This window comes from Triturus cristatus, chromosome 3_1 (genome assembly GCF_964204655.1).
Source record: "Triturus cristatus chromosome 3_1, aTriCri1.1, whole genome shotgun sequence".
NCBI lineage: Eukaryota > Metazoa > Chordata > Amphibia > Caudata > Salamandridae > Triturus > Triturus cristatus.
Window position 1 is genome coordinate 413,703,222 of NC_140583.1, and position 288,358 is coordinate 413,991,579.

Consider the following 288,358-nt stretch of genomic DNA (forward strand, 5'->3'; position numbering starts at 1 on the left):
TCGAAATCTATTAGCTAGGTCTTGAACTGACCGGAATCTGCTTCCGTTTTGACTAAGACGCCGAAGGAATGTATGCAGGGAGAGAGGAGATCGTTAATCAGCTGTTCAGGCAAGTTTCAGCTAAGCATTGTTTTTACACTAATACCGAAGCTTTTCTAAAAAAATTGCCCATTTCAACAATTGTCCACATGTTTAATCTCGTAGGAGCTGAGGAACATAAAGCACAGATATGTCCCGTCCCCTCCACTGCCAGGGATGGAAGTGCTGCAGTCGCCAGAGTGAGTCAGTTTCTTTTGGCTTTTCAGCGTGAATAAATGATGGAAAACCAAGCGGCGTTTTTGCAGCTGCACGTAAGTCTCAATGTATTGTTATTTTTCCACGTTTTAACGGGAAAAACCACATCGTGGTAATTGATTGAATCCTGCCTCATGCTTGAATTACGAACGACCCCGTATATTGTAGGAATTATGTCATCGTCTATTTGGCCCACTTTAAAAAGAACACAGACAAGTCCAAGCACCGTGTTAATTCAGCAACGCTTTTAGTGGAGTGGTGTATAAAACGTATGATTAAACCTTAACTGACACAAGTATTTTGTGGCAATGGTCATGGGGGTGCACCTTTAAAATATAGCTACTCTACTTTTTCCAGATAAACCTACTAATCATTGCGACACGACCCGATTTCAAATATCAAGCAGTTCTTGCACTTACCTCTTTTGCACGAAAGGTAAGAATAGATTTAACAGTGGTAACAGTAGAACCAATAGAGAGATAAGTCCTAATTCTATCCTATATCCTTGAAATATTTTATTATATTTGAGAGTCCGACCGAGTCCTGGTCCGGATGAGAACCCTCCAATGGTAATAGGGTTCGGAAACACGTCAACCAAACACAGCTAGCCGAAGCAATTACTATCCCACTGACCCACGCAGTGTGCAAACAAGGCAGTACGCCTGTTGCATTTCTACCATCCTCTAGCGGTTTGTAGCAGGTCACAGTAATGTAAATTATAAATATGTTTGCACCCCTACATTTTTTATTTTCAACTTGAGGACTGGTCATTTTTTGTTGTCCATGTTTATTGTCATGTGTTTGCCAAATGTTAACTTGTTTGTATATATTTCTTTTATGTATTGTTGAAAACTGATGTATGTCCTTTTCCTATGGCATTAATTTAATGTCTTTGTATGCTAAAAATTTAACTGTGAAAAAATAAGGTGAAATAAAAAATACCAAACCCTGTTTACTTGTGGAAAAGGGTTTTTCAAAAAAACGTAATTTAATAATACTTCCAATCCCTTTCTTGTTACTAGTTGTATTGGTGGCCTAGCTTGGACGTAAAAATATAGGCCCAACCCCCTACCTTAAAAAAAAAAAAATCCCTAGTCAGCAAGCTAGAGGAGGTGAGTTAGTTTAGCTTGAACCATTGGGTGTGACACAACAGGTACACCCGACCATTGCTGTGTCACAAAGGGTTACATTTTGTAGCTTGAACCGTTGGGTGTGATACAACAGGTACACCACTGACCCATGGTGTGTTATATAGTGTTACTTATTTATTTAGCTTGAACTGTTGGGCCTGACACAACCAGTACAAAGGGGCAAAACCTTTATCTTATTTTAGTTTTCTTAGGGACTGCAAGTTTCTTAAAACTGGGAGTATCTAAAGGAAGTGAGAGAGGGGATTTTTTTGCACTTGGACCGATGGGTGTCAGGCATTTGGAAAGCACTACCCCTGGGTGTTATATAGGGTGTAATTCTGGATGTTAGGGAAAATTCAGTCCTTGGTGAATAAGGTGTAGTTTGTCTCTGACAATGGAGGACTGATAATTGTCAGGTTATTTCTTTTCTTCCCACAAAACATTGCTATTTTTGTCTGTTGAGCAGTGAGTAACAGACTATCAGGCTCAATTAGCTCTGCATTTTTCAGGCTGCATCCCCTCTCTTTGGCTGTAGGCGCTAGGAGGGGGCTAAGTTTTTTTGTACATAGTAATCATTTTTTCTGTCAAACTTTTTCTCTTTTATTCTCTTTTAGATTTGTCCATTTTATGCATTTATTGATGTTGTGGTGCTGTTACATGCTGCATGTTTAAATGTTATGCCATGTTAGAAAATATATGCTTTATAGAATAATAACCATTTTTTCCCAAATTAAAATGTTATGATTGCTAGTTAACAGTTACAAATCAATTAGTACTGCTCTGAACTAACAATTGCATTTTGTTACAGGTTGTTATAATTTAATTAAATTTTTCTTTGTTTATTGGTTAATGTTCTTTTTTTCGATGTATCGATCTTTATTGAGCTTGTAACCAGTAGATTGATTTTGGTACCACACCGTGTACACTGTTACCCAAGAATTAGAGTACAATTTGAAAATTATTTAAAGAATCTCGAGACAATCAAAACTTGCAAACTCCTTAAAACAGATTCCCCAAACCATCATAGAAACCCCACTGAACCACATGCAAGCGAAGTTCCCCGCCCAGGCTAGGAAACTAGACGAACACTGCCATGAGTGGCATGCCATACCAAGGCCAATGCATTTCTCTGGCTTGAGGGGGGAATGTTTGATACAAATACCATAGAACATACAAAGACTCACACACAGACCAGGTATACAGGACATAAGAAGGCTAAGTAAGAGGCCCTACTAGAACTATGGGCCATCTTAGGGTTGGCCCCAGCCTACAAGACTATCCTTGAGTCCTTAGGTAAGACATCTACACCTCCCTTTCCCCATAAACCAGCAAGGATGTGCTCTCTCTGATGCTGGCCATCCTAGTCTCCCCTGCGCTGGGTTACACCAACCCAATGGTCAAGGAGGCTGCTGGCCCTCACCTGAGGCAGCAAGTCACCAGTTGGGGGGGAGACCACAGGTCTAACAAGCATGGACGCAGTTGGCCCTGGCTCAGTCCAGTGCCAAGCCCCCTCAGGGTTCAACCCCTTACCCATCAGTCACAGTCCATCAAGACTAAGCCGAAGGGCAAGCACATGCTCTTGAAAGCCATTCAGGGTGCCCTAAAATCAGAGGAAGCTTTGTGGCCCTCCTGGAAGTTGATTCAACTAGGGGATGAAAGGGGGGGTCAGTCCTGTATAATTCAACTCCGAAGGCGGTGCAGTGGGCTATACTCCACGAAGCCAGGCCTGTGGTACAGAGAAGGCATTAGGGACTGAGTTTGAGGCCAAGACATTGCATAGAAGTACAGCATGTAGCACTGAGAGAAGGAGGCAACCCAGGTGGGGGTTAGATGAAAGGCGAGAGTTAAGGATAGAAAGAGGGAAAGCTCTCTCCTGGGGAGACCAGCAAGGAGGAGAAACAACTTCCCCCTCCCCCAGAAGGAGCCGTTGCTAGGTCTTGGGCCCCACATAGCGATAAGCCTAGGGATAAGTCAGAAGAAAGACCCCTAACAGAAACACACAAACCACTTGGCCATCAGCGTAGGAGAGGGACTGACCAGGAAATAAGTATTCAAGAAAGCCTGACAGGGACACAATTGAGACACAGAAGAAGCAGCAAGGTACCTTCAAGTGTGCTCAAGGAGAGGGACAACAAGGATGTCTGCCGCTCCTCTGAATGCGCTGTTCATGCCGACCAACCCTTAGAAAGATAGTCTCCAGAGATGAGGGTGAGGCCTTTGCGCTGCCTTTTTGTCATGTATTGGCCTGCTGGATTAAAAATAAAGTCCACCAGTATGATCGCCCTGGCCAGAGGAGAAATCTTTCCAACTCGAGGACATGTCCATTACGGAGGAGTGCATTCAGCCTAAAGGGTGATCTAAAATGGAACTATCCCTACATGCAGGAATGCCTGAGACAATGGGAGTGCTACATCAGAGAGAAACCAGCAGAGCGGCCTGAGCCAGGCTTTGACAGCTACTGCAGAAAGTGCAGCAGGAACGATCTGCATGGCTTGGGCACAGATGTACACAGATGGGCTCAGGAATAAACTGCCCCATTGATGGACAGGGCAGAAAAAATGGATCTCATGCTTTGAAAAGAACCTGCGGGTATAAACTGAGCTATAGGTGACATCAAAAGTCTGCTCAGCAGCCTATTGAGGAGCAGACTGACACGGTGTTCTACCGAGCCCACAGTCATGCTTTTCCACACTGAGCATGATGGGTCTGCATTTGACTCATTCAGACATAAGATCTGGATGGTCCTTAGGGGGATATTCCCCTACCACCCAGATATAGGAGGACTGATCGCAGAGAGCATGAAGCATGGGGAGACCCTGACTTAATTCCTAGTCCGAATGAGAGAACGATGGAGGACGAAGACAGGACAGCCTTGGACCGACGCAGGTGCACTGGTTGCATTCTTCTACAACATTCTCAAGAGGGGACTACCCACTGGGTTCCAGACCGGATTAGGTATTGTAGTAGGGCTAGACACCAAACCTTGGTGGGAAATACAGGTCAACATACTGCACAGAAGAGACAGAAGGACAGGAAAAAGCAGGAGCAGGCTCAGAGAGACACCGCCGAACTGGTCCACAATAAGTTGAAAAAGATTGCTCTTGAGGAGAACATATTATGCAGAGGGAACCTGTCTCAAGGGGAGCTCCGCCTATGGACCCCAGAGGCTAATCGCCTAGTGGCTGAGGTTAGGGAGGTTGGGACCAAACTGGTCTCGTTGAGTGCCACTATTGTCACAGAATGGGCCACATGGCTAGCATGAGCCATCTAAAAATGTACCATGATCAGAATGGAATTGTACCCGGACAGACCCCACAGATTATCCACCCCAAAACCAAGCTCAGAACAATGCACATGCATCGCACAGTCAGCTTCAAGGAAATCAGGCTGCCGCCACCCCACCGCAATATGGGCAAACACACACAGTTCTAAAAAGTGATTATTAAAAGAAAAATTATACTAAATTGCCAAATTGGGTGGTGCATCGGCATTCTTCTTGGATTGTCCGTCAATCGTGTGTTCCTGCCTGGCTGAAGCGGTCGGTAAGGTAAGCATGAGTGTTATGGTACTTTTGTGCAGGAGAAGGCCTGTGGATTGTAAAACAAAAAGGACGTTGTAGAATCAAAGAGAAGGACAGAAGATAAGCTTCATGAGGAGTGTACCAAGAAGACTCAGAGGCAGAGCAAGAGCATAATCCTGTGCAATTATTCATTGTATGACTGATGTGCAAATAAGTGAGAGCAGTTACAACAAACAATAATCACAGACAAGTAGCTGCATGAATTGGGCTGATCAAACCCGCAACTGTCATGATCATCATCGTAACATTTAGCCTAGTGCTGCATAATGCGATGATGTGACATCATCATCACATGTCTATCTCCAGTTACCTATAATAACAGGCCCCCACCCAACCACATAGTTTTACATTTTATCCAGCCAACACACACATGCAGCTCCTTTGCATTTCCCAAATCAAGATAATCAACGTACCTCTCACCAGTAGGCCTCTTAGAGTCCTCACCATGTTGGTTTCCATGAAGTTGATAACTTCCTTTTCCTGGCAGTTGTTCAAATAGTCACTCCCGGAGCCCTTCCATGAAGCTCCTGACTCTGAATAATGAACATGTCCAACTCTGTACCGACTCCAGACCCGACCCAAATGAGAGAGATCAACCTGTAGTGCAGTGTTGTTGATAAACAAAAAGAGAAACACATATTTTGTATTTGTTAGCTAAATGGACTGCTTGGGTCTTTGAGGAGTCTGAACTCGAAAACAAAGCAGTGTGGACCTGGAAAACAAATCTTGCTAAGTGTCAAAGTGGAAGAAAAAATCATGTTCAGAAAACAAATGATCACCTGTTAGGACATCAACATTGTAAACATCACACACACAATCCCACTTGATAATTATTGTTAAACACCAACTTTCACTGTCTGCCATCACATGAAACATCTCACCACTCACAAAAAACAATCACTCATATATCATTCATTGGTGCATTGCTTACGTGTTTCAATTCAAGAATGGTGGTACATTGCATATCCCCTATGTTTCACGAAAGGCACATTGACCAGTCTTGTAAACCAAATATTCTGGGGTAGCCCTGCTAGGGGATTAAAGAAAGGATTGGCATGGGATGGAGACAGGCATTGGCTCGCCAATGTCCTTGAATGGAATAGGGGAAGGCATCTTCACTGCACACTGGTCCTACTCCAATCCTGCCATGCATGTGTTTAAATGGTGGGGCTGCATTAGTTAGTCACACACAAGCAAACTAACACAATAAAATAATTTTCCCATGGCTATATCCTTTTCTTTTTGGTCAAAGCAATTCTATGGTGGCCCAGGAATACTTAGAAGACAGGGAAGTAGAATTTGTCCTCAAACTCAGGTGGTTCATCCAGAAGTTGGTCAGCTAACTCACTAACATGACCTGAGTCTGACCAATCACCCTCATCCTCCTCTTGTTATACTGCAGGTCTGGTGTAATTTGGTGGTATAAAGTGCTGATTCATTTTGGTCATGGTTAATCTCTGCATGTTTAGGGGCAAAAGATGGGCTTTTTTACTGTGACAACTACACCAGCTGCACTGAACACATGCTTAGCAGACACACTGGCTACCGGGCAAGTCATACACTTTATTACCAGTGTTCTGAGCACTGGGAATTGGCGCCTCCTCCCATATCAATATACCAATGGGTTTTGATCCAGATAGACCTCTGTTGGGTTATCCAGATAGGTATGGTTATCCTCACAATAGTCATTGTTGCGCCACCTTGCCTGGCTTCTTTTGCCTTCACCTCCACACTGGACTTAAGCCCTGCCGTTAGAAACCATTCAGATGCAGATTTTGTGACCCTATTCCTGTTGTTGTTGCTTTAGTTCTTTTTGTTGGTTTTGGATATTGTGAGCCAACAGCACTACCTTTAGCCTCCATGGAAGTTGAAGACTGAACCCCAGAAATTCTGCCCAGGAGTTAGCCTCTATTCTCCAGACTTTCTTTTTCTAGGTCGCTGGCTTACTCAGCAGCACGTCTTGTAGTTTGAAACATCCCTGTCTAAAAAAAGAATGAAAGTGACCAGTGATTGTTTGTACCATGGATCAAGAATTGTGGCACATAAGTAATGTTTGGATGACACAATGTCTCTTTGCAGCCTTGAATAAACAGATAAGCAAAGGAATGATCTCTCTACTAACTCATGTGAATCTGTTTTTTCGTCCACACCTGCGGACATTTCAGACAGCTCCTTTAGCTGTTTCCGTAGCATATACAACAATGGGATAGCTTGGCCCATGGTTTTGTCCTTCTTGCTGACTTCCCATTTGAAATCCTCAAAAGAAAGCAAGCATCTCTGTCAAGAATTTGACTGGGCCACATAGACCCATTTCAATGAGATGCCTTTCACAGTTGCATCCCCTCTATGCATAACATATTCATTGATCGGTCTGTACTGCTCAAGCAGATGTTGCAACATGTAATAAGTCAAAATCCAACATGTTGCTGCCTTCTGTATGAGTGCTTTAACTTGCATTCTATTAGCGCGCTGAATGATCCTCAACTGCTTCCGGACTTTAAGAATGGCTGAAATGAATGCAGATTATTCTGCAGCTGGACAGCAAGTCTTCTTTTTGAGAAAGTCCTGAACAATGATGTTGACGCAGTGCATCAAACACAGGACCCTCAAATAGCCACCATCTGATATGGCAATAACTATATTACTGCCATTATCCATGGCAACTCATCCAGTGTTAAGCCCTCTGGGTCGCAGCCATTCAACTACCTATTTGTTAAAGTCATTCAAGATGTTTGTAGCTGTATGGGATTTCTCCATGGGAAACATTGCCACTGTGGCATGCTTCCGATCGCCATTAATAATATAGCAGCTTCAACACCTGCAGATATCATTTCTCTAACACCCACAAAAGAGATCTAATGTGCAGCAAACCACATGTAACCAGTAGCATGACAACTGGTCCACATGTCTGTTGTCAGGTAAATAGTGTGAATGGAACTCTGCTGCAAAGATTGTCCAATCAATTCCAGCACATCGTGATGTAGCATTAGAACAGCAACTCTGGCAAAATAAGTCCGGCTTGGAACCTTCCATTTCAGACAGAGGGCCATCACAAGTTCTAGAAAACCCACTCCTACCACAAAAGAAACAAGCATTTGCAATGCAATCTGTCTTGCCTTTGGGACCTTATATGTATTTAGCTATGCAACACATTAGCCTGGGTGCTGAAACATCTACTGTTCTTTAACATAGAGGGAAAGTAAGCACCTAACTACGTGACATGCCAGGTATGGGAACACATGGAGAGAAATATTGCCTTTCAGCGGGAAATGGTATAGTCCAAAGCTCTGTTTTTAATATAAAATCAGGGCCTTTGGTGGTCATATCACTGAAAATACAAGATTTGAAAAAATTAATATTGTCAACGGGTGCTCGTGGAAGACAATTTCTGTGGACTGGAATTTAGAGAATGCTAAAGTGATTCTGGTATTTTACTGACCTCTGCTTGTCGTTTTCTATCAAGAAGCCCCTATGAGAAGTAACTGTGAGGACACTTAGTAATCTCATTAAAACGGGTGCACCATGGGTCTGCGCACATCTGAACTCATGTCACCTTTCATTCCTTTCACAACAATGAAGGGTGGGGTGTGTTCCCGGTGTAATCGCAGGGTTTTGGCCCTCTATGAGAAGTAATTGTGAGGAGAGTTAGTAATCCCATGAACACGTGTCAGCTCACATCTCCTGTCAGTGGTGTGGGGTGTGAAGGTGTGCGTGCAGCAGAAGGAGGGGATCATCAGTGCAGCGCTGGCAACAGGGAAGGAAAAGCCTGACAAGGAGAGGGGAGGAAGAGGTAGCAGCAGCCATGCAGATTGGAAACCACTTTAGGTTTATCTACAGAAACAATGCATAAAATAAAGCACAGAAGCCTGGTGAACACACATAGGGACTAGAGAAACTACGCTGAGAAAATGTTCGTGGGGGTTAGATATACAAGCGTGAGCGCCACGGGTCATTGGTAGTTAACTTTTGAAGGTTACAGAGATCTCTGCAGCGAGTGTTCATCCTTTAAGCCATTTTGTGACCCACAAATATCAAGGTGCACAGGGCAAGTTCTGAGGAAATGAAAGGCGCACGGCCGCTATAGTTAAAGCATGCCGTGCTGCCACAGAAAAGAAAGGAAGGCTCGCGATGGCTATAGAAAATGCGTGCCACTCTGCCAAAGTTAAGAAGCTAAACAGCGGAGGCACGCCAGGCAGTATCCGGCAGAGAATAGATTGAAATCTGACTTACCAGTTGAAGATCGGGAGATTCCTCTACTTGCCAGAAATGGTGTGGTGTTTTGTCGCACATGCATACGATGTAAGGCATTGCGTGCATGCAAGACAAATAGTGTGAATGCACCCACGAATCAAATAGCAAACAAGCACTGAAAATGCACCAGGACGCGTATTTACACGAGTCCCATTGCATTTTTAACGGAAGTGCAGACGTAAAAGAAGGCATGAAAAGGAGGGTGTGGGAAGGTGTTGGTGGTCAAAGAAGTCACGGAGTAGGGAGGGAACAGGGAGAGGCAGGGGAGCAAAACTATTTATGAAGTAAAGGGGCCGATAGCCTCGGAAGGGTAAAAATGACGACATCCCCGTCAGGAGGCGGGATTACCTAGCCAACCACCAATTAGAATGCTGAAAATATGATGCAAGCCAATCAAAAATAATGCTGGAAAGTGGGCAGAGCTTCCCCCACTATACTGTATACACCATCTCTCGCCGAGACAGCACATGCGCTGCTAGCCGAGACCTAAAAAGGGGGAGGTAAAGCGCAAACATTTTAGCCAGCTTCCCATTGTACAAATATGCCATTGGGTGGTTGCATTCATATTGTCCTTTCTGCCTAAACATGTCAGGAATAATAGCCTGGATTTTTTTCTTTTCTGGTCCAAACTAATGCTGGTGACTTCTTGACAGCAGAAGGTGGTAGATTCAAAGTGCATCTCAGCGGGGACGTCACTGTTTGCTCTTGCCTTGGTGTCTCGAACTGACTCTGAGGATTGTACCATTGCGATGTTGCTGATACTAATGCACTGCTGGGGGGCTTCTTTGTGTAATTAAAATATCACTATCTTCTTTACATCCACCTCCCTTCATGATCAGATAAGATTCACTGCTCTCACCACCTTCACCAACACCACTTGCAGCTTTTGGCTACAGTGTGCCTCCCAGTGGATTGCATGGTGTTTTCGCAGATGGGTTGTTTGGCCTCCGGTGCCATTGTTTTTGCAAATGGGTTGTTTGGCCTCTGATACCATAGTTTATACAAAGCATCCTCCAATATGGCAATGTTTGGCTCTATATTGCTAACTGTAAAGACGTCCCAAACTGGAGAGTGCCACTGCCAATGTCAGAAGACTGGTGGTAGATGAATATTTTGATGTTTGCTTCTCAGCAGTGCCTACGTCTACTGAGGTGGTTGTGGATGTAGGTTGCATCCGGGGCCTTGTAAATGTGGAAGTTGGTGGAGGTGTTTGTGGTATCTGTATCTGTACCACATCCCTCAGAGCAGGTTGAGATGGGATAAAATGGTCTTCACTGGGGCTTGACTAGCATCCATGATGACTGTGTCATCCTCCTTTTCTTCATCCATAACGCTAAGGCTTTCAGAAGCCTTCTTTTTCACAAGCCTCTCCTTGCGTGTCTCAGGATACAAGTTGAGTCTTGATCATCAGAAAGGGGCTGGGAGAAGAGGATGGTGGAGTCTGGAAGACAATGGATCTTCTGAAAGAGGGGCTTCTTCTAGTTCCTCAGCTTGAAGCTCACTATCCTGATATACTCCTACTTCATGAGGAACTATGTTTGCTGTCTGTGGCTTCTGTTGTTCACTTAGCTAAGTTTCTGGTAACAATTGGGTCCTTCTTTGCGAAAAAGATAAGTCCAATTCAACATCACTGCTCATCGGGGTTACAGTGATTTGAGTGCCTACCTCTGTGCCAGACATGGGCTTGTGCCTAGGTTGGGGAGGAGCTGCTGATACGGGAGTGCTGCTCCCAGCTCGCTACCCAGAAGATGGTGCGGCAGGCACATGTTTTGACCCAAAAAAGTCTGGGGCAACTTACCAGTGGTGGTAAGCTCCTTCATATCAATGGCCATGTCCATTTGCTTTGTTTGCCCTAAGTTGGCAGGGTATACCCAAACGTGGGACCCTTGCTCACTTTCCCACTGGATTAAAGCTAGTCTTGCTGATGAGGTGTGTTACTCCAACACCAGTCCCAGATGTTAGTTTATGATCCAGGAAAGACCTGGCTTGACAGTCCAGGCTGGACTGTTCCCATGAGGCATAGGTCAAGAATGATTTGCATATAGCTGGGTATGATCTGGTGTGGCAATGTGATCTAAAGAACGATAATGGATTCAACCCAGATCTGCGACTGGGGGTGAGCGTCCGCTAAGTTTCAAAGCTTTGTCCATCATCTCCTTGAGTTTACATGGTCCAGCAGCAACAACCAGCAAGGAGGCGTTGCCACAACAAAGAACCCATTTTGGGCCTATGGCAAAAGCACACTTGCTACCTACACAAAACAGCCCTTAACAACATGGTCAAATAGCAATCAGGAGGCATTGCCATAACAAAGAACACATGCAGGCCTATGACAAAAGCACACTGGCTGCCTACATAAAATAGCCCCCAGCCACATGGTCAAACAGCAAGCAGTAGAGATGGAAAAAAAGAACACATACAGGTCTATGGACACTGCCTATACAAAATGGCCGTTGGCCACATAACATGGGGAACAAAGACAAATGGTTGCCCCTGGCAAACACACTCACACACTGGCCTGACAAAGGAGGCATAGTAACACAGGAGAAACAGCCTTAATTCAGCAATGACAAAAATGAAAATTAACTTCCTCCAAAGCCATCAAATACATTACCCCACCTATTCATTGTTTGAAGAAAACAAATGTGGATACACATTCTGCAATTTAATCTGATGCCATCCATGGCCTAAATGATGTTTCAATTCAACAGATACCAGAGAAACAGTTGTTTCATGTACCCATGACTAGTACTGGACCTGCTGGCTGGAAGGACCATTGGCAGAGTAGGCCATATAGTGAATTAAATGAATTCTACAAATGTATTTAAAATAATATTGAGAAAATGAACAGAATTGTGCAAACTGTTTTCTTTATAAAAGAAGAAAAATTACATGAAAAATAATGACTACGCCCTCACTGAACCTGTAGGTCATCCACCTCAATAATTTTTTTAAATTGAATAAAAGTACAAATGCATCCTGGTGCATGCCCTATATCAAGTAAACAACACCCTTATACAACAGATTTATAACTTACTTGTGATATCACATAAATAAAGTCCTCAAATGTAGCAGGCAAACAGGGTGATCCTTCCAGCTCCAAATCCAAATGAGAAGTGACCAGGAGGTGGACTAAGCACTGGGAGGAGCATGTTGGATAGGAACAGGACGTTTGAGTCTCTGGATCACTTCTTAAGCAGTCAGAACCAGCTCGTAATCCCAAAGGGCGGGCCTTCCAGCCTTTGGGATTATGATGCACGTTCCGATGCCGGTCTGTCTGCGTGTTTGGGGGCCCCCAGCAGTGCCCCCTTTGGGGCACGGCCTCCAGTGGGGGACTGAGTTGATCCCTGTACCCCATGGCAGGCCCCTTGAGATGCCTGCCACGGGATGCAGGGATGAACTGCACCTCCCATTTCCCTATGAGAGCATGTATTATGGCCGGTGGACGGCTGTAATGCATGCTCCCAGAGGGAAATGTAGGAATGCAACCTAACTGTGTTCGGTCGCATCCTAATTAGGTGGTCGGGACTGTCATCCAGAGGTCGGTCAGACCCAAGACCGAGACGGTGTCAGGCAGACTCAAATCCGCCTGTCATCGTAATTAGCCCCATTGTGTTTTTTCACATGGTTGATAGACAGCTGTCTGTTTTTCCTAGAAACAGACAAAGGAGGCAGAATGACAGTTGTTTTGCCTTTTGCCCCAAGGACTTTAACGGGTGGTCTGTAAGATGGTTCAAATGCTTACTTGTCGTGGGTCTTTAAATTAACTAGATACACCTCTTTTATGGTCCACCCATCAGCAATGGTTTCAACCTTCTCTTTGCTGTTGGAGGTTTCAGAAAGGGTCACTTTAGACAGGTTGTCTCTGACCTCTTGGATATTCTGTAAGACATTCAAGTGTTTTTGTGGGCTAAAATTGTATTCATCTGTCACCTTCCCCAGATTATCTAGGCCTGGCAAATACATAAGAAATCTGAAGAGCACCTTGTATGGAGTGTTTTCCTTCAAGACTCATCTAGGCAAGTTATTTCATGCTCTCTAAAATCCATAGAGATCATAGTACCAACGAAGACCTCAGCTTAGAACACTATCTGTTAAGGCATGTTTAATCTTGCTGTTAGCCTTCTCCTGACTGACTGATGAGGCACTGACATTTCTCTGTGGTCAACCCATAGGAATCGGAAACATTATTTAATGGCTACCAATATATATTTATATCGGTTTACATAATTTATCAGGCCGATGTGGTACAGATAAAGTACCCTGAATGAGTTGTTGGAGACTAATATGAGAGTTAGTAGAGGTATCTTAACAGTAGGTTGCTTAATCTGTTGACAAATATTACACTTACGGACACAGTTTTTAGTCTGTTTAAATAAGCAAGGTCACCAGTAGCATTGCTGTACCATTGCTACAGTTTTATTAACCCCAGCATGGTCGCATCCCTCATGAGCTTCCCTGCTTAAATCAAAACTGGCTACTTTGTTAGGTATTTTCCTGTCTCAAACTCCTGGTACAGTGACTACAGGTGTGTGGTCTGCATTGTGGATGTAGGAATATTTAAGAGGAAAGTCTGTGGGAGGCTTCCCCCTTGATTAGTAGTGAGTATGGCATTTAAAATATCTGTTTTGGTTTTCATTGGATAGCTGCTACTCTAAAAGTCAGAATTGCACCTTTGACAGCTAAGTCAGCTGCACAGTTCCCTCAGTTAACTTTAGCATGAAATCCGTCATGCTATTGGCCCAAAGTGTGCCTCACAATGCCAGTGGAAGCTTATTTTGTAAGACCGTTACCCTTCCCCAGAGTTATCTATTTTTAATCAATTTCCCCTTTGAATCCTTGAATCCATTCAGTCACCGATGTTGCAAATTTTATTTGTATCCTTGTACACAGAAGAATGAATCTGACACTGTGGGTATGAGAACTGATGGATTAACCTTTTCTAATGAGTACCATGGGCATTAAGTTCTGCCTGTTGTGCAATGCTGTAGACTAAAATCTTAGTGTAAGTGCACTGTGAATGGCATTCACCATCTTTCACTACATCTTGAACTGCAGTTCAGGCTGCGGTGTACCTGAATTTCATTCCTACCACTGTTTGACCTGAACCATCCACTTAGGATATGCTTTGAAACACACACTGGGCAAGGCTTTTGGAGTAGGAGGGATATGTTATTGATATTGGAGACAAGCTTGTGTGCTGCCTTCCTTCTGCTCTGATCTTGTCTGCTTCAAACGCTACTTAAAACCTGGCTCTTTTGACCATATTTCTTCTTTTTCTTTATTTTCTGCTTCAGCGCCGAGATACCCCTGGGGGAGTGATTTGCGGCAATAAATAAAGTTTTGATAAAATAACATACCAAAGATTGGGATCATACTGACACTTTGCATCTGATATACTTAAAGAAGATGCCCACTGCACCTGCCTCAGGTGTGGGGTGTGAGCATTAGGAATGCTTGCCTTAATGGGTGTCTCTAGTGCTGGTAGAGGAGAAACCACAATCATGATGTTTTTCCCCAAAGAATGCTTCTTCAAGATAGCCATTTCTACAGCTGCCAACACTTTTTCAATGGAAGCAAAGCGTGCTTCATCGGAAGAATACTAATGAGACTTGTATGCAATTGGAACAGACTGCCCCACATTGTTGATTAAATAGGTATAACCAGAGTGACTTGGTATGACTTGAAGAACTAAACTGGTCTTAATGTCCCTAATTTGTAAATATTTTGTATCAAGCATGTCTGTTTGCAAAGTATGTAAGATATCAGTGTGCCTGCTTGTTTGCTGTTTTACTAAAAACGTGTGCGAAATCAAGTCATACAAGGGCTTCACTCTTTCAGCGTAGTGGGGCACGTAACTTTGTCTTTCATTTAAGGAATCCCAGGAGGAATTGCAACTACTTCAGGGTGCTCAGAGGCTGCAGGGTAGCACACTTTTGATATAAATCAGAAGCAAGACACTTGCCTTCATTGGATAGCTCCTATTTAAGGAAGGTCAAAGTAAGGTAGGTGATCATTGTTTTTTAAAGTTATTTCTGTAACCTTGCAATATTAATAGTGTTACAACTTTGTCTACCCTAGTTAGGCGTATGTTCAACTCATCTATAAGATATATATTATCAATGTATGACAATACCTCGGGATCTGGTTGTAAGATCTCCATAATGCGTGCTGAGAATTTGGCCAGAACTGTTCCTATAGCCCATCGGCAAACGTTGAAATGAAAACATGCAGCCCTTTGGAACTAAAGGTGGTTAGATACTCACTTTTAGGCTCTATATTTTTGCTAAAAAACCTATTTGAGATGTCTAGGGTTGTTTTGTATTTTTTCTGTACCAGGTTTATCATTAAACCTGTGCTATTAGCATTTTGCACCGCATATGTTCTTGTATGTGCATTTAAATTCCTATAGTCTAAAACTATTCTATAGGATCTGTCATATTTGGAGAAGGGAAAACGGAGCATGTTCATTGTTGAAAGACAAAGCACTTTTGTGCCCTGAGATCGCAAATAAGTTAATATTACTTTAATACCATGCTTTGCTTCGGATTCAAAGGGTATTGAGCCTGCGCTTGAGGTTCACTACATAATAGGATGTCACGTGGAAAAAATTGTTTATCTCGCCCCTCTAGGTTTCTGTAAAGGGCCGGACTCTTCTTGTAGCCCATTCACTGGTGCAACTTTCCATGAATTCTTCAGGTACTATAGGGGAAAAAGATACTCTGATTGCTTACTTCTCCCCAGTATGCTTTCCTAATAAAAACTGGAGGTCAGTCTACCTCAGCTAGTATGATGTCATAATCATCAGATAAATGTGCCTAGAAAACAGCTATAATAGTGCAAGGTATGTCCCCTTCAATCTGTAATTCTAAATCATATACCTTATCCCCTTCAGTGCCCCGCCCTTTCCCCGCCCTGTGCCGGGCGTTGCATTAGCGGGCGGGGTTCATGACGAGACCATCTCGTCATGGGCACTGAAGGAGCTAGCGGAGGATTTAAATGTTTATCTGGAGTTTCAACCCATATGAACTTATCAGTAGGGCTCGCCACCAGAAACCTCTGAAGCATCTATTGTGACTTCTGCTGCATTGCCTGGGAGCACTCTTGCCCTATTTTTGTTTTACAAGAGAATCCGCAGCTGGATCAGCATTTTTGTTACCTGCTACTTTCTTCTTCTTATTGGAAATATTTGAATCCAATCCTTTTTCTTCCATCTTCACACTGACTTCAGCCTGTCATCATGTGTCACCTATTTTTCTATACCCCTCCTTTCTTCTATACTCTGATCGAACCACCCCCCCCCCCTATTTACTCTCAAGGTCCTCAAAAGAACGTGTAGATTGGATCTTAGAATACTGATACTGTTCAGTTTTGTAAATGTTCTTGCTGTCCCTTAAATTATAAACACCCCTCCCACATTCCAGAGATGAAGGTGATCCAGTCCATCTCTACTTTCTACTCCTCTGTTTTTTTCTGATTTCTATTGCATATTTCTCTTTATTGTCATTTTTAAATGTGGCTTAACAGCTCACAAACCTATGATAGAAAGTGCCAAGTTGTCAGGACGACAAACAGGCGAGTAGCCGGCTAAGAATAGCCATGGGGGCAATTTATTGCTCAGGGGGTCCAGGTGGGCATTCCTATGCATATTTGGTACCTGACCAGCAAACCAGTTTTGGTGTTCCTGGTAGGTCAATGGGATTTCCAAATCTTGATAAGCCCAAAATGTTGCTCAACACATCTAAAGTAACCACACAGAATACAATTAAAATTGTGCAAATGCATTTTACGAACAATGAGAATAAAATAAACATTTCTACCATGGTTAAAAATGTCATCTATAAACCTAACATCCTAATACCTTGAATTGAATGGGGTACTTATAAAGCGCAACTGTCGCTCCGGAAGGAGCCTCCTGGCACTGAATGGATAGAGGCAAGCCTAGACCCTGATCGTGAGGCCTAGGAACCATGGCAAAGTTCATCTGAGGCTCCAAAGATCCAGGTTTTTAGGGCCTTCCTAAACTGCAATTCTGTCTCTAGGAGTCTCAATTTGCTTGGCATGGGATTCCAAGCTCTTTCTCCTAACACTGCTGCAGATTTCCCTTCCCATGGTTTAAGTCGGAAACCAGGCAATTTGAGGAGGTTTGCCGATGAGGATCTAAGTGTCCTTGTTGTAGAATATGGTTTAAATCTTGCAGAAAGATATACTCAACCCAGTCGACGAGCTGCTCTGAAGGGGGTGACAAGAAGCTTAAATAAAATTCTCTTATGTAGTGGAAGCCAAAGAAGAGATTTCAAAGCAGCTGAGGTGGAGGCCCTACGAGGAAGTTTCAGTACCAGGCGGGCTGCTGCGTACTGGACTACCTGTAGCCTCTCCAGGGTAGATTTGTTAGTACCCGCCAGGAGGCTATTACAATAGTCCAGATGTGAGAGTATCAATGCCACCATGACTGTTTTCCTGGCCGAGAAGGAGATGAGATCGACTTTTATTTTTTTTATTTGAACTAAACCAAAGCAGGTTCCAGCCACTTTAAGTGCATGCGGCTTAAAAGAAAGGGAGGTATCCAATAACACTCCCAAATTTCTTGCCACTTCCATAGTGGAGGCGGGGGCTGCTGCCTCCTCTGGCCACCAGGCCTTTGGTTGAAAGGGATTATCTTTTCCTATCAGCAGGATCTCTGTCTTATCTGTGTTGCAACGTAGGTGGTTGCTTTTCATCCATAGGATGACCTCCTTAAGGCAGAGTTTGAAATTTTCTTCTGCACATGTGGAATTGTTATCCAGGGACAGGATCAACTGCGTGCCGTCTGCATAGGATGTAGTCTCAATCCCAAATGATGAAATGAGGGAAATGAGTGGGGACATATATATATTGAACAGGAGTGGGCTAAGTGAGGAGCCCTGTGGCACTCCTGCTGTGATGGAGCGTTTGGGGGATAGAAAGGGACCGAAGGAAACCGCTTGCCTCCGATTGGTCAGGAAAGACTTGAACCAGGCCAGGACAGTGTTGGAGATGCCGCAAGATATTAGTCTGGCCAAAAGTATGTCATGATAGATGGTATCAAAGGCGGCAGACAAACCAAGCAAAATCTGTACTGCCTTCCTGCCACTATCTGTAATACATTTTAGAGTGTTTGTTATCTCAAGGAGGGCGGATTCTGTGGTATGTTTGGGGCGGAAACCTGACTGTTGTGAGTGGAAGGTCTGAGAGTTTTCAAAAAAGTTTGAGAGCTCCTTATAGACCATTCTTTCAGTGATTTTGCCCAGAATTGGCAACAAGGATATCGGGCGGAGGTTAGAAAGGTTGGATGAATCCACATTTTGTTTTTTCCTAACTTACTGGTTTTACTATAGCGAGCTTTCATTCGTCAGGCACCTTACCGGAGTCTAGAGAGGAGTTCACAAGATGGGTAATTACTGGATTATGTAACAACAAGAGGAGGGACAATAGGGCTTTTTTGAGGTCCAGCATATGTGCCCAGGGCAATGTGTATAAAGATGGGTATGCAGTTCCTAAGGGTGAGGAGACATATAAGGTCAGCGAGTACTAGGTTCGATATGTAGGTTCAATAAGTGAATCTTATTATTCAAAGTGAGAGGGGGAGACCCCTTTTCGGAACTGGAGCCCTCACACACCCAGCAAGCTAGGTGTCATACTTCATCATCTGGGCTTGCTCCTTGTCGGGCCGGCGCTCCAATGCCTGACGGGCTCCCATAAATGGGGCTCTTTGTTGGAGATCTTTTGTCCCTGCCGTTTGGTGCAGTGGGGGTGAGGGGCCCAGTAGTGGAGATGTAGTGTAAGCGAGTTAAAACAGGTCAATTATTCCTTGAATTGTATTTATTCTGGTAGGTAAATTGCCTGATTAAAAGTCAATAGAGTGGCGTAAAGCTAGGGGTTAAGTGCCTAGATGCCTACGTCCTACTCTCATTCAGTCGACATGTTTCTTGCCTCTGTTGTCAGTAAGATCATGGGCAATTCATCAGGACCAGGGTATCAAGTGCTACCTACACAAAATGAGAGGGGAAAACCTACCTCCCACATCGTAATACAGTGGGCAATGTCCCACTGATGTCACGGAACCTAAGGGCATAAATAGTATGGCCTCATCAATTTCCGGCGGGATAAAAGGGACACCAACAGTTAGTGTCCGGAAATCCAGAGATTGTGTGCAGGCTCACCTACCCTCGCTGCCGGAATCGGGTGGGATTACTACTACGTACACTACATCTACACTACTGGGCCCCTCGCCCCCACTGCACCAAACGGCAGGGACAAAAGATCTACGACAAAGAGCCCCATTTATGGAAGCGCGTCAGGCTTTACAGGCTATGATTGCGGCTTATGTGGCAGAGAGTGCGACAGGTTGAAAGGTATGCAGGGAGGGCCTATTATATGTATGATCCACTTCCTGATCATTAACAGGATCTTGTGGAATAGGTGTTACAAAATCCTTTTGGATGTTCTTAAACTTGTCCTCAAAGAATATGGCTATATCATTGCAAAGTGTCTGGGAGGGGGGAATTTCAGAATGTAGCACTCTGGGGTCAATTAAGGATTTTACGATTGAGAATATCTCTTTTTGATGGTGCTTGGCAAGGGCTATTTTGGTATAAAAATAGTCTTTTTTTACCAATTTAATAGCGGTATATTCTTACCTTCTGCTTTGTGCTGCACCAGGAGAGCATCTGTTATATTTGTCATTCTTAGGGTGGTCTTCCCCAAAAATATTTTGACTGTTTATCTCCTCCTTTTGCTGAATCTTTTTGTTGGCCTTAGGACTCTGAGCACTTTACACCTGCTGACCAGAACCAAAGTGCATGTGCTTCTTCCCTATACATGGCAACATTTCCGAACACCCAATTGGCATATTTACTTTACTTGTAAGTCCCTTGTAAAGTGGTATACTAAATACCCATAACCGGTAAATTAAATGTTCCTAGTGGGTCTGAAGCACTAGTTGTGCAGCCCACACAAATAACCCTTCAAACATGTCCCAGGCCTGCCACTGCAGAGCCTGTGTGTGCAGTTTTACTGCCACTTAGACTTGGCATTTAAAACCCTTTGCGAAGCCCTAGACTCCCCTTTAATTACACACATAACCCGTTTGGTAGGCCCTAGGTAGCCCATAGGGCAGGGTGCTGTGTAAGTAAAAGGTAGGACATGTACTTTAAAATTGTGCATGTTCTGGTAGTGAAAAACACATAAATTCACATCTAGGGTGGATGACAACTTCACTTTGTGCATTGTCTTGAGACAGCCAAAAACACAGGAAGGTTAGATGTTTCTGAGGGCCCATCTGCATTCTGATGGGTCTTCCTCGACAGGAACAGTTGAAGGAACGGATACTTCTTAATGAACAGGCAGTGTCCTGCCCCTGAACAAATAGATTTTTACCCCCTACAGATAGTCTGGAGCCAGGGCAGCAAAGAAACAAATAATTCTGTGCACTTTAAAGACCCTGCTTTGAAGTCACCCCCACTTCAAAGGCACAACTGGGTAGAAGTACTGGGTCTTGGACAGGGTGCATACCTAGGGCAACCAGAAACGCAATTTCTAACAGCATGGTAAACAGAATTATTTGCAGCTGCATTTTCTTAGAGAGAATGAGCTCATTGCATTCCTTTCTTTTGGCAGAACACTATTATTATCAGGAGTCAGGGAGGCCATGTTCCCTGTGAAGGGCAAACACCCTTTCAGCATCGGCTGCAACTCCTTCTGGGCTCAGACTCTGTATCAGCTTTCAGAAGAAAGAGCAATGTGGCGGCATCATCTCTAGCAAGCAGGATTGTTTTCTGTTCGGACAGTGTTTTACTCGTGATAATCTGGGGTGAAGGATCTCCACTAGCAGGTGGTTAAACTGTATTCATTTTATACTGTATCTTATCTGAGATGGAATTGGCAATGCCAATGTAGGAATATTTGATTTAACCAGTAAACATCTAGATGACAATCTAAGATTCATTCTGTGGTGAAAAATGCAACTCCAGACACTTCTGCGAGGTAAGAAATACCAACTGTATTGGGAGCCAGCAGCTTAATGGACACTCCACAGCTGACCAGTTGAGCAACTCGCACAACCAGAATGTCCATGTAGGAACAACGCTAGAATCTACCTAAGTCATTCTAGGAGGGTAAGAGAACAGGGAAACAAAGGAAGGACTAAGGTATAGTATATGAGTAAAACAGTATAACTTATCTGTATAACACATTCCTTCAATTATACTGTTTAAAAGTACAGCAATTCAGACAACACTATTTTGACGATTATTCTTTATTTGACCTTGAAATTGAGATAAACATGCACTTATGACAGACTGATATGGCATCGGGTGTTTTGTAGATGTCTATATCTAAATGACTTGATAGTTTCACGGTTCTTGCAAAGATAAGGACAGATGACATCCGCGTCAAAGACAGAGATGTTGATCATTTGCAAAAACACAAAAAATAGAGTTACAGCCTTCTTAAAATGGAGTTGTCTTTGCGTAACTTCTTGTACCAAAACAATCCTTAGAGGCATTTTCCTCTTTGTATGTGTGCTGCAGAATGAAGCACACATGAAAAGAAGAATTGATGAGCAAAAATAAAGACATTTCTTCTTATTACACCTCACTTGGAAAGGCATAGCATTTTGATGCATTCCATGGTTTAGTATTCTTTGTAAATCTGCAAATGCGCCAAAATTCATAGGTGGATTCATGGGAATGCCTATGTTCTGCCCATCTGGAGCCTCCCAAGTTTAACTCTAACATAACGCAGCACAAGAAGCTGCCCCCCTTACACTTCTTTACAAAGCCAAGCAAAGCCATCTAAATCACTCCTTCCATGGCTTTGTAAATATTAATGAAGCCTTAGCGTTGTTCTTGCGTTACCTTGAATGATGCAAGGACAGCACAAAGGCTTCATCAATATGGACCAAACTGCATAATCATAATTAATGTACATTTCAATGCATCAGATAGCACACCCGGTCCCTACTGGCAGGGTTGATATTGTGATGTTAATAAATAAACATAAATATTGCCTGCATATAGTATACACACACTGGCTTGTGCATGAGATGTTGTGTTGAATTTGCAATGTGTTCCTTGCAGAACATGAAAGGGGTCTGTGACTTTAATACTAGATCTGCTGGGAAGTGCAGTCACAGTATGAAGGAAGCTGCAGCCATTATATTTGATTAGAGCTTGGATGCTGAGAGATGAGACTATAAATTATAGAACATCTGGGGCTTCTTCATATCAACTATGAATGATCTAGTGCTGATGAAGTAAAAAGAGTAAACAATATTTTTTCCTGGCATCTTTTTTTCCGATCAGAGACAACATCTTATGTTCGTTTCTGGTATGCATTTCACATTTACAGAGGGCAAGATAATCATATCTACACAACAAAATATTTTCCACTTTAGTTTACCGGTGTGTTATGGTAAAAAAAAAAAATACACCGTCTAACAATCTCCGTTTACAAAACAAAAGGTAATCATCGTAAAATGAAATAAAATATGGCTTCGAATAGTGAGCAACTTGTTTTGGAAAATATTGCTATATGACATTTCAAAATCACTAACAGTCTAGCACTAAATACAAGAATGGCAATTTGTTACTGGCTAATGAGACGCACATTCATTGTGATAAGACAGAAAAATGATTGTCAGCAACATACCTATCAAATCACTTATGCATTTGTTCGTTGCATCGTGTCATGTAAAAATCTACTGGTTCTATCCCTTTTGTTTATTTTCTCTGCCGCTGTAAAAAAAAGTATAATTTATGTCTATTTGGTGTTATTTATACCGATTGCCATGTATTTTAAAGGATTGCTCAAGTAACTTCTAGTGTGATGTATTTATTTCAGTTATTCACACTGTTCTTATTCATTTTCATAATCTTCATGAAACAGGGAGACCATTTTTGTTCATAATCTATTTGGGGAAAAGCATCCTGTTCATTTTATAATCATAGGGTGTTTTAAAAACGCCACATATAACATACATGTGCAGTATCACAAAAAACCTGCAGATTTTTACTTTTTAAGTAGGTACATTTTAATTTACTTCAGATGAAGTGGTGTTACATAAATCACTTAAATGGGAAAACCATGACAAGGAACAACAATTGGGGCCTAATAAAAATGGGATGGAGTACATAATGAGCTGCTCAGTAGCAAAAATACCAAGCAATACCAAAGCAAATACATCTACATTTGATGTGCTAATGCATGCAAACACATGCAAGCTGAAATCTGCACTACTTGTGCTGTGTCATTGCGTAACCTGTTGCATGGCACCCTAACACGGGGAGCAGAAGACAGGGACAGAGCAAAGTCACCGGAAGCACAGAAAGAGGCAGATCGCCCAGTCGAGACACAAGTATTGCATGCACGTTTGTGCGTGACTGTGTCTCCATACTGTAGCACATTAATCCAGACATATTGGCTTTGCAAAGGTTTGTTATTCTGAGTGACATGGTCCTTGGTAGTAAAGGTACACAAGGCCCAAGTACTCATTTTTCTGAGTGAGAAATCTTAATTATATTTGGTATACCCAGACATGGTTCCTGTGCTTGCTGTGACATAGGACACACGCTGAACATCAATGTTAAGGGCCAAGAGGCCAAACCTAAAACCAGTCTGGTGTTAATTGTTTTCTTGTCAGATGACAGCGCTTAGCAGTAAGGGCTGGATCGTTTCTGCTAGAGGAGAAACACATCAGGCCCGATTCACAGAACTAATTTAAGAAAAAATCCTAAACTTACAACCATTTTGGTATTCACAGAAGTCACTTACTCATTTTGGTATTCACAGAAGGCACTTACTCATTTCGGTATTCACAGAAGGCACTTACTCATTTTGGTATTCACAGAAGGCACTTACTCATTAATGAGTAAGTGCCTTCTGTGAAAACCAAAATGAGTAAGTGCCTTCTGTGAATACCAAAATGAGTAAATGGTAGAAGGTTAGGCTTTTGTCTTAAGTTATTTCTGAGAATCGCGCCCAACGCATTTTAAGATGTGATTGGACTAAATACCCTTTACGACCGCAAAAAACGGTCGTACATCTGGCCCTGAAACTTTTGATTAAAACAAATGTTAAACACACACTCCACACTCTAACTGTAAACTATGCACTATTATTTACATTATTACATGTTCCTGTGATATCTTGTATGTGGGCGAAACTACTCAAAAGAATAGACAGAGAATATCCAAGCAGAAGAGTTTGGGCGTGATTTAGAACGTGATGTAAAGCTTATTCCATCGCAATGTTGACAGAGTACCCTTTTCTCTCGACTGAAAGTTCGTCTGCATCCACAAGCATCGAGGAGGAATTTTAACTTGCCAACGGCAGAGATTTCTCTGTTTCTGGCTGGCAAATGGAGTATGGGGTATCAGTGGTTTTGCCATTTGTCTGCCCACACTATTTAGAGAACAAATGGCAATTTTCAATTCATTCACAAAGTAAAAGGGCAGGAATGCACCGTATTTATGCAATAATGTGCATTCCTGTCCTTTCCCCTGCAATGGTGCTTGTGCTGTCTGCAGGATTGGTTTTGTGCAGGGAGGGGCACCATCCTATACAGAGAGAATCCCAAGAGGCCTATTCTTCTTTTCAAAGTGCGCTGCACACATAGAAAGGAAAACATGAGAAATAAAGTTATTTTCCTTGATACGCCTCACCTCAGGAGGTGTGCGTTTTTGCACTTCTCCAGGTTGACATGCTCTCTTAAATCTGGGGAAGTGTCAAAACCCATGGGTTTTGCATAGGAAAGCACACCGCAACACCCATGGAACACCTCCCAAGCACAGAGTACGGCACTGCAGTGATTTGTGCTGCCGTGCCTTACTCCACATTTATGAAACCATTCACACCAGTGCATAGGTGCTTTGCGTGGCCTCATGGATATGATTTTGTGATTTGCACCACCTGATCATCACAAAAAACGTGAGGCTCTGGTGTCACAAGGGGCTAGTAAATATTCCTCTTAGTCTTTGCAAGAGTTGTCATTTTTTAAAACGTTGATGAGCTGTTGTCTGTTGTCTCTTTTAGCTCCAATCACTATGGGTGTATGTAGTATTAAATGCAAATCTAATGACAAGATACTGTAGTGTTATTTTTACCAACCCTTGCTCTACATATGCAGTATTGTTGTGTAAATGCACCACCTTTTGACTTACTCTATGAACTGTAGCAGTCTATTGTGTCACTGAAATGCATGTGTTTCTTTAATACATGTGCCGGAAACATGACAAAGAGCAATCATTGCCTAACTTGACGAATCCCTCCATTTGTATAGCATAAAAGGCGCACTTCCTATTCAGTTTTTGGTCGATAAATTAACTTGACCTCATGGGCTGTCCTATGTACTGTATTTTATTGCTAACTATCAAGATAGCAGAGTTTTTGAAAGCCTTGCTTAAACATTTTTCCTCACGATGACCTCACCCAACACCCGAAATATTAGGTAAAAATGTTCACTTCCATAAAAAACTGATCGGATTCTCTCACATCTGAAACCTCCTGACTGAAACAGGGTGTGATGGTTTGGATTTCGCCTTTACACCGATCTTTCAAGCAGGGGGCATGGATTCTTTATATAAAATCCAGGCAGTGGTTTGGGGTGGTTCCCTTTCAGAGGAGGTTTTTGGATTTCTAGGCACACATAGCTTTCCTGCAAAGTGATGGATCTCTTGACTGATGAGAATGATAATGGCTCTAACCAAGATATTCCAAATCATGGGCTCAATGACGTATGCGGTCGGACCCCCAGCCTCTATGGCGGCAGCCCGTAGACCCTTTCGACATGCATTCAGTGGTCCGACCGGCACATTTGGATGGCGCATTGCATGAGAATCGTGCAAAGGGAGGAGATAATCTCTGACCAGCAGAACGTCTTTCTTAACTATCATTCAGGGCTATGTCATGTGCATTTATATAGATCCCTTGTGCGTGGCCAGAGGGCAGTGCATAGACCTTTGGTGGGTTTTCATCAAGAAAGTACAATAGTTATTATAGCACACAAAAATATTAATATCTCAGGATAATTAAGTTGAGTAACCAATTCTTATGCATCGAGACCTCCCATGTGGAAGATGTTTCATATTTCCATAATAATGATTAGGGAAGGGGTTTGCCAGATAGCTTAGGGATTCCTTCGTGGAACATACATGGATGTAGGAGATTAGTGGACAAGATTTTTCTGAATAAAATGCTGCACGAAAATGTTCTAATTTGCCTACAGGAGACTTGACTATATGAGAACATACATTCATTCAATATTTTGTTGCAAAACAGTTAGGGGGCGCAATGTAAAGGTCCTGGGTATCCGCCTGGGGGCTTACCCACGTTAGTGTTCATGAAAATAAGAGTGAATTCGAAAGTGAGCAGTCGCTGAACACGATGATATACCTTTATTCCAATACTGTTACTTGTGAACTTATTTTGGTAGTCAGTGTATGTGTAGATTGAATGGATAAGCAATCAAGCAGGGAACCGGAAACATGGTTTCTGGAGGACATACGTATTTGTATGCCATTAGTAAACAAGGCGGGTTATGATTATGGGACACAGCAATATGTGTCGAAACCCATCTCAGACAGACCAACGATCAGTCAGATATGCTCGAGGCCTATACTATTGTTTAGCAGAATTAGGTTTTATTCGTTTACATTGTAGTTAAATGGTAGATATCTAACAGATAGTCTGGCTAGTCAAAGCTTTCTTATATGCTCTGGTGAGTTCCCATCAATTATGTTTGCGTTGCCAGAATTCACACTTTTTTTAAAACATATGTCGCCCCCAAGCCAGGCCCTAAGACGCCCATAGGGTAGGGTACTTTATATTTAAAAGGTTGGACATGTACTTTTAAGTTTTACATGTCCTAGTAGAAAAAACTCACATATGTGTTTTTCACAATTGAAAGTTCTACCTCTCCCATATGATAACATTGTGTTATATTTAATAAGTGCAAACGTTTGATTGGAAGCAAGTAGGAAACTTATGTTTGGGGAATTTTAATTTACAGCCCTCTTTAAAGGTAAAGTTAGATTTTAAGTCACAATTAGAGGTGTGCAGTAAACTCTTCGCTGCCAGCAGAGTTTGCAGAGTTTTTCAACTCTGTGCTCTGCTTTGAGTGGAGTTTGGAAAAAACTCTGTCAACCACCGCTGCATAGCGGAGTTCACCAGCACCCACCCATTATTTAAAAATAGTGCTGATATAGTGGTGCCTTATCTTAATATGGCTGTAGACAAGAAAATGCCCCTCATTGGTTGACTTGCGCAGATTGGGATAGGTTCTGCCAAACGTGTCCTTTCTCAGGTTCTCCTCCTTCTCTTGTTGCCCCTGCCGTCAGTGGGGAGGTATTACAACAAACAAATGATGGACGGAATGCTGACAATGCATACATTCTCCCCCAGTCAAGAGATCTGGGTTAAATCCATCGTTCTTTTGCCCACTATACCACCCCAGTTTAGACATGGCCATATGCAAATCAGTCTTGACCCTGTGCCTCATGGGCACAGTCCAGCCCGAACTGCCAAGCCATGTCTTCCCTGGACCGGAATCAAGCATCCTAGGACCGGTTTCTGGCTATCAGCCGTCATCAGCCAGGATAGCTTGACTCCAGTGGCGTAGTGAGCACGGGTCCCACGTCTGGGAATACCCATCCCACTTAGGGCGAAAAGCGTTACAACAAACAAATGATGGACGGAATGCTGACAATGCATACATTCTCCCCCAGTCAAGAGAACTGGGTTAAATCCATCGTTCTTTTGCCCACTACACCACCCCAGTTTTCCATGCCACTGGAATCAAGCTATCCTGGCTGAAGAGGGGTGAAACCCCGAAACCGGTCCTAGGATGCTTGTTTCCAGTCCAGGGAGGACCTGGCTTGGCAGTTCGGGGCTGGACTGTTCCCATGAGGCACAGGGTCAAGACTGATTTGCATATGGGTGGGTTCAAACTGGAATGGCATGGTGAGCAAAAAAACGATGGATATAGGCCCAGATCTCTGTACTGGGGTGAATGTATGACATTGTTCTGCATTCTGTCCATCAATTGTTGTTTTTGCATTTATCACCCCGAGTGGGACGGGTATGCTCAGACGTGAGTCCCGTGCTCTCCATACCACTGGAATCAAGCTATCCTGGCTGAAGAGGGGAGAAACCCCGAAACCGGTCCTAGGATGCTTGTTTCCAGTCCAGGGAGGACCTGGCTTGGCAGTTCGGGCTGGACTGTTCTAATGAGGCACAGGGTCAAGACTGATTTGCATATGGCTGGGTTCAAACTGGAATGGCATGGTGAGCAAAAAAACGATGGATTTAGGCCCAGATCTCTGTACTGGGGTGAATGTATGACATTGTTCTGCATTCTGTCCATCAATTGTTGTTTTTGCATTTATCACCCCGAGTGGGACGGGTATGCTCAGACGTGAGTCCCGTGCTCTCCATACCACTGGAATCAAGCTATCCTGGCTGAAGAGGGGTGAAACCCCGAAATCGGTCCTAGGATGCTTGTTTCCAATCCAGGGAGGACCTGGCTTGGCAGTTTGGGCTGGACTGTTCCCATGAGGCACAGGGTCAAGACTGATTTGCATATGGCTGGGTTCAAACTGGAATGGCATGGTGAGCAAAAAACGATGGATTTAGGCCCAGATCTCTGTACTGGGGTGAATGTATGACATTGTTCTGCATTCTGTCCATCAATTGTTGTTTTTGTCAGTGGGGAGGTGGCATCATCCGAAGAAGTTATTGCCATGCTCCACGCTCACCTGGCCAGTTTGCAACTTTGCTTCATCCGGTATATGCTCAAGCAACAAGTTATGAAACCTGACCCACATCATAACTTTGAGTTGTAAGTGCTGCACCTCGTGCTATTATTGTATAAAAGCATATAAATAAATAAATAAATACATTGTGAAGGGATGCAACCCCCTCCTAACTCCAGCACATATGTGCCCTTCGCTTCACTCCCCTTTTCATGAATGCATGATCATCTGCCCCAGTGCTAGTTAGATGTGACTGACTGCACAAGCCCTACCCTCCTTTCAAATTTACAAGCCTGGCAGGATTTCTCTCAATATTCCTGCAGGCCAGTCTCGTTTTGCCCCTAGCACTCCCACACCCCCACGCCTCCATGAGCAAGCTAATCAACCTGTTCTGAGGGAGGTTTAAATAAAAAGAGAAATGTAGCTCAGCCAAGCAGTTCTCAGGAAACTCCCTTATGCGATGCACGCACATGAAAAATAACTGTGCAGCCACCAACACGCTGCAGTTTAACCCACCTCCAAGGTGTGCAGAGATGGAGGTAGACTGGAAACAAGGAAATAGGCTCAGCCGCCCTCCCACAGTACTTGGTGTAGCTGAGGTCTTGGATGCCGCTGATTCATTGAAAGTCCTGGAGTTCCTTGAACAAACCTTCCAAACTCCCACAATGCACTGGTATCAATCATATACTTGTATTGGGAAGGACAAGGCTGCTGCTCTGTCATCAGATTTTTGGGAAAATAGGAGTTTAGCGGTTTGTTGATATTCACAGAAGATATATTGAACTGAGGTTGAGACTCAAACCTAATACTAAGCACTCTCACTGAACTGCGCGGAATCTCACAGAGATTTTCTGCAACTTAGTGGAATTCCGCCAAGTGAAACTCCGTGGCCTCCGCCCACCCCTACTCACAATTCTGAAAATGCTACTTTCAGAAAGTGGGCGTTTTCATGCTCTAAGCATTTGGTGTCTGCAGCCTGTTTCCTGGGCCACAAAACTAGGTGTAGTTGGCAGTTGCCCTTTGTGTATTCCTCCCAGAGAGTATCACAATGGAGGGTCTATGTGTTGGCAGGATGCGTCATCTCTAGCTTGACGGGGGGACAGAATTGGCACCTACCACACTTGCACTGCCTCTGCTCACACACAAAAGACTTGATGCTAGCCTTTTGTGAAAGCCAGACTGAAACCAGGGTACAGAGGCAGGACATTCTACACACCACTCCAGCAATGACCATTCATGATGGCCAACAGGATCTTTGTGCTACACCAACAACCATTATTGATGTCCGGTCGTCTGCTATTCGCACTCCAGAGTTGACCATCCGCAACCCTCTCCCTGCTAGCCTGGTCCTTGTATCCAGCCCGCGCTGCATTGTGGTCCAACTGCACTTGTGACTTTCGCAAGTGGCGCTTTGTAATTTTAGGTCCTATGCTTACCTTAAATCTTTGAAATTGCTAATTTTTAGTTCTACTGTTTGTATTTTTGCTGTTTTGGTGTCAAATAATTTATTAAACTTGACTTAATTGTTGTGGGATTTCCTTGTATTGTGTTTTCACTTCATTGCTGTTTATGTGCTGCATAAATAATTGCCTCTAACTTATGCCTTGTCAAGGTACCATAGCGTTAAACAAAGGTTAATTCAGATCTTGAGATTTGCTTGAGAAGGGTTCACAGCCCCTCAACCAACAAGCCAATTTCTCACATTCGTGCCCAAGTACTCATGTTTGTGCAGTGCCATACAGGGTTTTGTGTAATCCCATATAATTTTATACCAATTTCAACTTTCTTTTTGAAAATGTTCCTTGATTAGCTACGTTTGTTTTTTACAAACATGTACCCATTATACCTGGTTGTCTGTGCCTGTGACCCTTCTTGCAAGGATAGAATTTCAGTTCACCATCTAGACTGAGAAGATTCTGCAAGGACAAGGAGCTTCCAGGCAAAAAGGAGCACCAACAAGGAGGAGCTCCAGAAGGCTCTCAGGTCCTATGAGGAAGCTTAACATCTGCTGGGGACACTGGAGGATGAGGCGGAAGCTATGGAGGAGTAAGAGTAGGAATTGGGTACAGATCCTGAGCTGCAGCACTTGAAGAAGGAGGGCAACTCACTCCCAGGAAGGGAGCCCATTGTCAGGGCAGAGAGTGTCTTCTCCTGGTTTGTCCCCAGAGAACCTGAAGGATAGAACGGCTGAGAGGGAGCTCAAACTGAAGCCAGAACCAAATTAAAATTAGAGGCAGGGGAGAGAAAGGCAGAGGAGAGAAAGGCTGAGAGAGCTTTGGCTTAAAATAAACTATTACTGGTTCATGGGATGAGCATAAAGGAGCTGGAACTCAAATCCAGACAAGCAGAATTTAGCAGCAATGGTGGCAGCCTACCAACAGTACCCACTGGAGACAAAAGGTTCCACATTCCCAAGGATCTGGTGCCAGACTTTGTTGTGGATGATGACATTGTTAATTGGTTTGAAGTCTATGAGGTTGCCCTGGAGATGCACAGGGTCCCTGACGTGTATTGGGGCCTGGCTCTGTAGGTAAATACCCTGTAAGGGGATAGATGCCCTGCTGGCCCCAGGAATGGAGGACAGGGTGAGGTACACCCCCTGAAGTACACTCTGATCGGAAATATGGTCTTACCCCAGAGAGGTATAGGCAGATGTTTAGGGACAACCAGAGGCTGCCCCAGCCACCATAGGTAGATTTTGTGGATCACTTTTTCAAGGCACAGATTGGTTGGGTGAAGGGCAGTGATGTGAATGATTAAAATGGGCTGCACAATTTGTTTGCAAGAGAGCATATGTTCATCAATCGTTTTTCCAGAGCTGTGCAGGCACCCAGTGGATTGTAAACACACTGACCCCAGGGAACTTGTTATGGCTGCAGACCACTGGCTCAGCACCAGGGTCCACAAAACGTATCTGTGGGAGATCTTTCAGAAGAGAGGGGGGAAGAAAAACTTAAAAATAAGGAGCCCTGTAAATTTTCCCAAATTAGTTCCCAAGGGAATAGTAACCCGTCCCAACCTGATCAGAAGAATAAGGAGTTCTTTGACAAGCATACTGGAAGGTTTGTCCCCCTTTGTCCTGGGGATGAGTGTATGGCCACTCCAAGGGAGACACCAATGCCTTGTAAGGGCAGAGCCCCTCACTTATGAGCAGACACAGGGGTTGTCCAGTGTAGCACTTAGGAAGGAGGTGGCCACAATTAGCTTGGAGGAGATAGTGGAGGTTACATAAGTGTCCCTAATGGCAGTGATGTGAATGATTAAAATGGGCTGCACAATTTGTTTGCAAGAGAGCATATGTTCATCACTCATTTTTCCAGAGCTGTGCAGGCACCCAGTGGATTGTAAACTCACTGACCCCAGGGAACTTGTTATGGATGCAGACCACTGGCTCAGCACCAGGGTCCACAAAACATATCTGAGGGGATCTTTCAGAAGAGAGAGGGGGAAGAAAAACTTAAAAATACGGAGCTCTGTAAATTTTCCCAAATTAGTTCCCAAGGGAATAGTAACCCGTCCCAACCTGATGAGAAGAATAAGGAGTTCTTTGACAAGCATACTGGAAGGTTTGTCCCCCTTTGTCCTGGGGATGAGTGTATGGCCACTCCAAGGGAGACACCAATGCCTTGTAAGGGCAGAGCCCCTCACTTGTGAGCAGACACAGGGGTTGGCCAGTGTAGCACTTAGGAAGGAGGTGGTCACAATTAGCTTGGAGGAGATAGTAGAGGTTACATGAGTGTCCCTAATGGATAAAGAGATGAGCCCAAAACTCACATACCTTTAAATACTTCTAAGTACAGGCAGTGGGTCACAATCAATAGGCAGAGAGTAGAAGGCCTGAGGGACCCAGCAGCAAACATGTCTTCTTTACGGTATCATATATGTCTTCAGAATATGTGGTACCCAATACATTCCACCAGGTTACAGTCGCAGACAACTGTGAGAGTCACTACCCATTGGCTCTCATTCTATTTGAGTGGCGGGATCTCAAGTTTACTAAAAATAGCAATGAGCCCTGCCATGGCTGTAGACCATATGCGTCTGCAATGATCTAGTGCACGCTGTCTGGAAGGAAGTGAAGTTGAGAACACATCTGCAGATGTTAGTGCTGCTTGAGTGGGTTTGCTTGACCACACTACCAATGGCTGCCAATAAGGGAAGTCAATGAGGCTGCCACAATGGCCTAGGAAACTGCCAAGCCAGGTCTGTAGTTGAAGTTGAAATGTATTTGCATAAGTTAATTAAAACCATTGCATTACAATACAATAACAATTAAAAAGGAACCATTGTTTGTAAAAATTACAAGTTCAGATATGGTGAAATTATTTTGTGCTGTCATATGACTAGGGGCAGTTGTCGCTCTTGTTTCATTGCAACCGGTCCCATGGGAGAGTGTCACCCATCTGGCTCTTCGATTTCCCAGATCTTGTTTCCTTTCCGTTCTCCTCATGGGTACTATATCTCGAGTAAGGTGCTTGTGCTTTTTAGCTTTATGGGAAATTATAACAGATTTTTTGTAGTTTATGGTGCAAATGTTATATGCCGTCATATGACCCAGGGGCTCGTTCTCAAATTTGCTTTTGACTGTTGCTCTGCTTTCGGGCCCGGTGGAGGATAAGCCAGGTCCTCCATCAACCAGCACATAAACAACCTAGGACCAGTTTTTCCCTTGCTATTGGCTCATCAGCCAAATAAATCTTGGCTCCAGTTACACAGAGTGCCCTGGACCCATGTTTAGGAATATCCGTTTCATTTATGTAGACATACAAAAGTGTAGAAAAAATTATGAAATCCTTTAATTAATTTCAGCCACTGGTAATTATTTGAGGCTGCATCCCAGTCCATAGGTAATTTGCACACTATGCTACCTCAGTTTTGACCCAGATATAAAGTCTTGACCCTGCTACAATTGGAACAATATAGCCAAGACTGTCAAGCCATGTCCTTCCTGAACCAGCAGACGAGTAACCCAGGACTTATTTTGCCCTTGTTTCGGGCTCACCAGACAGGTATAGCTCGATTCCAGTGAGACAGTGTGCATGGAACTCTTGTCTGGGTATACTTGTCCTAATAAGGGCAACATACTAAAGCATACAAAAAGTGATGGAGGGAATTCTTGAATTAATCTCAGTCACTGGTATTTACGCAGGCCGCAACCCAGTCCATCTAAGTTTGGACCCAGCTATATGCAAACTGGTCTTGACCAGTAAGAACAGTCCAGCTCAAACTATCAAGCCAGGTCCTCTTTTAGCAGGCACACAAACAACTTAGGACCAGTTTTACCCTTGTTGATCTGGAGATTACCTTAACTGTTGGAAAATGTACCCATAGAAAGAAAGCCTAAGGCTCCTGCATCTGGGGCAACCTATGTGTTGGTGGTCTGCAGTGCTACATAGCCTTCATACAGGGTCTGGCTCATAATATACCTCTACTACAACATTTGGGGCAGGTCCAGGTCTGTGCAGACTTGTGACACACTTTTATTAGCCCCGGATGAAGACAGCCTTATATAAATTCTGCAATTCATGTCCTACCTGCAAGGCCAGTGGAAAAGCAGGGAAAAACCTAAAGGCTCCCATTGTTCCCTTTTCTGTCTTTGTCAGAAAGAGTGAGCATCTACATTGTTGGACCACCGGACCCCAAAACAGGTTTATCCTGGATTTGATCGACCATAAAATTAAATACCCAGAGGCCATTACTTTGAGGTCTGCTAGGGGATTTTACCCACGTGGGGTTTCCCAAAGTAGGGGTTTCTGACAGAGGTACCAACTTCATTTCAGCATACATGATGATCATGTGGGATGAGTGTGAGGGTAACCTAAAGTTTCTCGGCATCCTATCACCCACAAACAAATGGGCTTGTTGAGAATTTCAACAGGGCCCTTGAGGGTAATATTGTGGGCCTGCCTGAGCCCATGAGGTAGAAGTGGGAGGCCCTCTTACCATACCTGCTCTTTGCCTACAAGGGGTACCACAGAAGGAAGTTTAGGCCCTTTGAACTCCTCTATGGTCACCCTTAAATCTCCCACGAAGTCCCCCCCCCAGGATGTAGTGAGCTACATTTTGGCTCTCTGAAACTGCATGTAACACTTCTGAAAGAAGGCTAAAAAGAATCTTGAGTCCAGTCAAGAGGGTGTGAACCTTTGGCATGACCAGCAGCCCATTATGATTGAGTTTTAACCTGGCCATAGAGAGTGGGCTTTGGAGCCCATGGGACCTAGAGTCCTCCAAGGTTGCCGTTTTAAACCATACGAGGTGAAGGAGCAAATAGGGGAGGTCACCTACCTGGTGGACCTTAGGACCCCTTGGAATTGCATACTGGTACTCCAGGTCAAGTACCTTCAACACCAATATGGGAGGTATGAAATCCATGCTCCTGGTGACAGATAATGGGTGGTAGAGGAGAGTGAACCTTTCCCTGATCTCCTATTCTCCTAGGAGCAAGATGGGCTAGTAGAAGGTGTCATACTATCCCCTGCTATGACTCCAAAACAACAGAGATACTGTTGCCAGTTGTTGGGATAGTTTGCCTCTCTGTATTCCCTCACTGCTTGGCTTACACACCTTTGTACTAATGATATAGATATTGGAGACAGTATGCCTGTGAAAAACACAGTTTATAGGTTGTCAGACAAAGTTAGGGTTAGCATTAAGGAGGACGTCTCCAAAATGCTTGCACTAGGGGTGATTGAGCACACCAGTAGTCCCTGTGGTGTTGGTACCAAAAGCTGGCCCACTGGGTGCTACCGCAGAATTCAGGTTCTGCATGGACTAGAAGGGGCTCAATTTGTTACCAAAACTCACCCCATCCCCTGAGCTGATGAGCTCTTCAACAGGCTGGGAGTTACAGAGTTCTTGAGTACCTTAGACTTTACCTTAGAATACTGGTGGATTAAGAGGGCCAAAGAGAGGTTGGCATTTTCTACCCCAGAGGGCAACATCCAATTTCAGTTGATACATTTGGGATTGAAAGATGCCACTGTTACCTTTCAGAGGTTGATTAAGAGGGTCCTAGCTGGGGAGGAGGCATTCAGTTCTACCTACTTGGACGATACAGCTGTCTACAGCTCTAGCTGGGAGGATCACCTGCACTATCTCCAGGATGTCCTTTAGGCTTTGCAACAGGCAGGCCTGACTATCAAGGTCAGTAAGTGCTAGATAGAGATGGTGTATCAGGGAGACCTGCTGCATGGGGCCAAGGTGCAGCCCCTCCGAGCCAAGACCACCCTGTATTGGGAACCCTCTAAAACTCAGACTGAGGAGAGTCCTCATTGGTTACTACTAGAGGTTTGTTAAGGGCAATGGTATCATTGTTGCCCTCTTAACTGAGCTGAATACTAAGAAGCAGCCCAAGAAGTTGATCTGAATGGAGGACTGCCATAAAGCCTTTGAGACACTCAAGGAGGCCATCTGCACAGCACCAGTGCCCAAGGTCCTTAGCTTCTCCAAGGAATCCATTGTGAAATACTTCAAAGAATAGAAGCGGTGGTACTAGCACAGTTAAATGAGGAAGGGCTAAGCCAACCAGTAGCCCTTGTCAGCAGAATTCTATTTCCTACAGAAAAGAGGTGTCGTCCTATTAAAAGAGAAGTCTTTTTTGTGGTATGGGCACTGAAGAAACTGATACCATGCCTGTTTGTGAATCACTTCTGGGTTCAGGCAGACCACAGGCCCCTTAGATGGCTAATGCATATGAGGGGTGAGAATCGCAAATTGCTGAGGTGGTCCATATCCCTACAGGGAATGGACTTTGCGGTGGAACATTGCCCTGTTCAGACCACGCCACTGCTGATGATCTTTCCAGGTTATTTCACCTTAGTGTTGCAATTCCAAGGAATAGGGGTAGTTCTACCCACCTTCAGCAGTGGGGAAACATATGTTAGACCAGTCGGGTCTTCATGAAAAAATTTGCCTTAACTCTTCCTGTTTTGTTGGTATAAGGACTCTGTACAGTTTATCACTGCTAACAAGCACTAAAGTGCTTGTGCTCTCTACTTTAAACATGTTGAAATTAGCTAACACCCAATAGGTACATTTTAATTTACTTATAAGTCCCTAGTAAAGTGATAATACATGTACCCAGTGCCTATAAATTAACTGCTACTAGTGGGCTTGCAGCATCTATTGTGCCATCCACTTAAGAAGCTCTTTAAAAATGCCATTGTCCTGCCATTGCAGACTGTCTGCCGTTTTAAACTTCTTTTTTGGCCTGCAAAAAAACCTTTTTTTTAGACCTACACCTTCCTTTAATTCATATATGTCATCCCTAGGGCAGGCCATAAACAGCCCATAGGGAAGGGTGCATTGTATTTTGAGGTTTGGACATGTACTTTTCATTTTCATATGTTCTGGCAGTGAAAAACTCCTACATTAGTTTTAGATTTATTCAAGGCCTACCTGTCAGGAAAATACACCACACTGTTCCTGTATTGTGTCCTGTTTGCGTTCTATCACAAGGGAACGTTTTTAATCACGTAGAACCTTTTATGTGATTTCGGTCTAAACTAAAATGTAATGCTTATAGGACAGTCTGATGGCAATTCTGAACAATAATCAAGGTGTATATGAACATAAAAGAAAAAACCAAAGGAAATGATGGACGGAGTGTTGAACATTGCAAGCACTCGCCCCCAGTCAACTGATCTGGGTTTAATCCATCACCGTTCTTTAGCCCACTCTGCCACCCCAGTTCAGACATGGCCATATGCAAATCAGTCTGACCCTGTGCCTCATGGGAACAGTCCAGCCCGAACTGCCAAGCCATGTCTTCCCTGGACCGGAAACAAGCTTCCTAGGACCGGTTGCTGGCATTTCAGCCGTCTTCAGCGAGGCTTGCTTGAATCCAGTGGCAAAGTGAGCAAGGGACTCACGTCTGAGCATACCCTGCCAACTTATGGGGAACAAAGCAAAAACCAAAGGAAATGATGGACGGAGTGTTGAACATTGCAAGCACTCACCCCTAGTCAACTGATCTGGGTTTAATCCATCACCGTTTTTTAGCCCACTCTGCCACCCCAGTTCAGACATGGCCATATGCAAATCAGTCTGACCCTGTGCTTCATGGGAACAGTCCAGCCCGAACTGCCAAGCCATGTCTTCCCTGGACCGGAAACAAGCTTCCTAGGACCGGTTTCTGGCATTTCAGCCGTCTTCAGCCAGGCTTGCTTGAATCCAGTGGCAAAGTGAGCAAGGGACTCACGTCTGAGCATACCCTGCCAACTTATGGCGAACAAAGCAAAAACCAAAGGAAATGATGGACGGAGTGTTGAACATTGCAAGCACTCACCCCCAGTCAACTGATCTGGGTTTAATCCATCACCGTTCTTTAGCCCACTCTGCCACCCCAGTTCAGACATGGCCATATGCAAATCAGTCTGACCCTGTGCCTCATGGGAACAGTCCAGCCCGAACTGCCAAGCCATGTCTTCCCTGGACCGGAAACAAGCTTCCTAGGACGGGTCTCTGGTATTTCAGCCGTCTTCAGCCAGGCTTGCTTGAATCCAGTGGCAAAGTGAGCAAGGGACTCACGTCTGAGCATACCCTGCCAACTTATGGCGAACAAAGCAAAACCAAAGGAAATGATGGACGGAGTGTTGAACATTGCAAGCACTCACCCCCAGTCAACTGATCTGGGTTTAATCCATCACCGTTCTTTAGCTCACTCTGCCACCCCAGTTCAGACATGGCCATATGCAAATCAGTCTGACCCTGTGCCTCATGGGAACAATCCAGCCCGAACTGCCAAGCCATGTCTTCCCTGGACCGGAAACAAGCTTCCTAGGACCGGTTTCTGGCATTTCAGCCGTCTTCAGCCAGGCATGCTTGAATCCAGTGGCAAAGTGAGCAAGGGACTCACGTCTGAGCATACCCTGCCAACTTATGGCGAACAAAGCAAAAACCAAAGGAAATGATGGACGGAGTGTTGAACATTGCAAGCACTCACCCCCAGTCAACTGATCTGGGTTTAATCCATCACCGTTCTTTAGCCCACTCTGCCACCCTAGTTCAGACATGGCCATATGCAAATCAGTCTGACCCTGTGCCTCATGGGAACAGTCCAGCCCGAACTGCCAAGCCATGTCTTCCCTGGACCGGAAACAAGCTTCCTAGGACCGGTTTCTGGCATTTCAGCCGTCTTCAGCCAGGCTTGCTTGAATCCAGTGGCAAAGTGAGCAAGGGACTCACGTCTGAGCATACCCTGCCAACTTATGACGAACAAAGCAAAAACCAAAGGAAATGATGGACGGAGTGTTGAACATTGCAAGCACTCACCCCCAGTCAACTGATCTGGGTTTAATCCATCACCGTTCTTTAGCCCACTCTGCCACCCTAGTTCAGACATGGCCATATGCAAATCAGTCTGACCCTGTGCCTCATGGGAACAGTCCAGCCCGAACTGCCAAGCCATGTCTTCCCTGGACCGGAAACAAGCTTCCTAGGACCGGTTTCTGGCATTTCAGCCGTCTTCAGCCAGGCTTGCTTGAATCCAGTGGCAAAATGAGCAAGGGAATCACGTCTGAGCATACCCTGCCAACTTATGGCGAACAAAGCAAAAACCAAAGGAAATGATGGACGGAGTGTTGAACATTGCAAGCACTCACCCCCAGTCAACTGATCTGGGTTTAATCCATCCCCATTCTTTAGCCCACTCTGCCACCCTAGTTCAGACATGGCCATATGCAAATCAGTCGGACCCTGTGCCTCATGGGAACAGTCCAGCCCTAACTGCCAAGCCATGTCTTCCCTGGACCGGAAACAAGCTTCCTAGGACCGGTTTCTGGCATTTCAGCCGTCTTCAGCCAGGCTTGCTTGAATCCAGTGGCAAAGTGAGCAAGGGACTCACGTCTGAGCATACCCTGCCAACTTATGGCAAACAAAGCAAAACCAAAGGAAATGATGGACGGAGTGTTGAACATTGCAAGCACTCACCCCCAGTCAACTGATCTGGGTTTAATCCACCACCGTTCTGTAGCCCACTCTGCCACCCCAGTTCAGACATGGCCATATGCAAATCAGTCTGACCCTGTGCCTCATGGGAACAGTCCAGCCCGAACTGCCAAGCCATGTCTTCCCTGGACCGGAAACAAGTTTTCTAGGACCGGTTTCTGGCATTTCAGCCATCTTCAGCCAGGCTTGCTTGAATCCAGTGGCAAAGTGAGCAAGGGACTCACGTCTGAGCATACCCTGCCAACTTATGGCAAACAAAGCAAAACCAAAGGAAATGATGGACGGAGTGTTGAACATTGCAAGCACTCACCCCCAGTCAACTGATCTGGGTTTAATCCATCACCGTTCTTTAGCCCACTCTGCCACCCCAGTTCAGACACGGCCATATGCAAATCAGTCTGACCCTGTGCCTCATGGGAACAGTCCAGCCCGAACTGCCAAGCCATGTCTTCCCTGGACCGGAAACAAGCTTCCTAGGACCGGTTTCTGGCATTTCAGCAGTCTTCAGCCAGGCTTGCTTGAATCCAGTGGCAAAGTGAGCAAGGGACTCACGTCTGAGCATACCCTGCCAACTTATGGCGAACAAAGCAAAAACCAAAGGAAATGATGGACGGAGTGTTGAACATTGCAAGCACTCACCCCCAGTCAACTGATCTGGGTTTAATCCACCACCGTTCTTTAGCCCACTCTGCCACCCCAGTTCAGACATGGCCATATGCAAATCAGTCTGACTTTGTGCCGCAGGGTATGCTCAGACGTGAGTCCCTTGCTCACTTTGCCACTGGATTCAAGCAAGCCTGGCTGAAGACGGCTGAAATGCCAGAAACCGGTCCTAGGAAGCTGGTTTCCGGTCCAGGGAAGACATGGCTTGGCAGTTCGGGCTGGACTGTTCCCATGAGGCACAGGGTCAGACTGATTTGCATATGGCCATGTCTGAACCGGGGTGGCAGAGTGGGCTAAAGAACGGTGATGGGTTAAACCCAGATCAGTTGACTGGGGGTGAGTGCTTGCAATGTTCAACACTCCGTCCATCATTTCCTTTGGTTTTTGCTTTGTTCGCCATAAGTTGGCAGGGTATGCTCAGACGTGAGTCCCTTGCTCACTTTGCCACTGGATTCAAGCAAGCCTGGCTGAAGACGGCTGAAATGCCAGAAACCGGTCCTAGGAAGCTTGTTTCCGGTCCAGGGAAGACATGGCTTGGCAGTTCGGGCTGGACTGTTCCCATGAGGCACAGGGTCAGACTGATTTGCATATGGCCATGTCTGAACTGGGGTGGCAGAGTGGGCTAAAGAACGGTGATGGATTAAACCCAGATCAGTTGACTGGGGGTGAGTGCTTGCAATGTTCAACACTCCGTCCATCATTTCCTTTGGTTTTGCTATGAACATAAAAGAGACACGCATTTTTTTTCCCTTTTTGCACATTATTAGGAACCTCACGTTGTTGGCACAAGTTAGAAGCACGTTGTGTGCTGTTGGCACGAGTTAGGAGCATGTTGTGTATATGACACGTGCTTCCTTGCCATCACGTTGCCGAATCACCAAGGGAAGAAACGTGATTGGTAACGGCAAAATCCCAGCCTATAAATAGCGATGTTACCCAGGAGCACCCGCTCGACTTTCTTCTCGATATTGTACCGGGGTGAGCAACTTCGGTCTCTGGGACAACGCGCTGAAGCTGCGAAGGACGCAAGAGCGACGCGGTGTTTTTAGAAAGAAAGGAACGTTGGACTTTGGGAAAGAAAGCCGATCAAAGGAAAGAAACAGCGCTGGACGTCTGTTCCCAGCTCTCGATCCGGCGGAATTTCCTTTTCAGCTAAGTCCCAATACTTGGGAGCTTTTTATTTGTTTTTGCCTTAAGCTGACACTAGCTGTTTACTCTTGGGCGCTCAGTTCATTTTTGCGCAATAAAAAAGAAAAACTGAGCTACGGTCACAACTGTGGGAATGAAAAGTTCATCTGAAGGCCAAAAAGACAATAGAACCAGTTCTTTTCTTTGTGTTGGGACATTCGATCTTTTGGAGATTTACAGAAAGCATCACGATAAAGTATTATCCTATGTTATTTGTCCAGCTGGATTTCCCTTCGTTCCGTTCATGATTTGTATTGTATTTAGTGAGTGCATTATTGTCTAGGCCACGCTAAGGTTGTAATTATGTAGGTAAACCATTATATTTTACAGCGCTGCCCTTTCAAGTCAATCTTCTATGCTGACTAGAGAAAAGTGTAAGAATATACACAGAAGGAGACAAAGGTAACAAGTGTACCTAGAACATTAAAATATAGAGTCTAAAGGTCTATTGTATTTCACAGAAGGTCTATTGTATTTTACTAAAGAATTATTATTTTCTTTACAGAGTTTTTAAAATAACAACTTGAAAACGTGTTGATCACTGTATAAAGATCAGAAAGATATCGCTACTAAGGAAGAGTAACACATATCTATCAGGTGATTACATCACAGTGTTAAAGTTAAAGAAAAAGTTCCTCGATTGGTGTATGAGTATAAAGGTTACTATTTCTTTATTCTCTGCAGTACGACATGGACGATTCTGCGAGTGGCATCCTGGCTGGTACAGTTAGCAGATTTCGATCAAGTCTCTTCTTTTGTCTCTTTCTTGTCCCGATACCCCTTCCCTCCTTGTGTATTTGTCAGGCGCGCTGTAAGTAATCAGAGCCCTGAGAAGTATACAGAGAGAGTAGAGGTACAAGCATCGCTCCTGTTGACTTCCTGGTTGTTCAGGTGAGTGGTGAGACAAAACCAACAAAGTCAAGCCACAACAATTAGAGTCAACCTGGGCAATGGATGTTTCCACAGACCAAAATAGAGTAGTGCAAGAGGCCTTAAACATGCAGGACGTTTCTAGAGTACTCTTAGAGTTGCAACAAGAAGTGCCTTCCCTAAAAACTGAGAACGCACTCCTTAAAAATGATCTCTTATGATACAAACCTTGTGATAATCCATGGGAAGGAGCATCGGTTAGGCCCAAAGTTGTAGTACAACCCCCGCGGTTTACGTTCGGTTCAACACCCACTGAGCTCCCTGCTTCCCAACCAGTTAACGTATGTGTTACTACACCCACTCCAGTGCCTCTAGCCCCCTCAGAACGATTTTTTGGCAACAGCAGTAAATATGATCTATTTATGAATCAATTCCAACTGCATTTTCTATGTCGCCCTGCAGCTTTTTCCTCTGACGCTACTAAGGTGGCTTTCATTTTGTCCTATTTGGGTGGTGTAGCTGCTACCTGGTCTATTCCATTCGTCGATAGAGACGATCCGTTGTTACACAATTTCCCACAATTTAAAAATGAAATGCGAAAGCTTTTTGCTAAACATCATTTCATCCAATCTAGCGACAATGAATTACTCAATTTACATCAGGGAAATAAGGATTTGCTGTCTTATATTACATCTTTTAATCGCTTAATTGTTGAAACAGAATGGCCTAACGAAAAAAGAACGTCCTTGTTCTACAGGGGTTTGCGGGACGATTTAAAGGACGTTCTTGCTCAAATTGTAGATCTGCCAACCAATTGCTCCGAATTCATTGAGTTAGTGCTCCGCTTAGACAATCGTTTGGGTGAACGAAAAGGGGAAAAATCTCATGGCGAAACCACAAAACTATTGTTCCTAAAACAAGAAAAGAAGGAAGCAGTTCGCCCAAATTCTGATGTTTCCGAGCCTATGCAAATAGGCAGTCTTCGTGGACCATTAACTAAGGAAGAAAAGGACCGTAGACGGCGATTAAAACTTTGCTTATATTGCGGAAAAGCAGGTAATTTCGCTCGTGATTGTTCTTTAAGACCAAACATTCCACGAAAGGTAATTGGTAATATTGACACTATTAGCTCCCAAAATGATCAGTTGGAAAACTAGACAGCCCGATAAGGAAAGAGACCACCTTATCGAGCGCGGTTGATACCAGGGTCTCCCCTTACCATTTGGCTAACACAGTCTCATCCTCTCCTCGACAATTGACTCTTATAGTGACCATGATCCTAAAAGCCCAATCTAGAAAGGTAATTCCTATTCTTCTGGATTCTGGGGCTACAGGTAATTTTTTAGATATTGGACTAGCCAAAACCCTAGATATTCCTACCATTCTGAAGGAGACACCCGAACCAGTTTGAGCAGTTGATGGCTCTGAGTTGACCTCTGGTTTAATTCAATATCAAACATGTCCTTTAACCATGATTTGTGCCGATGGTCATTCAGAGCAAATCCAGTTTGATTTGATTGATACCCCAGTCTTCAGAGCAATTTTGGGAATACCCTGGTTGCAACTACACAACCCAAAAATTGACTGGATTAAGAGAACCGTCACCTTAGATTCAGCGCATTGCTCGCAGTGTTGTTATCAACAACTGCAGCTTCCAGTAACACCTTTATATTGTGCTTCTCTTCTTGAAGGTTCCGAAACTAGGATTCCTTCTTTGCCACAAGAGTATCAAGATTTTCATGATGTTTTTTTCTGAGTCACAGGCATCTCAGTTGCCTCCTCATCGATCCTATGACTGCCGGATAGATTTAGTTCCTGGGGCTATACTTCCTTATAGTCGGGTCTACGCATTATCAGAACCTGAGACCCATTATTTACGAGAGTATCTGGATGATTTGTTGCTCAAGGGGTTTATTCGCCATTCAACCTCTCCCGTCAGTTTTCCTCTTTTCTTCGTTCTAAAGAAAAACAAAGAACTGAGGACATGTATCGACTATAGAACCATAAATAAAGTCACGGTTAAGAACAGATACCCCCTACCACTCATACCCGTCCTTTTGGATCAGGTGCGCAACTCCACCATCTTCACCAAATTAGACCTGAGAGGTGCTTACCATCTTATAAGGATGAAGGACGGGGATGAGTGGAAAACTGCTTTCAGAACTAAGTTTGGGTTATTCGAGTACACTGTAATGCCTTTTGGGCTGTGCAATGCCCCAGCGGCGTTCCAGTTCTTCATAAATGAAGCCCTGCAGGATTTTTGGGAAATTTGAGTCATCTGCTATATTTATGATATTCTAATTTATTCTTCTTCCACTAATGATCATGTAGAACGTGTTAGAGATGTTTTACAACGCCTTCGAGAAAATCGCTTGTTTGTCAAATGAGACAAATGTATCTTCCATGCTACAACAGTAGACTTTTTAGGCTGTCATTTCTCCTCACGGAATAGCCATGGATCAATCCAAAGTTCAGGCTGTTCTTAGATGGGAAACACCAAAATCTGTTAAGGACATCCCAAAAATTTTGGGATTCGCCAATTTTTATCGGCGTTTTATCCCAAATTTCTCCGCCACTGTTTCTCCTATCACACAGTTGTTAAAAAAGGGGGTTTGTTTTGTTTGGTCAGAAAAAGCTGAAAACGCCTTTCAGCTCCTTAAAAAGGCTTTTACAGAGGCACCCATTTTGCACCACCCAGATCCAACACAACCCTTTTATGTTGAAGCTGACTCCTCCTTGATTGCTGTTGGAGCTATTTTGTCACAAAGAGATCTTAAAACTGGTGTGCTTCATCCTGTTGCTTATTTTTCTAAGAGTTTATTACCAACAGAACGAAACTACACGGTGGCGGAACGTGAATTGTTGGCTATCAAATTAGCCTTCCAAGAGTGGCGGCATCATTTATTGGGAGCCCGCCACACGGTAATGATTTATTCCGATCACCGCAATTTACAGTTCTACCAAAGTGTAAAGGCCTTAACTCCACGGCAGTTACGCTGGCTCCTCTTTTTTAACGAATTTGATTTTATCATCACATACAGACCTAGGAAGGAACAACAAAAAGCCGACACTCTTTCTCCTTTAAGCTATCATGATGATGAGTTACCTAATGAAAAGATCCAATCTGTTATTCCTGACAGCAAGTTAATTGGAATCTGTATCCCTCAAGAATTTCTCCCTCAAATACAAGAAAAACATGATTCTCCCGTTTTACCTGATTTGATTAAAAAGGGAGATTTATTGTTCCATAATAATGACCAGTTATATGACTCAGGAACTGCAACACACTGTTTTATCTTGGACCCATGATCCGACTTTCGCTGGTCATCCTGGTGTTAAAAAGAATATTGAACTATGTCAAAGATTTTTCTGGGGGCCTACGCTTATTGATGATGTAAAAAATTACGTTCAAAAGTGTTCTGTCTGTGCTCAATCAAAAACTCCTCATCAAGCCCCCACTGTTCTTTTACAACTTATGCCTATACCATCATCCCCGTGGCAAATACTCAGTATGGATTTTGTCACTGACCTCCCTTTTTTTGTAATGGGTATACCGTTATTTGGGTAGTCATCGATTATCTGACCAAAATGGCCCATTTCGTCCCTTTAAAGAAAACACCTTCTGCTAAAGAGATGGCTACCCTATTTGTACAGCACATAGTCAGGTTACATGGCCTCCCCATGGCCATAGTTTCTGACAGGGGCCCTCAATTTGTGTCTCGCTTTTGGCATAATTTTTGTGCATCAATGAACATAGATGTTCGTCTGTCCTCAGCTTACCATCCGAGGACTGATGGACAGACTGAACGCTTGAACCATCTATGGAACAACTTTTACGTTATTTTCTTCTACCATGACCACAGAATGGGATAAAAACCTTCCACTAGTAGAATTTGTGTATAATAACTCCATTCATTCAGCAACTGGTGTATCCCCTTTTTATTGATTGTTAGGATATCATCCAAGGATCTTACCAATTTCTTCAGTTGTTAACAATAATCCTGTCCCAGCTGTCTCATGCTTGTCTTCATTCAATACAAGAACAAGCTCGTGCACATCTAGTCACTTACCAACAACAAGTTAAAAACAGGCTGATTAACATAGAAGAAACTCTCCTACTTATGTAAAAGGAGATAAGGTCTGGTTATCATCTAGGAATTTACACATGGAAGGCTCCCGTAAGTTACAGCCCCGTTTTTTGGGACCCTTTTCCATAAAGAAGGTCATCAACCCGGTGACAGTAGAGCTTAGTTTACCATCCGACTATCAAGTCCACCCAGTCTTTCATGTTTCGCTCCTGCAACCTTATGTTACAAATAATACTCGACCTGGTCCTCCTCCCCCTCCACTAAAGGTTAAAGGTCATTGGGAATATGAGGTAGCTAAGATTCTGGATTCTAAGAGAGAAAATGGACTTTTGTATTATCTGTTAAAATGGAAAGGGTATGGTGATGATGATAATTACTGGGAACCAGCAGCTTCTGTTCATGCCCCTCGATTGATTAGGTTATTTCATCAACAACATCCCACTAAGCCACGCCCTGTATCAGGGGTCTTGCGGGGGAGGACTGTCAGGAAAATACATCACACTGTTCCTGTATTGTGTTCTGTTTGCCTTCTATCACAAGGGAACGTTTTTAATCACGTAGAACCTTTTATGTGATTTCGGTGTAAACCAAAATGTAATGCTTATAGGACAGTCTGATGGCAATTCTGAACAATAATCAAGGTGTATATGAACATAAAAGACACGCATTTCTTTTCCCTTTTTGCACATTATTAGGAACCTCACGTTGTTGGCACAAGTTAGAAGCACGTTGTGTGTTGTTGGCACGAGTTAGGAGCATGTTGTGTATATGACACGTGCTTCCTTGCCATCACGTTGCCGTATCACCAAGGGAAGAAACGTGATCGATAACGGCAAAATCCCATCCTATAAATAGCGATGTTACCCAGGAGCCCCCGCTTGACTTTCTTCTCGATATTGTACCGGGGGTGAGCAACTATGGTCTCTGGGACAACGCGCTGAAGCTGCGAAGGACGCAAGAGCGACGCGGTGTTTTTAGAAAGAAAGCAACGTTGGACTTTGGGAAAGAAAGCCGATCGAAGGAAAGAAACAGCGCTGGACGTCTGTTCCCAGCTCTCGATCCGGTGGAATTTCCTTTTCAGCTAAGTCCCAATACTTGGGAGCTTTTTATTTGTTTTTGCCTTAAGCTGACACTAGCTGTTTACTCTTGGGCGCTTCAGTTCATTTTTGCGCAATAAAAAAGAAAAACTGAGCTACGGTAACAACTGTGGGAATGAAAAGTTCATCTGAAGGCCAAAAAGACAATAGAACCAGTTCTTTTCTTTGTGTTGGGACATTCGATATTTTGGAGATTTACAGAAAGCAACACGATAAAGTATTATCTTATGTTATTTGTCCAGCTGGATTACCCTTCGTTCCGTTCATGATTTGTATTGTATTTAGTGAGTGCATTATTGTCTAGGCCACGCTAAGGTTGTAATTATGTAGATAAACCATTATATTTTACAGCGCTGCCCTTTCAAGTCAATCTTCTATGCTGACTAGAGAAAAGTGTAAGAATATACTCAGAAGGACACTAAGGTAACAAGTGTACCTAGAACATTAAAATATAGAGTCTAAAGGTCTATTGTATTTCACTAAAGAATTAATATTTTCTTTACAGAGTTTTTAAAATAACAACTTGAAAACGTGTTGATCACTGTATAAAGATCAAAAAGATATCACTACTAAGGAAGAGTAACATATCTATCAGGTGATTTCATCACATTCTCAAAGTTAAAGAAAAAGTTCCTCGATTGGTGTATGAGTATAAACGTTACTATTTCTTATTCTCTGCAGTACGACATGGACGATTCTGCGAGTGGCATCCTGGCTGGTTCAGTTAGCAGAATCTGATCAAGTCTCTTGTTTTGTCTCTTTCTCGTCCCAATACCCCTTCCCTCCTTGTGTATTTGTCAGGCGCACTGTAAGTAACCAGAGCCCTGAGAAGTATACAGAGAGAGTAGAGGTACAAGCATCGCTCCTGTTGACTTCCTGGTTGTTCAGGTGAGTGGTGAGACAAAACCAACACTACCTCTCCAATATGATAACATTGGATTACATTATTACATATAATAAGTAATACAGTTTGATTGGGAGAAAGTAGAAAAGTCATGTTTGGTGAATTTAAAACCCTATTTCATTGTAAAGTCAGATTTTAAGTTATAATTCTGAAAAGGCTACTTCTAGAAAGTTGTCATTTTCTTGCCTCAACAATATGGTGCCTGCAGCCTGTTTCCTGGGGCACATGACTAGGTGTAGTTAGCAATTGGTCTTTGTGCATTCCTCCCAGACAATTTTACAATAGAGGGTATGGATGCTGGTAGGATGGGTCATCTCTAGCTTGATAGGGAGAGGTACCAGCTGTCACCTACAATACTTACTTTTTAAAGGCACTGGCTTAATTCATACCAAAGGACTTCACACTAGCCTATTGTGCCCCAGACAGCCCAGGACCAGACTGAGAGGTAAGACATTCAGAAGGAATACTCCAGAAACCTCTCTCGCTTCAAAGTGGACAACAGAAATGAAAAGAGTAGCATTTGTATCACTGTTGCTGTGAAATGAAGTGAGCATTGACGAAAAGAGAGAGCTTTTCTTCTCAGGGAGTCACATTCTTTCCATGACTATTTAAGATATAGGATTAATGCTTAGAGTGTTGTTTAAACTGGGTTACAGACATGGATTAAGCAAGTTTGTAGATGATCATGTATTTTATTTAATTATGCAAACACCTTTGCCTTATGATGCATGACAGCTCACTCTATGGATACACATTGGGCCACATGAGAGGTGGGAGGAACTCCGTGGAACCTTACAGAATTTTCATGTAAAGCACCAGAATTCCATAGAGTAAAACTCAGCAAGTTTCATTCCTCCCCCCCCCCCAACACACACACTCTAAATGCTGTCCTGGCTCCTCTGTCTCGCATTTCCTCTGAAGGGAAGACTTCCATGAAGCAGAACTGGTCCTGTTACTGGGCTCGTTTAGAGCCCTATCCTCTGTAAGGTGCTGAGAGGTAAGGAAGCCAGTCAGCCCTCTATCCTTCTATGGGGCCCAAAGAAAAGACTCTTGTACCTGATCTATTGAGCTAAAGATTGAGAAACGTTTCCCTAGTACTTTAATGACAGATCATCAAACAGACAACCTTGTGCTAAGGGCCCCACAACCAAAGAGGTAAGGACCGCTACATTTGGGCCTTCTCTGAAAAGCCGTGATATGCTCCAATGAGTAGAAATGACACACCTATTGTTTCCAAGGAAAATCACTGTTTTCTGACCCAATTTGGACAGAATGTAAGAGGATAAGCAAGATATAAGGGATCACAATTTTCCCCTCCTCTGCCATGTCTAATATTTCAGTGCAGGGCACAGCCACAACTAGGAGCTTGTCTTGGCATGTGCGCTCAATTCCCTATATTGGGTCCCTAATGTACTTATACAAAATGTTGGCTATTTTCTCAGCAATATCTGGGGTTAGGGCTTTGTTCTCTTCTAGTGTGAGATAAGGTCCCTATGGCTTGAGGAGGCTATGGTCCTCCTTGGTTAGTAACTTCCTTCGGCAGCCTACTATACTAATTGACTTCCTTTCCCCTCGGCACCTATTCAGAGGAGCAGGGGTGGAGAATATCATTGAGATAAAACATATCAGGAGGAATGTTTGTCTCCCCTCCTTGCTTGTCAGCTTCACAAATGGTAGCAGAAGGTTATGCTGACATCTGCAAGGGTCGGTTTCGCTTTTGACCCCACCTCAGAGTCCACATGAGAGTCATCCGCATTAAAGGGTTGCAGGGTTCGGCATTGTTCGGGGGACCTACAGTGGCCTGTATGTCAGTCCTAGGCCACATAGGGCTTTTTTCTTTTGAGGTTTCCACACTGCATTCAGCAAAACAAAAATGTCCCTGTTAGGAAAGGCCTACGGGATTATCCTTAAGTCAAGGGTCTGATATTTACAAATTCTGTTGGTTATCTCATAGACAAGATTTCAACATAGGGTCTACATACAGTAGCTTGTATATGCACTAAATAAAATCTAAAAATACTGATCGGTAAAATCAAAATTATTTATTATTAATAAACAACGAGATAAAAAATAGATCACATAAAAATATCTTTCCCTTCCAGAATGGGTTACAATCTTTTAATCAAATTCAATTGGTCACAATAAAAATTAATCTTTGTGAATACATATCATAAGAGTCATCATAAGAGTCGACGCAGCATTTCGGTGATTTCACCTTCTTCAGGACTAAAAACAGTTTGATCAAATCTAAAATAAATATTGACTAAACAGTGCAATATACAGTACTACATTTCATGGCTACAGTATGCATCTTAAGTTTTAAATGGCTAAATGCCTGCGTACAGTTACTACTGAGTAAAGGAAACACTTGACAGTATTGTAGTATTTCTAAAGACAAATATATTGTTCAAATTTATTTTGTTCTTGTTAACAGATAATGATCCGATAATGATTCTTTAAGCATTATATAAAAAATTATATAAAAGACCCCACACATACCCCAATTCTTTTGTAATAGAAGGGGTAGACGTTTTAATAGACTGTCCAAATGGAATAACCCTTCGGGATAGAAGTATGTATCTGGTGATGGTTAAGCCTATAATAGAAGTAGGTGTCATCACTTAACATATACTCTACTGTCATTGATGGTTCTTAGACATTACTTGGACTGCATTGGCATACCTTGTTTTCAGTTGAATTAAAATATTTTTGTCCGTAAGAGCCACCGTAGATATATTCGTTTTTTTCGAGAAAAGCCCACTTTAAAACTTTAGGGGATGGTTTCTCTAGGGCAAAAAATAAAAGGAAAAACTCATTTAATCACTGAGGTTTTTTCTTCTTTTTACTTCTTTTAGAAAACGCTCAATCTAATTCGTTTGTGACATTTAATCACTCTTGCTCACCATAAAATTCAAAGGCGTGTAAATCCTTTTCGTTTCTTCAATTCTTGTCATGTGATAAGGAAATTACATCTGACAGGTCTAAGAAAGTGGATTTTTTCAATTAATCACTTTCCTGTGTTCAATCCTATACATAAAGAGAACACAATACATTATCGCTTTATGTATTCCTGTATATTTACTTAGCGTAATTACAGTCGTATTGACGCCGTATTCTAGTGACGAATTTTAGTTCGATAGTGTTGTTCTTTTATTTTTTTATATATATTGGGATTAGTTACTAATCTATTCACGGAATATGTAGGCCCAGAGAGGGGGACAATAATACATTCTACCCTTCCAGTTTTTTCGTTAGTAGGTAATAATAATAATAATACATTTTTTCTTAGAGTCGTAAGAATTCAGTTACCTAATTATTTTGTATTGTAGGATTAACCAAATTAGCGACTGAAAGATCAATTATATAACATGATTGCAACAAATATCCAGAATACTGGTAGTTAAAATACTAAAGGTTAAAATACTAACATTCTTGCAGTAAGCCGTATTTGTATGAATGCTACATTTTCTTACAAAAATTACCGCTGGCGCTCAAGTCTTACATTAAAGAGTAACAGGAAAGCTCGGTCAATTAGAATGCTCAGTAGTGCCTACCTAGTCAAGACAAAACGGCCTCCCTGCTCTTACGGACTCCTCGATAGTGGCGTATCTAGGGTGTTTCATTTTCCTCTCTTATATATCCGGTTATGTCGGATATCCTCATTGCGTGCTTACGCGGTCGCGCCACTTCCTGTTTCATCTGGAAGGAGTACGTATTACGCGTTATGCAATGTAACACGGGCAGCCATCTTAAGATGGACCAATAAAATGTTATATTTGACCTACTTTTTCATACTCCTACTATTTGATTCCAAAATAAATCTATTTAAGCATTGTCATTTTTGTTATTTTAAGTTGTTCTTGTTGATAAACATATTCATATTAATTAAAACGTTCAAGTACTAGATTCATCATGTATATCTCACAATGACAGCCATATCGATGTTATACAATGAAAGATACGGACAAAAAACAACTTTCTTTACCAAAATGGCATTACATGAGAGACATAGAAAGAATTGGGGTTCCATATAGATCAATATGGTTTTCAACTCTACGAAACATCGAGTTTTCTTTCTAACATAAACTTTACAAACCTAATGGTTGCCATTAAGAATTGCACAATGCATCCAAAATAAACATCAAAGCATATGCATTGTAAGTATCTTCTCGTAGTGGAGAAATATTATGGACATGTCAATAAAATATCATTTAGGAGGAAGATTAAATATCATTTTGGAGGAACCTTAAGTAACATTCAAAAGAACGTGTGCAGGCTGGTACAGTCTTGTATTATTAAACAGATTTACTAAAGTAATTTCTCCCAGTCTTCTTTATTGTTAAATCCGTTTTTGTATGTATTAAATCGCGACATAAAAAATTGTTCGCGTTTTTTTTCTTTTGGTCGTAATATCGCCACCACGTGTGTTACATTGAATAATTTCTATACCGCGCCATCTCAGATCATCTACCGAATGATTCGCCTCTAACCAGTGATCTACTAATGGGGATGTTCTTTTCTTGGTTCTGATAGCGGATTTATGTTCTGTAATTCTCGTGCATATCTCACGTGAGGTCTCACCAATATATGCTTTATTACATGGGCACATTATCATGTAGATCCGATTACTTGACCTGCAATTTATCAGATTTCTGATGTAATGTTTACTGCCGTTGTGCATCACTGTGCTACCCTTGATGATGTTACTGCAGTTTTTACAGGAATTGCACGGATAAGTGCCAACAGGAAAAGGGGCATTATTGATGGTGTTTTGTTTAGGTATCTTCTCTTCTCTATAGGTATGTACTAATTTGTCACGGATCGTACTATTCCTCCTAAATGAAAACATCGGTTTAGGTGGTATGGTCTCATTCTTGTCTTTTAGTAATGACCAGTTTCTGTTCACAATGTTTTTAACCTTATTACTGATATTGCTAAAATTTGTTACAAAGATCAGTGGTAGGTCCTGTCTTTGTCCACCTTTATTTTTTTTCAATGAATTGTGAATCTCTGTCAAAATACTTAGCTCTTTTATAAGCCTTTCGAATGAGTTTTTTTGGGTATCCTCTGTCTGCTAGTTTTTGTGTTAGAACATCCGCATGTCTGTTGAAATCATTGATATCTGTACAATTGCGGCGTATTCTTAGATACTGCCCAAAAGGGATGTTATCCTTCTGGCATGCTGGATGATTGCTCGAATAATGTAACATTGTGTTACGGTCGGTGGGTTTCGTGAACAACTCTACCTTTAATTTGCCATCATCATGTTCTATTTTGATGTCTAAGAAATCACAATGTGTTTTATTGATATTTGACGTGAATTTCAAATTAATGTCTCCTAAATTTATCCAAATTAAGAAGTCATTAAGGGATTCAATGGTGCCACTCCAAATAAAGAAAACATCATCGATGTAGCGGGACCAACAAGAGGTGTTCTCATAAAATGGTGCCGCTGTATTAAAGATATGTTTCTCCTCAAAATCAGCTACTTACAAGCAGGCCAGACTGGGAGCACAGGTGGCTCCCATGCTGGTGCCTTTGACCTGCCTGTATAGATCCGTATCGAACAAAAAAAAAAATTATTTTTAAGAATTATGTCTACACATTCTACTATGAATACTGAGTGAGTGGATAAATCATCATGTTCATTCTTTAAGAGGCCCTTAAGCATTTCAATAGTATCATTTTGTGGTATATTTGTGTAAAGGGCCTCTATGTCGAGCCATTGACTTTCTATATGATAGGACAGACCTTCGATTTTTTTTGATCATCGAGGTGGTATCTTTTATATTAGCCTTCTGTTTAATCACAAGTGGTTGTAGAAATTTATCAACATATTTACTGAGGGGTTCAGTAAGGGAATCGATACTCAAAACTATCGGTCTCATTGGTGGATTTATAAGGTTTTTATGTACTTTAGGTAATCCATACAAAGCTGGTAATTTAGGATTAAGATTTCTAAGAAAGTTGTATTCATCTGGACATATGATGTCATCTTCCTTTGCATGATCTAAAAGTCTCCTAACTTTCTCAATTAGTGCTTTCCAAGCTTCTTTGTTCGATTTCTCATAGTGTAAAGGATTATTCAAAAGGTTAAGTATCCTATTGTTGTAATCTGCAGTGTCCATCACTACAATACTGCCACCTTTGTCTCCCGGTTTTATGGTTAAATCGTGACATTGTTCTAAATTTTTGAGGGCAGTTCGTTCAGTGACATTCAAATTATTCCGCCAACCAATGTTTTTGGAGAATAGATCATCAATATTGTTCTCTACTACTCTCTCAAATAAGTCAACATTTTTATTTACTAGGTTTAAAGAGGGAATCCACTGGGATTTTGGTTTCAAACCAGATTTATTTTGAACCGTGATTCGATTATCTTCTTTACTTTTGAACAATTCGTTTAATCTAATTTTCCTAAAGAAATTTTGTAAATCTCTTTCGAGATTGAATTTATCCACTGGTGTGCAAATTGCATAGCCTAAACCTTTCTCTGAAAGTGAAGTCTCGTGATTGTTAAGTGTTCTGATCGATAGATTTATAATAGGGGCTTTTCTATTGATATCTATTCCCACATGGCTTGACTCCTGGTTTTCATGTATGCATGCCTCTGTGGTTGGTTCTGGGGGTAAAAATGTCCCCGCCCCCGCCCTCTGCCCCGATCCACACTGCATGACAGAAATGTTCATCAAGGTCATTATCTTGTCTGTGTCTTCATTTTGCCTTTACATTGATTGGTGCTAAGGCAGACTGAAACCAAGTTTGCAGGGCCTGGGAGTGTTCTGCTGGTTCACCCCTTCACAGGAGGGCTTCAGGGCAACTGCGAGTCAGATGCAATAGTTTCCTCTCAAGAGGCAAAATAGCAGCTGTGACTGGCTTCTGAATTGTGCATCCACCTCCTCTGCAAACTCATCATCCCTTGGGATGAATTCCGTGGTTTCATCCTCTATGTATGAGGCTTTGTTGAGTTGCATGCTGCAAGGCATTATTTAAGTACTGGGCAATCAGTGAATTATGTTTGAAGGACTTTATCAAGTGGAGTCCCTGCTCCTAGGGCACCTAAACAATGCTGCCTTGGTCTGTGCCCCATTTAAATGTGTCTACTTTTACCCAAGTTCTCATTGGAGAGTTATTTTGTATAGTTTTGTGTTTGTTAAATCTGCCTGAAGAATAAAGTGAAGAAAATGATGCATAACCCTCGTCTCCGGGCCTGATATAGAATTATTTGAGAACATGGAAAATATTTGCTTCAATTAGGCCAGTTGTTTTGCTACAATGAATTCAGGATTCCTGAAGCAGTCGTCTATCTACCGTATCAAAAATCACGCTCAAATCCAGGAAAACCAAAAACTTCTCCTCTCTTGAAGTTGTTCTACTTCATTGTAAAAATCAATAGGGGCAGACTCTACTTGTGCTACTGATTCCCCTCCTAAATCCAGCCGACAGTTAGCTACTCTACCAGTATTACATGAACACCTTTGTTACTGATTAGCAAGACCTTGCGCAAAAACATTTATAGCCCATCCAACAATAAAATGGAGTTAAAATTATCGCCGGTTTAGCAGCAGAAATCTGCCGCTAAAGTGGCGATAATGGGCTTGATAATATGCCCTGGAGAATTCCCATAGAAGCCCATGTTCACACCAGAACATGGGCTTCTATGAGAATTCACCAGGGCATATCATCAAGCCAATTATCGCCGCTTTAGCAGCAGTTTTCGGCCGATAAACCGGCGATAATTTTTTACGCCTGCCTTGATAATATGCCCCATAATTGCCAGACATCCATTTTTAACACAGCTATCTGGCCCACCCATGAGAGCGAGCCTCCACAGGTAGAACTGTGTAGTTCTGTGTTACTATTTTATCCAGTGTGGATAAAACTCAAATCCCCAGGTATAGGATCCCTTGTTTTGTCCAGGTGGAGAGAAACATCGCTGACAGTTGAGTTTGCTCCTGCCAAGGGACATTCAGGGCAAGAGCCAGTGATTTACTGGGATTTGCCTTAAATCCCGAGGCCTTCCCAATCATTCAAATTCTTCCAGAAAGGGGAGTAGTGATTGGCGAGAGCTAATAGCAGCCTAAAGCACTTCATCTACAAAGAGGGCCACTTTCTGGGATTGCCCTACCATGTAGATTCTCTGAATATTTTCATGTCACTGCAGGCACTCCACCAGAGGCTTCATATAAATAGCGAAGAGAAGTGGCAACAAGGGGCAACCATATCATGATCTTCTAGAAATGGGGAAGGGGCAGGAGAGCACCCTATTAACCCTTACTGACACGATAGGTTCCGCATAGCTAGACCAGATCTAGCTATGAAATTGGGGTCCCAGACATACAGCCATCAACACAGATTTCAGAAAGGGCCAGTAAACCCAATCAAAAGCCTTTTCGTCATCGACTGAAATAAGTAGAGTAGGGTTCCCCAAGCGGTTACTTTTGTCAAGAAGGTGGAGTAGCCTCTTGTTGTTATCTCCACAGCCACGCCCCAGTATAAAATCTGCCTGGTTGGGATCTATTAATCTGGGCATGTACTGTCCCTAACGAGTCGCTAAGACACATGAGAAGATCTTCGCATCAGCTTTCAATAAAGAGATAGGCCGGTATGAGGCACAGAGGGCTGGGTCCTTACCCTGCTTATGAAGAGCAGGTATAGTAGCCAATTTCATGGTGTCAGTGATGGAGCCCTAAAAGGCAAAGGAGTTACACAGCCTAGTCAACACGGGTAATTTGGGAGGCAAATTGCTTATAGAAATCACAGTGGACCTGTCTTGACCGGGTGCTCGATCTGGCTTGAGTGCCCCTACGGGTCACGCAACTTCAAATATAGATGCCTCCCTCTCTGAGCCTGTGCTAGATATGAGTCGTTCTCATGGAAGTGAAGCGTTTCAGCAGAGCAAAAACAGCTGAATTCTTCAGCGATCTCTTCATCTCCTTTTGCTGCCTGACAAGAGGAGGTAGAGATTTCTGAGATCCACCGGCGATGGGCCTGCACGTGCAGTTGGTGAGCAAGAAGTCAGCCTGCCATATTTTACCCCTGCATAGTACTTTTGTCTCATGCAGAACAGTGAGTGTTCCGCTGCGTCCATATCTAACGCCCAGAGTTGCTTCCTCAGCTTTGTAAGATGCCTGTGTGTTTAATGGAACCTGTCCCTCTATGAGTCTTCTCAAGTGCTGTTACCTCAGATTCAAGTGCAGAATGCTTATGTTTAGGTTCCCTATTGAGTTATGCCACTATTGCTATGTATGCTCCACTGACGATCACTTTGAGTGCATCCCAAATTAGGCCCACGGGTGTCTGAGAGGTGTCATTAATATTGAGTTTGTTCTGAATTGCCCCAAAGTGTTTTCTTGTTCAGAATCTTGTCCACGTCAAATCTAGAGTCCTACAGCCAGGTAAACCCTTGTGTACCCACGGGAGAAGGTTGGACAGTTTCAGGGGACCCTCCCAGTTGAGGGTCAGGGCAGGGGGGAGGTTACTCCCATGTCCTTTGTCCAGTTTTGCACCAGAGCAGGAGCCAATGACTTCCAAGACTGGTTTGAACTGGACTATGCACAGGGACACCAAATGTGCCCCTCGTGGAGACTTTCAGGCACTTTGGAAGTGCACCCACCAGCTAAAATACACAAAATCCTGTCTGGGAGGTGGTCACACCTCCCTGTGACTGGATGCCTATTATGCTGCCTTCCTCTGCTCGAGCTTGGCTCAGCAGCAGAAGGGCAGAAAATGTGTCTCTGAACGGGCCGCTCAACAAGTTAGAACGGGCCGCTCAACAAGTTAGAACGGGCCGCTCAACAAGTTAGAACGGGCCGCTCAACAAGTTAGAACGGGCCGCTCAACAAGTTAGAACGGGCCGCTCAACAAGTTAGAACGGGCCGCTCAACAAGTTAGAACGGGCCGCTCAACAAGTAGAACAGGCCGCTCAACAAATAGAACGGGCCGCTCAACATCAGACCAATGCCTCAATTTATATAACCTGGTCGCAAAGTATACTGTGGCTGGTGAAGGCAGTTTTTTTAGCCTTCATGGACCTGACAGCAGCCTTCGACCGGGTTAACCGAGGAAAATTATGGGAGATCTTAGAGTTGCTAGGGGTAGACTTAAGCTTGATATTCATTTTAAAAACATTGCACATGAATACAACAGCCCAGGTTAGGTACAGCAACAAGGGGAATCTCATCGACCACTTTTCTTGCACAGGGGGTGTGAGACAAGGTTGCATCTTGGCGCCTTTTTTATTCACACTGTACATAAATGGTTTGGATAAAGTTCTAAGAAAATTGGGGGTTGATTGCCCGAGAGTGGCAAATAGAAGTATACCTGTCTTATTATATGCGGACGACGCAGTACTCCTCTCGCGCACAGGGAGGGGACTGCAGTCCCTTATCGATGGCTTTTGTGAGTTTATGGCAAATCTAGATTTGTCCCCTAACCTTACAAAATCTTACACCATGGAAGCAGGAAAAAGACCAACTAGGAATTTTAATTTTAAAATTGGGGGACACAAACTAGAGAAGGTCGAGGTTTTCAATTATTTAGGGATTATCTTCGAAAAACACCTCAATTTTAATACACTAATTGGAGAAAAATGCAAGCAGCATGTGAGCATAATGGGCTCAATCATGAACAGAGCCACGAGATTAGGTCGTTGGTCATTGATGGAAATATTGAACTTATATAATTCAATCTGTTGTTCCAAAATCATGTATGGGAGTGAGGTCTGGGGATTTAGAAGCATTTCCACTATACAATTGGAGGAAAATAAGTTTCTTAGGAGGATTTTGCAAGTTCCTCAAAGCACCCCGGCCCATATCATCCATGAGGAGCTAGGGCTCCCCTATATCTCCGACAGACTAAGCCTTAAGCCATTATTGTGTTGGATTAAAATCTGGACCAACCCTGAAGCTAGTCTAAGTAGAGAAATAATAATAGACTGTATCAACAGGGACAAAGGTCACAAGATACCATGGCTTAAATACGTAAAGGATAAGCTGGAGTGGCTGGGTTTTGCTAGATACTTCAAGGAACCGACGTCCCTAACGCCGCAGCTCAAAGCCACGATAAAAGCAGAATACATGAGGCGGTTAGCCTGCGCACGGGTAGATAGCGAAATACTGAAAGGGTCAGTGCGATCACATATATTAACAAAATCTGTTGTAGGTTTAGAACCCTACCTGGCACAGATCTATAACAAAAACAATAGATTTTTAATGACCAGATTTAGACTGGATCTCTTACATCACATTTTAGCTGTTCCTGCAGGGTTCACGAAAGATATTGGTTCAAAGGGTCCCTGTGGCTGCGATCTGGTATCTCCACAGGATACCCTCCACTTTGTATTCTTTTGTCCATTATATAAATACCCGCGGGCTCTTTTTTTAAAAACCATCCTAAGAGTGAATAAATTCACCCAAGTTAGAGTAGCACTCTTATACTTAAAACTCTCCGCGGAACCTTTTACTTAGTTCTGTACTGTACATTTTTTAAGATTAGCAGCTAAATTGAGGAAATCTAGAAGGGAGGTGTAAGTAACTCTGTTTGCCGGATACTGCAGACGAGGCTTCTGGATTAAAGCTCCTCCTCAAGATTGTTATACATTGTACTCAGAATAGGAGACAATACGTGGATTTTTTGCAATTGTCGTACTGCAACGTTTAGAGTATTCGGGATGTCACAAGAAGTTCCTTTTATATAGGCTACTGCTTATTTTAAAATTTGACTGTTTTTATGTAAACTACGATCATGCAGTTTAATTAATGTTAATGTGTTGGTATCCCACATTTTTTATAGTTGTTAGCACCCTGAACTTTATAAAATTATGAATTTGTAACCTAGTCTGAAGTTTAGGCCCAAATCTGCTATTGGGATCCTAGAAAAGGCCCATTAGATATGCTTTACCTTAATGTTTTTATGATGAATTGTTCATGTTATTGTACATGATATGTGTAAATATATTGTTCTTTTCTTGGATGTTTTAATATCCGAATAAAGATACTTTTGATGATGATGATGTGTCTCTGGTCAGAAGCAATAATTTTTTGGCTGTACAGGTCGAGAAGCCTGGTACCGGGAAGACCAGGGGCCCATGAAACTTGCTTCAGAAGAGTGGAATCATACCTCCCACACCGGTTACCAATGCGGAGGTATGATTCCAAAGTGTTGATGCCAAACACAACATGGTTTGTTGCAGCCGTTTTCAAGATAGCATTTAATGCACCTCTACCTATATGTCTGGCTGCATTACTGACAACCCGGGGAATGGTCTCCGAAGGCTGCAGGGGTGCTCTGATCATGCAGGGGCACCCTCTCACGTAAAACCCAGCACCCTGCCTTCAGGATTGGCAAGGCCTGCTATAGGGGTGACTTATAGGTTTTAACTGTAGTGACCTATAGATATAGTAAACCTATATCTAAAGTAAGTGGTGCATGTACCATCTTACACAGGATACAATGGCAGACATGTAGTTCCATTTTGCATGGCCTCTCATGAGTGGCATAATACATGCTTCAGCCCATGGGAGGCCTCTGGGGGTACATATGCCCTGGGTACATGTGTACCATATACTAGGGACTGACAAGGGTACCCCAGTATCCAATGTGTGGAGTGTACCTCAGTACATGACATAACATTTAAAGGAGAATGCAGATAGACTGGGGTCCTAATAAGCAGGATCCCAGTCAGACTAGTCAGAAACAGTGTAACATCAAGCAAATAGTGGGGGTAACTGTTAGAAATGGGGGTCTCTAGTTGGCAATGGCTGGCCACTGTCCAAGTAGGAACCCTTCTTCCTAAGTCAGAGTAAGCAGGCTACACCCTTTGATAACCCCTGCTCAACCCTGTGGTAACGTAGCACGAGCAGCTAGGCTTATCTCAGAGGCAGTGTGTGAAGCATTTATGACCATACACAGTAACACAGTGAGGAACACTACAAAGGGACACCACACAAGTAGTTATAAAAATAAGTATCTTTATATATAGTCTTAACACAAGACCAATAACAATAAAAATCCACAATACTAGAAAAATAGGGTTACTCTTGAAAGGCTGCAAAAATAGTTCAAAGTGTGCAAAGAGGAGTTCAGTTCAAAGCAGTGGTCTCTGCGACCCTTCCACTTACAAAGTACCTGGATTCTGTAGCAAAACAACCAAAATGTTGCTAAGGAGCTGTAGCGATGATTTACCTCACGCGAGACCAGCGATGTGTTGAATCCTTGCCGCAAGGGAGGATGATGTGCTGATCTGTGTGCAGGACAAAGCAACAAACTTCTCCACACTAAGCCGGTGATGCGTTTAAATCCTTGCCGCAAGGGAGGATGATGCGCCGAGCCTGATGCGTGTGCGACCCTGTTACGATGAGAAGAAATAGCGCTCCGCGAGGGAGCGACAATCCTGATGCGATGCGATGAAAATGGCGGACGCTCGGTGTCCGCGCTGCGATGTCGGGAAGCGATGAACTCGATGCGATAATCTTTGGTTAGCGAGCACTTGGAGGCCCGCAAACGTGCAATGCGATGATCTTTGGGTTAGCGAGCAGTTGGCAGCCCGCAACCGTGCGATGCAGTAATCTTGAGGTTAGCGAGCATTTGTCAGCCCGCAAACGTGTGAAGCGATGATCTTCGGTAGCGAGCACTAATTTTTCGTACGTGCTTCAGCTGCGGCGGCTTGCAAAGGGGTGTTAGGGACGATTTTCAGCACCCTCTTCTCTGTAGTAGAACTAGAGGCCCTGGAACTCACAGGAGCCTCACCTGCAGATAGAAATCCTCACTGGGAGGAAACAGGAGGCTAGTGTTGGAGTCTGATGTGCCTGAGAATCCAGCAGGAGGCTAGTTCTCTTCTAGCCCTTGGGTGATTAATTTAGCAAGTTAAAATAAAAGTTCTCTTCAAAGTCCTTTTCCTCTTCTTCCAAGTCCAGTAGTAAACACTGCAGGCCAATCCAAGAAACAGCAAACAAGCACAAGGACAGTCATCTCCTGCAGATTCCTTCAGTTACACGGACAGAGATTCCCCTTGTTGTCCTGGAGCAATACCAATTGTAGGGGTTTCAGCACAGATATTTATACCCCAAAAGTCTTTGTTCTAAAGAGTCACAAGTCACTGAACCCAGCCAGAACCAGTTCTGCTCAGTCCTGGAGCACTTTGTTTACCAGGCTGCTTCTTTCCTTTCAGAGTGCAGGGCAGAGACATCAGACACACCATAGGAGGTGGAGCCAGCATTGTGGAGGGAAGGCACAGCCCTATTCAGGTCCAGGTTGCAACTTCTCCCACCCATCTAGATGCAGATCTCTCTATTCACCAGTGGGACACCTCACCCTGTCTCCCGGAATTCCCCAGCCCTGTCACTCCAGAACCAGACAGCCAATACACATAACAGCAGAGCACACTGGAAGGCTTAGGCAAGAAAATACCTACTTTCTAAAAGTGGTATTTTCAAACATGGAATATAAAAATAAACTTCACTAAAAAATGTATTTTAATGTTTTGAGCTCAGGCATACTAAATTAGTTTTTCTACCATGTTCCTGGGGTCAGTTAGGACTATAGAGTGTAATAGACACAGACTCTGCAGTGGCAGGTCTGCGACACAATTTACAAGCTGCTTCTGTGGGTAGCGCAAACCAGCGCTGCAGGCCCACCAGCAGCATTTGGTCTACCAGCCCTGGGCACACACAGGCCACACTACTAGGGACTAACAGGTAAACCGAATAAGCCAATCAGGGATATACCAATTTACTGTCATATTTACCAAGGGAGAGCATATGCACTTTAGCACTGGTCAGCTGTGGTAAAGTGCCCAAAGTCATAAAACTAACAAGGACAAGTCAGCAAAAATACAGCTGGGAGGCAAAAAGTTTAGGGATGCAAAAAGGGCAATTTCCAACAGTAACCATAAGAAGCAGATCCTACTTCCCTACAGGTACACTGTGGAAACCATAATATTGAAGCAACATCAAACAACATAATCATTGTCACAACTGAAAATCATACTGTGGTGCATATCAAGGATACCCTTATACCAACATGCTGATGTAAGTTTCAGCACCATTCACACAGATCCACAAATTTTTGTGTCAACAGTAATAGGTTGGGGGCATGTCCAAGGAGGCACCCATGTAGGAGTGTTCCCACTGAGCTCTGTTGCAATCTCTGAGCTACGGGCAGAATGGGGAGCCTGCAGCACATGCAAGGCAAGGCACTGAGACAGCCCAGAAAGAAGAGTGCATTGGCTGACTTGGGCCCATCGAGCAAGAGGGCATGGTGGTATGCTGAGTCTGTGGCTTGCCTTTATCAATGGTGGCTTGATGTGACTGATCAGAGGGAGGTCCTGATCGGCATTACCATGCTTTTTGAGTCACAGCAGACTGCTGGAGTGCACCGAGAAAGGAAGGCGAGGATGCCCCGCTGACATTTGTGGGGCCGTGGGGATGGGCCCCGGCTGTGGTCATCAGAGTGGGTACAGCCTGCCTCAGAGTAATCCATTGCCCCAGTGGTGGGAAGTGGGCCGGAGAACCAGAGTTCTGATGTACCTGGTCTTGGCTGGGATCTGAAGGGATCTTTCCAGGTTTGGCATGGCTTGTGGCCCAGAGTGCTGCAGCTGGAAGCGCCGTTCAGTCACCACGGGGAACAGTAAGTGGAGTCCCCCTTGCTCTTTGGACCTGTCGGTCATGCTGCTCACACACTGAGGTGCCCGAAGATTGCATTGGCCTGGTGATACCCTAGGCTGAAAATCCAACCGATTGCATGCTGACCCTGTGGAGGCTGCCTGTTGACCATCACACTGGTCTGTGCATGGAGATTGCTTCCTGATCTCAGAAAGCTCTAGCTCCACCCTCAGAGAGCAAACAGTTCTGAAGGGTGGCAGACCAGAACAATAATAAGTGGACACTGGCCAGATAGAACTGCACGGCTTTTCCCCGAGTTACCTACATTTGGATGTGGATGTGGATTTGGTGTGCGAAATCTGCTGCGAGGTAATAGAAAGCTTGTTGGCAACGGGGCTCAACCCATTGAAGTCAGTAAATATCACATTTTTGGGACTGCACCCAAGAGGTGCCTTCCTCGCTTCAAGATATTCATACTTCCACAGCCATGACCGCCCTGCACAGCAAGAGAGACCCCTCCATTAGGGAACCACTCTCCAAAACTCCCGTCAAGAAAGTGAAACAGGACCCTCACGTTGGGAACGAGGCCAATTATTCAGACCCAATTTCTCTTAAAAAAGTGGAATCTGCAATTGAGGGACTGCCCCTAAATAAAGCACCAGGACTTGATAAGCTCCCGGGGGACCTTTTCTGTTCCCAACCTAAAATCTGGGCTCCATACCTGACCGTTCTGTTTAATGCGGTTCTGCAAGGTTCCGCGTTGCCGGACACATGGCTTGGTGCCGAGATTGTTCCAATTTTTAAGAAGGGTTGCCCATAAACCCCATCCAATTACAGACCCATCAGTTTACTGGATACCACTCAAAAACTGATGGGCCGAATCCTTCTGAACAGACTACTAGATTGGATGGAGGTGAACAAAATACTGACTCCCTTACAAGCCGGTTTCCGAACGGGTATTTCTACCCTGGACCAGATCTTCCGGCTCCAGGTCCTGTATTGGAAAACTGCAAGAGTGGAGGGTGGCAGCCTCTACCTTGTTTTTGTGGACCTGCGGGCCGCATTTGATCTGGTCCCCAGGGAAAAACTTTGGATGGTGCTGAAGGAACTTGGTCTCCCACCCTACCTACTTGATGTATTGGTTCGTTTCCATACAGGGAACTTTGCACAGGTGAGGTGTGGGAAGAATGGAGAGCTATCAGCTCGCTTTCCGGTAACCCGGGGGGTACGTCAGGGTTGTGTACTGGCCCCTACATTGTTCATCCTATTTGTAAATGGATTGATTAACGAACTAAATAGTCGCAGGGATAGCGACGCCCCGTTTTTGGCTTCTGGTCTGGTGCCCGCTCTGATGTTCGCGGATGACACATTGTTGCTGTCGCGGACATCATCGGGCATCCAGCGGGTTCTGGACGGGTTTATGACCTTTTGTGTCTCGAGGGGAATGGAGATCAATCTGGGGAAAACTAAGTTTATGATCTTCAATCCCCCAAGGCACACACGCCAGAACCCTGCACTAGGTGGTGTTCCCCTCGAAAGAGTTAAGACCTTCATATGTTTGGGAGTCACGTTGACTGAACACTTTGTGTGGGATGCTCAAGTAGCTAAATCCTCCCTGAGGCTATCCCAGATAACGGGAGGTATCTGAAGATTCCATAGACTCTCTATATTCAAACCTGTCACTCCTGTACTAGAGATCTATAAAACACAGGTGAGGTCAGCAGCCCTGTATGCTGCTGAACTGTGGAGCCACATAAATACATCCAATTTACGGAAGGTAGAACAAGCCTTTATGCGTGGTCTGGTTGGTCTTCCCCAGAGCACACCTCTTATACCACTGCGCCTGGACATGGACCTAGAATCCATCAGTGAATTGACGGCTGCACGACCATTACTTTATTGGAGAAGGCTTTGGTCTGTCCCTGAACTTGCAAATTTCAGAGCGGAATTTATTGCAATTTGGGGACAGTAAAACTATAAGAAAATACCATGGCTACTCCATATAAAGACTTCCCTCTATCAAGTTGGTTTGCCCCATCTTTGGGATACCCCGGGTACTAGTTGCATGAGGACTCAAAGGTCAGAGATATTGGCGGCTGTTAGATCTTATAATTCCAAAATGTTATGCTGCTCGACTACCTTGGGTAGGTTGACCTCTGAGTTCTTAATGGTGAAAACCGACTCTGGGCTGGAGGTATTCTTGGATTTAGTACAGCCTCCTCTAGCAAGAAAATTATATATTCAGATGAGACATGGTTCTCTCCCAATCGGGGCGCTAACATCTAGATGGGAAAAATTCATGGAGGGCACCTGCCCAGTTTGCAAAACTTGTAATGAAGACATTACCCATATTATGTTTTTCTGTCCAGCTTACAGCATGATTCGAAAATGTTGGCTTGTTCCCTTGTGTAAAAACTTGGGGCTCAGACAGTGTGCACAAGCTTGCAGAGTCTTGACGTATGACACCAATCCTCTCATTGTTTATGCAGTTTCCCGCTTTTTACATGGTATGTGGCGGAGAAGGATGAATTTTATTTAAAGAAATGCCTTCTCTTTAGCTTTTATCTTTTTTTTTAACTGCTAAATAACCATGATAACCCATTGTTTAATAATTTTTTTTAAACCTTTCTTGTATTTATGGTCTTACTCTTGTACCTGTATATATTTTATTGTACTTTTATGGTCTCATGACCGAAATAAAGTTATTCATGGCATGGAAACATGTAAAAGAATCCTGTCCACCTAACTGTCCCCCACAAATCCTCATGAGCAGCCAGTGCGGGAGACGAAGCACCACTAACTCGAGGCTTCATGGAATCCCTCTTACACACACTGAGAGGATATCACAAATTTGCGCCAAGAGGTGGACAATGAAATTTAAGAAATTTGCTAGGACGTGAATGACCTAGATCAGCTGGTGGATGCATTGGAGCAAGGGGCCGATGCCAGAGAGGAGGAGTTAGAAGCATGCTACAGCCAGATTCTGGCCACCCTTCTGGCCAACCTGGGTCCTCTAGACATTCTGATTTGTTTTACAGTTATCGACAAAAGGAACCGATAATGTTGACAGTGCGGGATCTAATCCATTTCACCTTTGAACATCAGGACCTCTCCTTTATTACATTTCACCAGTAGGCCTTACAGCCAGTACCATCTATCCTGCTCGAGTAACTGATCTGCTACAAATGGGGGCATCTAATAATTCACCTCACCTTTGCCTGGAGGGAGAAACCTATGGGGTCAACAAATTGGCGTAGGCGGTACAGGTCCTGGGACTGACCCTGAAGGAATCAGACTTACAATCACATCGGCTACATCCCCCACCTCCGCAGCGCACAGCGACTCGTAGATGCAGACCTCGGATCAGGAAGATGTGAGAGGACCACCTGCGTAAGAAAGTCTCTGAGAGAGGTCTGCCCTACTGACACAGCTTACAAACCGGGCAACATTGCAGGACTTGGCAGTGGTGTGAGGAGTTGGAGGGCCTCCTCTTCCCCACTGAAGAATAGAAATGCCTGGGTGCAGCTGGCCCTGCCATTTGCCTGACCTTCTGTGCCACATCATAATCGACTCTGGGGCGGGATGATGGTTAGCAGCCCCCCTTGGGACTTTAGAGGCACACCCCAGAGATGTCTGGAAATGATGCTTTTTTTCGACTGTGCAGCGGGGCTCCAGTGCATCTCCATTTTCCTGCTACTACGGAAGGATCACCAGTGATATAAAACTTCTACTTCAGGCTTGTTGTTCTGTCTCTGTTGATGCAGTTCAAATTTCTGTATTTCTTATTTATTTTGTTATGGATGCTTGCAGTATTCTTGTAACTGTAATCCTCTTGTTCTGCCATGCTCTTTCACAATGCACAAGGGAATTACGGGGTGGGTTAATCCTGGGGCGGATGGCTAGGCTCCCTCCATTTCTCACAGATATGGTTAAGGTTTTGAGTTTTAATGTTAGAGGCTTGAACACCCGGGCCAAGCAATTGGCCTTGATGTCTCAACTGAAATCCTCTAAGTGTGATATATGCCTATTTCAGGATACGCTTCTCCTCCTTAAAGACTGGGGCTGTTTGAGATCAAAGTGGTTCAACCACCAACACTTCTCCTCTGGTCCAGGTAAGAAGGCTGGGGTTGCGATTCTCCTTGCCACACACTTTCAGGGCAAAGTTATTTAGACACACTCAGAGCTTTTGGGTTGCCTGTTTTCTCTGCATATCCCCCTACACACACACAACTTCACAGTGGCATGCTCATTTGGACCTACGGATGACCAAGAATTCTTCATATGACAGACGCTTGGGGAGGACCTCACTTCCCCAGACGCTAATATCTTGATTTGTGGGGAATTTAATTTGGTACATGAGTCGCTCCTTGACCACGCCATATGAAGGATGGGACCTACTGGGACATACACCACATAGGTCCTTCAGTAGTTGAGGGATTGGGGCTTTGAAGATATGTGGAGATGGTGGAACCTTACAACTAGGACCTACTCCTTTTTTCAGATGGCACACCAGTCTTACGCTAGAATAGACTACTTCCTCATTATAGCATCCTTAATGCCTGCTGTGTCCCACACAGGTTTACGGGTGGCGGCTCTTTCAGATCATGCCCGATTAAGATCACCCTACGCTCACTTATCCATAATATATGATCACAATCATGGCGTCTTAACCCTAAACTCTTAATATATGAACCCACAGTCCATTAAATCAGAGGGGCAATTCATAACAAACTCAATATTAATGAGACATTTCAGACACCAGTGGCCCTAATTTGGGATGCACTCAAAGTGGTGGTCAGGGGCGCATACATAGCAATAGTGGCATAACTCAATAGGGAACCTAAACGTAAGCATTCTGCACTTGAATCTGAGGTAACAGCACCTGAGAAGGCTTATAGAGGGACAGGTTTCATTAAATGAACAGGTATCTTACAATGCTGAGGAAGCTACTCTGGGAATTAGATATGGACGCAGCGGAACACTCACTGTTCTGCACGAGACAAAAGTACTCGGCAGGGGAAAAATATGGCAGGCTGACTTCTTGCTCACCATCTGCACGTGCAGGCCCATCACCAGTGGATCTCAGACATCTCTACCTCCTCTTGTCAGGCAGAAAAAGGAGATGAAGAGATCGCTGAAGAATTCAGTTGTTTTTGCTCTGCCAAAACGCTCCACTCCCATGACAACGACTCATGTCTAGCACCAGCTCTCTTGACTAGTCTTCCAAAGAGGAAGGCATCTATATGTTGGAACGACTCATATCTAGCACAGGCTCAGAGAGGGAGGCATCTATACTTGAAGTTGTGTGAACCATAGGGGCACTCAAGCCAGATAGAGCACCCGGTCAAGACAGGTCCACTGTGATTTCTATGGGCAATTTGCCTCCCAAATTACACCAGTGTTGACTAGGCTGTGTAACTCTTATGCCTTTTAGGGCTCCATCACTGACACTATGAAATTGGCTACTATACCTGTCCTACATAAGCAGGGTAAAGACCCAGCCCTCTGTGCCTCATACCGGCCTATCTCTTCATTGAATGCTGATGCGAAGATCTTCAGATGTGTCTAAGCGGCTCGATTAAGACAGTACATGCCCAGATTATTAGATACCAACCAGGCAGGTTTTATACTGGGGCGTGGCTGTGAAGATAACACCAAGAGGCTACTCCACCTCCTTGACAAAAATAACCGCTTGGGGAACCCTACCCTACTTATTTCAGTCGATTTCTAAAATGCATTTGATTGGGTTTACTTGCCCTTTCTGCAATCTGTGTTGATGGCTGTAGGTCTGGGACCCCGATTTTATAGCTGGTCTAGCTACGCGGAGCCTATCGTGTCAGTAAGGGTAAATAGGGGGCTCTCCTGCCCCTTTCCCATTCTAGAAGAACGTGATATGGTTGCCCCTTGTCGCCACTTCTCTTCGCTATTTATATGGAGCCTCTGGTGGAGTGCTTGCGGTGACATGAAGATATTCAGAGAATCTACATGGGAGGGCAATCCTAGAAAGTGTCCGTCTTTGCAGATGAAGTGATTTAAGCTGTTATTAGCTCTCGCCAATCACTACCGCCGCTTCTGGAAGAATTTGAATGTTTGGGAAGGCCTCGGGTTTGAAGACAAATCCCGGTAAATCACTGGCTCTTGTGCTGAATGTCCCTTGGCAGGAGCAAACTCAACTGTCACCGATGTTTCTCTTCACCTGGACAAAACAAGGGCTCCTATACCTGGGTATTTAACTTTTATCTACACTGGATAAAATAGTAAAATAGAACTACACAGCTCTACCTGTGGAGGCTCACTCTCATGGGTTGGCCAGATAGCTGTGGTAAAAAAGTCCCTGCTCTCCAAGATCCTGTATCTTTTGCAGACACTACCACTTCTGCCCCATCCCATAGTCTGCAAAAATGACTGTGACTCCTAGAGACTAAAGCCTATGGATTTATCATTAAATAATTCCCTCGATTGGTTGTACAGACTGTTGTTCATCAACATAGAGAAATGAAAAGGAGCAATCATTTAATTCATATACAACAAAGTTCATTTGGGCTCCACAATAGTCAATACCCAAAATGTATGTGATCTAAAGGGTTTTATTGTCAATCCAATGAGGTTTATTCAGTAAATATTTGTAGGATAGTAGGATCTGCTTCACATGTTTACCCCCACTTTTTGCTGGTGTTTCACTGTATTTTTACTTTAGTCTGGCTGGGACCCTGCTATTCAGGGCCCCAGCCTAGCTGCTTCCTCTCTAAAATGATTCCATGTACTTTAGGTAATTTACAGCTTGTATCTGAGCTGCACTTGTAAGCCCCTAGTATATGGTACACTATGTACCCAGGGCATAGGTACCCCAGAGGCCTACCAGGGGCTGAAGCATGTATTATGACAACCCTGGAAAGCCACCCAAAATGACACTCAGGTCTGCTACTGCAGCCTGGGTAAGGTGGTACTTGCACCCCTTACTGTGATATAGGTTACCTATATCACTATATATATACACACATAAAAAACCTATAAGTCACTCATATGGCAGGCCTTACCAATACTGAAGGCAGAGTGCTTGGTTCTTATATGAGAGGGTACCCCTGCATGAGTAGAGCCCCTCTGTAGCGTTCGGAGACCCTTCTCTGATGCTGTTTGTAGTGCAGCCTGACCATATACTCTTAAGTGCATTGTAACCAAACGGTAAATGCTAACTTTGGACTGGCTGCACGGAAACATGTCATGTTTGGTGTCAAACACCATGTAATCATACCCCTCACCAGTAACTGGTGTGGGAGTATGATCCCACCCTTCTAGAGGGAGAGACATGACAGAACTGGTATACCGGTAGAAACTTAATAGAGCCCTGGCATCACAAAATGGATGCTGCAGCCACAGACACGGGTCTGGCCTCCTGCTGCTGACCGAAACTCCGGCAGTGGAGGCCTGGACAATAGGTTTCCTGTCACAGGAAGGTGTAACCACCTCCCAGACAGGCTTATGTGTATTGGGGCTGGGTGGGAGCATTCTGAGTGCTTTGAAGTCCTGCACTGGGGGCACATTTGGTGTCCCTGTGCATAGTCCAGCTCAAACTGGTTCACTGGCGTGAAACTGAACAAAGGAAATGGGTGTAACCACCTCACTTTCCAAACCCTCCCATAGGTGGGTCCCCAGAGTATGTCCAACCCCCTACCTTTGTATATGTATGGTACCCCTGTCCTTAGGACTTTAGATTACCCTGGACTAAACTCTGAAGCTGAATCCTGGACCTTCAACGCTCTGCTCAAGACCAGAGGACTGCAGACATCTCCCTTGGGGTCAATGAGTGACTCCCCTGCTTGGCAGGCACCAACGAAGCAATTTGCCGGTCTACATCATCGAACCTCCCGCCGGACTCCAAAGTAATTGCAGCCCAGGAAGATTGCCCGACATCTCAGTGGCCGACCCGAGTCCCCAGCAAAGCTGATACCCACAGCCCCCTTGAGTAGCGTGGAACCAGAACTCCTGGTCACCGTGCATTTCTGCAAGTGTATTGACTTCTCGACGTCTCTTGAAGTCATGCTTGGGCTGACTTGTAGCCCCTACCTTGAGCACTGAATCCACTGAAGATTGTTGGCCTGGTCATTCCGAGTGACCCGTGGGCTGCCATTTTGTGTTTTGTCTCGAGGTCCCTTCGCGATCATTGGTCCGTTGACTGGTGGGTCCCTGAGTGGGTAACTTTGTATTTCCTTGGGCTTTCCTGGTTGCTCCAGATGTGACCCGACTCCCTACCAAGTGGTGAGTCCCACAGACCATGCTGGTCTGCACCAAAGCATCTTTCTTGTTTCTGCATTGGTTGCAGTTGTCAAGGCTTGTTGTGTCCAATCCAGTCACCGACGCTGCTTCACTCAACATCTTTTGTGGGACAGCTCGAATCCAGCTCCTGGTCATCTTCAACACCTCCAGGTCCTCGTGGCTGTAGAGTCAAGCTTCACCTACTTCACCTGAAATCACCCGACATCGGTGGGCATCTACTCATCGCCTTCCGTGTCACTGGCAAGTGACACAGACTCTGTCCCCTCTGCTTTCAGGTTCTTCTCATCTTTGATCCAGGCTTGGATCTCTTCGGACACTTCGCATCTTCACGGCAGCAGCACTTCTTCGCCAGCTCCCATTGAAATCGACGACGCGACCCGACACCAAAAGACACCTGGGCAACCGGCTTCCCTGGGTGAGGTAACACGAGTACTCCGGTGCTCCTGTGGGTGCTAGCCCTAGAACTTCCTAAGCCCAAAAGGGTTTGGTCCTGACTCATTTCTAAGTGTCCCTAATCTTTAAAAATCTAACCGGGACTTTCCCCATAGAATCTAACGGGAGCTCGCGGCTGTGTTCACACACTGCACACTGCCCCCGTGGGTTCCCTGTGTCACTACCTTGGGTGGTTCCTTGAAGTCCCAGCGATTCTACAGGCTCTAGGCCTTGGGTCTAGTTAAGTCGTGGTTCTTATACCACTGATTTAGTATATGGTTCGGCTCGCCCCTAGGGCCTGACGTGTATTTGTGCTATTTTACTGTGATTATTGAAGTGTAACTTATGTGTTTTGACCTCTAGTCTCATAAAGAGAGTAGGAGGGTGTGTTTAGTAATAAATACATATATTTTATATATATACCTGGTGTGGATATCTTTCATTTAGTGACTCAAGAGATTATAGAGTGGTAAAAAAAGCTGCTTTACATTCCTTCAAGACTTAGCCTGAAGGCTAGCTACCGCTAGGATACCTTTCAATAAAGGTTGTCTGTAACCTATAACCAATAAGCGGTTGTTTGGACTGATACAGGGTGCCCACTATAACTAGTGAAAAGCATGTATCAGGCCAACGTCTCGCAATATTAATCTCTAAATCATCATTATTACAAATCTGAATAATCCATTAGTCGATATTTCAAAACAAGGTAAAATACAAAGCTGGTGAATATTACAAATAAAAATAGTAATAATACAGCACGCTTGTGCTATAAAATATATCCTTAACCTAAATTAAGCATTAGAGTGGCACTTTCTTAACTAAGCAAAGGATTAGGTGTCAGTTCAGAAACTGAATAACAAGTTCCACTGAAAGAACAAAATGCATAAGCAACAAGTCTTTTTACTTAAGTAATAAAGAATGTTCCAAGCTGTTAACTATTCTCAGCTATAAGTCAGCAGACATGTTAAGAAAAGAAAAAAGCTCAAAAGGGATCTCTACTTAACCTGTTCCATGCTTCAGACTTAGGGGAGCATTCTGGTGCGTGCACTATAGAGTTTCTTCTCAAACAGCCTCAGGAGCTGGGAAAGCTCCCATGGTTGTTCTGAGTTTTCAGTGAAATGACAATCAGCGCGCTGACCTAATTTCACAGAAAACGAAAGTGAAATGAGCCAACTGGCTCATTTCACTTCCACTGCCTATGTGCATGAGGTTCCATCTCAGACCCCATAGCACATAGGCAGATGGGAGAGGTATCATTGGAAAGGGGAGACTCTCCCCTTTCTAATGGCACCCCTGCCTAGTAGATCCCTTTTTGGGAATTGCTGTCCAAGGATGATCCCCAAGCACTGATCCACCACTAGACACCATGGAGGAGGGAGCTGCCCCTTGGGCAAGGGTGTTTGCTCCCTCCATATTTGTATAGGCATATTGAGTCTTTCTGCCCCCCCGGGGGTAGAGGGGGCAATAGACACCAGGGATTCTTTTTTTATAAAACATAGGAGTGGGGATGTCAAAATGGGAATGCCACTGCCCCCCCAAATACAAAACTGACTGTCTTTCTGCCCACTTGGGGGGGACATGGGGGTTATTACCTTCAATCTACCCCCCCCGCAGTCAGAAAGCCCTATACATAGGGGTGGGGCCAGCCCAAATGGGCATGCCAATGCCCCCACCCCCAAATACATATTTGACAGTATGTCTGCCCTCCTGTGGGGCAGATGGGGCAATATCTCACGATCTGCCCTCCCGAGGGCTGAAGCCAACTAGGTGCCAGGGATTATGAGGTTTTTTTTTTAAACATCTTTTTATTGTTTTATACAAAAGTAAACAAAAACAATCAGCAGTGGCACAGTCATATTGAGACAACACAATGGCGTAGCAGCAAAGAAAATTACATGGTTCAAATGGTGACAAATTATCTTTTGAGTTTGCTCAAGGGGATGGCAATTCCTCCTCAGAGGAATGCACAGGCGCTACACAGATCCCTCCCCTGTAGCCATTCCACCCAGCCCAGCCCGCAGACTCCTTTCTGGGGCATCCTCGTGCTACATATACAGTCTTTTCCCTCAGCATGCACCAATCGAGACTCTTCTCCCATGAGGCCAGAGTAGGTGGAGCAGCCGCTCCCCACTGCTGGGCTATATCTCGTTTGGCCACCATTGCCCCCAGTGTGGCCCAGAGCCTCTCCATACGCGTTAAGTCAGTGGGACCCCACATGTTAAGAAGACATCGTTTAGCCTCAGAACAAATGGTTTTATGTAGCACCTTCTCCATCACCTTATGTATTGCTCGCCAATACCTCTGTATCTGATCACATTCCCACATTATGTTGATGAAAGTACCCACTTGCCCACAACGGCATCGGCAGTCACCCTCTTCACTCCTCCCAATGTGGACTAGTTGTGGCCCTGTGATATATGTCCTGTGGAGTAGCTTTAGTTGAACCAATCGCAGACGTGCGAGATCGCCACCTCTCCAGGGGAGGCAACCGCTTCACGCCACTCCTCATAATCAAACTCTAAGCCATCTCTTGCCCAGCACTCACACAGGTGCCCCAGTGGGTCAGGGGCATGATTGATCAGTTTTTTATATGTAAAGGAGATCGCTTTTTGGGACAGGTAGCCGTCCAGCAAACCATCTTCTAATGGCAAAGATTCTGGGGGGGTTGTGCCTATTACCCATAAGGTGCGTCTCCTGAAGAACGACAACATCTGGAGAGTGGTGTTTAAGATATTGGAGGACTAAGGTGCGCTTAACCCTGTCACCAAGCCCGTTGACGTTTCAAGGTGAAACTCCTATCCCACTGTGTGTCCATAGGTAGTGTCAAGTGCAGACCTGCCTTTGAAGGCCATCACAACAAGTGCTGCCGAATGAACTAGAACGAACAAACGTCCCCATCCCTGCTCCCTACACCATGGGCCTAAAACTACCCATAAGATAACCTGCAGAGTGCCTGTCGCCCAACCCTAAAGAACTAAGTGTCTAAATGTGGGGAGAGAGGAAGACGCTTCACCCCCCGCCCAACCAACATTGTCAATGTCAAACAACATCAAACCCCGCATGGGACAGCCCCCGGTACACCCCTTATAGAAAAAAGTGGGCCAGCGAGATGTTAAAAACAGTCAATGTACCTTTTGTCCATAAGGGCCACCCCAGGGGGCTGGCCCAAATCCGCTCCAGATCCAGGACACAGCCCAGGAGTGAGATAACACGGGTAAGTCCGTATGTAGTCCCAACAGAGCAAGCTCAATGGGCATTGTGTTCAGTCGCGTCTCTCCAGCCTTCCAACCAGTCCGCCACATCTTCAGGACGCTCAAAGATCCAAAGTTTGCCATCTGCCTCTTCCCGCAACCTGGCCGGGAAGAGCATGGCGTATTTGAGGACCTTATCTCTAAGTTTCTTTTTAATGGCAATGAAGGATCTTCTTTGCTTCTGGGCGGCCTGGGTGAAATCCGGAAATAAGAAAATTACTGCATTGTTGTATTTAAGGGGGGGAGCTGCCCTGGTGTACTGAAGAATTATGTCCCGGTCGCGGAAGTTAAGCAGCCTAGCCAGGAGGAGACAGGGGGGTGCCCCAGGCTTCGGACATCCCCCGGGGACCCTGTGCACTCGCTCCATCACGAAGAACATGGACAGGCCCTTGGGGCAAAGATGCTTGAGTATCAGTTCCTCGATAAAGAGGTCAGGCGACTGCCCCTCTACCCTCTCCGGCACTCCGATAATGCATACATTGTTGTGCCGGGAGCACCCCTCGTAGTCGTCCAGCTTGTCCTCCGCGTGCTTACGTAAGGTTGCAGGTTGTGGAGTTCGATTTGGATCTGCAAGACGTCCTTGACCAGGCTGGATGTGGTCACTTGGAGCTCCGGAACCTTCTCCCTCATTTTTGCAAAGTCTGCCCTGATGAGGGTCATCTCCACTTGTATGCCATCCGTTCTCCGCTCCATCGAGGCGCGAACCCCAGCTATCGCCTCCATGACATCCTTCAGGGAGAGGACAGGAGGGCCATTTTCCACGTCTTCTGACTGCTTATCTCGGGAGGAGGCCGCAGGAACAGACGCTTTGGAGAAGGTGTATTTGTCAAGTCTGCTTTGCTGTGACTGCTTGGTGCCCTTTCCACTCATGTTTACTGTGTGTCCATTGTTCTGCACCTAATAGTCTGTTTGTAGGACACGCCGGTCACACCTCAAACCCGCAAATGTGACACTGTCCGCAGGTAGTAGAAATCTGTGGCAGCCCTGGCAGGGACTTCGCAAGTCCTCGGCCCCTTCCACCACACCCTGACCGGTGCGGCGACCTTCATGAGTGGATGTAAGAAGGGGGACCAACCAAATATGCGCTCACGGATACCAGTGTTATAGGGCCATGGACGGGGTCCAGCTCCAGGGCGCCGACCCGTATCCCCGCGATCTGTGCACTTGGGTCAAGTCGAAATCCGCTGGGTCCTGAGGTTGTGAGGCGCGAGGTGTGCACAGCTGTCCAGGTGCACAGCAACCAGGTCTTAGACTCCACCTCCTCCACAGTCCGAGCGTCCTGTTGCAAGTCCCTCAACGCAACGCACAGGGGCACCAGTTTGCTCACATCTCTACTCCCTGGACAACATCAGCCTCAAATGGAGCAGTCACGCTCCTCAACGTGGTGTAGCAGAGTTCAATCACACAGGCGCGGGCCTGTGGGAGGGGGGCGCTCGTTGATTCAGCCACCCAAGATTCACCCTCGAGACAGGCCACAGTCCCCAGCCTAACACTGCTGCAGGCACACCGGCACGACTGTCACAGCGGGCACCCGATTGGCGCTACTGGAGGCTCCTAAAGCACCAGGCTGCCCCACTCACCACAGAAGAGTGAGAGGGATGAATGTACAGTAAAAGATGGGGGCACCCGAGGACTCCGCCGCTCTCTGGATTGTTGAGGGAGAGGGCGCTGTCACCGCAACACCTCTGACGCCGCTTTCCCGAGATCACCGCCACCACAGGTCCAGGCTCAAGGCTGCGTGAAGGCAGCCGAGACAGCAACGCGTCTCACCCGTTCCGTAGATCAGGAGCGGCCACCGCGAACTGCCAGGCTGGGAACGGAGCACTTCTGAAGGCTGCCCCCACGATCGGGGTTAGGATAAATGGAACGGATGGTGTGGTTAAGGGTTTTCAGAGACGGAGCTGCCTTCTCACGCGGCCATCTTGCTTCAGCGCGAAGCCACGCCCCATACTCTATTTTTTTTAATGCGTGGGGTGGCAGCCCGTTGATCTCACAAACTTCACACACACAAAGCGTTATGTTTTTAGCCAAATTTTAGGTTTGCAGAGGATTTTGGGTATCAAAACTTTGGGTGATTCACTGATGTCTGGGTTTGGTAGGTTTCCGTAGATGGCCACGAGCCAAGGACCAAAAAGGCAAGCATATCCCCTGCAAAACCATTTAGTTTTGTGATCAATAATCTTAAAGTCTACACAGCACCTTTTGGCCCATTTCCTGTTGCGGGCACTAGGCCTACCCACACAAGAGAGGGACCATTTTTATCGGGAGACTTGTAGGAATGCTGGGTGGGTGGAAGTCTGTGGCTCCCTGCAGATTCAAGAACTTTCCATCACAGAAATGTAAGGAAAATGTGTTTTTTTTAAAAAGGTTTGAGGTCTGCAAGGGATTCTGGGTAACATCATCTGGTGAGAGCCACACAAGCCACCCCATCCTGGATTCCCCTGGATGTGTAGTATTAACAAATGTACAGGCTTGCTGGGTTTCCCCAGGTGCCAGCTAAGCTCGGGTCCAAAATTCACAGTTAGGCACACTGCAAAAAAGGGTCAGATGTAGTGAGGTTTCACTGCGTACATTGCTAAATTAGCATAAGTTAGGATAAGCTTGACTGCCATGTTGCCACTTTTTGCACACGTCTCTACATGAATTTGTTTTCACAAATCCTCTGCTTGTGCTCGTTCACATGAGAACCGTCTACCTTTCACTTTTTTTGCTGAACTCTGAGGCTCTGTCTGCACAGCGTGTTCAAGGTCGACAAACAATGTGCTCCGCTAATCTGCGTTGGTCAGTCCTACCCATGTTAAACATAATACTGCCATAGGTGCACTACTGAAAATCGGGTGCTTTTAATATTGCCTGTAGGCATATTAAGGCACTTGAGGAAAATCCTTCTGAAGAGGAGAGCTGTGTTTGTCCGGAGATGTAAACCCTTGCATCTAAACCTGGAGGTATGGGGTCCCCCTGACAAAGCCCAGAGGTCTTCTATATTAATAATAAACTAGTTTCTAGCAGGGGGAGGGTGGCAAGGCACATTAGGCCTTTTTTCCACTAGCTTTATAAAATGATATCCCCGTTCATATTTTAGGGAATTGTAACAATGCTCACTATATTGAGTTTATGTATTTTGCTGCAAGTATTGGCTCATGTACTGCATTATAGAGCACGTTAGTTAAAATAAACATTTTAAACTATACTGTGTCTCTGATTACTCACGTTGTGGAGAGTGTTCTTGCTCCCGCGATTACTGAGAGAGTCTGAGTTACATGTTCTAGGATGTTTAATCATTGGTAGCTTCACTGTAGAATGGAGAACAAATGAGACACTATAGTTAGTCGGATAGGGGATCTGGGCACTAAGGTGGGAGGTTGGTACACCACTGTACACCGAGGTCCTGGTCCTAGTTTCTTGCGCGTTGTTCTGTATATGTGCAGAAATCCCGCAACATGGCACCACCAAGGTTTGGTCTGGCTCTTATCTGCGAGACGCTTGAGTAGTACTTGTGCTTGTCCACAATCCCCTCGCTCCTGTTTCTGGAAACAGGTGTGACGGTGATACATACTATATTGATGTTTTTAGAGGTTTCTTCAAGCTTGATGTTATTAAAAGGTGTTTTCTTTTCATAGTTACCCACCATTGTGCTGCCGCGCATTAGGTTGCTAGACATTCTTTGTCTTCATGGCTGAAGTAGATATACCGGCACATAGTCGCACAGCACTCCGTCAGCATTTGATAGCATATGGGGTGCTGAACGTGGGTGTTGATCTTATCTTTGTGGTGGAAGCTGATCCGACAACACTTTGAAGTGTTTTATTCGTGGGTCACTTTTCCAGCAGAAGATGGGGACGATGATTTGTTCCATACTTACTCTGTCGGATCTTCCTTACAATTATCGCCCCTATGCAAATCTTGAAAATCCGCTCTCGGCATGGCAACACCATATTTGGTTTAATGGTGCCCTCACTCACCCAGTGACTCCAATCCATTTGGGCCCTTAATCTATCGATGGGGACACTTGGCCGGTTTTGGCTGGGTACACTCTACACCCACTTTATCTGACAGTTTGAGTGGATGAACTCCGTATGATGCACACCTCTTTGATACGGGTGCATAGAGCTGTTGTACAATATGTTGTGCGCAACCTCCAGGTGGGACAACCTGGGGTTGCTGCCCAACCAGCTGGATTATCAGTCCTGTTATGGTTATTTTGGTAAAGGGCAAGCGTCCTCAAAATAAGGATGATTTACCTTATTGGCTTGTTGAAAATTTGACCAGCTGGAGGCAGTATTTCCAAATACCTCTCCTGTGGAGAAACACAGGATTTTGACAATTAGTTTGCAGAAAGACTCAATACCCAAAGTAACCGATTATAACAATTGGGGAAAAGTGTTCGCAGCAGTGTATGCAAAATATTTCGGCACTCCACCAATGACTGTACTCCCCTCCGTGATTAAGTGTGTTCAGGATGAGCATGGCCCAGAGGCGGCTGTTGAATTGGGGATGAGATTGGTTGGGGTGTTCAACGTAGTTGCTGATCTAATCCTTGCTAATGTTAAGGCCGATGTGGTAAACTTTTAAGTGGCTAATCCTTTGGCTCTAGTCCCAGAGCCTGACAGGCCACGTGAATTGCCGAAGATTATTGTGCAGGCTTATAAGACCATTGGACGCAATAGTTTGGGTGTTAAGCCTTTTGCTGAGATATCAGCTCAACCGGAATCTCAGTCTGAGAAAGACGAGCGTTCATCTTTAATAGAAAAAGAATTGGAGGACTAAAAAACAGGGGTCGCGTGCCACGTCACTGACCACCTAGTCTTCTGAGCGCACTTCTGATTTGCACGGTCGTGCGATATTTAGATCTCCTGACCGGTTTCAGGTTCCTGATCAGCGTTCTCCTCGTTCTTTACAGGAAACATCAGGCTCACAAGCCGGTGTTGATGAATGCCAGGAGCGCGGTAGAGGTCGAAGGGCCCCTTTAAAGACGTGAGCAACAGCATCAGACTGATGGAAAAGGGAAACAGGACGATTTTCCCCGTCAGCGCCCATAGTTTCAAAAGAAGAAAGTTGCAGCTTTGACCGCTAGATATGCCACAGACGGTGAGAACACGACTCCATAATTTAACTTAGGCAGTAACACTGCTTGACAGCGGAAGTTACAAGAGTGCGGCAAGAACTGAGTCCGTTTCTGGGGGCGACAGCAACTGACACTTTCATTACAGTTGAAACCGCTGACACTCGAGTGGCTCCCCCTGATAGACTATATAATATAGTTCTTTTAATTGAAGGTGGCATTCAGCGAGTTATTAAAAGGATTTTTGGGGACAATCTGACCTCTTCTTATGACATTTTATTAGCAGAGACCGATTGGCCCCCACCTTTTGTTCTTGCAGCTCCAAAAGGTGAGGAGGTGATACTTCAGAGTTTTTCAAAAAACGTCTCCAAGAAGCATGCAGAGACTTTTGCAGAGGAGTGGGCTTTGGTGCTGGCACCAGCTGTGTCCCGTACTCATGTGGGTTGGGATAAGGATTCTCCACCCCATGAGATACCATTGCTGTCAATGCCACTGCCTCAACCCAAATATCTCCTCTGGCGGGAAGCAAAGGGTCCCATTCCTGAAATTCTAACATAGTTAGAGTATCTAGGAGTGATTGTGACGTGTGTCACCGATTAATAACCCTCTTTTTACCGTTACCAAACCCGATGGGTCGTACCGCATAGTTTTAGATTAGCGGCATTTGAACTCTCATTGTCACACTTTTTTGGTACAGAATACCCACAGTTCTGCTCTTGTAGACAGTCATAAGAAATCTAAAACTACACTTGATATTTCCAATGTTATTTCAGTCACAATCTGTCCCCGGCATGCAGTCAATGGACCGCATTTACCGCCGGAGGTAAACAAAAATAATTTAGGCGTTTAGCTATGGGCTATAAAAACAGCCCCGTTGTTTTCGTCGCCCTTGTTGTCTCTTTGATTGACAGCATAGACCCAGATGCGTACTCGAACGTTGATGATATTTATCTCACGGACGACGAATTATGGCTGAGTCGACTGCATCATTGTTTTATTTGCGAACTACGGTTACAAATTTAACTTTGCCAAATCACACATTGCAGAGTACACAGTGTTGTTTTTGGGCTATGAGCTCAATTATGAAGGTAGAGGCTTAGTGCCTCACTTCCTGGAGAAGTGCGCACATTTGCGGCCTCTAACAAGCCTGAAAAATCTTCAATCATTGCTTGGATTTTTGAACTTCAGATGTACTTACATTCCTGAATATGCCCAGCGTATCAAGCCTCTTTATGCCTTGATGCAACCAATGTTTTCAAAAGCCTGCTGGCTTCCAGAACATTCAGCAATCCTGCAATCTTTGCATTCTGATCTTCTTGAATATCAATACTTGTTAACACTTGATAACCACACAAACCTGGTGTTAAGAATAGTGCCAGGTGCAGTAGGTTTCACTTACTGGACGTTTAATGAAGGTGACACAGTACCTATTGCTTACAAATCACATTTATACACTTCGACCGAGATGAGGTTTTCCAGTGTTGAAAAAGTTGTGACGGCTGTGCAGATGGCGATCCTCAAGGAATGCGCGCTGGCACAGTGGAAACGTATTTTGGTGGTAAGACCTTATCCTGCACTTGAAGCAGTGACAAAGTCAAGTGTACCAAACTCAAAGGCCTTCCATCCTCATTGGATACAGTGGGCTACTTCTTTGACATCTCCAGATCACGTTTATCTTTGACTCCTCACTCCAGACACAGGAGTTCTTGCAGTTGGAATTTGTTCATCTTCCTCCTCCTCTGTCTATGCACCCACTTGAAGAGTACGATTGTATAATTTACACCGATGGTTCAGTCCAACAAGCCACAGGTTATAGGCATGCGTATTCGGCGGCCTATACAATTGTGGCAGGTACCATGGTGAACGGTGAGTTCAAGTCCAGTGTTGTGCATACACAGGCACTAGGTGACTGTACCGCCCAATTAGCCGAGCTGCGCGCTTTGGTGCTTACACTAGGGTTTACGGATCCTAATGTGAATACTCTAATTGTAAGTGAATCTTCTTACTGTGTTCAGTCTTTCAATGACAACTTATTCTTTTGGTCTCAGAATGACTATCGTGATTCCAAGGGCAGCACAATTAAGCATAAAATGCTTAAGTCGAGTGGCAGATCTTAAACAATGTCTGCCACTCACACATGTTAGGCATACTCTTGGCCACCAACGTGTGGGAACACATGCGGTCAGCAATAGTTTGGCTGATGAAGCAGCCAAATCAGCAGTAGCCACGTGTCTAGTTGCAGCCGTTACAAGATCCATGACTCAGATTGATAATTACATCTTGGCAACAATTGTTGATACTAAGAAGGGGGGTAATTATCCTCAAGGGTTCCCTACAAAGTACTCTTATCATTTTAGTCCTGACATGGTTCTGTATATAATAATTAATGACGTTGGTGACAGGTTAATTTCCAACGCTGACTGCAGACTTTCATTGATAACAGCCGCACACGAAGGCATGGCGTCGGCGCATGCTGGAGTGTCTGCGATGATTTCTATTTTGCAGCAACATTACTGGTGGAGTGGTTTATATAAACAGACCCGTAATTATGTGCTTTCTTGTGACATTTGTCAACAGATTAAACCCTCTACAGTCATACGTCCACCACTTACACAGCAGTCCATTTCTAATAAGTCTTTCGGCTGTGTACATCTTGATGATTGTGGTCCTTTTTCTTCAGATACTGCTTATAAATAAGTCTTAGTTGCAGTTGATTCATGCACACGTTTCGTGTGGGTTCGGCCACAATGCAACTCGAAATGTCATCAGGGATTTGCGTGTCTTTGTGGTAATTTTTGCATGTGGCACCTTCCATTCTGACCAGGGTCCAGCATTTGCCTCTAAGACATACAAGGATGCTATGAAGTCTTTGGGGGTGCAGGCAAAATTTTCATCTCCATACAGGCCTGAGGGCAATTCGGTTGTGGAGCGAATGAACCATGATTTAGAGCAATCCTTGACAGCTAGAGTATTTGGTACAGGCAGGAACTGTCTAGCTCACTTTTACAATGTGCAACGTGCACTTAATAATCTCTCTAGAAGATCTCTGGGTGGGCGGATCCCATACAAAATGCTCTTTGGCATGAACATTTTTGTTACAGACCTTGACGGTCTAGACAAGGCAGAGGCGGCAGCTGCACCCTTAGACATAAATAATCATTCTACTGTTACAGGACTTACAAGAAACCTGTGACAGTCATGCAAAAGACCATTTACCCTCTGCTGCTGATGCTGCACTATAGATTCCGGTTGTTGGCTGGCTACCCAAAGTTGGAGATCTGGTCTGAGAGAAGGTGGAGAACAAAAAAGAATTTGGCCCCACTTACCATGCACTGGTTCCAGTGCTTTGCATGAAGGGTACTCATACAGTCATTTTACCTCCACTTCCTTGTCTCAAAGACAACAGATACATCTCAGTGGACAATGTCAAGCTACAACAACTGCCTGATCCTGAATAGTATAACACCAGCTGCATCATGTCCAGCAATATCCAGGAATCCTGTGATTGGCGCATCTGACGTCACACAGCGTGACGCTGCCATTGAGATGAACTCTGTCACTAATCCCTTCCTGACCCCACCAACTTCCACCTGTGCTGAGGAAACTAAATATGCTTATCCCACAAGCGAGTCGTTACCTGGTTTACAACCAACCACCCTTGGTCTGTCACGTTTTTCTTTTGACTCGACTTCCAACTCACTATTTTACCCTACAAAATTCAGTATTTTTGTCTCCTGGTTTAAACAGACTTATTTGGTCCCTCCTTGGACATACATCTGGCTGGTGCTGATCCTAATTTTTCTGTTCATGTCCGTTGGCTTTGTGACAGTTTTTTTCCTACTCATCAATGGACATTACTTGCCAGAACGCTCTGCTGTTCAGTTGGTGACTGGAACTTTAGTACCTTACTCGTCTTCTCACATCATCTACCTTTCCAGTCGCTGAGAGCATTGTCTGGGATGCTGTGGATTACTAGATTCATGGTCCATCAGAGATTATTAAATGTTCCAAATATACTTCGTGTTTCCATGGGAGATGTGGTGAAACAGAATTTACGTTCAGATGATTGGGATGTGAAAGCAATACAATCTTTATATTCAGATTTGAAGTATTATCGTGCCTTTGATGCTGTGGATATGTATTTAGATACTGCTAATTATGCTGATTTATATTGTTATCAGCATTGTGGACACCATTACCTACATAAGACTAATACATTTAGAAATGTTTTTAATTACACACAATGGAAACATTGCCCAACTCCATTGGAAGGCAGCTCTAAAACCCTACTAAAGAAATTTACATATTTTATAGATTTTATTAGGTCCAACACAGAGTCCTTTTATTTTAAATTAAACATGTCATCTACGCCAAAAGTGATGTTAACTCACACAAAATTGTTGTATTCCAATTTGTTTATACATAGCTTATCACTGGCTGGCTATGAACGTTGGAAGGCCACCGTTGATTTAAAATCTGTCTGCGGTTCTAGATCATGGCAAGTTGGCGGCACTAATGCTTTGCATCGTGCGTGCCTCATCCCGACACAAATTCTATTTTTGAATGAAGCATAAATCAGCTTTATGAAGCATAAATCAGCTTTATGAAGCATAGATTCAGTCTGCTACCCTACATTCAGCATCTTCCACCCTGGCTAAAGGAGAAGGCGGACCCTAGGTGCCGCTTATGCGGTTCAGCACCGGAAGATCTGCTGCACCTACTATGCTCCTGCAAAGAACTTTCACAAGAACGGAAACAACTGCTGAAATTCAAATTCAACCAGTGAGGGGTTCGAACTAGGAGGTAGGCTGTCCTGGCATGTTTCGCACTGAGCGACCCTCAACTGAACTGTTCCTTGGTCAAATTCTTGAGGATATGCGAAAAGAAAATGTCGGAAACCGAGTTGTTGACAAATAACCAACCCAGTCACATGGAAAAAAGGCAGGAACAGGAGGAGCTCGATGTCTAGCACTAATGAACTCTATTACTGAGCTATAAACACCTCATTTTGTATGCAACAACTTTTAACACACAAAGGAATATACGGATTTAAATCGAATATCCTGGAGAATAAACAAGATGTGCACAGCCAGATATAATGTGCCTAAAAACTAGACACTAGATATGTAACATTTTGGACAATCATAGCACAGTCTTTTAAAAGAATTTTAATGTTTTTAGAAGTATGGAGTTTTATACGTTTTGCAATGGTTTTAACGAACTATGCAAATAAAATAAACTTGAAACTTGAATGATTTCATATATCAAACAACCTGTTTTGGCCTAGCAACTACAAAACAGATGAATGCCCCTACCATCCCTACTCTGGCTCAATATCATAACTGGGGCTTGCATACTCGATTGAGGAACTGCAGGCTTAATTCCAGAATATAACGTTTATTGTCTCAAGGCTAGACCAATTGGGATGGCTGGTTTAGCAGACGAGTACTAATACCTGCCAATTGCGTTTCCATAACTCGGTCACTGGTTACAAACAAGTTAGACCAGATCCACGTTTTTCAGATACACAGTCAGTTACTACGTATTCTGTAGGTAAATTGAGTCCTAACCTACTCTACGGACACACATTAACATAAACTTGCTAAAACGTATGAACAATTGATGCATTCCCTGTATTTGGCATCCAATCGTATTTCAGTATCCCCTGGGAGCAGGTAAGCTCCCAAGTTTCTCACGTCTTCACAATAGGCCATTGAAACAGGTCCTTGAAAAGATACTTTGTCCACATTTCATGGTCCAGAAAATTCATCTCATGAGTCTTACTTCCTGTCATGTCCTCTCCGTGATAATCTCACTATAAGTTAAGTTATGCTAATACATAGCAAATGGTTTTTCACTTACTAACAGGAGACTTCTTTAAAGTTACAGCATCTGCAGTGTAAGAGAACCACATCTTGTGCAAAACAGTTCAATGTGAAAAACAGCCCCTTTCAAGGGTAATGTATATGTCAATGTTAATATGGACTGCTTTTAAGTAGTCAATCTCCTATGGATTGGGTCAGGCACATCTTTGTGCATCAGCCTCAGTAAAGATATAACCACTAGGGAAAATTTGGGTACCCATTGTCTACAATAGCCCACCATTCCTAGAAACATTGTGACCTCTCTGTGCTTTGGGTGGATTCATTTTCAAAATCAGTGTAAATTTTTCTTGTAACACCATTCTTATTCCCTTTTCAATGAGGTGCCTTAAATATAGGACCTCCTTTTTGGCAGTATTATAACTTGCTTTGAGACACTTTATGTTCATTTTTAGTCAGATGATTCAGTAAGGCAATCATATCCTTTTTATAGGCTTCTTGTGTACTTGACGCCACTAGAATAGAAGGTCTTCAATTTATCAACCAAGAACTGAATTACAAGGCATTTGTAATGTCTCAAGGTTCTTTTTCAAGATCTGATGGAAGGGTTTTCTGTATATCTTTGTGGAACTCAGCACCATACCAAAATACTATCTTTGAGCATAAAAGTTGATAGAAATTAACTCTCCTCATATAATGGTATAGAGTAAAAGGCCTGGCAGTGAACCTTTCTACATCACAAAGAATTTAAAATAATATTGTATCTGGACTCGGTACCATGAGACAACATGGAAAGACTATGCTGTAAATTATTCTTAAATCTTGTACTAACATATACTTGTCATTAGGCTTCTGTAAGTCAATACTCGGACAATTGAGAGGGTTTCTTACAATTTCTTACAACGTTTCTTGGCTTAACATTAAATAAATCATCGGAGTGATTCCAGCTACTGTTTCATGCATAGGTTCTTATGGTGGCATTCTCAGAAACACTGCATTCAGTTTTATTGTTACTTGAATATGTTCTACACCTTTGATTAGTCCAAAACCTTTTTCTGAAGAATCCCATACTTCTGATTTTGCAGTATCTCATAAATCAGAAGGTAAATCTTCTACCTTCTTACAGGGTACAATCCAACAGCAGTTTCTTGCCTGGCCATTTTGAATTTAACGTCTTCATATTTTAAAAAAAATTTCAACATCATCTGGTGTACAATATATAGTGCAATTTAATTTGCACAAAAGATCCCTTACTAGCAGACTCACAGGATTTGAGTCAGACACAACAACTTGATGTTTTTCCTCAAACACACCTATTTTCACATGGACTTTCTTCGCAGGAAGTTTAGTTATTTCCCTATTTATAACTCCTACGACATGAATTTTCTTTCCCTAGTTAGTTAGTCTGGGACTTCTGCCTTTCTAACAGTGGAATGGGTAGTGCCTATGTCTATCGTGAATTACAACTGGTAGCTGTTTACCTCTCCTGCTACAAATGGTCCACTCTGGTCTAACTCTGTGACTGCTCCAAGAAAGCAATCTTCCTCCCCTTCAGGTTTCATCTTTGTGAATTTTCAGAGTCAAACCTCTTGTTTTTAAACATGGGAAACAGTTGGGGTGTGGCTTAGCTGAGCAGCAAGATGCCTGTTCACTTAGAGAGCTCTGCCACCTGAGATAAAATACTCCATTGATCTGCCTTAACCCGGTGGCAACCAGGTCACCAACATGATAGATCAGGTCATTTGAACCACTGGGCTGTGGATCTTGGGTGAGGTTTGAGTGCGGCATGGCTGTACGGGCCCTCGAGGTGACTGGGCCTGGAGAGCTGGGGCTGGACTCCCAAAATTGGCAGACTATTATACCATAGCTTACCATAGAGTACAGGCATCAACAAGGCTGTGATTGCTACTGTTACTTACACCTCGCACATGATGGGGAAAACCGATACCAAACATTCAAAACTCAGTTTTGACAACAAAATGCTAACCTGGCACACAGACACTGAGTTGGTGCATGACAATGATGCATTCTCCAGAGAAGACACAGTTCAAACAGACACAGAACTTCGCACTATTCTACTCGAGGTGCAGTTCAGTCTCAGAAACCATAGATGGGAAGCTGGATGCATTGACTGCCCGTATGGATCGGGTAAAATCAGAGTAGATGCCCACGAGACCAGACTAGATGTACTTGAAAATAGAGCATCAGATGCATATGAATACCAGGTGGACTCAACAGAACAAATGTTACAGTTGGAAAAGTAATATCAGTCATAAGGGCTAAGAATGAAGCTCTTGAAGCGTGCTCAAGACGAAACATTCTGTGTATCTATATCAAAAATGGAAGACTTTGTTGAATGCCTGCTACAAGACCTCTTTGGCACAAATCTATCTATTGTCTTTATAGTAGACAGCTCACCATTCCTTGTGCCCTAAACACCCAGTCGGAGCAACTCCTCGGCCCATTGTTGTGTGGTTTCTGAACTACAGGGATCGTGATGTCATTCTATAGTTGGCAGGAGAACACGGTACTGTAAAACACCAAGGTAACACTTTATCTTTCTACCCAGAATTCACCCCAATGGTGCAGGCCTCCCGCCGTGACTACCGGTGAAGCAGCTGCTCCAGAGCCTTTTATGCCCTCCTTTACCCAGTGAAACTACATGTCAATTATGAGGGGAAACCACATTACTTCAAGGACACTAAATCAGCGCTTAAATTTTCCAAGCACATAGGTGGTCCAAAACAATCCTCGTCAGCTGCCCCCTAATGCCAACATGAGTGACAATGACTGAACCATTAAAATGCAGATCTTCAATGTCAATGGTATTTTGAGAAAACTGCCAAATCTGTAAGTCACAAAATCATGGGGCTCAGTACCAATGCCGGTTGATGAATCCAATGTCATTTAGGTGGTGTTTTGTTCTCCTAACAATGTTAAGTATGCTGTTGTTACTTCAGGGTCTGAAGGACTGGGCTATTCTAAGGCCCAGCGGTGCCAGGGGACAACACCTGAAACCTTCGTGGGTTACCTGTTCCGGCGTACAAAACACAGAGACACGGGACACTTCCGGCGGCGTCAAAGATCAGCGTTTATTACTGCAGGGATACAGAAGTCGCAAGAAGTACACAACGTGTAGGTTCTGGGAGACTGCTTCAAATTGTACAAGTGGATCGCTCCTTTTATACACATTTTCGTCATTGCACAACATGACGAACAAAGGTTACAACTCAGTTCCCACAATAAACTTCAAGAGGGTCGCATTCATGTTTCAGAAGCCCGGAACATAATTACAGCAGCATTGCCGGTTCCCAACTGTAAAAGCACACTATCCCCACATTAAGCACATTCCATTCTGGCTGTAAACGAATTAGGAGAAAGGACAGGAACAGATGCAAAGGAAAAACAAGGATGCACACAAATGGGAAAAAGAGTGTAAAAAGTAATATCGGAAACTTGATTGCAGGATCAAAGGACTCGTGCCTAATGCATGCATGACTGAAACAATACACTGGCACGGCAAGATGACCCTCGAGCGGAGCCATCTGCCTTTGCCGTGTCATCCCCCTCATCGTAAAGACACCTTCAAAGGAACACGTGTCCTCCACGAAAGCTCGGGAATCCCAGGGTCACGAAGCGGACAAGGTCCGTTCGCTGGCTACTTGAGGGCAAGAAACAAAATGGATGCCGTATCTAAGATGGAACCCGAGGGTTCAGATGGACATACCCAGAAATGAGATGAACCGTGCATAGTAGCGTAGCGAAAACGCGTACACCCACTAAACTCGTCATTTGCGGTTCGTAGATACCAAACTCATCCATATTCGAACACACCCAAAAAGTGCCATTACGATTCTCACGGAACCTCAGACGCTCCTTTTGCCCTCATGTAGGCAAGCACTAGTCGAGATCAGAATCGATTTCAATGTTCATCAAATCGTTCAGTTGTTGCTGGAACATCATTCTATCCATCAATGTCTCCTTGGTAACAGATGGCCGTCTTATACACGTTGTGGCACAAAGACCACATAAGGCAGGACCACACTGTACACAAAGACAACACGTGAACAAAAACGTTACAACAACCCCTACGATCATCAGAATCTTCCAACCCCAAGTTGATATCGGGCCCCAAAACCATCCTAGAAGTGTCCAACCACCTTCGTCCACGTGTATGGACTCGGAGATCTTATGTAACTTCGAGATGGCTTGGTAAACAGTTGGAGCGTTGTCAGGGATGAAAATGCAACAACTCGAATGGATCACTTTGCACACACCACCTCTATCTGCTAGAACAACGTCTAGAACCATACGGTTCTGCAACGTCATAAGTCTATCCGCCTGAAGTTCTGCTGTTAGATTACCAAGAGCACTCGCAGTTATGTTAGCAGTCGACTCTACCACCCTGGTCAACTGTCTCAGGTTCCTACTATTAACCATAGGTCCCCAAAACGGCAAGAAACCCTTAAAGAAGTCTCCTGCTTCTTGACCGGCAGTGTCCTCTTTACTAATAACGCCTCTCACAACTCTAGTCTTGTGATAGTCTGAGGCAACTGTGAAAGTCGGTGGCAAAAGATTTGCAATATAACAGGTACCCGAGAAGTCACGGGGCAACCATGTATATGCACGCTCATAACATACGAAATAGGTACCCTTGGCAGTCAAGAAAACAGGGGAAGAGAGCGTTGGTAAAACATACGTATCAGTACAAGCACTCTCCCCAAGTTGTGCTCTTGGATTTCGACCAAGACCTTTCAAGCAGAAGTTACCGAGGTGGGGTACGATCCATATTGGAGACGAGCTCTTAAGCTGTCTATCACCCACTGACATACTATACTCAGCCTTACTCAGATCTTTATAGGCTTGCACCTCTTCCTCCGGAATAAGCGATGCATCAAAAATATCTCTATCTAATCAGCAATCGCTATCACCAAAGGCTTGTGGTACGTACCAGGACCAAAGTTTGCAGAACGTGGCTCTCGACTGGGGTAGGAATCTAGTGCACTACGGAACATAGTTTGGAATGCTCGAGCTGCCCCTTGGGAACTATAAGGGAGAACCAAGTACGGAATACCCCTATTCATAGTATGTGGCATTAACCCGCACACCCAACAATTGGTAGTGTTCACCACCAACTGATGCTGATGTAGGAGTTGAACAAAGGAATTATTCATGAATTCCGCACGCCTAACCTGTTCATGTTGGGGCAGAGGATTGAAGGAATGTGGAGAAACAGTGACAGCACTTAGTTTAGGAGAAAAAGTAGGTGAAATAGAAGGCATAACGATTGTATTCCAAAATACACTCCACCCACCAATAACATAGATACAGTCAGAAACAGCAGGAATACCTGAAACAAAAAACATTTTGTCCGTATGATCTTATGCAATTTTGATCTATGCGCCGACATCCTTTCTTCTTCCAACAGCTTAGAGAATGCCATCCTCTAAAAACCGTCCGTGACGTCCTTGACGCACTTCGTTCTGAGTAGCGATTATCAATTCCCAGGAGTTCCCAGGAGTCGACAAAAGTAACCAACCTAGTGTCAGGAACCTGCTAGACAGAAAGGAGAACCCGCACGGCCCTACGGTCAACCCGGATGATAGGTTTTCCTAAACAAAACACTCAACTTAATAAAAATCTCTCAGCTGTAAAGAGTACACATAAAAAGGAACTCAAAAATCAGAAAAGGATGTAATTGTTCATAATGTTCGTGGCAACAGTAAAGGAAAAGATGAGGAAAAATGTATTAGTCTTTGTTACGGGGGCGAAGAAAATATCGGTTTCTTCCAGGTCGAGTCTGCTCCTCAAATAAGTGTTCAACTGGTGTAACAGTGTTCAGTCGATCAGATGACAATGCAGACCTTGAGTTCTCCAAAACTGATGACTCAACAGATGCGTCTGGCTGCGATGAATTGTCTCTTACAGGTTGAGCATCACTGAACGGCACAAAGCATAGTGGGGTCTCAGTTTCCGTTGCCGCAATACCAGTTCTCACCCAACTGTCTGTTGGTACAGGGATCGGAACTTTCTTGGTATGGGCGGCGTGAACCCAGTTCTTTCTGCCTTCCAACCGAACTGCAGTCCTCGTAGCCAGCAGCACTTGGTAGGGTCCCACGAATCTCGGCTCCAGGTTACGTTTTCTGCCAAAATTACGGGTAACAACCCAGTCACCCGGTTGAAGCCGATGTCCAGGACCCTCTGTCTGTGCCGGTAAAGCTTCAAAGACCTGTTGATGAATTAACCTCAGTTTAGCAGTCAGATCATGAAGATAATCAATCAGCATTGGATACTCAAGACTGTCAATGGCCTTAGGCCTCGGAACTCCCCAAATGTTCGCAGGGCGGCCGAACACAATCTCATATGGGCTGAGCCCTACTCGAGAGTGTACAGTCGCTCTGGTCGATAAGAGAGCCAGAGGCAAGGCATCAGGCCATGACAAACCAGTCGTAGCTTGTATCTTCGCAAGTTTCAGCTTCAGAGTACCATTGTACCCCTCAACCAAACCCGCTGCCTGAGGATGATTGGCGCTATGGAATTTCTGTCGAATTCCAAGGCCCTTACACACACTCTGCATCACACTTCCCACAAACTCGCTTCCATTATCTGACCACACAATCCGTGGCATTCCATACCGAGGAAAGTATTCCTTCAGTAGGACTTTCGCTGTGGACAGGGCAGTATTATCCTTAAGAGGATAGGCCTCGATCCATCTGGAGAACGCACAAACCACAACCAAAACGTACTTCAGATTATTGCATCTCTCCATATGGATGAAGTCCAGTTGGATAACCTCAAAGGGACAGGCAGGAGGAGCAAAATGACCAGGTGGAGTGGGGGTGCCCTTGCCAGGATTATGCATCAAACACACCATACAACTCTTAACCACCCTCTCAGCACATTTAGCAATACCATCGTTCTTCCATACAGGGGACAATAACTTACATATACCTTTCACACTAATATGTGACAAACCATGAGCCATAGTCACAACAGCTAGCACATATGCATCCGGTAACATCCACCTCTGATATTCCGACAAGTCAACCCAACATCTATGCGTGTCTAACTTCCCCGTGCTCTCTTTCCACTTAATCTTTTCAGTTTCAGTGGCCTCATTCTGAATTGCTTTCACGCTCTCAACAGTGTCTTCACACATACCAGTCTCCGTCGGCCACCTCACTGAACTCGTAACATACATTCGGGTTGCAAGGTTCTTAGCCGTTTCTTTAGCAATCTCATCCGCAAATGCATTACCACGACCAACGTCATCCGTAACCTTTCGATGCGCACTACATTTAATGATCGCCACTTGTTTAGGCAATGTAAGTGCATCCAAAAGATCGTTCACAAGCTGTCCGTGTTGGATCTTTGCACCATGCGATGTCATAAATCCTCTTTCTCTCCACAATCGACCAAAACTATGTGCAACACCAAATGCATACTGACTGTCGGTAAACACATTCACTCGCTTTCCTTTAGATAAAACACACGCTCTTGTCAACGCAATCAATTCTGCCGCTTGTGCTGAATTCTGACTTAATCTCGCAGTTTCCACAACCGTACTCAACGTCACTACAGCATACGCAGTCGTCACATCACCATTCGGCAACTTAAAACATGAACCATCAACATACAAAGTGCCATCGGGATCCGTCAATGGAGTGTTTTTCAGGTCCACACGACCCTTCGTTTCTTCCTCAGTTCGTAAATAACAATCATGTGGTGGTACATCATCTGATTCCATATTAATCGGCAACAATGTCGCCAGATTCAGCACATTACAACGCTTGATCTGTATATGACTTGCCAAAAGTGTCAACTCATATCCGGACAACCTTGCACTCGTCAGATGTTGAGTCTTTGTCCGATTCAGAAGAGTGTCAACTGCATGCGGAACCATCACTATGAGCATATTATCCATGACCAGACCTGCGGATTGTCGAATAGACACCGCAGCTGCCGCTGTCGCTCTCAAGCAACTTGGCAACGCTCTAGCTACCGGGTCTAAGGTCGAGGAAAAATATGCACATGGGCGCTGCTTACCACCAAATTGTTGCGTCAAAACACTCAACGCACAACCTTCTCTCTCGTGAACGTATAGTGTAAATGGCTTACTGTAGTCAGGAGTACCTAACACAGGAGCCGAACACAGCGCATCACACAGTTCAGAAAAACTTTTCTGACATTCTTCCGTCCATGGCAAAGGAGTCGAAACGTCCTTGCACGTGAGAGCTATCAATGGCTTTGCTAACAGGGAAAAGTTCGGAATCCACTGCCTGCAGTATGACGTGATACCTAAAAAGGCACGCACATCTCTCTGAGTTGTTGGCACAGTCATTCGAGCAATTGCTGCGATTCTTTCAGGGGTCAACCGTCTTCCCGCCTTTGACAATAAGTGACCTAAAAAGGTTACTTCTTGACAACAATATTGCAGTTTAGAAGGTGACACCTTGTGATATAAGTCACATAGATGCTGTAACAATGATACTGTAGCAGTTTTGCAAATCTGTTCAGTGTCAGCAGCTACTAACAGATCATCAACATACTGAATCAAGGCCGCACCAGCCAGTAACACAAACGCATCAAGTTGACTCTTAAGAGCTTGGCTGTAGATTGATGGACTCTCACAGTAGCCCTGAGGTGCGCGTTTAAACCTGAAGCTGCGACCACCTAATGAGAAACCAAATAGATCTCTGCTCACTTCAGCAATTGGAATGCTAAAGAAAGCATTCTTCAGATCAATTACCGAGAACCATGATGCAGAAGCTGGAATCAGTCAGCAAAGCCGTAAGGTCAGGCACCACAGGAAACTGTGGAATAACAATTTTATTTACCTCCCGTAAATCGATAACAAAACGATACACAGGAGGCTTGGATGGATCAGTTTGTTTCAAAATAGGTAACACAGGACTATTACACACATTACCCCGAGTTTCTTCAATAACATCTTTATCGATCAAATCGTAAATGATCGCTAATAGTGCTCGTTCTCCATCAAGAGAGATACGATACTGGGGAATGCGTGGCAGTCGCACGTTGGTTTTTAATTGAACAACATAAGGTGGTATATCCAGCAGGCCCACATCATTGGGACCTGTTGCCCACAAAGACTCAGGAAGAGAACTCAATTCCGGTGGGAGCTTATCAGTCGACAAATACATAGGAGAGATCACTCTCTGACCCAACGTAAGCTCCACTCCCGCAGGAGAACAGTACAAAGTCGCATATAACCGCTTCAACAAATCCAGGCCCAAAAGATTCTCACCACACCCAGTAGTCAAAATCAAAGGAGCATCTAACTCACGAGACCCAATTGTAAGAGGCAAAAGGCTAGAAACTGGATTGCTAACGGGGGCGCCAGAGAATCCAACGGAAACATTCGTTAAGCCAGACAAAGGCGCGCCAGGGAGTTTCGAATGCATGATGGAACTTTTAGCTGCACCAGTGTCCAACAGAAAAGGCTCAACTACGCCCAATGTGGCAACTGCGACATAAGGCCCTCTCTGATCAACCGGAACTGATACTACTCCCCTTCTTTGTCTAAGGCTGTCCTAGTAATTACCGTCAGCATCAACATCATGCTCGACATAATAGTCGTCCACATGATACTGTGCAGATCTACCAGACGATGGATCGCGCCGATCAAAGCAATTTTGCGAGTCTGATGAAGTGGCAAAACGCTCAGTCTGACTCTGAGTAACACCACGACCTCTACCACGTGACGCCTGTTGAGGACCACTACGACCTCCTCGAGCCAAAACACCATTGTTTCGGTCACGCAAAACTGGACAATTAAACTTCAGATGGCCCTCACCCCTACAATAGGCGCATTGATTATACCCCAACGCAGAGCGAGGTGTAGAGGAGTCAGTACGCACCTGCGATCTAGAAAACTGCGATTGTAATCGATTTGGCTGTTGCGAGTCATTTTGATTCGAGCGCGGAGGATACGCTTGCTGCAACAAGACCTTAGTTTTAAGATCCTTCGTTTTCTTATCTGCGCGTTCGCTCTCTTCTTTCTCTCTATTTTCGTAAAACTGGGCCGTGGCTAATATCTGAGCAGTGGTAGAAACGGCCCACGAACTTTCAGAATTCTTCAACTTGTTGCTTAGGTCAGGCAACAAATTCGACACAAATTTATCAACGAACAATCGCTGACCTCCTTCAGAGCTCATATCCTGACCACTATGATCGATAAATGCCTCCTCAAATCTCGTAAAGAAATCGGAGACACTCTCGTCCTTCTTTTGTTTGCACGCAGACAATTTTTCCCAATTAACACGTATTGCTGGCATAAGTGTCTTCATAAGTGTAATTATCCTCTGGGGCAGATTCTCAATGATCTGTTCAGGTTTAGCCCCACCAATTTGCCGTCCGTCAGCCGCCGCAAGAGCAGCCCAATCACCGCCTAACTCAGCTGCGTGATTTTCTTGACGGATTTTCGCCCAAATCGGTTGAGGCACTACATTACCAAACAACATGTCAATATCGGCAAGGTTCATAATAGTAGCATCCACTAATTGGGACAACTCCTTGTAATAACCTGCAGGATTCTTGCGGGGGTCAGGCAAAGTTTGCTTTACCTGCAAAACTTCCGATCGCTTTCACGGAAGGTGTATCCAGACTCTCTGAAAGTGAGGTGGAACAATAGGATTAGCAGCAGGATCACCTGGCATCCATACTGGGGGAACTTCCCGCATAGGATACTGACCAGGTTGAGCCAACCGCTCCTCAGTGTCGTCCTTAAACAATGTGCGAGGTTGCACTGTAGATCGAAAAGATAGCAGACGCTCTAAAGCGCGTCGGACATTACCACCCACAATCATACCAGTCGAAAACTGATTCTGAAGCTCAGTCATCTCGGACGGTACATTGTCAACCTCCTCATTATCCCACTCTTCTCTCAAGAATTTACACATTTCCTCGAACACGAATCTTTGTGTGGGCTCATTGAACTGGGAAAATGTCTCAAAAACTATATGCGAGGTGTACTTCGCAGGATGCCTAATCCATTTACGCGCCAATTTCACTAACGACTCACGTTCCCTACCATCAGGAATTTGACTGCGCCTCTGAGCGACATCCGAAAGATCAGACCCGAGTATCGGTCCGAAAAGTGGAGAATAGAGATTAGCAACAGCATTAAATATACGACTACGAACAGAAGGAGAAGAAGAAGGAAGCACAGGAGCAACAACAGTAGGAGTAAACGTAGAAGCAGTAGCGGTAGTCGGGATAACGGGAGTAGTAGCAAGATGGGGCTGATGAGATACTGACAAAGGAGCAGTAGGAAAAAGAGCGGGCAAAGGAGGATGAACAATTTGTGGCACAAGAGGATTCGGAAGAACAGGAGGAGCGACGGGCTGACCAGCAGCCGCAAAAACAACAAGTTGAGGAACAGGAGGAATCACAGGACCCACAGTATCTGGTGCATAAGGAGGTGGTGATTTCAAGAGATAAGACAATATGGGATCTTCTATCGCTTCTTCTCCCGTCTTATCAGAACTAGACGGTAAAACCGGATAACATTTATCCACCGCCATATGATGCAGTCTAGCAGAAACTTCCTGCTCCTTCTCGTCTTTATCTTGCTGATACTGTTCTGCATTTTGCATCACCGTTATAACACCTTCTCTCTTATTTTTCTTAAGTTGTTTGATTTCTTTCTGCTTGGCCTCTTTACGCCATAACCGAAAGGAATCAAACATGGCCGGCCTAACCTTCTTTTTAAACAATTTAGCTTCAAGATTATCTAATATTGTAGTTTCGAAACTACCATGTAATGGCCAACTAAGAACACCATCATTTTTAGTATAACGAATCCAATAGTCATTGTATACAATAGGACCTACTCCATGGCGACTATAGAGCTCATAAATTGGAGTTCCAACTGGAGGTATCGGACATGAATCCTCCAATCGGGAATCCGTGCTGCAACATTTAAGGAAACCAAACAAAGTACTACAGCCAGGCATCGTGCACACTAACCGAGTTTACAAACTTCAAGGGCTATCGAAGTACGATGTCCTCGCAAAAAAATGCAAGACCCTCGGTTTTTGGCAATTGCAATCGTCAAATAAAACCCAACAACTAAGAACCGACAACTAAGAACCACAAATGCAATGGAACCATGCAAACAACCAGGTTTAACCAAGAACTCTGGGAGCGACCCACAAATACTTAACTGAAAGAGCAATGGCATCACCAGGAAGGCCCGTCTATCGTCTCGCCGTACAAAGGACTATGCCAGGCGCCAAACAGGTCGACAGTCAGGGCATCAGTCCGTCGCAGCCGCCAGGAGGCGGGAATCTTCGCGGGAAAAGTCTTCGGGCCACTTATTTCGACAACTGGATCGATGAAGCGGGGTGCACCTTCCCTCGGAGATTTCACACGAAGTTCCTCACGATCGTCGGGCTTTGGACCGGTACCAATGATGTCGCCCTACGTTGGGCGCCAACTAAAGGACTGGGCTATTTTAAGGCCCAGCGGTGCCAGGGGACAACACCTGAAACCTTCGTGGGTTACCTGTTCCGGCGTACAAAACACAGAGACACGGGACACTTCTGGCGGCGTCAAAGATCAGCGTTTATTACTGCAGGGATACAGAAGTCGCAAGAAGTACACAACGTGTAGGTTCTGGGAGACTGCTTCAAATTGTACAAGTGGATCGCTCCTTTTATACACATTTTCGTCATTGCACAACATGACGAACAAAGGTTACAACTCAGTTCCCACAATAAACTTCAAGAGGGTCGCATTCATGTTTCAGAAGCCCGGAACATAATTACAGCAGCATTGCCGGTTCCCAACTGTAAAAGCACACTATCCCCACATTAAGCACATTCCATTCTGGCTGTAAACGAATTAGGAGAAAGGACAGGAACAGATGCAAAGGAAAAACAAGGATGCACACAGATGGGAAAAAGAGTGTAAAAAGTAATATTGGAAACTTGATTGCAGGATCAAAGGACTCGTGCCTAATGCATGCATGACTGAAACAATACACTGGCACGGCAAGATGACCCTCGAGCGGAGCCATCTGCCTTTGCCGTGTCATCCCCCTCATCGTAAAGACACCTTCAAAGGAACACGTGTCCTCCACGAAAGCTCGGGAATCCCAGGGTCACGAAGCGGACAAGGTCCGTTCGCTGGCTACTTGAGGGCAAGAAACAAAATGGATGCCGTATCTAAGATGGAACCCGAGGGTTCAGATGGACATACCCAGAAATGAGATGAACCGTGCATAGTAGCGTAGCGAAAACGCGTACACCCACTAAACTCGTCATTTGCGGTTCGTAGATACCAAACTCGTCCATATTCGAACACACCCAAAAAGTGCCATTACGATTCTCACGGAACCTCAGGTCACTACTGGGTACTCACAACTCTCGGCTACCTCACTAAACAAGGTGGGGTTGTTTTCCAGTGACACCTAGTCCCCCCAGGGAAAACTCCCTTTTGAACATGAGTTTGTGTGTTGGTATGTTGTTTGGGTAAGGGGAGGGGAGCAGGGCACAACCTGATTGGGGGGTTGGTGTGAGAGGTTGGATGGAAGGGAAAGTTCTCAAAGAGTTTATGGGGTTAGAATGGGGACAAAGAAACTGTTGTTATACAAGGGAGACTGCGGGCCCGGACATGCTTTGCGTACATCCATGAAAATTGTTTATCAAAGTGTGGGTGCTATGGTCATACATAAACTATAGGTACATTGGCTTTGATCACATTATTGGTACTGGCAAGGTTGGCACACTCATCGGATACTTTAATATAACACCAATCATGTAGCTAGCTTGGAATATTCATGGTCTAAATGACCACAGAAAAGCATGCTTAGTACAGTCATATCTACTTAGACACAAAATAGAAGTCCGCTCCCTCAAGGAAACACACCTTACTGTCACTTCGTCATATAAAATAGAAGCCAGGCGATGGGCCCATATCTATGCAGCAACATACTCATACTACTCCAGAGGGGTGAAGGTGCTGATTCGCAAAGACCTGGGTTGGACCATTCTACACTCTCTGCTAGACCTAGAAGGTAGATGCATCATAGTGGGTGGTCACATTTGAGGGAGACGTATCACCCTGGCAGCCATATATGGCTCAAACATAGAGGACCCTGAGTTTTATTGTAAGGTCTGGTCAAAGGTCTCGCATATGGTTAGCGATACAGTGATTTGTGGTGGAGATTTCAACACAATCCTTGACGATACAATGGATAGACAAGAGGCTGTCCGATGTCTACATTCCAGGGCCATGGCTATGCTGCAGATGATTGTGAGAGAGCATTGTTTAGTAGACATATGGAGGCAAACTCATCCGGACACTCATGAAAGCACTTGTTTATCCACACATCATAGGGCATGGTCCAGATTGGATTATTAGCTAGTAACCAGGGATGTTAATTTCTGGACTACGGATATTAAACATTTTCCGCACACACTGTCAGATAATGCACCAGTCTTGCTTTGAATATTGTTACCCCAGACAATCCCTAGAGCCTTATTGTGGTAGTTGCCCCCGGAGGTGCTTTTAGATTCGGTCTTAGGGAAGAAATTTGCAGAGACCTCACTGACTACTTCATATTTAACGAAAACTCAGTGCAGCCCCATCAACTTTATGGGAGGCTTTCAAGGTGGTGACCAGAGGGGTGTGCATTGCCAAACAAGCTGGGATACAAAACATTGAGAAAGAAATATTTGACATGGAGACTGCATATTATGAGACTAATGACTCTTACCACCTCGCCACCCTCAGGGAAAAGATGACGGACTTCAAGCTATCCTGGCTCAGGAGGGGTAGAACCCCAAATTCGGTCTGAGGATGCTTGTTTTCCGGTCAAGGGAGAACCTGGCGTTAGAAGTTCAGGCTGGACTTTTTCCCATGGAAAATGGGTTCAAGACTGAGTTGCATATGGCTGGGTTTAAACTAGAATGGCATGGGGAGCAAAAAAAACTATGGATTAAAGCTCAGATCTCTGTACTGGAGTGAACGTTTGACATTGCTTAACATTCTGTCCATCAAATTTACGATGGCCCGCAGGTATGGTGAAGGAGACAGATCTGTTAAATCTCTAGCCACCATACTTAAACCCCTCAGACCCCAACATACATCACAGAGCTATTAGACACAGACTCTAACTCGATATGTGAACCGACTATGCTCCCTGACATTATCACTGATTTTTATATGAAATTATTTACTTCATGCTCCTCTTCTGAGGGTGACTACTGGGACACAATACAGATAGTCTGGTTAGACAGGGCACATAAACCCTTTGTTTTGTGTCAATTTAGATACCGTGTATTGGTTTCCCGATTTATGTCCTTATATAGGCACAATTCGCATTGCCCATATTTAGGCATAGAAATCCTACCCTTATTTAGGCATTATCCATGCTAACCAAATACAGGCATGGCCACCTACATCCGTTCATCTACATCACAATTAGTTCTTGGAAAACCAGACTCTTAAGCCTTTAGGACTTCCCCGTGCTTGGCTATTGATTTCTCCAAGAACTCATTTATTATGCATGAACATCTATTTCTTCGGGGTTCATTCATGACGTTCTTCTGCCCGACTTTTACATCAATACTGGCATCCCTAAACACCTCCAAGGTATAAATATACCTTCACTTACCATGGCAAACCACGGTTCGGCTGCCTAGTTGCACGACGCGGCTCGCCACGGCAAGTTCAGAAGGAAGTCAAGTCCCCGCCTGATGCACTGACGGACGCGGTCATCCTCCTCGCAGAGAATCCAGCTCCAGTGTTTCTGACTCCCCTTGCGGGGTGTTAGAGATCGAGACTCAGAAAGAAATTCCAACCTCACTCATTCTAAGGTATGGAGTGGACTACAAACTAGAGGGACTTTTGGCAAATCTTGGCAACTATAGCTAAACTAGACTATAGACAAACAGCACCTACTTCTTACCTCGTACTACACTTAGGTTAGGCACACTGGGGTAGAGCTAGCTAGAAGCATCAGATGAGTATTAACATTTTAGCCTGTGTTATTTATGTATGTATTTTTAGGAATATCTGTCATAGCTACAAACCATGCTATTGCAGTATTATTTTAACTTACTGCTAACGCGGTACATATTTTACTTCGCATTCTGTCTTACGATTGTAGCAGTTCATATCTCTTGCACGAGAAATAAGACTGTTCAATAAACCCTTTTTATTGAAACGCCTGTCTATCCATTTCTGTGCAACTCTGTAGAAACGAAGCATGCACGATTGACTGAGTGAAACTTATCTATTGTTTCCGCGATTCTGAGATTGTTCCGATTCTATGGGAAACAAAGCTGTCATGTTTATGCGGTTGTCAGAAACTAATCCCTTCTTGATCATTCAAGAAGTTTTCTAGTTACCTCTGAGTTAGCTGGCAGACACAAGTAATTAAGTTTAATGTACTCGATGGAGACATACTGACCTCAGTCCTATGTCTAAACTATAGTGTATATTATTCCAATGCGCAGAGCCTACCAGGGATATAGGAACTACACTACACCTTTACCACTGATGACATTATCCAAGCGACAAAGCCCCAGGGTTGGACAGCCTCACCACCTCATTTTATAAAATATACTCCCGTTACTGGCCCCTCACTTACTTAAAGTTTATCAGGAAGCTCTAGAGAAAGACACACTGCCCCTGACTGTGCAAGAGGCAATGATAATCACAGTCCTTAAGTCTGGCTGACCTGAAAATCAATGTGACTCATATTGCCCATTACACCTAATAAACATATACAATTACATATTCACAAAATTGCTGGCCTCTAGACAGCAGCCACTCCTATCCAGAATAGTTAGACCTGATTAATCCATTTTTATCCCTGGACGGTCCACTTCTCACAACCTATGTACAATATTCAGTGTGTTACATTGCCTGCATCACTAAGTATCGGCACTGGCGGCACTACTAGATTCCACCAAAGCTTTTGACACTCTGGAGTGGTCACATTTATTTGTATTGATGGCTCGTATGGGGTTCGGCTCACAGTTCATACAGCAAATACGTGTGCTATACACAGGCCCGATGGCACGGATTAGGTTTAACAAGCTCATATTTACATCATTTACAATCTCCTGGGGCTCACAACATGGGTGTTCACTGTCACCCCTATCGCTCGCTATAGCGATTGAACCCCTGGCTGCGAGAATCTGGCAGCACCATGCACACCGAGTCGTTGGTTTTGCGACTAGAGGATTGGTGGTATCCCAAATGAAGATGACATCACAGTATATGTTTCTGCCAAAAAGATAATCTAAGCCCCATGATCAAGAGAATTGGTGAGATTTGGTCAGTTTTCGGGAATACACATCAAGTGGTCTAAGTCTATATGCTCCTCCTCACTGACACAACGCAAGCATTTACCTTAGAATATTCACTATAGTGGGCCGATGACCTAGTCAAATATTTAGGAGTCTGGCTTAGCAGAGACACAAAGGAACTTTGGGAGACAAACTATGGGTGTATGATTACGTGGCTAGAGGAGAAAATTCCCATATGGACGAGAATGCCTATCTCATTGGTGGGTCGAATAACGATTGCAAAGATGATTGTTTTACCCAAACTATTGTATCTGTTTGTTAATCTACCCATACCATTGACTTTGACATTTTTTAAAGGACTTAGATCTAACATGATTACTGGGTGAGAAAGCAACCTAGAATAGCCTAGGAAATCCTGGCATTACCATTACGTCAAGGGGACTGGGAGCACCAGACTTGTACGCCTCATGTGTGTGAGCCCAATTTTTACATCACTGGCTTTATCCGACCCTATTCAAGTCCTGTGTTGCTAGAGAATTGTACAGGGCTGCCTCAATCTCCACTTTCCACTGCAATCTTCCAAGAATGCAGACACCCGGTAGGAAGGTAAACACAGAAGAGGCTTTTAGATGGGCGTGGAACAGGTTGAGAAAAAGAGCCAACTTTTCCCATTTGCACGCCCTATCTGTTCCACTTGCACATAATCCCCACTTTCCCATTCTACATCATAGTGGTGCAATCAGGCGGGCAATCTCCACATTACCAAATTAGCAGATCTTTATACTGATGATGAATTAATGCCCCCCTCAACCTGAAGAAGGCAAACCTCCCAATATATCTGATATTCTTCTATATCGTCAACTGCGTGCCACCTGCAGTGAACTGCACAACACATTCCCGGCTCCAACCCCCCACTCTAAGCACTCTGGAGCATATATTGTCAGTCATTGTTACTCAAATTAATCACAACTGTACACTACCATGCAACAAGCAAACCCGGTAATCCAGCCGCCCTAATTGCAGAACTGGAATTCTAGTCTAGAATCCTTGATTACTGCATCACAGTGGCTCTACTGCTGCAGCCAGCTGGAGCTGCTTTCCCTGAATTACAGATTATGCCTAATCCATTCCAATTTTCCACACCAAATGTACAGAACACCATTGCAGTTATTTGATATGGGTCTCAAGACAAACAGTAATTGTTGGAAAATGCAAAATGCCCTGTACCACATTCCTTCCCCTGGCATGGCACTACTCACCAATAGCAAGATACTGGGATAAGGTATTTAACACTATGTGAGATGTTACAGAGATGGATATTGGAAGCATACTCTTAGTGGGTCTACTGAGATATGTCAAGAAAATTCCCCTTGCAGATCACTGATGATTGCAATGCTGCCGTTGTTAGCAAAAAGAAGAGTGGCAATGCACTGGGAGAGAATCTCCGCTCCCTCCACTGACAACTGGATACCAGACATCTCATTTTGGCAAGAACAACTGCTCACGTTCTGGTAACTCGTGCCCCTTGCATCCAGACCCAAAGATATATGGGCTCCATTTCCAAACAGGCTTAGACACAAAGCCATAGTCACTTACACTTTGCGAGATGTTTCTGACATTGCCTGGCGATATACAAGAAAGAGAGATCTAGATGCGCTGTTTTTTCTGTCATGTGCACCTACACTAAACACTACTTGACGTAGGCGGCCGAAGCTGCCTTGATTGCCACTGCTGAATGTCCTATTGGATTGACATTGTATATATACTGTACCCATGTTGTGTTTGATATGTGCCTCTAACACTTTGTAAATAATGTGATGTCGGCTTGGGCCTGCAAGAGATCTTCATCATTACCACACCCCTGTCTATTGTTTTGTTTCTTTCAGTGTTTTAAGCCATGCTGTCTAATATTGTTCTGTAACCATGTGGAGTATTATGTGGCTTTGAAATTCCAATAACATTTTTTTTTTTTTTTTTTAAACCATGGAAAACCCAGTTTTTTTGGAGACATTGGAGTTTGCCGGATCTGCATCATGGGGACTTGTGACTAATTTGGTGTCTGCAGTCGCTGAACTGAGACCTGAACTAGACAATTTTGCACCTGCATTAGATTTGCACCTTGCATTTGCCCATAACCACTTACTGGTTTGGAATTTTGTCTTCCAGGGTTTTTCACAATAGCAAAGAGCAGTCAACTGTTTCAACATTGCAATATCTACCCCTGAATTTGGAACAATCAGAACACCAACTCCATCTTTTGCCATCTGACCTCCATTCTGGAAACGAACACTTTGCATTCCACTCACATTTCCTACATATGGCTGATTTTGAAACCTTTTTTGAGCCAGCTTCATTTGTGCCAGGATGAATTTTTATTTAAACCTTTTCAGCGTCAGCTCTTATTCATTGCTATAGTATTTTACATACCTTATTTAAGGGTTTTTACTGACAACAAATCATTTTTTGTTTTAGGGAATAGATATTTCTGGTCACAACTAAGAACCCACGAACAAATCGTGACATAAAACTAACCATATCTGCCTTATTGGGATTTTCTTGTCCAATGTTCTATTTAAATACCAGGAACAATATCTTTAGCTACCAGAGTAGTTCTATTGATCTTGAACCAACTCACTGGAAATTTTCCCTTCATAAAAGTAATTGCCTCATCATACTTTCTCTTCACTATAGTGCGAGGGTGCAAGCTCAGGGACTCTGTACTGGGGTGGGCAATAAATTCCACCTTGCCAGTGGAGTTTTGTCGACTCTTTGTTAATCATTTAACACAGAGCTCTGGCCAAATTCCACCAACCACGGTGTGGCAGAGTTTTTTCTCTTGCGTGTCTCATCAACTGTAAGTTGGCAAGCGCAAGTTAGATTTTGTGTTCCCTAACCCGCTAGGAGAGCACCCGGTGACATTTCCGGGTGGTCACAATCATTTGCGTTCAGAAAGCTGCTGCTTGGGTAGAAAATTTACTCAAGCGGCAGCAAGGTCAACTTGAGAAGCAGTGCCTTCTGGTGCAATGTGTGGTGCTGTTGAAGTTGGATGTTTAGCATGGAACAAGCTCCTGGCGCTAAAAATCAGCATGAGCAGCATTACATTCCTTATTCCGCCTGTTTGCAGAACTTTGGAATCTCACATCTTTTTCTGTAACTCCATCAATATTCCATGTAAACTCCAAGAGTTCCGTTCAACGTTACTCTAGAAGTAGCCATTGCACAGCTATCTTACATGTGACCCATCGATCACTTGGTACCACATTGTCAAAGAAAGTATTAAAATCTGTCCACAGAACCTTTGAAATTTTCAGAAACCTGTCAACCTGTGTGTAGCACTGGGCAGGATTTTCTCTCAGTTATGAGAGTCGTTTTGAATGTGAAGATCACCTCTGCTCCATGGTACATAAATACACCCTCCATTTGGCATCTCCCTCATAGGAAAGCTAGCGCCTCATCATCATCTTTGAGGAACTGTTGGTGGCTTCCCATTTAATTCTGTAGTATCGGATTGCTTCTTACACTTCCCTTATTTCTTCACCCATTTGATCTCTAATTTGTCAAATCTGCTCATTTCTGAATGTATTTCACCAATTCAGCAATGTGCAATTCCTGAGGTTCACATAGGCACAATCACTTCACCATCTAACTGTACAGTAAACCATTTCTGTGAAGACTTGCTCTTAGAGAGGTATTTCTCATAATTGAGTGGTATAACTGCATGTTGTGTAATTTCCTGACTGAGGTATATCAGCACATTTTCATGGTATTGATTCAAATGTGAAATATCTAAAATCCCCAAATAATTCTTCCAATTCACCTTCAATGTTGGCACATATAGGGGTCTTACCCTTTCTTGATAAGTAGATGGTCTCTCTCCATTTCCTGTTTATGTACTCTTAGGCAATTGCTCAACCCGGGGAGGCAAAATCTAATCAAAAAATGATCCTGTTCATCTTGTGCAATTGGAGTTGTAATAACAATACTTTTCCTTCTCTTTATTATTGTACATTCAGTGGTCGGTTCCAAGCAACAGTTTGTGAGTTTTTTGCTACACCAGGATTATACTCCTTCACATCTGCTCCTCCTATAGCTCTTGAAACATCATGATTCGGATCGATATTGACAGTTGCAACAGGAGTTGCTAATGTAAGAGCTGATACACCTTGCAACACTAGTGCAGTAACAAGCATGATGGAGGTTGTGACACCTGGAGCAATTACAGTATTGGCTGCTTCAGCAGGTGCAGATGTAATCAAGAGTATTAGGGTGATGGTCCAATCTGGATTATATTCAGGTCAACAGGGTCTGTATCTACTTTACCACTAACCATTGTAACATTTTCTGGACCTGATGTTGGAGCAACATTTGTTGGTGGTTATGAGGACAACAGAACAATATGTCACCCCGAATCACTATCAGTATCAGTCTTTTTTGCGGTCTTCTCATCTTCATTTCCTTGTTTTCAATTCTTTCTAGTCTTTTCCGTTGTTATTGCTGGATATATTCTAGTTCCTTCAACTGCACATTTCCTCAGTTTTTGCAGTTCTTCATCCCATTTGGCATCAGCGTAATTATGCACTTCTGTCTTTGCTCTATTCTGATATCTCTCTTTTTCTTTGGTACAAGCTGCTTACTCCCATGCATTTAATTGTTCATACTGTGTGGGTCTAGGAAGCGGCTTCATCTCATATAGTTTTTCCATAATCTTTAAATCAAAGGTATCATATTGTGCATATCTTAATGCTCCTTCTTTATCAGTGATCTTGTGACATTTATAAAGCCACAAACAAGTATAAAGCCCTGTATTTGTCCCCATATGATGACCTGGCATGTCGTCTGGTAGAACCTCCTTGCTCTCATGAATAGAGATTCGCACATCACCTCTCAATAAATCTCTAAAGGCTTTAAAGTATTTCAAGTTCAAAAACATGTGACAGATTATGAGCAAATTGATTTAGTTAAATTCAATATTTTTGTTCAGCTCACAGATCCCTACAAAACAATGTTCAATTCTAATCCCAACTTAATTCTTCCTTCTTGTGCCTATCACAATACAACACCTAATGATTCATCAGGCAATCCCAGCACGGCACTTCATACTGAAGGACTTATCCAAGCATGGCACACTCTAAAGCAATTCTAACTCCTGCAGCAGTTCATTCTCCTCTGCAGTTTCATTGTACACTAAATTCCACAACTTTTAAGTAAGTATAATAAACAAATAACTACTGTCTTCTTCACTAAAGAATTCAAGGTAGTTTATTCAAATAAGAAGTAATTCAAAATAACATCTTCCGACCTTCCCACACACAGAGAGATGAATTCTCGACTAGCATGAAATCACGCTCATAATATTTCCCCTTAGTGCAATAGGTTCCAATAACACCAAACACTATAAATACAATTGAAACAAACTGTTATAGTACCTCTCTCAGTTGTGTGGCTGATGGTACTTCACAAACCAACACCCCATAATATCAGCAGTCAAGTAATACAACAATATATTTTTCTCTCTTATTATGGGATCTTGGACTAGTCTGAATCCAATAACAACTTTCATTGCTCACAACAATCAAACATGTATGCACAACTGGAGAATAAACATTAGTAGAATGCAAGACAAAGAATATCAATATAATAACATTCATCTAACATAGACAATTGTAATGCAGAACCTAATGATACTCACACCATCACTGTCGCAACTGTCTTCCACATTGCGTACTCCTTCAGTCTTCAAGTTCGGGCTTTGGCTTTAAGGAACATGGGCAATTTTTAAACTGGAGCAATTTATTTCAGCTCCTTTCTCTTCTTTGAGGTTAAACATGCTCCTGCTGCCACTTGACTGCACGGGGATTTACGTAATTCAGCTTATTGGTGTAAAAATCAAATAATCCCTGACATTGGTTGTATTGAATGATCAATCAAACTTCATACACAACAAAGTCCATTTGAGGTCCACAACAGGGCAATGAAGCGAATTTGGATGAGTTAAAGGGTTTTATTATCAATCCAAAAAGTTTTGACTGTTTTATTCAGAAAATATTTACCTCTTAATCATCATTATTAAAAATGCAAATAATCCATTAGTCGATATCTCAAAAAAGCAGGCAAAAATCCAAGCTAGTGAATATTACAAATAAATTAGTAATAATGTAGCAAGTGTGTGTCACAACCCCCACTCATCTGAAAACCAGAAACCGCAGCAACGAAGAGAGTCCCCCCTCTCACCTCCAGACCAATCCTCCACACAGACTATAACAACATGGGCAATTGATCTCAAGGGGAAAGGGACGAGAAATACACCACCCCTGATGTGCGGGGAAGCGAGGGAAAAGGTCCTAAGTGTGAAGTCCGAACATGGCGTGGGCAGGAGGAACGGATACAGAGACAGCATCTGTAGGGTAGCAGTGGAGAGGGAAGGAACAGCTCAAGGTCTGCAAGACAAAAGCAAAAGAAGGACTTTAGATGAGGGGAAAGGAATGGGGCATTCACAGAAGTCAAAGTTGTCTCCTTAAAAAGTGACTGGAGTAAAGGAAAGAACACTCACCAAGATTTTCTCAGAATGTTAGAGCATTAGTTCAATCCGTGAACTAAGGTAGGCTTTCCTGGGGTTCTGTATTTCTTTACAGAGGCGGTGTAAAATGGAATAGAGGCAACCAAAGGATACTGTCATATTAATTGAACTCCACATAAAAAGGGTGCTTTAGGCTTTTTTTTTTTTTTAATTTGTCTCACGAAACACAGCGCTGTCGTCTTCTGTTGAGCGCTCTTTCAGGAGAATGTGCCAAAACACCAAAAATAAAAAAGGAAACCAAAAGTCCATAAACAATGAATGGACTTGCGTAGGAGGTGATGCTGCCGACTCCAACCGTGCACCTCGGGGGAAACTCAGAACTAATGAACTGCATCCACAGTAGAGCAAACTCTGGTAGAGTGAACGGCTCCTGCCGCGCTCATGAGGCACCATGTAGAAACAGAAACCGCTTTTGCAGTTTTCAAACAAGAAGGAACTACGGGCGTGATTCCGGCGCCAATGGGGCCGTGGAACAAGTATTCTTTATTGCGGGAAAACGTGTGGTGTGAAATGCGAATAGACAAACTAAGTTGAGGCCAACGGCTCCGGCCGCGCACCACACTGGAGGGTGAAAGGTCAAAGGACCATGCTCATGGTCGACAGAAAGAAAGTCTCTCACGGTTCCTGCCGTGCAATGAAACCAACAAAGAATGTGGTAGAGAGTCACGCACCTGCATAGTCTCGGGCTACGACTCAAAAGAAAGGGGAATCAAAGAGAGGGACGCTCCTGCGTCCTCTCAGGTCGGTTTTACAGGAATAAACTATAAAGCCAAGCACCTGAGTCAGGTATGAGTGGCTCTTACATAGCAACCACCCCTTACCACCTGACTTGCACGCCCAATGCCAGTGGAGAGGGAGTAAAGATAGAAAAGAGACAGAAAGCAGTGACATGAACAGGGCTTGAGAAGGGAAAGTGGTAACAGTGTGTTCCATAAAGGATTTCTGTAATCTAAATTAAACATAAGAATGGCAATTTCTTAAGTAATCAAAGGATTAGGTGCCAGTTTAAAAACCCAAAAACATTTCCAATGAGAAAATAAAGTGCACAAGAAGCAAGTCTTTGCACTTAAGTAATACAGAATTTTTCAAGCTGGCAAATATTCCCAGATATAAATCAGCATACATCTTAAGAAAATGAAAAGGCTCAAAATGTATCTCTCCTGAAGGCAATCCCAGAAAGAGAGTTCTAACCTACTCTAGGAACAATTGATGCATTCCCTGTACTCAGCATCCATTTCGATTTCCCAGGAGCAGGTCATCTCCGTAGTTTCTCTATTCTTCACAAAAGGCAACTGCAGAAAGTCCTTGAAAAGTGACTTTGTCCACATCTTATGGTTCAGATAGTCCTTTCATAAGTCATACTTTCTGCCATCTCATCTTCCTGTCGGTGAGAACGACACTATCAAACTATAAAAGACGCCTGGACCCACACAGATCTATCAGTGATCTGGGCACCAGGAATCTTCAAGTCAACCTTCATTGTGGCATTGTTTTTAACTCTATATATCGTGCCTTGCTCATTCCGATGAAGATAGGTGGTATTCTTTGATTAGTGCTGTAAATCACTCAGCCCTTCTGGAACTGGGCGGACATCCTCTGTTTAGCGGATATTGCATTTTATGTGATGTGGCTTTTCCTGAAGAAGGCACTGCCGTGTCAAACCGCGAGTAGGCTATTATCCTTTGCTGCAGCCACTCAGTGACACAGACACCAATTCAACATTTATTCAATAGCCTGAATCCATGGCTTCGTTTGCAATGAATGTTTAAATCATAAATCATTAAAATGGCAATATATCTTTGAATATGAATATGAAAGATGTATAGATATCTGTTTTATGTGTTTTTTGCCTTTGATGTACATATTATGATTGTCGAGTATGAATAAGGTACAACTAGAGTGAATGATGACATGGTTGTGGTGTGCTTGTGGATTGTTTTAGATTTCTTTTGTATATATATTTATTGCTAAGTCTTTAATAAAAATAATATTTGTATTTTGCAATATATACATTTTGCTTCTGTCTCTCCTCATGTTAGAGAACTATTACTATTATAGTCATGAGTTTTATGAAGCTTGAGTTGCCCTACGCACTTACATTCTGTTATTCAATGAGTGTCAGAACAAAGCAGCCAAGCTCATCCTCGAACACCCAAGGTGAGCCTGCATCACCCCCACCTCAGAGCTCTTCAATGGCTCCCCGTATACAAAAGATGACAGTTCAAAATGCTGACCTATGCCTACAAGGCCCTACACAACAAAGGACCAGCCTACCTAAACCATCAACTGAATCTAAACCAATCCCTCAGACATCTGCACTCCATTGCCCTTTCCATCGCCCAAAATCCGAGCTACATCCAGAGCAGGAGCGGTGCTTGCTCCTGCTCCTACCTAGACGCCAAGACCTAAAGCAGCTTCCCCCACCCTGCAGGATTTCAGAAACAGCCTATAAACCTGGCTATTTGACTTACAGTGCCCAGCACCAGCTACTCCCCCACCCAGCACCTGGATACCCTCGAGGGTGATGTGAGGAGCAGCGCTTTACAAATTCTGATTGATTGAAACTAATTTTGGGAACACATGGCTCTTCTTCCCGTGTACAAACTTGGGTTTGCAGTCAGCAAGTGTCGCTTCAATGCAGACGGTTCACACCATGACATTTGAGGTGTACAAATGAAAGAAGCTATAGATGTGTATCACCAATGAAACAAAATAATGCATCTGTGATTTGATCACTTAGGGCCCCTATTGGGCGTATGTCGGTCCTCTTGTCAGCCAGCCACAGCTGGACTGACTGGAGGACTGCCAGGCTTGTCATGCGCCTGCCCACCCGATTCTGAGTGTAATCCAGGGCATGCTGGCGGTGCTGCGGCGGACTCACAGCAGCAGCTGTGTAAGGCTCATAGGAGAGCCTTAACTGCAGGCAGCTGCTGTAACAGTACCTGCAGCATGTTCCTTCACGGTGTGACATGCCTTTCACAGCACGCAGCAATGCGGGTGCAATTACAGGGGGGCACACAGTGTGCCCCTGCATGCAATCCCAGATCTGGCTGAGGGCTCTGTTTAAGCCACATTTCCTGCATGTACACCACCCTTTTCATGGTGAACTCACCACCATGAGAGTGGCATTGGATATGTAGGTTGTAATATGCTCGGCAGTGCCAGAATCAGCACCGCAAACGCAAGGAGATGATGGCTGGAGCGCTGAAACTTTTCAGACACTCACCCCAAGTCACAGATCTGGGTTGAATCCATCATCATTCTTTAGCTCACTTTGCCACCTCAGTTCAGACCCAGCTATATGCAAATCAGTCTTGACCCTGTGCCTCATGGGAACAGTCTAGCCCGAACTGCCAAGAGAGGTCTTCCCTGAACCGGAAATAAGCATCCTGAGACCAGTTTCTGGGTAACACCCTTCATCAGCCAGGCTAGCTTGAATCCAGTGGCAAAGTGACAAAGGGACCCACGTCTGGGCAAACAAAGCAAACACAAGGAGATGATGGACGGAGCGCTGAAACCCAAGTCACAGAACTGGGTTGAATCCATCAGCACCACCAGCATTTTGAGGCCGGTTGCAAGCCTGCCAACGCAGCCGGATCCTTGATCCTGCCAGGGACAGCAGGTGGTCCAACTGCCACCCTTAAAACACAGGAGAATGTCTCAAAGTGGTGGCAGTGGCCGGACCGCCACCACAAGTACGGCGCTCCTGAGGACTGCCCAATTTGTAATAAGGCCCTTAGTGCTCACTGTGATCATTTACAACTAAAAATGACCAATAAACAAAGGGTACATGTGAACTGTAGACCATTTCACCATTACAGGCAGTAGATGGCTGCACTGGGACAGTAGGTCTATTGCTTGTTCCGCAGAGGGACTCCTCGCCATGCACAATCTCTATTTATTGCCCCCCTTGTCACTTTAAAAGTCAGTGCTTGACATGCCAGCTTGTTGTAAAATACAAATCATGGAGAGACATTTGTTGTTCAGTGCATTAGACAAACTAATGCGTGCTGGAGGTTCTCTGCAGGCTGTAAATTGATATAGTTCTGGTCTTTCACAGTGAACCACCCCCAGGAGGAGCGTTTTGATATGATGAACTATGGTTCAAGTATCCATTCTTCTTTGAGGTGCTGTGTGCAGTGATGAGTATGTCTCTTTTGCACCACGTAGAGTCAGGGCTCTGAATTGAAAGAGTAAAATGCCTCTTAAGATTGTTTCTGTGCATGAAGGTGCCCCTTCCTGCACAATATAAATTCAGCATGAAAGGGTGCCAGTATTGGTGCTAGGCTGACAAATTAGCACCAATGCAGGGGGAATGGATAGGAATGCACCGTATTTTGCATAAATATGGTGAATTCCAGCCCTTTCACTTTGGTGTTGGGCAGCGCAGCAAACCTTGCTGCTCAGCCCTTCATTAAAACCCCGTAAATGAGGGCCTAAGTGTGTGTAGACACTGCACCCGTTTCATGTAAATTCACTAAACGTCTATTTCAAGGAATAATTTGTTAAAAAAACCTTATAATTATAGAAATACATACATGCATATGTGCACACACAACACAGACAGGCACACAAAACCTGCTTTATAGTTTGCTCCTGATCCTTTACTTTGAAATGCGCTATTTCAAAGACCTATTGTAGTATGTTTCTTTTCAATGGCACTCGGGTTCAGCTCATCTCATTGTAACGCTTTTTATGCTTTTCAGAAAGCTTGCTTCTCCCTGGATATTTCATAGATTGTATTTCTTTAGTTCAATGAAGTGGATGCCCCATGCGCAAAGCAAATCGAATGAGCATTTTGGATTCCTGTGGACATTGCAATTGTCAGACTTTACTATACTATTTATCGAGTAAGAATGTGGTTCTCTTTGTAAAATGCCAGCAAGAGAATATTCCAAGCTACAGTGAACCTACCTATCTATAGTTCAATTCTAATGTTTACGTCGACATCTGCACTGTCAATACAGCTAGGAGATGTAATATTTTCTATTCAATCAGCCATAATTTCAAGTCAAATAAATAGATTTAAAATACTCCAAACTATGGCATTCAGTGAGGAGGTTGAAGGGTTAGACCTATCCCTTTGTAAAACGTTTCAGAACAACTTGTGATTATGATGAATGTGGCTTTATTTTCAAGAAATATTACAAAGAATAGAATCACAGTAGCAAAATATAAAAAATATGATTTTAAATTTCAACTTCACAGAAGTGGAAAATGTCATGTATTCTGGTGAAATGATTTGTTTCTAAAGTTATTTGGACAGAATATCGAAAACACCTATTATGATCCAAAAATATTGTGTCAAGACTATTAGGAAACAAAAATATCATCTATACATATAGCGAAGGCAAAACTAAAGTTGTAAGTGTTGTTTTTGATATAATTGTAAAAAAATGTTGATATATGCAATATCGTTTGTGAATGTTTATTAGTATATAATTTATTGTACTGTGTTTTATTGGTTATTGGATTTGTGATTTTAGAAAGGAGCTTTTTTAGTTATGAAATTATTTGAATGTGTATATTTAGTTGTTTTTATATACATTATAGTTCAATTCTTTTTTTAGTAGCAGGATATTGGATTTTTAGGGGATAAATGTAGAGAAATTTTCAAAAATGTTATATTTTAAATTAAAATGTATGTTATAAATTTTGACATCTTTTTATATTTTATGATTTTTGAATGATAAATAATAGTTTATTTTATGATTTAGAGTTTAGGAGTGTTCAATTTTTTTTTAAATGTATTTTAACTTTTAATAATAAACATATAAATATAATTTTATTATTTAAATTTGTATATATACATTGCTTGTTTTTAAATGTATTAATTTAGTTTATAGTAAAAAAAAATGTGTCTGAGGATGTAGCATTATTTGTGTATTTATGTTGTTTAATATGTATTACTGTTTAAAAAATATATTTATGTTGAAGTGCCTATTGTAAAATGAACCTCTTTAGTGTCCAACATCTTTTTCAATTTGCTTTAGATTGCAGTGGGATTATTAAATGTCACCCTTTTAGGGCCCGACTACGATGCGGTTAAGAAAGCATTCTCACTGAATTATTTTGGGAATGGTTACCGACCGACCGATTACGAATGATCTGGATGCTTCCAGATATGATTGGGTCGGACTCCCATTGACTTCAATAGGAGCCTATGTACTGGCTGAATGCATAAGCTCCCATTGAAGAAAGGGGTGGCTGGGGAAAATCGTGCACCCGGTGGCAGGCACCACCTGGTGCCTGCCACACTGTGCATGTCTGGTAAGGGGCAACCCATGGATACCCATAATGGCCCGATCGGGAAGCCTCTGGGTGCACGGGGGCCCGCTATGGGCCCCCAAAGTCTGATTCTGACTGCCAATTCGAGTCAGATGGCACGATTCGGAAAAGCTGTCTGAATCCAGCATCGTAATCGGCTGTTCGGAAACGCAGCCGCAGACGTGCGATTCTGCTCCATACGGCTTGGTCATTCCAAATGACGTCAGTTTCAGGGTGGGATATTCCTAACGCCTAACTCACATCATAATCGGTAGGTCAGAAGCCTTTCCAATTCGGTCAGAATTACACATTCCAGATCTGATTCGGACAGAGCAAATGGCGTTAGGAAAAATCGTAATTTGGCCCGTAGTGTCCAGCAATTTCAATGTGGTCTGAAGCACACATTCAATTGTAAAGAAAGTTTTACAAGGCATGTGTCTTTACCACGCATACCTTTACCACACAGATTTTTACCAGAACCTGCCATTAACACGAAAAATGTAAGTATAAGGATAAGTTTATTTTATCTGTATATCTATATATGTGTGTGCATATATATAGATATTCAATCCAAAAAACCATAGGTTTCATGGACGTTATAGTTAGTTGGACATTTCACTCGTACAAAACCATAGAAATTCGGCCGTTATAATTAGCTGAGCTAACTATAACTCGCGCCCGCACAATGCACTGCTGATGACGTCACATATTGCATAATTCATGACATGGTCAGCTACATCACAGATGACATTTCAAATGACATCACTGATGACATCATCCACATGATAATTTGATGCACCTCCTCACACCCTAATATAACTTTTGATACACCCACTCTAAAATACCCACTACCATTTTCAAAACCATAGTCTCACCAATACCAGTTACTACATACCCACTCACTGTGAAGGACTGGGTTATTCTTAAGACCCAGCGGTGCCAGGGAACAACACCTGAAACCTTCGTGGGTTACCTGTTCTGGCGTACTAAACACAGAGACACGGAACACTTCCAGCGACGTCAGAGATCAGCGTTTATTTACTGCAGGGATACAGAGGTCACAAGAAGTACACAACGTGTAGGTTCTCGGAGACTGCTTCAAATTGCAAATGTGGATCGCTCCTTTTATACAGGTTTTTGCCATAGCGCAGTATGGCGAACAAAGGTTACAATTCAGTTCCCACAATAAACTTCAAAAGGGTCGCATTCATGTCTCAGGAGGCCGGAACATAATTACGACAGTCTTGCCGGTTCCCAACTGTAAAAACATATTTCCCCGCAATAAACACATTCCATCCTAACCATAAACACATTAAGAGGAAAGACGAAAAAACAGATGCAAGGAAAGGACAAGGATGCACAACAGGTTAGAAAAGAGTGTTGGGGGCAATAAAGGAAACTTGATAGAGGGGTCAAAGACCCCATGTCTAATGTATGCATGGCTGAAACAATAGACCGGCGCGGCAAGATGAGCCTCGAGCGGGGCCATCTGCCTTAGTCGTGTCGTTTCCCTCATCGTAAAAGTCACCTCAAAGAAACACGTGTCCTTCGTGTAAGCTTGAGAGTCCCAGGGTCACGGAGCGGACAAGAAGCCCGTTCGCTGGCTACCTGAGGGCAAGAAACAAAATGGATGCTGTATCTAAAATGGAACCCGAGGGTCCAGATGAACGAACCCAAAAATGAGACGAACCATACGTGACTGCATAGCGAAACTGCGTACACCCATTATACTCGTCATTTGCGGTTCGTAGATACCAAACTCATCCATATTCGTTACCACTCAAAACTGCGGTCCCGTGTCATACGGAACCTCAGACCCTCCTTTTGCCCTCATGTAGGCAAGCACTAGTCAAGATCTGAATCTATGTCAATATTCATCAGATCGTTCAGCTGCTGCTGGAACATCATCCTATTCATCAATGTCTCCTTGGTAACAGATGGCCGCCTTATACACGTCGCAGCACACAGGCCACATAAGGCAGGACCACACTGTACACAAAGACAACACGTGAACAGAAACGTTACAACAGCCCCTACGATCATTAGAATCTTCCAACCCCAGGTTGACATTAGGCCCCACAACCATCCTAGGAGCGTCCAATTACCTTCGTCCACGTGTATGGACTCGGAAATCTTGTGCAACTTCGAGATGGCTTGGTATACAGTTGGAGCATTGTCAGGAATAAAAATGCAACAACTCGAATGGATAATTTTACACACACCCCCTCTATCTGCAAGAACAACGTCTAGAACCATACGGTTCTGCAACGTCATGAGTCTATCCGCCTGTAGTTCAGCTGTTAGATTACCAAGGGCATTTGCAGTAATATTAGCAGTCGACTCAACTACACGGGTCAACTGTCTCAGGTTCCTACTATTAACCATAGGTCCCCAAAACGGCAAGAAACCTTTAAAGAAGTCTCCTGCTTCTTGACCAGCAGTGTCCTCTTTGCTAATAACGCCTCTCACGACTCTAGTTCTGTGGTAGTCTGAAGCAACTGTGAAAGTCGGAGGTAAAAGATTCGCAATATAACAGGTACCCGAAAAGTCGCGGGGTAACCATGTATATGCGCGTTCATAACATACAAAATAGGTGCCCTTAGCAGTCAGAAAAACAGGGGAGGAGAGCATGGGTAGAACATACGTATCAGTGCAAGCACTGTTCCCAAGTTGTGCTCTCGGATTTCGACCCAAACCTTTCAGGCAGAAATTACCAAGGTGCGGTACAATCCATATCGGGGACGAGCTCTTAAGCTGTCTATCACCCACTGATGTACTATATTCAGTCTCACTCAGATCCTTATAGGCCTGCACTTCTTCATCTGGAATGAGTGATGCATCAAAAACATCTCTATCCAGATCTGCTATGGCTATCGCCAAAGGCTTGTGGTACGGCCCAGGACCAAAATTGACAGACCGTGGCTCTCGACTAGGGTAGGAATCTAGTGCACTACGGAACATAGTTTGGAATGCTCGAGCTGAACCCTGGGAGCTGTAAGGAAGGACCAAATACGGAATACCCCTATCCATAGTGTGTGGCATTAAACCACATACCCAACAATTGGTAGTATTCACCACCAACTGATGCTGATGTAGAAGTTGAACAAAGGAATTATTCATGAATTCCGCACGTCTAACCTGCTCATGCTGAGGCAAAGGATGAAAGGAATGTGGGGAGACAGTGGTGAGGGAACTTAGGTTAGGAGGAAAGGTAGGTGAAACAGAAGGCAAGAACAACGATACTCCAGAATACACTCCACCCACCAATAGCATAGATAAAGTCAGAAACAGTAGAAACACCTGAAACAAAAAACATTTTGTTCGTACAACCCTCCATAACTCTAATCTCTGTGCCGACACCCTTTCTTCTTCCAACAGCTTAGAGAATGCCATCCTCTACAAACCGTCCGTGACGTACTTGACGCACTTCGTTCCGAATAGCGATTATCAATCCCCAGGAGTTCCCAGAGATCGACAAAAGTAACCGACCTAGCGTCAGAAACCTGCTAAACAGAAAGAAGTACCCGCACGGCCCTACGGTAACCCGGATGGAGAGGTTTCCTCGAAACTTTCAAATTTATTACAAATCTCTTAGCAGTGGAAAGGCACATAAAAACTCAAAAAGAAAGGATGTAATTGTCCATAATATTCGTAACGTCAAAAACCATCATACTATTAATTTTTATTAGTCCTTGAACGAAGAAAGTATCGATTTCTTCCAGGTCGAGTTTGCTCTACAAACAACTGTTCAGCTGGCGCAACAGGATTCGATGAAGTGGACAACGAGTCAGACCTTGGGTTTTCTGCTACTGATGACTCCACATATGGGTTTGGCAGTGACGAATCCTCATCCACAAGTTGAGCGTCACTAAACGGTACAAAGTGCAAAGGAGTCTCAGTTTCTGCGGCCGAAATCCCAGTCCTCACCCAACCGTCAGTTGGTAAAGGGATCGGTACCTTCTTTGTGTGGCTGGCATGGACCCAGTTTTTCCGGCCCTCCAGTCGAACCGCTGTCCTCGTCGTCAACAAAACTTGAAAGGGTCCAACGAATCTTGGCTCCAAGTTACGTTTCCGACCAAAATTTCGGGTAACCACCCAGTCCCCTGGCCGGAGCTGGTGTCCAGAACCCTCTGTCTGCGCCGGTAGAGCTTCAAAGACCTGTTGATGGATTAACCGTAGTTTAGTGGTCAAATCATGCAGATAATCAATCAACATTGGATACTCAAGACTATCAAAAGCCCTAGGCCTCGGGACTCCCCAAATATTCGCAGGGCGACCGAACACAATCTCATATGGGCTAAGCCCTACTCGAGAGTGTACGGTTGCTCTGGTCGATAGGAGAGCCAGAGGCAAGGCATCAGGCCATGACAGACCAGTCGTAGCTTGAATCTTAGCGAGTTTCAGCTTTAGGGTACCATTGTACCCTTCAACCAAACCCGCTGCCTGAGGATGATTAGCACTGTGGAATTTCTGCCGAATTCCAAGGCCCTTACACACACTCTGCATCACACTTCCCACAAACTCGCTTCCATTATCCGACCACACAATCCGTGGCATTCCGTACCTAGGAAAGTACTCCTTCAGCAGGATTTTTGCTGTGGACAGAGCAGTATTATCCTTAAGAGGATAGGCCTCAATCCATCTGGAGAACGCGCAAACCACAACCAAAACATACTTCAGGTTATTGCATCTCTCCATATGGATAAAATCCAACTGGATAACCTCAAAGGGACAAGCAGGAGGAGCGAAATGACCAGGCGGAGTGGGGGTACCTTTTCCGGGATTGTGCATCAAACACACCATACAATTCTTAACCACTCTTTCGGCACACTTAGCAATACCCTCATTCCTCCATACAGGGGACAAGAACTTACATATTCCTTTCGCACTAATATGTGACAACCCATGAGCCATCGTCACAACAGCTAATACATACGCATCTGGTAACATCCACCTCTGACATTCCGTCAGGTCAACCCAACATCCATGCATATCCAATTTTCCTGTACTTTCTTTCCACTTGGTCTTTTCAGCTTCAGTAGCTTCATTCTGAATTGCTTTCACACTCTCAACAGTATTCTCACACATACCAGTCTCCGTTGACCACCTCACTGAACTCGTGACATACATTCGAGTCGCAAGATTCTTAGCCGTTTCCTTAGCAATCTCATCCGCAAACGCATTACCACGACCAACATCATCCGTCACTTTCCGATGTGCACTACATTTAACAATCGCCACTTGTTTAGGCAATGTAAGTGCATCCAAAAGATCATTCACCAGCTGCCCGTGTTGGATCTTCGTACCATGCGATGTCATAAATCCTCTTTCTCTCCACAATCTTCCAAAATTATGCGCAACACCAAACGCGTACTGACTGTCGGTAAACACATTCACTCGCTTTCCCTTCGACAAAACACACGCTCTTGTCAATGCAATTAACTCTGCCGCTTGTGCGGAATTCTGATTCAATCTCGCGGTTTCCACAACCGTGCTCAACGTCACTACAGCATACGCAGTCGTCACATCGCCATTCGGCAATTTGAAGCAAGAACCATCCACATACAAAGTACCATCGGGATCTGCCAAGGGAGTGTTTTTCAGGTCCACACGACCTTTTGTTTCTTCCTCAGTCCGTAAATAGCAATCATGTGGCAGCACATCATCTGATTCCATATTAATCGGCAACAATGTCGCCGGATTCAGTACATTACAACGTTTAATCTGTATATGACTTGCCAAAAGGGTCAGCTCGTACCCAGACAACCTTGCACTCGTCAGATGTTGAGTCTTTGTCCGATTCAAGAGCGTATCAACTGCATGCGGGACCATTACTATGAGCATATTATCCATGACCAGGCCTGCGGACTGTCGAATAGACGCCGCCGCTGCCGCTGTCGCCCTCAAGCAACTCGGCAACGCTCTAGCTACCGGGTCTAAGGTCGAGGAAAAATATGCACACGGACGCTGTTTATCACCAAATTGTTGCGTTAAAACACTCAACGCACAACCGTCCCTCTCATGGACGTATAATGTGAAAGGCTTACTGTAATCAGGAGTACCTAACACAGGAGCCGAACACAATGAATCACGTAATTCAGAAAAACTTTTCTGACATTCCTCCGTCCAAGGCAAAGGAGTCGAAACGTCCTTGCACGTGAGAGCTACCAATGGCTTCGCTAACAGTGAAAAGTTCGGGATCCACTGTCTGCAGTATGACGTGATACCTAGAAAGGCACGCACATCTCTCTGAGTTGTTGGCACAGACATTCGAGCAATTGCTGCAATTCTTTCAGGGGTCAACCTTCTTCCCGCCTTTGACAATAAGTGACCTAGATAGGTTACTTCTTGACAACAATATTGCAGTTTGGAAGGTGACACTTTATGATGTAAGTCACAAAGATGTTGTAACAGTGACATTGTAGCAGTCCTACAGAGCTGTTCGGTGTCGGCAGCGATCAACAGATCGTCAACGTACTGAATCAAGGCTGCACCAGCCGGTAACACAAACGCATCAAGTTGGCTCTTAAGAGCTTGGCTGTAGATTGATGGACTCTCACAGTAGCCCTGTGGTGCGCGTTTGAATCTGAAGCTGCGACCACCTAATGAGAAACCGAACAAATCTCTGCTTTCCTCAGCAATCGGAATGCTAAAGAACGCATTCTTCAGATCGATGACCGAGAACCATGACGCAGTGGCTGGAATCAGAGTCAGTAAAGCTGTAATGTCTGGCACCACAGGAAACTGCGGAACAACGACCTTATTCACCTCCCGTAAGTCGATAACTAGACGGTACACAGGAGGCTTGGAGGGATCCGTTCGTTTCAGAATAGGCAACACGGGACTATTGCACACATTACCCCGTGTCTCCTCAATAACATCTTTACCGATCAAGTCGTAAATGATCGCTAATAGTGCCCTTTCACCATCAAGGGAAATACGATACTGGGGTATGCGTGGCAAACGCGCACCAACTTTCAGTTGGACAACATAAGGTGGTATATCCAACAGGCCCACGTCATTGGGACCTGTCGCCCACAAGGAGTCCGGAAGAGATCTCAATTCTGGTGGGAGCTTGTCGATCGATAAATACATAGGGGAAATCACGCTCTTACCCAACGTAAGCTCCACACCCGTAGGAGAACAGTACAAAGTCGCATGTAACCTTTTCAACAAATCCAGACCCAAAAGATTCTCACCACAACCAGTAGTCAAAATCAAAGGAGCTTCTAGCTCATGAGACCCAATTGTAAGGGGCAAAGGGCTAGAAACTGGATTGCTAACGGGGGCGCCAGAAAATCCATTGGAAACATTCGTTAAGCCAGACAAAGGCGCGCCAGGGAGTTTCGAATGCATGATGGAACTTTTTGCTGCACCAGTGTCCAACAGAAAAGGCTCAACGACGCCCAAAGTGGCTACTGCAACATAAGGCCCTCTCTGATCAACCGGAACTGATACTTCTCCCTTCCTTTGTCTATGGCTGTCCTAGTAGATACCATCCGTATCAACATCACACTCAATATAACAGTCATCCACATGATACTGTGCAGACCGACCGGACGATGGTTCACGCCTATCGAAACAATTTTGCGAGTCCGAAGACGTTGCAAAGCGTTCGGCCTGATTCTGGGTAACTCCACGACCTCTACCACGGGAAGCCTGTTGAGGGCCACTACGTCCTCCTCGAGCCGACACACCATTGTTCCTATCACGGAGAACCGGACAATCAAACTTCAGATGGCCCTCCCCACGACAATATGCGCATTGATTATATCCCAGCACAAAACGAGGTGCGGGAGAAGCATTTCGCGTCTGCGATCTGGAGAACTGTGATTGTGATCTATTTTGCTGTTGGGTATCACTGAAATGCGAACGCGGAGGATAGGCTTGCTGCAATAAGACCTTAGTTTTAAGATCCTTCGTTTTCTTATCTGCACGCTCACTTTCCTCTTTTTCTCTGTTTTCGTAATATTGGGCCGTAGCCAATATTTGGGCAGTGGTAGAAACAGCCCACGAACTCTCAGAATTCTTCAACTTGTTGCTAAGATCGGGCAGCAAGTTCGATACAAACTTATCAACAAACAGCCGCTGACCACCCTCAGATCCCATGTCCTGACCACTATGATCAACAAACGCTTCCTCGAATCTCGTAAAGAAATCAGAAACGCTTTCATCCCTCTTTTGCTTGCATGCTGATAATTTGTCCCAATTGACGCGCATCGCTGGCATAAGCGTTTTCATGAGAGTAATTATCCTCTGAGGCAAAGCCACAATAAGCTGTTCAGGTTTAGCCCCACCGACCTGCTGGGCATCTGCCGCCGTAAGGGCAGCCCAGTCACCGCCTAACTCGGCTGCGTGATTCTCGTGACGAATTTTTGCCCAAATCGGCTGAGGCACCACATTGCCAAACAACATATCAATATCGGCTAGGTTCATAACAGTAGCATCCACCAATTGGGACAGCTCCTTATAATAACCTGCAGGATTCTTACGGGGATCGGGCAAAGATTGCTTCACTTGTAAAACTTCCGATCGTTTCCAAGGGAGGTGTATCCACACTCTCTGGAAACGGCCTGGAACAGGAGGGTTAGCAGCAGGATCACCTGGCATCCATACCGGAGGAACTTCTCGCATAGGATATTGACCAGGTTGTGCCATCCATTCTGCAGTCTCGTCTTTAAACAACGCACGAGGTTGCACTGTACATCGAAAGGATAACAAGCGCTCTAAAGCCTCTCGAACTTTGTCGCCTACGATTACACCCGAGGCAAACCGATGCTGCAGCTCAGAAACCTCTGACGGTACATTATCTGTCACATCATCGTCCCACTCCTCCTTCAACGAGTTACACAGTTCTTCAAACACAAATCGTTGCGTAGGCACATTAAACTGGGAGAACGTTTCAAACACTACACGTGAGGTGTATTTAACAGGGTTACGAATCCATCTACGTGCCGTTTTCACCAACGATTCACGTTCCCTACCATCAGGAAGCTGACTGCGCCTTTGAGCGACATCTGAAAGAGTCGAGCCAAGGATCGGCCCAAAAAGCGGAGAATAAAGAGAAGCAACAGCAGTCAAAAGACGACTGCTAACAGTAGGAGAAGAGGAAGAAGATGCGGGCGCAGCAACAATAGGGGTGGAAACAGTAGAAGTAGACGCAGCAGCCGGAGCAGCGGGAACAACAGGCTGAGGAGGGACTTGGAAAAGCGCAGTAGGGAGAGAAGCCGGAACAAGAAGATGTACGATCTGGGGCCCAAGGGGATTCGGGAGTACGAGAGGAACGGCGGGCTGACCAGCAGCCGCAAAAACAGCGGGTTGAGGAAGAGGTGGACGCACGGGACCCATAACATCGGGAGCATAGGGAGGTGGCGATTTCATCAGATAAGACAAGAGCGGATCCTCCATCGCTTCTTCTCCTGTCTTATCGATATTAGAAGGTAGCACCGGATAACACTTATCCACTGCCATATGGTGTAGCCGAGCACTAACTTCCTGCTCTTTCTCATCGTTGTCTAATTGATATTGTTCTGCATTTCGCATCACTGCAATAACACCTTCTCTTTTATTTTTCTTATTCTGTTTGATTTCTTTCTGCTTGGCCTCTTTCCGCCACAACCGGAAGGAATCAAACATGGCCGGCCTAGCTTTCTTTTTAAACAATTTAGCTTCCAAATTATCTAAAACGGCAGTCTCGAAACTACCATGAGATGGCCAACTGAGGACGCCATCCTTTTTAGTGTAGCGGACCCAATATTCATTATATACGATAGGACCCACGCCATGACGACTATAGAGCTCGTAAATCGGAGTTCCAACCGGAGGTATCGGACATGAATCCTCCAGCCGGGAATCCATGCTGCAACATTTGAGAAACCCAAACAAAGTACTACGGCCAGGCATCGTGCACACTAACCGAGTTTACAAACTTCAAGGGTTATCGAATTACGATGTCCTCACAAAAATGCAAGACCCTCGGTTTTGGCAATTGCAATCGTCAAATAAAACCCAACTACTAAGAACCACGAATGCTATGGAACCATGCAAACAACAAAGCAACACTGGGAGCGACCCACAAATACTTAACTGAGAGAACAATGGCGTCACCAGGAAGGTCCGTCGATCGTCTCGCCGTACAAAGGACTACGCCAGGCGCCAAACAGGTCGACAGTCAGGGCATCGGTCCGTCGCAGCCGTCAGGAGGCGGGGATCTTCGCGGGAAAAGACGTCGGGCCACTTATTTCGACAACTGGATCGATGAAGCGGGGTGCACCTTCCCTCGGAGATTTCACACGAAGTTCCTCACGATCGTCGGGCTTTGGACCGGTACCGTTGATGTCGCCCCACGTTGGGCGCCAACTGAAGGACTGGGTTATTCTTAAGACCCAGCGGTGCCAGGGAACAACACCTGAAACCTTCGTGGGTTACCTGTTCTGGCGTACTAAACACAGAGACACGGAACACTTCCAGCGACGTCAGAGATCAGCGTTTATTTACTGCAGGGATACAGAGGTCACAAGAAGTACACAACGTGTAGGTTCTCGGAGACTGCTTCAAATTGCAAATGTGGATCGCTCCTTTTATACAGGTTTTTGCCATAGCGCAGTATGGCGAACAAAGGTTACAATTCAGTTCCCACAATAAACTTCAAAAGGGTCGCATTCATGTCTCAGGAGGCCGGAACATAATTACGACAGTCTTGCCGGTTCCCAACTGTAAAAACATATTTCCCCGCAATAAACACATTCCATCCTAACCATAAACACATTAAGAGGAAAGACGAAAAAACAGATGCAAGGAAAGGACAAGGATGCACAACAGGTTAGAAAAGAGTGTTGGGGGCAATAAAGGAAACTTGATAGAGGGGTCAAAGACCCCATGTCTAATGTATGCATGGCTGAAACAATAGACCGGCGCGGCAAGATGAGCCTCGAGCGGGGCCATCTGCCTTAGTCGTGTCGTTTCCCTCATCGTAAAAGTCACCTCAAAGAAACACGTGTCCTTCGTGTAAGCTTGAGAGTCCCAGGGTCACGGAGCGGACAAGAAGCCCGTTCGCTGGCTACCTGAGGGCAAGAAACAAAATGGATGCTGTATCTAAAATGGAACCCGAGGGTCCAGATGAACGAACCCAAAAATGAGACGAACCATACGTGACTGCATAGCGAAACTGCGTACACCCATTATACTCGTCATTTGCGGTTCGTAGATACCAAACTCATCCATATTCGTTACCACTCAAAACTGCGGTCCCGTGTCATACGGAACCTCAACTGATTCCTAGGTCCCCACACACGTCCAATTATTCACCCACACTTCCTGGTTTGGTAAGTTGGGGGCAATCAGAAGTCAGCTCATGCTCAGGAGGAGTCATGACTCAGTGCTCAGATGTTGATGTTTTTCAGCAACTACTGAACGGATTTACACCATTTAAATAAAAGAGTGCGTTCTGGACCAGAAACGACCACATTTGGTGTAATTCCATTCAGCAGTTCAGGTTGTAACCGTGCATGAAATTCCTATGGAAATTAAATGTGGAAAATCTGTTTCAAGACCCCCCTTTTTTCTTGGCAACTGCTTGACGAATTACCATGAAACTTTCAAGACAGGAGCTGACCGGAGCGCCTGATTAGTTTTAAGAAACTTTTGTGAAGATTCGTCGAACGGCGCCAAAGTTATTGGAAAATCAAAAAATGATTGTCCTATGGAAACTAGGTTCTAACTATAACTACCTACTGGTGACTGTCAGTAGGTAATATATATATATATATATATATATATATTACCTACTGGCATTCGCCAGTAGGTAGTTATAGTAATGACCTATTTTCCATAGGAAATCCGCAACATTCTATTTGGAATAACGATGGCGCTGATTGACGAATCTTCGCAAAATTTTCCAAACTTTTGGCCAGCTCCGGTCTGCTCCTATCCTGAAAAGTTCACGGTAATTAGTCAGGCAGGGGCCGAGAAAAAAGGGGGGTCCCAAAATGCATTTTCCCCATGCATTTTCCCATAGGACCTGTTGACGCAGCTACAGCCCGAACTGCTGAACGGAATTACACCAAATTTGGCAAAGAGGTAGTCCTCAGTTCAGACTCCTGCCTTTTGTTTAAATGGTGTAAATCCGTTCAGTAGTTCCTGAGAAAATTAGAGTTAAAAAGATAGATATATCTGGGCGGAGCCTAACCACACATCTCATTGTGAGATCTGATTGGCTGTCAGTACTTCATCCAAGAAGTGTTGGCAGCCATCTTGGGACCAATATACATGATAACACCTCATTAAATAGCATTGCAGTTAATAGAAGGTTTTAAGACTTTAGTTACATTATAAATCATTTGTTGATGGTACCATACTCATTTTAGAAATTGTGGTGTGTTCTAAGGTGATTTTACCATGTGAAAAAGCCTTCTGCTGTGATATCATGAATCATGTTTGAGAGAAAACTATTTTCTCATTCTTTTCCCACAGAGTTTTGGAAGGTGATCTATAAGCTAAACTGAGAACATATTTTCTGAAAATTCACATTATCTTTCTCAGTCATGTGAAAATGAAGTCTGACATTCTCAGTAAAACATGTACATCCAACAAGGGCAGAGACTGTCAGTTGATTCCTTTGTGTTCTACTGCAGCTTCCCAGAGTGTTCTAAAGAACAACTAGAGCGCTAACAGTCCTACTTATGACAAACGTATTGCACACCTGAAGCCATCTTGATTGGAATAAAGTGGTAACTCTTAAAACATTTAATTTAAAAAGGAACAAAATGAGGGGGTTTATTTTGCCATAGAAAGTATGATTAGTGCTGCAGAAAGAAAAATGAGGGCACATTTTGAGTGAATTCTCAAATCCTCTTATATTTCATAAAAAAATTCTGACATGCAGACTGAAACATGCAATTTGAATACTAGCAGCAGACTTCCCTGGTGAGCAGTAGCTTTACTACAGTGATCTAATGAGCAACTAGAGTTCTAACATTCTGAATTTATGGCAAATGTGTGACACATCTGAATGCCTTCTTGATGGAATCAAAGTAAAAAACTGAAAGTATTTCCTACTGAGGAGACTGTAGTAAATGAGGAAATTAGCAAACTTCATAACAAATAAGTCTCCCAAAATGGCCATCAGAGACAAAAGAGCCCAAATGTAGCCCAAATATCACCCAGATGTAGCCCAAGTATAGCCCAATGACAGATTGTCCGAGAGTGTTCTAACGAACAACTAGAGCGCTAACAGTCTTACTTATGACAAAAGTATGGCACACCTGAAGCCATCTTGATTGGAATAAAGTGGTAACACTTAAAACATTTAATTTACAAAGGAACACAATGAGGGGGCTCATTTTGCCATAGAAATTATGATTAGTGCTGTAGAAAGAAAAATTAGGGCACATTTTGAGTGATTTCTCAAATCCTCTTCTATTTCATTAAAAAATTCTGATATGCAGACTGAAACATGCACTTTTAATACCACCAGCAGACTTCCGTGGTGAGCAGTAGCTTTACTTCAGTGATCTAGGGCCTCATGTAGGTAGCCATATACCGGTCGGTAACGGCCGATTTCCGGTAATTATACCGTTACCGACCGGTATATTGGCTATTGGTATGTAGGGGTCAATTTCTGAAATCGGAATTTACCGAATCGGTAAAACTACCGAATCGGTAAAACTACCGAATCGGTAACGTTACCGATGTGGTAATTTTACCGATTCGGTAATTTTACTGAATCGGTAAATTCCGATTTCAGAAATGATATGTAGGGGGAGTGTGTGTGTGTGTTTATGAGTCGGTATTTACCACCAACTTTTAGTTGGTGGTAAATAATTAATGTATGTGTGTATGCATTTGGAAGCGCGTAGCAGTGTGCAATGTGGCATACATACATGCCCTTAGGGCATGTATGTGTGCCACATGTGCACACATGGCCGAATCAGGGGTGCAACAGGGTGTCAATGTGACACCCTGCCACCCTTGCATTTTCTCCACCATTACCGAATCGGTATTTACCGATTCGGTAATGAGGCATACCTTCCCCTCAATGGGAAGGTATGCCTCATTACCGAATCGGTAAATACCGATTCGGTAATTACCGAATTGTAACGAATCGGTAAAAAATACCGACTCATTACCTACATACGAGTTACCACTTCTAAAATACCGATTCGGTATCGTTCGGTATTTTAGAAGTGGTAACTGGTATGCTACCTACATGAGGCCCCTAATGAGCAAATAGAGACAAAAGAGCTGAAAAAATGCAGCACAAATATCACCCAGATCTAGCCCACAGAAGTGTGCAAAACACTTATTTGTTGTGTATTTGCAGTTTTATATAGTGCAGACTTGTCAGGTATTGGAGTGCTTTACATGAGCATTGGTTACATCACACAAGATCAAATTCATTTTGGTTGTAGACATGGGGAGATTAATTGATTTGACCAGAATCACAGAATGTTGAGCTGAAGCAGAAACTCCAACCTGGTTCCCCAGTTGCAAAGTCTGCAGCTCTGGAAGTAACACCACATCCTCTCCCCTAGGTGCAACATTTAATCAAGTGGTCAACTGGATAAAAAAACATAAACATTACAAATAATGTAAAAGTTCTTTGTCGCTATTTGAAAACTCTGAAAATATGTCCTCATTTTTGTTTTTTAGAGCACTAACCATAATTTTGATGCAAATAAGACCCTCTCATATATGTAATTTCTAAAGGAAATGCTCTAGGTATTACACTTTTGATTACATCAAGATGACATCAGGCGTTCCACACTTTTGTAATAAATATAGAATGTTAGCATTCTAGTTGTTCATTAGGATACTGTTGAGAGGCAGAGGCCAGGGGCACGGACTCTGAAAATTGAAGGCAGGTAGGTGGGTGCAGAGGCAACAATTTGACCACACTGTGCAGGCAGGGAGGGCAGTGGCAGCACAACAGACTATGGAGGGCAGTGGAAAGGGGGGCAGGGGCAACAAACCAACAATACAGGACTGGCAAGAGAGGCTGTGGCAATATAAAAGACCATTGTGGGCAGAAGGAGGAAGCATACATGCCATCAGACCCGATTCAGCCAAAAAAAAGGCCAATGTTTTTAAGCTCTAATGGGCTTTATTTGATCTGTCTCCTGTCTACAATCTCCTCTGTTTCAATGTAACTCAAAGGGGAAAATTAATATCCCAGTTTTTTTTTTCAAAAACTCCCTCTTACCAAGTTCAAAATGTTCGCAAGTATGGTACATTGGACCATGGAAGGCAGGAGGAATTTGGGTAGGAACATGGACTCGGATAACAGAGGACAGGATGGACATGGAGAGGTGCACCAAACTGACCCTAAAGGGCAGGCATCAGGGTTTGCAGCAGCACAATACACCACACAGGGCATGCGGGACGGGAGTGCAGCACAACAATCCATAGAAAGCAATAGGGAGGGGACAGAACCATGCACATGGGCAACAGAGAACAGAGGGGAAAGAGGCAATGGTAGCTAGTTGATCATAATGGACAGACAGGAGAGAAAGCTGCAGCATAACAGACCATAAAGGGCAGGAGGGACCGATCAAGGGCATTACAATGGAACAGACATGCCAGGAGAGAGGGAATAGGGGTCTGCACATGGAAACAGAGGGCTGGGGACAAGTCTGCAGGGCAGGAGCAGCAAGATGACCATGGAGGTCAGGCAGGATGGGAACTGGAAGCAAGACACACCATGGAGAGCAACAGTGAGACTATGATGGCATACACCCAGATCATGGAGGGAAGGTGGGAGGGGGTCAGGGGCAGCTAGCTGACCACACAGGGAAGGTGGGAGGGGCCGTGGCAGCACAGAAGACCAGGCATGGGAAGCGGGAGGGTTAGTAGCAGCACAATGGCTATGATGGGCAAGAAGAAGGGTGCAGGGGCATGCACAAAGGACCATGGAGGATAGAAGGGAGGGTCAGGACCTGGGCACAGACAAGAGAGTTCAGCGGAAGGGGCCTCACAACAGACCACGTCGGGCAAGCAGGAGAAGCAGTTGCAGCACAACAGATCAGGGAGGGCAGAAGGGTGTGGCAGTAAAATGGACCATGGAGGGCAGGAGGAAGGGGATAGGGGCATGGCATGTGGACAGGCAGGGTGGAGGTGGCAGGGACAGGTTACAGTCATCGGACAATGCTAGGCAGCTGGGAGGGGAGTGGCCGCTCAACAGAACACTCAGAGTTGATAGGAGTGGCAGGTCCATGGAACATGGTGGGCAAAAAGGATGGAGCAGGGGCATGCACAAAGACATTAGAAGGAGAAGGAGAATAGGGGCAGCAAGCTAAGCACAGAGGCTAAGCAGGAGGTCAATGATGGGCCATAGAATTGGGCAATGGAGGGCAGGAGGAGTGGACTGGTACATCATGCTAAATGGAGGGCAGTGGCAGCACATCATACCATGCATGGCAGGAGGGAGGAGGCTAGTCCATGGATTCAGACAACAGAGGATAGGGAGGAGGTGGATGGGGCAACAAGCTAACTGTTCAGAGAAGGTGGGTATTAGGAACTTTATTGTTTTTAAAATGTGTGTCTGTGCGAACTACTTAAAATATGAACAAGTATGCAGCATAATCTCACTTTTATTCAGGAAGAAGAGGACGTTTGTGACTGTGACTCCGGGCTCACTTGGCAGAAACACCCCCTGACTCTCCACCCCCATTGCAAAATGTAATGCTCGTGAAAAGGGTAGGTGGACGCAGTGTTATATAGAACATAGTCCTGAGAGCACGATTGAAAATGAAAACTAGATATAGTATATGGTATAAACTATGCACCAAAAAGTGTGATATAAGATGAACCGGGGCTTGAAATATAATATGCAATACATTGTGCGCAATGACAGATTCATTGGAGAGTGCGAGATAGCACAGGCACTAGCGTGTGCTATGCGATATGCGCCTTGGAGTGTAATATGCACAGGGCAGTGTTTAACCTAACTAGTCTCTAAAGTTGTAATATGAAATATGTGCTGGGGAGTGTAACGTTGCATATGCACTGTGACAAAGATATGGATCCGAGATTGTAATATGTATGGCATAGCGCTGCGCGTTATAACATGGGCATCGGAAAGGCACATTAGATGGGGCAATGTAGCCCGTGCGAAGGCAAGTGTGGCATGGCATATTCACGGGGTGGTGTTACAGTGCACATGGGGTAGAGAGTGTCATAGCATACGCACTAGCTGGTGGAATACAACACAGAGGTGTGTGGCACTCGGCAGGCACTGGTGGGTGTAACACAGCATTGGTCTCAGCCAGCAGCACGCTGTGACTCTCAAGTGAGGTTCATCTCCTTTCCAGAGAGTAAAATAAAAAGTATTACACATCCGGCGGTGGATGTGTGTTTTATTAACCGTGAGGGGGGTTTCTTGCATAGTTTGGTCGAATTTTTGTCGAATCCCCTTTGAATGGCTTGGTGTGCGTGTGTATTAAATGTGCCCGTCAATAGCTACCCATGTTTGTATAAATTAACGACAAGGGTGTCTACTTGGAGAGTACCCACCGGCGGGGGCGCCGGGATTAGGCACGGTAGGGCGTCAGACACGTCAGAGCTTCACTAGCGGTGTAAATACATTCCACGTGGATTCATTGTATGCATAGTCGCCTTTTAATGAATATCACGCAAATCGACATGCTGATAGGTACATACGGTTTGTCCAGCATGTCCTATGTGTTTCTATAAATGTATATTTTTTTAAAATATTAAAAAACAACGACCGGCCCCCGGGGATGGGGTCCCCAGGGCCATAAGTGGCCTGAGGAGGGGGCAATGCAGCCCTCCTCCAAAGGATTAAAAACAAAAAGGCCATGACCCGGGGGTTGGGGTCCCCGGGGCCGATTTAAGGTCTTTGGAGAGCCAAATTAATTTTTTTCAACAAAAAAAATTAGGGTGCAGGCCCTGGGGGATGGAGTCCCCAGGGCCAATAAATTAGAAAAAGAAGGGGGGCAACACAGCCCTCCTTCTTAAAAAATAAAATAAATAAAAGACTGGCATCGCGCCGGAGGCCACGCCCCCTCCTTGCAACACTCTGCAAACGCGCCCCCTGGCCAGTTGTAAGTTGGTGAATTAATTCCCCTTCAATACTGAGGGTCCCTGAGGGCCAACTAGCCCAACAGGTATCTCCAGTATGCACCAGGTAGCTGCGTTGCAGACAGGTGTTCTGAGGCCACGCCCCTTTTTACACCTCTATGCAATGCAGCTCTGTGGCACTTACTGGAGGTACTTAGTGGGCTAGGACCCTAGGATTCAAGGGGACCTAATCTCTCAACTTAGAACGGCCACAGGGCGCGTTTACATAGTGGTGAAGGGAGGGGACGGGGCCTGAGGTGACGTGTGCAAACATGCCCTGTGGCATGTTTTAATTTGGGGAAATAATTCCCTTTCAATCCTGAGGGACCCTGGGGGCCAACTAGCCCACCAGGTACTTCCAGTAAGCGCCACTGCTCTGCGTTGCAGAGAGGTGGTACAGGCCGTGCCCCTTTTTACACCTCTCTGCAATGGCGCTTATTGGACGTACCTAGTGGGCTATTTTGCCCCTAGGGACCCTCGGGATTCAAGGGGACTTAATCTCCCAACTTAAAAAACAGCCACAGGGCTTGTTTACACAGTGGGGAAGGGAGGGGACGGCGCCTGAGGTGATGTGTGCAAACACGCCCTATGGCACGTTTTAAGTTGGGGAAATAATTCCCCTTCAATCCTGAGGGCCCCTGGGGGCTAACTAGCCCACAGAGGTGCTTCCAGTAAGCGCCACTGAGCTGCGTTGCAGAGAGGTGGTTCAGGCCATGCCACTTTTTACACCTCTCTGCAACGCAGCTCTGTGGCGCTTACTGGAGGTACCTAGTGAGCTAGTTGGACCCTAGGGACCCTCAGGATTCAAGGGGACTTAATCTCCCAACTTAAAATGGCCACAGGGCGTGTTTACACCATGGGGAAGGGAGCAGATGGGGCCTGAGGTGACGTGTTCAAACACGCCCTGTGGCGCGTTTTAAGAGATAGTTTTAATCCCCTGCCCTATTATATACTAGGGGCTTACAGAGGAGGTCATGCTAATCACAGGGGGACCCCAACGCATAGTGTTCCCTAGTATATGTAGGTGTTTTCACTGTATTCTGAGTGTCTTTTAACATAGCACTGGCTGTAGGACTGGTTAGTCAGACTCAGTTACCACCAGTATCCGTCTGAAAAGTTGAGGGTACAGGATGATTTTGCAACAAGGCTTCTTTCTGCTCTTCTGTTTGTTGGGTTTTCTTTACCTGTTTGCAGCTTTCCACATGAATTAAAGAGCTTTTAAACAACTCCCAGCAGGTGTTGGTGTGCCTCTCTTCAGAAAAGGGAGGTGGTGATTGGGGGTATATATATATATATATATTCACTTAAAAAACCATAGGTTTCACACATATTATAGTTAGGTGGATATTTCACTCGTAAAAAACCAATAAAATTCCCCCGTTATAGTTAGTTCAGGTAACAATAACTCGCGCGACCCCAATCCAATGCTGATGACGTCAAATATTACATCACTCATGACATGGTCAGCAGCATCACTCATGACATCACTGATGACATCATCCTTGTGATAGAGTGGCGGCCGCGCGAGTTATAGTTATCTGAACTAACTATAACGGGGGAATTTCATTGGTTTTTTACGAGTGAAATATCCACCTAACTATAACATGTGTGAAACCTATGGTTTTTTAAGTGAATTTGCAAGGGTTTTTAAATGCTAATTCCTAACTATAACGTGTGTGAAACCTATGGTTTTTTCTGTGAATTTGTATGGTTTTTTAAATGCTAAGTAATGTATGTATTATTTTTTTTATATATTTATTTTACAATAAACTACGTATTAAAAAAAAATGTACATTTTTTTTTTTTGGGGGGGTTCACCGTGCGCGCACGAAGCGCGCACACCCGCGTTTAAAAAAAAAAAAAAAAATTAAAATGTTTTATTCTGCCTTCGGGGTCCTTCAGGGACCCCCTGGCAAAGGCTAGGGGGTCAGGAACTCTCTACCCTGCCCCCTTTTCACGTTCGCCACCTTCCTTTTTCACTCTCGCACTGAAAACCAACAAAATGGCGGCCGACACTTCCTGATTTCGACCGATTCGAACGTTGACTAACATGTATCCACCAATCAGAATTACGCTTGCGCACGTTAGGTTGCTCGCACAGAGCGCGCACGGTGCGTGGCTATAGATATGTGTGTGCTTTTAACTGCAATTTTCTCAGGAACTACTAAACAGATTGACTCCATATAAGCAAAAGGCACATCCCTGAGCTGAGGACTACCTCTCTGCCAAATTTCAAGTAATTCTGTTCAGCCGTTCGGGCTGTACCTTGGACTAAAGGTCCCTATAGAAAATTGCATGGGGAAAACGTTTTTTTTGGACCCGCCCTTTTTTCTCAACCCCGCTTGACGAATCCCCCCGAGACTTTCAGGGTAGGAGTGGAGCTGAGCGGAGCGCCCCACCTATTTTGAAAAATTTCACGTGGATTCGTCAACCGGCGCCAAAGTTATTCCAAATAGAATGTTGCGGATTTCCTATGGAAACACGGTCCTAACTATAACTATCTACTGGCGACCGCCAGTAGATAATATACACATATATATATATATATATATATATATATATATATATATATATATATATATATATATATATACCTATCAAATGATTCCCAAAATTGAAGGTACCTTTCACGGCGTGTGTTCACTCTTTTATTCTGCAAGACAGCATTAAAACAACTTCAGGAACACAGATTAGGGTTAAATTCAGTCTGCCATTCAAACAACAACATTTAAGGCAGAGCAATCATGCCGCCACTTTTCCGCCAAAGCCATTTCCCGTTATTAAGGGCGAGGACGCCTGAAATGCAATGGGATTTTGAATGGCAGACAGAATTTTACCCCAATCTGTGTTCCTGAAGTTGTTTTAATGCTGTCATGCAGAATAAAAGAGTGAACACACGCCGTGCGAGGTACATTCAATTTTGGGAATCCTTCGATTGGCAGAGACGTTAGAGTTAGAAATTAGCATTTAAAAAAGCTTTGAAATTCACTGAAAAAAACATAGGTTTCATAGACGTTATAGTTAGAAATTAGCATTTAAAAAACCTTAGAAATTCACAGAAGAAACCATAGATTTCAAGGGAGTTATAGTTATAGTTAGTTGGACATTTCACTCGTACAAAACCATAGAAATTACTCCATTATAGTTAGTTCTGCTAACTATAACTTGCGCGCCTGCAATGCACTGCTGATGATGTCACATATTAAATCATTCATGACATGGTCAGTGACATCACTGATTACATCACTGATGACATTTCACTGATTGACTGAAAAAATGCATTAGTAGTATATGGTAAATTTATAGGTGAAGATTCATGACACTGCAGGCTCTTTAGCTGCACTGCACTGTGGCACTTCCGAAGCACAGGGATGTGACATATGTACATGAATATGTTGCAACTCTGAGATTCCCTCTGCACTGCTGCACAAACTGCAGCCATGCCGTGACACAGGCACCCTTGCACCATGGTGCAAGGCTGTCTGTGTCGTGTGGAGATTGTTTTTGTGCTGGTAGGGACACCTTCCTGCACAAAAACAATCAGTAAAGGCATTTTCCTCTTTCAATTTATGCTGTGGAATGCAGCATGCATTGAAAGAGGAAAAAATGAGGAGAAATGAAAACAATTCTCCTCGTTGCGCCTTGCTACACCAACTCTAGGATGGCGCAGCATTCACACACATCTCCATATTTACGATTTCTCATAAATCTGGAGATGTGTCTTGTTCTATGGGTGTTGCGTGGGAACACCCACAGCAACACCTATGGGACGCCCCTTCAACACAAAGTTCTGTGTATGAAGGGGTCGTATTTACAAGGAGAGGAAAAACCACGCAGGGTGGGTTTTCCTCTCATTGTAAATATGAAGGAGTGCCTGGCGCCATCACTACGTTACAAAAAGTGACGTACTGGTGGCGCAGGGTGCTTGTAAATCTGCCCCAGAGGTGCTTAGGTATTGGCAGACTGATTCAATAAGAACATAGCGCTGGATGGGTGATTGAAGTATCCTACGCTGCATGGGTACTACTTCAGTATTTAATGGAGTGGACCAATAGTATTTATCTGCTTAGAGATTTGTAGGGATTATGCACAGAATATTTTATGTCGGTGCCTAGGTCATTTTTTAAGAATATCACTAGTAACTAGAATGATGACAGTGCTGCAAACAGAGTGAACACTTAATTTATAAGTGCCTACATATTGGTGAAGTGATAGGATAAGTAGATAGTGGTAGATAAGTGATTAAAGAAGTGCATGGAACAGACTGGACGATTCCTACACTGCATGAGTACTAACTGGGTATTTAGACAAGTGTATCAATAGTATGTAGCTAATTAGAGGTCTGCTTGGATAGTGCATAAAATATTATAGATGTACTTGTGTTAGTAGCTAGGCCATTCCATAAGCTCATGACTAGTAACTAGAATAATTACAGTATTACAAACAGAGTGTATAGTGAATTTATAAGTGCTTAGGTATTGGTGGAGTAATAGGATAAGTAGATTGTGCTGGATGGGTGATTGGAGAAATGCATGGGACAGACAGGTGGATTCCTACACTGCATTGGTACTAACTGGGAATTTAGAAGAGCGTGTCAATAGTTTGTTGCTGGTTAGAGGTGTGCATGCATAGTGTACAAAATATTGCACCTGCACTTGTGTTTTTGACTACGCCATTCCTTAAGTATACGATTAATAACTGGAGTAATTTCAGTGTTGCAAAGTGCGCGCTGAATTTATAAGTGCTTAGGTATTGTTGGAGTGATAGGATACGTAGATAGTGCTGGATGGGTGAATGGAGAAGTGCATGGGACAGACAGATGGATTCCTAGACTGCATAAGTACTAACTGGGTATTCAGAAGAGCGTATCAATAGTATGTAGCTGGTTAGAGGTCTGCATGCATAGTGTACAAAATATTGTACCTGCACTTGGGATAGTGGCTAGGCCATTCCTTAAGTATATGACTAATAACTGGAGTAATTTCAGTGCTGCAAAGAGAGTGCATGCTAAATTTATTTGTGCTTAGGTATTGGCAGAGTGATAGGATACATAGATATTGCTGGATGGTTGAATGGAGAAGTGCATGGGACAAACAGATGGATTCCTAGACTGCATAGGTACTGAGTATTTAAAAGACTGTATCAAAGCTATGTAGCTGATTAGAGGTCTGCATGCATAGTGCACAGAATATTGTAGCTGTACTAGTATTGGTGTGTCTATGGTTTTGAGAATGGTAGTCTGTATTTTAGGGTGTGAGGAGGTGCATCAGATCACGTAGATGACGTCATCAGTGATGTCATTTGAGATGTCATCAGTGATGACATCAGTGATGTCACTGACCATGTCATGAGTGATGTAATATGTGACGTCAGCAGTGCATTACTTTAATCCAAAAAGCTGGCGGCCATATTGGCCTGGTCACGATGTGAAAATTCAGGAATTGATACAATAAAGAAAAGAAAACAAGTGTTAATATGCACACAATGTCATTTCAGCATATCTTGCCCCGTGACCGCCATATCTGTATGTTCGTCAACGTCACTTATTCATAATAAACATAGTTAGAATTGCAAACATAAACATAAACAATGAACTATACATTACTTTAAAGTGAAAGGCAATCAGCCATATTAATCTGGGCACGTTGCGTATTATAATGGTTCCTACACGAAAGAAAAGGAAAAAAAGGGGTGTTAAAAAACACACACTGTCCCTAAATAAAGTTCTAGCAATTATAGTTCCATTCCATTGACAGCTCATTAGAGATGTCATAAGTGATGTCATGAGTGATGTAACTAACAATTTAAACAAACAAAAAGGACACTGTTCCAAAAGGCTGGCTATCGGATGTCAACCAATAGTCCTCGCCAAGAAAAAGCAAAAGTGAAGAGAAAGACCTAGGTATAGAAGGGACCCCCTTAAAAGGAGAAAGAACAGGTCTTATCTCCTGTTGCCCTCACACACCCCGGAGGATGTCATGCTTCATCATCGGGCATTGGCTCCTCGTCGGGCCCGGCGGTGCAATGCCCAACGGGTCCCCCCGAAGGGTCACTTTGGCGGAGCTCTTTTAAAGTCAATGCCGGATGGTGCCTGAGGGTATGTGGGGTGTGGGTCCAAATGAAGAGGGCTACAAGGTGCGTGCAGGTAACAATAAAAATTTAAAAAGGGTTGCTAAGGCCAAAAAATTGACAACGGGAATAGTTCCCATAAAGGCACATTAGAACCCCATGGGTAAACAGTTACCCTTACAGGCATAGATATGCATGTAATGGATCGACATGTTTCGCGCCACTGGTGCCACAAGGGTCATAGGCGCTTCTTCAGGATCAAAAACAATCAGCAGTGAAGTGCACGTAAAGTGAGTGATAAAAAACATATACCCTCATAATCAGTCAGGGTGAGCCAGTGCCCTGTTTCCCATACAGGGTGGCAGTAATTTGCTTATCCTCCTGATGGATACCTAGGGTGGAAACACAGAATACATTATAAGCAGTATGTGTATCAGTGCAACTTGATGCCACAAAATGTGGCACAATCGTGTGCACAACCTGCCACCATAAAAGACACACAAGCCAGAACTTCGGGGCGTCCCAAAAGTTACCCAAGTACCATTTATGCCTTACCGTGATTTATCCACTCTAAAGAAAGAGAACCTCTCGAAAAATGTGCGTGCCCATAATAATTCCATACTACACCGAAGCCGGTCTAGCAGACACCCTTAATGTCAGGTGGAGGACCAGGGTGTCAAAATTATGTACAGTACCCTAGACCACAGTGTGATTCTGCATAGGACCAGTCATGTATGGCTACCTGTTTCCGTATGGTAAGCGTAATGTCACAGGATTTACAAAAAGGGAAGCAATTCCAATAAAAATTCCTTACCCAGCATTATCAGGAGAGCCCCTTCTAAGGCCAGAGACGGTGGACACCCGCACCCAATCGGACTGTAATAAAGGAGGATATATTTAAAAGAGAACAATGATGATGGGGAGCATAAACACCAGAGCCCAAACACTACAAGGGCTGTGCACGAGTCGTGCTCTAATCACTCGGTAAGCCCCTTCCTCAAAAACGCCCCCTACTTAACTTACAATGGTGTCCAGGTGCGGGCTGCAGAGTACCTGCCCCGTCCATACGTCTCCTCCCACGAGTTACCAGGGGACAATGCTCGGACTAAATAGTCCAAATAGAGAAGCCCGGGCGGCGTTTACATCCGGGACGTAGATCCCTCAGCGTGACAGGGCACTTGCGCAGATGCGAGGTCCCGCCGCGCATGCGCCCCCGGGGAGAACTACTCACCCGCGCGTGCACATCGTACTGCATATGGGGATTAATGTTATGATCACAGCGATGCGTGAATAGTACCGAAATTTTATAATGAAGTGACGCCAGCCCAGACAGTCCTCATGAATCAGTCCTGACATCTCTCCCATCGGGTAAACGATCTATGGGGGTTCTGGGAAGTCATACCCCAAACCCATCAACATGTCACAATACAGACTAGAGGTATTGGGTGCCAGTCCTGTCATAGGCATCACAGTAGGGTCACAGGGAAATAACCCGGTAAAATGGGGTGGTACGGGCTTGTGTGTGAAAAGGAGATGAAAAAAGAAAATAGAAGGGATAGAAAAGATATAGGTCCCTCGGCTGAACCGCCGTGCTACTGCTAAATCAAAAAAGAGAGGGGGGACCGAGGAGCGAATTACGGTCCAGTGTCCATGCTCCTCTTTCATAGTATTTAAACAAACAAAAAGGACACTGTTCCAAAAGGCTGGCTATCGGATGTCAACCAATAGTCCTCGCCAAGAAAAAGCAAAAGTGAAGAGAAAGACCTAGGTATAGAAGGACCCCCTTAAAAGGAGAAAGAACAGGTCTTATCTCCTGTTGCCCTCACACACCCCGGAGGATGTCATGCTTCATCATCGGGCATTGGCTCCTCGTCGGGCCCGGCGGTGCAATGCCCAACGGGTCCCCCCGAAGGGTCACTTTGGCGGAGCTCTTTTAAAGTCAATGCCGGATGGTGCCTGAGGGTATGGGGGTGTGGGTCCAAATGAAGAGGGCTACAAGGTGCGTGCAGGTAACAATAAAAATTTAAAAAGGGTTGCTAAGGCCAAAAAATTGACAACGGGAATAGTTCCCATAAAGGCACATTAGAACCCCATGGGTAAACAGTTACCCTTACAGGCATAGATATGCATGTAATGGATCGACATGTTTTGCGCCACTGGTGCCACAAGGGTCATAGGCGCTTCTTCAGGATCAGAAACAATCAGCAGTGAAGTGCACGTAAAGTGAGTGATAAAAAACATATACCCTCATAATCAGTCAGGGTGAGCCAGTGCCCTGTTTCCCATACAGGGTGGCAGTAATTTGCTTATCCTCCTGATGGATACCTAGGGTAGAAACACAGAATACAGTATAAGCAGTATGTGTATCAGTGCAACTTGATGCCACAAAATGTGCCACAATCGTGTGCACAACCTGCCACCATAAAAGACACACAAGCCAGAACTTCGGGGCGTCCCAAAAGTTACCCAAGTACCATTTATCCCTTACCGTGATTTATCCACTCTAAAGAAAGAGAACCTCTCTCAAAATGTGCGTGCCCATAATAATTCCATACTACAGCGAAGCCGGTCTAGCAGACACCCTTAATGTCAGGTGGAGGACCAGGGTGTCAAAATTATGTACAGTACCCTAGACCACAGTGTGATTCTGCATAGGACCAGTCATGTATGGCTACCTGTTTCCGTATGGTAAGCGTAATGTCACAGGATTTACAAAAAGGGAAGCAATTCCAATTAAAATTCCTTACCCAGCATTATCAGGAGAGTCCCTTCTAAGGCCAGAGACGGTGGACACCCGCACCCAAACGGACTGTAATAAAGGGGGATATATTTAAAAGAGAACAATGATGATGGGGAGCATAAACACCAGAGCCCAAACACTACAAGGGCTGTGCACGAGTCGTGCTCTAATCACTCGGTAAGCCCCTTCCTCAAAAACGCCCCCTACTTAACTTACAATGGTGTCCAGGTGCGGGCTGCAGAGTACCTGCCCCGTCCATACGTCTCCTCCCACGAGTTACCAGGGGACAATGCTCGGACTAAATAGTCCAAATAGAGAAGCCCGGGCGGCGTCTACATCCGGGACGTAGATCCCTCAGCGTGACAGGGCACTTGCGCAGATGCGAGGTCCCGCCGCGCATGCGCCCCCGGGGAGAACTACTCACCCACGCATCATACTGCATATGGGGATTAATGTTATGATCACAGCGATGCGTGAATAGTACCGAAATTTTATAATGAAGTGACGCCAGCCCAGACAGTCCTCATGAATCAGTCCTGACATCTCTCCCATCGGGTAAACGATCTATGGGGGTTCTGGGAAGTCATACCCCAAACCCATCAACATGTCACAATACAGACTAGAGGTATCGGGTGCCAGTCCTGTCATAGGCATCACAGTAGGGTCACAGGGAAATAACCCGGTAAAATGGGGTGGTACGGGCTTGTGTGTGAAAAGGAAATGAAAAAAGAAAATAGAAGGGATAGAAAAGATATAGGTCCCTCGGCTGAACTGCCGTGCTACTGCTAAATCAAAAAAGAGAGAGGGGGGACCGAGGAGCGAATTACGGTCCATTGTCCATGCTCCTCTTTCATAGTATTTAAACAAACAAAAAGGACACTGTTCCAAAAGGCTGGCTATCGGATGTCAACCAATAGTCCTCGCCAAGAAAAAGCAAAAGTGAAGAGAAAGACCTAGGTATAGAAGGGACCCCCTTAAAAGGAGAAAGAACAGGTCTTATCTCCATGTAACTAACAATGTCATGAACGATGTAATGTCTGAGGTCATTAGCAGTACATTGCGGGGGCGTAAGTTATAGTTAGCTCAGATAACTATAACTGCTGAATTTCACTGGGTGTCTATGAGTGAAATCTGAGTCTAACTATACCGTCCTTGTAATCTTTGTTTTTTTCAGCAAATTTGTAGGGTTTTTTTTAAAGTTAATTAAGATGCATATCACAATGGATGGTTGGGGGCTGGAAGCAGGGCCTGACATTGTGCTGCACCCACACAAGCTTGCTGCTCCTGCCTTCCCTCCTCCTAGCCATCCATTGTCCAAGTCCATGTCCCTGCTCCCTTATTACAGCCCTGTGTGACCGTTGTTCTGCCGCTGGCCTTCCCGCCTTCTCTGAACAGTTAGCTTGCTGCCCCATCCACCTCATCCCTATCCTCTTTTGTCTGAATCCATGGACTAGCCTCCTCCCTCCTGCCATGCATGGTCTGATGTGCTGCCACTACCCTCCATTTAGCATGATGTACCAGTCCACTCCTCCTGCCCTCCATTGCCCAATTCTATGCCCCATCATTGACCTCCTGCTTAACCTCTGTGCTTAGCTTGCTGCCCCTATTCTCCTTCCCCCTGACTCCGACGTCTTTGTGCATACCCCTGCTCCATCCTTTTTGCCCACCATGTTACATGGACCTGCCACTCCTATCTACTCTGAGTGTTCTGTTGAGCTGCCACTCCCTTCCCACCTGCCTAGCATTGTCAGATGACTGTAACCTGTCCCTGCCACCTCCACCCTGCCTGTCCACATTCCATGCCCCTATCCCCTTCCTCCTGTCCTCCATGGTCCATTTTACTGCCACAGCCTTCTGCCCTCCCTGATCTGTTGTGCTGCAACTGCTTCTCCTGCTTGCCCGACGTGGTCTGTTGTGAGGCCCCTTCCGCTGAACTCTCTTGTCTGTGCCCAGGTCCTGACCCTTCCTTCTATCCTCCATGGTCCTTTGTGCATGCCCCTGCACCCTCCTCCTTGCCCATCATAGCCATTGTGCTGCTACTAACCCTCCCGCTTCCCATGCATGGTCTTCTGTGCTGCCACGGCCCCTCCCACCTTCCCTGTGTGGTCAGCTATCTGCCCCTGACCCCCTCCCACCTTCCCTCCATGGTCTGGGTGTATGCCATCATAGTCTCACTGTTGCTCTCCATGGTGTGTCTTGCTTCTAGTTCCCATCCTGCCTGACCTCCATGGTCATCTTGCTGCTCCTTCCCTGCAGACTTGTCCCCAGCCCTCGGTTTTCATGTGCAGACCCCTATTCCCTCCCTCCTGGCATGTCTGTTCCATTGTAATGCCCCTGATCGGTCCCTCCTGCCCTTTATGGTCTGTTATGCTGCAGCTTTCTCTCCTGTCTGTCCATTATGATCAACTAGCTACCATTGCCTCTTTCCCCTCTGTTCTCTGTTGCCCATGTACATGGTTCTGTCCCCTCCCTATTGCTTTCTATGGATTGTTGTGCTGCACTCCCGTCCCGCATGCCCTGTGTGGTGTATTGTGCTGCTGCAAACCCTGATGCCTGCCCTTTAGGGTCAGTTTGGTGCACCTCTCCATGTCCCTCCTGTCCTCTGTTATCCGCGTCCATGTTCCTACCCAAATTCCTCCTGCCTTCCATGGTCCAATGTACCATACTTGCGAACATTTTGAACTTGGTAAGAGGGAGTTTTTGAAAAAAAAAACTGGGATATTAATTTTCCCCTTTGAGTTACATTGAAACAGAGGAGATTGTAGACAGGAGACAGATCAAATAAAGCCCATTTGAGCTTAAAAACATTGGCCTTTTTTTTGGCTGGATCGGGTCTGATGGAATGTATGCTTCCTCCTTCTGCCCACAATGGTCTTTTATATTGCCACAGCCTCTCTTGCCAGTCCTGTATTGTTGGTTTGTTGCCCCTGCCCCCCTTTTATGCTGCAGCTTTCTCTCCTGTCTGTCCATTATGGTTAGTTAGCCACCATTGCCTCTTTCCCCTCTGTTCTCTGTTGTCCATGTGCATGGTCCTGTCCCCTCCCTATTGATTTTCCCCTTTGAGTTTTGAGTTACATTGAAAAAGAGAAGATTGTAGACAGGAAACAGATCAAGTAAAGCCCATTTGAGCTTAAAAACATTGGACGTTTCCTGGCTGAAACGGGTCTGTTGGCATGTATGGTTGTATGACCGCTGCCTCTTCCTTCTGCCCACAATGGTCTTTTATATTGCCACAGCCTCTCTTGCCAGTCCTGTATTGTTGGTTTGTTGCCCCTGCCCCCCTTTCCACTGCCCTCCATAGTGTGTTGTGCTGCCACTGCCCTTCCTGCCTGCCCAGTGTGGTCAAATTGTTGCCTCTGCACCCACCTACCTGCCTTCAATTTTCAGAGTCCGTGCCCCTGGCCTCTGCCTCTCAACAGTATCCTAATGAACCTCTCAACAGTATCATAATGAACAACTAGAATGCTAACATTCTATATTTATTACAAAAGTGTGGAACGCCTGATGTCATCTTGATGTAATCAAAACTGTAATACCTAGAGCATTTCCTTTAGAAATTACATATATGAGAGGGTCTTATTTGCATCAAAATTATGGTTAGTGCTCTAAAAAACTAAAATGAGGACAAAGTTTCTGAGTTTTCAAATAGCGACAAAGCACTTTTAAATTATTTTTTATCTTTATGTTTTTTTTATCCAGTTGACCACTTAATTAAATGTTGTACTTAGGGGAGAGGATGTGGTGTTACTTCCAGAGCTGCAGACTTTGCAACTGGGGAACCAGGTTGGAGTTTCTGCTTCAGCTCGACATTCTGTGATTCTGGTCAAATCACTTAATCTCCCCATGTCTACAATCAAAATGAATTTGTTCTTGTGTGATGTAACCAATCCTCATGTAAAACACTCCAATACCTGACAAGTCTGCACTATATAAAACTGCAAAAACACAAAAAATAAAAAGTGTTTTGCACACTTCTGTCATTTGGCTACATGTGGGCTACATCTGGGTTATATTTGTGCTCTTTTGTCTCTGGTGGCCATCTTGGGAGATTTATTTGCTATGAAGTTTCCTAATGTCCTCATTTACTGCAGTCTCCTCAGCAGGAAATGCTTTCAGTTTTTTACTTTGATTCCATCAAGAAGGTATTCAGATATCTCACACATTTGCCATAAATTCTGAAAGTTAGCACTCTAGTCACTCATTAGATCACTGTAGTAAAGCTACTGCTCACCACGGAAGTCTGCTGCTGGTATTAAAAGTGCATGTTTCAGTCTGCATGTCAGAATTTTTTTATGAAATAGAAGAGGATTTGAGAATTTAAAATGTGCCCTAATTTTTCTTTCTGCAGCACTATACTTTCTATGGCAAAATGAACCCCCTCATTTTGTTCCTTTGCAAATTAAATGTTTTAAGGGTTACCACTTTATTCCAATCAAGATGGCTTCAGGTGTGCCATACTTTTGTCATAAGTAAGACTGTTAGCGCTCTAGTTGTTCTTTAGAACACTCTGGAACATTCTGTCATTGGGCTATACTTGGGCTACATCTGGGTGATATTTGTGCTACTTTTGGGCTCTTTTGTCTCTGGTGGCCATCTTGGCAGATTATTTGTTATGAAGTTTCTTAATTTCCTCATTTACTACAGTCTCCTCAGTAGGAAATACTTTCAGTTTTTTACTTTGATTCCATCAAGAAGGCATTCAGATGTGTCACACATTTGCCATAAATTCAGAATTTAGCACTCTAGTTGCTCATTAGATCACTGTAGTAAAGCTACTGCTCACCAGGGAAGTGTGCTGCTGGTATTGAAAGTGCATGTTTCAGTCTGCATGTCAGAATTTTTTACTGAAATAGAAGAGGATTTGAGAAGTCACTCAAAATGTGCCCTCATTTTTCTTTCTTCAGCACTAATGATAATTTATATGGCAAAATGAACCCCCTCATTGTGTTCCTTTTTAAATTAAATGGTTTAAGTGTTACTAGTTTATTCCAATTAAGATGGCTTCAGGTGTGCAATACGTTTGTCATAAGTATGACTGTTAGCGCTCTAGTTGTTCTTTAGAACACTCTGGGAAGCTGCAGTAGAACTCGAAGGAATCAACTGACAGTCTCTGCCCTTGTTGGATGTACATGTTTTACTGAGAATATCAGACTTCATTCTCACATGACTGAGAAAGATAATGTGAGTTTACAGAAAATATGCTCTCAGTTTAGTTTATAGATCATCTTTCAAATCTCTATGGGAAAAGCATGAGAAAATAGTTTTCTCTCAAACATGATTCATGATATCCCAGCAGAAGGCTTTTCACATTGTAAAATCACCCTAGAACTCACCACAATTCCTAAAATGAGTATGGTACCATCAACAAATGATTTATAATCACAGTAGATGCTAGAACGCTCGGTGAGGCTAGCCCTCCATTTCTCTTAACTGGAAAAACGTTATTGCTGTGTACTGCGATATTTTGCACATTGTCACTTTGCACCTTGTTCGCCTGACGCACTGTTTTTAAACTGGGAAATAAGACCGTTTTAATTTCAACGCTGGCAATACATGCAATTTTATTTTGTGCTTACTTTGTTTATGCTACACCTACCGTATAGAGTTGTACTGTAGCTGCTAGGTCGCAGTCCCCGGTCCATCGCGGCAATTGAGTGCCAATTGTACGGAGGGATGCCCTGTGACCACACCCACCCAGGACCTCTGTTCCGGTCACGGGGTACTTTAGGGCGATGCCATACCGGCCGCGCAACAGTAGATGCTAGAACGCGCGGTGAGGCTAGCCCTCCATTTCTCTTAGCTGGAAAAACGTTATTGCTGTGTACTGCGATATTTTGCACATTGTCACTTTGCACCTTGTTCGCCTGACGCACTGTTTTTAAACTGGGAAATAAGACCGTTTTAATTTCAACGCTGGCAATACATGCAATTTTATTTTGTGCTTACTTTGTTTATGCTACACCTACCGTATAGAGTTGTACTGTAGCTGCTAGGTCGCAGTCCCCGGTCCGTCGCGGCAATCGAGTGCCAATTGTACGGAGGGACGCCCTGTGACCACACCCACCCAGGACCTCTGTTCCGGTCACAGGGTACTTTAGGGCGATGCCATACCGGCCGCGCAACAGTAGATGCTAGAACGCGCGGTGAGGCTAGCCCTCCATTTCTCTTAACTGGAAAAACGTTATTGCTGTGTACTGCGATATTTTGCACATTGTCACTTTGCACCTTGTTCGCCTGACGCACTGTTTTTAAACTGGGAAATAAGTCCTTTTTAATTTCAACGCTGGCAATACATGCAATTTTATTTTGTGCTTACTTTGTTTATGCTACACCTACCGTATAGAGTTGTACTGTAGCTGCTAGGTCGCAGTCACCGGTCCGTCGCGGCAATCAAGTGCCGATTGTACGGAGGGACGCCCTGTGACCACACCCACCCAGGACCTCTGTTCCGGTCACGGGGTACTTTAGGGCGATGCCATACCGGCCGCGCAGCGCCCGTCTGCGCCCGTCCGCGCCCAGACCGCGACCGGCGCTGGCCATACCACTAGGACTCTCCAAGCCCAACCATTGTTCTGGTCAAGGGAGGCACTGCTAACGCTTCGCTGCCCTCCCTGCTCCAGTGTGCATCGGCTTGATTTCGCTAATGACCCGGACCCTCCGTGCTGTAACACATACGGTTATTTACCTCTTTGCAATCGGGGGCAGTGGAAGCGGAAGCAATCTCAGACCTACTTCAAGGCGTGCCTCTTAAACTGCAGATCTTTGGTCAAGCACGCTATGGACATTTGGTCCCTTTTAAGCGATGGGTCCTGGGACGCCCTGTTTCTTACTGAGACCTGGCTCACCCTGGACACAACAACGTCCATCGCGCTTGCAATTCCACCTGGCTTTAAGATGTGCCACGCTGATCGCGAGGGGGGCAAGAGGGGGGGCGGTGTGGCCATCATTTTGAGAGACACTTGGAACATGGTGTCCTCCTCTCTTTCGTTCGGTGACGGCATTGAAGGTCTGCTTTTTTGCATTCACTTTAATCCCTCTTTCTCACTGGCCGGCACCCTTATTTACAGACCCCCAGACTGCCCGGTGACGACCCTCCAGAATTTATGCAGCCTTATTGTTCAACTGTCCGTGAAATACACCAACTTTATGGTGATAGGCGATTTTAACCTACATGTGGATGATGCTAGCTGCTCACAAGCTAATCACTTGGTATCCTCCTTAGAGGGTGCCAACCTTTTCCAATTGGTGTCTGCTCCCACACACACAGCTGGCCATACACTGGATCTGGTTTTCACCACCCTTGCTGAGGTTGTTATTGCGCCTCCCTCCCCTTTAACCTGGTCCGATCATTACTTGATCCCCTTCACTCTTCCTCTGCCGGCCCCCAAACAAACCGAAAGCCCCCATTTTATTACCTAAAGAAATCTGAAAAATCTAAATGTTGCAGATCTATGCGACACCTTACAGGCCACCCGTCCTAGCCTGATTTTAGATCCAAATACCGATGCTATTGCTGTGCACAATTGGATTGCAACGGCTGTGGACTCCGCAGCACCGGCTAGAACTGTTAAATCTGCAAGACTATTTCCCTCGGCCCCCTGGTTCTCACCTTCCCTGAAAATATCCAGGCGTGAATGCAAGAAGCTAGAACGAGCGTGGCGAGTCAGCTATGATGACCAAGCCAAGACTTCCTACAAAAAGGCCTTGAGAGCTTTTCATAAGGACATCAAAATAGCTAAGAGAGATTATTTCACAACCCGGATTCTGAACGCTGACCATTCAGGCACCGAGCTGTTTAAGGTGGTGAAGTCTTTTCTCAACCCCACGGCATTAGAGTCCAAACTATCTCCCTCTCCTATCCTCTGTAACTCTATCGCCCACCACTTTGACAATAAAATTTTAAAGGTATATGATTCTTTCGCCCCGCAGACATCAACAGTGAAATCAGACTCCCCCCGCTCCAAGCTTATGACTCCTACCTTCAGTCATTTTTCACCTATAACTCCTAAGGAAGCTCAAGTAACGATTCAGAACTGCCATTCCGGAGCTCCGGATGACCCATGCCCGCCCACATTATGGAAAAGCATCTCGGCCCCTCTTGCGGAAGTGTTTCTTAAGCTATGGAATTCCTCGCTGTCCTCAGGCACTTTCCCCGATCTCTGGAAACATGCCACACTTCTTCCCTTAAAAAAGAAACCTAATGGAGACCCGGATGATCTTGGCAACTTAAGACCCATCTCCCTTCTCCCTGCTCCGGGCAAAATGCTTGAAAAACTAGTTCAGCGGCAAATGTCCACTTTTATTGAGCAAAGTGGTGCTCTTCACGATACACAATCAGGCTTCAGGGCAGGTTTCAGCACGGAGACGGCCCTCCTTGAAGTAGCCGAATCAATAAGATGGTCTTTGGATTCAGGAGCCTCCTCCCTACTGGTGCTCCTGGATCTGTCAGCGGCCTTTGATACGGTGGACCATTCCATCATGGTCAAGAGATTACAGGGTGCATGATTTGCTGGAGAGGCGCTGGCCTGGGTCTCTTCTTTCCTGTGTGGTCGCACACAGAAGGTCTCCCTCAAGCCTTTTGAGTCGACACCTCTCCCGTTATGGTGTGGTGTCCCCCAGGGCTCGGCCCTGAGCCCACTACTTTTTAATCTCTATTTGGCCCCGCTCTTTTCTTTAATCAACAACTGGGGTGTGAAGGCGATATCTTACGCAGACGACACCCAGCTGTTTTTCTCCTTTAAAGAGCAGTCCGCCGAGGCTTTCAAAAACTTTAAAAGTTGCCTGCGTGATATAGCTATCTGGATGAACTCCAACAAATTAAAGCTTAACGCTGGAAAGACCGAAGTTATGTTCTTCGGTACCAACCCTATCCCTGACGCAGACCTATGGTGGCCGGATGAGATGGGCCCGCCTCCTTCCCCTGCAAATTATATTCGCAACCTGGGCGTAAGATGGGATCCGGATCTCTCTCTTCTGGCTCAAATTCAGCAGGTTTCTGCTACTTGTTTTAGATATTTAAAAAACTTACGTAAAATTTTGCACCTGCTCCCAGAAGAGTGTAGGAAAACTGTTGTCCATGCTACAGTCACATCCAGACTGGACTATGCAAATGGCCTCTACTTGGGCCTTCCCAAATATGCCATCCAACGCCTGCAGCTGGTTCAGAATGCGGCTGCGAGACTGGTTCGGCGAATCCCTTTCCGACACCATGTCTCTACGCATCTCTGTAGGCTACACTGGCTACCGGTGGGTAAAAGAATTATCTTCAAGGCCCTGACTCTGGCCTATAGGGCCTTGCATGGAAATTGTCCACTCTATCTGAAGGACAGATTATGTCCCTATAGGCAAGAGCGGACGTTACGTTCTAGCTCACTCAATTTACTTAACCCATCTCGGTTTAGAAAATCACGACGAGGGGGTAGATCCTTCATGGTCAATACAACCTCCCTCTGGAACCACTTGCCCAACTATCTACGTAAGGCAATTTCAGAATCTTGCTTTCGGAAAGGTCTGAAAACGTGGCTATTTGACTCAGCTTAATCTGGTTTTCTGGAAGCCGGCCATTTTTTTTTTTCACCTTTACATGCCTCCTAGCTCCCTCTACTGTTAGCGCCAGGACACCCCTGTTTGGGGTAGCTGTCGCGCTCTACAAGCCTCATTATTATTATTATTATAATGTAACTAAAGTCTTAAAACCTTCTATTAACTGCAATGCTTTTTAATGAGGTGTTATCATGTATATTGGTCCCAAGATGGCTGCCAATACTTCTTGGACGAAGTGCTGACAGCCAATCAGATCTCACAAGGAGATTTGTGGTTAGGCTCCGCCCAGATATATATGTGATTTTACTTTTGATTTTCTCAGAAACTACTGAACGGATTTACAACATTTAACCAACAGGCATGACTCTGAACCAAGGACTACCTCTTTGCCAAATCTTGTGTAATTCCGCTCAGCAGTTTGAGCTGTAGCTGCGATTAAAGGTTCCTATGGAAAATTGCATGGGGAAAACACATTTTGGGACCCCCTTTTATCTCGGCTCCGCTTGACGAATCACCCCGAGACTTTCAGGATAGGAGCGGACCGGAGCACCCCACCAGTTTTGAAAATTTTACGAAGATTCGTCAACCTGTGCCAAAGTTATTCCAAAAATAATTTTGTGGATTTCCTATGAATAATAGGTCCTAACTATAACTTCCTACTGGCAACCGTCAGTAGGTAATATATATACATATATTTATATATATATTTTCTACTGACAGTTGCCAATAGGTAGTTATAGTTAGAACCTAGTTTCCATAGGAAAATCATTTTGTGATTTTCTAATAACTTTGGTGCTGTTCGACGAATCTTCGCGAAAGTTTCATAACTAATCAGGCGCTTCGATCAGCTCCTGTCTTAAAAGTTTCAGGGTGATTCGTCAAGCAGTGCCAGGAAAAAATGGGGTCTCAAAATTCAGTACAATGCCCAGTAAGAAGAGATGGAGAATGATGAAATACATCCCTCTATCATTTAAAAAAACATGTTGTTAATCTCTATACCCCCTATGGTACTGTAATGGGTACTGCAATGGGGCAAAAATTATAGTGTTTCCCAGATCTTGTTATGATTGAAGGGTCACTAGGAATTAAATGCTCCACCTTCTTCAAGAAATCCCTCCAAAGGATCTTGGTATTTATGTTCCTAGGGGGAACAGCACTGTGTTAGTCACACCTTTAATATACATGAATAGCCATTCCAAGATGGTGACCTTAAATGGTTGAGATACACTGACCAGTGTAAAAGCTGGCTGACCCCTCCGTTTTACGGAGAGCGGGAGGGCAGGCCCTCCTCCAGGCCCCAGATATGCCGTCTTGATGACGCTTGCCTTTCACTCAAGTGGGCCATGGGAGTTGGGCCAAAGGGCTTATCTCCACGGTGCCCAACCACACTGCACTGAACTCAAGAGAACAACCCTTTCACTCACAATCAGATTGGGCACTTCGCAGATGAATTCAGCCTAATTGAATACAGCCGTTATGCGAACCACCATGAGCGAGACCTTTGCTTGTGGCCCAATCAGAAAAAAGGAAAGTAGCAACTACAGAAGGCATTGTTCTAAAACAGATGCAATCAGCGATTCCCATGATTCAACGCTTGCCGTGAATATTCAGTATGTAGTTACCTAGGCTTCTGGGTCCAGATTAACTTTCGGACCTTATGAGGAGGAACACTAATTATATCAGGGGGTGAAATACCATGAAAAAGTAGGACTAGAGGAAGGAGGAAGACTCCAACAGAATTCACCACCTGACCCTAGAACCAGATCTGATAAATAACGAATACAGTACACATATGTATTTTTAGAGTATGACTACAGGGTCCACCCCCTTAAAGCGATCCATGTTGTGGAGAAGTGCTACACAATAAGCAGGTTTTATTTTAGGTTCCACGCCATTTGTTACAATGTATAAATAAGTCACATGACCATCACTCAATCTGTAGGGAAATACCTTGGATGCATCCACGGCGTGTTTGGAATGTGGTGGACAAAAAGCTAATTGTTGCTAGAGGTTCCTGCATGTATTGAACATAGCGCATGACCTAATTTGCACCCCACTTGGGTACTTCCCGTGCTCCATATATTATATTTACCTAACTATAATGTCTTGCTCACTAATATTGTCTTACAGGAAATCTATGGACAAAGGCAACTTGAAGAAACCTAGGCTTACTTACACATCTCTTAGTGCACATGTGTTTAATGGGCGTTCCTGATGAAAGCTATAGGGACCCTTTTTGGGCACTTAGTACAAATAGCTGAAACATTGTTGACCATATTAAAGGGTGAATGAAATCAATAATACCCAACCACTGTTTCTAAACTTGCCCAAGATCACCAAGAATAAAATGCTCGTCTGGGTAGGTGACCTTAAGTCAGTTTTAAATCACCTGTACCTTTTCACTTCAATGAAAAAACAACCAGCTCCTCTGTAATCAGGTGTCAAAGCACACCTTGGAGGCATTTGGCTGCCAGGGTGGGAACCCAAAAATGAAGCATGTCACCAACTAGGTTGGGAAGTTAGGTTTCTTTTAATAAACCCTGAAAGTTCGTCCACAACTTTGTAAGTGAGAGACCCTATAGGGTCATATGTTGGGCAAACAAGTACTTGCTCTTGTTTTTTTATAGGTATCATGAAGGGAAGATGAGCGAGTAGTCTCTCTCTCTCTCTTTTTCTGTGTAAGAGAGCAGTGAAGGAATGCACATAATGTAAATAGAAATTAACTTTGAAATATGGTTTTTGATTACAAGTGATGTTTTTAATTATTTATATTGTATATTCTTTGGGTGAGAGGTAAAACTGCAGAAAGATATTTATTTAATTTGATAATTGCCAGGTAGACTGTAGTCATCTGCTCTAAATGTTTTACAAACTCTTAAATTGTATCAATGACTTGATTTGAATATAATAAAAATACTGCTGCTTCTTCCTAGGGAACTTCACACAAATGTCTTGAAAAAAGATCCTGATTAAAAACAGAATAGCTGTTTCAAAATATGTGGCCAAACATTTGCCATCTTCTTCTAAACAGTTGTAGGAAGTGGCCTGGAAATAATATGTAAAAGTGAAATGTTCTAAAAATAAACACATCAAAACATTCGGGTGTATATTCTCAAGAACGTGTGATAACCATTGCAAAAGTAACTTAACACAACTCTCAACATCGCAGTCCATCACAGGAAATTTACGCTGTGTTAACCAGGTATTCACAACACGACGGTACCATGCGATATTCCCCAGATAACGCGTCAACTGACCACGATAAAATCAATACCACGCCGCAAAAAATGCAAAACGAGAACGCAAAAAAAGCTGCGATGAAACCAATCACGATACAAACACAAACATCAGCAAAAACCAGCTACGTGCCTGCAATTCACACACGTCAGGCGGGAAAAATCCCCATAAAAGTAGAAAAAAACTGACAAACAAATGCCAAACAACAGACAGGCACAATGGATGTTGCCGGAGCAAGTATGGAGGAGAACCAGAACCCCACACGCCCCCCGGAGGACTTGCCTGGGACCTCGGGGTCAGGGAAGGGCAAGGAGAAGGAGAAGAAGAGTAGGAAGAAGTGCTTCAGTCCGCAGGAATACAGGATCCTGATAACGGAGGTGGTCGAACACCATCAACTACTGTTCGTCACCTCCGCTGTGTCATTGGCAACAAAAAATGGACTATGGCAGTCCATCGTAAACAAAATCAATGAAGTTGGAGTGGTGAAGAGGACAATGGAAGAGGTCAAGAGGCGCTGGAATGACGTCAAGCGCATAACAAAGCTGGAACTCGCCAACAACCGGAAGGCAGAAATGCAGACTGGAGGTGGGAGTCCTGCGCCACAGGAGGAGCTGAACGATATGGAGGAACCGGTGTCCACAGTCATCAGTGGGGAAACGGTGGCTGGAGTCGGGGGACCGGACACTGCTCAACAGGACCGGACACAACAGCACCAGGGTGAGTAACAACCAGGGACTGGGGGCACGGGGAGATGGGCACAATGGCATACATGCACAATTGAGCTGAGCACATCTGCAGACAAACCATGCCACAGACCACAACTGCCACCAAGAGAACAATGTACCCAAGTATGCTACATGTCAGCACTGTACAAGCACAGAAGTCAAAGGCACACTGCATGAAAGGAATAAAGGGCAGCAAAACAGAGCAGCAGATGCCACCCCCAATGCAGCATACACACATAACATGCAGAACACATCAACACTGACAAAAAAAGTGGCACAAACCGCAACGCATCCACAACAGAACACAGGACACAACTGGAGCCCACTGGGTGTAGACACTGGCCAATCACAAGTGGCATTGCAGGGAAATGTGGTTAGACAATGCACAAGTTCAAACTAAGGGTGGGCGTAGTTCGCGAAGTAGCACTTCGCGAAGCTACGCAAAGTGAAGTTCGCACTACGCGAGCTACGCGTAGCACTTCGCGAACTGCGAAGTAACATGTTCGCACTGTGCAAGATGTTGTTTTCAATGATTGCAATGTGCGGACAAGCAACCGGCACTGTGCAATCATTGAAAATGGCATCTTGCACAGTGCGAGCTGTAGTTTTCTGCTGCTCGAGTAGATTTTTACTCGAGCTGCAGCTTTCTCAACGCGAACTGGTAGTTTCTCATCGCGAGCGGTCGCGAGCATACGCGACCCCTCGCAATGAGAAACCTGACCTTCTCGCGTTGGGAATCTCGCCGGGAGGTTTATTTTCCATGCTCGCGATCGCGAACAAGGAAAAAGTCTCGCCAGGATGTCATTTTGCTTGCTCGCGGTCGCCAACTTGACGTTGAGGACCGCGAGCAAGCAAAAAATGACCGCAGCACTACGCAACACTACGCTACGCGTGTTCGCACTGTGCTACGTGCAGTTCGCGTAGCGCGAAGTAGCGCGAACTTCGCAAACTACGCGAGCGTAGCGTAGTGCTTCGCCCAGGCCTAGTTCAAACACACATCCGTGATGTTGTCAAAATATCCACTGTCCCGCAGCAAATAGGCAGCCCCTCCAAAACAGCCACGATGTACATAGTCATGCAGCCTATATGTGAACATGTACAGTCTGACAACACATATGGGAACACATTGTCAAACTTCATCTCCCCTTCACATTTCAGAGGGTTAGTCAACACCTCCTGCAGAGCAGCCCAAACCTCTCTTCTCTGATGACGAAGAGGACCACCACAGCTTCGACTCTGCCGCAAGGAGCAGGGCAGCCCAGCTGCAACAGGGACACCCCACCCCCTGCACAGACCACACAGCAGGCATCTCCCACCAGCACGGTTGCCTCCCAGGACTCCCACGAAGAACACATGGCCTTCCAACGCCGTGTGTTGGGATGCCAGGAGCCGCTGGCTGAACAGGTGCGGGTGGGCTTCGACCACATGGCAGACAAACTAGATGCCATACGTGGGTGTCTAAGTCCCATCAGGGATCACTAACAGTCCCTAACAGACACCCACAGTCCACTCCATGCACTCTAACGAACCATGGCTGACATCGCCAGAGTCCTGACTCTGAGACAAAAACGAGCTCGCCGAGCTCGCCCAGGCGTTGGGACTCATGTGGAGGACCGTGGAGACCATGGAGCGGGCCAATGCGGGAAGAGTGGCTGCGACGGCTGCACACCAGAGAGAGGTAGCTGGGTTCCACAATGTCCTCAAAACCATCCTCATGGCATTGCTGCCACAAGGCCTGACGCTGATGCCTGCTGCTGCTACCACTACATTCACATGTCTGCCCCCTCAAGTGTCAGTGCCACAGAGTGCGGCAGACATTCTGCCTCCGGGCCCTATGGTGTCACTGCTACACAGTGCTGGAGAAAGGCCAGCACCAACCACTCATGAGGCAAATGACACAGCAGAGGACGAAGATGCGGATGAAACCACCTTACTGGTATGGAGAAAACTGTAGCATTCACCTCCGCCACAAGGCCAGTTTCAGCTTGGTTCTGCCCTCTGCATCATCACCTTTCACTGTCCCCCAATACACTCTGCGACACTCACCTTGGACCTCGCAATGGACTGCCATTTTCTTTACGATCGCCAATGACACAGCTATCAGACTGAACTCTTCCTCTTCCTTTGGACTTGTCATTCCCATGAAGGACTCTGGCTGGCCCTCCACGGGCCAACATTTTAAAGTGGGGTGTGCATGGCCTTGTACTGCTCCAGAAGCAACACTCCACTGAATGTGCATTAAACATTCCGAATCACACAGATGTGTTGTGTCTATGGTCTTTCAAGTGTGGTAGTATGGATGAATGTAGGGTCAGTGAATTCCTCTTACATCCATGTGGCTCATGTCGTTGGACTTGGGTCACAGGGTGACACATTGCCAAATGTTGTCCTGGTGGTGCCGACGCAACAACAGCGACACCCACATTTGTTACATCCTTGCCAAGCCCCGTACGGAACAATGCCCAGAGCCCCGGGTTCATTGTTCAAACCCTTATGCAGGACTGGCATACACCAGGCCAGCCCACTCCGCTTACGCTCACAGGGGGGGACGACAACGCTACATGTCCTAGGTCTTCCCAGTAGGGATCTGCTGCTCACAGGTCTAGTTTACAGCATGCCACAGCCATTCCCTCTCGGCTGCTGTACACCCACACCACACCCATCCAGCACACGCGTCACAGCACATGTGACCCAGCCAATAAAAAGGGCCGGGCGCACGTGCTCAACGCCATTTCCAACCTCTCTTGAGGTGCATCTGTGTGTTGTGCATGTAGGCATGGGGGCCCAGGGCCTGCAACATCGCATTCCACAGGCCTGGAGGTGAGATGATGGCGTACGTGCCCCGACACCCAATCATAGAGGGTCCATGACTTGCGGGGCACAGACTTGGTGGCACCAGATACATTGCGGCCAGCACAGCCACACTGCCATGGGACTGTGACTTTCGGTGCACTGAGGTCGGGGCACCTTAAGTGCTGAGTGGGTGTGCAGCCTGAGATGTTGCCCCGTCCCAGTCCGGACCGCTTAGGTTTTGTCTGCCCTGCTGGACCGCAGTGTAGGCCTGAGAAAGCAGACAGTGGGGGCCTACCACCACGTGGCGTGACCTCGTGGATCACAGAGATAATGGCACCTCAAGGGCTGAGCGGGTGTGCAGCCTGCGATGAGGCCGGATGCACTGGTATGTCCTCTGCCATGGCGAAATCAAGACCCAGCACCAAAAGTGAGACCTGGTGGCCTGCGGAGTGGGCTGCATGATGTGGAGGGTGCCATGTCTGAGGGCCCCTGGCTTGTGGCTTGCAGCGGCACATGGTGGGCCCTCATTGCTACTCGCCAAGGGCGGAAGGTGAGCAGTGAGGCCTGGGTGCGCAGGGGCAGGCATGCATCGCTGGTCGGCGGGAGGGGCTGGGGTGCATCTGCCTGGGTGCGCAGGGGTGGGCATGCACTGCTGGGTGGCGGGAGGGGCTGAGGTGCAGCTGCCTGGGTGCACAGGGGCAGACGGGCGATGATGTTGTGTGCAATTGTATGTACTGTGCCATTCATGTATCTGGACTCTGTTACAGATGACGAGTCTATCTCAGATGTGGGACCTGGTGAACTAAGCTACATACCGGCATGTGGTTGGAGACACACCGGTGGCTGCAGGAGAGCAGTGTGGCCTGGGTGCACAGTGTCAGCACTCTCTCTCACTGTCCCTCTCTTCTTTTCTCTATCTCTCTCTCCCCCCTCTGTCCATCTATCTCTCTCTCTGTCCGTCTATCTCTCTCTCCCCTCCTGTCTGTCTATCTCTCTCTCCCCATCTCTGTCTGTCTATCTCTCTCTCCCTCCCTATCTCTCTCTCTCTCCTTCGCTCTCCCTCTGTCCCTTGATGTGCGCAGGACACACCTTCTCATCATGATTTTTGTCTTGCAGGCTGTGACCTACGGAATGTCCCAAGAGGAGCCGCCATGTGTCTTCATTTCTGTTCTGTGTTTATTTAAATAAATTGTCATTTGTTGCTTCGAAGGTGAATGTGTGATGCTCATTTTTGTGACGACACATGCATGTCACCAGATGCGATTGTGCAACATCAGGCGGATTATATGGTACATGATTCCTTTAGTTGATGTGGCATGTCTTTGGCCGAGGTGGGTGCTGGGAAGGTAGGTCCTAGAGGTGGTGTCAGAGGGTGTTGTGGCCCTCTTGACTGTCCGGCACGCATGTTCAGTGGCTCCATGGCATCTGTTGTTCTTCAGGTGTGGCTCTGGGCTGGGCTCCCTTTTCTGTTGCAGGGGGCCGTCCGACTTTGCACCACGTCAGAGCAGGTGTTCATTTTCTGCTGCTAACGCAGCTTATCGCATGTTTCGTGGTCTTTTCTCCGATCTGGTTGTGCAGTGGTGTTGACGTGGCTTTTTGCACGGGAACTCCTACCCTGCATCTCATTAGTGATAGTTGCCAGGGTCATCTGTAGCGATATTTTTTGCGGCTGCTATCGCAGGTAAACTGGCGCTATGGGCTGTTAGCACCAGCTTGTGAATGGGGTGATCAATTTATCGCGACTTTGGCTGCGCTAAAGTGCTGTTAACTCGGCGATAGCTCCTTGAGAATATGGCCCCCACTCTTCTAAAAGTATTTTTTCTAAAAAAAAGTTGATGTTAAAAAGGTTAAGGCTTCGATATTGTAGTTATAGTGGTTAAGGGTGTGGGGTGAATGTTTAAGAACATAGGGATATTGGTTTTGGCTTTAGGGTAAAGAATATGAGATATAAGGTTCAAGGTTGGTGTTAACAGGTTAGAAATGTAGGCCTTAAGTGATTAAGTGTTAAGGGTTAGGAGGCTAGCCTTAAGGGTATCATGGTTAAAGGTATAGGATTAGAATTTATGCATATAGATTTAAAATTATATGGTTATAGGCATAGGGCTAAGGGTCTGGTGTGTAGAGAAAAATGTTTGGGGTAGAGATTTAGGAGTATAGGGCTCATGTGCATGAGCAAAGGTTAAAAATGTTGAATTAAGGGTTTTGGCTATAGGTTTATTAGTTTGGGGTATAGCTAAGGGTCTGGTGTACAGAGTAAAATGTTTGGGGTAGAGATTTAGGAGTATAGGGCTCAAGTGCATAAGTAAAGGTTAAACATGTAGAATTAAGGGTTTTGGCTATAGGTTTATTAGTTTGGGGATAGCATCATGGTAAAAAGGTTAAGGGTATAGTAATAGGGTTTTAGGGTCTTGGGGTAAAAGGTATAAGTTATGTAATGTTAGATATAATTATAAATATGTACGGGTAAGGGGTTACAGATTAGGGGTTTAGAGTTGGATGTTTGTGGCTAGGGATGAAGGAAATGTATTGGGATGAGAGTATAGGGAAAGAATAGTAAGCAATCAGGTTTAATAATTAATGATTTTGAGACCATGGTTATTTGTTTGGTGTATATGGTTAAGGGTTTAGGATATGGGGATAAAATGCTCAAGGGCTAATGTACATAGTTAATGACATGGGGATTAGGAATAATGGCTTGAAGTGTACTGTTAAGTGCTTGTAGTAAAAGGTTAAGGATTTATGCTATAGAGGTAGGGATTTTGGGTGGAGGGTCATGGGTTGGGGTTACCTGTATTGGGTTAAGGGTTAAAGAATGGGGAAATGGCTAAAGTTACAAGGTAAGGGATTACAGATATGTAGAGAAATATTTGGAGTATACTTTTAACAGTTTGGGTAATTGGGTTAGGGGATTTGGGTAAAATGGTTATGGGGTGAAGGATTACATCTAAGGATATAGTAGAGGAGGTAATGATCATGGAATGCAGGCAGGATCCTAAGGGATTAGAGTTAGAGGATAGAGATATGATTAAGGGTATAGTGTAATGGGTTAAGGATGCAGGGTTAATGGGGTAGGGTGTGGGATATAAGGTTAAATGTTTTATTAGTGCAAGGCAAGTTATTAGGGACATGGGATAAATGGTTTTTGATAAAAGTTTGAGAGCTAAAAATGTGTGATATAGGGGTTAGGTTTCATGGGTTAGAGGGTTACATTTTAGGGTATAGGATTGGAGGTTTGGATTATAGAGATTTTAGTTAAAGCTAAATTATTAGGAATTAGAGGGTAACAGTACATTTAGGGTAAAGTGTAATGAGTTATGGTTCTAGGAATATGGATATAGGGTTTGTGATATCAGGTTTGGCATTTGGGTGTAGAGTTACGGGTTTGGGTCAAAGCATTAAGGGTATAGGGCTATGGGTTGGGAGTTGATATTATATACGTTACCCCAATGGTTATATTTGTATAGTGAAGATGGTCCCAGTTATTTCTTAATACCAAAAGGTATGCAGTTCCTCGAGCAAGTAAAGGTTAATGAGATAAGGGTTGAGCAATACCTTGATTGTGCAAAATAAGTCAAGATAGTTGGATGGAGAGGCGGAAGGATGGGAATCTTTCCTGTCAGAACTAGAGTCCTCACACACCCAGCATGCTAGGTGTCATGCTTCGTTATATGGACCTACTCCTCGTAGGGTCGGCGCTGCAATACCCGACGGGCACCCGTAAAAATGGTCTCTTTAGCGTAGATCTTTTGTTCCTTGCCGTATGGTGCTGTGGGTGTGAGGGGTCTAGATGGTGTAGATGTGGTGAACAAGTGATTAAAAAAGGTAGGATAGTCCTAATAAGACTTTTATTCAGGCTGGCTATCCACCTTGTTAAAAACTATAGGAGTGGCAGCTCTCTGACATTATGGTCCAGTTAAGCTATGCTCTACTCTAAATGTCGACATGTTTCATGCACATTGGTCAGTATGATCCATGGCAATTCTTCAGGACCCAGTGAGTGCACTATCTACACAAAGTGGTGGGTGAATTCCTACCTACCACTTATCACGAGTGTGAGCACAGTGTCCCACAGTATCATTTAGTGACGTATCTGTAGTGTGAGTGCCACTCCATTCGGTGTTCGGCGTTAAATCTATACACCTGGGTCGTGGTGTCCAATCCTGCTTCGGATATCTGCCGATACACCTACCCCTCTCCGCCGGTACCGAAAGCCCAGTTATTTCTTGCCTTACAAGGACCCAGATTTACAACTATTATGCATCAGGTTTTTTTGTTTTTTTTAAAGCAGACCACAAGAAAGATCTAAGTTGGCATTTACAAATCAAGGCAAATGGTGATTTGCATTGGTTTGTAATCAAATGTGAGGCCATGCAATGCACTGCTTTGCATTACTGTGTGTCAAGGGAGGAGCACAATGGGTTCCATGGATACTGCACGGGCATTCCTGTGCATCCAAATATGCGTTTTGATGCAAATCCATGTCTACAAATCTAGAGTTATAGACATGAATGTGTACCACAATTCAGTGCCTCCCTGTGGCTGGCAGAACAAGGAGAAATTATTTGCTTTCTGCAGGACACATGGAAAAAAGAAATTGAAGTCAAGCATAGTTTTTGTGCAGAAATGGAACATTGCACAGCGCAAACACCCTTGCACTAGGGCGCAAAGGTGTTTCCATTGGACCATGGCTGCTGAAGGTGTGCAAGCGAAGAGAAAGAGCAGAATGTTGCCGCTTGTTTTTAGATATGGCACATTGCTGCTCTCGCCAGTTCACGCGAGATAGGGCAGCAACTTAGCTTGCGGCTCTCCCTTGCGTCAACTCTTTATGAATTTGGGCAAACGTGTTTTTTATCACACTAACACCGCTGGTTATTGAACTGTTATTGATTTCAATAGAACACACTTCAATTTCTATGTAATGAAATTATAAGTATTAAGAAAGATAGTGTTGTAAATTGAAACGACGATGTGATTAAGCATTTACTAAAGACATTAATTCCCCTTTCCTAGATCGTGTTTTCCCTGTTATGTTGACCGAAGTTCGGACTCCATTTTGTATTGTCATGCTTCCACGTGTTCCCCACGAGAAGAGTCCAACCTCTGTGTTAGTTGCTCTTGTAATCTGCCTAGTAACAGTCTATAAATAGCTCCTCTGTCCATTTGGCACATGCCCAGACTTGACCACATCTGTTATCAGTTAGCCTTGCTTGACCATGTTTTCGCGGGCTCAAGGAGTGTGTTAGCTCCGCCCACATATTGATTCAGTATCGAAAATGACCATAAATGGTAATGTTCTTCGGTCTCATGTTGTATCCACCCACTTATGAGCCCCTCTATTGTGTATAAAAGGGGACCATGTACGTAAGTTCTTTGTGCTACTCTATGCAATACTGAAGAGTGTTGTGTGGATTGTAGGACCACCCTTAAGGGTTAATAAATGCTGTCTTTGTACTTTGCAGTTTCCGTGCCAACTTCCTTGTAGATTCCATTACAGGAGAGCGAACCCTTGTGTCCTGCGGGCCTAGCTGGGGCCTGTATTCGTCAATAGGATTCTATTTAAAAATTGCACAGCTGTCTGTGCTAAATTACTAGTTATCATCATATGGTTCATTTTGCCAATTATTATTGAGTGCAGCATTGTGAAAGAACATTGAAATATGAACTACATGATGTAGTGTCCCAACAGGTGTGACAGTTTAAGGAGAATTACATCTGAATTCAGCCAAACATTTCTCCAAACTTTAACAGCCAAAGCGCGTTATCTCTGAACAGTGATCAGGCTGGCCAAGTAGACAGACGACTCTGCCCTTCCCAGGAAACACCCCTCCTGTGCCAAGGAGGCGCAATCTTTTACTAAGGCTGTGTACGACATACTCCAAGCATAACCTTTCTGAAGCCCACTGTCCTTCGCCACTTCCCCAGAACATGAATGTAGGCAAAGCAGCATTGCACGTGTTTTTCAGTCCTCCTCACGAGTCCAACTCCAAGCTCAAGATAAGATTCAGACAAAAACGCTTCACCCCAATACCCCAGATTTTCTAAGATGAATTCAACAGTTTGTTCTACTAAACGTTTTGTGCGCCCTACCTTTGAGATGAATAAGTCCACATTCCAAAAGAGAATAATGACGCTGATATAAAATGTACACATCTCAATTGTACTGCAACAATCACAGCTACAAGCCTGGTTCCAGTCACCAAATATAGTAAAACAGCATGGAAACATTATTATCAAGAGTACATGAAATAACAGAACGAATGACTTTAGCAGCACCATTGAAGCCATTCATTTCATTCGATGTTACAGGTGACTAATTCAAGCTCTTTTGGGATGAGTAATTTTACACCAGATGTGTTGTAATTCCCATCCTTCACTGCAATTCTCGAATCCTTCCTCATCTTGGTCCTCATTTCTCATTATTTATAAATCCCGCGCTTCCCATTCTTTCCTTCCACCCCTTCCTGAATCCTGATAGTTACTTCGAGCAGATAAAATTACACAAAATTGATTTTAGGCGCCAGCACTTCAAACTTTGTTTGCAATAGTTAATAGATCCGAAGTCTAAAATGGCTGTGCATTAACTGTAATTGGAATATAACAGCTTGGTGGTTGAATGCACGGGGATGCTATCAAAGACGCAAATATCTGCTCTAACTGTGCCACATTTTCAAGTCATTTCCGTTATTATTATTCTGTTTATTTCCAGCCGAAGGCAAAATACATTTCCATAATTCTGCCCCAGCATAAATCCACTTTACTCAACATAGTTGTACAGTGTTCCACCCTGATTTACTGGGGTATATGCTGTCCATCTACTATTCACCTGCGAATGACCTGCGGTGAACATTAAACATGTTCATTCTCATTACTCCTTTTTTAAGATAAAAACCCCTTTTCAAGCTGAAAAGAAGCATAAATGCTGCCTATTTTTTTCAGATTCAGGGAGTTATTATGCTGTCATTAGAAGGCATCATGTTAGTACATTATCTTAGAAAATTACATGGCATTCAGCGTCTAAATGACACAATATTTCTTTCCTACTGAAAAGTGTCATACACTTATTTGCAGCAAAGAAAGTCCCCTGCAGCTCAAAAAGGAGTTTCAATAGATGAGAAGGGCCAGAGAGTATTCACAGCAGTGTTAATAAACATAATCCTTAGATTTGCAGGCTCCGATTTGTATAAAGAAAATCTGAAAAGATTATTTGCATGAAAGAAGGTATACAAAAGCAACATAAACAGCCTTAGTTTCTGGAAACATGTTTCACTGAGTGTGAAGACGTTAGATGGGTTGAGAACGTTCAGCACTTCCATTGTGAGGGTGGCAGCCTGGCAGTAAGCACGGGAAGTATACAGTGGAAACTGCAAGTTGCTCAACAATGCGGTGCCTCGTTTGACCTCTTATAATTATTCAAATTTGAAGTAAGTTCCTTCTAAACACTTCAGGAAGCAGATTTCACAACTAATGACTCTGTGTAGTTAAATAATGATAGAAAGACTGTAATGTAATGTTTGTTCGGCATTTAATTCAACAAAGCTCTTGAAGTTGACAACAGCTGGCCTGGTCGAGGTCTCCCTTGCACTTCAAATGCATGTGACCAGCAGAGTCAAACTCTGCCATGTTTTCTCTTTCTCTGCTTTCTTTCCCAGCGCCGCCTCATGTTCTACGAATTCCAGTTAGCTTTACGGTCCAGTTTGCACTATATCAGCTAAATGTTTCTCATGTATGTTCTCGTGAATGTTCGTGATGCCCCTGAAGGACGCACAACTTACCTTTTCTTTGGCCAAACGTAGATGCTGTGTATTTGAATGTGCTCTTGCTTCCTTTTGAAGGGCAGTATTGAATAGATGTAGAGCAAAAGCCATTATTCCATGTCATCTGTTTTCTTTTTTTCTTTTTGGATAACTCAATGCAACTTGTGCATCATGCCACGTTGGCTAAATGATTTTTCTGCTATAACATTGGGAATGCTAGCCAGATTCCTGTCCGACCCACTTTGACATTAGACTCCATGGTAGTTTATTAGTCTGAGCTTACCATATTTTCATGATTCTCTTGTGCCCTACTGAGCAGTCCTTATCACAATGTGATCTTTATTTAGTGTGTGCTTGAATGCATTTGGTTTTGGCTAGATTAGGGCTCAGCTTCGACCGCCATTTCTGATTCGCATTTAGTTTGCATTTTGAACATTGATTCATTGATTTACAAAACCGTTATCTTTTTGCCTTCTGCAATGATTCTTAAATTTAACAAACTTTACTGATAAAATGACAGTGCAAATAAAGTGTTTATTGTTATGAGCGCCAGCAATACAACAAAGTGCATGTGCTTTATATTACTGAGGTGTTAATTAAAACAGTTCTTATCTATGGAGCTGCATCCATCTCAAAAACTCCCCATATTACCAATACTCTCTCCGGCTAATCTTTTCCATTTTACTAAGCCATTTCCATAAAATGGGGTGTGTAGATGATTTCCAATGATGCTTGATAATGGAAAGAGCCAACGTTGTAGAAATATATATAAATTGTGCCTCTTCTCAAACTGTGGTGGAATGGCCTGGATTAACAACCCAATAGAGAGTGTGGGCTATTCTTTAAATCACACTCTAAGCGAGATCTGTCCAAAAGCCTGTGCCGGAAAGTCGGAAACAGCACTGCAAGATCAAAACATATGTCCCAAATCTCCTAATCCATCGCATTTTGGGCATTTTATCATTAAGGATCAAGGGGCATATCAACAACGAGGCGATAGAAAATTATCGCCGCTTTTGCGGCTGTTTTCAGCAGAAAAGTGGCGATAATTTTATCGCCTAATTAGCAAGGTCACGCTTACGCGTGAAACCTTGCTGTAGTGTACGAAATCTTAACGCCCAGCTTTGCATCTTCAATGAGATGCAAAGTGGGCGTTCCTGACCTGACATGACAGGAGAAATGTCGCTATGCGACATTTCTCCTGTCATCAAGCCCCACGCTATGAAGCTTTGCGGCAGGAAAAGTAGCAATAACCCCTGTTATCGCTACTTTCCTTACGCTTGCTTCAGGACTGACTTAGCCATGATATCCTATGGAAGGAGGATATCCTGGCTAAGTTTGTGAGTCCCTATCCACAAGCTAACGCCACAGTTCGTGAGATTATCGCTGGGTTGCCAGCGATAATCTCACGTTAGGCAGTTAGCGCTAGGATTTTTATCGCTTTTGACATAAGTGTTGCTAATAGCACGCTATCTCAGCGATAAAAATCCACGCTAGCCGGCGATAATTATCCTAGCGCTAAGTGCGCTTAGTGATAATTATCGCCGGTTGTTGTTGATATGCCCCCAAGTCACTTATTTGCGGAGCGAAATAGTGCCATTGAATCGTAGTCATATAGTTGCAATTGAACGGCCGTAATACAACGCATTGCAATATTATAAAATATCACAAAAAGAATCATGTATCGATATTGGCATGTGCACCTTAGGCAATGTAATCTTCTACGATATTTAGATCAATTGGCATTTCAGCTTGTTTTAAATACATGCTTTTATTAGCGCTTTAAGTGAAAAGTGACATGTTTCATGATTAAATATTTACCTGCTATTTTTCAGACTTTGTAAATTTGTGAATTGTGTGAAATGAAAGATATTTAAGCTGAATCCCAAGGAAAACCAAAAATAAAAAATAAAACATAAATAGAATAAATAAGTCTTCATGGTTTGTAGTTTGAGCTAATATTTTCAAGTGTGATTTCGCTGGGTTTACAAGAGATATTGTAATTGTGCTTAGTGCTCTCATCTTTAAAGACTTACACATATCCTCAATACAGCAATCAACCCCTTTAATGTTAATAAGCGCCGACACAGTGCTACATCATATTAGTTATTTAAAGGGCTGAAAACTCCTAATATCGTACAAATAAAGTAGACCTGTTTACCTTTAATATGGTGTTCCTGAGCAGTGAAATGTAAAGGTGAATTTAGACTCTGGCTGTCGTGTTATTTAAAACAATTAAATGAAATCTCCTCACAGCGCATACTTGAACTGCATTGTATACATAATTTACTGTTGGGGGAAAAATATTAGGCCCCAATGTAAATTTAAAAAAATGCTTTTTCTTCAATACCTGTCTGCTAATGGCCACTCAAGTTTATTTTGGTTGGTGAAGACCACATTATACGAAAGGCACTGCCATTAGATCATCAAAGATAAAGAAGTGTCTATTAGTGCCTTATCACCCTAACTAAATGTCCAAAATTTAAGTTAACTTTCATGATGACGTTTAAACTGCCTCTCATGAAAAACACTGTCATCAACAGCAACAACCTCAAAAATCAACACTGAGTTCTATAAAAGCATAAAGTGCAATTCCCTGAGCAAAACCCTCTGCTAGTCTTGGCACAGAGCACACAAGCTCAATTTAAGGCAATTCGTAAAAGTTTTATGCAATACTAAACTTAGGCGTCCATTATGATGTCGTCCGGATCGCCACCGCCCGTCCGGCGGTGGTGGGTGGTGGCGATCCGCACGACATCACAGCACAATTTACCCCCGCCATATTACTATGGCGGGGGGTACCGCGGCGGACGGAAAGCCCGTCTGCCGCTTTTTCACCAGTCGGATTGCCAGGTAGGGTGGAAAAGGCACACAATATGGCATGCTAAATGGCTTTGCGTCGGGGGTGGGTGGCTGAACTTGGGAGAACATGCATGCCAATGCACAACATGAATATTTTACATTGCGGCGGGTGCTGCTTACAGCACCACCCGCCTCAATGTAATAGATGCGGGATGCAACCGCCAGGGTAGCGGTCGCATCCTAATGAGCATAGTGCGACCACCGCACCTCTGGCGGTCGGTTCCGTTACGGTAGCCGGAGGACATAGTCTGCCCGCCATCGTAATGGGGCCCTAAGGTTTTAAGTAAAAATGGCACCAAAAAAGCACCATGTAACAACTTTAATCTATGTCGGTGGTAGATCAGGACCTAGGTGCAACTGCAGGTTGACTGTAAACGAGCCTGCGTTGGACACACCAAGAGAGTATTTCATGATCTAATAACTTACCTGCTTGTCTAAGGACTAATTTTGAATTTGGCAGATAGAATACCCTGTCCTGGGAAGTACTCTATTTGTCCACTCACACAACATAGAGGTAGGAAGAGTGCCAGTTTTATGCCAATAGAGTCAAATTTTCTTTCTAAGTGTAAACCCTCTGTAGGAGAGTAGGATCTGCTTCAAATGTTTACCGCCACTTTTTGCTGGTGGTTCATTGTTTTTCGACTTTAGTTTGGCTGGGACCCTGCTATTCAGGGCCCCAGCCTAGCTGCTTCCTCTCTAAAATGATTCCATGTACTTTAGGTACATTACAGATTGGATCTGAGGTGCCCTTGTAAGCCCCTAGTATATGGTATACTATGTACCCAGGGCATAGGTACCCCAGAGGCCTACCAGGGGCTGAAGCATGTATTATGCCACCCCTGGAAAGCCACCCAAAATGACACCACAGGTCTGCTACTGCATCCTGGGAAAGGTGGTGCATGCACCCCGTACTGAGATATAGGTTCACTATATATCAATATATGCACACATATACACCTATAAGTCACTCCTATGGCAGGCCTTATCAATCCTGAAGGCAGAGTGCTTGGGTCCTATGTGAGAGGGTGCCCCTGCATGAGCAGAGCCGCTCTGCAGTGTTTGGAGACCCTTCTCTGATGCTGTTGGTAGTGCAGCCTGACCATATATTCTTAAGTGCATTATAACCAAACGGTAAATTTTAACTTTGGACTGGCTGCACGGAAACATGTTGTGTTTGATGTCAAACACCTTGGAATCATACCCCCCACACCAGTTACTGGTGTGGGAGTATAATCCCACCCTTCTAGAGGGAGAGACATGACAGCACTGGTATACTCGGTAGAAACTTAATAGAGCCCTGACATCACAAAATGGATGCTGCAGCCACAGACACAGGTCTCGCCTTACTGCTGCTGACCCAAACTCCGGCAGGGGAGGCCTGGACAATAGGTTTCCTGTCACAGGCAGGTGTAACCACCTCCCAGACAGGCTTATGTGTATTGGGGCTGGGTGGGAGCACTCTCTGAGTGCTTTGAAGTCCTGCACTGGGGGCACATTTGGTGTCCCTGTGCATAGTCCAGCTCAAACCGGTTCAGGGTCTTCCAGCCCCTGCTCCGGCGTGAAACTGGACAAAGGAAATGGGAGTAGCCACCCCTCTTTCCAAACCCTCCCATAGCTGGGTCCCCAGAGCATGTCCAACCCCCTGCCTTAGTATAAGTATGGGACCCCTGTCCTTAGGACTTTAGATTACCCTGGACGAAACTCGGAAGCTGAATCCTGGACCTTCGACGCTCTGCTCAAGACCAGAGGACTGAAGAAATCTCCCTTGGGGTCAAGAAGTGACTCCCCTGCTTGGCAGGCACCAACAAAACAAATGCCGGTCTGCATCATCGAAGCTCCCACTGGACTCCAAAGAATTTGCAGCCCAGGAAGAGGAAAACCAGACATCTCAGAGGCCGACCCGAGTCACCAGCAAAGCTGAGACCCGCAGTGTCGTGAGTAGCGTGGAACCAGAACTCCTGGTCAGCATGCATTTCTGCAAGTGCATTAACTTCTCGACATCTCTTTAAGTCGTGCTTACGCTGACTTGTAGCCCCTACCGCAAGCACTGAATCCACTGAAGATTGTTGGCCTGGTCATTTCGAGTGACCCGTGGGCTGCCATTTTGTATTTCGTCTCTAGGTCCCTTCACATTCCCTGGTCCGTTGACTGGTGGGTCCCTGAGGGGGTAACTTTGCATTTCCTTTGGCTTTCCCGGTTGCCCCAGACGTGCCCTGACTCCCATCCAAGTGGTGAGTCCCACAGACCTTGCTGGTCTGCACCGAAGCATCTTTTTAGTTTCTGTGTGGGTTGCTGTTGCCAAGGCTTGTTGTGTCCAATCCAGGCACCGACGCTGAAGCACTTGACATCCTTTGTGGGACAGCTCGAATCCAGCTCCTGTTTGTCCTCGACGCCTCCTGGTTCTCGTGGTTGAAGAGTCAAGCTTCACCTCCTTCACCTGAAATCACCCGACATCGGTGGGCATCTGCTCATCGCCTTCCTGGTCACTGGCAAGTGACCCAGACTCTGTCCCCTCTGCTTTCAGGTTCTTCTCATCTTCGATCCAGGCTTGGATCTCTTTGGACACTTCGCATCTTCACGGCAGCAGCACTTCTTCGCCAGCTCCCATTGAAATCGACGACGCGACCCGACACCAAAAGACACCTATGCACCCGCCTTCCCTGGGTGAGGTAACACAAGTACTCCGGAGTTCCCGTGGGTGCTAGCCCTAGAACTTCCTAAGTCCAAAAGGGTTTGGTTCTGACTCATTTCTAAGTGTCCCTAATCTTTAAAAATCCGACCGCGACTTTCCCCATAGAATCTAACGGGAGCTCGCGGCTGTGTTCACACACTGCACTCTGCCCCCGTGGGTCCCCTGTGTCACTACTTTGGGTGGTTCCTTGGGGTCCCAGCGATTCTACAGGCTCTAGACCTTGTGTCTAGTTAAGTCGTGGTTCTTATACCACTATTTTAGTATATGGTTTGGCTCACCCCCAGGGCCTGACATGTATTTGTGCTATTTTACTGTGATTATTGAAGTGTAACTTATGTGTTTTGACTTCTAGTCTCATATAGAGACTAGGAGGGTGTGTTTAGTAATAAATACATATATTTTATATATATACCTGGTGTGGATATCTTTCATGTAGTGACTCAAGAGATTATAGACTTGTAAAACAAGCTGCTTTACATTCCTTCAAGACTTATCCTGAAGGCTGCTCTCCATTGCTATCACTAGGATATCTTTCAATAAAGGTTGTCTTTAACCTATAACCAATAAGGGGTTGTTTGGACTGATACAAGGTGCCCACTAGAACTAGTTCACAGCATATATCAGGCCAACTTCTCACACCTTCCTCCAGCAGATAGATGGAGTAGGGGCCATCAGAGGTAAGCCATTCGACCATCCACCCTATTTAGAGTAAGCAGTCGGATGAATTTTATTTTACTGTTAATCCCTGGCAGGTATATCCTGGTGATGAGGGACAGTAAAAAAAAATGCAAATCACCATGACTAAATATTTGCTCATCACAATCAGCAGATCACAACAGGGTCAGAGTTGCTCAAAGAAGTGAAGTACAATGACTTCATATCGCGATATGTTGACTAATCCAAGATTCTGATGACTTTCTGCATTGACACCTGAAAGAAAGTGGATTTGGTATGGGCAACCACCTGAAGCAGTGATGATACTAGCTTGTGAGAGGGAACTTCAAAGTTACTAGAGTACAACCCTCTGCTAGCCATGGCACCGAGCAGACAGGCTTAGCTGTTATGCAGTTCTAAAACAGTAACGGGTCAAAACACCAAGTAACAAAAAATCCAAACTAAATTAGTGATATAGAGTAAAATGTAATAAACAAAATGACTCCAATGAGGGAACAGGAGATATCAAATGTTTTTGCTACCCTTATTTGGTCTCTTATTACACTAATGTATGAATGGCCAGGCCTTACCTGTTTCCCTTACAAGATGGTGAAGTTCATTGGTCACCCTCTAATGTCTTAGCAGATGGGTAACAAATGCCCAACACCCAGTACATTCTGTCACCAGGCTAAGGCCATTGTTTTACTGTGGAAGCAGTTTTCACACCTCATTAAGGTCAAGCACTTGAATATCAGTTGTCAGTAAGGTAATGCCAGTTAGCCCACTGGAGGTTTATGCAGGTAAAAGGCAAATTTAAAAGTTACTTATCAAACATAGTTATTAAAAAACGGCTCTACCATTTAATTGGATATTTAATAAATATTAAAAATAGTCCTTGAATGACTTTTGTATCCGTTTCTTTTCAAAAGCTTACAGTTTAAAGTTTATTATGTGAACGTTGGCATTTTCTTGGATTCATTTACAGACATGCCAGAGGAAATTACTTGGGGGCCTGGTTACTGGAGGAATATGCCAATATTAATTTAGCAAATGTTCCACAGCAAGGTGTACTTAGCGGTGACATTAATATTTAAAAGCAGGACTTCCTGCCTGTCAGTAAGGGTTATTTTGATGGGTTTAACAACTGGTTTTTAGGCTACTGCAGTCCGAACCTCAGTTCGTCCCTTTGTTCCCCCTGACTGCCACATCAGCTTATAAGCATCTTGTATCACCTATAAAGCAGTTACTTTCATTACTCTGCCATATGAGGCAAAAAATAGCAAGAAATTCACAGGACTACTCAGGACATTCATCAGGCACATTCCCTGGATGCAATTTAAAAGATGAAAGAAGTAGCAGAAAAACGGCGTTCTTAACTTGTGCCTCCACAATCCAGTGAACTTCGTCCCTCACCCACTTCAAAATAGATTAAAACATAATCGCTTTAAGCAATACTTCAATACAAAATAAGTTGGCATTGATCAAAGCCTATGAAGGGACTCCTTGCTCCCCCTTTCCACTGCAATTCTCACATGTGTCTATGCATCTCAACAATATGCCTTCATCAGGAGCTATCCCTCACTTTCAGGTGATTATTTGATCAATCAAATGAATGATTGATTGACAGTATATTTGTAAATACCTTTAATGCTATTGGTTGGCTTCATGACAATGGGAGAAGGAAGATTACCAAATAAACAATGACAAAAAGCTGAGAAGAGGTCCATCAACTCTATTGTAGGCTATGTTTTCAGCAATAAGGGGTTTTAGAAGCACCAATTGAATATTTTCTGAAAATGAATGGGCAGATGACTAAGTAGGAAGGGCCCAACACTCAAGTGCTTTGCCTCTGCATTGGGCATGCTTGAAATTGGGAATCCTTAGTAGCCATCGGCTTCAAGTTCAGCTTTTACACAGTCCTTTCATCATATGACAAATCACAAGATTTAATAGTAACCTCTGCCATGTCCGTTCATCCAACATCCTTTGCATTCCCTCATTGCAAACCACAACTGAGCGCTGCCACGAGCAACAATCCTCAACCTTACCACCCCCCTCACAAAGCAGGTTGCCCTTACTCTTTCCTCTCTGTGCCTTTCTGCAACTTCGTTGTTTTTATGCATCATTGTTAGGCCAATTGTTTTGTGTAATGTTGGTCTATAGCACCGTGCTTGCTTCATACTTCTCAGACATAAACTCCCGAGGCTACACTTCAAGAGACACGGCTCTGGCACAAGGCATCATAGCTTAACAGTGTCTCCACGAGTCTAAAGCCTGGTTAGGAGTTTGGCAGTCCTGGAGCAGGCCGCCGTGCCAGCACCCCGCTCGAGTACCACAGAACTCGACTGCCTGCTGCCTACAAGATCACTCATAATCTCGTGGTCTGGCGGACGGTCCTTTGGCACTCCCACGGTGATGCCTACGTAAAGTCCATGCCATGCAGGAAAGGGCGTGACTGCACACAGGGGTCACAAATATGACCCGTTACAGGCATACAAAGGCCCTGAGGCAAGAGGGGTTTCCTCACTGTGACAATTTTCACCGCCATTAAAACTGTGGCAGTGAGGAAACTCCTAATATGTTTGGTGGTGCTTCAGTGGCCGTGCCAGCATATTAGAACCTCCCACTGCTGTGCCACCGGTGCAGGATCCATAATCCAGGTGGTTGCGGCAGGCCACTGGCGGTCCACGGGTTTGACGTCTGGCCCTGAGTCCCAGCCAGGATGGAACCATTCACCATATTGTCTATAGAGACTGTGGAAATAGTCCCCATGCAGCATCCTACCAGTAAGGCATCCTACCAGTAAGGCATCCTACCAGTAAGGAGTAGTGTTTCCCACATTACACTGTAATATTTCATTCAGCAGTATAACATTGATAAACAGAACTCAAAATCAATGTATTGGGGGCATGGAGAGGACTGCAAGGTTGGTGGTTTCTGGCTAGTGAAGCTCCAAGCTATCCCTTCTATTCAGGTCTATTATAGCGAATACGTGGTGGCTGAGGACAGAAAAAACACTTAATAACTAGTGGGAGGGCTGTTCAGATGTGGGTGTGCTGTTGCACAATCCGCTAAAGAAATATAAAGGATTAAAGAAGACCCTTTGCTGAACAACCCAGCCTAGGATGGTGCTGATGGGTTCATATGCCTCAGATTGAAGGAGAGGCAAGAGCCACAGATTGGGTGAGCAGTGATATATTATTTTTATTGGCGATTGATCAGTGCTTTAATATTTTTGATTTCGGGTAAATTATTTTTGGCGTGTTATATTTCACTTATTTTTTTATTGTGCATTTTATTTATACAGATTCAAATATATACACATTTTATATATATACACATTTTAATCTTATAACATTATGTTGAATTGTCAACATTTTATAATATTAATATGAAGTCTATTCACATTAAGTTTATGTGAAAATATATATATATGTTTTTACTTTCATGTGTTATACTACTTTTTATTCTCTATGTTTATTTATATTCATTTAATTCATGTTTAGAAAATATGCTTTTGTAAAAAATTGTACTAGATCTAAACACCATTTTTACAAAAGAAAATATTTAAAGGTTGCTTTATGTTTAAACCCACCACACAGTAGGTTTAAGGGCCCCGATGATGATGCATGCCACCTACTAGGTAGGTGGGTGAAGGGTTTCCTAAAACAACCATTTGTTGTTTGCGTTCCTCTTCGAAGTTACAGGTCAAGAACTACGACCTTAAACCTACTGAGGACTTGTCCACCTTGTTTGTTTGCATACTACCCAGAGAAAAGGACAAGCAGCCTTTCTATTTTTCCTTACTCTCTAGTTATTCTTTGTAAACCCACCACAACACACCACTGACCTGATGTACAATGGCCTATTTGGGATGTAGAATCTGGTTCGTATATTGTATTTTGCAACAAGCATTTTGTAGTAATGGGCCATTCAAAAAGGCCCATTCCAAAGGAGTTCTCAGGGGCAGGGGTCTTCAAACAGCCTGCATAATAAATAATAATTAGCAATATGCTAGCCCTAAGCAGTTCTACAAAAAAAAAGGATCCTGACCCTCACGGCACAAAAGAAACAGAAAACAAAGGGAGCGAGCAACAGTCCTGTGGACCTTGCTCTGCTTTCCCTGAGAATGCCCAATGTTTCAAAATAGTGTTTTGCCCTAGCAAACAATATTTTTGTAATTGTCATGGTTTGCGGCAATTGCAAACACTTGTGTACATTAATTCCTACATTGCTAGTGCATGCTAATGTCACGAATGCTCCTCCTATGAATAGTTAGGCACATAGCTTCAATGAGGCAGTCGCCTATCTCCAAAGAGAATCTTCTGAAGGTCTATGAGTGTTTTATTCTTTTGGGACACAAAACAGCAGATTTACATTTGTCAAACATTTTCATGATCTTTAACAGCAAGGTTTGGCATAAATCTATGACTGAACAGGATATACCATTGTCTTCTGGAGGAATTGACACATGAATTCCACCTGCCTAACTTCAGGCGGAAAACAATGACATGATGGAAGGAGGTTTAAAATATTCCAGCCACTTGTAATTATTCAGTCCACATTCCAGTTCTTCATTGTTTTTGGTGTTTGGATAAAATATCAATTTAAAATATCGGGAGACAGAAATGCCAGGAATTAAATGTGTGATGCACAAATATCTATGACAAGGATATAGTTTTTTGAGGTAAGTGATATTTTAAATACTTTCAATGTTTTTAAAATCATTATCACTGATATAGAGGTTAAAAATATTGTTTTTAAATATTTTAACATGTGTTAAGATGATACCTTAATTTTATGTGCTATTACGATGCAGGCGATGGGAGGGATAATGTCGGGGGGATCGGTCAGGCAGTTGTCGGACTCATATCTCTAAAATGGAGGCAATGACTGTGCAGGCACCGCCACCATAGGGATTAGGATGTCCCTTTCCAACTGCCTTTTCATGGCAGTTCCAACGCCATGAAAAAGCAGACAGAAACGGACTTTGGGGGGGTCCCAATCTGGACCCCATTCCCTGTGGTCCCCAAGCAGGGCCATTCCCCGTGGGTCCCAATCAGGGCTCCATCCCCCATGGGCCACTGCTAAGTGCCATAGGGGCACATGTAGTGCCCCCCCAAAACATCCATGCACCATTGTACCAGTTAGCAAATGCATGTTTACAAAGTGCCTTTTTCTACTGCAGCTTGTGCTGCGCACCTTTTCCCTGGGAAACAGCACAAGCTGCAGTATAAAAAGGCATCACTTGCACAGTGGTCATATCCTAATTGGGCGAGCAGGACCGCCGACTCATTGTCCTATTGGTTCCTGTATGAAATGATGGAGGTTGGCGGTCTTACTAACCGCTATCGTAATAAGGCCCTAATTGTTTTAAAAAATGTAGCTTGTAATTTTAAGTGATTTAGAATTTAGTAAAAAAAATGAAAGCAGTTTATAGTATAGTAGTAAGTTGTTGGGATTTTTAGGGGGATAGGATGGGAAGTTATATAGGTAACATGATTAAGAATTATTTAATACATTTTATTTAATTATATTAATGATATTTATTATGTAATTTGTGTACTACTGATTTATTTTTGTTATATGTTATTAGCAGGCTGTTATGTTTGAGGGGTGTAGGTTTGGAAGCTAATTAAGTTATAATTAATTATAAAGAAGTTACCCATCATCTATTATTACTGCTACCTGTTGAACATGACAACAAATTGGAATGCAGCAAATTGTCTGGTGATGCTTGTCATGAGGAAGCAGGAGCATTAAAGAAATTGAAGCATTTCTTTATTGATAAATTCAGCATGATTTCAAACTAATGCTTGCTTTTATACATTTAGGAATGCAGCAGATATTAGGAATAGAGTACAATGTATTATTTGGTAGAAACTGCCTAATAGTGTTTGGAGATCGGCTACAAATAACACCAGTTAAAGGACAACCTGTTTTAAAGACTTTACTACACAACGAAACAAGGAATTCATTAGGAAGTATTGGAAATGAAAACATTTGGGAAAACTTTCAGTACAAAGAGTTAGTAAAAAATATGCGTCAAGCATCAGATGCTTAATGCGGAGATATACTCAAGGATATAAGAGTGGGAGTTTTCACAAAATAAGGACAACTGCATTACAAAGCCGTCCTATGAAAAATCTATGTCCTTCTAATTTTACAGCTGCTCAGCTGATATATAGTTTAGTTAAAGAAGAGAAGTCTATAGTTTTTTTATGCTAACCCTTCAAGAATGTTGTAAACTAAGTGAAGAATTACTACTACTGGAAAAATAAGATATAGACATTATAGCAAGTGATAAAATAGAACACCAAGAAGTTACAGTACTACTAACAGAAAAACTGCGATCACAATTGGACACTTCAGAGAAGTCAGTTTCCAGAACTGTGGGATTAGAGGAATGGTCATGTGTCTGCAGAAATGCTCCTGTAATCCTGCATCGGAATTTAAATGTTGAACAAGGGCTAGTAATTGGCGTAATGGGTTGTACATTTTGGTAATTATGCAGACAGAAATGACGTGGAACACTTGCTCATAAAATTTGATGTGGTTGACAGTGTTAAGCAGATTGGTCGGTGTGTTACAAGTTTCTTGTTAGTCAAAGACTTATATGTGCAGTGAAAACAGTTTCCACTGTCACTAGCATGTGCTGTAACAATCTACAAATCACAAAGGTTAAGTGTAGATGCTGCTTTGGTAAATGTTGGTAGTACTCAGTATTCAAAGAAGAAATGTCATATGTAGCACTACCTTGAATCAGAACATTGTCCTGTTTGTATTTGATAGATGAGAAATAAATTTGTGCTGATGCATGATGCATAAGGGAGTATAATCGTTTAAGTAGTGCATTTAGCCCTCATTTAGGCCAGTACCCAGTTTATGAGAAATGAGTAATCTGTCCAAAGCGAAAAATAACAAAAGAGAATATAGATAATGAACAAAAGGCAGTACAGAAGGTTAATTGCAAAGAATAAAAGAAGAAGAAACTACAAAATGATAAAAGAATTGTAGGTAACAATTCAACAACAGTACTGGGGGTCAACTGCTATGCACATGTTGACGTCAATGTACTATTACATTTGCCAGATTTTGTCAACGAATTTGAACAAAAAAGAGATAAGAGAATTTCTAAAGCGCTATATAGTCTGCTACAATGTTTACAGAGTGGTAGAACTAAGATACACCATTTGAGATGTCATCAGTGATGTCACTGATCATGTCTTGAGTGATGTAATATGTCAGGCCATAGGCAGTGCATTGCTTAGGGCTCAAACTATAGTTAGCTCAGCTGACTATAACTGCTGAATTTCTCTGGCTTTATACAAGTGAAATGTCAGCGTCACTACAATGTCCCTCTAACCTTTGTTTTTCTTCATAGAAACTATGTATATGAAGAAGGCAGTAGCCGAAACGCGTCCTGTGAGACCGTGTTCGTGTTGAGTGAGAAATAAAAATCCACTGGGAATCACAGCTTTGAGTGACCCGTCTTCCTTTTTGGAGTGTCTTTGGACTTTATTTTCAAACCAGCTCACTTTCCCAACCAATTAGCAGTCCCTGATGCGTTTTGATGCCATGCATCTTAATCACAGGGTCGGGGGGAAAAAACAGAAACCTAGAGTAGATTACAGTCTCTTTTCTGCCATCTGTGGAGTGCGTCTTCGAGCACAGGGGCAACTTTGGGACACGTTTTTTTTACGGCGGCTTCGGCCTTGGAAGATTGCACCGCCTGTTTGCCTGGAATACAGGTCTGTGGAGCTGCGAGGGAATAGCAGCCTGATTCCAGCACACTAGAAACTGTCATTAGCAAACCGGAGCATTTTACTGAGGCCCACCGGAGGGCTATAAACACTGTGTTTAACATTTGGGGTGAAAACATTTTGGCAGGAACTTGGACCCCACCTGAGGGACAACACCTCAGACTACAGTACCCAGCAGGCCGCTCACTGGAGGGTGGTTACTAAGATGGGAGAAAAGAGACTGTAATCTACTCCAGGTTTCAGTTTTTTCCCCTGACCCTATGATTAAGATGCATGGCATCGAAATGCGTCAGGGACTGCTAATTGGTTGGAAAAGTGAGCCGGTTTGAAAATAAAGTTCCGTTGAACTTCTTTCGTGTGGAGTGCGTCTTCGAGCACAAGGGCAACTTTGGGACATATAGATAGATAGATAGATAGATAGATTTTATTGCAAAACATGTAAAATATAAAAAGATAGATAATCAATGTTTTTATTAGTTATGCTTATTACGATGCCCCACCTGATTATGACGCGACTAAACACTGTCGGTCAGATACTCACATTTCTATATGGGAGCTTGTGTTGCGGCCATAAACCGGCTGTAATACAGGCCCCCATAAAGGAATGGGGGGGTGTAAAATACTGCACCCTGTGGCAGGCACACCGGGATTTACAGTGGGGCACCCTATGTCCTCCCTAGGCCACCAACCTTAGACCGCAGAAACAAAGGGCCCTTGTAGGGGCCCCCAAAGTCGCTTTCCCACAGCCTTTCCATGGAAAGGCTGTGGGAAACCGACATCGTAATCCCAACGGCGGAAGACTACAAGAGCCAGTCGGAACTGCGTTGGAATGACCGTCTGGTTCACGCTCCAACTGCCGACATCGTAATTTGGCGGTCAGGCTGCAAACTGACTGTGTTGGTCAGAAAACCTCTGACCACGGTTGGAAAGCTTCTGACTAGTGGTCTGAAGCTTTCTGACTGACATCGAAATCGGTCCCTATATGTGTATATATATATATATATATATATATATAGCAAAAACAAGGAGTTCATGGTACTCCCAAGGTCCTGTGTTTTGGATATATATATATATATATATATATCAGCGCTACCAACAAAGTCCACACTTTCGGACAAAGTACAGCACTCAGGGAATATTCCGTAGGTTTATTTATTCAGCAACAAACAAAAGACAGACGCGTTTCAGGTTATCCTTCTTCAGTGTCTAGTTGCGCTAGCCGCGCGAGAGCATTTTGAAATCAAAAGCCATTGACGTCACTTCCCCCACCGGCATAGCTAATGCAATATTCATCTATTACATGGCGGCCATCTTAACAGGGCGAAGTCAACGTACCAACTCATATGGATAAACCCTTATTGTTATCGCTCGACATTCAAGGGTAAAATCATAATCATCAAGACAACACATTTGTTACAAATCCAGCTATAGAAAGCATGAATGCAATCACAATGTGATGATCTAAACATATTCTGAATATCGCTTCACAATTGTGTGTCATGAGAGGCTACACATGTTCATAAAATTAAGCCGTGGATCGGCGAACATATTGTAGCAAAAAACTTCATATCGTCCAATTGATCTAAAATAGATATACTGTGGATTAAGTAATTCATTAAACATACAAAGCCGTGTATCGGCCTAAACTTATTATGCATGATTGTAAAAATCCAATAGAATCTATTGAAATAAAAACTCATTGCTGTGTGAAAGAGTCATGACATGCTCAGGAGAAACAAATAATAATGACAAGAAAAGAAATGAAATGTTCTTAAATCTTATAATCCCTGAGCTTCCTGAATAACAAAGGAGGAAAAGGAGATAGGAAGAAGAAGAAGAAGAAGAGATGATGTATTGAAATCTCCCTGATTACCTCCCCAAATGCACAGCTAATTATTTATTTATTTATTTATTTATTTATTTTATTTTTATCATTTATTAAGCGAGAACAAATGCCCACAGGCGTCTCGGCGCTGTACTGTTATTACTCTCCCGGTGATCTTATGAGTTGTTAGAGGTTAAATAACCAGGTCTTCAATTTTTTCCTAAAGGACATTAAGTTTGAGCAAGATCTTATGGTTTGCGGGAGTGTATTCCATAGTCTTGGGGCGACTACTAGGAAGCGCCTGTCTCCCCAGTTGACTAGCCTGGTCCGTGGCACTACAAGATCATGTAGTTTTGCTGATCGTAGTGTTCGAGTGGGGACATATGGAACCAGATGTTCACACAGGAATTGAGGCGCTTGAAGGTGCAGTGCCTTGTAGACAATGCATAAAGTTTTGAATTTTATTCTGTTCCTAACAGGAAGCCAGTGGAGAGTCCTCAAGGTCTCAGCCACTGGCGCAAATTTAGGAATATCAAGAAGGAGTCTGGCTGCTGCATTTTGGATTGTCTGCATTTTCTTGATAATCCTGACTTGCGCATTCCCAAACAAGCCATTGCAGTAATCCAATGCTGACAAAACCAAGGCGCTGATCAATGTTTTTCCCACGTTTTTTGGAAGGAAAGGGAGAATCTTCCTAACCAGCCGTAATTTATGGAATGCCGTAGAGGCCGTTTGATTGGCATGGGCCATGAAATTTAGATTGTCATCAAAGATGACTCCTAAATTTCTCACCTTGGTGACCGGCTTAGGTACCGCTCCGAAGGAGGAAGGCCACCAGGTTGGGGACCAGCTAGGATTGAGGTGGCCAAAGGTGACCACCTCGGTTTTATCAGAATTAAGTTTCAAACTGTTTGCTGACATCCAGTTACCTATGGCCAGCATACCTGTTCTGAAACGCTCCGCCACTGCTTCCCCATCATTTCTGACAGCCAGTATCAGCTGTGTATCATCTGCATATGAGGTAAGGTTCATCCCATGCGCTTTGATGGTGTTTGCGAGGTCCGACACATATATGTTAAATAGCGTCGGACTGAGGGATGAGCCTTGAGGTACCCCACATGGCAGCGATAGCTCAGCGGATTCAAACTGGCCCAGTATGACAGACTGGGATCTCTCTGCCAGAAAAGACGCCAATAGATTTTTTGCTAGGCCTTGCACGCCCATTTTTTCGACACGGTTGACTAAGATCTTATGGTCAACCGTGTCGAAGGCGGCCGATAAATCTAGAAGTACCAGGAGCGCTGTACCGCCTTGGTCTCTGATTAATCGGATGTCATCCGCCGCTTTGATGAGCGCAGTTTCTGTTCCATGAAACTTGCGGAATCCAAATTGTGATTCGTCGAGCAGATGATATTGCTCGATGAATTCCGCGAGTTGGATATTCATGGCTTTTTCGATTATTTTAGCCAGAAAGGGTAAGTTTGCAATAGGCCTATAATTTTTTAGTTCTGTTTTATCTAAGCCAGGTTTTTTCAGGAGGGGTTTGAGTAAGGTTTTTTTTAATTGATTTGGAAATATGCCAGTGCAAAACATGACGTTACATATTCGTGTGATGACTGGAGTAACAGTGTCCATTAGTGAACGAAGGGTATTCAGAGGACAGGGGTCTAGAGCTGATCCAGATTTAATAGTGTTAATGATGTGTTGAATTTGATCCTCTGTAACTTCTGCGAAGCGGGAAAAATTGTTGCTTGAGGATGATCTGTTTGTTTTATCTGGGTCCTGTGTATCACCTAGGCTGAACGCAGAAAATATGTCGTTCACCTTGGTGAAGAAAAATGATGCCAGTGAATCACAGACATCTTGTGAGCAAGGGGGATTAAGATCTGGGGCACATCCCGCTAAATGTTTAGTTATTTCGAAAAGTTTTTTATTGGAGTTTTTTGCGCTTTCGATTTGTTCGGTATAATACTTCTTTTTTGTCTCTATAATTGAGAGATTATATTGGGTTAGCAATTCCTTATACACTTCCCTACTTTCATTATCGTACTTTTTCCTCCAGTTCCTCTCTTTATTTCGGCACTGCTGCTTCAGTTTCTTCAGCTCCTCAGTGTACCATGGTGCTGAGGGGGAGCTTCTGTTCCTGGACATTGTTTTAACTGGTACCAGTTTATTAGCAGCCTGGCCCACCCATGTGTAGTATTGCTCAATGGCAGTATCCGGGTCGGTGGCCCATATGGGTATTGAATTGTGCAACTCCTCCTTAAAACAGGGAATGTTAATGTCTTTCCAGACCTTGAACAATTCTCGCTTGGGGGGGTTTGTTATAGCGGTAGGTGTTTTATTAATTTGTATTGTAGCCAATACCAAATGATGGTCAGACCAGGTCATTGGCAGGACGTCGGTCACTAAGATATTATCTAGATTGGAGAAAATACCATCTAAGGTATGGCCTGCAATGTGAGTAGGTCCTTTTACCAACTGTGACAGACCAAAGACTTCCATTTCAGATTGCAGCGATATGGTATCCTTGTCTTCACTACAATCCAAATGGAAATTAAAGTCACCTAACAGTGTTATTGATTTGTCCGTGACTGAGGTTTCTAAAATGGTGAGGATTTCTGTAAGGAAATCCGACCGGGCTTCAGATCTTCTATATAGCAGTACACCTTTGAAGTTATACGAGGGAGATAAATAGATGTCGAATTGAAGTGCCTCGCATGTCACGGAAGGAATTGGAGTACTACGGATTTTAAAGGAGTCACGGGCAATTATAGCAATTCCCCCACCTCTTTTACCATTTCTATCTAGTCTGTGACATTTAAAACCTTGAGGTACGGCTATCACGAGGTCTGGGTCGGAGGCTTTATCCAGCCAAGTCTCCGTCAGGAACATTATATCTATGTTCCTGTCAGTGAGGACATCTGCTATTTCTTGCCTATGCTTGGCTAGAGAGCGCACATTGATAAGGGCAATAGTAGACATTTGTTTCATATGCTTAAAAGTATCATCCCCTACCCGTTTATCTAGTAGAGGGATGGACGTTAAACAATGTGTGCAGTGCAGTACTGTTTTAGAAGGTATAGAGTCAAGACTATGCCGTGTGCATTTTTCCGATGTTTGTGGGCAGAGGTCTATCAGTGCGGAACGCGGGTATGATGTGATGCATGCGGGGGCAGTCCGGCCAGGGGGGATGGCCCTAGGCCCGGGTCCGGCGCGGACGGGCGCAGACGGGCTTGCCTTCGGCGCGCCGCCGGCGCGCCCGCTGCGCCCGCCCGCTGCGCGGACGGAAAGACCCCATATTTTTATACTGTGTTGAGGAGGGTGGGAGGCGTCCTGCCACTGGACCGCCAACCCTTTCTCCCTCCAAGATGGCGCCTATGCCCCGCGTCGTCAGCCCCTGATTGGCCACGGCGAGAGGAAAAGGTGAGTGAAACGCGCCTCAGTGCTAAACAAAGCCTGTTGTCACTGAGCGTGTAAATGTACAATTAAAAACCACCAGTTTAAAATATGTACAATAGTTAAAAAAGACTCGCCAGAAATGCAACAGGGATAGAATAGAGCCCCCGGCTTCCGCCTCAGGGGAGAGTATCTAGTACACAGAGCGGTGGACACTCACAACTTAAGTATCCGGGAGGGTGGGAGGCGTCCTGCCACTGGACCGCCAACCCTTTCTCCCTCCAAGATGGCGCCTATGCCCCGCGTCGTCAGCCCCTGATCGGCCACGGCGAGAGGAAAAGGTGAGTGAAACGCGCCTCAGTGCTAAACAAAGCTTGTTGTCACTGAGCGCGTAAATGTACAATTAAAAACCACCAGTTTAAAATATGTACAATAGTTAAAAAAGACTCGCCAGAAATGCAACAGGGATAGAATAGAGCCCCCGGCTTCCGCCTCAGGGGAGAGTATCTAGTACACAGAGCGGTGGACACTCACAACTTAAGTATCCGGGAGGGTGGGAGGCGTCCTGCCACTGGACCGCCAACCCTTTCTCCCTCCAAGATGGCGCCTATGCCCCGCGTCGTCAGCCCCTGATCGGCCACGGTGAGAGGAAAAGGTGAGTGAAACGCGCCGCAGTGCTAAACAAAGCTTGTTGTCACTGAGCGCGTAAATGTACAATTAAAAACCACCAGTTTAAAATATGTACAATAGTTAAAAAAGACTCGCCAGAAGGGTCCCGACACTGCTAACGATCCCGGGCGGTGTCAGCTTCCAGGCCGTCCGCCGGCCGTGGCTCTTCTCCAAGTGAAGGGGGTAGCGGTCGATGGACAAAAGCGGTCACGCAGCGTACATTACGAGCGGGACCTGGAAGAGGCGGCAGCTGGCGCCTCTTCCTCTCCGCTGTTCAGCCCAAAAGGTGTTTTGGTGTGTAAATCAATTATGTAGCGGGATTCAAGTCTCCGCAAGCGTTGCACTCTATCCCCACCTCTTGGATTAGTAAATACACAGTCCAAACCAAAGTACTGTAACAGCTCCCTGTTGCTGTTACGTTTAAGGGCGAAATGTCTGGCTACTGGGTAATTACTATCATTATTCATAATTGCACGCTGATGTTCCAAGATGCGCTTTTTCACACTATGAATAGTGCTGCCAATGTACTTTAGTCCACAAGGACACAAGAGGCAGTAAACTACATGAGTGGTGGAGCAAGTGATGAATTTATCTATGAGTTTAGGTCTTTTTATCCCATCGATAGTGTAGCTCAGGGTTCTTTTACTGTTACAACAAGCTTTACATTTCCCACATGGGAAAAAACCTTTCATATCTTTCAGAACACCTTTAGATTGACTTACAGGTGGTAGGTAGCTCTGAACCAATTTATCCCTCAAAGACCGTGATTTGCGGAAAGTAATCAATGGCACTACTGGGATATCTTTACCCACTACGGAATCAGTTTGCAAAATGTGCCAATTCCTTTTCATTATTCTCCTCAAAGTATTAGCATCATCTGAGAAGGTTGTTATCATCCGAAGTTTGCTACCTTCCAAATTTGTTCTTTTTTTGCTGTTAGTCTGGATGTCAGTCCGGAATAACAGATCCTTCCTCTGGATATTGTTGACTTTCAAAAATGCTGAGTTTAGAACTTCCTGACTATAGCCTCTAGTTTGAAATCTTGCCATACAATTTAAGGCAGCAGACACAAAATCAGCCTCTCTAGAACAATTTCGTTTCAGCCGGAGAAGTTCCCCCTGCTGAATAAATAAACCTACGGAATATTCCCTGAGTGCTGTACTTTGTCCGAAAGTGTGGACTTTGTTGGTAGCGCTGATTTTGAACGCGGGGCACCTCCGCGTTACAGCTCCCGCCTACGAGTGCCTTGGCTTCTGGTGCAACTTGGTAGCGATAATATATATATATATATATATATATATATATATATATATATATATATATATATATATATATATATATTACCTACTGGCGGTCGCCAGTAGGTAGTTATAGTTAGGACCCCTTTTCCATAGGAAATCCGCAACATTCTATTTTGAATAACTTTGGCGCCGGTCGACGAATCCTCGCGAATTTCTCAAAATAGGTGGGGCGCTACGCTCCGCTCCTATCCTGAAAGTCTCGGGGGTATTCGTCAAGCGGGGGCTGAGATAAAAGGGGGGTCCCAAAACGCGTTTTTCCCATGCATTTTTCCATAGGACCTTTAGACAGGGCTACAGCCCGAACGGCTGAACAGAATTACTAGAAATTTGGCAGAGAGGTAGTCCCTAGGTCAAGGAAGTGCCTTTTGTAGGTTTGGTGTAAATCTGTTCAGTAGATTCTGAGAAAATAGCCTTTAAATCAATATATATATCTGAGCCAGCTTACGGTACGCTTACCGTAAGCTTACCGTACGCGTACGGTGGCGTGCGCGAGCGCGATTCTGATTGGCTGTTAGATCTTAGTAAACATTCGAATCGGCCGAAACCAGGAAGCGGCGGCCGCCATTTTGTGTGTTTCACTCAGAAAAAAAAGAGTGAAAACAAGAAAAGGGGGCAAGGAGGAGAGTTACAGACCCCCTTACATTTGTGAGGGGGTCAAAGAAGGACAGAAAAGTACAAAGAAAACATTTATTGATTTTTAAAAAAATCACGTGGTACGCGTACGGTAAGCTTACGGTAAGCGTACGGAAGAAAAAAAAAATTAAAAAAGAAATGAAATGCAGATTTAAGAGTTTAGATATTAGGGGGCTCTAAAAAGAGCCGTTGTGTTTATGAAGTGATTTTTTAAGTGGTACCTACAAGTAAGTACCGATGCAGAGTCTAAGGTTCAAGAGGAAGACTCTGTTCCCTTCATCATTGAAGTGCACACCATCTCCTCTATAAATGTCTTGCATGTCATAACGCAAGTTGTTGTGGTAAATGGCACCCATACCATAGTCACGGAGGAAAGCAGAAACAGATTTGTTGACGTGCTTTCTTGCTTTGTCAATTTGCGGACAGAAATGATTGGACCAGTTCCATTTTTGCCTTTGGCATATGTTGGAAAACACAAAGGCAGTTTTAGGGAAAAGTGAAAACAGTTGTGCAAAGGTGTCCTTCATAAGCATTTCCAGACCTACCCCAGTCAAAGTGCCTAGGTCATTGCCACCACAGTGCACTATTATGAGGTCAGGGTGTTGGATTTGCATGAAGGATTTCACCAATGGCATCAATTGGTGCCACTTTAACCCTCTCTGACCAATCCATTTAATGTCTACATTTGGCAAAGCAAGGTCTCTCACCATACCTGTTTTCTCTGCAAACTTTTCACTCCAGAAGACATAGCTGTGCCCTACAATCCACACTGTGAACATCTTCAAAGGAGAACTGGATGCACTCAGGAGGTGTCTTTCAGTAGAATGGCAATATGAAAAGAAAGACAGTTTGGAAATGGAGGCATACATATTTTTTTCAAAACAAAAAGAACTGATTGGCTGTTTCATACCATTCTAGAATAAAAACTAGGCTGTATGTGTAAATTAATAGAAGCATGTTTTGTATTGGTACAAAAAAATGTGTTACCAAAGAACAGTACTATGGATTTGCTGTTAGGTTTGAAAAGTCAAGCACTCTTGCTCTGTGGAATTGAAACATTGTGTGGCGAACTTCTGACCTAACTCCACACAGCAGTGTTCCATGAGCTGTTGCTATGGTAGCAGGCAGAAGTCAAGTTGGGGGAAGGGTACTAGGCAGAAGTCAAGTTGGGGGCAGGGTACTTTTGGAAAAGGGTTGGTTTTCAACCAATAGAAATGTGTGATTACATTTGAAAAAAAGGGGGAAGCACTGAGATTTGAAACTTACATGTATATGTGTGGAAAAATAGAGGGAAAGTTTGCCATTATCTGGTTCTGCTGAGAGGAGAGAGGTGTAGAGAACAGAGATTCTGGCTCTGATAATCTGCTGTTTGAGTGCCACATTTCTTTCACAACTAACTAATTTTAAAGGTGAGTTTAGAGTTTGAGAGGGGATGTATATGGTAAATTAAGAAATGAATAATAGAATTGGAATTCCTTTTGTAGAAGTTGTGTTTATTATTTTCTGTTTTGGGAGAAATTTAAATGTGAGGAACATGTAAAATAATATGGACTATTTTTTCATGATAAATTAAGGTGTACTGGTAAAAATAAGGAATACTTTAAGGGTTTGAGGTTGCAGTCAGTAATGCAAATACATTCAGCATCACTAAGGCTGGTTGCCCTTGCTGGAGTGTAGGCAGTCACCGAGGATACACATGGTGGTGGTCTGAAAAAGCAGTTTGGACATGGGCTTTTTAAAAAAATCTAAAAAGTGGATTCATAATGTGTCAGTCTGTAAAAGTGATTTTCACTTGCCAAAAAAAAAGAGCAGTAAGTGTGCATTTAAATTGGCAAAGAAATTTCGTTTTGTGACTAATGTGAAAACATGACTCTGTGTGCAAATAGGAATTACAGGCAGAGATTTATTGCGTTTTGCTCTGGTGATTTCACAGTTGCATTAGTAGGAAAAAGGGGGAGCGATTTTTTGGGGGAAGAAGCAGACTCTTAGCACACACCCAGCTCCTTTCCATGTATAATCATGCACAGTATTTAGAAGCGAGTGGGGTTTTGAGGTTTCAGTCTGTAATGCAAATACATTCAGCATCACTAAGGCTGGTTGCCCTTGCTGGAGTGTAGGCAGTCACCGAGGATACACATGGTGGTGGTCTGAAAAAGCAGTCTGGACATGGGCTTTTTAAAAAAACTGAAAAGTGGATTCATAATGTGTCAGTCTGTAAAAGTGATTTTCACTTGCCAAAAAAAAAGAGCAGTAAGTGTGCATTCAAATTGGCAAAGAAATTTCGTTTTGTGACTAATGTGAAAACATGACTCTGTGTGCAAATAGGATTTACAGGCAGAGATTTATTGCATTTTGCTCTGGTGATTTCACAGTTGCATTAGTAGGAAAAAGGGGGAGCGATTTTTTGGGGGAAGAAGCAGACTCTTAGCACACACCCAGCTCCTTTCCATGTATAATCATGCACAGTATTTACAAGCGAGTGGGGTTTTCAGGTTTCAGTCTGTAATGCAAATACATTCAGCATCACTAAGGCTGGTTGCCCTTGCTGGAGTGTAGGCAGTCACCAAGGATACACATGGTGGTGGTCTGAAAAAGCAGTCTGGACATGGGCTTTTTAAAAAAAATCTGAAAAGTGGTTTCATAATGTGTCAGTCTGTAAAAGTGATTTTCACTTGCCAAAAAAAAAGAGCAGTAAGTGTGCATTCAAATTGGCAAAGAAATTTCGTTTTGGGACTAATGTGAAAACATGACTCTGTGTGCAAATAGGAATTACAGGCAGAGATTTATTGCGTTTTGCTATGGTGATTTCACAGTTGCATTAGTAGGAAAAAGGGGGAGTGATTTTTTGGGGGAAGAAGCAGACTCTTAGCACACACCCAGCTGCTTACCATGTGGAATCATGCACAGTATTTAGAAGCGAGTGGGGTTTTGAGGTTTCAGTCTGTAATGCAAATACATTCAGCATCACTAAGGCTGGTTGCCCTTGCTGGAGTGTAGGCAGTCACCGAGGATACACATGGTGGTGGTCTGAAAAAGCAGTCTGGACATGGGCTTTTTAAAAAAACTGAAAAGTGGTTTCATAATGTGTCAGTCTGTAAAAGTGATTTTCACTTGCCCAAAAAAAAGAGCAGTAAGTGTGCTTTCAAATTGGCAAAGAAATTTCGTTTTGGGACTAATGTGAAAACATGACTCTGTGTGGAAATAGGAATTACAGGCAGAGATTTATTGTGTTTTGCTCTGGTGATTTCACAGTTGCATTAGTAGGAAAAAGGGGGAGCGATTTTTTGGGGGAAGAAGCAGACTCTTAGCACACACCCAGCTGCTTGCCATGTGGAATCATGCACAGTATTTAGAAGCGAGTGGGGTTTTGAGGTTTCAGTCTGTAATGCAAATACATTCAGCATCACTAAGGCTGGTTGCCCTTGCTGGAGTGTAGGCAGTCACCGAGGATACACATGGTGGTGGTCTGAAAAAGCAGTCTGGACATGGGCTTTTTAAAAAAACTGAAAAGTGGTTTCATAATGTGTCAGTCTGTAAAAGTGATTTTAACTTGCCAAAAAAAAAGAGCAGTAAGTGTGCATTCAAATTGGCAAAGAAATTACGTTTTGTGACTATTGTGAAAAGAAATGTAGTAATATATTTAAATAAAATAAAGGAATTTTTTTTTAGTTTTTTTCAGGTATTGCTGAAGAGCAGTGGACAAAATTTAAGATGCCTACAAAATCCAGAGTTCAAAAAACGCACAAAAAAAACCTATATTTGAAGACAACTAGAGGACCAAAGTTAGTAGAAGATGCTCATGTTGGGAAAAAGAAAAAATCTTCTGGTAAGCAGAAAAAACAATTTCTAAAAAATATATTCAAAAGAATGAAAAATGTACAAAATGTCTGTACTCGAAAGGATGTTTTGAAAAAAAAAGGAGAGGAAAAAATTGACAATTTAGTTAATGCAAATATACCTTCAGCAACTGAAAAGATTTATATAAATAGAAAAACAGCGTTTAAAGAGATACGTGGAAAATGTTTCAGAGAAGAGTTATGTCCAATTTGATGAAGGATGTGAAGAAATATAAGAAAAAGACAAAGTTTTATAAAAGAAAAAAAGAAATAGAAGCCATTGCAGCAAAGGCATTAGAATTAAAAAGGAAACTATTCATTTTAATTTTGAATAGGATGCGTACATTAGACAAAATGGTTAATGTACTGAAATCACATAGCAAAAGGAAAAGAGTAGTGAACAGAACAAACTTTTGTAAAGTGTTTTTAGGAAAGTGGATGCATAGTTCAAGTAGTGAACCTTTTTTTAATGAAGAGAGCTATTTTCAAAGTATTCGTTTGCTGCATGCAGTTGACACCAGAGGTCGTTCTTACGAAGTAAAAAATGGTTGCATAATGGAGAAGGAGATAATGGTTCCAAGAGATGAGGTACAAGTGATGGCAGATGAGGCTATGGGGAGACGTCCTAAAGCCCCAGTGTACACTTGGAATTGTAGTAGTATTTGCACTGTGCGTCAGGAATCTATTGACAAATTTCGAGAGTTTCTAAGAGAATATAGTAAAAAAAGTATAAAACAGAAGATTAAGGTGCTTCAAAGTCTGGATCCATGCAGAGTGAGAGAGAATACTGGTTTGCAGGGTCATTCTCTGGCTTGTCTATCTAGAAAAGTGTGCAATAGTGTTTTCCATCATTTTAGGATGCTGGCTGTTCATCATACTGAAATGAGAAAGTTTGTGAGACGGTTGTATTTTGCCAAAAGTCCAGCAATAAAGTTAAATGAATTGAAAGGGTTCTGTTCCGAGGAACGGTATCAGATGTAGAGAAGGTTGTTGATGAAATTCAGTTTTGTTACTTTGGTCCTGAACAAAACAGTGCAGAGAAAGACACAGTAAATGAGGAAGAAGTGGAAGAGAATGTAGAACCCTCTGTAAGTAACACATTTAATGATCACATAACAAAATTTGCAATAGTCTCTAATGAAAGACCAAATTTTACTTGTATTTGTTGCCGCAGAACTCATTATAGAAAACAAACTAGGAATGTTGATCTCTACAGAAAGAGTGAAAATGAAGATAATTATAAGTGGAAGGATTTTGCCACATATATATTTCTAGAAAATTGTTTTGATTTGGGTGAAGATCAGCGTATTTGTAAATACTGTTACAACAAGTTAGAGGAAAATAGAATGCCGACCAGAGCTGTACATAATAATTTAGAATTGGATGCTATTCCTGCTGAACTTTCTGAATTAAATACATATGAGTCTATACTCATTCAATGTGTTCATCCGTTCCAGACCATAGTACGTATGGAGCCCAAAACTGGTAAATTACCTCCTTCTGATTTACTGAGAGGTTTAAAAGGAAGAGTGGTGTATTTGCCCTTGGATTTGAAAAAAAATATGGAAACTATTGATGCGGATACTTTGGAAACTGAACCATTAGTTATTCTGGTTAATGGTGTACCTACAAAGAATAAGAAGATTTGGCAGGAGCTGGTAGATGTGCGGAAAGTACAAAGAGCAAATTTGTATTTGAAAAGGAATAACAAATGGTATGAATCAATTTATATAGAAGAAGAAGAAGAAGAAGATTTACAAGAAGACACAGAAACACCAACTGGACAAATAGAAAAAGTGGACAAGTCAAAGGAAGAAGAAATTTATGAACATTTTAGCATATATCCTCTTCATTCAAAAGAAGTTATGGGAGATAATATTGATCTCTTTCAGATGGAGAAAGCAAAAGGAACTCCCGTGAGTGTATGGGAGGAGAGCTTGGAAGCTCGATGTTTTCCCCAGCTGTTTCCTAAAGGAAAAGGAGGACGATACGATGAACGTCCAGAACAGATTCCAGCTTCTGAGTATCGGACTACAAGACTATATGCTGAAGATCCCAGATTTCGACAAAGTATTCCTTATTTGTTCCATCTTTTATTTGAAAGCGACTTGTCTGCACTGTCTTATGCAGTAAATCACATTTTAAAAAGTGGAGTACATTTACAAAATGTGTCTGCTAAGGATTTTATGGAGAAAGTGCAGCACCGAGATGATCATTTGGAAACACAACTGATCAATCTGATGGCTTGTCAGCGTGGGACAAATGAATATTGGTACCGACGCCATGGTGAATTAAAATGCATGTTACGGAATTTAGGAACACCAACATGGTTCGTTACCCTAAGCTGTGCGGAGTACGCTTGGGATGATTTACTGGATTTTCTACGAGAGGCAAATTCAAACATTAAAAACATCGAATACAAGACAGCAGGAGAACTGTGCTCATTGGATCCGGTTAATGTTTGCAGATATTTCAATCATAGATTTGAGGCTATGATGTCCTTCATCTGCAATAAAAAAATCCACCTCTTGGAGAAGTAGTAGATTTCTTTTGGAGAAAAGAGTACCAGGCAAGAGGTGCTCCTCATATTCATATGCTGTTGTGGATCAAGGATGCCCCAAAGTTTGGAACAGATACTGATGAAGCAGTGTTATCTTTCATTGAAGAATATGCAACATGTGCTATACCAAAAAGCACAGAAGAGAAAAAGTTAAAGGAGCAAGTTTTACGTTTCCAAAGTCATCGGTGTGGAAAATACTGTCGACGGAAATACAAGAGCAAAGATAAATACTACACTAAATGTCGATTTGGATTTCCTAGACCTGTTCTTTCAAATGGAAGAGTCAACAGTTTTATGTCAGCTGTGAGACATACTATCACAAGAAAATCACCTAAGAATACCTACAACCTAAAAAGAAAAGAAGAATCAAAAAATATAAATGACTACAACCCAGTCATTTTATCCATGTGGAACGCTAACATGGATATACAGTATGTAGCTGACAATTCCATTGCTGTTGCTCGATATGTAACGTCTTACATTACGAAATCAGAAAAAACAGAATTGAAGGAAATGTGGGAAGAGATTTCTCACGAGAAGACTGTCAGTAAGAAGCTGTACAGTTTCAGTTTGAAGATGTTATCGCATCGAGAAATTGGATCCTACGAATGTTCAGATAGGTTATCTTCTGCAAGTCTCTACTCGAAGTCAAGAAGAATAATTTGGGCAAGTTTAGGCCTTGCAGCAATGAGAAATCGGGTACTGAAATCTGTTGGAGAAATTAAATATTTGGCCGAGAATGACCCAGAAAGTACAGATATTTTGAAATCAAACATGTTGGACACATATTATCCCAAGAGAAGTCAACATCTGGAGAACATGTGTCTCTATGAAGTGCTGCAGAACTACATTTATTCACGGAAAGCCGCAGAAGACATCAACAATGGAAAATATAAAGTCGTTGGTGAGGAAGGATGTTTGGTGAAGCAAACAAAAGGAAGTTTGATAAATCACAGGAAGCTGAGTTGCGACACTACTGACAAGAAGGAATTTTACTACTTGGCTCTTTTACAGTTGTTTAAACCATGGCGTACAGAGGATGAACTACTGGGAGAATTTCAAAGCTATGAAGATTCTTTTAATGCTTGCAAAGACAGCATACAATGCAGTACATTCTCAAGTTATCTGCAAATGTTAAATGAAGAAATTGAACAGGAAACTACAATTGTAGCAGAAATAGCTAGAGACAGTTCTCAGGACAGCCAAAGTTCAGGAACACTCAGTCAAGATCCCCTAGGACAACCAATCGTTGAAAATGAAGCATCAATAGCCATGAATGAAGTGGAAACGGCTATGAATCAAGCTCAAGAAGAATTTATAGACTTAGAAAATTTGGAAAGACAACTGAATCAAGAGCAGCAACAAATTTATGAAGAGATCAGAAACAAAATTGATCACGGATTTCTACATGAAAAAAAAGAGTGCTCATGCACATCATTTCATCCAATCAGGATGTATGTAAGCGGACAAGCTGGAACTGGAAAAAGTTTCCTTATAAAAGTCATCAGAAGCTACCTACAGCAAAAAACAGATTCTACTTTGTCTTGTGTGGTTACTGCTCCAACTGGGTTAGCAGCATATAACATAAAAGGAATCACTTTACATCGTTTGCTAATGTTACCAGTGGAGCATGAGAACAAAATACAATACAACAAGCTAACTGGAGAAGCATCCTTGGAAGTTTCAAGAGTATTGAAGAAGATGCAAGTTCTCATTATTGATGAGGTGAGCATGGTATCAAACTTAATGCTTGCCTTTGTGCATTTAAGAATGCAGCAAATTTTGAAGACAGACTATGACATGTTATTTGGTGGAAAACACGTCATAGTTTTTGGAGATCTTTTGCAACTTACTCCAGTTAAAGGACAACCAGTGTTTAATACTGTCACACATGAAGACACGAAGAAGTCATTGGGAAGCATCGGAAATACAAATATTTGGTCCTTCTTTGAGTACAAGGAACTTACTACTAATATGAGGCAAGCAAGCGATGAAGAATATGGAAGTATTCTGAAAGATATCAGAATTGGACTACTCACAGAAGTTGGCAAAAAAGCATTACAGAGTCGGCTGCTACATAATTTATTTCCAAAGGAAGAAATAGTTGCAGAGAAAATATACAAGAACATTGCAGAAAACAAAAGTGTCATCTGCTTAATGCCAACTCTACGTGAATGCTCAATATTTAATGAGGAGCTTTTGAAATTGGAAAAGGAAGAGATCAGGAAATTGGAAGCAGTGGACAAAATTGAGGATGGAAGAATTACTGTCACAGTAACAGGCAAACTGAAAAATAAATTGGATTCACTAGAGAAGAACATCTCCAAAACAGCTGGATTAGAAAAAAATCTATATGTTTGCATGAACTGTAGAGTATTTTTAAGAAGAAATTTGGATGTTGGAAAAGGTTTAGTTAATGGAGCTATGGGAAGAGTTGTGGGTTTTATTAATTATCAGAAAAAAGATGGAATTGAATGTTTAAAAATAAAATTTGATCAGATAGAAGAAGTTAAAGACATTTGTCGTTGTACAGTTCGTTTCATGCTTGTGAAAGACTTATATGTACGTAGGAAGCAGTTTCCGTTTTCTCTAGCATATGCTGTAACTATTCACAAGTCTCAAGGATTGACTGTAGATTGTGCATTTGTGAACATTGGTTCAACTGTGTTCAAAGAAGGTATGGCATATGTTGCTTTGTCACGAGTGAAAACATTATCAGGTTTATTCATGATAGAATTTGATGATTCAAAAGTTAGTGCTGATACAAACTGTGTAAAGGAGTATAATAGATTAAGAAGAAGCTATGCTCCTCATTTAGGTCAGTATCCTGTGTTGGAGAAACGTGTAGTTTCTCGTAAAAGAAAAAATGAGAATATCTATAATGAAGATGTAGAGAAGAGGAAAAAAAAGAGGAGTGATGTAATTGCAAGCAAAAAGAAAAAGGAAAATGAAGAACAGGTTGTAGGATGTCATTTTGAAAATAGCTCTGGTGTCAACTGCTACGCAAATGTAGTGCTGAATGTTGCATTTTATCTGGAAAGTTTGCAAGAGCAGATAATAGTAAATCAGGGAAAAAGATTCTGTTCTGAGCTGAGTCTCCTTTTTCAAAAGCTGAGTAAAGATAAAACTCAAATAGAAAGTGCTACTGAAATTAGAAAACTTTTAGATATATGTTCAGGACGAACACAGTTTTCTCAAAATGAACAGCAAGATGCACACAAATTTTTGATGTATTTTCTTCAAGTACTGGAAGAAGAAGAAGTTGCAATTGATATTTTATTTGGTCTCTCTTATAAATGGGAACATAGTTGTGAAAACTGTTATAATATATGTGGCTCTAATGTTGATAATGAAAGGTTTATTTATTTGACATTGCCAGAGAGTAAAACAGTCACTTTTGCAAAATTAGTTAAAGATGCTAATCATAGCATGAAATGCGGTGAGTGTAAATCTGACATGTTTTCAACATTAATTTTAAAGGAATACGGACAGTATGTAATTTTAATGATGCAACGATGTAGAGCTGATGGTTCAAAATTGGATACTTTAATAAAGAAGTTTACAGGACAGCAATTATCAATTTCAGGAAAAACTTTTGTAACTGTTGCAATAATTTTCCATGATGGACCTACTGTTACTTCTGGACATTACACAGTTTATCTTAAATGTGAAAAAGGCTGGACACTGTGTAATGATTCCCAATTTATTTTCAAACAACGTTTGCCTTTTGATTTAGCAAATTCCTATCTAATCTTCCTGAAACCTAAATTTTAGAGAGACTTGGCAAGATCTGGACAAAATAATTTTACCATTTTACTGGATTACCATTGGAATTTTCTTAAAAAAAGATTTTTTAAATTATCATTTGGCCTAATGGAAAGATAACCAATTGTAATGTGGACTTTTTTAATTTTTAATGAAACTTTCAAAAACCAATAATTTAGAGAAAATCGGTAACATCTGCACAATTTAAATTTTGGAATGTTATTGGAGTGCCATTGGAAATTTTTTCAAAAAAGATTTTAAAAATTACTATTTGGCCATGCGGAAAAGTAACCAATTCTATTGTGGACTTAATAAATTATTAAAAAAAAAATCGGGAACCAAAATGTTACAGAGAATCGGTGAGATCTGGACAAATTAAACTTTAGAATTTTATTGGATTACCATTGGAAATTTAATCCCAAAAAAATTTTAAAATTACTATTTGGCCTAAAGGAAATGGAATCAGATGTATTGTGGAGTTATTTGAGATATAATATTGTGATTATACTTCTGAAACAAAAATATCAGACGGTATTTTAAAGAAATAAGTATTGTTTTTTGATGATATTTTTTTAGAATATTATGCATTTCTGTAATGTTAAGTTTAAGTGAGAAGAGATTCTGGGCTTTTTTAATACAATCTTTGAGATTGTTATTTTTTTTTGCCCGCTGTTAAATGATGAATGCAATTGCTTTCACAATTTAAAGTGAAATGCAATATATTCTGAAAACAGCAAAAATAAGGCAAAAATATTTTTTGGTAAATATGTAAATACGTGTACTGTATTTTAAAATGTTTAAAAAATATTAATACTTTTTTCTTTTTTTTCAGATTGATATAGAAAATTTTCGAAAACTAGAACCATTTTTAAAGCAATTTTTTTAAAAAAAAACAAATGAATAAATATTTTTTTGAGTGGGTATGGTAAGTCAATAATAATAATTGTAGTGTTTCAAAGTCCTTGTAATGTGATTATTGATTTTTAGTGTTTTTAAAAAAAAAAAAAAAAAATTACGCGCACCGTACGCGTACGGTAAAAAAAAAAAAAAAGTTTTTAAAAACATCTATAAAAAAAAGATGAAAGATAAGGTTGGCTCTTAAAAGAGCCGTTGTGTTCATGCAGGGAGAGAGGAAAGAAAGAATGGGAAAATTAGTCTCTGTGACAAGTGTGCTGATCTATTTTGAGGTTCACTAGGGAAACACTGGTCTCCCTATGACAAATTAGATCATGACAAGAGGCACATCGAATATCAACCCTCAGAAATCGAGGGTTAATTTCCAGAGGGCCAGCAAAAGGAGATGCTCCCCCCACAGATGAAGGGCTCACCTGACCTGCAGAAGAAGGAGTCAGCCCTGCAGATGATGGTCCAGGCTGAGCTGCTGTGGATGTGCTTGGTTGACTTTCTGAAGGGTTACCTCCAAAAAGTCGAGCATGTGTCCTTTTGTGTACATCCTTGAGGTGCCTCATCATGGTATGATTCCTAAAGGAATACTTCCTGTCAGGATTACCTCTTGAAAGTACACGCTGACACAGCTTGCAAGTCACTAAGGGTGCATTTACCTTTAGCTGGCCTTCAGGAAAAGTAAAATAATCCCATACATAAGAGGTCTTTTGTTTCCTCGCTCTCTGCCTCAAGGTAGTGCTGCTAGTGCTAGCCTCACTCTCAGAAGAGCTCTGCTGTTCTGCCATCGTATCACAAAGACAACCCAGCTCCTTCTCCTAAGGGATCACAAGCAGAAATGAGGGGAATGGGTGTGGTGTAGGAGAGTTCTAGAACTGAAAGTAGTTTCAACCAATCAAAAGTTGTGTTTCATGATCACATGACCTACCGTACGCTTACGGTACGCTTACGGTACGCTTACGGCAAAAGTGCGCATGCGCGTAAAAAAGACACGCGCTTGCGCGCATGCGCATAAAAGTCACTACCCGACACTTCCGCGTAACGTGCGCGTGTAGCGTCCACGCGTACGCGTCCCACGCGGAGTACGCGCGGCTACGCAAATTGCGTAACTATACGCAAACAGCGTAGATAAATTACGGGCGTTGCGTAAACCGTACGCTTACCGTAAGCTTACGGCACGCGTACTAAAAAAAAAGGAAAAAATGTACTGCAAAAAATTATAACATGTTTATTTTATTAAATATATTTAAAAAAACATATTAAAGAATTTTAAAAATTTAACCATAGTCTTTATAAAAGGTTAGAACATTAAATTAAAAATATGTTTAAAAAAATAGAAGAAAAAAAAAAAATAGCATTTAAAAAACCTTGCAAATTCACTGAAAAAACCATGGGTTTCACACACGTTATAGTTAGGAATTAGCATTTAAAAAACCTTGCTAATTCAATGAAAAAACCATAGGTTTCACACACGTTATAGTTAGGAATTAGCATTTAAAAAACCTTAGAAATTCAATGAAAAAACCAAAGGTTTCACACACGTTATAGTTAGCTGGACATTTTACTCGTAAAAAACCATTGAAATTCCCCCGTTATAGTTAGTTAAGCTAACTATAACTCGCGCGCCCGCAATGCACTGCTGATGACGTCACATATTACATCACTCATGACCTGGTCAGTGACATCACTCATGACATCACTGATGACATCTCAAATGACATCACTGATGACATCACTGATGACATCATCCTTGTGATAGAGTGGCAGACCTCCTCTCACCCTAATATAACCTTTGATACACACATTTATAAATAGAGACTAAACTTTTCAAAACAATGGACATACCAATACCAGTTACAACAACCTCTTCAGTAATTCTAAGATCCACATACACATCCACTCATTCACCAACAGTCCTATACAGTCACTCATACATGTACTCACTCATCATATGTACTCATACACCTATACATCCTGTTACACAATGCCACTCATCCGTAGAGTTACTCACACACATAGTCACTCATGCTAATAAAGAATCAAACATCCATTTACTTGCATATAGTTATACACACACCACCACACTTACTTCTACAAAAACTTACACATACTTAGTCTTTTAAACAATCACTTATAGAAACACATACTTATTCATACAGGAACTCTTTCAATCTCTCACTCTCACATATACTCACTTATATACACCAATAGTCACATATACTAGTTTAAAACATATGTAGTTACTCATAAAGACACTGTAGAGACAGTCATTCACTCACTAACACACCCATACACACACTCATCCACCCATGCAGTCCTGCATACATACTATCTTCAACACATACAAACAGTGAGTCACTCATTCATGCACCTATTCACTACGTAATACCCCCCACCGAACCATACAGACACTCAGACTGATACTCAAAAAAACAACTAATAACCCATATATACACTCATGTAGCTGCTCACCAACCCATGCAGCCACTTATACACAAAGTGAAAGACTGATACAGATATATACATATTTAAACATTACTCACTAAGCCATGTATTCACTATGATACACCTAATCAGTCAGTTACACAATCAATTTTTCAAAAACAAATCATCCATTTAGACACTTATATACCCATTTATTCTTCCATCGACCTTGAGATATACATATATAAAACATATTTAATTTTCAGAAAAACACGCATTCACGGGATGATGTCATCAGTGATGTCATCAGTGATGTCATTTGAGATGTCATCAGTGATGTCATGAGTGATGTCACTGACCATGTCATGAGTGATGTAATATGTGACGTCATCAGCAGTGCATTGCGGGCGCGCGAGTTATAGTTAGCTTAACTAACTATAACGGGGGAATTTCAATGGTTTTTTACGAGTAAAATGTCCAGCTAACTATAACGTGTGTGAAACCTTTGGTTTTTTCATTGAATTTCTAAGGTTTTTTAAATGCTAATTCCTAACTATAACGTGTGTGAAACCTATGGTTTTTTCACTGAATATATATATATATATATTCACTGAAAAAACCATAGGTTTCACACACGTTATAGTTAGGAAACCATAGGTTTCACACAAGTTATAGTTAGCTGTACATTTCACTCGTAAAAAACCAATGAAATTCCACGTTATAGTTAGATCAGGTAACTATAACTTGCGCGCCCACAATAAACTGCTGATGGCGTCACATATTACATCACTTATGACATGGTCAGTGACATCACTCATGACATCAATGATGACATCTGAAATGACACATTGTGCATTGCGGTCGCGCAAGTTATAGTTACCTGATCTAACTATAACGTGGAATTTCATTGGTTTTTTACGAGTGAAATGTACAGCTAACTATAACTTGTGTGAAACCTATGGTTTTTTAAGTGAATTTGCAAGGTTTTTTAAATGCTAATTCCTAACTATAACGTGTGTGAAACCTATGGTTTTTTCAGTGAATTTGTACGTTTTTTTAAATGCTAAGTTATGTATTTATGTTTAATTTTTGCGTGCACGGTGCGCTTTGCGCACCGTGCGCGCGCTGTGGGCACTCGGTGCGCTTCCCGCACCGAGCGCCCACGTTGCACATTTCGTACCGTGCACACCTCGCCATTTTTTACAAAAAATCGATTGTTTTTTTCTCCCTTGGGGGTCCTTAGATTTATATATTAAATGTGATTGTTAATTCTTTTTTTTCTTCTTTTTTTTTTTTACTGTACTCCGCGATTTTTTAAAAAAAATTATTAAATTTATTTTTCATACTTTTTGGTCCTTCGTGAACCCCCTGACGAACGCAAGGGGGTCTGCAACTCTCTTCGTTGCCCCCTTTTCATGTTATCAACCTTTGTTTTTCAGTGCGAGAGACAGAAAATGGCGGCCGATACCTTCTGATTTCGACCGATTCGAATGTTTACAGTCATGTAACCACCAATCAGAATTGAGCTCGCGCACGGCACCGTACGCGTACGGTAAGCTTACCGTAAGCGCACGGAGCGCGCTTACAGATATATATATTGATTTAAATGCTATTTTCTCAGGACCTACTGAACAGATTTACACCAGACCTGCAAAAGGCACATACCTGACCTGAGGACTACCTCTTTGCCCAATTTCAAGTAATTCTGTTCAGCCGTTCGGGCTGTAGCTCGGACTAAAGATCCTCTGGGAAAATGCATGGGGAAAACGCGTTTTGGGACCCCCCTTTTTTCTCAGGCCCCGCTTGATGAATCCCCCCGAGACTTTCAGGGTAGGAGCGGAGCGTAGCGCCCCATTAGTTTTGAAAAATTTGTGAGGATTCGTCAACCGGCGCCAAAGTTATTCCAAATAGAATGTTGCGGTCCTAACTATAACTATCTACTGGCGACCGCCAGTAGATAATATATATATATATATATATATGTATATTTATTACCTACTGGCGGTCGCCAGTAGGTAGTTATAGTTAGGACCACGTTTCCATAGGAAATCCGCAACATTCTATTTTGAATAACTTTGGCGCCGGTCGACGAATCCTCGCGAATTTTTCAAAATAGGTGGGGCGCTACGCTCCGCTCCTTCCCTGAAAGTCTCGGGGGGATTCGTCAAGCGGGGGCTGAGATAAAAGGGGGGTCCCAAAACGCGTTTTTCCCATGCATTTTTCCATAGGACCTTTAGACAGGGCTACAGCCCGAACGGCTGAACAGAATTACTAGAAATTTGGCAGAGAGGTAGTCCTCAGGTCAAGGAAGTGCCTTTTGTAGGTTCGGTGTAAATCTGTTCAGTAGATTCTGAGAAAATAGCCTTTAAATCAATATATATATCTGAGCCAGCTTACGGTGCGCTTACGGTACGCTTACCGTACGCGTACGGTGGCGTGCGCGAGCGCGATTCTGATTGGCTCTTAGATCTTAGTAAACATTCGAATCGGTCGAAACCAGGAAGCGGCGGCCGCCATTTCGTGTGTTTCACTCAGAAAAAAAAGAGTGATAACAAGAAAAGGGGGCAAGGAGGAGAGTTACAGACCCCCTAACATTTGTAAGGGGGTCAAAGAAGGACAGAAAAGTACAAAGAAAACATTTATTGATTTTAAAAAAAATCACGGTGTACGCGTACGGTAAGCGTACGGTAAAAAAATAAATAAAAAAAGAAATGAAAATCAGATTTAAGTGTTTAGATATTAGGGGGCTCTAAAAAGAGCCGTTGTGTTTATGAAGTGATTTTTTTGTGGTACCTACAAGTAAGTACCGATGCAGAGTCTAAGGTTCAAGAGGAAGACTCTGTTCCCTTCATCATTGAAGTGCACACCATCTCCTCTATAAATGTCTTGCATGTCATAACGCAAGTTGTTGTGGTAAATGGAACCCATACCATAGTCACGGAGGAAAGCAGAAACAGATTTGTTGACGTGCTTTCTTGCTTTGTCAATCTGCGGACAGAAATGATTGGACCAGTTCCATTTTTGCCTTTGGCATATGTTAGAAAACACAAAGGCAGTTTTAGGGAAAAGTGAAAACAGTTGTGCAAAGGTGTCCTTCATAAGCATTTCCAGACCTACCCCAGTCAAAGTGCCTAGGTCATTGCCACCACAGTGCACTATTATGAGGTCAGGGTGTTGGATGTGCATGAAGGATTTCACCAATGGCATCAATTGGTGCCACTTTAACCCTCTCTGACCAATCCATTTAATGTCTACATTTGGCAAAGCAAGGTCTCTCACCATACCTGTTTTCTCTGCAAACTTTTCACTCCAGAAGACATAGCTGTGCCCTACAATCCACACTGTGAACATCTTCAAAGGAGAACTGGATGCACTCAGGAGGTGTAATTCAGTAAAATGGCAATATGAAAAGAAAGACAGTTTGGAAATGGAGGCATACATATTTTTTTCATAAAAAAAAGAACTGATTGGCTGTTTCATACCATTCTAGAATAAAAACTAGGCTGTATGTGTAAATTAATAGAAGCATGTTTTGTATTGGTACAGAAAAATGTGTTACCAAAGAACAGTACTATGGATTTGCTGTTAGGTTTGAAAAGTCAAGCACTCTTGCTCTGTGGAATTGAAACATTGTTTGGCGAACTTCTGACCTGACTCCACACAGCAGTGTTCCATGAGCTGTTGCTATGGTAGCAGGCAGAAGTCAAGTTGGGGGAAGGGTACTAGGCAGAAGTCAAGTTGGGGGAAGGGTACTTTTGGAAAAGGGTTGGTTTTCAACCAATAGAAATGTGTGATTACATTTGAAAAAAAGGGGCAAGCACTGAGATTTGAAACTAACATGTATATGTGTGGAAAAAGAGAGGGAAAGTTTGCCATTATCTGGTTCTGCTGAGAGGAGAGAGGTGTAAAGAACAGAGATCCTGGCTCTGATAATCTGCTGTTTGAGTGCCACATTTCTTTCACAACTAACTAATTTTAAAGGTGAGTTTAGAGTTTGAGAGGGGATGTATATGGTAAATTAAGAAATGAATAATAGAAATGCAATTCTTTTTGTTGGAGTTGTGTTTATCATTTTCTGTCTTGGGAGAAATTTAAATGTGAGGAACAAGTAAAATAATATGGACTATGTTTTCACAATAAATTAAGGTGTACTGGTATAATAAAAGAATAGTTTAAGGGTTTGAGGTTGGACTCAGTAATGCAAATACATTCAGCATCACTAAGGCTGGTTGCCCTTGCTGGAGTGTAGGCAGACACCCAGGTTACAAATGATGCTGGTCTGAAAAAGCAGTTTGGACATGTGCTTTTTAAAAAATCTGAAAAGTGGATTCATAATGTGTCAGTCTGTAAAAGTGTTTATCACTTGCCAAAAAAAAGAGCAGTAAGTGTGCTTTCAAATTGGCAAAGAAATTTCGTTTTGTGACTAATGTGAAAACATGACTCTGTGTGCAAATAGGAATTACAGGCAGAGATTTATTGCGTATTGCTCTGGTGATTTCACAGTTGCATTAGATGGAAAGGGGGAGCCATTTTTTGGTGCAGAAGCAGACTCTTAGCACACAGGTAGCTGCTTACCATGTGGAATCATGCACAGTATTCACAAGCGAGTGGGGTTTGAGGTTTCAGTCAGTAATGCAAATACATTCAGCATCACTAAGGCTGGTTGCCCTTGCTGGAGTGTAGGCAGACACCCAGGTTACAAATGATGCTGGTCTGAAAAAGCAGTTTGGACATGTGCTTTTTAAAAAATCTGAAAAGTGGATTCATAATGTGTCAGTCTGTAAAAGTGTTTATTACTTGCCAAAAAAAAGAGCAGTAAGTGTGCTTTCAAATTGGCAAAGAAATTTCGTTTTGTGACTAATGTGAAAACATGACTCTGTGTGCAAATAGGAATTACAGGCAGAGATTTATTGCGTATTGCTCTGGTGATTTCACAGTTGCATTAGATGGAAAGGGGGAGCCATTTTTTGGTGCAGAAGCAGACTCTTAGCACACAGGTAGCTGCTTACCATGTGGAATCATGCACAGTATTCACAAGCGAGTGGGGTTTGAGGTTTCAGTCAGTAATGCAAATACATTCAGCATCACTAAGGCTGGTTGCCCTTGCTTGAGTGTAGGCAGACACCCAGGTTACAAATGATGCTGGTCTGAAAAAGCAGTTTGGACATGTGCTTTTTAAAAAATCTGAAAAGTGGATTCATAATGTGTCAGTCTGTAAAAGTGTTTATTACTTGCCAAAAAAAAGAGCAGTAAGTGTGCTTTCAAATTGGCAAAGAAATTTCGTTTTGTGACTAATGTGAAAACATGACTCTGTGTGCAAATAGGAATTACAGGCAGAGATTTATTGCGTATTGCTCTGGTGATTTCACAGTTGCATTAGAAGGAAAGGGGGAGCCTTTTTTTGGTGCAGAAGCTGACTCTTAGCACACAGCCAGCTACTTACCATGTGGAATCATGCACAGTATTCACAAGCGAGTGGGGTTTGAGGTTTCAGTCAGTAATGCAAATACATTCAGCATCACTAAGGCTGGTTGCCCTTGCTGAAGTGTAGGCAGTCACCCAGGTTACAAATGGTGCTGGTCTGAAAAAGCAGTTTGGACATGTGCTTTTTAAAAAATCTGAAAAGTGGATTCATAATGTGTCAGTCTGTAAAAGTGTTTATCACTTGCCAAAAAAAAGAGCAGTAAGTGTGCTTTCAAATTGGCAATAAAATTTCGTTTTGTGACTAATGTGAAAACATGACTCTGTGTGCAAATCGGAATTACAGGCAGAGATTTATTGCTTATTGCTCTGGTGATTTCACAGTTGCATTAGATGGAAAGGGGGAGCCATTTTTTGGTGCAGAAGCAGACTCTTAGCACACAGGTAGCTGCTTACCATGTGGAATCATGCACAGTATTCACAAGCGAGTGGGGTTTGAGGTTTCAGTCAGTAATGCAAATACATTCAGCATCACTAAGGCTGGTTGCCCTTGCTGGAGTGTAGGCAGACACCCAGGTTACAAATGATGCTGGTCTGTAAAAGCAGTTTGGACATGTGCTTTTTAAAAAATCTGAAAAGTGGATTCATAATGTGTCAGTCTGTAAAAGTGTTTATCACTTGCCAAAAAAAAGAGCAGTAAGTGTGCTTTCAAATTGGCAAAGAAATTTCGTTTTGTGACTAATGTGAAAACATGACTCTGTGTCCAAATAGGAATTACAGGCAGAGATTTATTGCGTATTGCTCTGGTGATTTCACAGTTGCATTAGATGGAAAGGGGGAGCCATTTTTTGGTGCAGAAGCAGACTCTTAGCACACAGCCAGCTACTTACCATGTGGAATCATGCACAGTATTCACAAGCGAGTGGGGTTTGAGGTTTCAGTCAGTAATGCAAATACATTCAGCATCACTAAGGCTGGTTGCCCTTGCTGGAGTGTAGGCAGTCACCCAGGTTACAAATGGTGATGGTCTGAAAAAGCAGTTTGGACATGTGCTTTTTAAAATATCTGAAAAGTGAATTCATAATGTGTCAGTCTGTAAAAGTGTTTATCACTTGCCAAAAAAAAGAGCAGTAAGTGTGCTTTCAAATTGGCAAAGAAATTTCGTTTTGTGACTAATGTGAAAACAAATGTAGTAATATATTTAAATAAAATAAAGGAATTTTTTTTTAGTTTTTTTCAGGTATTGCTGAAGAGCAGTGAACAAAATTTAAGATGCCTACACAATCCAGAATAAAAAAAGAGCACAAAAAATACCTATATTTGAAGACAACTGGAGGACCCAAGTTAGTTGAAGATGCTCATGTTGGGAAGAAGAAAAAATCTTCTGGTAAGCAAACAAAAGATTTTCTAAGGAACATATTCAAAAAAAGGAAAAATGTACAAAATGTCTGTACTGGAAAGAATGATTTCAATCGAAAAGGACAGGAAAAAATTGAGAATTTAGTTAATGCAAATATACCTTCTGCAACTAAAAAGATAAACTTAAACAGAAAAACAGCGTTTAAAGAGATACGTAGAAAAATGTTTCAGAGGAGAGGTATGTCCAATTTGATAAAGGATGTGAAGAAATATAAGCAAAAGGCAAAGTTTTATAAGAGAAAAAAAGAAATTGAAGCCATTGCAGCAAAGGCATTAGAATTAAAAAGGAAACTATTCATTTTAATTTTGAATAGGATGCGTACATTAGACAAAATGGTTAATGTACTGAAATCACATAGCAAAAGGAAAAGAGTAGTGAACAGAACAAACTTTTGTAAAGTGTTTTTAGGAAAATGGATGCATAGTTCAAGTAGTGAACCTTTTTTTAATGAAGAGAGTTATTTTCAAAGTAATAGTTTGCTGCATGCAGTTGACACCAGAGGTCGTGCTTATGAAGTGAAAAATGGTTGCATAATGGAGAAGGAGATAATGGTTCCAAGAGATGAGGTACAAGTGATGGCGGATGAGGCTATGGGGAGACGTCCTAAAGCCCCAGTGTACACTTGGAATTGTAGTAGTATTTGCACTGTGCGTCAGGAATCTATTGATAAATTTTGTGAGTTTCTAAGAGAATATAGCAAAAAAAGTGTGAAACAGAAGATTAAGGTGCTTCAAAGTCTAGATCCATGCAGAGTGAGAGAGAATACTGGTTTGCAGGGTCATTCTCTGGCTTGTCTATCTAGAAAAGTGTGTAATAGTGTTTTCCATCATTTTTGGATGCTGGCTGTTCATCATACTGAAATGAGAACGTTTGTGAGACGGTTGTATTTTGCTAAAAGTCCAGCAATAAAGTTAGATGAATTGAATAGGGCTCTGTTCCGTGGAACGGTATCAGATGTAGAGAAGGTTGTTGATGAAATTCAGTTTTGTTACTTTGGTCCTGAACAAAACAGTGCAGAGAAGGACACAGTAAATGAGGAAGAAGTGGAAGAAAATGTAGAACCCTCTGTAAGTAAGACATTTAATGATCACATAACAAAATTTGCAATAATCTCTAATGAAAGACCAAATATTACTTGTATTTGTTGCCGCAGAACTCATTATAGAAAACAAACCAGGTATGTTGATCTCTACAGAAAGAGTGAAAATGAAGATAATTATAAGTGGAAGGATTTTGCCACCTATATATTTCTTGAAAATTGTTTTGAATTGGGTGAAGTTCAGCGTATTTGTAAATACTGTTACAACAAGTTAGAGGAAAATAGAATGCCGACCAGAGCTGTACATAATAATTTAGAATTGGATGCTATTCCTGCTGAACTTTCTGAATTAAATACATATGAGTCTATACTCATTCAATGTGTTCATCCGTTCCAGACCATAGTACGTATGGAGCCCAAAACTGGTAAATTACCTCCTTCAGATTTACTGAGAGGTTTAAAAGGTAGAGTGGTGTATTTGCCCTTGGATTTGAAAAAAAATATGGAAACTATTGATGCGGATACTTTGGAAACTGAACCATTAATTATTCTGGTTAATGGTGTACCTACAAAGAATAAGAAGATTTGGCAGGAGCTGGTAGATGTACGGAAAGTACAAAGAGCAAATTTGTATTTGAAAAGGAATAACAAATGGTATGAATCAATTTATATAGAAGAAGAAGAAGAAGAAGATTTACAAGAAGACACAGAAACACCAACTGGACAAATTGAAAAAGTGGACAAGTCAAAGGAAGAAGAAATTTATGAACATTTTAGCATACATCCTCTTCATTCAAAAGAAGTTATGGGAAACAATATTGATCTATTTCAGATGAAGAAAGCAAAAGGAACTCCCGTGAGTGTATGGGAGGAGAGCTTGGAAGCTCGATGTTTTCCCCAGCTGTTTCCTAAAGGAAAAGGAGGACGATACGATGAACATCCGGAACAGATTCCAGCTTCTGAGTATCGGACTACAAGACTATATGCTGAAGATCCCAGATTTCGACAAAGTATTCCTTATTTGTTCCATCTTTTATTTGAAAGCGACTTGTCTGCACTGTCTTATGCAGTAAATCACATTTTAAAAAGTGGAGTACATTTACAAAATGTGTCTGCTAAGGATTTTATGGAGAAAGTGCAGCACCGAGATGATCATTTGGAAACACAACTGATCAATCTGATGGCTTGTCAGCGTGGGACAAATGAATATTGGTACCGACGCCATGGTGAATTAAAATGCATGTTACGGAATTTAGGAACTCCAACATGGTTCCTTACCCTAAGCTGTGCCGAGTACGCTTGGGATGATTTACTGGATTTTCTACGAGAGGCAAATTCAAACATTAAAAACATCGAATACAAGACAGCAGGAGAACTGTGCTCATTGGATCCGGTTAATGTTTGCAGATATTTCAATCATAGATTTGAGGCTATGATGTCCTTCATCTGCAATAAAAAAAATCCACCTCTAGGAGAAGTAGTGGATTTCTTTTGGAGAAAAGAGTACCAGGCAAGAGGTGCTCCTCATATTCATATGCTGTTGTGGATCAAGGATGCCCCAAAGTTTGGAACAGATACTGATGAAGCAGTGTTATCTTACATTGAAGAATATGCAACATGTGCTATACCAAAAAGCACAGAAGAGAAAAAGTTAAAGGAGCAAGTTTTACGTTTCCAAAGTCATCGGTGTGGAAAATACTGTCGACGGAAATACAAGAGCAAAGATAAATACTACACTAAATGTCGATTTGGATTTCCTAGACCTGTTCTTTCAAATGGAAGAGTTAACAGTTTTATGTCATCTGTGAGAGATACTATCACAAGAAAATCACCTAAGAATACCTACAACCTTAAAAGAAAAGAAGAATCAAAAAATATAAATGACTACAACCCAGTGATTTTATCCATGTGGAACGCTAACATGGATATACAGTATGTAGCTGACAATTCCATTGCTGTTGCTCGATATGTAACGTCTTACATTACGAAATCATAAAAAACAGAATTGAAGGAAATGTGGGAAGAGATTTCTCACGAGAAAACTGTCAGTAAGAAGCTGTACAGTTTCAGTTTGAAGATGTTATCGCATCGAGAAATTGGATCCTACGAATGTTCAGATAGGTTATCTTCTGCAAGTCTCTACTCGAAATCAAGAAGAATAATTTGGGCAAGTTTAGGCCTTGCAGCAATGAGAAATCGGGTACTGAAATCTGTTGGAGAAATTGAATATTTGGCCGAGAATGACCCAGAAAGTACAGATATTTTGAAATCAAACATGTTGGATACATATTACCCAAAGAGAAGTCATCATCTGGAGAACATGTGTCTCTATGAAGTGCTGCAGAACTACATTTATTCACGGAAAGCCGCAGAAGACATCAACAATGGAAAATATAAAGTCATTGGTGAGGAAGGATGTTTGGTGAAGCAAACAAAAGGAAGTTTGATAAATCACCGGAAGCTGAGTTGCGACACTACTGACAAAAAGGAATTTTACTACTTGGCTCTTTTACAGCTGTGTAAACCATGGCGTACAGAGGATGAACTACTGGGAGAATTTCAAAGCTATGAAGATTCTTTTAATGCTTGCAAAGACAGCATACAATGCAGTACATTCACAACTTATCTGCAAATGTTAAATGAAGAAATTGAACAGGAAACTACAATTGCAGCAGAAATAGCTAGAGACAGTTCTCAGGACAGCCAAAGTTCAGGAACACTCAGTCAAGATCCCCTAGGACAACCAATCGTTGAAAATGAAGCATCAATAGCCATGAATGAAGTGGAAACGGCTATGAATCAAGCTCAAGGAGAATTTATAGACTTACAAAATTTGGAAAGACAACTGAACGAAGAGCAGCAACAAATTTATGAAGAGATCAGAAACAAAATTGATCACGGATTTCTACATGAAAAAAAAGATTGCTCATGCACATCATTTCATCCAATCAGGATGTATGTAAGCGGACAAGCTGGAACTGGAAAAAGTTTCCTAATAAAAGTCATCAGAAGCTACCTACAGCAAAAAACGGATTCTACTTTGTCTTGTGTGGTTACTGCTCCAACTGGGTTAGCAGCATAACATAAAAGGAATCACTTTACATCGTTTGCTAATGTTACCAGTGGAGCATGAGAACAAAATACAATACAACAAGCTAACTGGAGAAGCATGCTTGGAAGTTTCAAGAGTATTGAAGAAGATGCAAGTTCTCATTATTGATGAGGTGAGCATGGTATCGAACTTAATGCTTGCCTTTGTGCATTTAAGAATGCAGCAAATTCTGAAGTCAGACTATGACGTGTTATTTGGAGGAAAACACGTCATAGATTTTGGAGATCTTTTGCAACTTACTCCAGTTAAAGGACAACCAGTGTTTAATACTGTGACACATGAAGACACGAAGAAGTCATTGGGAAGCATCGGTAATACAAATATTTGGTCCTTCTTTGAGTACAAGGAACTTACAACTAATATGAGGCAAGCAAACGATGAAGAATATGGAAGTATTCTGAAAGATATCAGGATTGGACTACTCACAGAAGCTGGCAAAAAAGCATTACAGACTCGGCTGCTACATAATTTATTTCCAAAGGAAGAAATAGTTGCAGAGAAGATATACAAGAACATTGCAGAAAACAAAAGTGTCATCTGCTTAATGCCAACTCTACGTGAATGCTCAATATTCAATGAGGAGCTTTTGAAATTGGAAAAGGAAGATATCAGGAAATTGGAAGCAGTGGACAAAATTGAGGACGGAAGAATTACTGTCACATTAACAGGCACACTGAAAAATAAATTGGATTCACTAGAGAAGAAGATTTCCAAAACAGCTGGATTAGAAAAAAATCTATATGTTTGCATGAACTGTAGAGTATTTTTAAGGAGAAATTTGGATGTTGAAAAAGGTTTAGTTAATGGAGCTATGGGAAGAGTTGTGGGTTTTATTAATTATCAGAAAAAAGATGGAATTGAATGTTTAAAAATAAAATTTGATCAGATAGAAGAAGTTAAAGATATTTGTCGTTGTACAGTTCGTTTCATGCTTGTGAAAGACTTATATGTACGTAGGAAGCAGTTTCCGTTTTCTCTAGCATATGCTGTAACTATTCACAAGTCTCAAGGATTGACTGTAGATTGTGCATTTGTGAACATTGGTTCAACTGTGTTCAAAGAAGGTATGGCATATGTTGCTTTGTCACGAGTGAAAACATTATCAGGTTTATTCATGATAGACTTTGATGATTCAAAAGTTAGTGCTGATACAAATTGTGTAAAGGAGTATAATAGATTAAGAAGAAGCTATGCTCCTCATTTAGGTCAGTATCCTGTGTTGGAGAAACGTGTAGTTTCTCGTAAAAGGAGAAATGAGAATATCTGTAATGAAGATGTAGAGAGGAGGAAAAAAAAGAGGAGTGATGTAATTGCAAGCAAAAAGAATAAGGAAAATAAAGAACAGGTTGTAGGATGTTATTTTGAAAATAGCTCTGGTGTCAACTGCTACGCTAATGTAGTGCTGAATGTTGCATTTTATCTGGAAAGTTTGCAAGAGCAGATAATAGTAAATCAGGGAAAAAGATTCTGTACTGTGCTGAGTCTCCTTTTTGAAAAGCTGAGTAATGATAAAACTCAAATAGAAAGTGCTACTGAAATTAGAAAAGTTTTAGATGTATGTTCAGGACGAACACAGTTTTCTCAAAATGTACAGCAAGACGCACAGGAATTCTTGATTTATTTTCTTCAGGTACTGGAAGAAGAAGGGGTTAACATTGAACATTTATTTGGTCTCTCTTATAAATGGGAACATAGTTGTGAAAACTGTTATAATATATGTGGCTCTAATGTTGATTCTGAAAGGTTTATTTATTTAACATTGCCAGAGAGTAAAACAGTCACTTTTGCTAAATTAGTTAAAGATGCTAATCATAGCATGCAATGCGGTGAGTGTAAATCTGACATGTTTTCAACATTAATTTTAAAGGAATACAGACAGTATGTAATTTTAATGATGCAACGATGTAGAGCTGATGGTTCAAAATTGGATACTTTAATAAAGAAGTTTACAGGACAGCAATTATCAATTTCAGGAAAAACTTTTGTTACAGTTGCAATAATTTTCCATGATGGACCTACTGTAACTTCTGGTCATTACACAGTTTATCTTAAATGTGAAAAAGGCTGGACACTGTGTAATGATTCCCAATTGATTTTTAAGCAACGTTTGCCTATTGATTTAGCAAATTCCTATCTAATCTTCCTGAAACCTAAATTTTAGAGAGATTTGACAACATCTGGAGAAAACAATTTTACCATTTTATTGGATTACCATTTGGAATTTACAAATAAAAAGATTTAACAAATTATCATTTGGCCTAATGGAAAGGTAACCAATTGTAATGTGGAATTTTTCCATTTTTTAAGGAAACTTTGGAAAACCAAAAATTTAGAAAAAATCGGTAACATCTGCACAATTTAAATTTTGGAATGTTATTGGATTGCCATTGGAAATTTTTTCAAAAAAGATTTTTAAAATTACTATTTGGCCATGCGGAAAAGTAAACAATTCTATTGTGGACTTATTTAATTATTAATTAATCTTTCGGAAACCAAAATGTTACAGAGAATCGGTGACATCTGTACAATTTAAACTTTTGTTTTTTATTGGATTACCATTGGAAATTAAACAAAAAAAGAATTTTAAAATTACTATTTGGCCTAAAGGAAATGGAACCAGATGTATTGTGGAGTTATTTGACATATATTATTGTGATTATACTTCTGAAACAAAAATATCAGACGGTATTTTAAAGAAATAAGTATTGATATTAGATGATATTTTTTTAGAATATTATGCATTTCTTTAAAGTTATGTTTATGGAAAAAGAGATTGTGGGCTTTTTTAAAAACAATCTTTGAGATTGTTAATTTTTTTTTGCCTGCTGTTAAATGATGAATGCAATTGCTTTCACAATTTATAGTGAAATGCAATATTTTCTGAAAACAGCAAAAAAAAGGCAAAAATATTTTTTGAAAAATATGTAAATATGTGTACTGTATTATTAAATGTTTTATTAAATATTAATACTTTTTTCTTTTTTTTCAGATTGAGATAGAAAATTTTCGAAAACTAGAACCATTTTAAAAGCAATTAAAAATAAATTAAATGAATAAATCTTTTTTTGAGTGGGTATGGTAAGTCAATAATGTCATGGTCCCTTTTTTCCACTTCTCTACAATCACATTTGCAATTTTTAATTGTAGTCTCTCAAGGACCTTGTAATGTGATAATTGATTTTTAGTGTTTTAAAAAAAAAAAAAAAAAAATTACGCGTACGGTAAAAAAAAAAAAAAAAAAGTTTCAAAAAAAAATATATAAAAAATAGATGAAAGGTAAGGTTGGCTCTTAAAAGAGCCGTTGTGTTCATGCAGGGACAGAGGAAAGAAAGATTGGGAATATTAGACGGTACGACAAGTGTGCTGATCTATTTTACTGTTCACTAGGGAAACACTGGTCTCCCTATAAGTAATTAGATCGTGACAAGTGGCGCACCGTACTTCAACCCTCGCAAACCGAGGGTTAATTTCCAGAGGACCAGAAAAAGGAGATGCTCCCCCCACAGATGAAGGGCTCACCTGACCTGCAGAAGAAGAACTCGGCCCTGCAGATGATGGTCCAGGCTGAGCTGCTGTGGATGTGCTTGGTTGATTTACTGAAGGGTTACCTTCAGTAAGTCGAGCATGTGTCCTTCTGTGTACATCCTTAAGGTGTCTCATCATGGTGTGATTCCCAAAGGAATACTTCCTGTCAGGATTACCTCTTGAAAGTACACGCTTACACAGCTTGCAAGTCACTAAGGGTGCATTTACCTTTTGCTGGCCTTCTGGAAAAGTAAAATACTCCCATACGTAAGAGGTCTTTTGTTTCCTCGCTCTCTGCCTCAAGGTAGTGCTGCTAGCCTCACTCTCAGAAGAGCTCTGCTGTTCTGCCATTGTATCACAAAGACAACCCAGCTCCTTCTCCTAAGGGATCACAAGCAGAAATGAGGGGAATGGGTGTGGTGTAGGAGAGTTCTAGAACTGAAAGTAGTTTCAACCAATCAAAAGTTGTGTTTCATGATCACATGACCTACCGTACGCTTACGGTACGCTTACGGCAAAAGTACGCATGCGCGTAAAAAAGACACGCGCTTGCGCGCATGCGCATAACAGTCACTCCCCGACACTTCCGCGTAACGTGCGTGTAGCGTACACGCGTACGCGCCCCACGCGGAGTACGCGCGGCTACGCAAATTGCGTAACTATACGCAAACAGCGTAGATAAATTACGGACATTGCGTAAACCGTACGCTTACCGTAAGCTTACGGTACGCGTACTAAAAAAAAAATAAAAAAAAAAGGAAAAAATGTATTGCTAATAAATTTTACCTGTTTATTTTATAAAATATGTTAAAAAAAACATATTGTAGATTTTTAAAAATTTAACCATAGTCTTTAAAAAAGGATAGAAAATTAAAATAAAAATATGTAAAAAAAAAAGAAGAAAAAAAAAAAAATTGCATTTAAAAAACCTTGCAAATTCACTGAAAAAACCATGGGTTTCACACACGTTATAGTTAGGAATTAGCATTTAAAAAACCTTTGAAATTCACTGAAAAAACCATGGGTTTCACACACGTTATAGTTAGGAATTAGCATTTAAAAAACCTTAGAAATTCAATGAAAAAACCAAAGGTTTCACACATGTTATAGTTAGCTGGACATTTCACTCGTAAAAAACCAATGAAATTCCCCCGTTATAGTTAGTTCAGCTAACTATAACTCGCACGCCCGCAATGCACTACTGATGACGTCACATATTACATCACTCATGACATGGTCAGTGACATCACTCATGACATCACTGATGACATCTCAAATGACATCACTGATGACATTATCCTTGTGACAGAGTGGTAGACCTCCTCTCACCCTAATATAACCTTTGATACAAACATTCAAAAATAGAGACTAAAAATTTCAAAACAATGGACATACCAATAACAGTTACAACAACCTATTCAGTAATTCTAAGATCCACATACACATCCACTCATCCACCAACAATCCTATACAGTCACTCATACATGTACTCACACATCATATGTACTCATACACCTAAACATCCTGTAACACAATGCCACTCATCCATAGAGTTACTCACACACATAGTCACTCATGCTAATAAAGAATCAAACATCCATTTACTTGCATATACAGTTATACACACACCAGCACACTTACTTTTACAGAAACTTACACATACTTAGTCTTTTTAACAATCACTTATAGAAACACATACTTATTCATACAGGAACTCTTCCAATCTCTCACTCTCACATATACTCACTTATAAACACCAATAGTCACATATACTAGTTTAAAACATATGTAGTTACTTATGAAGACACTATTGAGACAGTCATTCACTCACTAACACACCCATGCACACACTCATCCACCCATACAGTCCTGCACACATGCAGTCTTCAACACATACAAACAGTGAGTCACTCATTCATGCATCTATGCACTACGTAATACCCCCACCGCACCATGAAGACACTCAGACACTCATACTGATACTCAAAAAACCAACTATTAACCTATATAGACACTCATGTAGCTACTCACCAACCCATGCAGCCACTTATATACAAAGTGAGAGACTGATACAGGTATTTACACATTTAAACATTACTCACTAAGCCATGTATTCAAAAAGATACACTTAATCAGTCAGTTTTTCAGAAACAAATCATCAATTTAGACACTTATATACTCATTTATTCTTCCATCGACCTTGAGATATACATATATAAAACATATTTAATTTTCAGAAAAACACACATTCACTGGATGATGTCATGAGTGATGTCATTTGAGATGTCATCAGTGATGTCATGAGTGATGTCACTGACCATGTCATGAGTGATGTAATATGTGACGTCATCAGTAGTGCATTGAGGGCGCGCGAGTTATAGTTAGCTGAACTAACTATAACGGGGGAATTTCATTGGTTTTTTACGAGTGAAATGTCCAGCTAACTATAACATGTGTGAAACCTTTGGTTTTTTCATTGAATATATATATATATACATATACATATATATATATATATATGTCTGTTTGTAAATATAGTGTAACATATATTGTATATTCACTGAAAAAACCATAGGTTTCACACACGTTATAGTTAGGAATTAGCATTTAAAAAACCTTGCAAATTCACTTAAAAAACCATAGGTTTCACACATGTTATAGTTAGCTGGACATTTCACTCGTAAAAAACCATTGAAATTCCCCCGTTATAGTTAGTGCAGACAACTATAACTCACGCGACCGCAATCCTCTGCTGATGAATTTGCAAGGTTTTTTAAATGCTAATTCCTAACTATAACGTGTGTGAAACCTATGGTTTTTTCAGTGAATTTGTATGGTTTTTTAAATGCTAATTCCTAACTATAACGTGTGTGAAACCCATGGTTTTTTAAGTGAATTTATATGGTTTTTTAAATGCTAATTCTTATATTTAACGTGTGTTTTTTTTTTTTTTTGCAAGGTTTTTTACATCTTTTTATTTTTACTTTATATTCTCTTTAAACACTATGGTAAAATTTTAAAAATTCTGCAATATATATTTTTTCACCTTTTTTTTTTAACCAAACAGGTAAGATATATTAGTATAACATAGTGATTCTTTTTTTCCATTTTTTTTTTTTTTTTTTTACGTGCGCGTACGGTAAGCTTACGGTAAGCGCACGTTTTGCTTTATGTACATAATATTTCTACTCTTTTTGCGTATGGTTACGCAATTTACGTAGACGTGCGTACTGCGTACGTGGCGCGTAAGCGCATACGTTACACGCGCACGTTACGCGGAAGTGTTGGGGCGTGCCTGTTATGCGCATGCGCGCGTGCGCGTGTCTTTTATACGCGCATGCGTACTTTTTCCGTAAGCGCTCCGTAAGCGTAACGTACGCGCACGGTGGGTCATGTGATCAAGAAACAACACTTTTGATTGGTTTAAACTACTTTCAGTTCTAGAACTCTCATACACCACACCCATTCCCCTCATTTCTGCTTGTGATCCCTTAGGAGAAGGAGCTGAGTTGTCTTTGGGATACAATGGCAGACCAGCAGTCCTCTTCTGAGAGTGAGGCTAGCAGCACCACCATCAGGCAGAGAAGGAGGAAACAAAAGAGCTCTTTTATATGGGAGTATTTTACGTTTCCTGATGGCCAGAAAAAGGTAAATGCTCCTTTAGTGACTTGCAAACTTTGCCAGCGTGTACTTTCTAGAGGTAATCCCAACAAGAAGTATTCCTTCGGGAATCACACTATGTTAAGACACCTTGAGGATGTACACCCTAGGACAAATGCTCGACATACTGGAGCAAACCCTTCAGTAAGTCGACCGAGCACATCCACAGCAGCTCAGCCGAGTACATCTTCGGCAGCTCAGCTGAGCCCTTCATCTGTGGGGGGAGAATCACCTTTTTCTGGTCCTCTGGAAACTAACCATCGATTTGCGAGGGTTACAACGCGGTGCTCAAATTGTCATGGTCTAATTGTTCGTGGGGAGACCAGTTTTCCCTTAATTAACAACAGAATAGACCAGCACATTTGTCCTACCAGCTAATATTCCCATTATTTCTTTCCTCTGTCCCTGTATGAACACAACGACTCTTTTAAGAGCCAACCTTACCTTTCAACTTTTTTTAATTTTTTAAAAAAAACTTTTTTTTCTTTTTTTTTTACCGTAAGCTTATTTTTTTTAAAAAACACTAAAAAACAATTACCACATTACAAAGTCCTTGAGGGATTAATAACAAAAAAGTGAAAATCTGATTGAGGAGAAGTGGAAAAAAGGGACCATGACATTTCTGACTTACCTGACCCACCCAAAAAATTAAATATCAATTTAAATTTTATTTAAATTGCTAGAAAAATGGTTTTATTTTTCGAAAATGTTCTTTCTCAATCTGAAAAAAAAAGAAAAAAGTATTAATATTTAATAAAACATTTTATAATACTGTACACGTATTTACATATTTTCCAAAAACAATTTTTTGCCATTTTTTTGCTGTTTTCAGAATATATTGCATTTCACTATAAATCGTGAAAGCAATTGCATTCATCACTTAACAGCAGGCAAAAAAAAAAATACCAATCTCAAAGATTGTTTTAAAAAAGCCCAGAATCTCTTCTCACTTAAACATAACATTATAGAAATGCAAAATATTCAAAAAAAAATTCATCTAATAACAATAACTATTTCTAAAAAATACCGTCTGACAATTTTGTTACAGAAGCATAATCACAAAAATAATATATCTCAAATAACTCCACAATACATCTGGTTACCTTTCCTTTAGGCCAAATGGTAATTTTTAAATTCTTTTTTGATTAAATTTCCAATGGTAATTCAATAAAATTCCAAAATTTGATTTGTACAGATGTTACGAATTCTCTCTAAAATTTTGGTTTCCGAAAGATTAATTAGGAATTAAATAAGTCCACAATACAATTGGTTACCTTTCCTTTAGGCCAAATGGTAATTTTAATATTCTTTTTATTAGAAAATTCCAATGGTAATCCAATAAAATGGTAAAATTGATTTGTACAGATGTTGCCAATTCTCTCTAAAATTTAGGTTTCAGGAAGATTAGATAGGAATTTGCTAAATCAAAAGGCAAACGTTGCTTAAAAACCAATTGACAATCATTACACATTGTCCAGCCTTTTTTACATTTTAGATAAACTGTGTAATGACCAGAAGTTACAGTAGGTCCATCATGGAAAATTATTGCAACTGTTACAAAAGTTTTTCCTGAAATTGATAATTGCTGTCCTGTAAACTTCTTTATTAAAGTATCCAATTTTGAACCATCAGCTCTACATCGTTGCATCATTAAAATTACATACTGTCCGTATTCCTTTAAAATTAACGTTGAAAACATGTCAGATTTACACTCACCGCATTCCATGCTATGATTAGCATCTTTAACTAATTTAGCAAAAGTGACTGATTTACTCTCTGGCAATGTTAAATAAATAAACCTTTCAGAATCAACATTAGAGCCACATGTATTGAAACAGTTTTCACAACTATGTTCCCATTTATAAGAGAGAAAGAACATATTTTCTATTTGTACCCCTTCTTCTTCCAGTACCTGAAGAAAATACATCAAGAATTCCTGTGCATCTTGCTGTACATTTTGAGAAAACTGTGTACATCCTGAACATACATCTAAAAGTTTTCTAATTTCAGTAGCACTTTCTATTTTAGTTTTATCAATACTCAGCTTTTCAAAAAGGAGACTCAGCACAGAACAGAATCTTTTTCCCTGATTTACTATTATCTGCTCTTGCAAACTTTCAAGATAAAATACAACATTCAGCACTACATTAGCGTAGCAGTTGACACCAGAGCTATTTTCAAAATGACAACCAACAACCTCTTCAACATTGTCCTTTTTCTTTTTGCTTGCAATTACATCACTCTTCTTTTCTTTTCTCTTCTCTACATCCTCATTACAGATATTCTCAATTCTCCTTTTCCGAGAAACAACACGTTTTTCCAACACAGGATACTGACCTAAATGAGGAGCATAGGTTCTTCTTAATCTATTATACTCCTTTACACAATTTGCATCAGCACTAACTTTTGAGTCATCAATGTCTATCATGAATAAACCAGATAATGTTTTCACTCGTGACAAAGCAACATAAGCCATACCTTCTTTGAACACAGTTGAACCAATGTTCACAAAAGCACAGTCTACAGTTAATCCTTGAGACTTGTGAATAGTTACAGCATATGCTAGAGAAAACGGAAACTGCTTCCTACGTACATATAAGTCTTCCACAAGCAAAAAACGGACTGAACAACGACAAATGTCTTTAACCTCTTCAATCTGATCAAACTTTATTTTTAAAAATTCAATCCCATCTTTTTTCTGGTAGTTCACAAAACCCACAACTTTACCCATAGCTCCATTCACTAAGCCTTTTTCAACATCTAAATTTCTCCTTAAAAATACTCTACAGTTCATGCAAACATATAGATTTTTTTCTAATCCAGCTGTTTTCGAAATTTTCTTCTCTGGAGAATCCAATTTGTTTCTCAGTTCGCCTGTTAATGTAATTGTAATTCTTTCATGCTGAATTTTGTCCACTGCTTCCAATTTCTTAATATCTTCCTTTTCCAATTTCAAAAGTTCCTCATTGAATATTGAGCACTCACGTAGTGTTGGCATTAAGCAGATTACAGTATTTTTTTCTGCAATGTTCTGGTATATTTTCTCTGCAACTATTTCTTCACTTGGGAATAAATTATGTAGCAACCGACTCTGTAATGCTTTCCTGCCAACTTCAGTGAGTAGTCCAATTCTGATATCTTTCAGAATACTTGCATAATCTTCATCGTTTGCTTGCCTCATATTAGTAGTAAGTTCCTTGTACTCAAAGAAGGACCAAATATTTGCATTACCAATGCTTCCCAATGACTTCTTTGTGTCTTCATGTGTCACAGTATTAAACACTGGTTGTCCTTTAACTGGAGTAAGCTGTAGAAGATCCCCAAAAACTATGACATGTTTTCCACCAAATAACACGTCATAGTCTCTCCTTAGAATTTGCTGCATTCTTAAATGCACAAAGGCAAGCATTAAGTTTGATACCATGCTCACCTCATCAATAATGAGAACTTGCATCTTCTTCAACACTCTTGACACTTCAAAGCATGCTTCTCCTGTTAGCTTGTTGTATTCTATTTTGTTCTCATGCTCCACTGGTAACATTAGCAAACGATGTAAGGTAATTCCTTTTATGTTATATGCTGCTAAACCAGTTGGAGCAGTAACAACACAAGACAAAGTTGAATCCGTTTTTTGCTGTAGGTAGCTTCTGATGACTTTTATTAAGAAACTTTTTCCAGTTCCAGCTTGTCCGCTCACATACATCCTGATTGGTTCAAATGATGTGCATGAGCACTCTTTTTTTTCATGTAGTAATCCGTGATCAATTTTGTTTCTGATCTCTTCATAAATTTGTTGCTGTTCTTCATTCAGTTGTTCTTCCAAATTTGGTAAGTCTATTAATTCTTCTTGAGCTTGATTCATAGCCGTTTCCACTTCAGTCATGGCTATTGCAGCTTCATTTTCTACGATTGGTTGTCCAAGCGGATCTTGACTGATCGCTCCTGAACTTTGGCTGTCTTGAGAACTGTCTCTAGCTACTTCAGCTGCAATTGTAGCTTCCTGTTCAATTTCTTCATTTAACATTTGGACATAATTTGTGAAAGTACTGCATTCAATAGTATCTTTACATGCATTAAATGAGTCCTCATAGCTCTGGAATTCTCCAAGTAGTTCATCCTCTGAACGCCATGGTTTGAACAGCTGTAAAAGTGCCAAGTAGTAAAATTCCTTTTTGTCAGTAGTGTCGCAACTCAGCTTCCGGTGATTTATCAAACTTCCTTTTGTTTGCTTCACCAAACATCCTTCCTCACCACTGACTTTATATTTTCCATTGTTGATGTCTTCTGTGGCATTCCGTTTAAAAATGTAGTTCTGCAGCACTTCATAGAGACACATGTTTTCAAGGTGATGACTTCTTTTTGGGTAATATGTGTCCAACATGTTTGTTTTTAAAATGTCTGTACTTTCAGGTTCGAACTGTGCTAAATATTCAATTTCTCCAACAGATTTCAGTACCCGATTTCTCATTGCTGCAAGGCCTAAACGTGCCCAAATTATTCTTCTTGATTTCGAGTAGAGACTTGCAGAAGATAAACTATCTGAACATTCGTAGGATCCAATTTCTCGATGCGATAACATCTTTAAACTGAAACTGTATAGCTTCTTACTGACAGTCTTCTCGTGAGAAATCTCTTCCCACATTTCTTTCAATTCAGTCTTTTCTGATTTAGTAATGTAAGACGTTACATATCGAGCAACAGCAATGGAATTGTCAGCTACATACTGTACATCCATGTTAGCATTCCACATGGATAAAATGACTGGGTTGTAGTCATTTATATATTTTGATTCTTCTTTTCTTTTTAGGTTGTAGGTATTCTTAGGTGATTTTCTTGTAATAGTATGTCTCACAGCTGACATAAAACTGTTTACTCTTCCTTTTGAAAGAACAGGTCTAGGAAATCCAAATCGACATTTAGTGTAGAATTTATCTTTGCTCTTGTATTTCCGTCGACAGTATTTTCCACACCGATGACTTTGGAAACGTAAAACTTGCTCCTTTAACTTTTTCTCTTCTGTGCTTTTTGGTATAGCACATGTTGCATATTCTTCAATGAAAGATAAAACTGCTTAATCAGCATCTGTTCCAAATTTTGGGGCATCCTTGATCCACAACAGCATATGAATATGAGGAGCACCTCTTGCTTGGTACTCTTTTCTCCAAAAGAAATCCACAACTTCTCCAAGAGGTGGATTTTTTTTATTGCAGATGAAGCACATCATAGCCTCAAATCTATGATTGAAATATCTGCAAACATTAACCGGATCCAATGAGCACAGTTCTCCTGCTGTCTTGTATTGGATGTTTTTAATGTTTGAATTTGCCTCTCGTAGAAAATCCAGTAAATCATCCCAAGCGCACTCAGCACAGCTTAGGGTAAGGAACCATGTTGGAGTTCCTAAATTCCGTAACATGCATTTTAATTCACCATGGCGTCGGTACCAATATTCATTTGTCCCACGCTGACAAGCCATCAGATTGATCAGTTGTGTTTCCAAATGATCATCTCGGTGCTGCACTTTCTCCATAAAATCCTTAGCAGACACATTTTGTAAATGTACTCCACTTTTTAAAATGTGATTTACTGCATAAGATAATGCAGACAAGTCGCTTTCAAATAAAAGATGGAACAAATAAGGAATACTTTGACGAAATCTTGGATCTTCTGCATATAGTCTTGTAGTCCGATACTCAGAAGCTGGAATCTGTTCTAGACGTTCATCGTATCGTCCTCCTTTTCCTGTAGGAAACAGCTGGGGAAAACATCGAGCTTCCAAGCTCTCCTCCCATACAGTTCCTTTTGCTTTCTTCATCTGAAACAGATCAATAGTGTCTCCCATAACTTCTTTTGAATGAAGAGGATGTATGCTAAAATGTTCATAAATTTCTTCTTCCTTTGACTTGTCCACTTTTTCAATTTGACCAGTTGGTGTTTCTGTGTCTTCTTGTAAATCTTCTTCTTCTTCTATATAAATTGATTCATACCATTTATTATTTTTTTTCAAATACAAATTTGCTCTTTGTACTTTCCGTACATCCACCAGCTCCTGCCAAATTTTCTTGTTCTTTGTAGGTACACCATTAACCAGAATAACTAATGGTTCAGTTTCCAAAGTATCTGCATCAATTGTTTCCATATTTTTTTTCAAATCTAATGGCAAATAGACAACTCTTCCTTTTAAACCTCTTAGTAAATCTGAAGGAGGTAATTTACTGGTTTTTGGCTCCATACGTACTATAGTCTGGAACGGATGGACACATTGAATGAGTATAGACTCATAAGTATTTAAATCAGAAAGTTCAGCAGGAATATCATGCAATTCTAAATTATTATGTACAGCTCTTGCTGGCATTTTTTTTTCTTCTAACATGTTATAACAGTATTTACAAATACGTTTTTTTGTTTTTTGTTTTTTATTGCATCCAGATTAAAAACATGATATTATATTACAACACAAATAATTGATTAATAGATCACAGAATATTACAAATTTTCAGCCTGTTTAACAATCTAAGACAAAGAATTATCTTAAAGGCAACTTTAGTAAAATTCATAAAAAAGCTCAAGCCTCCCCTGACTCAATCACGTCTTAATAGCAATTTCAAATATCTCCCAAGGCTAATAATCAAAAATCAAACTTATTACCCCATATTTTCTCAAACTTCTTAAGGCCTCCAATGCGTGCGGCATAGGTATATTCGCTCTTCTTGACCCTCCTCATCTTCTGAACCCATTTTATAGCTGAGGGTGTGGAATCCGAACGCCAATTTTGCAGCAGAAGCGACCTTGCGATCGCAATTGCTATATAGAGCAATCTAATCATGGATTCCGAGAAGAGAAGATCTGGGTCATAACCAAGTAATATTAGCCTACTGTTAACCTCAAGCTTTATATTGCACTCTTGTTCTAATGAAAAAAATATCTCAGTCCAATAAATTTTGATATTTGGACAAATACGTTGATCTTCACCCAAATCAAAACAATTTTCCAGAAATATATATGTTGCAAAATCCTTCCACTTATAATTATCTTCTTCTTCACTTTTTCTGTAGAGATCAACATTCCTGGTTTGATTTTTATAATGAGTTCTGCGGCAACAAATACAAGTAATATTTGGTCTTTCATTAGAGATTATTGAAAATTTTGTCATTTGATCATCAAATTTCTTACTTACAGAGGGTTCTACATTCTCTTCCACATCTTCCTCGATAACTGTGTCATTACCTGCACTCTCTTGTTCTGGACCAAAGTAACTAAACTGAATTTCATCAGTAACCTTCTCTACATCTGATACCGATCCACGGAACAGAGCCCTATTCAATTCATCTAACTATATTGCTGGACTTTTAGCAAAATATAATCGTCTCACAAACTTTCTCATTTCAGTATGATGAACTGCCAGCATCCTAAAATGGTGAAAAACACTTTGACACACTTTCCTAGATAGACAAGCCAGAGAGTGTCCTTGCAAACCAGAATTCTCTCTCACTCTGCATGGATCTAGACTTTGAAGCACCTTAATCTTCTGTTGAACACTTTTTTTACTATATTCTCTTAGAAACTCACAAAATTTATCAATAGATTCCTGACGCACAGTGCAAATACTACTACAATTCCAAGTATACACTGGGGCTTTAGGACGTCTCCCCATAACCTCATCCGCCATCACTTGTTCCTCATCTCTTGGAACCATTTTCTCCTTCTCCATTATACAACCTTTTTTCACTTCATAAGCACGACCTCTGGTGTCAGCTGCATGCAGCAAACTATTACTTTGAAGATAACTCTCTTCATTAAAAAAAGGTTCACTACTTGAACTATGCATCCATTCTCCTAAAAACACTTTACAAAAGTTTGTTCTTTTCACTAGTCTTTTCCTTTTGCTTTGTGATTTGAGTACATTGACCATTTTATCTAATGTACGCATCCTGTTCAAAATTAAAATGAATAGTTTCCTTTTTAATTCTAAAGCCTTTGCTACAATAGCTTCAATTTCTTTTTTTCTCTTCTAAAATTTTGCTTTTTTCTTATATTTCTTCACATCCTTTATCAAATTGGACATAACTCTTCTCTGAAACATTTTTCTACGAATCTCTTTAAACGCTGTTTTTCTTTTTAAGTTAATCTTTATTGTTTCTGAAGGTATATTTGCATTAACTAAATGCTCAATTTTTTCCTGTTGTTTTCTATTTAAAACATTATTTCCAGTACAGACATTTTGTACATTTTTCCTTTTTTTGAAGATATTTTAAAAAAAATCTTTTGTCTGCTTACCAGAAGACTTTCTCTTTTTCCCAACATGAGCATCTCCAACTAAATTAGGTCCTCCAGTTGTCTTCAAATATAGATTTTTTTTCTGGTTTTTCCTTAGTCTGGATTTTGTAGGCATCTTAAATTTTGTTCACTGCTCTTCAGCAATACCTGAAAGAAACTAAAACAAAATTCCTTTATTTTATTTAAATATATTACTATATTTGTTATGATCTTTTCAAATCTTAAAATACTATGTACCCCTTTCCTACAAGTGAAAATCACAATAAAACCATCACAAATTAAATATCTAAAAACAATTCTTTCCCAATTTGAAAGCACACTTACTACTCTTTTTTTGGCAAGTGATAAGTACTTTTACAGTCTGACTAATTTTCAATCCACTTTTCAGAATCTGAAAACAGCACATGTCCAAACAGCTTTTTGAGACCAGGAACATGTGTAACCTGGGTGAATGACTACACTCCAGCAAAGGCAACCAGCCTTAGTGTTGTTGAATGTATTTGCATTACTCACTGCAACCTCAAACACCACTCGGTTGTGAATACTATGCATGATTCTACAGGATAAGCAGCTGGGTGTGTGCTAAGAGTCTGCTTCTGCAGAAAAATAGCTGCCCCTTTCCTACTAATGCCAATCTAAAATTACCAGAGTAGTACGCAATAAATCTCTGTCAACAATTCCTCTTTGCACACAGAGTCATGGTTTGATATTAGGCAGAAAACGAAATTTCTTTGCCAATTTGAAAGCACACTTACTACTCTTTTTTTGGCAAGTGATAAGTACTTTTACAGTCTGATACATTTTCAATCCACTTTTCAGAATCTGAAAACAGCACATGTCCAAACAGCTTTTTGAGACCAGCAACATGTGTAACCTGGGTGAATGACTACACTCCAGCAAAGGCAACCAGCCTTAGTGTTGTTGAATGTATTTGCATTACTCACTGCAACCTCAAACACCACTCGGTTGTGAGTACCATGCATGATTCTACAGGATAAGCAGCTGGGTGTGTGCTAAGAGTCTGCTTCTGCAGAAAAATAGCTGCCCCTTTCCTACTAATGCCAATCTAAAATTACCAGAGTAATACGCAATAAATCTCTGTCAACAATTCCTCTTTGCACACAGAGTCATGGTTTGATATTAGGCACAAAACGACATTTCTTTGCCAATTTGAAAGCACACTTACTACTCTTTTTTTGGCAAGTGATAAGTACTTTTACAGTCTGACACATTTTCAATCCACTTTTCAGAATCTGAAAACAGCACATGTCCAAACAGCTTTTTGAGACCAGGAACATATGTAACCTGGGTGAATGACTACACTCCAGCAAAGGCAACCAGCCTTAGTGTTGTTGAATGTATTTGCATTACTCACTGCAACCTCAAACACCACTCGGTTGTGAATACTATGCATGATTCTACAGGATAAGCAGCTGGGTGTGTGCTAAGAGACTGCTTCTGCAGAAAAATAGCTGCCCCTTTCCTACTAATGCCAATCTAAAATTACCAGAGTAGTACGCAATAAATCTCTGTCAACCATTCCTCTTTGCACACAGAGTCATGGTTTGATATTAGGCAGAAAATGAAATTTCTTTGCCAATTTGAAAGCACACTTACTACTCTTTTTTTGGCAAGTGATAAGTACTTTTACAGTCTGACACATTTTCAATCCACTTTTCAGAATCTGAAAACAGCACATGTCCAAACAGCTTTTTGAGACCAGGAACATGTGTAACCTGGGTGAATGACTACACTCCAGCAAAGGCAACCAGCCTTAGTGTTGTTGAATGTATTTGCATTACTCACTGCAACCTCAAACACCACTCGGTTGTGAATACTATGCATGATTCTACAGGATAAGCAGCTGGGTGTGTGCTAAGAGTCTGCTTCTGCAGAAAAATAGCTGCCCCTTTCCTACTAATGCTAATCTAAAATTACCAGAGTAGTACGCAATAAATCTCTGTCATCAATTCCTCTTTGCACACAGAGTCATGGTTTGATATTAGGCAGAAAACGCAATTTCTTTGCCAATTTGAAAGCACACTTACTACTCTTTTTTTGGCAAGTGATATGTACTTTTACAGTCTGTCACATTTTCAATCCACTTTTCAGAATCTGAAGACAGCACATGTCCAAACAGCTTTTTGAGACCAGCAACATGTGTAACCTGGGTGAGACTACACTCCAGCAAAGGCAACCAGCCTTAGTGTTGTTGAATGTATTTGCATTACTCACTGCAACCTCAAACACCACTCGGTTGTGAATACTATGCATGATTCTACAGGATAAGCAGCTGGGTGTGTGCTAAGAGTCTGCTTCTGCAGAAAAATAGCTGCCCCTTTCCTACTAATGCCAATCTAAAATTACCAGAGTAGTACGCAATAAATCTCTGTCATCAATTCCTCTTTGCACACAGAGTCATGGTTTGATATTAGGCAGAAAACGAAATTTCTTTGCCAATTTGAAAGCACACTTACAACTCTTTTTTTGGCAAGTGATAAGTACTTTTACAGTCTGACACATTTTCAATCTACTTTTCAGAATCTGAAAACAGCACATGTCCAAACAGCTTTTTGAGACCAGGAACATGTGTAACCTGGGTGAATGACTACACTACAGCAAAGGCAACCAGCCTTAGTGTTGTTGAATGTATTTGCATTACTCACTGCAACCTCAAACACCACTCGGTTGTGAATACTATGCATGATTCTACAGGATAAGCAGCTGGGTGTGTGCTAAGAGTCTGCTTCTGCAGAAAAATAGCTGCCCCTTTCCTACTAATGCCAATCTAAAATTACCAGAGTAGTACGCAATAAATCTCTGTCAACAATTCCTCTTTGCACACAGAGTCATGGTTTGATATTAGGCAGAAAACCAAATTTCTTTGCCAATTTGAAAGCACACTTACTACTCTTTTTTTGGCAAGTGATAAGTACTTTTACAGTCTGACACATTTTCAATCCACTTTTCAGAATCTGAAAACAGCACATGTCCAAACAGCTTTTTGAGACCAGGAACATGTGTAACCTGGGTGAATGACTACACTCCAGCAAAGGCAACCAGCCTTAGTGTTGTTGAATGTATTTGCATTACTCACTGCAACCTCAAACACCACTCGGTTGTGAATACTATGCATGATTCTATAGGATAAGCAGCTGGGTGTGTGCTAAGAGTCTGCTTCTGCAGAAAAATAGCTGCCCCTTTCCTACTAATGCCAATCTAAAATTACCAGAGTAATACGCAATAAATCTCTGTCAACAATTCCTCTTTGCACACAGAGTCATGGTTTGATATTAGGCAGAAAACGAAATTTCTTTGCCAATTTGAAAGCACACTTACTACTCTTTTTTTGGCAAGTGATAAGTACTTTTACAGTCTGACACATTTTCAATCCACTTTTCAGAATCTGAAAACAGCACATGTCCAAACAGCTTTTTGAGACCAGGAACATGTGTAACCTGGGTGAATGACTACACTCCAGCAAAGGCAACCAGAATTAGTGTTGTTGAATGTACTTGCATTACTCACTGCAACCTCAAACACCACTCGGTTGTGAATACTATGCATGATTCTACAGGATAAGCAGCTGGGTGTGTGCTAAGAGTCTGCTTCTGCAGAAAAATAGCTGCACCTTTCCTACTAATGCCAATCTAAAATTACCAGAGTAATACGCAATAAATCTCTGTCAACAATTCCTCTTTCCACACAGAGTCATCTTCTGATTCTATGCAGAAAACAGTATTCCTCATTCATACCAGTATACCTTAATTTATGGTGAAAACATAGTCCATAATATTTTACATGTTCCTTACATTTAAATTTCTCCCAAAACACAAATTGAAAAACACAACTTCAACAAAAGGAATTCCAAGTCTATTATTCATTTCTAAATTTACCACATACATCCCCTCTCAAACTCTTAACTCACCTTTAAAATTAGTTAGTTGTGAAAGAAATGTGGCACTCAAACAGCAGATTATAAGAGCCAGGATCTCTGTACTGTACACCTCTCTCCTCTCAGCAGAACCAGATAATGGCAATGTTTCCCTCTCTTTTTCCACACATATACATGTTAATTACAAATCTCAGTGCTTCCCCCTTTTTTTCAAATGAAATCACACATTTCTATTGGTTGAAAACCAACCCTTTTCCAAAAGTACCCTTCCCCCAACTTGACTTCTGCCTGCTACCATAGCAACAGCTCATGGAACACTGCTGTGTGGAGTCAGGTCAGAAGTTCACCACACAATGTTTCATTTCCAAAGAGCAAGAGTGCTTGACTTTTCAAACCTAACAGCAAATACATAGTAATGTTCTTTGGTAACACATTTTTCTGTACCAATACAAAACATGCTTCTATAAATTTACACATACAGCCTAGTTTTTAGTGTAGAATGGTGTGAAACAGCCAATGAGTTCTTTTTATTTTAAAAAATATGTATGCCTCCATTTCCAAACTGTCTTTCATTTTTTTTTCCCATTCTACTGAAATACACCTCCTGAGTGCATCCAGATCTCCTTGGAAGATGTTCACAGTGTGGATTGTAGGGCACAGCTATGTCTTCTGGAGTGAAAAGTATGCAGAGAAAACAGGTATGGTGAGAGACCTTGCTTTGCCAAATGTAGACATTAAATGGATTGGTCAGAGAGGGTTAAAGTGGCACCAATTGATGCCATTGGTGAAATCCTTCATGCAAATCCAACACCCTGACCTCATAATAGTGCACTGTGGTGGCAATGACCTAGGCACTTTGACTGGGGTAGGTCTGGAAATGCTTATGAAGGAGACCTTTGCACAACTGTTTTCACTTTTCCCTAAAACTGCCTTTGCGTATTCTAACATATGCCAAAGGCAAAAATGGAACTGGTCCAATCAATTTTGTCCACAGATTGACAAAGCAAGAAAGCACGTCAACAAATCTGTTTCTGCTTTCCTCCGAGACTATGGTATGGGTTCCATTTACCACAACAACTTGCGTTACAACATGCAAGACATTTATAGAGGAGATGGTGTACACTTCACTGATGAAGGGAACAGAGTCTTCCTCTTGAACCTTAGACTCTGCATCGGTACTTACTTGTAGGTAGGCCTGGGCGGCAAATTCCGTTCCGCTCGCGGAATTTGCGGAATTTGCGTAATTTGCGTAATTTCGCGTTCCGCGAAGAACGCGAAATTGCTCAAAAGTCTGCTTTCCGCGATTTCGCGAAATTTTTGCTTGTTCGCGTTCTCAAAATGCATGTTCGCGAGATATTTCTCCTCGAGCACGCAAACAGCAATTGCGAACAGGAAAAAAGCATCGCGAACAAGCAATTCCGCGTGTTCGCGGAATTTCTGCGTGTTCGTGGAAATTTTTTACCGTTTCGCGGAGATTTGCGTAACGCAATTACGCAAATTCCGCCCACCCCTACTTGTAGGTACCACTAAAAAATCACTTCATAAACACAACGGCTCTTTTTAGAGCCCCCTAATATCTAAACACTTAAATCTGAATTTTATTTCTGTTTTTATTTTTTTTTTCTGCCGTACGCGTACGGTAAGCTTACCGTACGCGCACTCTGCGATTTTTTTTTTAAATTAATAAATGTATTTTTCGTACTTTTGTGTCCTTCTTTGACCCCATTTCAAATGTTAGGGGGTCTGTAACTCTCTTCCTTGCCCCATTTTCACATTATCCACCTTTTTTTTCTGTGTGAAACACACGAAATGGCGGCCGACACTTCCTGATTTCGTCCGATTCGAATGTTTACAGTCATGTGACAACCAATCAGATTTGAGCTTACCGTAAGCGCACGGAGCGCGCTTACAGATATATATATTGCTTTAAATGCTATTTTCTCAGGAACTACTGAACAGATTTACACCAGACCTACAAAAGGCACATCCTTGACCTACGGACTACCTCTCTGCGAAATTACAAGTAATTCTGTTCAGCCGTTCGGGCTGTAGCTCGGACTAAAGGTCCTATGGAAAAATGCATGGGGAAAACGCGTTTTGGGACCCCCCCTTTTTCTTAGCCCCCGCTTGACGTATCACCCCGAGACTTTCAGGGTAGGAGCTGGACGGAGCGCCACATTTGTTTTGAAAATTTCGCGAGGAATCGTCAACCGGCGCCAAAGTTATTCAAAATAGAATTTTGAGATTTCCTATGGAAACTCGGTCCTAACTATAACTACCTACTGGCGATCGCCAGTAGGTAATATATATATATATATGTATTATCTACTGGCGGTCGCCAGTAGCTAGTTATAGTTAGGACCGAGTTTCCATAGGAAATCTGAAAATTCTATTTTGAATAACTTTGGCGCCGGTTGACGAATCCTCGCAAAATGTTCAAAACTAATGGGGCGCTCCGCTCAGCTCCTACCCTGAAAGTCTGGGGGTGATTCGTCAAGCAGGGGCCGAGATAAAAGGGGGGTCCCAAAACACATTTTCCCCATGCATTTTTCCATAGGACCTTTAGCCGAAGGTACAACCCGAACGGCTGAACAGAATTACTTGAAATTTGGCAGAGAGGTAGTCCTCGGGTCAGGGAAGTGCCTTTTGCAGGTCTGGTGTCAATCTGTTCAGTAGTTCCTGAGAAAATAGCATTTAAAAGCATGTAAATATCTATAAGCGCGCACCGTGCGTGCACCGTGCGCGCACCATGCGAGCACCCTAACGTGCGTGAGCGTAATTCTGATTGGTGGTTACATGTTAATCAACGTTCGAATCGGTCGAAATCAGGAAGTGTCGGCCGCCATTTTGTTTGTTTTCAGTGCGAGAGTGAAAAAGGAAGGTGGCGAACGTGATAAGGGGGCAGGGTAGAGAGTTCCTGGCCCCCTACCCTTTGTCAGGGGGTCCCTGAAGGACCCCGAAGGCAGAAAAAAAAATGTAATTTTTTTTTAAAAAATCGCGGGGGTGCGCGCACCGTGCACGCACGATGAAAAACCAAAAAAAAATATATACATTTTTAATACGTAGTTTATTGTAAAATAAACATATTAAAAAAATATTAATACATAAATAAATTAGCATTTAAAAAAACGTACAAATTCACTGAAAAAAACATAGGTTTCACACACGTTATAGTTCGGAATTAGCATTTAAAAAACCTTGCAAATTCACTTAAAAAACCATAGGTTTCACACATGTTATAGTTAGGTGGATATTTCACTCGTAAAAAAACAATGAAATTCCCCCGTTATAGTTAGTTCAGATAACTATAACTCGCGCGACTGCCACTCTATCACAAGGATGATGTCATCAGTGATGTCATGAGTGATGCCACTGACCATGTCATGAGTGATGTAATATGTGACGTCATGAGCAGTGGATTGCGGGCGCGCGAGTTATAGTTATCTGAACTAACTATAACGGGGGAATTTCATTGTTTTTTTACGAGTGAAATATCCACCTAACTATAACATGTGTGAAACCTATGGTTTTTTAAGTGAATATATATATATGTATATATCATACACAATTGTCTGGTAGTGCGGGGCCTAGCCACGCGGTGGTCCTGAACGGATTCTGGAAATCTTCGAAATCTGTATGTATACGGAAGTGAAACAATGCTTGCCTTACCGTGACCAAGCCGTAAAGGTGAAACACGTCAGTAGGAGGCTATCTGTACTGCTTTTAGCACGTTGGAGCGTCCTGAATCTTCTTTCTTTTAATTGGAAGAATAAGCTGATGTTAACACCCTGTATGATCTTAACGCACAACAATGATTTTATCTGTTTTTATGTATTTAAACACGGATGTTGATAAATCATGATATTGTTAATTGTGTAGCTAAAAGATTTTAAAGCTACTTCATATGTTTTGAATTTAAAAAAAACTATTGATTGTAAAGGGGAGAACATGAGTAGATTCTGTTGTCCACGTTCATGACTGCATGTTAGTTGCACTTGGCACTTTAGGAGAAACACTATAAAAAGTGGTAGCACAGCTGTGGGCGCTTCATGTGATCAAGGCGCTCCGGGGCTGAAATGCATTATGGCCGATAGCTGCTGATGAAAATAAATAAATAAAGACATTTTGCACTGATAACTGTGTCCGTGCTCCTGTCTCAGTGGGGGTGAACTGCAAGTGGAGATTGGAGTAACGCTGCATATTACGAGTCAGGAGGCTCCCCTGACTCAGCACGGACCGCCTCTCGCTCAAGGGCTGGAACGGAAGGAAAAAAAGGAGCCACGGTCTGGGACCAGATCTACCACAAAGAATCCAGGAGAATTAACCAGATCGAAAGCCCCCCAGCAGTGGAAATTGCGAGCAGAAACTGACCTGTCTTGAAGCCGGTGGAGTCGAAGGACGCGAGTAGTGCTGACAACGAGATCAGGTGATGAGGAGTTCCCAGGCTGGGTACAGAAATGTGTGCACTGGTGTATGCGGTGAAGCAGCATTGACCGAACATAACCACGGAAACCCAACAACGATATTGACAAACTTATTTTCACATTAATCAGCAGTATGTCAGCAGACGCGTTCAAAGATAGGGAGGCAGAAATGTTCGACGACGCGAAGGCACCGTGCTGCGCAGTACCTTTGCATAGAGTGTTGCCAGGCAACAGCGGCAACAACCTTAAAGACAAGTTTCGGACATTGGAAAGGCTGAAAAAAGCTGAACAGAGCAAGTGGTGGGAAAATAAATCCCTACAAAGTTATTTAGATGTGGGGAGAGTACCACGTAGGCTAAGGATACTCACAGCCCGAGTTACGAAAATCCAGATCCCGCCATGATGAAAGAGTAGGCGGAGACCAATCTGGAGTCTTCTAGGAAATTAGTTGTTACACTGGTGAAATTTGTGGAAAAAGATAGAGTTGAACTACAAGAACAAATTGAGGAAATAGAGAAAGAACTGAATTTAATAGAACAGAATCCAGAGGTGGACAAAATGAGAGATGAGATGATGAAAAGACTACGCAAGGAAGAGGAAAAAATTCGATCGAGAAAAGTATTTAAGTTCCATAGAAACACATGGGACTATGAGTGTTGGCGGATTTTCACATTCGCTCGAAAATACGACACGTTGAAGGTGTCCAAATTCAGAGGTACAAAGGCCACAACATCAGGCAATCAAAGTAGCAACCAAAGTAACAGGGAAAGGAATGTAAACACGTCCAACTCTGAACTAAGCTTGGCACTGGAGAGCGAGGCAGAACAAGAATCACACCATGCAAGGGTCGCAGCTATTCCATCCAAAATATAATTGGTTGAGGAACTTGATTTTTTAGTGCAGGAGCGCAGACAGACGCAGAGAAAGGAGAAAAGTGCAGCGAAAGCGCAAACAACACCAACAGAAAACCAATCAACCGCAGATGGAAAAGGAATTAAGAGACAGCGGAATCAATGATAAAACAATCATCAACCTTGTCAAAATAGACCTGGACAAAGCAGAGGAACAATTGATGTCTTTGGGTCTATCGTATTGCCCTGAAAGTACATTTAATTACGCTACTACACACATGGACATCTTCAAAAGCGTACGCAAACTAAATCTAAAAAAATTCCACATGTTGCAAAATAAAATATTGGATACAACAGCCTTGCAATCACCTCACCTCAACTTAACAATATCTGACCTACCTACATTGAAAGACCTACAGGATCTAGCCAAAGAAAGGGAAATAACAAACACACAGGCCACAATACATGAAAACCAAGAGATAACAACAGAGACAAGGACACCCACTCATGAGCAAGTTTGAACACCATTCAAACCCAGATCGACATTGAATCCAATCACTTCAAGAGATGCTATTGATATATTTCATGAACATGTGACCAAGGGAATTAAGCAGCTAAATTACAAAGTGCATGAATTACAAATAAATAAACAAAATACAAATTGCAGCAGCATCGTTATATCCAATTGATAACAAAATTGGGAAAAATGCACAAATCGTAATACGCAGCTCAGATAAGGGTGGAAATTTAGTCATCTGGGGCAAGGAGGCATATGGAAGAAGCCATGAGCCAGCTACAAGATAAGGCATGCTACACAAAAACAGACATCCTATCATTGAAAACCATGTACAATAAATATTACAGATAATCAACAGATGAGTGTATCAAAATAGTAAAAAGAGAGAAGAGCAAGCATGTAAACAATCACAGTAAGTTTTTACTGTTTGAAAATACCACTCGGTTTTTAAAAAAAAGCCCTCACTCACCAACCTGGTTGGTGACATGCTTCATCATTGGGCCCCACCAGGAGTGGCTGAATGCCACCCTAGTGTGCTGCGACGCCAGTTTACTGCGTAGCTGGTAAAAAATGTTTTATGAAGGGTGAATTTAGTGAAAATTAAAAATGTCCGAATTGTGTCAAAAGAATACTTTATTGGTTTTGCCAATCTGACATGGTTAAAAAACTATTGTGTGGGATAAAGAACTAGAATTAAAAGTTCATTTTTAACCCTAATGGTGAGATCAACATGTTTCTGCCTTAATGAGTGTTAGTCAGGCTTTCATCAGGACCAGGAGAGTGATAGTGAAGACCCGGCGGTACGGGCGCGCTAAGGCCCACCATAACCAAAGGTTTACAAGTGTTAAAAATATAAGAAAACACTCGTAGTAGATTCCGTCATAAGTAGAGAGGAACCGAGTTTATTCTAGAAAAAAAAGGACGTTTTTTGTGACAAAGAGAGACATACAACAAAGAAAGACATAAAAGACAAACAAGTTTGAGTCAGTATGCTTCTAACAAATGTCACAGTTAGAAAAAAAGCAAATGTGCTCTTTATGGTGCACTACAAATCTCAGGTGCTGCTATCAGCGAACTCAAGTTGATAAAGGACTACCAATGGAGTCCCTGTGAAAGAGCAGAGAGCAAACGTTCCCTGTCTTATTCATACAGCTAATTAATGTGTATGACATAGAAGACTGAAATGCCCACGTAACGTTAATTATAAATAAATATAAATATAATATAAATATAAATATAAAATAAATATTACAGCAAGCTCCTTGCTTGGAAAAGCGCAGACTTGATATCTATGCAGGAATACAATTTTCTACAGAATGAATGTCCAACTGTTCCTGTCCTATATATCATCCCTAAAATCCACAAAAATCCGCTTAAACCACCAGGGCGGTCGATAATATCAGCACGCAATAGCCTGTTTTTCATCACAATATGTGGATTTGTTTTCACAAGAACATGTTCACCAGCTACCATCCTATGTCAGAGATACTAGTGACTTTTTGAACAAAATACAGGATTTCGTATGGCAGGAAGATTATCTACTAATCACACTTGAGGTTTCTGCTTTGTACACAAGCATTAACCATCTTGACGGTTTAAGATCACTCCAAAATTATTTGAACACCACACCGATACACTTGAATAATCACAGCAAAATGTTATTAAGTGTGCTGGAATTTTGCCTCTATAATATTATATTTATGTTCCAGAATACTTTGTTTCAGCAATTACATGGAGTGACGATGGGTGCCAGCTTCTCCCCCAGCTATGCGTGTCTACACATGGGCTGGTGGGAGAAGCTGGTACTAAAAAACCTGTATGCAAATGATTACAATGAAAATGTGAAACTCTGGCTATGTTTTACAGATGATCTCTTTGTGATCTGGCAGGGGCCCATATCCAGCGCAAAAGAGTTCATAGGAAAGATCAATACAAATGAGATTAACTTGAATTTTATCAGCACTGAAGTAGTGAGCTTCTTAGATGTGCAGATCTATGTTAAAAACAACAAATTGGAAACTAAGGCCTATGGAAAAGAAACAGCTGGGAATGCAGTATTACATGCTTCAAGCTCCCTTCCTAGCCATCTCATACAAAGTATACTGTATGGTGAAATGTTGCGATTTAAAAGAATATGCAGTAATGGGGATGTCCTCAAAATAGCACAACAGGCACACAAATCAAGGTTCCTACAAAGGGGCCATTCCAACAAATGTATTAACAGGGCAATTAAGAAAAGCAACTTAGCAAACAGATCTGACATACTAACAAATTCCAAAACACAGAGACATGAAACAGACAAGAGTGACGTGAATAAGAGCGAAAACATGAGTGATTTTAGACTGAACCTACAATAAAGCACTCAGAAGAGGGCCATTAAGCGGATTATCAAAAGGAATTGACCTATTGTCCTCAATGACGCTACGATAGGCCAACTGTTACCAAGAAATCCAGCCATTACATATAGTAGGGCACAAGCAATGCAGGACAGTCTGGTCAAAAGTTACTTGGAGACCCAAACAGGTACATCTTGGCTTGCACAACGTAAAGGATTCTTTTGTTGTAAACTCTGTAAAGCATGCTAACATGGCCAAAAGAAAACAACATATAGAATACCTTTTGGGGACCAAGAGAGAAAGATTACGAAGTCACTCACATGTAAGACAGATCATGTCATATATGTCCTGGAGTGTCCATGTGACCTCCGCTATGTAGGGAGTACTATACTCCAAGGCCACAAACGGATAATCCAGCACATAAGGGCTATCAAGAACAAAGACATTACATATCCTGTGGCACGCCACTTCAGTGAATACCATGACTCTGATCCTACGGGTTTAAAATACTATTTTATCGACTCCATATTACTCAGTAAGAGAGGGGGAAACAGGGAAAGGATGTTACGAAAACTAGAAACAAGGTACATCCTTGACCTTGGTTCCAAACACCCTGGGGTCTAAACGCCACAGAAGATTTATAGACCTGTTTATAAACATCATGCAGAAGGGCAGGAACTGATAGCAGGGGTGCCATTTGGTTCTACAAAAAGAGAGGTAGTCATACCAACATAGAAGAACCATCGCAGAAAAACATTAACTAGCCAAACCCCCTCTCCCCAGTTTTAGAATTGCACAGTTTCTTAGCGATCACTAAGCACTTTTTAACACAATTTTAAATATTGATAATAGGCACATACACTTAGTAAGGGTTTGCACTAAGCACTCAGCACTTTGTTATGCAGTCAGAATGTTTACATATACATTGTTTACAGACCTAATTTGCGAATTTGCACAGTACTAACTGTATAGATTTTTGGCATTGGTTCAAAGAGGGTGGATTAATCCAAAGAAATGAGTCCCTCAAACCCTGTATGATCTTAACGCACAGCAATGATTTCATCTGATTTTTTGTATTTAAAAACGGATCTTTATAAATCATGATATTCTTTATTGTGTAGCGAAAAGATTTTAAAGCTACTTCACAACAACAGACAGAGGTGGCAATTACGATCCGGTAAAAAATTTCCCCGTACGACTCGTATCCGGTCTTTTTACCGTACGAATAGTACAAGTGCCGTACAAACTGGCAATCACGATTCGCATGGTAAAAAGTCCATACGAACCGCATTCGGAATATTTCCCCACACGTCCTCTGGTCGGAAAATGTGTCCGACACGTCCTCGGATGATTTACCGTACAAATGTGAAAAGTGAAGTCCGACCGAGGAATCATGATCCAACCCGTGCGTCCGATCTCACAACCGTATGGTAAAAACACCGTCCGAACTCCCATTGCAACCATAGAGACATGTGCCCGCATACGCGCCCAACACTCCCCCAGCACCCATACGTTCGAGTCGTAACCCCACCCCTGTACGTGTCCTACCCCCGTGTATGTACACCCCTGTACGTGTCGTACCCCCGTGTATGTACACCCCTGTACGTTCGAGTCGTACCCCCACCCCTGTACGTGTCCTACCCCCGTGTATGTACACCCCTGTACGTTCGAATTGTACCCCCACCCCTGTACGTGTCCTACCCCCGTGTATGTACACCCCTGTACGTTCGAGTCATACCCCCACCCCTGTACGTGTCCTACCCCCGTGTATGTACACCCCTGTACGTTCGAGTCCTACCCCACCCATGTACGTGTCCTACCCCCGTGTATGTACACCCCTGTACGTGTCGTACCCCCGTGTATGTACACCCCTGTACGTTCGAGTCGTACCCCCACCCCTGTACGTGTCCTACCCCCGTGTATGTACACCCCTGTACGTTCGAGTCCTACCCCCACCCCTGTACGTGTCCTACCCCCGTGTATGTACACCCCTGTACGTGTCGTACCCCCGTGTATGTACACCCCTGTACGTTTGAGTCGTACCCCCACCCCTGTATGTGTCCTACCCCCGTGTATGTACACCCCTGTACGTTCGAGTCGTACCCCCACCCCTGTACGTGTCGTACCCCCGTGTATGTACACCCCTGTACGTTCGAGTCATACCCCCACCTCTGTACGTGTCCTACCCCCGTGTATGTACACCCCTGTACGTTTGAGTCGTACCCCCACCCCTGTACGTGTCCTACCCCCGTGTATGTACACCCCTGTACGTTCGAGTCGTACCCCCACCCCTGTATGTGTCCTACCCCCGTGTATGTACACCCCTGTACTTTCGAGTCGTACCCCCACCCCTGTACGTGTCGTACCCCCGTGTATGTACACCCCTGTACGTGTCGTACCCCCGTGTATGTACACCCCTGTACGTTCAAGTCGTACCCCCACCTCAGTACGTGTCCTACCCCCGTGTATGTACACCCCTGTACGTGTCGTACCCCCGTGTATGTACACCCCTGTACGTTCGAGTCGTACCCCCACCCCTGTACGTGTCCTACCCCTGTGTATGTACACCCCTGTACGTTCGAGTCCTACCCCTACCCCTGTACGTGTCCTACCCCCGTGTATGTACACCCCTGTACGTGTCGTACCCCCGTGTATGTACACCCCTGTATGTTCGAGTCGTACCCCCACCCCTGTACGTGTCCTACCCCCGTGTATGTACACCCCTGTACGTTCGAGTCGTACCCCCACCCCTGCACGTGTCGTACCCCCGTGTATGTACACCCCTGTACGTTCGAGTCGTACCCCCACCCCTGTACGTTTCCTACCCCGTGTATGTACACCCCTGTACGTTCGAGTCGTACCCCCACCCCTGTACGTGTCCTACCCCCGTGTATGTACACCCCTGTACGTTCGAGTCGTACCCCCACCCCTGTACGTGTCGTACCCCCGTGTATGTACACCCCTGTACGTTCAAGTCGTACCCCCACCCCAGTACGTGTCCTACCCCCGTGTATGTACACCCCTGTACGTGTCGTACCCCCGTGTATGTACACCCCTGTACGTTCGAGTCGTACCCCCACCCCTGTACGTGTCCTACCCCCGTGTATGTACACCCCTGTACGTTCGAGTCCTACCCCCACCCCTGTACGTGTCCTACCCCCGTGTATGTACACCCCTGTATGTGTCGTACCCCCGTGTATGTACACCCCTGTACGTTCGAGTCGTACCCCCACCCCTGTACGTGTCCTACCCCCGTGTATGTACACCCCTGTACGTTCGAGTCGTACCCCCACCCCTGCACGTGTCGTACCCCCGTGTATGTACACCCCTGTACGTTCGAGTCATACCCCCACCCCTGTACGTTTCCTACCCCGTGTATGTACACCCCTGTACGTTCGAGTCGTACCCCCACCCCTGTACGTGTCCTACCCCCGTGTATGTACACCCCTGTACGTTCGAGTCGTACCCCCACCCCTGTACGTGTCCTACCCCCGTGTATGTACACCCCTGTACGTTCGAGTCGTACCCCCACCCCTGTACGTGTCCTACCCCCGTGTATGTACACCCCTGTACGTGTCGTACCCCCGTGTATGTACACCCCTGTACGTTCGAGTTGTACCCCCACCCCTGTACGTGTCCTACCCCCGTGTATGTACACCCCTGTACGTGTCGTACCCTCTGTACGTTCGAGTCGTACCCCCACCCCTGTACGTGTCCTACCCCCGTGTATGTACACCCCTGTACGTTCGAGTCCTACCCCCACCCATGTACGTGTCCTACCCCCGTGTATGTACACCCCTGTACGTGTCCTACCCCCGTGTATGTACACCCCTGTACGTTCGAGTCGTACCCCCACCCCTGTACGTGTCCTACCCCCGTGTATGTACACCCCTGTACGTTCGAGTCGTACCCCCACCCCTGTACGTGTCGTACCCCCGTGTATGTACACCCCTGTACGTTCAAGTCGTACCCCCACCCCTGTACGTTTCCTACCCCCGTGTATGTACACCCCTGTACATTCGAGTCGTACCCCCACCCCTGTACGTGTCCTACCCCCGTGTATGTACACCCCTGTACGTTCGAGTCATACCCCCACCCCTGTACGTGTCCTACCCCCATGTATGTACACCCCTGTACATTCGAGTCGTACCCCCACCCCTGTACGTGTCCTACCCCCGTGTATGTACACCCCTGTACGTTCGAGTCATACCCCCACCCCTGTACGTGTCCTACCCCCGTGTATGTACACCCCTGTACGTGTCGTACCCCCGTGTATGTACACCCCTGTACGTTCGTGTCCTACCCCCGTGTATGTACACCCCTGTACGTGTCCTACCCCCGTGTATGTACACCCCTGTACGTGTCGTACCCCCGTGTATGTACACCCCTGTACGTTCGAGTCGTACCCCCACCCCTGTACGTGTCCTACCCCCGTGTATGTACACCCCTGTACGTCAGAGTCGCACCCCAGCCACAACCTCCTAAGTACGGAGCGCACCCCAGGCCCCAACATCACAACCGCATGTACGAGTCGCACCAAGCCACACACAAGGACAGCACCGTACAACCAAATGGCCCATGTACACACCGTACACACGCTAAAAACGCACGTACACAACCAGGACAAACCAAAACAACACAAGAATACACCATTCGAATGGCACAAAGCCACAAAACATGTCCAACAAACACTAAAAAAGCACATTCACTGACCTGCAACTGCCAAAAAAAAACAGAGGCCCAAAACACCACCACTCCTTATAACACACCCACCCAAACTTCAAACACAGCCACACCCACCAATGGACCAATAAAAAGGGCCCACACACACAAACCATGAGCCTTTGCAACAGACTCACTGCTGCCAGACCCCACAGACAACCCACAGCATCATACTACAAGCTTCACCACACCTTACACTTGCACACCTTCACACAGCCACCTTCACAAACACCCCCTCATCACATTCACCCACACACACACACCTGCACAACCACACCCACACACCCACAACCATCCACACACACCCCCCACCATCCACACCCACACCCCTCACCATGCCCACTAACAAGAATCCAAAGTTCAGTAACCAAGAGTTGGAGGTCCTTGTCGATGAAATCCTCAGAGTCGAGCCACAGCTCTTTGGAACATTGGTCAGACAGACCAGCATGGCAGCGAAAACAGCCATGTGGCAGACTATCGTCGATGCTGTGAATGCTGTTGCGGACACCAGAAGGACCAGGCATGAATGCCAAGCCAGGTGGTACGATCTGGGGAGGAGGGTCCGAGCCAAGATGCTGGAGGAACACAACCAGGCCAACGGCACTGGAGGAGGGCCCTCCCGCAGACCCGTACACTACCAGCCCTGGGAGGAGAGGGTGATGGCCATACAGCCGGTGGAGGCAGTCGAAGGATTAGGAGGACTCCGAGACCCGGGTGAGTACACAAACAACGCACCTCACATGGAGGGAACGTCATCCACAACCAAAATCACTAACAGGCACGCAACCACCCCAAGCTATCGCATGACTCAACCACACTCCATGAACACGCACATGCGACTGCCGCCACCATGCCCCAATCACCCAGCTGGACAATGTCAAGTCACAGGCCACAGAAGACACCAACACATGACACGGTAACCCGGATGGTGGGAGGGTGGGCCCCAAAATTCACATAGTGCAACTCAGAAGCAGACAACAATGCCCTCTTCCCATATGGCCTAGGTCACAGCCATACAAACACTGTGTCCCCACACAGGAAAGACTCGCCAGCAAATGGCAGACGCCTTGCATCAACACATGGGGGTGAAGGCACTGTTTTGCACATGACAGCAGCTAATGAACAGCCAACATTGTGAAAGAGTGGCAGCACACACCACCACAGCAGCAGCGCAGAGACACACACTACACCCAATGGGTGCCTGGAGATCAGAAACAAACTCACATCAACAAGCCAAGGGCCATTCAAAGATCTGCTAACAGTGTGTGCCCAGGAAGCTGGGCTGAGGTGACAGAGGGTGACACACAGAGGGAGGGAGAGGGGGACACAGAGGGAGGGAGAGGGGGACAGAGAGGGAGGGAGACACAGGGAGACAGACAGAGGGAGGAGGCTGACACACGGAGGGAGGGAGAGGGGGACAGAGAGGGAGGTAGAGGGGGACAGAGAGGGAGGGAGACACAGGGACACGGACAGAGGGAGGAGGCTGACACACGGAGGGAGGGAGAGGGGGACAGAGAGGGAGGGAGACCCAGGGAGAGCAAATCAGCCGTGTGGTGTGTGGGAATGTCTGCCCGTCAGCAGGTAGACTGCGTGCATGTAGCCAAGGGTGGCCAGTGCCAGAACCCCCCCTCTTCCCCATGGCAAAACACAGGGCCATGTCACAACCTGTTCACGAGCACAACGACAGCTACCTGCATTATATAAGTGTGTGGATCTACTCCATGTGCACATGTACAGTGCTACACGGAAGGCGCCAATGCATGGCTCGCCACACCTGCCCACTCCACTGCTGACTGCAGTCACACTTGACGCAGCAAGTAAGACTGTGCCACACATAGTTAAAGGGGCCAAAGTGGTGCCCAAGGGACACACCCATGCACAAGTGCACTGTGAGTGGAATGCAAGACAGATCCTAATTCCCAGAGGAAATGTGCCAACGTTGAAACTGATGAAACATGGATGTTGCATGGACCAAAATTAACATTGTCTCTCTCACACACAGGTCAATGTCGTGGTTCACCCCCCAACACTGGGGGGGAAGACTCACAGGACCCGGATCTGCGGGAGCCCGATCCCACCGGCAGCGACGACTCTCACCACTCTGTGGACGACCCCGACCAACCTGGCACCTCTGGTGTCCAACCACCTGCAGCACCTGCGTCAGGTACAATGGGGCCAACCACCACCCCCACTCCTGCCACATCCCAGGAGACACCCAGGATCCCTGCCCCACCACCACAAAGCAGCCAGGCTGGCCAGGAGGGACACGGTGTCCCGGGCACCCAGGAGGAGGCAGGCGACAACGCCAATGCCACCCCTCAGGGGTCCCGGAGACCCGATGTGCCCACAAGGGCAGGCCAGGTGCAAGTGGGCAGGGGTGGTGGGAGTGGAGGACGGCGGAGGCGCCAGCCTGACCAGTTGGCTGGGGACCCGGTATATTCCCATGTCCGAAACATCCTGGACACATACCGGCAGGACACCACGGGCCTGGCCCAGGTTGTGTCCGTCCTCGAGGGGATGAAGACACAGCAGGCCCAGCAACATGCGGAGCTACATGCCTGTCTACTGCAACACCAACGGAGGATGGAGGACGGACAGGCTGAGCTCGTGATGGCGTACTCGGGAATTCACGATACACTCCGTCGGATGGCCGACAACATGGCCAACCCTCCCTGTGCCAGAAGGCGTAGAACATCACCACCCACAGGGAGGGATCAGGGGGAGGAGGAGGAAACATCCGATGGAGCATCCCAGACGCCGTCACGGCCTGCTTCTGAGGGTCCCTGCAGGAGGGCGGGTCGTCCACGGAAAAGACCGTGAGGGTCGGCGCTACATCACCATCTCCCAGGACACCTGGCCTAGCACCTGGCCCACTGGAGCAACAGCAGCACAGCATCAAGAGACATTCTCTGCCACATGGCCTTGCTGGTCACTGTCTGACCAATGTTGACAAAGACTGTGGCATGGACACTGAGGACTTTCAATGGCAAGGACACCAACTCCCTACTGAACTTTGGATTCCAAACTCCCGGAGAGCCCCTCACGTCATACCCCCCCACCCCCCCACAAAAATAAAAATTCACACCATGAAGAGAAGATGCCTGCTGGTTGCATTATTACCTTACATGTGTCTTGTAAAGTCTAAACATGCCTGACTTCTCTTTTGACTTCAACCATCCACACCCTGGGGCCTGAGTCTGGGACAGGACACACGGGCCACAGTGTATTAGGCAAGACAGACATGGAGCACCATACACACCCGTGATGGGCCCAACCAGCTGAGGGGGTGGCCGCACAACCGTGCTGACAGACACATTGAGTACAGCAACAGTCATGCGCAGAGGTCAGGGATCCAGTCCAGTGTCCTGGGGGGCACCCAGGTATGTGTAGACAGGTGGCAGAACCATGTCCTGCAAGCTTGAGTCCGGTGGATGCAGAGAATGGGGGCCTGGCCAACGTTGGATGCATGGGGATGGCACATGTCACAATACCCACACAGTCATGGGCATCATGCATAATACACAGTCTCAGCCCACACACACAGCTTGCATCTTGCTACTCGACAGATAGACACATAGCCACTATCAGGGGAAACCATGCCAGACATGCTGGATGCACCGTGGCAACACACCAGCATTGACTGAGAAGAGGCACCTTGGAGGCATAGGGACACCTTTATTAGTCATGTTTTCGGGATTGCAGAGGCAACTTGAAGTACACATGAACACTTCATGTGGAGTAACATGTGGGTCCAACACTGGCACCCCCCTTCTGCAGCACAAATGCGTGATAGCCATGGAACTGGCACACAATTGTCGGCCAACAGCTAAACACCCACAGCTGCTCACGGAGAGACTGCCATACACCATTGATCCACTGATGTAGAAGTCCCACACCATGTCAAGCCAATGCAAACCGTATGTGTCCGAGGGCAGTGTTACACACATTGATGCCATCATCACAATCCACTATCCCATCACTGATGACTGTCAACCAGTCACACCATCTATTCAGGTGTACACAGCTGCATGTCGTGTCCCATGGTGATGCTACATGGCTGCAGAGGAACCAAACATCGACAGGGGCAGTGTGCATTTATCGTGAACAACTGCCACACCCAATACACCCCTGATGCATCCCTTACCCTAAGGAGACTTCCAAACTTGTCCGTGCGTGTAACGCTGAGTCAGCACACGATGACGTGTCCATGAGGAATAGCAGTGCCACAACAATGCAACCAGCAGACGGCATGCGCAAGTACCTGGGGATGAGAGACACACAAGAAGTCAGCCACAAAAAGCACAGCCACTTGCATGTGCATGTACTCGACACATGTATGGATGACAACATGCTAGGTCACAATTATGACTGGGGAAATACAACCATCACTGCCACCATCACTCCAGTGACACACCCACACACACCTCTGACTCACGTGCCATACATGCAGGTGGAGACACACATCACAACACATGCCACACGTGGAGCAATGTGTGCACACTCAGACACTGGTACTCACCACTAAGCAAAGAAGTCGCGTATGAGCCGAATCCGGATGTCCTCTTGCGGCTTCACATCCTCCACATCACTAGCCCCATTGCCAAGCCCTTCGTCCTCCACGGGTGGATGGTCCTCGTCATCTTGATCCAGGATGAGTGGCACAGATTTCTCAACTGCCATGTTGTGCAGCATGCAGCAGACCATGAAGATTTTGCAGACCTTCGCAGGGGCATATGGGAGTGCGCCGCCGGTCTTGTGGAGGCACCGAAATCGGCTCTTCAGCAGGCCAAACGTCCTCTCTATCACTCGCCTTGTCCGGCCATGGGCGGTGTTGTAGCGGAGCTGGGCCGGCGTGATGGGGTTGCGGAGAGGTGTGAGCAGCCATGGCATGTTGGGATAGCCAGCGTCCCCTACATGGGAAGCACATGGACATCGTTAGAACTGGTGAAGCGGTCGTGCTGGTAGGCTATGCAAAATACAGGACAGACAGACTGTACCCACCAACAACACATGCTCGTTCGTTGCGCAGCTGCATCATCATTTCAGGCACCCTGCTACGCCTCATGATGTAGGCATCGTGTGCTGATCCTGGAAAACGAGCACAGACATGTGAAATCACCATGTTGGACAGACACACCACAAGGGCATTGATGGAGTGGTAGTGCTTCCGATTGCGGTACGCTACCTCCCGTGCGTGTGGTGGTACCAAAGCTACATGTGTCCCATCTATGGACCCAATGACATGGGGCATCCCTCCCAGGGCATAGAATCCACGCTTGACCCCAGTCAACTGTTCAGGGGTTGGGAACTTGATGAAGTCATCCAGGTGAATCAACATGGCCTCTAAGAAATCATGCAGCACACGGCAGAACATGCTCTGGGACATGCCACCAACATGAGCTATGGTATTTTGAAAGGTACCCGTGGCTAGAAAATGTAGGGCTGCCATTACCTTCAGCTTGGGTGTCAGTGCCGTAGGATACCTGTGCAGCGGTTGCAGGTGTGGTGCCAGTCTCGCTGTCAACTCCAGAATCAACCATTGGGGGAAGCGGTAGCACCGGATACGATCATTCTCCTGCATGGCAGCCAAGTCCGGAATTGCTCGGGGAAGAGGCGGCGCTCTGCAGGAATTTGGAAGTGACACGGAAGAGTGAGTGCCCCACAACAACAAATAATTTGTACTGAGCACATGTTAATCTGTCTATACACATATGCTACATACGGAGTCAGGTATGTGCCACATGCCCTGGACACGTATGGCTGCCAGGTGACACTCCTACCAAGACCCAGCTACACACGGAGATTGAGAACCTCCACATGCCATGCCATGGGATTATCTGTGTCCCAGTGCAAGTGAACAGCCAGACGCAACACAGGAGTGACATACACCCACACATCAGCAGAAGTAGGATGCAGATTGCAGAGACTGGTAGCGGAACACTAGAGCCACAGGTCACATGACATTACACTAGGACAGCCCACACACCTTGCCATGAAGGTGCACATGTCATGACTCACCACACCTTCATTGAGAGGATGCAGACATGTCCTTGTCACGCTACTCCGTGTCCCATGCATACATACGCACCTCACATCCGATACCACATGTGGCATGGTGTGCGGAACAGTGCCCAATGTCAATCTACACACATACACATGTTAGTTGCTGCAACGGCTGCAGCTTTTGAGGGTGCTCAACATCAACCTAATGGGAAGCCCCCACACATACATGACATAGTCACATCGTGCACCGTGGGTAGTGACAAGTCAGGTGTGGTAACCCCTGTAGCGGGCATCAGGGGACACTTCCGTGTGTTGGTGTCCGTGCCATGCCAGTGACGCTCATCCCAAGTGTGCAGTACGACATGCACACATGTCAAAGGAGTCAAGGGCATGCCTGGCACACATTGCACCGTCACACATTACATCTGTACACATCTCATCATACATCTGGTGCCTTCTCGACTCAGGAGTAATGTTCCACATCACAGCCTGTCACACCTGTGCCCCACACATGTAGTAATGCACAGACAATGCCTTGATGTCCATCCATGGACAAGTATGTCCGCCCTATTCCTTCCTGTGTGCTGCCTGTCACCACTGTGATGTGTGTAAACCGCCGTACTGCTGCTAAGAGGGCCTGTGTACGTGCCAATATCACTTTGGGAGTGCTGCCGTATGTGTACCCATCGTGATGGTGAGCGTACAGGCATGTTTACGGTCCGTACCACTACGAGTACGCATACGCAAGAACACCCATAGTGATATGGAGCGTACAGGCGCGTGTACGGCCCTACCACTATGGGTGTTCTTGCGTATGCATACTCGTAGTGGTACGGGCCGTACACGCACCTGTACACTCCCTATCACTACGTGTACGCATACGCGAGAACACCCATAGTGATATGGAGCGTACAGGCGCGTGTACGGCCCTACCACTATGGGTGTTCTTGCGTATGCGTACTCGTAGTGGTACGGGCCGTACACGCGCCTGTACGCTCCCTATCACTACGTGTACGCATACGCGAGAACACCCATAGTGATATTGAGCGTACAGGCGCGTGTACGGCTCTACCACTATGGGTGTTCTTGTGTATGCGTACTCGTAGTAGTACGGACCGTACACACGCCTGTACGCTCCATATCACTCTGGGTGTCCTCGCGTATGCGTACTCGTAGTGGTACGGACCGTACACACGCCTGTACGCTCCATATCACTCTGGGTGTCCTCGCGTATGCGTACTCGTAGTGGTATGGACCGTACACACGCCTGTACGCTCCATATCACTCTGGGTGTCCTCGCGCATGCGTACTCGTAGTGGTACGGACCGCACACACGCCTGTACGCTCCATATCACTCTGGGTGTCCTCGCGTATGCGTACACGTAGTGATAGGGAGCGCACAGGCGCATGTACGGCCCGTACCACTACGAGTACGCATACGCGAGGACACCCAGAGTGATAGTGAACGTAGGCACGCATATACGGGCCGTTGCTATGCATTTGGGGTGCCCTAGGGCCCCGGAACGCGCCGTACCTGTGTGTGAAGCTCCAAATTACATAGGGGACACATGAGGGACAAGTATTAAGGCCTACATGCATGCTGGTTGTCATGGAGACCAAGTTCAAATTTTGAATTTGTTCAGGAAGCTGCATGGCAGAAGTCAGTTGGAACGAATCTACTTTGTTGCAATGTGTTTGTGGGGCTGACATCATGCAGGAGAAAAAAATTGATTGAGAACCCACAGACTGCTAGGTTTGAAGGGATTGGAGGAAACACAGGATGCAAATGTGAGTGACCAATCACTCTGTACTCCTGTGCATGAGATGGGCCAGCAAGGCAGATATAAGGCAGCCAGGTCCCATGAGGGAGCACTTGCCTGCACATCTTTGTATTCCACGACCCAGCTGCTGCTACTGATTCCCTGGAACCATGTCAAGGGCTGTGGAGAGGTCACAGCCATTCACCCTGGAGGAGAACATGGCTTTGGTGGATGTGATCCCCCCACGGTACCCCATGCTGTATGGGCGACCAGGTTATCAGGTGAGTGCAGTGTCCACTGGCACAGACTGTGTCCCTTTTTAGTGACTGTGACTTCTGCCATTGTGTCCAGGTGTGACACACATGCTATGTACTGTAGTGGGGGTCCCGGGGGGGGGGGAATGCCTGATGTCTCCCAGCAGTGCCCTGAGACAGGAGGTGTGTGTGCAGAGTCCTCCCAGCAGTGCCCTGAGACAGGAGGGGTGGGGGCCTATCACTCCCAGCAGTGCCCTGAGACAGGAGGGGTGGGGGCCTATCACTCCCAGCAGTGCCCTGAGACAGGAGGGGTGGGGGCCTATCACTCCCAGCAGTGCCCTGAGACAGGAGGGGTGTGTGCAGAGTCCTCCCAGCAGTGCCCTGAGACAGGAGGGGTGGGGGCCTATCACTCCCAGCAGTGCCCTGAGACAGGAGGGGTGGGGGCCTATCACTCCCAGCAGTGCCCTGAGACAGGAGGGGTGGGGGCCTATCACTCCCAGCAGTGCCCTGAGACAGGAGGGGTGTGTGCAGAGTCCTCCCAGCAGTGCCCTGAGACAGGAGGGGTGGGGGCCTATCACTCCCAGCAGTGCCCTGAGACAGGAGGGGTGGGGGCCTATCACTCCCAGCAGTGCCCTGAGACAGGAGGGGTGGGGGCCTATCACTCCCAGCAGTGCCCTGAGACAGGAGGGGTGTGTGCAGAGTCCTCCCAGCAGTGCCCTGAGACAGGAGGGGTGGGGACCTATCACCCCCAGCAGTGCCCTGAGACAGGAGGGGTGGGTGTGATGCACAGTGTGAGCCTGGATCATTGATTGTGTAGTTGCCCTCATTCCACCTGTGTCCTTTCAATGGCACGTACTGCTTTTGGCCTTCCCCCAGAGGATCATGTCCCTATGACAAAGGTGCAATGCGTTGGATGCATACTATGCCTTGTTGTAAACAGCAAATGTGTTGTAATCTGTGTCCCTGTGACATGTGCCAGGTGTATTGATGTAGTGTCACTTGTCCATCCTCACAGGTAGACGCCTCTGACAAGGAGAAGATATGGCTGGACGCCGTCAGCGCCGTGAGGAGTGCGGATGGTCGGAAGCGGCGCCTGTCCCAGGTGAGGAAACGCTGGCAGGATATCCGGTGCTGGACGCGGAGGATCGCACGGGTCCTGCTGGGGGACTCACCTGAGAGCCATAAGAACCGCGGGCGCCGCCGTCTCTCCCACATCCAGAAACGTGTGCTGGCGGTGGTCTTTCCTGACTTGGACAGGCGCCTACAGGAGATGTAGCAGCCGGAAGGGGGTAGGTACATGTGTGTGTTTGTTGTGTTTCACCAGCATTTGTAAGTGCACTGTTCCATGGATACACTTCCAGGGTTTATGGTGCTGTGCAGATCCTGTTACCCACAGTGTTGCAGGACTCTCCTGCCTCCCTTCCCCACCTTGCAATGTGTTCACTGGTCTCTGTGTAGTCACTCCATCACAAAGTTATGTAGCCTGACACCTTCTCCAAGTGTACAATGCCTGCAGCATCATGTGTGGGGGTGGTGTGTAAAAGGTTTAGTGACCTTGCCTGTGGCCTGTCCAGTTCTGGACTTGTGGGTTCCATGTAAGTTGGCACTAATGCTGATTCCAGACATGGGAGTTAATCTCTCGAGTGCGAGGCCTTCCAGCAGGCATGTCCCATGTGGTGGCCTGTGACATGATGTGCATGAGTGTGCGTTACGCATAGTGCAGGGATGTTAGCGTGTGTTGCAGTCATTTCCATTCAGGAGCATGGAGTTGTGTGGCCACTACTGTCCCCAGGGGCATCTTTTCCTAGGTATCATGTGTGTAATCCGAGAATGTCGACAATCTCTGTGTCTACAGCATAGGTTGTGCTCTGTGCCATTGTCCCCTGGCACCATGTATATTGACGTGAGATGTATTACAAGTGTCCACTGTCCTGCCTGACCTGATTTTGCAATTACATACTCACGGTGGCCATTGCCTTTGTGTCTTGTTGCAATCATCTGATGATGCCCATTTGTACATGATAATTTGGACAGCCGCACCTTGGGTAGTTTGTGTGCAATATTGAAGTTTTGCATCCCATGTGTATTTCACCCTGACTAAGAGATGTAAGTGCTTCCTGTGTCTCCACAGATTTGTCTCATGTAGGGGGTGGGTGGTGCGGGCATGGCCTACATGTCAAGACCTGTCATCTCCTTGCTAGGACTGGCCAGTGTGTGATGTTTGTCTGGACATACACTCAAGGTGCATTGTGCCAGTCAGGGTGGGCATGTTATCAGTATTACCTATGCTGCATGTGCCTCTAGTTCCTGCATGTGGTCCCTGCTCATCCCTATTGCCTGCCACGCTGTGTGGTGCAGATGCAGTGCTGGATTGTCCCCAGGGCCTTGCTCCTCAGTCAAAATTCCATGTCATCTCATTTGCTATTGTGTCATGCTCTACATAGTTTTTCCATGGCATGGTGGGTCACACAACTGTGTCTTGCAGGGCCTACATATGTACCTTGTTTTGTAGTTGTAACTCTTCCTTTGTTTCAGGCTATGCACTGTGACCTAAGTAGATTTGACTCATGTGACATATGTATACAGGTGTATGATTAATTTCTGTCTCTTCACCCTGACCACAGCATCGTCGGGGGACACGGAGGGAGACATGGACACAGACGGCGCGGAGGGACCGAGCACCAGTGCCAGCGGTGGCATCGTGCCTGGCACTTCGAGTGGGACAGAGGCGGAGGAGAGTGAACCCGGGGACCTGTCGACTGGCACAACAGAGTATGAAGCTGACGGGTTTGAGGATGATCTCTCCGAGTGGGCGGTGGCTGCACCACCATCTGACAGCAGCCCTACATCTCGCACCGCCCCCTCCATTGGCATCAGCCGCCTCCCACTTGCTCGTGTCCCTTCCCTACGTGCCCGGTCACCACATGTCTCCTTCCTGCCAGGCACCGCACCCCCTGCCCCTGTCTCCACTGCTGCCGCCAATGCTGAGTCTGTGAACATCCAGCGGCAGTTGCAGATTGGTCAGACTGCGATCCTTAATGTCCTCCATGCCCACAGCCAGGTCCTCAACAACATGGAGGCATACTTGGAGGGCATTCATTCATCGCAGGCTGACCAACGCAACTTGCTGAGGTCCATAGACTCCACACTGACTGCAGCAGTGGGTCTCCTGCAGCGCTACGTCCCACCCCCTACCCCTGCTCCTTCCACACTTCCCACTCCGATGCCTGTCCCACATACACACAGACGTAAGCATGCACCCACCACAACAGACACAGGCACCACACCAGCAGGGAAGGTCCGCCGCACACCTCCTAACACGCACACACAGGGTGAAGTAGGCACACCCACTGGGTCGGGGGCAAACGTGTGACACGCAGCCAGAGTGGGAGTCCGCATTCCACCCAATCCACTCCCTCCAAATCCCCTTGAGGTTCTGTAGCGATCCGAACCCGTGTATTCGGTATCGTAGTACTGACACGATTTTGGTACCAATGAACCGTAAATTATCCATTATATTGTGGAAATATGGATTTTTCTGGTCAGTTATGTCCCCTATCTTGGACCCCAACGGTTCTATGTGCATGTTACAAGTACATGTATGCTCCCTCCAGTTCCAGTTATGAAGACGCAAATACATGTGCGTCCACCGTTAACATGTCCTCTGTTGATCCGCCATGAATGGGCCGGATATTCCATTCCTAAGTACGAAAGGCCACCGCCTTTATATGGTTCACTTATGCCATTTCACAGTCCAGGCAAGTAGGCCCTGATTCTGTCATCGAACTCTTCTTGCCTTCTGCCTCTGAAAACTCCAGTCTGAGCCTGCATCTGTGACCATGAACTTTGTCTCATTCTCTGTGCGGCTCACGAAGCCTGACATCAGCTTGCTGCCTGCCAAGAACTGTATTTCACCTTCGAAATTATCTGCTCCGTTCCCTGCCCGATGCATTCCTGTCTAGTAGCTTAAGTAAACATTCTGCCAGCTACCAAGCAAAGGCCCGACTTCTCTGTCTTCATACAAGTAATTCATAGCCCTGTTGCTATGGAAGATTCCGCCCTCGCATCTAGTGTAGACACTTAGACGCTTGTACACGCACTAACAGTCAGTATAGTCAGTATAGAATAAGATTCTACTCGAAGAAACCTCTCTTTTGGATAACTTAGTTCTTTAAACATAGGATGTTAGATATGATTTGGGATTAGGTTGACTTGACCCCCCAGACTTTTCGTCTCCACATGTAGAGCTAAATGTCAAGTCCCCTTCACCCCCTAGTTGCACGTCAATCACACGTCATGCTGCTGCGCGCACATCTATGCCAAGTATTATCTTATAGATCCACCTATATATGACATCATAACCAATTATGTTCCTTTTTACTCCTTATTACACCCATTTTCGGTTACGCATATGAATCGTCATTTTCCTTATCAATTGTTACGCCTACTGCATTCGCTTCATTGTAATGTATGTACTATAAAAGTCATTTCTTGTCAATAATGTATGTACTTCACTTCCTGAACCTCCGTGGTGATGGAACTTGGAGCAACCGATTATAATCGTTCATTGGAATAAAGCCCATTCCGAACCTCTAATACCACGGATTCTGCCTCTCATTTTACTGAGCTGTTTTATTATGTTTCCGCATCAAATTAAGTCCCGGTAAAGGAATTTTATTTACCACATGAATGGCGCCCGAATAGGGACACTTTCTCATCTCACGCGCCGGCGGTGAGTTGCAGGCCCGGTCTCCTGCCACAGCTGGACGGACAATAACGCGTACCAGCAGGATTTCCTGTATCTCCCTCCGGTCAAGCGGGGGCGACTGAGGCTGCGATCAACACCCAGACGAGGCGGTGAGAAGTGCGAAGTATCCCGACCAGAGCCTAGCTGAGAGAGCAAGATCCGAGGTATACAGAGGCCCACCAGTTTCCGAAGTCCCAAGTCGAGTCCAGTGTCCGAAGTGTTCGAGTCGAGTCCAGTCCGGTTCAAGTTCAGTCGAGTTTCTGAGGCCTTCCGTTTCCGAAGCTACCCGGTGAGTACCATTACTGGGGAGGCATTTCTGACGTGCACATAGGTTGTGCCGGTCAAGACGGGTTTGGGTACACAAATCCGGTCTGCACTGTTTCAGCAGTGTATCTGTACTGTTTAGCAGTATATCAAGTATTCCGAAGTATCTAGTTATTGTCAAAGAATTATGCTTGGTGATTAGTTATGCAGACGATCATCATTGTTGGTTATTTTAAAGGTTAAAAAATGTTTAATGTTTAATGTTTAATGTGTTAAACGTCCTGCATATTGTGGTATGAATGGTTGTTCATTATTGTGCTTTTGTACTAAGTGTGTTCAAAGATTAAGTATCAGATCAGTTCTCAATATGCCGCTCTTTTCGAAACTAAGACAGATCACTACAAGAAAAGGGGTACTCGAAGAAGCTGTTCCCATTCCTCCTAGGGACACTCCAGGGTACTTCATGTACCACAAACATGGCCTAGACGCCATATTATTTCTTGATCTATGGGTAGACTACACCAAGGAATTACCAGAAAGTCAGAGGTGGCCCGCAGCGGGGACCGGGGATGCAGAGTGCATCGTGAAAGTAGAGGAAGAATTATGGAAAAAGAAAGCTAGACAATCACAGAAAGATGCCATTGAATTATGGCGTAAAGAATCACATAGACGAACAGAAAAAGCACGTAGACAGGAAGAGAAGAGTAAAGAGAATTCCAATAAAGTTCAAGAAAATCTATTAATTGAGGAAGGTATCCGAGTGAAATCAGAACAAGTAGACAGACAAAGAAATGCCCTTATGAATGGTATGTATCCCCTTCTGGCCGAAGGATTACCTAAGGCTACTCCAGAGATACCGAAAGACTTGCCACCCCCATTATTCCCAATAAAGGTACATCCTAAGGGGCATCCTAGAACCGCAGAAGATGTTTTTCTTTCCTCATATTTAGATGACGCAGCTCCCGAGTATGCTAACCCCGCCCCACATAGACCGTTGGCCGGGGAGGTTCAACGCCAAGATCCAGTACCTGTACCCTTACAGCATCAAGTTCTGACACAAGTTCCGGCAAGCACATCTGTTTCTACATCTGTTCCCACAGCTACTTCTATAGCTGTGTCCACACCTATAGTTGCTGTATCGCGTTCTACGAATCCCTTCACACCCGATACCCCAGATGGGGCTACCGGAGGTGCTACCAACATCTTTTCTACGCCACCTAGAATAAATAAACTTACTTTTCAAGAGTCAGCACATTCACGTACCCCCAAACTCATAAATGCCCGTACGCTTAAGGAACTTCTTATAGATTGTAGATATGACCCTGTGCCCGGAAAAGAGGACGAAATGACCCTAGCATCATTACGTATCAGACGAGCCGCAGTGTATTTAGGGAAATTACCGGGAATGACTGCACATCTAGATAATATATATCATTTTGTCCAAACCGGGCGAGATTCTGAATGTATTAACAGAGCTATGGAATACCAGAAGGTGGAAATACAGGGGGAACTGTTGCGTTTCCTCATAAATTGAGTGATCAGAAATCAAGACCGACCGGGGGTAGACCCGGAAGCAATGCAAACTCTTACCAGATGGAGCCAGAATATATCAGAAGGGAGACATGATAAGCAAAACTGTATAATAGCCATGTGCAGAAAGATCCGTAAAGAAATAGAACGCCTACACGAAGAAAGATTAGCGGTAGACCAGTTCGAACAAAGCGAGGAAGAAGCATCAGGACTGCCCACAGGACAGTCAGAAACTATAGCCTATGTAGGTAGAAGAAAATATTGTAATAGTACTAGATGTCTTACTGATCCGATACGTCCGATGTGTCTAGAAAATAACAGGAAATTTCAAACACCAATAATAAATATAAGGTCTAACGAGCATTCATTCCAAGCAGCAGATAAATTACTCCGAGAACGAAGGGGTTATCATTTTCTCGATTCTATGGATGAACAAGAATTAGCCAGGTCAGCCGTTCATTGGGTTGACAGTCCCGGGAAGTATAGTGATGACACAGTAGCACACACATTTTTGAATCTCACCCCAGATGAACAGCGTTTAGCTGGGATTTATATGATTCAACAACTCCTTATACTATATAAAAGCCAACATTCAGATCCTGGTCCCTTACCTGATATATTGACCGAATTACTCACGAATAGATGGAGAGGTTCAGGTACTAAGCTAATTAAAGAAATACTAGAATCAAGAAAGCAGTACACTCTTTTTATATGCCCAGAACATGTCTCACTGCCCATCAAGGAAAGAACCATGTATTACATGGACAGACAGAATCCCTTACGAGAAGTGCACCCAATAAAGGGCGAGGACAATCAGTTTAAACGGGTATATGTGTATACGCCCATATCAAAAATAGAATTGTTAGAAATGAAGAAAGTGGTACCCAGTCATGACAAAGACCCAGCGGGTTTTCACCGAGAAATTAAAGACATGCTACTCATGGGAGAGTATACCTATCCCGACATTATGACAATATTAAAGGTATTGATGCCTGCTGGCATTTATGAAAAACTCAAGGAAAAAGAGTGGGAGGTAGGAGACCAAAAGATAGACTGGACAGCACTAGAAACAGAAGAAAAGGCCCGAGGTCCAGGTTCAGGGCTTGGGGACAAAACTAAAGCATTACCAGGTTTATTAGTACAGGTACTGCCACGTTTATTAACCACGAAAAAGGAAGACTGGGGTGCAATTTCAGCCTGTAAACAAAAGCAAGATGAAGACACTAGTGATTTCTATGCACGATTTGAAAAATGTTTTGGTATAAATAGTGGCATAAAAGCGAGTAGCGAATCATACCCACATCTGTTTGTGACAAAATTAGTTGAAAATTCCCTGCCCCAAGTAAAGAATAGAGTATTAAAATTCGAGAGTACCTGGCAAGGTAACACTCCATCACAAATGTTACAAATGTTACAGTACCATCACAATAGAATCAGAGAGGAACAAGATCATGAACAAAGACGCATGAAAGACACGAAAATGAAAATGCTAGTCTCTCAGACAGTTCCAGCTGAAGGACATAAGAAGGGTATGACACATTCCGGTGATTCAGCCGGACCTGTAAAAGGGACATGCAATTATTGTAAAAAGCCAGGTCATTACGTACACGATTGTCCAGTTTTGAAACATAATATCGCCATAGGTAAAACACAAGAAAGACCACGGCCACCTAGACAGGATCAGAATGAACAAGGAGCCTTGCAACATGCACAGTCCATGCCAGCTCCACCCCAATCTATACAGTTTGTGCCAGCTGCACCAGCGCTGCCAGCTGCTGCCACACAAACCACGACACGACAACTGTACCAGACCGCACAGTATGACTATCCTGATTATCAACGATATGCATGAACCAGCCTAGAGAGGGAAGTTGACTTACCCCTTATCGAGATCCCTGTAGATCAAGAAGGACCTTATGTACATAGTGAATTATTAGGTCAAGACAGAAAATTTTTACTCGATACAGGGGCAAGTCGAACAACTATAAAACGTAGTGAAGTTCCAGGGGCACCCCTCTCAGGCTCACAGAATATTTCCCTTGGTTTTTCAGGAAAACCTATTGTTAATGAAGTGTCACAACCTCTTCCACTTACGATAGGACCTTTGACCCGAACTACAGATTTATTGCTTACTAAATCATGTCCAGAAAATCTGTTAGGAATAAAAACACTGAAGGCTCTAGGAGCCATAATATGTTGTTCTCCGGAAGGAGTAAGATTGTTTTTACGTGATTTTAAAGGTCATTATGTGTCTAGAGACATGGATCCCCGATTGCAGACTTTACCTACGCATCTATGGGCACAAGGCCCTACTGATGTTGGTCGCATGAATATTACACCATATCGAGTCACATTAAAGGCAGGAGTGGTACTACCACGAATGCGACAATACAAGTTACCACCAGATGCTGTAGTGGCTTTACTACAAATCATTGACGAGCTCATTGCCCAAGGAGTGGTTGTAGAAACAGACTCCAATGTATGTAATTCACCGATAATTCCGATTCTTAAACGAACAGATCCAAAGGCCCCGCCAGTATATCGATTGGTTATTGATCTGCGCGAATTAAACAAGTGCATTGTGCCACAATTCCCTGTGGTCCCCGATATCTCATCATTATTGACAGCCATTGATTCCGAAGCGACATTCTTTACTGTAATCGATCTCAAGAATGCCTTTTTCAGCGTCCCAATAGATCCGGAAAGCCAATATTTGTTCGGATTTAGTTTAAATGGACGTAGCTTTAAATTCTCACGCGCACCTCAAGGATTTACAGAAAGCCCCAGCATCTATAGCCAAGCACTGAAACGAGAACTCGACAGTATCCACATGCCAGTTAACACTGCTTTGCTTCAATATGTCGATGATCTGCTGATCACCGCCCGAAGCGAACCCGAATGTGAAAAAGCATCACTGACAGTTTTACAATTTCTAGCCGAAAAGGGGCACAAGGTGTCCCCTTCTAAGCTGCAATTCTGTGTCCAGCGAGTTATTTATCTTGGACACTCGCTGTCCAAGGAGGGAAGGCAGCTTACACCCGACCGCATTCAGTTAATAGCTAACATGCCAATACCCAAGACACAAAAGGAGGTGCGGGCTTTCATAGGCCTCACTTCATATTGTAGACAGTGGATCCCTCAGTATGCATTTCTAGCAAAACCACTCATTCAGTTGACAACACAGGAGGCAGCCACATCGACTGTTCTCCCTTGGACTCAGGAACATACACAAGCTTTTGAAAGCCTAAAGAAAGCTTTATGTCAAGCACCTGTTTTAGCAACACCATGTTACAGAAAACAGTTTACACTCTTTGTTACAGAACGCGAAGGTACTGCCTTGTCAGTACTCACACAGGAACAAGCAGGAGCACACAAACCATGTGCTTATTTTTCTAGTACATTAGATCCCGTAGCCCAGGCTTTGCCTGCGTGCCTGAAATCAGTGGCAGCGACAGCATTAGCAATCAGACAAAGCGATGCCATAGTGTTAGGACATCCATTGACAGTTCAAGTACCACATGCAGTAGAGGTTCTTGTAAATAGAACGCAAACACAACACTTGACTATAGCGCGACTTACAGGGTACGAACTTACATTGTTTCAGCCACACATAGAAATCAGACGCTGTAACACATTGAATCCTGCCACACTTTTACCGGTAAATGGAACAGACCCATTAGCCCACGACTGTATTGATGTTATTACAATCACGACGAAACCCAGACAAGACTTGACAGATGTTCCATTGTCAGATCCAGACCTGACGTTGTATGTAGATGGTTCATGTATGAGAACAAGTACAGGAGAATTGGTGGCTGCTTACGCAGTCACAACAGATACTGAAGTCATTGAAACTAATCGTATAAATACTTTGTCAGCTCAAGCCGCAGAGCTTATTGCTCTGACACAAGCCTGTATTCAAGCCACAAGTAAAAAAGTCAACATATACACTGATTCACGTTATGCATTCGGAGTTGTACATGACTTCGGCGTGCTGTGGCGAGAGAGAGGTTATTTAACTTCCCACGGTGCCCACATTCAGCACGGACCCCTCATTCATGCCTTATTAGATGCGATACATCTACCGATTGCAATATCGATTATGAAATGCAAAGCACATACGAAAGTTACTGATATCATTTCTCAAGGCAATGATTTAGCTGACAGAACAGCTAAACAGACTGCTCAAACTCAAACATCCGACATGACAAAGACAATAGTCCCGACACATTGTATGACAGTTAAAGATCCTACTTTTGACGTAATTGACATCCAGACACATGCTACACCAGATGAAATAAAGAAATGGACCGAATTAGGAGGGACCCAAACGGATCAAGGATGGTTGATGAAGGAAAAGTCTGTATGGTTCCTTCCGGATTCAATGGTCCAAGTTATAGTTAACACTATACATAGTCCAGCACACCTAGGAGAAAAAGCTATGCTAGATAGCATTCAACACATTTGGTTCAATAAACATTTACGAGCAGCAGCCAAACAAAAGGTCCGTACCTGTATGATCTGTTGCCAGTTCAACCCAGGAAAAAGTGTTCCCGTAGAACAAGGTGGATTTCATCCTCCTAATCACCCTTTTGAAGTCCTCCAGATGGATTATATCCAGATGGAACGATGTCGAGGATTCAAATATGTTCTCGTAGTTGTCTGCGCTCTGTCCCGCTGGACGGAGGCATACCCGGTTTCAGATTACACTGCCCCGACTACTGCCAAACAGTTAGTTCGAGAATTCTTCCCACGATACGGTTTACCACGTGTTGTTCACTCAGATAACGGCCAGCCGTTCTCATCCGAATTAATGAAACATGTTTCACTCTTGTTAGGTTATCAGTGGAAATTCCACTGTGTCCGACACCCCGAAGCAGCGGGTCTCGTAGAAAGACATAATCAGACCCTGAAAATTAGATTGTCCAAAATATGCAGGGAGAAAGGTGTCGACTGGGTAGTAGCACTACCAGTTGCACTCTTTTTCACAAGAATGGTAGCACACTCTCGAACAGGGCTATCCCCGTATGAGGTGATCTTCGGCAGACCACCAAATATGTGGGGGACGCCTATACCACGCAAAATAACTGATATTGACTGTAATATGCTGACAGATTACTTGGCTTCCTTGATGTCTGCACTACAATCTTGTCGTTCACAGGTAGCTGCAGCCTTTCCCGACAACACTGAGGTGAAACCCCATGACGTAATTCCGGGGGACTTCGTCCTTGTGAGGAATTTCGACCGAAAGACTCAGCTGGAGCCCAGGTGGAAGACACCCAAGTTGGTCTTGCTAACCACAAGGACAGCCGTGAAGATTGAAGGCAGGAAAGGATGGATTCACTCAAGTCATATCAAGAAATTTCATGGACTAAAATCTGACGTGAATACCTCACCTCGTGTGTCCTCACCAATTGACTCAAAACTACCTTTGGCTGAGGCCGACAGTAAAAGACTCTATAATCTAAAATTAAGGCCTAGGCCGTCGGACGATTTGATTGTTTAAGTCCTCTCCTAGGTGAAGCGGTTGAATCTGTCTCCGACATGTATCGCCTAGACCTGAATCATGGACAGTCGCGAAAAATGATGAAACGACAGGCGTATTGTAAATCACTGCGTAGTCACTGCATAGTGACCTTATTAATCTTGTTTTTCTTAAGTCTTTTAATAATTACTGCAAGTATATTGTTGCACATATATTATCCTATTTCTAGACATGTTTACAATGTTACTGCTGAACATTCTTTTAGTAAATTACCTCCGCTTGAGTTGTCATACAGATTTGCGCTGCGCAATAACACTTTTATTAATATGTTACATCATTCCCATCAGGTTAGCAATGCTACAAATTGTTGGATATGTGGCCGACTCCCTCCCTATCAGAATTATAAAGGAATTCTACCTCTTTTTCCATACCCGTTCACACACAACGGCTCCTGTGGAGCATGGTTTAGTTTAATTAATTTCCAAGATTCGAACTCTGCAGTTTATCAAGACAATAGGGTATGGGGAAATCTGAACTCAGTTTTACTTAAGGTCTGCCACCCCAACAAGGAGGGACTTCCCAAAGGAACAGGAACTGATCTAGAAAATGAAGTATATGGATTAGGTAACTTTACGCTTAATCTCCTGATCTTGAATGTCGAATCCGAAGCTACTTCAATTTTTCCCGCTATGTCAATACTTCCAGTAAAAGGTGAATTATGTATAAGAAAGAATGGTTCCATACACATGGGCCATAGTAAATGCACCACTGTAGTAGAATTTAGTGATCAAGGCAAGTCTACATTTAGAGCTTCCCGTCATTCCTATTTCATATGTGGTCAGACGGCATATGTACGTTTGCCTCTAGATTGGGATGGTACTTGCTACATTGGATTCCTTTTGCCACCTGTTTTTCTAGCTCCTCCTGATTATCACAGAAATATTCATTTAGTATATAATAGAGTAAGGAGAGATCTCCCAATAGTTGACTACACTGAAACAGCATGGGAAAAATACACAGATTTCAATAAAGGCATCTTTCCCTATATAGGTACCGTTACTAATAGTAAGCTGATACGTAGATTAACTAGAACCCTTGAAGCAGTAGTAAATGAAACTATTTCCGCCTTAGGCAATTTAACAGAAGAGCAGTCTGCTATGCGGATTGTTGTGCTTCAAAATCGTCTTGTCCTTGAAGTCATCCTGGCTGATAGGGGCGGAGCTTGTAGGGTCATCGGATCAAGCTGCTGCGTATTCATACCAGAAAATTCGCCATCTGTATATAAAGCCATAACTCGCCTTCATAAGATTGTGAGCCAGATACACCAGAATCCAGGCACCTGGACTTGGTCCGGTTGGTTTTGGAGCGTGTTATCAGCCAGGGGATGGAGAGTTCTATCCTTCCTAGGTATTGGCCTTCTCATACTATTCAGTTGCTGTCTATGTCTGCAATGTGGACCAGCGATTTGTGGTCTGTGTGCCACATCGTGCATTCCACATCGAGATTTTCATTCAAGATCCCGGAAGAAGAAAGAAGAACAAATGATGCTATATGAACAGATCAATGGATTAATGAAGATTGATATCTCTTGACGGGCAAGTAGGGGACAAGGAGGGAATGTGGAAATATGGATTTTTCTGGTCAGTTATGTCCCCTATCTTGGACCCCAACGGTTCTATGTGCATGTTACAAGTACATGTATGCTCCCTCCAGTTCCAGTTATGAAGACGCAAATACATGTGCGTCCACCGTTAACATGTCCTCTGTTGATCCGCCATGAATGGGCCGGATATTCCATTCCTAAGTACGAAAGGCCACCGCCTTTATATGGTTCACTTATGCCATTTCACAGTCCAGGCAAGTAGGCCCTGATTCTGTCATCGAACTCTTCTTGCCTTCTGCCTCTGAAAACTCCAGTCTGAGCCTGCATCTGTGACCATGAACTTTGTCTCATTCTCTGTGCGGCTCACGAAGCCTGACATCAGCTTGCTGCCTGCCAAGAACTGTATTTCACCTTCGAAATTATCTGCTCCGTTCCCTGCCCGATGCATTCCTGTCTAGTAGCTTAAGTAAACATTCTGCCAGCTACCAAGCAAAGGCCCGACTTCTCTGTCTTCATACAAGTAATTCATAGCCCTGTTGCTATGGAAGATTCCGCCCTCGCATCTAGTGTAGACACTTAGACGCTTGTACACGCACTAACAGTCAGTATAGTCAGTATAGAATAAGATTCTACTCGAAGAAACCTCTCTTTTGGATAACTTAGTTCTTTAAACATAGGATGTTAGATATGATTTGGGATTAGGTTGACTTGACCCCCCAGACTTTTCGTCTCCACATGTAGAGCTAAATGTCAAGTCCCCTTCACCCCCTAGTTGCACGTCAATCACACGTCATGCTGCTGCGCGCGCATCTATGCCAAGTATTATCTTATAGATCCACCTATATATGACATCATAACCAATTATGTTCCTTTTTACTCCTTATTACACCCATTTTCGGTTACGCATATGAATCGTCATTTTCCTTATCAATTGTTACGCCTACTGCATTCGCTTCATTGTAATGTATGTACTATAAAAGTCATTTCTTGTCAATAATGTATGTACTTCACTTCCTGAACCTCCGTGGTGATGGAACTTGGAGCAACCGATTATAATCGTTCATTGGAATAAAGCCCATTCCGAACCTCTAATACCACGGATTCTGCCTCTCATTTTACTGAGCTGTTTTATTATGTTTCCGCATCAAATTAAGTCCCGGTAAAGGAATTTTATTTACCACAATATGCATGACAGTGTTTTCGCTGCGCAACTAGCATGAATTCACTGAGAAATAGGGCATTCTGTTGTTAAGTCATGGCATCCATTTTAGTTACGGCATCCATTTTGTTTCTTGCCCTCACATAGTCAATGAACGGGCGATGACCCCGGCAGAATCACCTTGTTAAGGATACGTAAGCTCGAGCCCCGAGAAAGGCTGACGCTGCATGACTAGGCAGAATCAAGCTGCCTCCCTTGCCTGAGGCCAGTCCTGCTATACTGGTTCTCGTGTCCATTGTCCTGACTGAAAGGCCGAAGACGGTAGCCATGCCCGTTTATGATCCATAAACACCTTTTATCCTACTTTTCAATCCTTTGCACCTGGCTCTGCTCCTCTCCTTCTGGGCTATTACGATGGGGAGGTTACGATTTTTATGATGGGGAGGATCGGGCAAAGAATGGAAAACTGACAAGGGGACCTGATCGAATACCGAAAACCTACGATTAGTTATTGTTTGATGTCTATTTACTGTTTGTTTGGGATACCGGGTTGGGCATGAGAAATATTCGTGTAATGTTGCCTAAAGCCATTTTTCGTGTATTTAAGGAACAACCCACTTAATGCAATTTGAACAGTCTCGTAGATTCTGCCTCTGTGTGGTTCCTATGACTTCTGTGTCCCTGCAGTGAATAAATCTTGGTCTCTGACGCCACCATCGAGTAACCCGCGTCTCTGTTTATTTGTGCACCGAGACAGGAAGGAACTCAGGGGTCTTCGGGTGTTGTTTCCCTGACACCTCTGGACTCTTAAAAGTCCAGAACCTCAAATTGGCGCCCAACGTGGGGCGACGTCATCCGGTACCGGTCCAAAGCCTGAAAAGTTCGAGGAGTTTCGTGTGAAGATTCCGGAGGGAGGTACCCCGCTTCATCGATCCCTGCTTGTCGTAAAAGTGGCCCGACAATCTCTTCCACGAGGGTTCCCTTTCCCAGACGGCTACAGAGGACCGCTGCCCTGACTGTCGCCCTGTCTTGGACCCGAGGTGCAGACCTTAGTACGGCGAGACGTAGACGGGTTCTCCTTGGTGACGTCTTCCACATTTCAGTTAAGTAATAAGTGGGTTACGCTCAGTTTGGTTGTTCTTTGTTGCTCTGGTTTAATTCGTAGATTATCATTGGTTGCTCTTGTTTAGATAATCTTTGTTTTGGTATTGGTTCATTTTGTTAGGCCTAAGTTCCCTGCGCATTTTGGTTGGAATTTGTCTTTGTTTGTCATGACTAACAGTAGTAATTGTTTCCTGTCCTGGTTACGTTGCAACGGGGATTCCCGGTTGGAGGATTCGTGTTCGGTTCCTCCGATTGGAACTCCTACATATGAGCTTTATTGTAAACACGGTGTAGGTCCTATTGCGTATAATGAAGTATGGGTCCGTTATACCAGAAAAGATGGTGTCCTTAGTTGGCCACCGCATGGTAGCTTCGAAAGCGAAATTCTAGACAATCTAGAAATGAAGTTGTTTAAAAGAAAAGCCGCAAGGCAATGTTTGATTCTTTTCGCGTATGGCGTAAAGAAGCCAAACAGAGAGAAATTAGGAAGACCAAGAAAGAACAGAAAGAGAAAGGGTTGACTTTAATGGAGTCTGCTAGGCAGCTGCATGTCAACGAGACTGAGAAAGCAATGGAGATGGCGAATAGAAAATATAATTTGGCAATTGATAAATGTTACCCTGTATTGCCATCTTGTCCTACTAAGCCGATAGAGGACCATGAAAAGGATCCTCTGTTGTCTTACCTGTTGAATTCACCTCCACCGTATGCACAGGGTATTACTGCACCACAGTTACTACCTGTTGTACAGCCAGCTGCTGGTCAGCCTGGAATAGTTGCTCCACTTCCTTTGATTCCAGCTCCTGTCCTTCCCGTGGTTAATGTTCTTTCGGCACCCCCTCTTCCTGGGTCGCCTGTTCCGCCTTTGCCTGTCGTTTCGCAAACTGCTTTACCTACTACTCCCACCCTTACTATTTCATCTGCTCCAGCTGCCCTGTCCCCGAACCCTGTGGACATTCTGACTCCGCTTTCCGTTCGTCGGAAAATAACCGACTCTGTAACTAATATCTTAACTCCTCTCTACAGGTCTTTTATTGGGACCCCCATTTCTGACTCTATACAGAGACGTAGCCAGCTTCCTGGTCCCCAGGAACGAGAAATGTTAGATTCGACAGCTCTTAGGTGGATGTCGAAAGCTGCGAAGTATGATGCACGAAGAGTGTTAGATACCTTTATGCAATGGAATGAACCAACTCAACGTTATGTTCTTGACGTGATGTGTTCTCTTGTGCGTGAGGAATGGGAAGATGATGACTTAGATTCCGTCCCCTCTGATCTGATAAATGTTCAGCAGAAATTTGCCGCAGGAATGGTGATAGGTTCAGAAGTAAGGGAAGCGATAGAACTGATTTTAGCTTATAGGGATGATTTCCCTCTTCGAGCGCCAAGGGACCCTGATGGTTCACCGATTACTAGGAAAAGACGAGGTCAATATCCGATGAGGGAAGTTCCACCGATATGGCGTGATGCGGTTCAAGCTGATGGGGCTAATAATATTGCAGCTGCTCCGGCACATTTCCAGAGAGTGTGGGTACACATCCCTTGGAAGCGGGCCGAAGTATTAGCAGTAAAACAAGCGCTGCCGGACCCGCGTAAAAACCCTGCTGGTTATTATAAAGAGTTAACACAGACAGTTCAAGCGTGTGTCATGAATTTGGCAGACATTGAAATGCTATTTGGCAATGTAGTGCCACAGCCTATATGGGCCAAGATTCGGCAAGAGAACCACCCAGTCGCCCTAGGAGGTGATTGGCCAGCTATTGTAGCAGCAGATGCGCAACAAATTGGCGGTGCTAAACCTGAACCTCTGATTGCTGCCTTACCTGGCAGAATAATTAATCTGATGAAAACGCTGATGCCAGCGTTACGAGTTAATTGGGATAAACTATCGGCATGCAAGCAAAAGAAGGACGAAAGCATCTCTGACTTTTTCACTAGATTTGAAGAGACTTTCGTAGACCACAGTGGGCAAGATATGAGTACTGAGGGAGGCCAGAGGTTGTTTGTCGACAAGTTCGTGTTTAATTTACTACCTGAGCTTAGTAACAAGTTAAAGGATTCTGAAAGTGCATGGGCAGTGTCGACAACAGCACATATACTTGCAACTGCTCAGTATTACGAGAATAGAGAGAAAGAAGAGAAGGAAAAGTCAGAAAAGAAGACAAAAGATTTGAAGACTAAAGTACTATTGCAACAGGCGTATCCGCCTCGCTCGAATCAGTCAGATTCACAGCAGCGACCCCAGTTTCAGCAACAGCCACAATTCCAGCAAGGGACGTCCCAAAGATTTAATTATGGTTTTTCCCGACAACAGTTAGCATGGAATCAGTGTGCCTATTGTAAAAAGGAGGGTCATTATAAGAATGAGTGTCCTGTACTGCACGCACTGACTAGTGGTGTCCCAGCTCAGAGAGGTAATGGTGGGTTTATGCAAGCTCTTAGAGGTAGAGGACGTGGTACAATGACACCACAGGCCGATCGCCCATCAAATTATTTTGATCAGCGGAATGTACAACCTGCGCAACTAGGTAGATCTCCACAGTATCATGTTGAAGATTACTATGATCATAATGAAGAGATTCAGAGAAGCGAGTACTAGGACAGCCACAGGCAAAGAGAGGGAGTAGTATCAGTTCCAGTTGATCAGAGTGGACCTTATGTCGCAGTAGTTACATCAGGCGTGGTCGAACCGTTTCTGTTGGATACTGGTGCGGCAAAAAGTTCAATTATGCATGCGAAGCTCCCTGGCGCACCTTTGTCTGGCTTAACAAACACTTCAGTAGGTTTCTCAGGCGCCCCTGTTCACAATCCTGTTTCTAGTCCTTTATCAATTTCTGTTGGGCCATGCGAACTAGAAGCACCCCTTATCCTAACAACCGGTTGTAATGAGAATCTGCTTGGTTTAGATCTGTTGAAACGCCTGCATGCGACACTGTACTGTTCTCCTTCAGGAGTACAGCTCACATTAGGCAAAAGAGTCATCTCTCCAATGTATATGTCGATGGATAAGCTCCCACCGGAGCTGTGTTCTCTCCCTGATACTCTTTGGGCGACTGGTCCTAACGATGTAGGCCTCTTGGAAATCCCCCCTTATGTGGTAAGTCTGAAAGCGAATGTTAGATTCCCACGAATCCCACAGTATCGGATTTCGAATGAAGGTGAACGTGCACTCTTGCTGATTGTGAAAGACTTAATACAGAAAGATGTGATAGAGGAAACTAGAGGAAATGTCTGCAATAGTCCTGTTCTGCCGATTTTAAAACGCACTGACCCGTCTAAACCTCCAATCTACAGATTTGTGATTGACCTCAGAGAAGTTAACAAAATAGTGATTCCGCAGTTTCCTGTGGTACCAGATATCACTGCATTATTGACGTTGATTCCTGCCTCAGCCTCATGGTTTACAGTGATCGACTTGAAGAATGCCTTCTTCAGCATTCCGATAGCCGAGGAAAGTAGAGACATTTTTGGTTTCTCCTTAGGAGGTCGCAGTTTCAGATTCAAACGCGCTCCACAAGGTTATTGTGAGAGCCCCTCAATTTACAGCCAAGCATTGAAGAGTCAATTAGATGCTCTTGTACTTCCTCCTGGTGTTGCTCTGATCCAATATGTAGATGATCTTTTACTGGCTGCTGATGACAAGGAAACTTGCAAAATAGCTACAATTTCTTTATTACGTCATTTGTCAGACTTACATCACAAGGTCTCACCTTCTAAACTGCAATATTGTTGCCAAGAAGTGACCTACTTAGGTCATCTTTTATCAAAGGAGGGAAGAAGGTTGACCCCAGAGAGAATCAAAGCAATTTCGCAGATGACTGTACCAAGCACACAGAGAGAAGTACGTGCGTTTTTTGGTATTACGTCATACTGCAGGCAATGGATCCCAAATTTTTCTCTCATGGCGAAACCATTGGTGGCCCTGACTGGAAAAGGTGTTCCGAGCCCTTTGCCATGGTCTGATGAATGTCAACAGAGCTTCTCCAACTTACGTGATGCGCTGTGTTCAGCTCCTGTGTTGGGTACTCCTGACTACAGTAAGCCGTTTACTTTATATGTCCATGAAAGAGAAGGTTGTGCATTGAGTGTATTAACGCAACAATTTGGTGACAAACAGCGGCCTTGTGCATATTTCTCATCCACATTAGATCCGGTAGCCAGAGCATTGCCAAGTTGTTTGAGAGCTACAGCAGCAGCTGCAGTGTCTATTCGACAGTCTGCTGGACTAGTCATGAACAACATGTTAGTAGTCATGGTTCCACATGCTGTGGATACACTCATGAATCGAACAAAAACTCAGCACCTCACCAGTGCTAGACTATCAGGCTATGAGCTGACGCTTTTGGCAAGTCACATTCAGATCAAGCGATGCAACATATTGAATCCAGCAACGCTGTTGCCGACTACTCAGGAGTCGAGTGATTCAGAGCCCCATGATTGTTGTTTCAGAACTGAGGAAGAGACAAAAGGTAGGATTGATTTAAAAGACACTCCGTTACTAGATCCAGATGGCACTTTGTATGTCGATGGGTCATGTTTCAAACTACAGAATGGTGATGTGACGGCCGCGTATGCAGTTACGACTTTGAGTATATGCCTGATGCATAATCCTGGCAAGGGAACCCCAACCCCAACTGGTCATTTTGCTCCCCCTTCTTGTCCCTTTGAAGTGATTCAGTTGGATTTTATCCACATGGACAGGTGTAACAATCTTAAATATGTCCTAGTGGTAGTCTGTGCCTTTTCAAGATGGATTGAGGCATATCCATTAAAGGGTAACACTGCTATGTCCACTGCCAAAATCCTCCTCAAAGAATACTTCCCCAGGTATGGTATGCCACGGATTGTTTGGTCGGACAATGGAAGTGAGTTTGTAGGGAAAGTCATGAAGAGTGTGTGTACGGGTCTGGGTATCACCCAGAAATTCCACAGTGCGAACCACCCACAGTCAGCAGGTTTGGTTGAAGGGTACAATGGTACCCTGAAGCTGAAACTTGCTAAAATTCAAGCTTCCACTGGTCTATCTTGGCCAGATGCACTGCCTTTAGCTCTACTGTCCACCAGAGCGACTGTACACTCTCGAGTAGGGCTTAGCCCATATGAGATTGTGTTCGGTCGTCCTGCTAATGTTTGGGGAGTCCCTAGGCCAAAGGAATTCAAACAGATCAAATATTCAATGTTGATTGATTATCTTTATGACCTGACTGCTAAACTAAGCCTTATTCATCAACAGGTATTCGAATCCTTGCCTAAACTGCCAGAGAGTCCAGGCCACACGTTGAAACCAGGTGACCAAGTGGTGGTGCGGAATTTTGAGCGAACCCGGAACCTCCAGCCAAGATTCGTGGGCCCGTTCCAAGTGCTCCTAACAACGAGAACTGCTGTACGCCTAGCTGGAAGGAAGAATTGGGTGCACGCTAGCCATACGAAGCGTGTCCCTCTCCCACTCCCCTATGACAACTGGGTTAGACAGGGATTTGGTGTATCCGAGACAGAACCTGTTCCTAGGCTCATCCCTTTTAGTGATGCAGAGTACATAACGGACCCACGAACTGAAACGCAGAACTCTGACACCTCAGCAGGAACCGCTCCTTTGAACTTTGGACAGAGTGTTGTACAAAGTGAACATTTGTCACCTGTGGAGTCGAACATTTCTGCACCTGTAGACCAGCTATTCCAAGATCAGACAAGACCCGGGAAGTACAGATATAATCTACGTTCTCATGCTATGAACTAATGACATTGCATAATTACCTTTCTGTTTGAAAACTGTTTTGATCTTATCGCATTCCATTCAGTCAGGAAGTTTGCTCTAAATTTTTATCTTTTTGTTTTTGTTGTTCTCTCACCTTGCCGTCTGGGTTACCGTAGGGTCGTAACGTGTGCCTTGTTTTAATTTGCAGGGAACCAGACACAAGGTCGGTTTCTTCTGTTTACTTTGGGAACTCCCAGGGTGGACAGAGGCAATTTTTTAACAGGTACAAACCATCCGTTGCGAACGGTTGTAGAAGATGGAGCTTCCTGAACTGCGACGGATTAACGTCATAAATGTGCACAAGACAAAACTATATGATATATTGTATAGCAAATGTTTTCTAATGCAATTTACTCTGTCACTTCTGATTGTTTTAATAACTTTGGTAGGCGGAATTATTTTTGGTATTCAGTTGATCTTTATACCTGTTACATCTACAGTATCTCCCCATGTTCCCGTTTCTCCGACTCTTGTCTCTCTTCATTCTTTCCATCCTTTTCCTGCCCACGAGCAAGCTCGACGCTCTGAGTTTATAAATAACACTTTCATTCAGCTCTTGCACCAACATCAACTAGTGGTTAACACAAAGAAACTGCTGGGTGTGTGGCTTGATACCACATACCATGGACAAGGGCATCCCTTATCTGTTTCTGCCCTTTAGTTATAATGGATCATTCTGGGCATTTCAGACCATGTTCGCTTATGCCCTAGAGACCTATCCTCCACGACCTCCGCGTTCCACTAGGTATAACTCCGCTAATAGAGCCTTGGTAAAAGGAATCACTGACATGGTTAGAGACGTCAATAACACTCCGTTCATTCCCAAGGATGAATTGCGAGTTTACATGGGTTGGAATGTTACGGAATATGGCATTACTTTGGGTGAGAACAAACCTAAAATCCAGGATCCCTCAATCCAGGAGCAAACATAGATCCTTGCGCCCACCAGCACCCTGGTATTCAGAGGAGCTGAAAATTCAACGCTCCAAATGCAAAGCCCTGGAGAGGAAATGGAGGGCGTCCTATTCAGCTTCCTCTAAAGTGATCTACAAAGAAGAATTAAAACTCTATCATTCAAACTGCAAACGTGCTAAGGCCTCCTACACTGTTTCCACAATCACTTCAGTGCAAAACTGTCCCCGAACTCTTTTTGCCACAGTTAAAAAACTCACAGGAGCTGATACTGTCCCCGCACTGCCGGCTTTAGATGCCACACAATGTAATGCCATTGCAGACTTTTTTGTATCTAAGGTTGAGGGCATCCATCAATCTCTTGCTTCCCTTCCCTCTCCAACTGATTTCTCTCTACACGGTCCGTATTGTAATACCTCCACCCCCCCCACTGAGTTTATTTTCAACTGGACACCATTTGACGACTCTTCTTTCCTATCCTGCTTAAAAAGCATCAGGTCTGGATCTCCGCGGGACCCAGTCCCCATGAAGATACTCAAACAACTTGACCTTGAACCACGAAGATTCCTAATGAGGCTATTAAACGTCTCGCTTACCGAATCTCGAGTGGAACAGGACTGGAAACATGCCATGGTCGTCCCCCTGCTTAAAAAATCTGGTGCTGACATCACAAATCTTGCCAACTTCAGGCCTATATCCCTGCTGCCAGCCTGTTCTAAAATCCTAGAACGCCATGTTAACACCCAACTTAATGAGTTTGTTGAAAACATGGGATATCTCCATCCGTCCCAATCAGGCTTTCGCGCTAATTACTCCACCGAATCCGCACTCCTAGGGGTAACTGAGCGACTCCGACACGGTATCGATGGCGGTGAGACCTTTGCGCTGATTCTTCTTGACTTAAGCGCTGCTTTCGATACCGTGTCCCACTCCATCCTATTGGAGTCTCTCGGTTCCCTCGGTGTTGCTGGATCTGCGCTCGCCTGGGTGTCCTCATTTCTTAATGAGCGCACCTTTCAGGTTTTCTCAAACAAAGCTGAATCTGCGATTCATTCCTCTGCCTACGGCGTCCCTCAAGGGTCTATATTGAGCCCTCTGTTGTTCAATATTTACATCAGACCGCTTGCTTCCATCGTAGAGGACGCCGGTCTGTCTATATACTCATACGCAGACGACACGCAGATTGTGTTCTCTTTGTCTAGCAGCAGGGCTCAGGACACCTCTGCCCTCAAAATCGGCCTCTCTTGCGTTGCAGCTTGGATGCAAATGCATCTGTTAAAGCTCAACGGAGACAAGACCGAGGTGATCATACTAGGCAAACAAAAAGATCTCTGGGGTCCACGACATTGGCCCAGTGACATGGGTCCTCTGCCTACCCCCGTGCCTGTTGCTCGCAACCTCGGTGTCCTAATCGACGACAAACTCTCGATGAGGCAGCAGGCAACTAAGGTCGCTGCGATCTGCTTTAACACCCTTCGCTGGTTGCAAAAGATCATATGGATGCTGCCTGAGTCCACTCGTAGAACTGTCGTACAGGCCCTTGTGATGTCCCATATCGACTATGGCAATGTGCTTTATCTAGGAGCAGATAAAGCTACAATCAATAACCTCCAGGTTGTACAGAACTCAGCCGCCCCCCTGCTGCGTAATGTCCCAAGGAGAATGTCCGCAATGCAGGCTCTACGTGACCTCCATTGGTTAAAAATCTCGGATCGAGTGGCCTTCAAAACTTTGTGCATCCTCTTCAAAATTCGCCAAGGCTCCGCTCCGGCCTACTTGCACAATCTTGCGCAGCCATATCAGCCTGGCCGCCTTTTGAGGTCATCCAATAGTGGCAATCTTGTGATTCCCAGAATCCGACTGGCAAAAATGGGAGGCCGTTCATTCGCATATCTGGGCCCCAAGATGTGGAATGCTCTCCCAATGGCGCTTAAAACAGAAACCAGTCTTCTGGCTTTCCGCAAAAAACTGAAGACCCTCCTGTTCTAGTTCCAGATTCCTCCGGTCTAGTGTCTCCCTCTTGCAATTACTTGTTTTCCGATTTCTCCTCCAGTCTATCCCTGGCGCCGGGAAACCCACTGCGGGTAGCTGCGCGCAATATAAGTTCAATAAAATAAATAAAATAAATAATAAAAGCTCGACTCTGATCTGGGTCGTACCCCACCAAGGTCAGGTCTGTTTGCAAGGAAATGGGAGGAATCCGAAAGCTCGACTAGGGAAGAGTGACTGTATCGAAACATACGTTTTCCCGTCACAGTCTTCCCCTGCATTTTTAGCTGCTAAGGGCACCTATTTTGTTTGCAAAGACAGAGCATACACATGGCGCCTGCTGACTTCTCAGGCTCATGTTATATCGCTCAACTGTTACCTCCGACATACACTGCTGCACCGGACTATCACAAAACTAGAGTTGTGAGAGGTGTTTTCAGTAAAGAAGATACTGCAGGCCAAGAAGCAGGAGACTTCTTCAAAGGTTTCCTTCCATTCTGGGGGCCTATGGCCAACAGTAGAAACTTACGTCAACTAACACGGGTGGTTGAATCCACTATCACCGAAACTGCGGGTGCCCTTAGTAACCTGACAGCTGAGCTTCAAGCGGATCGCCTCATGACGTTACAGAACCGTATGGTCCTTGATGTGTTACTTGCAGATCGAGGTGGGGTATGTAAGATGATCCAGTCGAGTTGCTGTGTTTTTATCCCAGATAATGCGCCAACGGTATACATGGCCATCTCTAAGTTACACAAAATCTCTGACTCTATTCATGTAGAGGAAGGTGACTGGTCATTAATGGGATGGTTCTGGAGTCTGTTATCTGCGTGGGGATGGAAGGTTCTGATAGTCACTGGTGTTGCGTTGGTATTTTTATTTTCGTGCTGTCTCATTGTTCAGTGTGGTCCTGCCTTATGTAGCCTTTGTGTTTCGACATGCGTAAGAAGACCACCTGTTTTTAGAGATACGCCACGGGATAGAGTAATGCTTCAGCAACATATCAGTGACCTGATGAACATAGAAATGGACTCTGACATAGAGTAAGGTATTGCCTATGTAAGGGCAAAAGGACGGTCTGAGGTTCTGTAGCGATCCGAACCCGTGTATTCGGTATCGTAGTACTGACACGATTTTGGTACCAATGAACCGTAAATGATCCATTATATGCATGACAGTGTTTTCGCTGCGCAACTAGCATGAATTCACTGAGAAATAGGGCATTCTGTTGTTAAGTCATGGCATCCATTTTAGTTACGGCATCCATTTTGTTTCTTGCCCTCACATAGTCAATGAACGGGCGATGACCCCGGCAGAATCACCTTGTTAAGGATACGTAAGCTCGAGCCCCGAGAAAGGCTGACGCTGCATGACTAGGCAGAATCAAGCTGCCTCCCTTGCCTGAGGCCAGTCCTGCTATACTGGTTCTCGTGTCCATTGTCCTGACTGAAAGGCCGAAGACGGTAGCCATGCCCGTTTATGATCCATAAACACCTTTTATCCTACTTTTCAATCCTTTGCACCTGGCTCTGCTCCTCTCCTTCTGGGCTTTTACGATGGGGAGGTTACGATTTTTATGATGGGGAGGATCGGGCAAAGAATGGAAAACTGACAAGGGGACCTGATCGAATACCGAAAACCTACGATTAGTTATTGTTTGATGTCTATTTACTGTTTGTTTGGGATACCGGGTTGGGCATGAGAAATATTCGTGTAATGTTGCCTAAAGACATTTTTCGTGTATTTAAGGAACAACCCACTTAATGCAATTTGAACAGTCTCGTAGATTCTGCCTCTGTGTGGTTCCTATGACTTCTGTGTCACTGCAGTGAATAAATCTTGGTCTCTGACGCCACCATCGAGAAACCCGCGTCTCTGTTTATTTGTGCACCGAGACAGGAAGGAACTCAGGGGTCTTCGGGTGTTGTTTCCCTGACACCTCTGGACTCTTAAAAGTCCAGAACCTCACCCTCCCCTCAGCTCTCCTGGCCACATCTCCCCCAAAGACTCCTTCATGGCCGCTCTGTCCCTGAGCCCCACAGTGACACCACCCCGCAAGCGGTCAAGGAAGTCCACGGTTAGGGTGCTTGAGTCCCCCCCCTGTCCACACCCTCCCCCAGTGGTGCTGCGACCCATCCCTCTGACCCCCCCCCTCCTTGGGGCCTGTGGTTCCTTCGGGTGCAGGGGAGTCCCTGGAGGACCTTGCCGAGGTGTGCAGCGCGCTCCTAGAATCCACCTTTGGCCCTGCCCCACCCCCTGTGGTGGAGTCCTCCATCCCTGCACCCACGTCGCCTATCCTTCGCACTCCTGTCCCTGCGGTGCCTGTTCATTCCCCCCACTTGATGCCCTCACCCCTGTGGAAGACAACAGCTTGTAACTGTGCAGGCAAGCTAGGGGACACGCATCCCACTGTGTCCCCCATCCAGCTGTGACTCCTGGACTGCCCTATGGGCTTTGTAAATATTGAACTTTCTACATACCAGTTTTTGGATCATGCTGAATAAAGCTATTTATTTTTTGCCCTTGGAACACTCCTGCTTTGCTGGCATTGCTGTCAGTGGGGCTGCTACATGGTTGTGGGTGGTGTTCATGTGTTGGGTGTGTGGGAAATGTAGTAGTGTGCTGCTCATAGGGGGGACCATGGGATCTGTGTGCCATCACACGGTGTTAGCTAGCTTTCTCAATTCATGTAAGCAGTTGCTGCATGTTGCAATTGTCCCAAGGTGTTTTCCTTCCTCTGTGTACCCTGACTTCTTCCCTGCAGGGTGTTCCCAATATTTAGCGCCGAGCTGTGTGTACATTAGCTGGGTGTGTGACGGACTCCTTCAACTTTGCACATGCATGCTGAGCCATTCTCCACCTGCATCATTCGTGGCATCCTTGGTAGTCATTGTACTTGTGTATGTGGACTATTGACATGACTTCATGTGTACATGTTATCTTTTTGGCCCTATGCATGCGTATACTCCCAGCCTCGCACACATGTGATACATGTACTGCAGGGTCTTTGTGCACCTGACTGACATTTTTGGGCATGGTATCTGTGGCTACTCCACCCTTTGCGTTCCATGGGCACTGCTGGGAGTGTTAGGCACCCACCCCTCCTGTCTCTGGGCACTGCTGGGAGGACTCTGCACACACCCCTCCTGTCTCAGGGCACTGCTGGGAGGACTCTGCACCCACCCCTCCTGTCTCTGGGCACTGCTGGGAGTGTTAGGCACCCACCCCTCCTGCGTCTGGGCACTGCTGGGAGGACTCTGCACACACCCCTCCTATTTCACAATATGTACGCTCATGACATACACGGATGTGGGTATGCTCCATGCATTCGAGGTGGGGGTACGTGTCGTACTTACACTGTTGGGGTGGGGGTACGCTCCATACGTACGCGGGTGGGGGTACGGGTTGTACTTACACTGTTGGGGTGGGGGTACGCTCCATGCATTCGAGGTGAGGGTACGGATCGTACTTACACTGTTGGGGTGGGGGTACGCTCCATGCATTCGAGGTGAGGGTACCGGTCGCACTTACACTGTTGGGGTGGGCGTACGCTCCATGCATTTGAGGTGAGGGTACAGATCGTACTTACACTGTTGGGGTGGGGGTACACTCCATACATACGCGGGTGGGGGTACGGGTCGTACTTACACTGTTGGGGTGGGGGGTACGCTCCTTGCATACGCGGGTGAGGGTACGGGTCGTACTTACACTGTTGGGGTGGGGGTACGCTCCATGCGTACGGGGTGGGGGTACGGGTCGTACTTACACTGTTGGGGTGGGGGGTACGCTCCTTGCATACGCGGGTGAGGGTACGGGTCGTACTTACACTGTTGGGGTGGGGGGTACGCTCCTTGCATACGCGGGTGAGGGTACGGGTCGTACTTACACTGTTGGGGTGGGGGTATGCTCCATGCATACGGGGTGGGGGCACGGTCCGTACATATCCGTCCCCACGCTATGTGATGCTTGTGCAGGCAGTACCCAGGCCTTTGCCACGTGGGTACGAGCCGTCCCGCCATTGTTGGGGTGACGTAGGTGTGGGCGTGGTACGACTCGTACCCACGCTCTTAAGGCGTGGGTACGGGACGTACCTGTATGGCTGTGTTGCCGGTTCGCGTCGTCAAGAACTTTCGTTGTGGCGGTCGCTGGCTTAGCTGGACACGCCCCCACCCCCACGTAGTGACCAGGGCCTGGGAGTCAGGTATGTCCAGGGCATGTGTGCTGTGTGACTTTGGTGGGGGGTTTGTGGCCTGCCCTGGTCCTGCCACCCCCCCCACTTTCCCCCCTCCCTTAGTTGTTCTGACCTTCTGCGGCGTCTGCGTCGTAACCTGGAGAGGAGGTCGACTGCTATGAGGGCCGGGATGACACGTAGGTTCAGGTCCATGTCTGTCCGTCGCGTACGGGTACTCCTTGTTCGCGTCGTCCTGTCTGTCCGTCGCGTACTGGTACTCCTTGTTCGCGTCGTCCTGATTTCCCGGCAGTTTTTGGCGGCCGGATAATATTCACCATGCGGGATGATGTCGGTGCGAATTGTAATTCCTGGTTCGTGAATGGCAGGCTGAGAGCATCCCGACGTCAGGTCGGCGCTTTCCCGAATCGCATTTGTATGTTTATTTTGTTCGGTCGGGGTTTTGTACGATTCGTACGGAAATGGTGTTTCCGTGCGAATCGTAATTCCATGTTGGTAGATTTTGACGACCGGGTACGCGTCGGACGGAGAATATGCTCCGTCCGACGGTTCGTACCCGGTTTTTACAGGATCGTGATCGGCGCCAGAGTGATGCAGATATTCACACAGTTTAGTCACTAACCGATGTATTTAGTAAGACACTTTTAATAACTCACTTAAACAGTCAATCACACAGCTACTAAATCCTCCATGCAGACACTTATACATCCACTCATTGTTCAATGCAGATTGCTATATATATAATACATATTTAAAAATCAAACAAAACAACATTCACTGGATGATGTCATCAGTGATGTCATTTGAGATGTCATCAGTGATGTCATCAGTGATGTCACTGACCATGTCATGAATGATGTAATATGTGACATCATCAGCAGTGCATTGCGGGCGCGCGAGTTATAGTTAGCAGAACTAACTATAACAGAGGAATTTCACTGGTTTTGTACGAGTGAAATGTCCAGCTAGCTATAACAGTCCTGAAACCTATGTTTTTTTCACTGAATTTGTAAGGTTTTTTAAATGCTAATTCCTAACTATAACGTGCCGGAAACCTATGGTTTTTTTAAGTGAATTTCAAAGGTTTTTTAAATGCTAGTTTCTAACTATGCCTACAGAGGTAGGACATGTGAAGAAAGAAGAAAAAACACACAGAAAGAAGCAAAAGAAATGCAGAAAGAAGCAACAGAAGTCCACAAAGAAAAGTGCAGGAAGAAGCAAGACATGTGCAGAAAGAACCAACAGAGGAGAAGAAAGAGGCCTTGTTGCAAAATCATCCTGTGCTCACAACTTTTTCAGACGGGTACTGGTGGTAACTGACTCTGACTAACCAGGCCTAGAGCCAGTGCTATGTTAAAAGACACTTAGAATACAGTGAAAACACCTACATACACTAGGGAACACTATGCGTTAGGGTACCCCTATGATTACCATGGCCTTCTCTGAAAGACCCTAGTACATAATAGGGCAGGAGATTAAATCTACGTCTTAAAATGCGCCACAGGGCGCGTTTGCACACTAGTGAAGGGGGGGCTGAGCTGATGTGTGCAAACACGCCCTGTGCCCGTTTTAATTTGGGGGATACAGTCCCATTGAATACTGAGTGTCCCTTGGGTCCAACTAGCCTACCAGGTATCTCCAGTTAGCGCCACAGAGCTGCGTTGCAGAGAGGTATAAAAAGGGGCATGGCCTGGACCACCTCTCTGCAACGCAGTGCAGTGGCGCTTACTGGAAGCACCTGGTGGGCTAGTTGGCCCCCTGAGGCTCTCAGCATTGAAGGTGAATTATTTCCCCAACTTTCTTGGCTATGAAATCTAGATGATCCTGGGTAACTCTAACTCACAGGTATATGTAAAGAATGACCCCATTATACACAGGTGGGTGTGGGGGTGTCCAAAGAAATACGAAGATGTGCAGGAAGCCGCATGCGAACCCCTAGGATAGTATACGGTCCCAAACAGGGGGATTAAAAAGGGCATGACATATGCAAAGGCGTGTTTCCCTTTTAAGGTGTATACGGTCCCAAACAGGGGGATTAAAAAGGGCATGACATATGCATAGGCATATTTCCCTTTTAAGGTTCAGCATGACAGGGCCCTCGTGGACGCTCCTGGCCTCAGAATGCAGCACCGCCTCTGGGCCCTGCAGATCCGTTGTCTGAGGTGTCAGAGTTAATTGGATCCCTTCAACTCGCCGCCCTGGGCCTGGACTGCCACTGATGCAAGCATTCAGCTGGGTTTAAACTCCTGCATCGTGGTGGCAAGGCTTTCAACTGGTTTTTAAACACCTGCAGCCTGGCGCTAAGGCACTCAGCTGGGCTTTAAACTCCTGCAGCCTGCAGGCCAGGCATTCAGCTGGGCTTTAAACTCCTGCAGCCTGGCATTCAGCTGGGCTTTAAACTCCTGCAGCCTGCCGACCTGGCATTCATCTGGGCTTTAAACTCCTGCAGCCTGGCTCTTAGGCGTTCAGCTGGGCTTTAAACTCCTGCAGCCTGGCGGTCAGGTATTCAACTGGGTTTTAAACTCTTGCAGCCTGGCAGTCATGCATTCAGCTGTGCTTCAAACTCCTGCAGCCTGGCGCTCCCGTTCAGTGCCTGCTCTGAAAACAGAGGGACACCCTTTAATGACCACAATTTTATAGCTGAACTGATGCTGGTGCTTTTTAGGGTTTCTCTTAACTGTCAGAGAAACTCTAAAAAGCACCAGCATCAGTTCAGCTAAGAGGGGCATAGCTTCCAATGGTGCAGCAGGTGCAGTGGTACCGGGGCCCACTGAACCCATATTATTGCTGTATTTCAGAGTTCAAACAGTTGCCATGTGGCCCGTTTTGCTCCCTGCTGCACCATTGTTTTCAACAACAGTGGTCCCCAGAAAGTTAAATTGAAACCAAAGGAATGAATATAGACTCAATCGTAGCTATATTTAGTGGACTTGTCCAGCCGGACAGAGGTCTGATATTTACTTGTAGGTTTAGGATATAATCATACAAAACAATACATAAAATGGGCCAAAATCCTGTGTCCTACTTAGCCGGTAGAGTACATAAACAAGGGAAAAAACGAACAACAGGGGGCTAAGGCAAAGCTTTTCCGGTTTGTTACACAAGGAGGATATACAGTGTTACAAGAACAAATCACTACAAAACACCTTTACAGCGGAATGAACGGAAGGTTTTTTGCGTATAAGGTGTATTAGGGCGTAGACGGCGTTTCGATCCGTTTGAAGGATGAGCGGATCATCATACCCTTGCGCCACCCATGATGCGCTGCATTTACAATGCGGCGCATCATGGCACAGGAATAAACAGATGCGTGTCGCATCTGGGGCGTAAAGTTGGCTCAGTGCTGAAGCAGTGTTGCGTGCGACTCATCCAACTTGCCATATCTGTAAGGTGGTGCGTCAAGCCTTACGCCTGCTTCAAGCACGCGCAGGGTTTTGACGCATCAGCGTTGGAAAAGTGACTCAGTGAAATCTTGTAGATTTCACTGAGTCGCTTTTCAGGGCTGTTCCTGCGACGGAACGCCCCCCGCGTAGAAACGCCCACATGAAACGTGACGCAGGTTTCATGTGGCGCAGGACTTTACACCGTGACGCATCTCCATAGATGCGTCACGAAGTAAATAGGGCACAACGTGGCGAAGGGTTTACGCCGCGGCTGCGTCACAAAAGTGACGCAATGGCGGCGTAAAAGTGGCACAAGTCCAACATAAATCTGCCTCGTAGTTCTGAAATCAGCCGACGACTTTAAAATACACGCACACAGATTCTGAACTTTCAGATACAGGTGCATAGGTCCCCAAAACTCCTGGCCTTGAACAGGAGTGCAAAAAATACATAGGGGCAGATTTACAAGAAAGTGACGCATCTGTACAGATGCGTCACTTTCCCTGCGCCACCCTTAGAAACCCTTGCGCCACCATAGATGCGCCGTATTTACAATACGGCGCACTATGGCGCAAGGATTGACAGATGCGTCAGAAATTCTGCAATGCGTGTTGAGGCCTATTCCCACTACACTGTGTCACTACTTACGCCTGCTTGAAGCAGGCGTAAGGTTTTGATGCAGTGACGTCCTAAAAGTGGCGCAGTGAAATCTTGTAGATTTCACTGAGTCAATTTTACGAGGCCTTCCTGCGTGGGAACGCCTCACCCTGCATACATTATGCCTGACGCAGGTATAATGTGACACAGGGCTTTACAACGTGACGCATCTCCCTAGATGCGTCACGTTGTAAATAGGCCGCATTGTTTGCGCTGCTGTTGCGTCAAAAAAGTGACACAACTGCAGCGCATAAGTCACGCAAGGGGCTTGTAAATCTGCCCCATAGATTCGGAAACCCACGGGCATGAATGCAAACCTAGGCGCTCAAAACAATAATTGTAATATTTCGAGAAACTGGTTGCAAGATTGATAGATACATTTTGAAATCTCCGGAGATATTTTCAGAAATACCAAGAATGTAAAGTATGTTAATACAGATTTCAAAATATCTAGACAGCGCTCGTAATATCCCTTTGCACATATTTTGAGACGTCTCAATACACATCTGAAATGCCATACTGCACATTTTCCAGAGACAGTCCATACAATCTCGCTTGACGCATCCTGAAATCTCGTGGCAAAAAGACAACTCCTGAAATCTCTACCTACAGATTGTAAACTATAGGCACCCAGATTGTTATCGCCCCAGGCACATATTCTGGAGTTTGTAGACACAGGTGTACAGGTACAGACTGGACCACCTCCAAACACAGATTATGAAATGTTGAGATTTCTGCTCCAGGCAAAAATACACACCTGACCGCACTGGAAGCAGACATGCGTGAAAAAGAC